Source organism: Pogoniulus pusillus, chromosome 15 (assembly GCF_015220805.1).
Source record: "Pogoniulus pusillus isolate bPogPus1 chromosome 15, bPogPus1.pri, whole genome shotgun sequence".
In the NCBI taxonomy this organism is placed as follows: domain Eukaryota; kingdom Metazoa; phylum Chordata; class Aves; order Piciformes; family Lybiidae; genus Pogoniulus; species Pogoniulus pusillus.
In genome coordinates, this window is record NC_087278.1 from 13,924,037 (window position 1) to 14,185,666 (window position 261,630).

The 261,630-nt window shown below is 38.9% G+C and overlaps 6 protein-coding genes and 1 long non-coding RNA gene across 14 annotated transcripts; 5 read left to right on the forward strand and 2 right to left on the reverse strand.

The window, feature by feature from the left end:
• The first annotated feature begins 40,960 nt into the window (after positions 1–40,960).
• On the forward strand, positions 40,961–109,105 carry IGF1 (insulin like growth factor 1). 2 transcript variants are annotated; one of them, XM_064155445.1, is made up of 4 exons: positions 40,961–41,159; positions 45,383–45,539; positions 87,223–87,404; positions 108,537–109,105. In XM_064155445.1, the coding sequence occupies exons 1-4, from the start codon at positions 41,097–41,099 to the stop codon at positions 108,570–108,572; spliced, it is 438 nt and encodes a 145-aa protein (XP_064011515.1). In that variant the 5' UTR covers positions 40,961–41,096; the 3' UTR covers positions 108,573–109,105. The 2 variants fall into 2 exon arrangements, with proteins under 2 accessions (XP_064011515.1, XP_064011514.1); XM_064155444.1 differs by lacking the exon at positions 108,537–109,105 and adding an exon at positions 93,537–101,329.
• A 14,799-nt stretch (positions 109,106–123,904) lies between these two features.
• Positions 123,905–125,006, forward strand: PMCH (pro-melanin concentrating hormone). The gene is made up of 2 exons (XM_064154855.1): positions 123,905–124,204; positions 124,689–125,006. The coding sequence occupies exons 1-2, from the start codon at positions 123,956–123,958 to the stop codon at positions 125,004–125,006; spliced, it is 567 nt and encodes a 188-aa protein (XP_064010925.1). The 5' UTR covers positions 123,905–123,955.
• Positions 124,435–163,121, reverse strand: PARPBP (PARP1 binding protein). Of its 5 annotated transcripts, none has more exons than XM_064155447.1 (11): positions 163,051–163,121; positions 161,587–161,739; positions 160,314–160,544; positions 159,517–159,627; positions 157,933–158,103; positions 157,322–157,476; positions 143,337–143,520; positions 139,586–139,764; positions 135,419–135,500; positions 126,384–126,534; positions 124,435–125,794 (listed from the first exon to the last, which is right to left on the reverse strand). In XM_064155447.1, exons 2-11 carry the CDS (start codon positions 161,734–161,736, stop codon positions 125,460–125,462), a joined length of 1,749 nt encoding a protein of 582 aa, XP_064011517.1. In that variant the 5' UTR covers positions 161,737–161,739; positions 163,051–163,121; the 3' UTR covers positions 124,435–125,459. The 5 variants fall into 5 exon arrangements, with proteins under 5 accessions (XP_064011517.1, XP_064011519.1, XP_064011516.1 ...); XM_064155449.1 differs by having other exon boundaries at positions 161,587–161,721; positions 162,942–163,101; XM_064155446.1 differs by having other exon boundaries at positions 162,942–163,101.
• Positions 163,122–163,194: 73 nt separating this feature from the next.
• NUP37 (nucleoporin 37) lies at positions 163,195–184,439 on the forward strand. The gene is made up of 10 exons (XM_064155452.1): positions 163,195–163,282; positions 164,525–164,744; positions 166,599–166,723; positions 167,752–167,824; positions 172,931–173,025; positions 180,087–180,177; positions 181,903–182,084; positions 182,584–182,634; positions 183,035–183,128; positions 183,889–184,439. The coding sequence occupies exons 2-10, from the start codon at positions 164,589–164,591 to the stop codon at positions 184,000–184,002; spliced, it is 981 nt and encodes a 326-aa protein (XP_064011522.1). The 5' UTR covers positions 163,195–163,282; positions 164,525–164,588; the 3' UTR covers positions 184,003–184,439.
• Positions 184,440–191,625: 7,186 nt separating this feature from the next.
• Positions 191,626–206,341, forward strand: WASHC3 (WASH complex subunit 3). 2 transcript variants are annotated; one of them, XM_064155454.1, is made up of 7 exons: positions 191,626–191,843; positions 193,413–193,511; positions 196,193–196,258; positions 197,246–197,374; positions 198,848–198,955; positions 202,544–202,608; positions 205,508–206,341. In XM_064155454.1, the coding sequence occupies exons 1-7, from the start codon at positions 191,793–191,795 to the stop codon at positions 205,590–205,592; spliced, it is 603 nt and encodes a 200-aa protein (XP_064011524.1). In that variant the 5' UTR covers positions 191,626–191,792; the 3' UTR covers positions 205,593–206,341. The 2 variants fall into 2 exon arrangements, with proteins under 2 accessions (XP_064011524.1, XP_064011523.1); XM_064155453.1 differs by having other exon boundaries at positions 191,627–191,843; positions 198,845–198,955.
• A 13,542-nt stretch (positions 206,342–219,883) lies between these two features.
• LOC135181574 (uncharacterized) lies at positions 219,884–229,940 on the forward strand. 2 transcript variants are annotated; one of them, XR_010304929.1, is made up of 5 exons: positions 219,884–219,955; positions 220,636–220,703; positions 228,400–228,579; positions 229,126–229,203; positions 229,883–229,940. It is a non-coding gene; the product is annotated as an uncharacterized LOC135181574 (long non-coding RNA). The 2 variants fall into 2 exon arrangements; XR_010304930.1 differs by lacking the exon at positions 229,883–229,940 and adding an exon at positions 229,597–229,611.
• A 9,882-nt stretch (positions 229,941–239,822) lies between these two features.
• Positions 239,823–257,403, reverse strand: DRAM1 (DNA damage regulated autophagy modulator 1). The gene is made up of 7 exons (XM_064155455.1): positions 256,819–257,403; positions 251,245–251,312; positions 249,855–249,997; positions 245,731–245,908; positions 244,661–244,719; positions 242,725–242,817; positions 239,823–241,029 (listed from the first exon to the last, which is right to left on the reverse strand). The coding sequence occupies exons 1-7, from the start codon at positions 256,974–256,976 to the stop codon at positions 240,982–240,984; spliced, it is 747 nt and encodes a 248-aa protein (XP_064011525.1). The 5' UTR covers positions 256,977–257,403; the 3' UTR covers positions 239,823–240,981.
• Positions 257,404–261,630: the final 4,227 nt, after the last annotated feature.

Below are 261,630 nucleotides of genomic sequence, written 5' to 3' on the forward strand. Positions count from 1 at the left end.
TGACTGAACACCGATACAGGCTGCCCGGAGAGGTTGTGGAGTCTCCTTCTCCGGGGACTTTCAAACTCTACCCAAATGCATTCCTGTGTGACCTGCCTTAAGTGATCCTGCTTTGGCAAGGGTGTGGAACTTGATGCTTTCTGGAGGTCCCTTCCAACCCCTAACATTCTGTGATTGCTCTGAACTGAAGTTCTGCCTAACTAATTTTCAGTCCAGAAGAGATCTCTTTGCCATACTGTTGTAATAGATTTGTATGGCTGTACTGTCTCAATAGAGTTATGTGGCTTATGTCAATAGACACTTATTGCCTTAAATCAGTCTCTAAGAATATGACATTAGCATGACAAATACATATAATTAGTGATATCTACAGCATATATTGCTGGAGTTCTTAAGTTAAGCAATCAGGCCAACTACAGAGGAATGGTTGGTTGACCAATTACCACATTTTCTTAGAAAGGAATAAACCTCAAAGACATACCACAGTTAAAAGCTTTTTCAGGCACTGGAAAACGACTGAAAGGCATCTAGAAGTGTCTGGAGAGGAATACCCCTCCCCCAGCAAAAAAAATTTACTTCATGCAAGTCACAAGAAAGTTATTACCCAAGCTAGGTCACTGACAAGAGGTGTTATTAATGATCCCATTGAAATTATTAATGCATTTAACAATCACTTTGTAAACTACAATATTATATCCTGGGAGAATACTGAATCACGCTGGTTACTTGGATAAAGATCAAATAAGCTTAGGATGAAAGGATCAGACTCTGAGAAAGTTTAGAGTACTTTGTGATTAATAAAAATGAATTGCCAGAACTACTTGATTTGCATGTAAATCCACAAAGGAGTGGATTTACCATGAGGCTCAAAGTGATACAATAGCTAAGCACACCTCTGCACACATGAAATATTAACGTTAATACAACATAAGTATAAACCTACTGCTATAGTTTATAAATGAATTCAACACAGGAATGTTGCTTAGAATCATAGAATCAGCCAGGTTGGAAGAGACCTCCAAGATCATCCAGGCCAAGCTAGCACCCAGCCCTAGCCAGTCAACTAGACCATGGCACTAGGTGCCTCATCCAGTCTTTTCTTGAACACCTCCAGGGATGGTGACTCCACCACCTCCCTGGGCAGCCCATTCCAATGCCAATCACTCTCTCTGGCAAGAACTTCCTCCTAGCATCCAGCCTAGACCTCTCCCGGCACAACTTGAGACTGTGTCCCTTTGCTCTTTTGCTGGTTGCCTGGGAGAAGAGACCAACCCCCACCTGGCTATAACCTCCCTTCAGGTTGCAGGTGATTTCTAACTGAAATCTCTCTTCACTTCACAGAAAGAACTTGACTTCTAACACTTTGTTAATATATAACTGATACGGTACTTTGCAGATAAGAATTCATTGATATCTCTGTTTACTTCCCAAGTAGTTTAATGATGAATAGCCTAAGTTTCCTATCTGATCACGTGATGATAAAATACTTCATGTATACAGATTTTATGTGGCATCTTACAGTCTGTGGTAAGACTTGCAGCCTGTTATTCTATAATAATCCTAATTAAATCCTAATTAGGTATTATATGGACAAGAAATAAGAATTTTTGCTAAGAAATACAATTGTAATCAATATGAAAGGTAAATGCTTGGAACTATTCTGTCAAGAATAATTTGTAGGTAGTGAAACATGCTGAGGAAATGAATACTGAACTCCATGCAGTTTTTCTCAACCCTCTTTTGTTCAGGTCTCATTTCCATTAAAAAAAAATTCCTTTGGCTCCCAATGAAGCAATCGCACGGCAGCTTTGTGTTTCATCTGCCATTCAGAGTATCTCTGAAGTGACATATGCTTCCTGTCTGCACAGGACATGACTTGGTGCTCTCCTGAACTCTCTTCCAGCCTGATTTTCTGGAACATTCAAGTCTAGGAGTTCTGTGTCTCTTCCTTTCATCTTATTCCTTCTGCTTTTTCACCTGTGTTACCTGTGCTAGCTCAGCTGAGCTACTGCACATATGTTAGCACACTCTGTTACCTCTTCGTATTTGAAAAGCCAAATTTTCCCCGTAGCATACTCTTCTTTTATCCTTTTCAGGTCTTACGTTGTACTTTCTGGATTCCTAACAAATTACATTCAACACACTGGGAACTTGCTCCCCTGCTGAAATGAGCTTTCATTACTCAGTTCTTATTACCTGTCTATATATATATCTCTTGAATCTGAACAGAGTTCTAATCTAGATTAGGTAGTCAGTGACAGAAATACATTTTTCACCAATTAGCACTCCATAAGCAGTTCAAATAAGTCAGAGAATGTCTGTCAAATACCTGCCACAGATACTATGGGTCAACAACCACCACCATGACTGGAACCCCTTTCCAGATTGTGATGGTTTGGGTGTTCCTCAGTGGCTCTGCTCTTAGGCATGTGAGCATCTACGTGCTGCACCTTCACTGGAATTCTCTCCAGTCATGTATCAATGTCCTGCCATAGATCAGCACACCAAATAGGCTTTCCTCTCCTCTGCCAACCATTCTTTTTCCAGGCCTTTAGCCAACCCCATAGAGCATTGGCTACCATCCACGAGTCGGTGTAGAGGTAAAGGATAGGCCAATCTTCATGTTCAGCCACATCAAGAGCAAGTTGCACAGCTTTTACCTCAGTGAATTGACTGGATTCTCCTTCTCCATCTCTCGCTTCAGTAACTCTCCTGGTAGGACTCCAGACTGCTGACTTCCATCTTCACTTGTTCCCAACAAGACGACAGGAACCATCTGTGAACAAAGCACAGTTCTTTTCCTGATCAGAGAGATCACCATAAGGAGGAGCTTCTTCAGCACAAGTTATTTTCTCCTCTGGAGGTTTGGAACAGTCTGTGCCTTCCGGCCAGTTGGTGATCACCTGCACCAGACCAGGGTGATTGAGATTGCCCATTCATGCTTGTTGGGTTATCAAAGCCATCCATTTAGACCAGGTTGCATCTGTGGCATGATGAGGTGATGAACCTTTGCCTTTGAACATCCAGTTCAGAACTGGCAATCTAGGAGCTAACAGCAATTGTGACTTAGTTCAAATCACTTCAGAAGCTGCTTTCACTCCTTCATAAGCTGCTAGTATCTCTTTCTCTGATGCAGTGCAATTTGCCTCTGAACCTCTATAGCTACGACCCCAGAAACCAAGTGGATGACCACGTGTCTCATTTGGTGCTCTCTGCCAAGGACTCCAAGTTGGACCATTGTCACTGGCAGCCATGTACAGAATGTTCTTAATGTCTGGACCAGGTCACACAGGTCCTAAGCCCACTGCATGGACTACTTCTCGCTTGATCTGATCAAAGGCTGCTGTTGAAATTTCACAAAATGGCTGTACCTTTGCCAGTTATCTCAGCTCCCATTCCTGTCAGTTGTCCCTCAGGTAAGAAAAACTAGAAGATATTTTCGCCTGAAGAAGTATAAGAATAGTGAACATATTATTTCTGCCAGAAATATGAAAGAAAACTGGGAAATATTTAATTCTGCTCATAAATCTATTCTTTAAAAGAGTAGAAAAGGTTTTCATGTTGCCCATATCTATGAAGCCCCAGTGGGAATGGAGGACTGTTCAAAGAGAAGGAGCCTGTTGCATAGAAAAGTACTATTCCCCCCGTAGTGAAATATAGAGCTAAATGTACTAATGAACAGAGATACTACATAGCATAGTAACTCTCTCTGCTGAAATAAGTACTGAATACTGACATTCCCCACCTCTCCAAAACTTCCATATAAAAAGAGGTGCTACAGGTATTTCCCCTCTTCATGCATACATTTTCTACTCATTCTCCATTCTTAAATTATAATGAATAATCAGAGAGAATGATCACATTTCTGTAATGACAGAGAACCTGCACATGCTAAGATAGTGGTATAATTTGATATTTATGAAATGCTTCTTTATTTATGAAGCATCTGTCTAGAAATTTAATTCCCCCCACTGCAGCATTTCATTACAGTTCTAACACAGATGAATAATGAACAAGATTCCTATCTAGGCTATTAAACTTTGAAAAAAGCATACTCTTTGATGAATCCAAAGCAGCACCTCATCCAGCTACTGCATCAAGCTGTACTTTTCATTTGTTTTTCCGTTTCCTGTTTCGATCAGAGAGGTTAAAATAGGAAAGCTGGAAAAGAAACAAAATGAAAATGGGATGAAGGAATGGATGTGTGAAACACTAGGGAGGTTAAGTAGCAAGAGGTTCAGATTACAGTGCAGAGTGATTTATTTTTTTAAATTAAATTTATAACATTGTGTAAAGACTTAAAAATTTTAGAGAAGCAGCATAAGAATGGATAGGTGACAGCTGTGGGTGGGTGAAGAGGAGGAAAGAATAGGAAAGGCCAGACCTTGTTCCAATGGAAGTCAGTGGCAAAGCACTTGTTGACTTCACTGGGAATTGAAGAGGCCAGAAGTGGTCGAAAATTCATTGCCACAAGGGAGGGAAAGGGAAGAGAACTGGCATTAATAGAAGAATGAACAGCAGTAGGCAAAATAAAAGCTTAGAGCAGCAACTGAGGCCCTGGGGAATGCAGTCAGAAGAGCTTCTGTAGTCAAGACTGTTAGATAGTCAGATGCCTGCAGCACATCACAGGACTGAGGGTTTAGCTGAGACCCAAAAACAAAAGACCTCCTAACTCTGGCAATCCAAGATCACAGAACATCTTTGCATTATTAGCATTTTTGAGATGTTTTTTACTTCATAGCTGTTTTATCCAGAAACCACTAGAACAGTTCATCGGGTACCTTGTCCTTGACTGCAATAAGTAAGCATTGCACCAGGAGACTTTGAGATGTATCCAGCAGACAAATTATTTGCTATAGTAAGAGGTAGCTTGGCACTTTTGAACTGATGACTCTGTTTTCAGTCACAAAATATTTTATTATATTTCACCTACTCAGACACTTCTACCCTTTCTTTCTTTCTTTCTTTCTTTCTTTCTTTCTTTCTTTCTTTCTTTCTTTCTTTCTTTCTTTCTTTCTTTCTTTCTTTCTTTCTTTCTTTCTTTCTTTCTTTCTTTCTTTCTTTCTTTCTTTCTTTCTTTCTTTCTTTCTTTCTTTCTTCCTTCCTTCCTTTCTTCCTTTCTTCCTTTCTTCCTTTCTTTCTTCCTTTCTTTCTTTCTTTCTTCTTTTTTTTTTCCCTTCTGTGGCAGAAAAATATTTGACCTGAGCATAACTAAAAGCTCTTAGAAATGCACAGACATATTAAAGAAAACTAAGCAGACCTGAGCATAACTAAAAGCTCTTAGAAATGCACAGACATATTAAAGAAAACTAAGCATCATTCCTGGGGAATGTTTCTATTTTTAGACCATGACTTTCTTAACCTTTGCCTTAGATCCAGTTAACCTACTATCTCCAAGCCTCATAATTCCTTCATGAGATAGTAAAGATTTCTTAAATTCACCAGCAATGTGTATCCATTCCCCCCTAGTGGAAGACAAAAGCCCTCTGCTACTATAAATTACTTTGCTAGTTCAAGTGCTAGAAGAGCTGTGTTAGACATTTTGTGAACCCAGACCCACTGAAGACCCACAATATTTCACAGGACTGACAGTTCAGTGGTTTTTTAGTCTTTATTCCAATATTGTTGCTGTAGTGTAAACTGTTTTGTGAAGTTGTGATGTACTTCTTTTGTGCTTACATATGTGAATAAAATCAAAGAGCTTGACAAAACAGTTCTTCCAGTACTGTGTCCAGTTCTGGGCCCCTCAATTCAAGAGAGATGTTGAGATACTGGAACATGTCCAGAGAAGGGCAATGAAGCTGGTGAGAGGCCTGGAACACAGCCCTATGAGGAGAGGCTGAGGGAGCTGGGGGTGTTTAGCCTGGAGAAGAGGAGGCTCAGGGCAGATCTCATTGCTGTCTACAGCTACCTGAAGGGACATTGTAGCCAGGTGGAGGTTGGTCTCTTCTCCCAGGCAAGCAGCAACAGAACAAGGAGACACAGTCTCAAGTTGTGCTGGGGGAGGTCTAGGCTGGATGCTAGGAGGAAGTTCTTGCCAGAGAGAGGGATTGGCATTGGAATGGGCTGCCCAGGGAGGTGGTGGAGTCACCGTCCCTGGAGGAGTTCAAGAAAAGCCTGGATGAGGCACTTAGTGCCATGGTCTAGTTGACTGGCTAGGGCTGGGTGCTAGGTAGGCCTGGATGATCTTGGAAGTATCTTCCAACCTGATTGATTCTATGATTCTGTGGTTCTTCTAAGTTCATTCAGGTCTTATTTAATGTGTGGTACTCAAGGCAGTCTGATCAATGAAGACAGCTGCTAGAGTCTTGCCATAAATCTTAACATTGAAACTGGAACACGCAGGAGGCAGAGGGATGTTCTCAAGGTTAGAAAAGTTAGTTTCCTTGATAAATGGATTCTGTTGGAGCTCTTAGACACTGCTGGGAGTCAAATAACATGAAATTTTCTGAAGTGGGGAAGCTGATTGCTTTTTATTTGTTGTGTGGAGTGCAAACACACAGCAAGTGTGCCAAGCTCCTACTGCTGTAACTGATGTCAGTCTCAAGATGAGCTCTATTCCTAGATTTTTCTTATATCAACTCATCTATGGCAGACTGGCCACTTTTTTTCACTGTTTACCTGTCTGCCATGCTTCTGTGAGAGTACTGGCACCAAAATAAAATCATCAATATTCTTTAAATGCTATGAACAGATTGAAAGGATTTAAGTAATTATAGTAGGTCTTCATGTGGATTACAGCCAGAGCTGCCTTCTCATTATGAGATTCTCTGCCACTCATTTCCATTTCCTCCCTGCCTTGGAAACACTTCATTTCCATAAGTTTCAATTACATCACAGTGTAACAAGTATTTAAATTTCTGCTTCTGCATATTCACAGAGAGGTATGTCAGTACAAATAGGGCTTATTTTAGTACACATGATTTCCTCAGTTGACTTGAATCTAGAAGCTGCCATCTAGGTCTGTTAAAAGGCTTACTCCCACTGCTTTCTGTTAAAGCCTAACTGGCCAAGAAGGTGGTGCCTCCTATTAGGGAATAGTCTAGCCATTATGGCATTTCTCAGGGATGTAGGAGGTGCAGACTTGATTTCCTTCTTCTGAGTCATAATCAGATCTCACACACAATAGACTTTTGGGGAATGTGAGGAAGGGAGAGTAGAAACACTGGGTCTTTCGGAACTGTGCCACAACACGAAAGGACAATGCATATAAACCTTCTGGACAAGTTGCTGGGCTCTAGAAAACAGCAGGGTGAGATTAGAAAGCCCTGTACTCCATTGTAGGTTCTTTATATATCTGAAGAGCTCCTTATTAGGAAAAAAGCAGAACAGATATTCCCTGTTTTGGCCAGCAGCTATTAGTTCATTTCCTACCTCATTTTCGACTAGCCATTAAATTAAGGAATTACAATTCTCCTTGTCCTCTTTCTTGCCTGATCAAGGACAAATTTAGTGCTTTCTTGCACCACTGAATGGCTGTTGGCCACACATTTGAGTCCAGAGAGAGATTCCAGAGATTTAGAGAGATGGAAGTTAACTAAACATGGATTTCTAACATGTCAAGTGAGTGCTTTACTAGTAAACTACTGCATCACCCCAACAGTACCATCACATCTTTTGCTGCCTCCTCCTCCAGTGCCATGTGGAAATAATAACGTTCCTCACTCTTTACTGAAAGCAAGAACCTAGATACCTCACTGAAGGTGAGGAAAAGAGCTGTTTGTCTGAAGTGAAAGGATTTGCCTTCCTGTGCCCTTGAGCAAGATCCTGAAGTCTCCACAGTGGAAAGATTTAAACTGCACTTTTATTTTCAATGATTCTTTATGTGTTGTCCCTGGACAGTAGTCTACTCAACTTGATGGACAATTTGCACAGTCATCTGAAATATCTTTACTCTTCCTTTATATCATGTATGGAGCCTGCTCACATAACTCTATCATTTGGGGACCAATGTGAGGGCCCAGTAGAAATATTTCTGAATACAGTAAAAGTTCTATATTCAGGACTGGTTTTGAATGGTACATAAATAATGCATAGGGTCTCATATTGAAAAATGAGACTGTGAAGGACTATTGAATAAAGACCACTCTTCAATGAGCACCATTTGTCATAGCCATTAATGAGGTTGGAGTCCTGCAGGAAAAGTGGAATGTGGCTGTCTAATTATAAGTGCTAAGTAATAGCATCTGCCATCATACTACATGTATGTACTGTGAATAAACTTGTTCAGACATCATCTTCACTGGTTTGCAGTTTCTATTTTCCTAATATATTTTATTAATTCTTTTTTTCAGATGTCCACAAGAAAAGAATTGTTGAAAGTTGATATAAGGTTAAAGTGTAGCCATAATCCATCTCTATATGACTGCTGAGAAAGAAGAAGACTACCCAGAGCACTGCCTGCAGGTCCCTAGAAGCTGTCTTGAGTTTTTAATATATATTTTTCCCCCAATGGTTCAATAACATGTAACACAGTCCATTTATTACAGTTAATCTGCAGCAGAGTGCTGTACTACACTGGCAGTCTCACTCCTTTTACAGAGCATTCATGAAGCTATGAATTTATTGTCCCGGTCCAGCTTTCTTTAACCACTTTCAGGACTGGGTGTTGTTGCGGAGGGGGATTTCTCTATTCCTCCCTTATTAGGGGGAGGTGAGAAATTAATTTGAGGTGGTATTAATTTTTTCTAAAATTATTTATTAAAAATAATATTTACAAACTCGTGCCACCCCCAACCACTGTGTAATTAAATATAATTCCAGTGCAAAGTTATGAAAACAATTAGGATATGATATATTTACAGGGATTTGATTAATAATTGTTAAATTATCAGCTATAGAGAGAGAGATATTTCCCTCAGGATAAATGCCTGCTTAACAACTATACTGTCTGCCCAGCAGGGGCTGAAACTGTGTCTGCTCAAAGGCAGAAGTAACTTATACTACAGAGGAATCAAAGCTTACTCAGATATGTTGCCCTTAATTATTAATTACCCTCCCAGGATTGTGTCACGGCATGTGTCCTGTGAGGCTGGAATCTTCCCAGCTTGTGAGGAGAAATGATAAGTGTTCCCAGTCTCTGGGGTAAACAGGATTTCTCTAACCTTCTCTCCTGGTGGTCTCTGCCTCGATGCTGCTGGTTTTCTGGATGCTGCATGTCCAGGGATGGTCAGCTGGCAGGATTCCAGGAACAGGAGGAGGATTTGTTCGTGCAGCTCCTGGCACGGTCTTCTGTACAGCTAGCAGGCTGTGTCCGTGGGTTTGCAGACAATCTGGAAGGTCTGTTGATCTGATTCTCCAGGCTATAGCAGCGGGCAAGCAGCATGTGCCAGGCTGCAGGGAGACTGAGCTCCATGGATAATTCAAGACAGTTGGCCAGTATGCCCGGCTGGCTCTCGGCTCCCCATATATGTATCAAGTGCAGGCGTGAATGTGCTCTGCTTCTCAAAGGTATGCAGACAGCTTAACTGCGCCTTGAGATCAATGCAAGAGGGCTGAGCCTCAGTGAGTATGCAAGTGAGGGCCAGATCCTATGTCTAGGCCTTGCAAGCAGGTCAGAGCTGCAATGTGGATCAGAGAGCTGAGTCTGAACAGCTAAGTCTGAACCTCTGAACACGTGGTGCTCCTTTGCACGTTTCACAGATTTATTCCTGATATTTTCACAGTTTTACAAGTGTTCAGAAAGAGGCAACTAAACACAGAGGAGCTCAGCATAAGTAAGGAGCCATGGATGATGCTAGAATAACCATCAAGCCTCTATCCTGCCCAACCAGGGGGTCACCAGGCCCCCGGCCTTTGTTCTCTTCACCTGATGTGCACCATGGGGACACACCAGGAATGACAGGAGAAGGATCCCTCTGCTCAGCTTGGCACAGCTTGGGGTTCTGCTTTCCCTGGGGCCGATGAAAAAGGGGAGTGGGCAAAGTGGTCACACCTGGAGGTGGGAGGAGACTCCAACAGAACCCAGGTGCTCTGCGTTTGGGGGGGAAAGGGGGAAATTAGGAGTGGGGTGGGAAAGGGGCAGATATGGAGGAAAAGGGGACATAGTGATGAAATGGGGGAGATGGAGAGAAAAAGGATGGAGATGAAAAGAGGAAGATGGGGAAAAACATTATATATATATATACATACACACACAACATGTGAGGTCTTTCAACAAGTTCTTCATGGGACAGCGATGTGCCTTTTTGGCCAAGAGGACTAATGGCATCCTGAGGCGCATCAAGAAAGTAATGGCCACCAGGACTAGGGAGATTCTTCTCCCCCTCTACTCTGCCCTGCTGAGACCACACCTGCAATACTGTGTTTGAGCTCCCCAATTTGAGAGAAACAGAGACCTGCTGGAGAGAGTCCAACCAAAAGCCACAAGGATGATTAGGGGTCTTGAGCATTTTCCCTATGAAGAGAGACTGACAGACCTAGGGCTGTTTAGTCTGGAGAAGAGAAGACTGAGAGGGGATCTGATCAATGTCTATAAATACCTGAGGGGTAGGTGTCAAGTGGAGGGGGGCAATCTCTTTTCAGTGGTGTGCACTGAACAATGGATAGAAACTTGAAAATAGAAGGTTTCACCTCAGCATGAGGAGAACCCTTTTCAGTGAGGGTGACAGAGCACTGGAGCAGGCTGGCCAGAGAGGTTGTGGAGTCTCTGTGGTAAAGGGTTGGACTTGATGATCTGTGAGGTCTCTTCCAACCCTGATGATACTGTGATACTGTGATACTGTCTCCTTCTCTGGAGACTTTCAAACCCTACCTGTGTGCATTCCTGTGACCACCCTGGCTGATCCTCCCTTGGCAGGGGGTATTAGACTAGATGGTCTCTGAAGGTCCCTTCCAACCTCTAACATTCTGTGGTTCTGTGATTTATCTTAAACCTCAGCACAATGCTCTTACTGCCACTGCTTATGAGCATTGCCTTCATCCTGTCCATCTCCAAGCTGTCATTTTCAAATCAGGTGTCGATGATCCCTGTGGTATTTATTAACTCCTTTTTGTTGTTGTTGTTGTTAAAAGACCAATGATCAAAGCTGAGCCTGTGGGGCATTATCAGATGGGAAATATAAATTTACTAGCATCTGAACATTTGGAGTAAATTTGAAAACAGAGCCATCTGTTATATAAACTAACCCAACAGACTCCACACTTTGCCTAGCCAGCCCCTGTCAAGTAACAGATTATGAAACCAAGTAATAAATCTTAATTCAAAAAACGTTTCTCCACTTGAAAGGTTTGAGAACTTTCTTTCTTTTTTTTTTTTCTTTCTTGGTTTAATGTAAACTTGCTGCAAGTTGGCAGAACTTTCTGACCTGTAGGGGATCTAGTACTCACTCAGATCCCTCTGGGAAGCTGTGGGTGAAAACTCATAGAGGTCAATTACAAGGCAAGTTTGGTGATGCAGGCCTCTTTTCTATATTTATCATTCTCATTCACACCAGGCATAAGTTCTTGGGTCTGGGATTGAGATGGGTACCTGTCACGGAAGGTAGTTTGGGAGGTTGTGGGGAAAATACGTGAAGGCTCACTTGTATAGTTCAAGTGATTTATTGCTCAAACACGGAGATCCCCCTCCCATACTAAATTCCCCATGTGAATTCTTTTGGGTTTGAAGTTGTAGAATAACATTTCAGAAAATAGCAGATAAAGGCGAGTCTATGATTTTCTTAAAGTTCTTTTGAGTCTTTGAAGTTACTCAGTCTTTAGGTGAGGAGTTCTTTCTTTGGTTTACTCACGATTCAGCGGTTCAGATTAGCAGGATTCGAAGTTTGGGCGGTGTCCCTTTGTTCGTCAGGATCGGGCCCAAGCAGCCTCAGGCCTCCGCGGGCCCCTCGTCGGGCAAGGCTGATCAGGAACGAGAGGTCACCGCGGCAGGAACAAGGCAGGCAGGCTAGTGAGCAAGCAGGTAGGAGCAGGTACCAGCAAGCTCCCGATCCAGGCCGGCACACCATTTTACAATGTTCAAAAGAGGTGTAACCCTCCAGTCCAGGCTATTCTACGTTATTCTTACAGATTAGCACAAAGTTACAATCAATCCATACAATTGGAGAACTTTTACCAAAACAATTTCTAAGACCACCCCAAGCTTGTCCCACACCAGGTGTGGAGCGGGCATGAGCACTGCCGTTCCCCCTAGCCAAAACAGTGGCCATGGTTTACCTTTCATCTCAACTAGGGAGAGACTTTCTCATGGGACTGAAGGATTGTTTTGGTTTTGCGATGCTCTTGGCATTAACGTGAGACACTGTAACTTTCACAACAGGGAGGCCTGCTAAGGGCTTCTGCTACCCTCCATGACAGTACCTCAAAGTGTAGAAATTCGAAAGAAAGATTGCATCCATCTCTTCTTTCTTGCAGCCAAGATCTGAACTAATAGTTCAAGACTCCATCCATCCTGCTTTGCAGTCCCTGCTAAAGATGAGCACCCTTTACAATAGTCACCATTTAAATGGGCTCCAAACCCACAGTTTCTCTCTTTTTGATATGGAGGTTGCAGCTCCATTTACCACCCACCAGCAAGTTTCCTACAGAATGTCAGAAGTCACTCTGTTGATGGCAGCTGGTTCAACACATGTAACCTGACAATTGTTGCACATGTTGCATCTAAGTTTGGTTTTTTCCTCCACTTAATGGTACGGCAGAGAAGCCTGCTAGTTTTTGAGCAAGGCTTGTCCTCTCTCCCCATGTCACATCAAAGCAAAAGCAGTTCTGTAGCCCACCTCTCTTTCTTGCTTTTACACTACTTTGTGTGTGTGTGTGTCTGTGTAGCACTCAAAGAGAGAAAGAACTTTACATACATGTGTATATACATACATATATGTGTATATGTGCATCTGTGTCTGTGTAGCACTCAAAGAACTTCATATACATGTGTATATACATATATATGTGTCTGTGTAGCACTCAAAGAGAGAAAGAACTTTATGTACATGTGTATATAAATACATATATATATGTGTGTCTGTGTAGCACTCAAAGAGAGAAAGAACTTTACATACATGTGTATATACATACATATATGTGTATATGTGCATCTGTGTCTGTGTAGCACTCAAAGAACTTCATATACATGTGTATATACATATATATGTGTCTGTGTAGCACTCAGAGAAAGAACTTTATGTACATGTGTATATAAATACATATATATATGTGTGTCTGTGTAGCACTCAAAGAGAGAAAGAACTTCATATACATGTGTATATACATACATATATATGTGTGTGTATCTGTATGTCTGTGTAGCACTCAAAGAGAGAAAGAACTTCATATACATGTGTATATACATACATATATACGTGTGTGTAAGAGTACATATATTTATTTATTTACTGAACACAATAGAATAAGACAACATGGTTAGGAAGGATGACAAACGAGGTATTTTTCCTAAACGCAAGAAAGATTTTACTCTTTGGTATGTAATATCCTTGTTTAAAATATAATAACAACTCTCACAAAATATTCAAAGAAAAAGATGTATTTTGTTAGTTGCTGTGAAGATTTTGTTCTCACTCTTTTTTTTCTTCAGAATATATGAGTTATCAATTTGTCGATAGTTACAAAGAAAATTCCTATGTGGTCAGCTAGTTAGGAAACCTTGGGGAAAAAAGGTAGGTATCAGTAGATGAGACATGGAATATTCACTGGAGTTTAGGCTGCTTTGGCTTAGTTCAGGCTGCAGCACAGTAATCTAAGCCAGCAATCAGGTTAAACAAAGGAGGAAACTTTTCAAAGCACTCTGCTTATACATAGTAAGATAACTGTAAATTATGGAGTTTTAAAACACATTATTTCATCTTCATCCATACCTGAAGGACAGTATATTACTTCTTAAAGCCTTCTGCTGCTTTCAGCTGTCTCATCTGATGAGTGACATTACAATAGTTAGGAGCAAAAGAAGGAGACTCTTTTCCTAATGTGATAGTGGTGGTTTGGGTGTTACCCACCCCCCACACACTTTGGAAACCACTCAGACTAGACTCAGCCAGCTATGGAAATTGAATGAAGCTTTATATTTACAGCTTAGCAGAATATACAAGTAGATATTTACAGTGCATACAGTTATATACAGAAATATACAAGGTAAAAGGTAATACAGAAACACAACTCCCCTCCCAGAAACCTGAGTCCCCAGGAGGGGCTTCCAACTACTCTTCCACCTTCTCCTTCCCCTCTACTTTACCCCAGACATTGCCTTGTGCCCCAAGGAAGAATGGAGGTCAGCCAGGGGGTTTAGGAAGCAAGTGGATTCATCAGAGAGATGGAGGGTGAGGTGAGAGAGAAAAATGCAGCCCAGAGCTCAGGCAGAGAGCAACTCCCTTATCTATGTTTGGATTCTTGCTCTTATACCTCTCAGCAAGCCTATGAGTGAAGTAGACATCGCCATTGTTTCTTTTTCACAGCCTGTGATATAATCCTTCTCACCAAAACATTCTAGCTAGCTTCAAACTAGCACAGTGATGTATCTGACTACTTGTGTACAATTGGGCCAATTCTGCCAAACTTCATAATTTTCAATGCAGGAACTATACTGCTAGCACAGTTCTTTTATCTGTTTTTTCCCCCCCATAACTTCTCTGAACACACCACAGTCAAGGGCTGATTAATCTCTCCTGGTATTCGCCAAATCCATTAATCACTCAAAATACTTAATTCATTGTCCAAGATAGTCTTTGGGAATACAGTGTACCATTGTTGTTCACGTAGGGGAGCACTTTCTGTTGGAGTAACATCACTTACAATCAGATCGTGTTAGTGATTAAGTGATTCAGAGTTATATCATCTAGCCATTTATCAGCCCTCTGCATTTCACAATTAGGTATGAGTGTCTGTATTTCTAGCCTGCATGAATTAGGCAGATTCTGTGTGGACTTTTCTGAAAGTCTGCATATCCTTAAAAATTCTAAATAGCAAGAAAAAAAATTGTCAATGGAAAATTACTCAGAGACATCTGTTTTCCCATCGATTTATTAAACAATTTCCCATTAGCATGTACACTGAAGGGAGAATAGCCTCTGCAGAATGCCATAAAAATGTGTTTCACTAACAAAATAAATTCCTTTATATATTGTGGCAAGACAAATAAATAAACCCAGAAATTTACAGACAGCCACCTTGGCTGACATTTCCAAAAGCTGGAGCCTTTAGCAATATTTTTTGCTTAACTCCATCCTAGCAAAGCTCTATCTCTTTTCTCAAAACCTCATTTTTCAACTCTCCTCTGCTATCCTCTTTTTCAGGCCCACTTCCCAGTTTATTTCTCTTTTTCCTTCCAAGGTGTGATTGCTCTCTTTTGCTCCCCAAAGTCTCCTTCTTGATTGTTTTTCTCTGCTTTAATGAGTCCAAGGCTTTGCTCTGCTCCAGAAATTGCATTTGCCCTTTTTGTTCCCAAGCACATCTGTCTGCTCCAAGCTTTCTCTCCTGTTCTGACCTTCCTGCACTTCATGATTTATTTTTTTCTTTGCCAAGTTTATTTCCCCTCTGTCTTTCTAGTCTGGTTTTAGTTCTCTGCTCTCAGTGCACTAAATTCATGCCACACTTTCTGTTGTGGGTTTCCCCACCCCCCCCCAACCCCTCCTTTAACAGTGACAAGGTAATATTTGAGAATTCAGATTTTTAAGCACAATAATTAGCCACCACTGTCACTTTTTTTTTCCCCACTGTAGTATGTAAAAGAAAGAGGGAGCCTTTTAAAAGCTGACCAGGTCTAGGCACCATTGAAAACAGTAGGAACAGTAAGGCCTCATCTGTGGTATCTTATCCCCAGTTAAAAATCCATATGAAAATGCCATTTGATTATAAACTTACAATTTCTAATAAAAATTAAAATATCCAATTATTAATTTGATTACACCTCTTTATATGATTCAGATTTGATAATACAATATCAGCTGTAATCTGTCTTACAAATCCCTTGAACCATAGGTTTGCTATTACTTTCATGGGTATTGTAGTGCATGATAAAAATTTGCATTTCTTCTGCTTCTAAAATGAACAACATTCCTACTTTGTCCTTCCCTGATGGACATCTCTGAAAAAATGCCTATTAAAGTTCTCACTATTTTTGGCAAAAATAACATATTACAGGATATTTGCAGGTTAGAGTACATTTTACCTTGCTCCTGACAAAGGAATTCATTTGTATCAAACAAGAGGAGGTTCTTCCATCTTCCCAGTGATGCTAAAAAACATTTTGCTGTTTAATAAGAGGGGGGAATCTTCCCTGTTGACAGTGATGTTCAAAAAGGTTTTGCTGTTTAATAAGAGGGGTGGAATCTTCCCTGTTGCCAGTGATGTTAAACACGTTTTGCTGTTTAATAAGAGGGGTGGAATCTTCCCTGTTGCCAGTGATGTTAAACACGTTTTGCTATTTAATAAGAGGGGGGAATCTTCCCTGTTGCCAGTGATGTTAAACACGTTTTGCTATTTAATAAGAGGGGGGAATCTTCCCTGTTGCCAGTGATGTTAAAAACGTTTTGCTGTTTAATAAGAGGGGTGAAATCTTCCCTGTTGCCAGTGATGTTAAACACGTTTTGCTGTTTAATAAGAGGGGGGAATCTTCCCTGTTGCCAGTGATGTTAAACACGTTTTGCTATTTAATAAGAGGGGGGAATCTTCCCTGTTGCCAGTGATGTTAAAAACATTTTGGTATTTAATAATAGGGGGGAATCTTCCCTGTTCCCAGTGATGCTAAAAACTGTTTTGCTCTTTAATTCACTAGAGGCAAGATTAGAATGCAGGCCAACACAATAGATATTATTTAAATTCATTACTTTCCTAGTGCTCTATGGTACAGTCTTTAGCCAACAAAACTCCTACTGACTTCCTGTATTAGGTCCATCTTTATTATTTAGCAGATTGACAGAAACAGAGTGGTACCATCTATTACTACTGGCAAATAACATTTGAATTCATCTCCCACTTATTCACAGGATGACTCATTCTGTGTCGTACACACTTCATTTTTGATTTATGTAAGACATACATTTTAACATCCTTTTCGAGCCTCAGTTATTTAAGCTATTTTTGTCATTCTGTTCATTCGCTTATTCAAGTCATTTTGCATTAATAATCAGTCTCCATTCTTCTTCATCATTTAGTATTATTTGGTATAATGGAGTGTGTGCCAACTACGACTTCTGGATGAAGCTTCTGGATGAATGACACATTTACTGCTGAAAGTGAAAAAATATAAAACTTCAGACAGTGAAAAAAGCAAGATATTTGTAGAAGTACTGTCTAGTTTTGAACACTGTAGTTGTGACTTGAGCCAAGCTAGTAATAACAGTATGCTTTTCACTGCTGTTTGTAGCCGTACAAGAACTAAATATGTTCTCCCCAACGAGTCAATACTGAGAAATAGAAACACATCTCTTCTCACTTTTCACAATACTTTTTTAGGTATGTCACTGGGAGATGTTATTTTTGCATAAATCTTATGTATGGAGAGAAAAATATTAACCATCCTATTTATTAAGCAGTTAAAGTGTGTGGTCTACTTTGCCTGGAGGGCTGTGGGCTCATGAAAACTAAAAAATGCTCAAAAGTCTCAGACTTTTACTTTACAGAGTCTGTAAACAACTGAATGCTAAGACAACTGCCAAAACCTTCTCATGGGCTAGAAAAGGAAATAAACCAGGCTTCTTCCAGCTGACAACCCTAACCATACTTCTCTGCTGCTTACATACCCAACCAATTTCTCAGAGGCCCAGGAAAGAGATCGAGGCTAAATTCTCATGCACTACAACTCATAACATATTTTCTTGCCTTGTCAGACACATTTATTGGTTGTCTCAGAGGTGCAAGTCATGACATTTTATGTACACATCCTAGTCTACATAGTGTGTGGATAGTATGTGGAAGGTATAGTTTTTCAAAGTCATTTCACAGGAAATGTCACACGTCACATTTCTGAGCAATTCTCTAACAATATCAGCTGCTCCTCCCTCATCCACTACCCTTCTGGTCTGAGCAGGGTCAACTAGAGCACATTACTCATTGACATATTCATTCAGGATTTGACTGTCTCCAAGAGTGGAGACTGCGATTTCTGCAGGCAACCTCTTCCAGCCTTTGAACCTTCTCACTATAAACATCTCTCTTCTTACATTTAATCTGCATATACTATGTTTCAGTTTGTTTCCATTGTCTCTTATTCTTTCACAGAATATCACTGACAAGAATCTTCTTTATTCCACCCCCCCTTGAACACTTTGGTAAGATCCCCCTAAGTTTTCTCATCTCCAGGCTTAACAATCCTACCTCTCTGACATCCACATGTCAGATGCTCCAGTCTTTAAATAATCTTTGTGTTCTTCACTGGACTAACTCCAGTATCTTAGTATCCTTTATGTATGTGGAGGAGGCCAAGAGTGGTAATGATTTGCCAAATTCTGCAAAGTGGATTTCCAGCTGGTTTGGTCTTCAGCTTCCTAGGTGCGAGACTTTACATTTCCTTTTCTTAGAAACCATGAGATTCCTGCTGACCTATTTCTCCAGCCTTTCACGGTCCCTTTGAAAGGCAGCACTACCATTCAGTGTATCAACTGTTCCAATTCTGCATCATCCACAAACTTGCTGTGCGTGCACTCTATCCTTTTATGGAGATCATAAATGAAGAAGTTATATAGTATGATTTCCAGTATCCAGTGCTCTGACTGTCGTCCAGCAGGGCTTCATGCTGCTTCCCTTTGATGCTGGCAATCCAGCCAGTTTTGAATCCACCTTGCTATCTATGTTGTCTGAAATTCATCAATTTGTCTGTACAGATATTATGGAAGACACCATTAAAAGCTTTGCAGAAGTCAAATCATCTACTCTTTGTCCTTGAAACAGAAGAGTGTTTGCTGTCTTCCAGTCTAACTGACATGATTTTCTAAATATTTTTTAGAGCATCCTTTCAGAGATGTTTTCCAGCTACCTCAGCACTCTTAAATGCCAATTTCCTCAGCAGTGTTACTACACATTTAGAAAACACTATTAAAGCATTCCTGCTGCTAACTGATATGTATGTATGAAAAAAAAACCAACCCTCTTGAGTTGTGTAATGTGCATTGTCTGATTTATGTTGCACAGGTAAATAACTGAAATCTACTTCAGACCATTCTTTCATTAGCCTGTCTCAGCAAAGCCAGCAATGATTTATTCTTCACATTCTTCCCAAGATGATGAGAGTATCATCTGAGTTAAAATAAATCATGAACTAAAAGCAAAAGAAAGTTCATTTCAACTAAATAGGTGTTTTGATTTGGTTTGGTTTCTTTTTTTTTTTTTTTAATGGTAGGAAAAGATTAGTTATGTCAAGAAAAGGTAATGTTGAATTAGCTGTTGAAGCTGAAATGTTAATAAAGTAAGCAAACAATTGAATATCATGATAGCAGACTTTCACTTCTTATCCAGAAAACACATAGTTAGAAGTAATTACCTGGTTTTGTGATCCTCATTATAAAAATTCTGGCCATTATTGGAGACTGTGATGAGGAAGCAAAAAAGTATAGTTCTCTCATACACTCTGAATTGCCTATAGCAAGTTGTCAAATTCCCAAATCAAAAGAATACCATTCTTTTCTGACACAAACCTGTACATATTAGCTACCTAGGACACTCTTGCTAATATCATAGGCTGGATATTAGGAAGAAGTTCTTCACAGAGAGAGTGATTTCCCATTGGAATGGGCTGCCCAGGGAGGTGGTGGAGGCACCGTCCCTGGGGGTCTTCAAGAAAAGCCTGGATGAGGCACTTAGTGCCATGGTCTAGTTGATTGGTTAGGGCTGGGTGCTAGGTTGGACTGGATGATCTTGGAGGTCTCTTCCAACATGGTTGATTCTATGATTCTATGATTCTAATACAGCTATCTATGAGATATAGGTACTGTGAGCAGAGGCTTTTTTTTTTCCTAAGGCAGAAAGTAGCATATCAAAACATAGTAATGTGCTCTGAAATTGATGGTGACAGAGCAGCACTGGCAGCATTGGATCTTCAGCTGTGCAGAAGATAAAGAACTTTCACTGCTGTATGAAAGGCTATTGTTGTGCCTCCTGGAATATTTTGCGAAGAAGGTGTCACCCAAGATCTTTAATTAGCTGGAAGTTAGTAAGTAGAGTAATAGCCTGGATTGCCTTCTGTAGCACAACACAAGTAACACTGTGTCAGTACCCATGAGATATATATCACACACAGTATCACCAAGGTTGGAAGAGACCTCACAGATATATATAAAATCATATAGATAGATACATATATATATATATGTATATAGATTATATATATTATATATATAATCATATAGATAGATACATATATATCTATATGTATATAGATTATATATATACTCACATATAAAGAGAGAGATATGAGATATATCTCATATCTATATCTATCTATATATATTCATATTAGACATTTACAGTGTGGCTATTAATTGACTGGAGATAAAATATAGCTTCAAAAAACATTCACTCTCTTTCTCCAAGTTCTTTTTTTCTCCAGAGAGTCAATGTAGGTCCTTAAGCAGAGACATTATTGCACTACAGCACCTCTGTGACCTTCCTGGATAACACTATGTGTAAAGTTCCCCGTGGTGAAGACCGTTCCATACATGACTGAGATATTACTAGCACAAACATAATGGTACATTGAGGTGTTTTAAACTGGGAAGTTGTTCTATGTTTCAAAATCATTGAACAAGTTCAATGAACTTTAAATATTTCCTAACTAATTTGAGAGGATTCTTAAAGTGTTAAATGTCTTAAGTTCTGTTTGGCTAAAATTTCACACAGTGGTAGGTTAAACCTTCTCAATGATCTCGGGATTAGCCTTAGTTTTCAAGGCTCATACAAAGGGAAGTTCTATAGTCCTTTCATCCAAGATCTTATTTTCTTTAGGATTATGAGATAATGCATCTGAAACAACATTCATTCATCCAGGTTTGTGGTTTAGCTGAAAGGCAGTCCAAATTCCTGTAATCACAAATGACATCTGGCTAAACATGCACTTGGGTCAAGTTTAGACCCCAGCCACTGTAAAGGCCTGTGGAAGAGATAGCATGCTCAGCTCCCAAGCAGAGGGATACATGCCCAGTGCACACTGACACAACAAGTTAAAGTTAAAATGTTTTGTTGTTCATTCTTGTAGAGGTTTGGGGGTTTTTTGTTTGCTTGGGATTTTTTTTTTTGTTCAGGTTGTGTTTTTGTTTGTTTGTGGTTGGATTTTTTTGTTTGCTTGTTTGAGGAGGGGATTGTTGGGTTTTGGTTGGTTAGGGTTCTTCTTATTGTTGTTGTGGTAGGGGTTTTGTTGCTGTTGTTCTCTGTGGCTTAAAAGCTTTTGTGGTGTTTGTGTGATGCTTCCCACTAAACCTGCTCACACCTAATTCCTCCTAGTGCCATTCAAATCACAATTCCAGAGCATTAGCCATTGGTTCCAAAGCTAAAAGAAATATTTATGAAAGGGAAAAAAAAAACAAAGAAAACTTATTTGACAGTAGAGAATGTATCAGAATGGCTGTGAATTCAAAATCAGCTCAAATTCAGCTGTGCTTAGTAAAACTGAAACAAAACTAGGGGGCTGCTTTCACCAGGTGTTCCAGATAAGGCTTCTTAGTGACAAATCTTAGCTTCTCTCATTCCCATTACTCATTTTCTTGTACAGATGAATACTGACCATCTCTCATCACTATTTTCTTTGAATCTGAATAAGAGACTAAATTTTATCTCATAGCTCCTCCAGGGCCTTTAACTGGTCAGTGTTTCTTGTATTTTTACATGTTCATACAGGAAAATTACTCTTTCTGATCTCTTTCTGTGTCTTACAACACTACAGAATTGAAGACAAATATATGAATGGAAACTTAAAAAGGACCAATTCCAGCCCTCTTGGCTATTTAATAGTGTTGACTATAACACTAATTTGTTGAGTAAAGACCATGGGAGGTGTAAAATGCATGACTGTATCTGTCCAAAATGTAGATGTTAGAATTTCAATTAATATGTATGCTGGTACATGTAGTATTGTTGTTAACTTGTGGGATGGATATTATTCTTCCATGTTGGTTTTGATTAGTACTTCAGCAAGATATCGGAGGCACACTATATTGTTTCAAAACAACATAAATCATAGGATCATAGGATGGTTTGGGTTGGGAGGGACCTTGAAGTTCAGGGACACCTCCCACCAGACCAGGTTGCTCAATGCCTGACTCAGTTTGGACAAAACTATAGTCTTTGCTGCAATTCCTCTTAGGTTCATTGCATTGCTAATACCACATCTGAGTATTTTCTATCCACAAGATTTCATCTATCACTTGTTCAGTGGTCATGCCACACAAATCTGTCTCCCATTAGGCTTTGGGCTTCAGAGTTTTAATATTTACTGAATACTTTAGCTGGCACTAGTTTATCACCCATGGCATTTCATAACTGGATATCCCTCATTGAAAAAAAATAATTGTTTAATTAGAAGCAAGGCTTTTCCCAGAAAAATCTCTTGTATACAATATTCCATTTAAAGTGCACTGTCCCAAATGCTTAGCATGGCTGCAGTTAGGAAATAGCAGTGAAAAGAAGTGGTGCTAAGAGAGACAGTAAACTCCTAGAAGCGTACACTCACAAAAATGAAGATGAGTATGTGACACAGGAGACCCAACACATGCAGAAGGAGAAAACAGAGACTTGTATTCACAAGAGAGAAAAAAAAAGTGCCACAATCCTACTGTGGGAATAGAAAAAGAGAAAAACTGATAATAATTTTATTTAGGTTTTGTGAGGGATTTGGTAACATCTGATTCAGCTTGACTTTAGAACAACCCTCAAGTTATTTCTACACTTTTCTGCTCCTAAAAACGTGCTTTTCTTTTGAACATATATATTTTCTACTCCTTGTATGGTCTCTACTTACTCCTACTACTTTTATTTACAGCTATTTCCTACTCCTTCTCCCCAGAGCTTGTTTTTAACTGCCTCCTCTTCCCTTTGGCTTCAATCTGAAAGTAATACCTACACTGTTGATGGCTTGTTCATGGTCTTATAATTACCCCCAGCTGTTTGTCCAGGAGGCTTTCTCTCTAAAACTTTAACTTGCTTGTTCGTTTTTCTGTGGGTTACATGTGGAAAAGCCTGTACAGTAAATCATTTGCTAATCAGAACACATTCTGTTTGTATATTATTTTCACTTGAACACCTTCTGTATATGATTCTCTCTTACTCTCTCAAAGAGAGGCTTGAAGTTCAACACATTTTTCATTAAGCATTTTCTGGGGGTTGGTCTAGTACCCATTTATAGTAGTTTTCCAGAACATTAGTATCTGGTAGTACTGGAAATAGTGTTTCACGTGGAATAAGGATTGCCCAGACAGTGTCACTGAGAATTGGGACTTTTTCCCCCCTAAATGGCTTTGAGTTCCTTGTTTTGTTGAATGCAACACTAAACCAATTTCTGAATGAACTGCTTCTAGAAGTTTATTTAATATTCTTTGGAATGAAAAAATGCAGTCTACTGTATGGGGTAAATGTATAGTGACACGTGGAGTAGAATATTTAAACAATACCTAAGTGTGTATTAGCGAGATAAAACTAGTCCCTGTGAAAACCCACAGCTTACACAGAGTTAAATACCAACCATCCAACATGAAGGCTATGAACACATTCTTTAGCTCAAATTCTCTATCTTTTCTTGTCAGTATGATTAAAGGCTCAGATTCAGTGTAACTGATGTCTAAGAAACTTTAATTTTCCTTTGATAAACTGACAAAACCAGGGTTCTTTAATGTTAATCCCAAGGGCACAATGTTACAATGGGCTGCTTGTGATACACAAAAACGTGAAAAATCTGCTCTTATCCTCAGAACCCTCTACTAGCAGCCACTACAATAACCCTGCCAGATACAAGGGTACATGCAGTGGATTAGTCTGGAGCAATTAGCTATCAACTCTCAGTAGTCATTACTATGGTAGGGAAAGAAGCATATATGATTTCTCATAATGATGGCAGTAAGATAATAACTGGTTCATAATAATTGGTTCAGAATCAATTCAGGTAGAACAGGGAGCATATGAAAGTATACTGTAGAACTTGAGGCCCTGCACATTAAGAAGATCTCTCAGAGTAGAGGCTTGATTTCTAGGTTCTGTCAAATTCACTGCTTTTGTCTCACTGTTCTGGCACACTTGTCTGGACATGCAGCCTTAAAACTTCATGCAGAGTAGGGCTATACTACTGCAATCATTATAAGGGAATTAAAGGATTCAAAATCTATAGTAGAAGAGAAAGATGGAGCATTGTCTTCATGATTCCAGGCCACTGTTACAATGTAGGACCACCTTTCTGCCCCCTTTCCACGTCTTCTCCATCAATGCATGTACTCCAGAAATGTCCATGCTCCCTTTTCCTGTGGGTATGTAGATGACATGTGTTAACATTTTTCTGTAGTCTGTTTCCTCTGATATTTTGTGCCTGGCTTGCTCATTTTAGAAGAAATATAACATGACTGAAGTTGAGCTCAAAGGAATTCATCATGTCTGTATCATCACTGGAATGAAATGTCTCTTTTTCTCCCAGCCCTTGTTTCCATTTTCATTCAAATTGGACGGAAGAAACAGCCCTAGCAGATTCAGCTCATCAGCTATATTGCTGGTGAAAATCTGTTTGGAAACCAGATTCCTCCACATGAAAATGTGTGTGTTAATTAGCCCCTTTTGTGTCAGCCTGTTTCTGAGCCAAGTCTGAAGAGTCATTTGAGGGCACCGAATGTCTGTTCTGAAGAGAGGCTTACGTGATTGAGAGTGTCATGACCACTTTAAAAACTTTCTTCAAGGATGAGAACTTTTCTGTTGGCAACACGTTATCAGGAACATCTAGTCCAGCACCATCAAGGATTTTTCTGTTTATTTTAAAAACATGCAGACACTACAACTCCTTTTGGTTGTAGCAACACAGGGAATTGAGGGCAGAAGAAAAATGCTCAGAGAGAGACTGATTTAATGAACTAAATGCATTTTACCATTAATAAGTGCCTGGATTTAAGTGCCACAGGTTCACCTATCAACTCCTGCTCCATCTGTAAGGCTCTTAAGCACAGATCAAAGCCAGGAAATACAGCTACAGTTTATGAATTTTAGTCCCTGTTGAAAAGAGTAGCAATGATCAACTCAGGGGTCTTGGCCAACCTACTACAAGCAGAAGGAATGAAGTGCAGGGATACCTGCATGCTTTGTGCCCATTTTTATTGAAAGGTTGAACTTAAGTTCCCCTTTGGGGCTTTTGCAGCCAATAAGGACAATGTATTTCAAACCATCCCTGGAATATGTCCAGACTTCATTGGCTCATACAGGGCCCCAGTCCTCTGGACTGAACTAGAGTGAGCAAGGAAAAACTAACCAATTTCCTAACAAACCCATTAAGTTTCTTCACTTCCTTCCCCACACTAAGTCCATGAACTCACTCTATCTTTTTCATGTCTCAAAGAGGCACAAGGATTATTTTTTCTCATAACCACTCCAAACTGCATTTCTGAGAGGACACTACTTCCTTCCATTCTCATCCATTTCAGAGGCTGCCCCTCTTCCCAGAAGTCACTCACAAAGTCAACAAGCAGTTTACCCTCTAACTGTTTTGATGTTGGCCTGCCTTCCAGCAATTCTCAGTTGGCACATAGTCTCCTGCAGACTATAATCAGCTTGGCACATGTTAAAACAGCCATGCCAGGGCTATGGTCAGAATGAGCCGAGTCAACTGCTGTGTTGCAGTTGCAGTTTGTCTTGTTACAATTTCAGCAGCACACTCAAGACTAGAATCTCTGACTGCCCACATTGTCTAGTGTTTCGAATCTCCTTTATGTGAAATTGAGAACATTGCAGTTTTGATGTCAAGAAATAAACCTTAAGAGAGCTCTCCTGCAGAATATTCTGGTTTCTTTACACAGCTTAGATGACCTCCACTCCTGTCAGCCCACCCCTGTGTTCCAGAACATCATGTCTAGCACAGCAGATCCCATCCTGCCCTAGCCTTGTATTGGACTTCTTAAGCCCCATACATCTACACAAGATATGTCCTTTCCAAAACCCTGCTGAACAGACCAAACTCATGAGGTAGGTATTTTTCCCTTTGCAGATAAGATGTTCACAACCGGGATAGGATGTGATCCTGACCTCAGAGACAAGCAAGAGGAAGTAAGAGTACGTTGTTCCTTGGGAAGTGAAACGTAGTGAGGCAGATATCCAAGTCTACAGCTATGAGAATGAAGATAAAAACAGTGGAACCTCTCTCCTATCCATATGGCCACAGTCTCCTTCCTTCTAAGACACAACAACAGCCTTGGTAGGCAGGATAACTATTCAGCAAAAGCAAATAGTCAGTGGTGAACACACTGGCTGCTTTTAGTAGGATGAAACGCAGAGTGACACTACTCCATATCATCTCACCTGACTGTTTACTGCACTTCTAGACAGATAGGGCTCCATGGATGCTTTGTTTTTTCTTAAGTACTTTGAAAAAGCACTCGTCGCTACATGAGGTGTACTTTATTTTTCTGAGGTTTTCTGATCAAACTCCAAAAAAATCATTACCCCTGCAAAAACATCCAACTAAGGCAGCCCACTGAAGACATGAACATGTCATAGTGCTCCTGTAAAAGGTCAGTGCTTAATCCGACTGTGAATAATACAGGTAGTCTTTTTATGCAGATTCTGAGTGTATTTCTAAAATAACATTTTCTGCTTCCTAGGGGTAGGGCAGAGGCAGTGTTTGTATTTAACATTAGGGAACAAAAGGCTGGTATTTTAGATTCACTGCTTCTTAAGATTCTTTGTCTGCGTAACACTAATGAAATCTGCTTAAACTGGAAAACAGAAGTGACTTACCCAAAAAACCTGCTTGTGCTGTTTAAGAAAAAACCTCCATTGATTTGTCCTGATGCTCAACATATGTTGATACAGATAGTATTTCCCTTACCTTGCAAGAGCAGTACCTGCCAAGGCCAAGGTCTTTACTGCACCGGAATAGACAATGTCAGCCCATGCTCTCCCTATAGGCATTTTGATGACTTCTATAGCCACCCCACTTGCTTCATGGGCAACACCTCTGTGCTTTTAGTGAACCAGAGGAAAACAGCAGATATGTGGCTGCTGTTCCATGTAGCTGAATTCATTGTGGTCTCATTGTATGATAGAGCCGAGGATGTCCACAGTGCTTGCTCAGAACAGCCAAGGCACAGCTGATCAGAGCACTTATGTTCTTGGTGCAGCAAAGAGAAACTGAGCCTTGACTAACACATGCACTCCCCAGAAGGGCACAGTCCTAAAGATACAGTGACCATATGTGCAGAGGGTAGAAGAACGCTAGTTTGCTTATGAGAAGTAGCTTCACCTCTTTCCTTGGAGCCTTCTGCTTCCTTCCTCACTCCTCTCCAGCCACGTTAGTCCTGACTAATCAGAACATGCAGACATAGAAAGATCAATGGCAATGTCGGAGCGGAACAGTGAGAAGGCTCCTTTAGGAGAAGAAGCCCAGTAGGCCACAGGCTGGTTTTGGTATAGATCAGAGAAGAGAAAAAGTATCCTTGCAAGTGGTGCTACAAGAAGCTGCCTCCCAAGGATATGAATGGTGAGGCTGAAAATCGTGGGATAACCGCTGTGGTCTTGTACCTAAACTGTCCTTATTGGAGAGATCCTCTGGAGCAGGGTAGAGGAGCTACTTTAGGAATCTAGGACCCATAAATAACTTCCCTTCTTGAGCCTGTCCTAGTGCAAGAAGGTTTCTGGGCCATCATATCTTTTCCTAATTTATGCAGCCTTGGAAACAGGGATTTCTTACAGCCTGTTGTAGTAACAACTAACCATATTTCCCAGCTACTACTGCATGACAGATCTATAGGCATAGTTTCACCACCTTCCAAGATCTTGATTATTTTGAATCTTGAACCTTTGAAAAATAAGCAACTAATAAATAAATACTTCTTTTTGTCACTATAGGTCACTTAATCTTACAGTTTATCACAAGTCAGTCATTTAAAGGCATGCCTGAATCTTTGTTTGGTTTGCCTTTTCCCCTCCCCCCCCCCCCCCCCCCCTTTTGAATCTTTTGGTATTAGCTCAATTTCAGAGTTCCTACAAATTTACTGTAAAAGATCTGTTTGACAATAAGAGAAGAAGTTGCCAGCCGTGCCAATTATAGTGATTTTGTGGTGTGGGACTTTAGGCCACTGGGAACTAAATGCCCGTGCCAGAAAAAGAAAATGCTTTTCTAGACATCTCAGTTCCTTTCACAATTGTATTCACATACCCAATTCAAGCTACAGCTTGCTAGTATGTTATCTAAAGAAAGATTAGGTTTACATTAGGATTTTTCTGAGTAACTGATATTAAACAAGGACACAGAAAAACTCTTTTTTAATTCTTTTTTTATTCTTCCCTAGGAAAGTAACATCTGGAACAAATAGAGTCTTTAACTGATTATCATTAACACAATTGTGTGGTGTTCTCGAAAAGCTATTAAAAAGTGTTAACATGGTTACATCATGAACTTCAGCTGCTTCTTATAACACACTAATCAGCTCAAACCAGAAGTGTTCACATAACTTGTATTTAAAATATCATATTGTAAAGCTTGATTTTGAGAACATTTTCATTAATATTAGGATTCCTCACTGGTTCCGGCAGTTATTTCCTGCATAGATTTCACTACCCACACCACATTGAACAGCATTTAAGTGTAAATGTAAACATGTTTACAATGCTGTAGGTAGTAAAGCATCAATGTAAGTAATAAGCCTTTGATCAGTTTGGATGAGAGAAAGAAAAGTATGAGGGTTCCTTATTTCTATCAAACCATCATAGAATCATAGAATCAAGCAGGCTGGAAGAGACCTCCAAGATCATCCAGTCCAACCTAGCACCCAGCCCTAACCAATCAACTAGACCATGGCACTGAGTGCCTCATCCAGGCTTTTCTTGAAGACTCCCAGGGACGGAGCCTCCACAACCTCCCTGGGCAGCCCATTGCAATGGGAAATCACTCTCTCTGTGAAGAACTTCTTCCTAATATCCAGCCTATACCTACCCTGGCACAACTTGAGACTGTGTCCCCTTGTTCTATTGCTGGTTGCCTGGGAGAAGAGGCTACCCCCCACCTGGCTACAGTGTCCCTTCTGGTAGTTGTAGACAGGAATAAGATCACCCCTGAGCCTCCTCTTCTCCAGGCTAAACAACCCCAGCTCCCTCAACCTCTCCTCATAGGATTTGTGCTCCAGGCCCCTCACCAGCTTTGTTGCCCTTCTCTGGACATGTTCCAGCACCTCAACATCTTTCTTGAATTGAGGGGCCCAGAACTGGACACAGTACTCAAGGTGTGGCCTGACCAGTGCTGAGTGCAGGGGAAGAATAACCTCCCTTGTCCTGCTGGCCACACTGTTCCTGATGCAAATCATGTCTTACCTGCTGTTCAAACAATGCCTTTGAAAAAGAATCACACATGATGAAAACCAAACACAGACTTCGTTAGTTTTGAAATAAATTAATAAATATTCATAATCATTATGCACCTTGAAGGGTCTCTAAGACCATTTAAAACTTCTCCTGGATGGAGCAGCTGTGAAATATAACCACTTTTTAATTGCTTGGGTTGCTTCACACAACATGGTCTATAAGTACAGTATCACAGTATCACAGTATCATCAGGGTTGGAAGAGACTTCACAGATCATCAAGTCCAACCCTTTACCACAGAGCTCAAGGCTAGACCATGGCACCAAGTGCCACATCCAACCTTGCCTTGAAGTGCCCCAGGGATGGCGACTCCACCACCTCCCCGGGCAGCCCATTCCAGTGTCCAATGACTCTCTCAGTGAAGAACTTTCTCCTCACCTCCAGCCTAAATCTCCCCTGGCGCAGCCTGAGGCTGTGTCCTCTTGTTCTGGCGCTGGCCACCTGAGAGAAGAGAGCAACCTCCTCCTGGCCACAACCACCCCTCAGGTAGTTGTAGACAGCAATAAGGTCACCCCTGAGCCTCTTCTTCTCCAGGCTAAAAGTACAAAGCAGGAAGGAAAGAAAACCATAACTCTCTGTAACAGCAAGGATAAAAACAGGGATTTAGGATTTATCATTAAAGCCTTCTCTTTTGGAATCCATGTATGCCTTCAGGCCTTTATGGAGCATAACAGTGTCACAAAGCCTTTTTCTTTAGTTCCTGGATGGAACTTCCCAAATAAGTCATGACAACATCTTGGTCAATTCGGCATATATAGTAGAGTTAGGGCAACAGGCCATGTGCCCACTGAGCTATGAAAGGCTGTCACATATTCAGAGTGAAGATTGCTCTAGGCTTCCCAACTCACCTGACATGCATGAGAATCCACTAGTAGTTAGCAAGTACAAGTAATTAATACACAGTGCATTTGGATCACGTCAGCTATGTTTGCACACAAGGCCATGTGATGCTTGCCTCCAGGAAGGCTAAGCCACATTGTAATGATAGGAGGCTGTTTTGCAGGCAACTTTTAGTTAATGAGATTCCTTTACACACTAGCAGTGAAACTTAGAAGCACTTCTAAGTTCCCCAGTTGAGGTACACATCCTGTCCACATCCTGAACTTTGAGTCAGGGCCTGAGAATGCACCCTTTGTAGTTTAAGTTTCCAAAGTGGTGTCTATGGTGCCCACATTGTGAGGTGTAGACACATCCTCCAAAAATAACATTGTTGGTATATAGGGCACTGAACATGGCAATACAGGCTGGCACTACATATCATATACAGCCAAGAAAAAAGCAATAATAACTTCACTAAATGGCAGTGAGTTACCACTTTTGTGGCAGGAGGAGTAAAGTATGAGCAAAAAGTCTCATGTTCAAAGCCCAAGACATGATAGCATGTTTGTTATTCAGATGGTTATTTTGCAAGACTAAAAGATGGTCTCGGAAAAGCCAAATGCAGCCATCCATGTAGCCTTGAGTCCATTCTTTTACTAAACTGTAATTACATGACCACAGAGTATTTCCCTCAAATAATTCCTTCTTCATTCAGGGAAAAAAATAAACGTTCAGTGGGATGCTGATGAAAGGGTTCAGGTGCAACTGTTAATCTTTTGGGTTTTTTCCCCCTATCATATGCTTAATTTTTCACCTATTTCCTACCCCCCCCCCCCCCCTTAATTAATTTAGAGGGGAGGAGGTATTATTTTTTTATAGTAGTGATGTTTTAAAGTCTACTGATTGAAGAATTCACTGAATAAGAATTGACAAAAATTATTTAAATTATTATAAAGATCAGAATAAAAGAACCCAAAACCTAACATGCCTACCAGAGCACTTTCAGCTACAAAGATTCAAAGGCAATTACTAATATATATATTTTTTTAAAATGCAACTGATTCTAAGGCAGTGTTTTCCAATCTTACTCGAGTCCATGGTTCAGTGATTTGTACACTCAGTTCTAGGGCTTTTAGTACTAAAAAAAAATCATTCCAAGCATACAAGACACAAAGCTAAAAACAGAACTCATTTGAGCTGTTAAAATTTTCTCAAGTTTTGCAAGTTAATTTTCTACCTGAAGGTTTTGTGCCAGCCTACAAAGGAACTGCCTGTACCCCTCTTATGTTATGAAGAATAAAATGCCATGTCTCCTTTTGCAACCAGCATAAAACCACATCAATGCTGAACTCTGCACTGCACTGTTCAGCTATTCTTGTGTTCACAGCTAGTCTGGTTCGGGCATGTTTCTGAATGAACCAGTAGCATATAGATGTGGTATTAATGATTATAGAATAATTTGTAAAATATCTATTAAAAAACAAGTAATTCACCAAACACACACCCCTAGATGTTAAAAAAAAGCCACATTTAAAAAACATTGCAAAGTATAGGCATGCACCATGCTTGCATGTATGCTTTCTTTCCTATCAAAACCCAAAAGAGTGTAAATAGAAATTCATACGGAAAGAGAACATTTTAAAAGCAAAGAGCAAATATTTTTGTTCCACTAATAAAATCTGCTATACAGCCTGCTAAATTTTTCAGATATTAAGGGAGTGTTTTGAAGCACTGATGTTGTTTGGAAGCATCTCAAAAGTGCAACAATATTCAGTTCTTTAACATAATGACGATGCTGTTACCCTTATAAAGAAAGATTTTAAATAGCATTTTGTCTAAAAAGGCATTATTAGTCTTTCTTCTGGAAAATATTCTCTTAAAAAAAAAACAACAAACCAAAACTGAGGATGTGATAGCTATAAAAGTAGACACAGAAACAGGAAAGTCCTGCTTAAATAGACAACACAGACTATGAAGCAAATGTGTTCTCCCTCTCAGTCATTTGAGAGAAAAGCTAAAATTCATAGAATCATAGAATCAACCAGGTTGGAAGAGACCTCCAAGATCATCCAGTCCAACCTAGCACCCAGCCCTAGCCAGTCAACTAGACCATGTTTAAATAATTTGGCTTAAGCCTCTTATTTCTCTTTACCATCTAACCTTCCAAACCACAATACTTCTCACAGGCCTTGTCTCTCTTTAACAGAGATAAAGCATGTTTTCTTCTTTGTGTAGTTTTAAACCCATTCATACTATGATTTATTATTTTATGTTGGTTTTTTTTTAATCTAGTAGTCTACATAACACCAAAGGAAAAGGGTTTGAACTGTTACAGAAAGAGGAAAATGTAAATTAGTCTGACCAGTCTTAAATGGTAACCAGCTATTAGCATGAAAACAAGTCAAGTCAGCTGCTAAAGGTACTCATGGCTACTGAAAAAGAATCAAGACAGGTTTATTTTCTGCACAGTGTAATGGCCCAACCCATAGGCAAGTTCGCAGAGTGGAAAAATGTGTCATGCTAATGAGTCTGCTTGTAGACTTAGGACACTAATCTATAAATCAGCCATGTGGATGTATTTAGACTAAGAATTCATTTATTAAATTTTCCCCTACACATCCCAAGCAATACATAGCTAACCACTACTCTCTGCCACCTCAGGGGATGCCATTTCTCTTCCCAGTAGGATTTCATTGTTTTCAGATATGTTACTCCTCGCTTACATAAGTTTAAATAAAAGCACTTTAACAGCAGAGTAATGAATGAAACATAAACTTTCCTTCCACTCTAAAATCAGCAGCGTATAAAGAACAATCATTCCAGAAACAGTTTTGAAGAGAAGGTCTTTGACAAGAGCACTTGTGAGCAGTGTAAAAGAAAAAATAAGAAAATAAGTAAAAGGAAGCATCTGTTGGGAATTCTTCCAGCTATGCTTAACACTTTTGGAAGATGACAGAGACATAATGTGCACAGGGCTAACACAGTAACTTGTCACTTCCCATAAACATGCAGAGGTGTTTTTTGGCCATGATGATGTTTTCCAAAAAATACATAATGTGACTTGTTCTGCTTTCCCTCTATGAGTCTCAAAATACATTACAAAACTGTTTCAGTACATTTCAGAGCTGTTATTGCTGTTTCATGGACAAGAAAATATGGAACTGCTTGAAGAAATGCCTGAAGTAGCTCAAGGTAGTCTAGCCCAGTATTTCAGAGGTAGTAATGATAACAAGGGACAAGTTCAAAGCAATCCTATTTAATATCTGGTATGCATCTGTCTTTGTTTTAATCCATTCACATAGAGAATACCCTGAAATACAAAACAAGACTTTTCCAGGATCAGTCTCCATGGCCTAAACTGTCATTGCCTTTTAGAAAATTTAAAACCATTTCCAGTGCAAAATAACCTAACAGAAAGAAAATAAAGGATACAGCAGGCTTACAAAGCAAGTATGATTCAGAACCACAGAATCCTTGCATGACTTCTGGTTCATTCACTCCCTCCTATTTTGCTAAACACAGAGCTTCATTCTGATGTAGTCCAACATACTTTGTGTTTTAAGATGAAAAGAGGGAAAGGAAATCTGGCACAGTCATTCAATCATACAAAATAATTTTAAATGACAGCTGAAGAGATGGTTGCTGTACCCTAGGACTACAGTATAGAACGAGGTCTAACACTGGTCTTCATTATAGAGAATGACTCATGAATCAGAATTAATATAGCTTTTATTTGGGGTGACTTTGTCATTCTGTGGGTTCTTTTTAGTAGTTCAGGAGTTAAATCAGTCATGCAGTAGCTTCTTAATGACAGCAGAGTGGACTAATATTTAAACATTTTAATTGGGTGATGTTGGTTATTGGTTTGTATTATTCTTTACAGTAGCTTTTAATATTTTGATCTAACCAGGATATATCACTATAACCAACAGGCCAAAATAGAGGTGAGCAATGTATCTGCAACTTCTATTTGGGAAAAAAAATACCAGGAAATGTCAATGGTGGGCTTAGCCTTTGAAAGTGCAAGAAATACTGGCTTCAGTCCACAAAACACTGTATAAATTTTATGAGATAAGCCCCTTTGGTGCAGTAAATCATGGGAGCGAAAAGAAATGAGCCTAGAAGAAAGTGTCCTAAGCAATGTAGCAGAAGCCAGATTAATTGCACATTAAAGAAATTAAAAATTAACAAAACAGGTATTAGCATTTGCAAGTCCAACATGGCAAAAAACAAAATAACAATAAACATTTCCTCTAGACTCTATTTTATAAAGAAAACATCGATTACAAATTAACTCTTGAGACAACTGAGGGGAAACATTAGTATGTCTCTAGATTTAATTTAAATTTGGAGATAAAATATAGGAACTGGAAGGAATATCTAAGGCAATGCATCTTTTCTTGTGATATAGACATTTAAGTGGCTGGTGGGATTCACTTCTCATCTCTCAGGAAACTATACACATGTGTAAACATCAGTCTATCACTATTCCCACTTGTTTAGTCTTCTTTCTGTGCAGGCAAACATAGATCCTGTGCAGTTGATATTTCTTAGTTTTGTTTCTTTGTTCATTTTGACTTTTTGCCTTTTTTTTTTTTTTTTTTTTTTTTGGTAGAAATAAGAAAGAGGAATTCTGGAACACCAGGAAAGGGAGAGGAATACAGCAGACAGCTGAAACTGGGGAAGTCCAGTTTAATGGAAAATTCAGGTACTCTGAATCAGAAAGAATCAAAATTTGCACCAAAACAGATATTTAAAAAATAGCTCACACTTTAGAAAGCTTTCAAAACTGCTGAAAGATATTGATTGAGCTTTTTAGTTTAGTTCACCTTTCTTTTAATATTTTACCTTTTTATTTTACCAGTAACAATTACATATCATCTTAGTAATATGTAAGAATATTTAATGCATACTATTCATATGCGATGGTTTGGGTGTTACCCTCCCCCCATACTTTGGAAAATCACCCAGACTAGACTCTGCAGCTGGAAATTGAATGAATGAAGCTTTATATTTACAGCTTAGCACAATATACAAGCAGATATTTACAATATATACAGAAATGTACAAGTTAAAAAGTACTACAGAAACACAACAGCCCTCCCAGAAACCAGAGTCCCCAGAAGGGGCTCCCAACCACCCTTCCACCTTCTCCCACCCCTCTACCTTATCCCAGAATTTGCCTTATGCTCAAGGTAGTTTGGAGGGTCAGCCATAGGGGTTAGGAAGCAGGCAGATTAGTCACACAGATGGCATGTTGGGTTAGAGAGAAGTGCAGCCCCAAAGACAGAGAGTAAACAATTGCCTTATCTATGTTTATGTTCTTGTTCTTATACATCTCAGCAAGCCTATGAGTGAAGTAGACATCACCATTGTTTCCTTTTTGCAGCCTATAACCTAATTCTTCTCACCAAAATATCCCAGCTAGGCTCAAACTAGCACATAATACTTAACAAAAAATGTCATTTCCATAAGATATTATAATTAAAAACATTTGCAGATTCACAGATTGGGTTGAAACCTCAAAGCTCATCCTGTCCAAACCCCCTTCAGTGAATAAGGACATCTCCAACTAGATGAGGTTGCCCAAGGTAAAGTCAAGTCTGATCTTGAATGTCTCCAGGGATGGGGCATTAGGTAAATAATTTGTGAAAGCAATATATCCAATAGTGATTGCATTTTCATTTCACTTGGGAAATAAGATCAACATTTGCCTTTGTCTTTTTTTCCTTTTTAATCAGTAGTTGCTTCTAAAACCTGCTCATACAAGGATATTCAAAACAGCAACTGTAGCTCATGGCATACATTAAAAATATACGTTGCTTCATTTTATTCATCGCAGCATTCTAACCACTCACTTTCTCTGCATCCTAGTTGCAAGCAAAGAAGTCCTTGCATTCTTGTGATCTTCCAAGTCAGCAGACTGACCCATTATTTAAACCAATCTTTTCTGCTGCTGCCACCTGTAAGTAGTTATTCTGGACTGAGGTTCTCACATATCCATCGTACTCTTGAAACACACATTTTTGTTGATCAGCTGATATGAAAGGTTTCACTTTATTTGCTCTTCATTTAATCATGAAACTTGCACCTTCCCTGTTTTGCCCAAGTGGGAAATCACTTTTCATGGCACTGCCCTCTCTTTGGTGTCTCTTCAGTACCGCCGATGTAACAACCTCTCAGACCGCATGCCCTTGCTCTCCCCATTAAATTTGTTATTTGATTTTCATGTGCTGATGATGCTACTTGGACCACAAAGAAAAAAGGTGTTTGTGGGATTGATTCAAATGAATTAGTTTATTTTTTGATGTTCTACTTAATTTGGTGGAAGTTTCCACCATACTTACACTAACTTCAACACAACATTCCGTATCAATACAACTCTGTCTTTTACCCCTTTCTCCAAAGCTGTTTCCTAGAAAAGAAAGCCAAACTCCTCTAATAGTAAGCACCTAATATTTTACAAATCATTCACTAGAGACTGTATGAGCTAAACAACCATTTGTGTGTTTCAGGAAATAATACTAACATTGTAAATAAGGTTTTATCTTATCCAAAAGTAGTCAAGATGATTTATGAAGCAAATAAAAAGAGACAACTCCAAACCAAAAGAGCTTAAGTGGAGGCTTAGCAAAGGAGAATGAGGAAAATGCACACATATCATGCTGAAACTCAGTGAAAAATGTTGTGCTCTCCACTTTAAAACTGCCTCAGAAATGGATCACAAAAATAGTAAATGACAGAAGACAGAGTATCTCTATTTATGAAGAAGCCAAAGGTAATACTCAGGCCAAAGGCTGCACTTACAAGAATTCCAGATCAGCGTTCCAAAAGAAGGCCTTATGGCAGGGTTCAGTTACCTGCAGGTGCTGAAGGCCATTTGAGATGCCCTGAAGTATGCAAGAAATGTATATGAGGTCAGCAGACAGGACACAGAGACTTAGGGGAAATAATTATCTCTCTGTAGTAGAAGCTGTGGGCATGCAGGATATTGCACAGTACTGAAAATGACACTAGATGTCTCAATTTAGGCAAATTAATAGTTGCTTTAATGTCTAATATCATGACCCTCAAAAATATACAAACCCCACAGCTCCCATTGCCCCAGTGAACTGAATCCAGCAACCAGTCAGTAAGCCAAGGAAAGGACGAAAAGACATCATTGCTCCAAAAAGTCTCTTCTCCTTTTTGGTGGGGAATGGAGGGGACAGGGACACATTACCACTAGCACTGAATATAGCTCACTCTCTCTTCACACTGCATGAATCTTACTGCATCTGTGCACATTCTTTGCAGGGCGAATGTCTTTAAAGCAGGTTAATAAAAGACAATCTTGTCTCTGATACTTTCATATAATGAGAAACAGTTGCTTACCTGCCACGGTGTTTATTGTTGTCTTCCCTCCTGGTTTTCACCAGGCTCTCAGCCCTATCACACTCTCAGGTGATATCTATTATAGTGGTTCCATCTTGGCTCCTGAATAGCTATAATCCCAATGTAAGAAAAGAACCAGTAGTTAGAGATAACAAATAATTGCACATAGGTAAGAATGATATGGTGTGGAATAATCCAAGATGATGGTTTACTGGTTACCTTGTTCAGATGTTTTCAGGCATCGTGGCAACATTCCTACCTTTTAAGGAAGGATTTAAGGAGTAAAGGAAGTAGAAGAAGACTTTGAAGGAAGATTTAAGGAGTAAGGAAGGATTTAAGGGGTAATATATTAATTAGGATAATTGTTTCTCTGTAGTTTTTTGAACTGTCTTCTAGAAACTGTAGCTCTCTCCAGAAAAACTGACACATGAGCTCTACAGCATTACAGTATGTTAGTGATATTACAGGAGTACTAAAGGGCAGAAGATGAGCATCACAATACATAAATTCCCAAAGATCTGAATATCTGTCCCGCAGATTTCATATGTCTTAGTGGCTATCAGTGCAGGTGAAGCACTGAAGAAGCCAAACAAAGACCTCTCTGTTATTGCCTTTTGATGTAGAATAGTTATATACTTCCAAATACATTTTTTTGCTGAGATGGATGTATTTTGTGAGTATTTTGCTGACTACTACACACTAATGTTTACAGGTGCATTTTATTCAAAAGAAATGCATGTAACTGCTTACACTTTCAATCATAAATTAGTAATCATACAATACTTGATGCTAAATGGTTTATAAAGTAAGAGCTATTCTATTTAGGAAGGAAGAAACAAAAAAAGCTTCATTAGTGGACTACTATGCTGACTAGAACATTTTCACCAGGATAGAAGCTATATTTGATGAAAGTAGTGATCACCAGATCAATATGTCCTGTGGAATGTTTAATTTTCTAAATGAATAAATAAATGAATGAAGCTGAATTACTTGATAGCGAGGAAAAGTGCTGCGCTAAAAGTAAGTCTAAAAATTTCTATCAAAAGCATCTCTTGAGTCAATTCTGTTCTCTTTTTCTGCTTTTTTTCACCATATAACTTTAAAACCAGAACTAAAAGAAAAATAAGTGACTCAGAAACTTAAGCCACTTGGGTCAAGCAAGGAGAGGAGTTCAGAATAGCTCCATGAAAGAAAACAGATTTAGTGGTTCCTGTGGATGTGATGATTCTCTGGCTATCCTGAAAGCCCAAAGTTGTCTTTTCTATTGCATGCTCCTTTTGTGTCCAAGAGATGCAAGGTGAAATGTAAGAGAAAGCATGCAGAAACAAGGGTTTGAAGCTCTGGGAGTGGGCAGGTGACAAATGAGTAGATTCCTTCTGTTAAGAAGAAAGAGGCAGAAGTGTGTACACCCATCTGTAGTACTGTAAAATGATAAAATACTGAATATCAGAACTTTGGTAATTCTTCCTGTATTCTGCTGTCAGACCTTCTGTATTCTTCAGTTAGGTGAAACAAGTGACCTGTGCCACGAGTTGCAGCAGGCTACATCAGGCTATGTGTAGAATGGTGCCACTATTCCAAAATGCAGAGGAAAGGATAAACCAGACCAGAATATTAAAATACAAACCTGCAACACAAAAGTGTGTTAGAATATTTGAAATGACAGTATCACCTGAACTAAACAAACTTACCTACCGCGAAACCCCCTATGATTCTGCCATTATGCTACACTAGAAGCAATCCCTTCTAAAGATTAACCAGCTTAGCTAACCATATACCATTTAAAACTGCACAGAGCAGAATGTCAACCATTCATGGAGGATACAAATAACTAAATGTGTCCTTTCTGCCTGGCGAGCACCATGTAGTTCAAAGTGGATATGAAAACTGAGAATGGACTGGAGCTAATGGGATCTCAATTATTTTTTCTCAATGATAAATGTCAGCTAGCACCTCAGCATGCAACTCTCACTTGTGTGGAAGGGCACAGGAACAACATCCAGTGCTCTGAAAGAGTTTGAATGGAAATCATGCACTATTTTGCGAGGTGTATTTTGTCTCTGGAGCTACAGCCTTGCTTAGTCCTCTACTTCTAAATGCCATCTTTTAAAACTAAAGGGTAACAAGTACAAATTGTATCTATAAAACAGCATCACAACTTTATTCTCAACAGTTAAATATTGAAATGCAAGCATACATTATAAATAGAAAAACAGCTGGCTTGGAGCACATTGCAAGCCACTAACACAGTTGAGGGATTTGAATGACATCATAACCCGTGAGAGCATGTTGCTGGCCAGCTGGTGTTATTTATAATATACTTATAATTGAGTAAAAAATTTAAAAAAAGCAAAAGTTAGGTATTGCAGAACTAACACAGTTGAATTCTTTCTTTCCTAGTGTCATTTAAATTGTTACCACGAGTGATTATGAAGATTACTACTAAAAAAGGGGGGGCAAATCACTTAACTACAGCAGCATATTTAAAGGAAATGTTACAGAATCCCCCCAAACTGGGCTACCTGTGTTACTATATTCATAGCCTTGTAAATTGTAGGGAATGATACGACTTCTCCTGTGTGGCTGTTAAAAGGTCACAAAACTGTTTTGCTCTGTTCACAAGTAGCACTCAACAAGTCTCTTCTTTTCAGCAAAAACCCAAACTGCTGGTTTAGGGTTAACAGCACAGAGAATTGGAGGTTTTAATTGTTACTCAGCATACAGGCTTGCCAAGTTTAACAACTTAAAGATGCATTAAGAAAAAAAAAAAAGTAGATAACTGCCTGCCTGTCTTTCTATACTCTGTAAGTGAAATACCTATGCCTTTATGCATAAATAAAACGTTGACATGCCGATGAAGGTAAGATGTACCCAAACAGTGCCCTTGCACGTGGAAGGTTCAATAAATCTGAAATGCAGACATACACACACACGCGAATGCAAATGCACACAGAGCCATCTGAAAGTTAACCAGGATACAATTTCTTATTTTTCATGGCAGCATAAGCTTTTTTTGTCTGCTCACCCCTCAGTCACTAACTCACATTCTTTTAAAGGGAAAAAAATACGCTTCTGTGCTCTAGTTTTAAAATGCAAAGGTATGATGTTATTTGTCACCATGCCCAAAAAAGTCCTTACTCGGTAACTTTGCCAGAAGAGGGAGAGAGAGAGAAGGCAAATGCTCCCCCAGCTGTTTCCTGTCTACAGTGTCTGTGTAATGTAGATAAATGTGAGGATTTTCTCTAAATCCCTCTTCTGTTTGCTAAATCTCACTGTCACTGCTAAAATCAGAGCAGATAGAGCCTGCGCAATGGAATAAAGTCCTCAATATTGAAATGTGACATTGCTCTCAACATCTCACATCTCTCTGGATTTCTTTTTTCTCATCATTACTGCTAACAAATTCATTTCCAGACTTTGCACTTTTAAGAAGCAATGGAAAAAATCAACAGTCTTTCAACACAATTAGTTAAGTGCTGCTTTTGTGATTTCTTGAAGGTAAATCTTTATTACTATTTCAAATATTTTTTGAGTTTTATTTTACTGTATATTGTCTGCTTCTGGTTTGAAGAGTATTGTGCACTGCTCAATAGCATTATTTTAGAACTGGGAATTATTTATAAATTGCTGAACATGCAATTTTATGTGATCTGGAAAATGGCTGTATGTAATAGTTGCAATTATATAGGTAACTGTAAGGGTAAACTATTGCAGATACATGTCTTAAATTTCACTTCTATTCAGAGAACTTTGCAATATTTCAGTTATGTCCTTATTAAAAGGTCCAATTACATCATTGTCTGTATTGTTCATTAATGCTTCTGAAAACAAGAACTTTTAGCTGTTTTCTGCAGGTGCAGGATTTTATAGGGAAAAAAAAGGTATTATTGACATGTTAAGTTTCTGTAGTTTTATTATACATGATTACAGATAAAATATTTATGCTTTCACAGGGAAACTTTTAAGGGATGTTGTCACTGCAGCAATTTTCTGGCAGCATTGTAGCACTTACTTGTTTTTTGCTTTCTTAAATGAAAAGTAAATGTGAAGTTCAGTTTGTTTTCTACGTTAGAAACCAGCTGTGCCTCTTGCTGACCTTGCATATTTGTGTAGCTTAAGCAATTGTACATAAAGAAAATGAAAATTCCCCTACATATTCATCTCCAAGTTTTCCCTCGTAGGAAGGACTCTTTCAGGAAACTTTGCATGTGAAGTTTCATGTTACGACCCTATAATTTCTACACATTAATGTAAACTGTCTTTAAGTAAATTTGGCTTCAGTAGGTGCATTGACCTCTGCTTGTGTCAGCTGGCCCTAGTTCAACTTTCCATTATCAGCAGATTTATATCCTTCAAGAACTTCTTTTCTTTAGTACTTAGCAAGGACATTTCTGCAGTTGACAGAATTCTCCTGTTTTAATTGCTTTGGGCCTAATTATTTTTTTAGAGTGCCCTACACTTTAAACACACATATCTCATTCCTTGATTGTGATTCAAAAAGGAGGTCTGTATTTGCAGAGGCTGAAGCTAGTAGTGTGTAAATAGGTGTCCCTTCCAATATGCTTGAAAGATGAATTTTTTGTAAGTATTGAGCAAAGCACTAAGAGACATAAAAGTAATGTGCTAGCTCTTCAGCTGGTGTATCCTGCCAAGCTTCCTTGGAATCAATGGAACATACTGATTTAGGTTAGGATGTAGCCCAGATTCCGTAATCAAAGTTAGCAGTATTTAAACCTTGATCCGTTCCAGAGCATAAAGTCTTTATTTATACAATAATTATTAGTAGATGCTGCTATTGCATACTGATTACATACTTCTGCTATGTCTAGGATCAGACTCTCTCTGACAGAGAATCTAATTTTAAGTATACTTTTTGCTTTTTCTTTTTACAGCACATACTATCCATAGAAATGCTACTCCCTTCATGGTATTCAGAATTACTGTAGCTCCTCCTCTATGTTATTAAAATGAACAAGTATGTGATCAATTCTCATGCACAACCTATGCCAAGTGATAGTTCATTAAACAAACAGGACTTACTTAGAAGAACTAAGAGATCTAGAGTGTTCATACATGACATTCCTCTGCGGTGCCACTCTTCTGGGCTGTTAAAAGAGGAATGCAGCAAAAGCTGGTTATTTTACTGAAGAAGAAAGGGAAAAAAATAAGGAGGAAATTCCAGCTGTGAAAATATGGTCAGTCATTCTATGCAACTAAAAGAAGTGCTTAACCAGGCTCATCCTGAACCTGTATTCAATTTCCAAATGTAATTAGATGCTTCAATAAACCCCACCCACATGCCAATGCTTTTTCTTTTAAACTCCCAGCTTTCTAGTGGAATTGGAGACATTGCAAGTTCTCTGCCTGTTTGTAAGGAACCTGAAACAATGTTGGATTACAGCTCTGTATTTTCTTATGAATATTCTCCTCACACACTAAGGGGAGGTTTGATTTCATCACAATCAACTAATGTTATGTTTAATTGAAATGAGGTAGTAAAGTCAAAGTTTTAAACTATGTTTTTGAATTAGTTTTCACGAAACAGCACTGAATTTCACAAGTAATTGATTGAGCCTTAGAAACTTGTTAGTCTGTTTTCCCCAAAGTTTTCACTTGCTTGAAAGTTCTTGACTGGTTTTAAATCTGGAGATACAGTTAGAAATTTTCTGTGGTTTATACTGTGCAGCCTTTTTGGCTTTCACTAAAGGAAAAACAGTAGATAATCTGTTTCATTGCAGTTCAGTGCTGATATTTATCTGAAAATGCAATCCAGCTGAAATATTGAAAAATACAGAATTGTTAAATGTCTATGATGACCTTTGGAGGTCCCTTCCAACCCAGACCATTCTCTGATTCTATGATTTATGCTTCTGGCCTAAATGTTGTACAGGAACAAATTGTCAGATACATAATGTTCCTGTATCTGTAATGTCTTTCAGCCTTCTGAGGTGGTGTGCTAAACAGCTTTACCTCCTCAGAACTGGGAGCCATCTTAACCTGCAGGTGTATCACACTTAGTAATTAAAAAACATGGCAAGGGGAAAAAAAAACAAATTTACACTGCTGAGATATGGAATCATTACAGGAAATAATGCTTCATGCTATCATAATTCATTTATAATCTTATCTTCCCCCATTTGCCATTGAAGTCATGTCCATGCATTAAAGCTGGTTGATATTTGCAAGGCAACGTCGGCTAAAGATTCTTGTGAATGGGAAAATCATTATTTGGGTTTTTCATGATGTATCATGGGATTTAGATTGGTTCATTACTTTCAAGTGTAAATATCAGGAATGAAATGGGGATAATATCTGACTTATTTATAGTTTTTTCTCCTATTTGGCTTTGACTTCAGTTGAAGTAGGGGACAGATCCAGCATGGTGCTAAGATCTCTTGCCAAGAACACAAGAATTCTTAAAATGTATTGACTAGAAAAGGCTCCATAACACACTGAATCAGATCCCCTATGAACAGACAATAGATAATTTCATTGTTGTTTCAGAAACTCAGTGAAAAAATAAGATTAAATGACCCCTGAAAGAAACTTCAGGGAAGATTAGTAATTTTACTCCAGTTACTTTCCACTAGTCTGCTAATGCATAACAGTTTAAAGCCAAGGTTAGCTGTATGTGCAAGAAAGATATGTAACTTCTTACCTGACTGCAATACTAATGTTAACCTTGAAAGGTAATGAAATTAAATGCAGATTTACACCTTTTGAAATGAGCATTTTTAATGCAAATGAGTTCTGAATATGCATTAAGCACAGTCTTCACTGTGTTGCAATTAAACATTTTAAAACTAATGCCATCTTCTTTGACTTACTGGGTAGGATCTTTGTTTGATGTCAAAGGAAATGGATAAATGGAGTGTTGCAAATTTAAACTCACTGAGGAATGGCCTTTTATCAGTCATAAGGTGGGAAGAAGATGGTTTGTAGCCAACCTGTGACTAGAAGATGTGGAGTAGGTCATGAAAATATAGCAGATTCCATCAAGTAAAAATACAAACCCTTAACACTCCTACTAGTATTCCTCTTAATTTCTTGAATGCTAGTACCAGGGGACTGTAGGAATCCTTCAGTGTGGTCCACTAATATGGAATATCCCATACCAATTCTTCTTTAACTCTGGTAAACTGAGCCTTGAAATTTTTTTTGCTTTGTCCTGGTATTTCACTTTTTAAGGTGTCTGGAGAAGCATGGAGTACTGATCCTTTGCCTATTGTGCCATATTTCTTTCAATCCAGTTTACCACCATTTATTCCCATGCCAATGACGTTTTTTTAGTGTAAATAGCTCTTCTCTGTCACCCAAAATACTTTGACAGGGAACTCTCATAGTCCCTTTCAGCCTATTGCTCTCAGGCAAAATAACTCAAGGTTATCTAGTCATGCTTTTACTATTCTGGACTTCCCTTTGCATATCTACTACATTCTCCATATTCTGTTTTTGCAGGAGCAGCTATAAATCGCAGTTACCACAAAGTTCTGTAACTGCGGGTGAATGGGAAAGAAAATTCTCCAAAGGACATAATCAGTTGACAAAATACATGGCCTAGAAATATGTAGGCAGTTGCAAAGTTATGGTGAGGCATCTCCTAATATTGTGTTCATTTTCTAACTATTTACAGTACATTTTCTCAGCTCACAAGGGTACAGGAATCATTTTCTTTAGGACTCTATTGGGAAATTGTGACACTGCTTTTGCTTCCTTGGCAGGTGAAGATGCACACTGTGTCCTACATTCATTTCTTCTACCTTGGCCTGTGTTTGCTTACCTTAACCAGTTCTGCTGCTGCTGGCCCAGAAACACTCTGTGGTGCTGAGCTGGTTGATGCTCTTCAGTTCGTGTGTGGAGACAGAGGCTTTTACTTCAGTAAGTTAACTCTTTGCTTCATTCAACTACTAAACTAATCCACTGGAGTTTGCAACTGCTCTCAGTGAGCTTAGAAATTATCAAACCAGGCTGCTAGGTATGACTAGCATCCTCTATCTTGAAGATACTCAAGTCTTCAGTGACCATGAAGCCTCAGTAAAGAATAAAGCTGCACCTATGTCTTTCTGAGTTTCTGACAAATTTGGTTTTAACCACTTTCCAGCTGCTGCTATTCCAGCTGCTGCTACTCCAGCTGCTGTATTAGTGCTTTCTGCTAACCTGCCACTGAAATTAAATGAATGAAAACATATACTAGAGCCAAGATATTCATGGGGCAGTAAAGCACAAACCTGTTAACTTATCAACAGTTTAAGTATGCATTGTGTCATATTAAAAACATACTAAGCTTCCTCACCTGATTTAAAGAAAGCAAAAGCTGGAAGGCAGAAAGATATCACATCCAAATACATGCTGAGGCACTTCAATGCAGGTGAAGGGAAGTTCATGCATGGTGAGATAACAATAATTAACACTGGTACAGACAACAGACAACATGAAGTCAGCAATAGCATGGACATATTTGTATTCAAGTAACTTTTTGGAGCAAGACCTACACTTTAGAATTGAATATGGCAAGATGTTTCCTTCTGGTTTGCACTGCAAAGCTGGAGTAGTTAGATAAGTAACACTTTTATCTTCACACCTTCTTGCAAGTGCTGTCAAGATAAGAACTAGACAACTTGTAAATAACAGAAATCTATTTCTAATTTTCAGCTATTTTCCACGTAAGTAGCATTAGGTGAATGAAACTTTTAGCTAGGAATATATTCATTCTGAAATAATTTGCTAATATGTTTGTTCAAAACATGCAAGAATTTGTGCTCCGTATGCTAGTACTTAGTTTCAATAATAATATATGCTTATCTGAAGTTCTTGAAGCTACCTCTCCTGGGCCTCACTTAGCTTTCCAAACAAGAATATAACTAAGAAAAGAAAATATGAGGTGTTCAGGCTGTAAAGACAGGGAATTAACTGAACAGGTGGTGTTTTTTTCCTATTAATTTCAATATTCTTCGTGAAGTCTAGCTTTTTTTTTTTTTTTCTTACTTTGATAATCTTTTCTTTTCCCACTGATAATTCTTACCTTCAAAGATATCACTTTGTTTTTCTGATTTTACCCACTCCATTTCTGTTCATTTCTGTTCATGGAGTTACTGCTTTCAAATTTTTCCTCCTTTCTTTAAATAAAGATTTAGGGAAGGCCAGATTCCAGTTTTACCACCCTGTTTTAAGAGAGTACTGCACTATTGTAATCAACAAATGGCAACAGCAACATTCAACAGCAATTTTACAAGTCGATGCACAGCCTTTGGATACTAAGTAATGGGTGTCTTCTACCTGACTACTTCTGATTCACGAGGCAGCAATTTAAACTGGTTTAGCCTTCTCCATACTATTTGTTGGTGTGTGATAGAAATGTAAATCCAGAAACATTGGTAAACAATCCGAGATCTTCATATTTAGTGCGCTACAGAATGCAGTAAGTTTTTGGAAGCTAAAAGTGTTGCTTCATTTCTAGGAACTTTAAAAGAATGTTATCTTATTTGCAGAAGTAAATATCCTGTGAACTTTTTTCTGCTATTGTGCAAAGGATATAAATTTAAATTGCATTGTAAGACATCTGTTCTCATACTCTGGTTCATTTACATAAACTATAATCAATGATAATGTTTGCCCTTACCTTGCACAGGAAATAGCTGTGAGGGAAGGTTTTGCTTCTGTGATTCTGTATTTCATTAGAGACTACAGATAGAAAGAACACCTTTTGACCAAAGTGGAAGTCCTGGTTCAGATTCAGGGTGAAGGATTCTGACTATTCCTTGGGAATTGTGGGTGGAAATGAAGAGAGAGATAACTGAATTACCTTCTGTCGAAACACTGTACTCTACAGTCACAAGGCTATACCCATGGCTAGGACTGGAAGAAAAGAAGTTCCTTTATGAAAGGTTCCCATCCTTCTAGCTATTTAAGGAATAGCTATTCTAGAGATGCCCCAACTGGTTACCACACACAAAGGAAAGTATTGCATTCAAGAGGAAGTCAAATATCACTTCTACCACTCCCTCTCTTAGCAAAGTAGACTGGCAGGGAATATTTCTTAAAGTGTTGGGGTTTTTTTTAGGAGACAACATTGCATAAATCCCAAAACAGAACATCTGCTTTTTCCTTTGGTCATATTTAACCCCAGCCAGCACTGGCTACTTCTTGGAGAGCCTTTTCTCCTCCGTGATGTTCTAGTGAAGAGCAGTTTGTTGCCACCTTTCATCCAGAAACATGTCCTTAGCAGAGAAATTCCTGTCTGCCAGCATGTCAGGAGAAACCAAAAGAGAGCCTGCCCACAGCTACACATGTGGCTATACTTAAAGACAACTCTTCTCAGTTATGCATCTTTAGTCTCACAAAACTCTGGATTCAACAGTGGTGAAGTAAAGTGGAATGTTCTTTGAATTTTAATGCCTAGAAAGGTCTCCCATGCCACTGCCATTACCAAACAATTTCCTAAGAGCAGAGAATGCTGGAAAAGCTGAATGGACAAACTACAGGAAGAAAGTACAGGAAATTTACAGAAGCCATAACCCTGGAGGGGGAAGATTTTATTGAAGTAGTATGATCTTATCACAGCAATTTATCTGTAGATTGATTTACCAAATTGACTATCCAAGTTGAATTGGAGGGACAATAATTCATTCTCGCTCGTATTGTTTCCTAAGGACTATTAATATCATGAGAAAAACAAATGTAGTTTTCTTGAAGGAGGAAAAGATATATCCTTTTAAATCTAGTTTGTTCTCCTTGGAAAAATACATCTTTTCCAAGAAATGGACAGCAGTTTTGCTAAGAAGATACATGTGTGTCAATATAGAAATAGTTTTATGATTTCTAATCACTGATCTTTTCAGTCATTCTAATTTCTAAAGCCAAGTTAGATCAAAATTCTTGTTTGAAACCACAGCAATCAATTTCACTAATTAAAAACAAAACAAAACAAAACAAACACCTTTTAATCTTAAAAAAAAGACCCGACCCTGCATTGGTCATAGGTTGAGCATTCTGAAGTATCACCTTGCATTGGGAAGGAGATTAATTTAGATACCTGAAACGAAGGAGTTCTCTGATACACTTTGCAGAATGGACAATGATCTAGCACATGCTTCCACATGTAAAAGAGTGATGCAATAAAACAGAGGATTTCTGGTGTCCAGGCTAAGACTCTTTGTGTCAACTGCTTTGTGAAGAATCTACACGTTTTGTACTAGAATTTCTAATCTTGGGAATAACTCCAGCTGTTTGCAACAGAAGGCTGTTTATGATAATCAGAAAATCAGGATCAGAAAACAAATGTAATTTTGAGTAATCAGAGCTGTCATCAGATTTCATTGCTTTATAGGATTAAGGTATATTGGAAGAATTGCTGCATTACAGAGGAGGAAGTGACATAGCAATAGGTACTTATGCTTTCCTTCCTCCACTTGCTTTACTTAACAAGTTCTTGTTTACTTCAGGAATTCTGCTTTTAAAATATCACTAAAGTCTCTGGGTCTGTCAAACCTATCAACATAATTACAAGAGTATGCATGGCACTCACTTCTTTAAGTATTCCATACCTGTAGGAGCTGTGAGTCATTAGTTCCTCCCCGTGGCCCTGATGGAAAGACAGGTTAATGTTGTAAGCCTGACAGAGGCATGCTGAAAAGCTGCTGTGGACTTACACTGCCTATAGTGTTCAGTGACAGTCTTCCAAATCTTTGCAAAGAGATGCTGGTCCACCTGGCTATGCTCACACAGCAAGAGATGAGATTTCTTTTTAAGTTCCTTGGTCTGGCTACATGCCCCATTTGTGTCCAGATTCCATGTCCATGGGAGATTTGAGTGTATTCCTCAACCTTTATCCCCAGGTTCTTTACTTCTTACAGGAAAGCTAGCCTGGAAAGGAAGTAAGACGTACTTTAGCCAGGTCTGCAGGATCAGGACTTTGGGAACCAAGACTATAGGCACAGCTATTGATATACCTCTGTAAGGAAAAAAACACAGCTTTGGCTCCTGGAATGGTGTTACTACACAGTCAAATAATTGATGGATCAGTTTGGTGTGTAATCTGTTGCCCCTGGTAGCAATCATTGAGAAAGTTCTCTAAAAATAAGGCAATCTCTGGGAGAATTCTGTACTTGTTTTACCACATTAAGAAAGGCTAGAGAGTGCTCATGAAGGTTAACCTTAGTCAGGCTAATCTTCTTAAATTACCTCTTAAATAACAGAGATGTTCCACCTTCTTTCTCCATGGTTCACACAGTGAGACTAGGAGGATTTAGCCTCTAAAACACACTAAATTTAGGCTCTGAAAACATGTCATCTTTACAGCTAATTCTGAGGTCACCAAGGAATTTGCAATTTTTCAGCCTTTTCATTAAGAGGCACTGTAGTAGCAATGATAATTTTAAATGAGGTGGCTGGAAGCAAACCATTGATCAAAATTTCAACAAGAAACATCTCTGCAAAAAGTCTCTACTACCAAAACCAAGTAAGTACAGCTTCTCCAGAAGTTCAAGTTTACATGTGTCCTTACTGTTAGATGTTACAGATGCTAAAGTTTTCTATGTTGTTTGCCTTTACACACTAGACCAAGTTTCAAACTTGGACTCAAATAGCAGAAAGCTGTTATTTGACATTTGATTCCCTAACTGCTATATGTGTATTTTATACACTGTTTAGTCTCGTGTTGGATAAAGTAATTCAAAGAAGCACTTGGCAAGATCAACATCAGTCCTTGGCATATGTGCCTCTTGTATTTTCCACTGAATCTTGAATACCAAGAAAAACCCTTCACTGGCTTCCATTCTCACATATGGTTTCACAGTTGGCCAAAAACCTTTGCATATAGACCTCTTAATTTGTCATTGTATCAAGAATGAATTTGCAATAGTTAATCAACAGCAGTAAGAGCTACAGAGCAAATTATTCAGCTGCTTGGGCACCTAGGGTACGACATACAGAGTGCTCATTCAAAGGAGGAAGCTCTTACAGCCATTTCTCTAGAACTTACTCAGCACTTTGTCTCTCATATATGTTTTGAACCTCTCACACCACTGAAAACAGAGATGTAAAGCCATTTTCATTTCAGAGCTTTGCTTAAAAGAAGATAGATATGTACTTGTTTATTAAGCCACACCCAAATATCAATAATTTCCTATGATACAAGCTCAGTTGTTCAAAAACATAACAAATGGAAGGGGTAACCAACAGAGAAATATTTTATCAGTTTAGAAATCAAGACAAAAGACATACTGCAAATGTGTACTTGTTGAAAAATGTGTTGCTATATTTATACCTGGCAATAATCACAGCAACTTCCATATTAAATATATATAGATATAGATATAGTTTATTCATAGTGCATTTAGTGCCAAATCACTACAGAAGATACAGCCCAAGTACTGGATCTGATTGTTAAGTAAAGAAAGACTGAGGTTCTGAGAAGAAGAATTGTAACATGTCCATACCTTTGGAGGAGCATACCAGTGGATCACTCCAACTTATGGACTAAACATAAAAGTTTTAACAATTGAATCCAATTAAATACTAAATGATTATTTCAACCAAAAGACTATACCTAAGGCACTGGTTGAGACATAACTTTCAGAGCAACAGAACATTTTTTTCCCTTTCTGCATCAAGTCAAGAAGAGTCAAACGATATCTTCTTTTCAGATTTCCTTAAGTATTAAATGAATTACATAGGTGATTTATCTTCTCATTTTTATCTGAGCAACTATCAGGTTAAATTTCTGGTTGCTCCTCCAACACCTGTTCCTGCAAAACTGGTTTGGAATTCCTTGGAAAACTGTTTTTAATTCCTTTGTGAACTCAAATTCTTCCCAAATCAGGCGTGAGTCTGAGACACTTGGTGTGTTTCCTGATTGAATAACACATACAGTAAAATGTTACGTACATTTAATGTTCTTGCTCTTACAAAAGAGTTTCCACTCTGTACACATACCTCATGTTAAATCCTTTGCTAGTGAAATTGCAATCAAACCAAACTTTTATCAAATAAAAAAATTAGAACTCATCTCTTTCCCTGTTGGAGACAAACCTTTGCTTCATAATGCGGCCATAAAAGTGTGGAAGTAGGGAAAGAGTGCCCTCTTAAAGCACTTTTGTTGTGGAATTCTACCTTACACCCAAGCCTGATATTATATGATTTTTTTTTTCCATACAGAGCTATTTGTTTATGCTGTTTGTGTCTTTGTGTGGGGGGAAGAAACTGACACAAGGCTCAGTATGCATAAAGAGGAAGGGATTGGTTCAGACTCTTCTGACTCAACCCAGCTCAGTGATCAAAACTGTTTTCTTTCTGAAAATAAATATTCTAGTAATATTTATTAACTATCTCTATCTCCAAACAAGCAAGCACTTGAGTAACACCCACAGCTTCTACAAAAAGCAAAATGTTTAGACTTCAAAAGAATGTTAATGAACAACCATATCCTACTAGGGCAATGGAGAAAAGCTTCAATGAAGCACACGTTTCACAGCAAGTGTGTGTTCTAAAGAGTAATTTTTAATGTTTGGTATATGCAAATATAGGAAAAGTACAAGTAGAGTGGGGAAAATGGTAGAAAAGAAGTTGTTATGTTTGTGGATCTGAAAAGATTAGATTCCTAACTGGCTTTGATGGCTGTATGGAACTATGTATAATAATTCTAATTCACAACAGAGGGGTTTTTTTCAGACTTGCAGTAACTCTGCTGGAGGTTTCTTTTCACTCAGCTCCATCAAATTGACTGGATAACAGTTTCTACTGTTACAACAAATTTTTTGCAGCTCATTTTGTAAGTGTTTGTTGAATATTTTAGGTTGTGTGAAAGCTAATGAGGACATCTATTTCAGGTTAAGACAGCAGCTCTAGCTGAATACATTTCACACCTTGAAACTTCCGTAGACAAGATGTAATAATTTGTTTCTACATCTCCTGAACCACTAGTCAACAGATCTTCCATGAAAAAGCTTAGTTTTTCCTACGTATTTCAAGTTTTATGTTTCTTTCCATTAAAGTTTCCAGCCTTTCACAGACATATTTAGTTTGGCAGGAAGAATCTGGTGACTCATAGACTGAAGAGATTTTGAGAGCGAGCTACTGAAAATGTATCTAATTTCTTCTTGTGTAATTTGGGAGCAAGCTACTGATAGTATGTCTAATTTTCTTAGTTTAATCAGTTGTATTATTGGCAAATACATGTCATGAATAATAGCCATATTTGTTCCCAAAATATAAAGCTAAGCTTAAATTCAGAAATACCATATAGCTTTGCTTTTAGAACACTTCTGGATTTTTCCTAATTGTTGGTGGCATTTTACACAAAGTTAATGGGCACTGCATGAAAACAGTGGTACTACTGAAATAATTTGCTTTCAGACTCCACTTATAGATTGGAATTCAGTAATATCAAAGTATTCTTTTCTGATACTTTTGGTGACATTCTTTTTTCTTCTTTTTTTTTTAAGGAATATAGAGGTGTAGGAAGAATAGGTGGCGTTTTTACACTCACATGCTTCATACACAGAAGGATAAATGTATTAGAGAGGTTCTCTTTTGTATTTGTATTGTACCTTTCAACTCTATTCAGATGAAAGACTTAAGTCTTTCTAGACAGACTATCTGCAATGATTTTCATTTATCCATACACAGACTAAACCTTCTGAATTATAGCAACTAAACAGAGATTAATCCAGCATATGCAAGGAGATTCTGGTTCAGATTCATTCCATCTACTTTTGAGCACTTACGTGAGGTGTCTGAGTTAGAAACCTACTCAAACTCATTCTGCAATGAGTGAAAGGATAAAGAAATTTTCAGAACTCTCATTAAGTTCTGAATATCCTATATGACATACTTTTCCACTAAATTAAGCAAGGAAGGTATGGTGATTGTATTCTTCAGTTAGTTGAGTTAGTTTAGTAAGGACCCTCTACTCAGAGATTAAATTCTTCACAGTGGAATTCACTGTGGACCTAAGGATGCACTCATATGCACCACAGTTTAGATTAAAGTAAATCCAAGTTTACTGAAGCTGCCATCATGTAATACAGTTAAGCAAAGACCCAGAATGTGCCTTACTTAGGTAACACCAATTGAAGTTGCTCCACTGGCCTTTAAGAACTTGCATGCTTCAGTCTAACTGAAGTGTGACTCTTGCTGAAGAAAGCACTCCCCTCTGAGACAGTAAAAGTAGATGGGAAAAGCATATCTGTCTTTTCTTTCTTGATAGAATAGACAGAATATACTCTTACATGCCATGATAAATATCTCTCCTTCATGTTCTATTCCTGCATAATGGGACAAGGTGCACTTATCCATGCATAAATAACGTAGCAATTTTTCACACTGCTGTTCACACAGATTTGTTTCTATTGCTATGAATATGCATGGCCCAGCAGTTTCCTAACAAATTGAGACAATAATAATTAAAACCTAGTGTGATGTCTAAATATCAGTCATTATTAAAGAAGCACTTTCTCTGCTAGCATGGTTTGCCATAAAGTATAATCATGGAAAAAGGACACAGTATGAAGCTCAAATACAGTTTTCATATACTGATGCAACAGGCATACAGTTTTGAGATACTCTGGAAATGTGAAGACTTAAAAAATAGCTACTGCTGACCTAATGATCTCACCTGTAAAAGCAATAAGATGACGGTTCACTGCCTTAGGTTGGTAGATGTTGAATAAGTTGAATCAACATCATGAAGTCCCTTTATCTTCCTCACTTCAGTTCCTCCAATCATCCAAGACAATGCAGGAACAGTACAGAATCACATCAAAGATAACTATTTTCCATAATCTTCTCTAAAAAGTTCACTTTGCAGGGAACAGTAATTACAGTTGTTAATTTCCAAACCAGCTATGAGGGGTAGGAACTTCAGCTTGTTCAGACCTTGACAAACCTTTTTCAGTAACTGTATTGTTTTGAAGGAATCAGAGTACAGCATAAAAAACCCCAGGAAGGATTATTTATTGAGAGCAGTCCTGCAGAGAAGGATTTGGAGCTGCTAACTGATGAGCACTTGACGTGAGCCAGTAGTGTGTGCTGTCAGGCCAAAAGGCCAACCATATCCTGGAATGCATCAAAAGATGTGTGGCCAGAAGGTCAGTGGTGGTGATTCTGCATCTCTGCTTGGCTCTCATGAAATCCAACATGGAGTACTGCATCCAGCAGTACACCCAACGCAAGAAGGACATAGATTTGTTCAAGAAGAGGGGTCCAGAAAAGGGTCACAGAAGGCTGAAGCACCTCTGATACAAGCATATGCTGAGGGAGTTGGGTCTGTTCAGCCTGGAGAAGAGAAGGTTCTGGGAACACCTTATAGCAGCCTTCCAATACCTAAAGGGGGCCTACAAGAAAGCTAGGAAGGGACTGCTTATAAAGGCTTGCTGTGATTAGAACAAGGGGCAACGGCTTGAAGTTAGAACAGGATGGATTTAGATTAGACATAAGGAAGTTCTTTAAGGCCGGGAAGACACTGGAATGGGCTACTCAGAGAAGTTGTAGACGCCTCATACATGAAAGTGTTTAAGACCAGGCTGGATGAGGCTTCAAGCAGCCTGATCTATGGGAGATGTCCTTGCTCATTGCAGGGAAGTTGGAACTAAGTGATCTTTAACATCCTTTCCAACTCAAGCCATTCTGTGATTCTTATTTATCTTTCCTATCAATGAATATGTAGACAATTAAACTTATTTCAGCCTACTCTTAACATTGTGCATTGTACCATTCCCAGTCTGTTTGGCTTGAGGAAAATGGGGTAGAAATCAGTGTATTTCCACAAAACTTTCTCACTTTACAATTATGTGCTGACTTCTGCATTTAAAAATCATAAAAGGTGATATTGTTCCAGATACTCAAATAAATGATTTTCATAGACTTGCAGAGTTTCACTACTGTTTAAGGAATTAGATCCAGCAGACTTAATATAACTGTCTCAAGATACAATAGTTTCAAAAACTGAAGTGGTGAAGGTCAATGGAATCAAATTTTACAACTGAAGCTCTAATGGTGCTAAGTCAATTAACATAATTTTTGTTACATAGTCATTTTAGATTTTGAAAGCATCAGAAGTTGATGCAATAAAAGACAACAATTCCCTGTTATCACAAAGATCAAGATAAAATAAAATGAGCAGAATTCATAAGTGGTGATATGCTTATTGTCTGCTGCTCTTCATCAAGAGAAATTCATATTCTGAAATGAAACAGATAAAGCTCAGATCTGCGAGGGAAAAAAAGAAGAGCAAATTTATCTTTAATAAATCAGGCTTGAATCCCTCATCAAGAATTAAATAACCTGCAACAGATTTTTAATGCAAAACGATTATCTTTGGATTATGAAACAGGTGGAAGTGCCCTTGTTGGGTTTTTTAGGATATAATATTAAAAAAAAAAAAAAAAAAAAAAAAGAAGAAGAAGAAGAAAAATATTTGGCAGAGAAAAAGACACATTGCCAAGTGAAAATGGATACATAGTACAATAACAAAAGGGCAAAGATGCAAAGATGATACCAAAGAAGAGAAAAATAGTGACGTCAATAATCCAGACTGGCCCTGTTCAGGGTTTTCTTCACTTCATAATCCACAATCAGGGGTCTATGGACATTTACTCAAGGTTTTCTGTTAACTTCAATAGGTTTTGGCTCAGTGCACTGAGGATATTGTGAGTTGGTTTGAGGAATTGTCTATGCTCACTAAAGAAAACATTGATCATTGATTTTCCTAGGTGTTTTGGCCACAGATATCACTGTACCATAAACACTTCCATTGACTGGATTCCTACTGATTTCTAATTAATCATGTATTCCTTTAGAACTAACAGATGAAGTTGGGACATTTTCCCTCGCATATTAAAATCTAGTAAATAGAGGCTCTTTTGAGCAATCAGTAGATACTACTTGTGCCTGATGGGAAAAAGGTATATGTACATTAAAAAACAAATTCCTCAATTTCAGCATTCATTCAACCCAATCTGAAAGGTTTGTAATGCAGCTTTAATGTTCATCCACAATTCAAGGCACAAATTACTAGAATTTGTCAGTTCTTCATATCAGCAAATGCCTAAACTGGTCTTGATTCTGTGGCATATATACAGCTACATTTAAAAGACTGAAATTTGTACAAGTCTCAAAGATTAGTAGGAGACTCATAAACACTCAGCCAGAGCTTGGAGGCTCCTGAAGGCATGCAAAGGGCAGATTGTCAATGCTTTTTGGGAACTGAGCAGGCAAGTGGATGGTCAAGAGATTTTTCAGAAGCAGGCAGGTGTCTAATTTCCACTGAAACTGGTGCTAAGTGGTTCTATGCATCTGGGGATTTTTTAATGCTTCTAGACATATGCCTGTGTTTTTAGCTACCTACATCATGCTTGGAAATGTGAGTCAGGGTCTTTTGCTACAAGTCTAAATTTTGCTTATGGACTTTATTGACAAGTTATGAAGAAGCTATCATTATTAAAAGCTCCTTAAAATAAGAATTGGCATAATGACTTGGCTTCCTCTCTGACGTTAGACAGACTAATACGCTTAGTATGAAATCTTCTTATTTCTAGCATAAATATGTGAGGCATCAGATGAAAGCTAATAATTTCCCAAGTGAGCTAAAAATAATGAAGGCTGAATAATATTCTAAGAGGCATTTTGGAACAGAGAGTGGTTAATAACTACTGCAAACGCTACCTTTCTACTAACCTTATTTACAAGATGGCAAAGCCTAAACATGGTCCATAAACAACATGGGCTAAGAGTCAAACCCAAGAAAAACTATAATCATTGCAGGAAGCTGGAGACAATGCATATTTTATTGTGGATTTTTTTTCTTTAGACCAGAAAAAATATAATTTAAAATCTCTCAAAGTTCTTTAAGACATCTTGTTTTGAAGTTTGTTCTTGTGACTTAGACATAGCCTCTATTGCAATGAGAACATCTGAGAACACCTAAACTCACTGTGTAATTCTAAATATCTTGTACTACTCAGGGTAAGAGAATCAGTAGGTTTTATGAAAATGTATCAGTTTGCACAACTGCAAAGAAGGAAGGAATGTGTGAACTGAACACATAGTTTTGAAGACATTGTTGTGACTCAAAGAAAAGCATTTAATGAAAGGACTCCTGACTTAAGTTGCATTCTAAAGAATCTTAAAATTAGAGAATATTAGCCTTAATTTTGGACACAGGCAAACCAGTTTGATGTTATGATGCAGTCCATCAGGAAATGTTTACAGCCTTTTACAGAAGTTGCTCTCTGTAGTTGTGCAGTATGCACATTTCTTGGAAAAAGGAAAAACAATGCTCAAATGTTTATTCTCTCTTCTTCATGTAAAGGCTGCTCCTTTACCCTATTGACATCCAAGATCCAAATGCTACAGACAATACAAATTAACATTTTCCTCAGTAACTCCTCTAGAGTGTCTATTATAGTAGTATTTGATTGCAGCATGCAAACAAATATATTATACCCTACAATTTCCCAGGAAATCAGTTGTTGGGGTTTTTTCCCCCCAGTCAATCAGCTGGAGATGCAAGGATTTTTTGCAATGTATTTTCAACATTTCTGCTTGTACTTTGTCTGCTCAAAACAGAATACAAGTGTCAATGAATTTAACGTGAGGATACAGCAAAGTCAGTTCTTCCCATTATGAAAGGGGAAACAAGGCAAATACAGACAGCTACTGCAAGTGTGTCACTGGCTCATAAACAACTTCAGTATATACCCTGTCCTACCTGAGTTAACAAATCGCTTTTGTCAAGAGAGCTGGAAACAAAAGCCATGTAATCTTTCTCTATTTTTGTTCAAATTTAAGCACCTTTCCAAAGAATCATTAGCCTCTTTCTGCTTTCATTGGAATGATCTCATCTTTATGAGCTGCAGAAATTCCAGAGCAGCTGCTGTGCAGGGCAGTAGCAAGGCACCGACCAGGAATAGTTCTTGCTGCCAAGTGGCTGGTGATAAATAGAATTCAGCACAGAATCATTTAAAATTTTAGATGACTGAAATCTCTCAGTCAGGAGATCTGATTTTTGGATGAGAAGGTTAAAAATTTGAAAAATAACATAAATCCATTTATTTGCTATTTCAGTGAATGAACGAACTCATGAAAGGTGGTACAGAAAAGTCCTCTCTGTTCATAAAATGTTCGTGAAGTACTGTGCTTGTGTAACCACCTCTCAGACTTGCATGCTAAACCTCAGGCTGGAATAAGTAATTTCACATCCTCAGTAATGACAACTTAAATTAGGCTTATCTATCCTTGGGTAGTCAGTTGAAACCACCACATGGATGAGAATTCATTCAAGTAATTTTGCAATGTGTTAGTGACACCATCAGAGCCTCTTTGTGTTACATCCTTGTGCCTCATTGAAAGTGGAGACACAATTCTGGTTTAAAGCATTAATACTGCTTTAAATTCTCTTTAGATACATTTAAACTCTATTAATATAGATAATATCTGCTTGATTTCAGTGCAAGTGGGGAGAAAGCAAGCAATCCAATGACCTCAGGTTCACTGAGACTGATGGAAAATAAAAACAAGAGTTTGGAAGGCCAGTGCTTCAGCACATAAAGACATATACTGAATACTTCAAAAGATATAAAATTCTTAGAACTGTTGGACAGGCTTCTGTGTGTGAACTTTTCTGTCCAAGTGGCATTGCTAAATACCATGGCACCAATCAGAGGGCTGACATCATGTTGTTGTGTAACTCATAACCATAGCAATGTCACTTTAAAAAATGCATTATATGTGCATTCAGCAGCTTAAAATCTCATCTGTGTCAGGTGTTAAATAAGGAGCAATTCAAAAGATTTATTTTGAAATATGAGCTCTTTATATTTTTTTATAATGAGAAAAGAAAATGTAAAGCTTGTTAAGCCAATGTTAACACTGGAAGCTTGGACTCAGACAACAGACACTGCAGGAACAGGTTTCATCACCAATATAACTCATAGTAACATACTCTGGAAAAAGACCTACTCCTGACCATTTTAATGGACATTAAAATGTCCATGAGCTTTACATTATAAATGGCCACAATGCACCTGAGTATTCAAAGTTGACAATTTGCATAGTACTCCCAATTGCTGAAGAGATGTTCTATCAGCCCAAAATTACTTAGCATAGATTAGGCATGACAGCTGAAAGCATCGAAGAACAACATGTAGCAGAAACTAGGAATGTAGTCCTCATCTCCTTTTCTTCAAAACTGAGCACCCTTCATAAGAACCATTAACCTTTTTCTGCTCACTGGAGTGACCAAAATTGCTTCATTCTTGAGAGCTGCAGAAATTCCAGAGCAGCTGCTGCACGGGGCACTAGCAAAGCACTGACCAGGAATAGTTCTTGTTGCCAAGGGGCTGGTGACAAACAGAATTCAGTATTGCCAAGTACTAGTAAAGGGAATGACACGTACCCTTTGCTTCAAGGGACGTCCAATAGAGATCAGCTGGTGTTAGCTGTTACCTGTCCTTTTAGAACATCAGTTTATTTAAGCTGTAAACCAGGGGCACTGTGTTGGACTGCCTGTCCCTTTATGTGCTAACAGGCATCAGCAGCAGTGTAATATAGCCACTGATCTCTTAATAATCCACTGGGACCACTAACACCATATTTATGATGCATACAAATATTAAATAAAGGCTTACTATACCCTGTAGCCTGTACAGTATTCAGTTAGCTTTGAGGCTGTGCTTTCACAAATAAGGGATAATATGCCCCATACAACACCATCATCTATGGGAGGCTGGATTACAGCTTCTTTGGCAAAGATAGAAGGACATGAATTTCTCTGGTAACAACAACATCATCATCTGGGCTTTCAACACTTGGCAATTGCAACTGCTGCTTAAAGTGCACAAGAACTCTGGACGCAGATTACTACTAGTATCAAACCCACAGTCACTTGATTTCTTTACGTGCTGCACGAGATGATCTTCTTGCTAACCAAGTTCTCATGCATACAGAAAAATGTTTACAAAATTTGAACCCATAAAAAGACATAGCAAGATGTTGAAATGTATGAGTCCAGCAGTACACAACTAGAACTAACACAGCCTCTGTCTGTGCAATCTGTGAATCCAGAAATAAGACTTCAAAATATGAGAAGCCTAATTGGTGTAAACTCCCTCTCACCTTTAATATTTCAGAGGACAGACCAAGTGCTTCTGTAGATAGGCAATAGATAAAGAATAAAGCAGCTGCAAGGGCTATGACTATTTCTAGCTTTGGAACTAACAAGCAAACATAACCTTGAACAAGCCAATTTTATCTGTGTTTGTCTTACTTTCATCATGTGTGAAAATGAGGCAACGATGTTTATGCACCCTTAAAATGCTTTTGAAATCCCCTGATTCAGATAACCATTCAGATCCAAACTCTATTTTTTAGAAGCTTCTCCATAACCACTTGAAGGGTTAAAACTTTAAGCACAATGTCCCATTAAAGGAAGGACAATAAATTATAGGTAACAGCCGATTAGACTTGGGAGGACAGTTCAGTAAATACAATAAAAATAGATCTGTTTACATAAGGCATAAATTTTGGCTACTACTTTCAAACTAGAAGTTAATGTATGTCATACTACTGCAGAGAATCCCTCAAACAGTTCTTAAACAATACTGCAACAGTTACATAAAACTTAATGGCCAGTTAAGCAGATCACCCCAGCAGGCCCTCTGCTTACTGCACGTATATGGCACAGAGTTCAGAGGTTACTTGAGACTCATTCTCTCAGCCAAACAAGTCAAACAATAACACTTCTAGGCGCTGAAGCACATTTCCTTGGATTTCAGCAGAAGCAGATGTGGGGCTGACTATAAGCTGAACAAAAAGAGTGTTTTGAAAAGACAACGGCAGCAAAAGCATAAGCTCAGCTTGCAGTTGTTCTGTACTTAACCTTGCCTTTCACCTTGACACTAGCTGTCTAATATTAGCCTCTTCACCCAGAGATCAGTGCAAAGCTTCAATAAATTGAAGGCTCATTTTTCTTCATGTGTTCTTCAGATTCTTCTGCTAAACAAATTGGTGCAGTGTTTCTATCTTCATTTTACTTTGGGGTATAAGTTCTGAGTCATCATCATTTAATTTTCTCTAAGCCTCCAACTCGTGTTTTCTGTTTTTCTTCCTGGATGTGTCATAACAAGTGAATTGTACCACCCCAGTAAAATGGTGAAGCCTAGCAGACATCTGCCAGCAACAAAATACTGTGCTCTCACTCTAATTCCCCACACACATCACTTTTCACACCAGTTTCCTTACATCCTCTCAATAAAGTGGTAGAGCCTAGTAAGCGATTTCTTTTCACTCTCCACAACATTCTGCCAATGCTAACACAGAGATGAGGCAATAAATGGAAAGATTCACCTCAGAGAGGAGTGCACTTGCCTTGCATGTTCTTTTCCTAACCTCGTTTCTATCAATATTCCCATGAGGTTAACTTCCCTGAAGTCAGTGGCTTCCCTGCAGGTAGGGTATCTGTCAGTTCCAGGTCAACATTGTGTTACTGACCTGTGAAGGTATTCATTTTCAGAACTGCAAAGTAATTTTGATGTGGGAAAACCTGTTGAGAAAAGTTTTACTCTTTCATAATTAATAGGAATCCAGTTTCAAATATTTCTAGTTTTCTTAAGACAGGATCAACAGGGAGGAAAAAATAAATTCCTTAACCTGAATTTTGTGATATCCATCACTGATGTAAAGACATGAATAGTATAGTATATCTCTTTTAAAAACAGCAGCAGAAGAAAGGTGGCACAACCAAGACAGGAAAAAAATCATCAGGAAAGAGGTAAAAATGATGAATCAAAAGAAAACATAATTTAAGACAGAGGAGTCTTTAGAAGTTGCTAATAAAGTTCTGCCTTTGGCAGCTAGTTCACCTGAACTAGGACTTTGATTCCTGTGAGAGTGAATCATGTTTGAACCAGGTTTCAAGGACAGTTCTCTCACAAACTTACAGCACATGTAACTGTGTCCAATTTTTCTTACCAGATCTGGGCTGAGCAGCGACTGCGCCGTCTGCTAGCAAGTGCAGTGGATAGCTAGCTAAGTATCAGTCTCACAGTCCTGGGTAGAACAGACTATGAAGCATCTCTATAGAAATAGATAGTCACACTAGATCACCTAACCACAAAGTGGCTACATCTCTATTAACTTCACTCTCAGCCGAGTCCAAGAAGAAATGTTTTCAGGAAACACCTACCCTCACTGCAGATGAAGAAACATCAGCAGCAGACAGCAGGCTCAGCTGTGGTACCAGTAATAATTGACAGCAGCCATTTGAAAGACCTGAGAGTAACTTGAAATATTCCTGAGGAAGTAGGGGGCTGAGGAGTGGTTGTGTGGTATAAAAAGAAAAATGCTTGTGCTAGTAAACTCTTGAAACAACTAAATTGCTAAATACATATTCAGCACTGATAAATACCTATAGCATAGAATCATAGAATCAACCAGGTTGGAAGAGACCTCCAAGATCATCCAGGCCAACCTAGCACCCAGCCCTACCCAGTCAACTAGACCATGGCACTAAGTGCCTCATCCAGGCTTTTCTTCAACACCTCCAGGGATGGTGAATCCACCACCTCCCTGGGCAGCCCATTCCAATGCCAATCACTCTCTCTGCTAACAACTTCCTCCTAACATCCAGCCTGTACTTCCCCCAGCACAACTTGAGACTGGGTCCCCTTGTTCTATTGCTGGTTGCCTGGGAGAAGAGGCCACCCCCAATCTGGCTACAATGTCCCTTCAGGTAGCTGTAGACAGCAATGAGGTCACCCCTGAGCCTCCTCCAGGCTAAACAACCCCAGCTCCCTCATATTGTGGGAAATAACACAATGGTTTTAGCTGCACTTTTCTTCCTCCCATTCCTTCACAAGAAGACAACAAAAATACTTGAAAACTTATCAGCAATGTATGAGATAGAAAACCTGAAACTTGGACAGTTTACTTCTGGAAAAGTTGTAACAATGTTAGGGAAGATATTAGTGCTAGAAAATGTCAGGCAATCTGAAACGAATGTGTTGTTACCGGTTACTGTCAAAAGCAATATCATGGTGCCAAACGATCATAATTTGCATGCATGATTACCAAATCAGTTGGTGGTAATATCACAGGATGTTTAGTTTGCTTTGCCAGAAATATTTAGTTCTTAAACACTTTGTGCAACAAGATAGGATGACTTGTTCTTTAGGGACTGGGCTGCCCCTTACTGATCCTAGCTACTGATGCCATATAGTTCATCCAGAAAAGCTAACTCTTAACCTTTCTTCTTCTACGTTCACTAAATATGACATTATATAATTACACCAGAGCACTGAGACAGTAATGAATGAATGGTCCATGAAGAACTTTGGAGAGGTTTCAACAGTTTCTGTGAGGAAATGAGTCAAAATGAATCTGAGCAAGACACAGGACATGGTTTTGTTTCTTCTGAATAAAAAGAACAAGTGTCCTATCACTGATCTTAAGCTGGTATGGTGTCTATTGTGAAACTTTACAAAGTAAGATAATAAATTAAGAACATCTGTTGTATTAGGAAACAAATGTAGTATTTAATAATTACAACAAGCTTCAACATTAAAACATTAACAATATGAAGATTTTTTTTATGTCTGTATTTCTTAGCAATTTTATAGCATGTCATTTTGAAGGACTTTGTAGATACTTGCCAGATGTGATACAGTGGTAGAAGAACACTACAATAGAGATCTTATTTATCCTTACATCACCCCAAGCGTTTTTTTTCTCAAACCAGAGAAATTATCTCTGAATTTCCTAATGATCTTGCAAGATAAACACTGAAAATTAGTAGACCTTGAAATTACTATATAAAAAGGAGCATTATATTCTTTAATTCTAGTGCTAAGAACATAAACCTTTCCTAAGTCCTACTTATCAGTACAATGACGTCACCCTGGAGTAGAGGAAAAGATAATCTTCCTTGTTGCTGCCTTATGGAGGAACGGCAAGGAGTTCTGATAAATACACTGCTCATCGTGCATACAACTTTTATAATCACAGCCAGTACTAAACAGTATTTTCCATGAGATGGAGTATGCTGTGGCTTTTAAAAGCCATATATTGTTTTCTATAGTTCTCATATCTCTTCTCCTTACGACAGAGCAACATGTTCCAAGTGTTTTTCAATGCTTGCTCTCTGCTCTTTGCCTTCACTCCACCAGCTGTCACCCAGTGACATTTCCCAAGCACAAAGCTGACAGAGGACAGGGTGTAGTTTAAGTGTTTAAGCTGTGAAGATCAGTAGCAATATTTTAAAATGTCAGCATAATTCGGTGTTAATTTCTGAAAGTTGCTTAAATGGACAACTCCCTGAAGGGAGATTGTAGCCAGGTGGGGGGTGGCTTCTTCTCCCAGGCAACCAGCAATAGAACAAGGGGACACAGTCTCAAGTTGTGCTGGGAGAGGTATATGCTGGATGTTAGGAGGAAGTTGTTAGCAGAGAGAGTGATTGGCATTGGAATGGGCTGCCCAGGGAGGTGGTGGAATCACCATCCCTGGAGGTGTTCAAGAAAAGCCTGGATGAGGCACTTAGTGCCATGGTCTAGTTGACTGGCTAGGGCTGGGGGATAGGTTGGCCTGGATGATCTTGGAGGTCTCTTCCAACCTGGTTGATTCTATGATTCTATGACAACGTATTTACTGTGCAACACTTGCACTGAACAAAGTTATCATAAAAACTTTAAATGTTACTAGACTACAGCACAGAGCTATTTTGTCTGTACATTTCCTGGGCTTCTACTTCAACTAAAATAGAAATTAAGAAAACTTACCCTGATTAATACTCAGAAATTTCCATATAGACAATTATGAAAACTATTAATAATGCAGAAAAGAGACCAAAAGACAGAGTACAGGAAAGATACTTGAGAAATGTTTTGCTTCCTGATTTGCACATCTTCATTATGAGTTTGTTTTTCAAATTCCAGAACTGTATTTGCAGGTCAGAATTATTGTCAATTCTGGTCTGAAACAGGTCAAAAGAGGTTTTCACATAGGGGAGTCTTCCTCCAACAGTTAAGCTCTCTTCTCTCTTTCTATTTCTTGTCTGTTATTTGAGCCACAGTATTTCAAGATACAAATACTGAGAGGAAACACCACTGCAACATGCAGAGTTAGCAAAAGTATTTTCATCAACCTGTAAAAACAGTGGCCCCTCTAGGGAAATTAAGTTCACTCAGCCACTTCAACAGCAGAAAGGCAAGTTGGTCTAATTTTCAATGGCCTCTAAAAAACTTACCTGAAGGCCACAATTTGAGGAAACAATATGTGCTAGTTTGAAGCTAGCTAGAATGTTTTGTTGAGAAGGATTAGATCACAGGCTGTGAAAGAGAAACAATGGTGATGTCTACTTCACTCATAGGCTTGCTGAGAGGTATAAGAACAAGAGTATAAACATAGATAAGTCAGTTTGTGCACGGCCTGGGCTTTTGAGCTGCATTTCTCTCTAACCTCACCTTCTGTCTCTCTGATTAATGCACTTGTTTCCTAACCCCCTCTGGCCGACCCTCCATTCTTCCTTGGGCACAAGGCAACATCTAGGGTATGGTTGAGGGGCAGTTGGGAGCCCCTCCTGGGGACTCAGGTTTCTGGGAGGGCTGTTGTGTTTCTGTATTACCTTTTACCTTGTCTATTTCTGTATATAACTGCATATACTGTAAATATCTACTTGTACATTGTGCTAAGCTGTAAATGTGAGCTTCATTCAATTTCCAGAGCTGGCTGCGTCTAGTCTGGGTGATTTCCAAAGTGGGGAAGGGGGGGGGAGGTAACCACCCAAACCACCACATAATACAAGATAAGATTTGAAGTTTGCTAGCTGTCTTGATTATGACATTTAGCATTCTCTTATGTGTGTATAAGCTGAACAGAGAGGAATTGTAACTTCTCTTTGTTCAGAAATAGTTCCACAGCAGTTCTGTTCTTCCCACTTTATGTGGTAAGAAGGAGGGAAAATTCTCACAGCCTTTTTGATGTTGCATAGGAGGTGACAATATCATGACACACGGAAGTAATTTCTGTGAAGCAAGAACACAGCAAGCCTGTCACATCTTGTGGTGCAGGCACATCCTTCACTGCTCTGACTTGTAGGTGCTGCCACACTGCTAACCGAGTGTGCAGGAGCCCTCTAGTGTAAAAATGAAACGAATGATCCTCCCACCCGGATTTTGCATACAAATAATGCAGCAAAACAATAGCTACCATGCCACTGTCAGTCTTCAGGGACTTCAGCAACGCACATTGCCCAGAAGATGCAACAATTATGAAGTGTCTTGGATCTCACCCAATGGGAAAGGTGTATCTATACTTACCGCTAGTCTCAAAGGGTGTTATAGGTAATGTGATTTCTGTGTGAATGTGTGACTGGCCACAAGACAGGTCTTAATTGAAAAAAAATACTCCAGAAGGTCGAAAATTATACAGAAACAAGCTACAGTCCCTGTCAGAGAAGTATTTGTTTTGGTGTTTTTTTTTCAATAGACCTCGACCTTAGGAACAATTGATAAATAAACATTTAAAGGATGGAAAATCTTTTTCTTATTGTTAGGCATTAGGATAAATTTTATCTAGTGTGTGCTGAACACTCCAGTCTTCCAGAGGCATAGCCACATTGCTTTACAGGACAAATAACGTTCAGGAAATTCCAATGCTTGGATCTGTCTTACCTCAGTACCAGGGAAGGTCATAGAGCAGATCATCATGAAAGCCATTCTGCAGCACGTGCAGGGCAACCAGGTCATCAGGCCCAGGCAGCATGGGGTCATGAAGGACAGGTCCTGCCTGATGAACCTGACCTCCTTCTACAAAAAAGTGACCTGGTTAGTGGTTAAGTAAAAAGCTGTGCATATTGCTCACTCAGACTTTAGTAAATCATTTGACAATGTCTCCCACAGCTTCTTCTTCTTGGAGAAACTGGCTACTCCTGGCTTGGATGGGTAGATGCTTTTCCAAGTGAAAATGTGGCTGGGTGGCCAGGCCCAAACAGTGGTGAGGAATAGCGTTAAGTCCAGTTGGTGGCTGGTCACAAGTGGTGTTTCCCAGGGCTCGAGAGTGGGGCCAGTTTTCTTTAATATCTTTATCAATTATCTGGCTGAGGGGATGGAGTCCACCCTCAGTAAGTGTGCAGATGATACTGAGCTGCGAGGGAGCACTGATCATTTTATGTGCAGAGACAGGCAACAAAGCTGGTGAGAGGCCTGGAACACAGCCTTATGAGGAGAGGCTGAGGGAGCTGGGGGTGTGCAGCCTGAAGAAGAGGAGGCTCAGGGCTGACCTCATTGCTGTCTACAACTACCTGAAGGGAGGTTGTAGCCAGGTGGGGGTTGGTCTCTTCTCTCAGGCAATCAGCAACAGAACAAGGGGACACAGTCTCAAGTTGTGCCAAGGGAAGTATAAGCTGTGTGTTAGGAGGAGGTTCTTGACAGAGAGAGTGACTGCATTGGAATGGGCTGCCCAGGGAGATGGTGGAGTCACCGTCCCTGGAGGTGTTCAAGAAAAGACTGGATGAGGCACTTAGTGCCATGGTCTAGTTGACTGGCTAGGGCTGGGTGCTAGGTTGGACTGGATGATCTTGGAGGTCTCTTCCAGCTTGGTTGATTCTATGATTCCATGATTCCAAGTCTCTACAGAGTGACCTGGACAGAAGAGATTTGATGGGTGAAGGCCAATTTTATGAGGCCAAGTGCCAGGTCCTGCACTTGGAACTCAACAACCCCATGCAAGGCTACAGGCCTGGGGGAAGAGTGTCTGGAAAGCTGTTCAGCAGAGAAAGACCTAAAGACCTAGGGGTCTTGATCAACAGCCATTTGAATATGAACCAGCAACGTGTCCAGGTGGCCAAGAAGGCCAAAAGCATCCTGTCCTATATCAGAAATAGTGTGGCCAGCAGGACCAGAAAGTGATTGTCCTGCTGTACTTGGCACTGGGGAGCCAACACCTTGAATACTGTCTTCAGTTTTGCATCCCTCACTACAACAAGAACATTGAGTTGCTGCAGCACGTCCAGAGAAGGGTGAAGATGATGGTGGAGGGTCTGAAGAACAGGTCTTTTGAGAAGCAACTGTGAGAACTGGGGCTGTTTAGCCTGTGGAAAAGGAGGCTGAGGTGAGACTTTCTCAATCCCTACAACTCCCTGAGAGGATGAGGTTGTAACGAGGTGGGGGGCAATCTCTTCTCCATAGTAACAAGTGATAGGGGGAGAGGAAATGGCCTCAAGTTGCACCAGGGTAGATTTAGACACAATATTAGAGAAAATGTCTTTACTGAAAGGGTTATTTGACAGTGGAATAGGCTCTCCAGGAAGGTGGTTGAATCACTGTCTTTGGAATTGTTTAATAGATGAACAGATATGGTCCTAATGGACATGTTTTAGCACCAGATTTAGTGGAGTAATAATGGTTGGACTCAATGATCTTAAAGGTCTTTTTCAACCAAAATGATTCTACAATTGTACTTGCTAGTAATATGACTTCATTACAACAGGTCCTTATCTCTGTCTTTTATGATAGAGAGAAAACTTTTCTACCTACAATATTATGGTGTGTAAATCATGTAATATTAACATAATGTACCCAGTGGAAAACATGAGAAGCCATTGGAGAGGCAACATATGCTTCCATGGTACCTGTAGTATCCTATGAAGATGCTGAGTAGTAGCTACTGGCAAAAGATCCCAGTCATGCACAAGTAAGAGACAGACATAGAAAGACAGAGATTCAGTCTCACACAGACCTATAACATACAGCTATTTCCTGCACAAAAACTTTGATTGATGCTTTCTGTCACTAACATTACAAAAAAATAGCAAAGATGGTGCTTATGTTGATTGCATTTTATTGTCACTAGTTCTAAATGAGATACATGGTAAAGTTATCTGATCCAAACACAATGTTGTTCTGAAGTTGCATAGAGAAAAGCATATGCAACAGTTTATTTTTGTGTTTTTAGTCTTTAGAGTGATCACAGTTGATTGCATAGCAGCTTTATGATGCTAGATGGAAAGTCAAAACAATTATGAAGTTTAAATTGATAAAAACTTCTTTAATATCCTGCTGTTTAACTGCTAGAGGGATAAACAAAGAATACCTAGAATGCTGGAATGAGTGTAGGAAATTCATTAGAAAAGTTATGAAGTGACATTAGAAGGCGACAAAAAGTAATGCATGAGAGGCATAAGCCACAGACAGACGAGGAGAGATTGGAAATAATTAAGCAAAATCACAATAGATGCAGTTTAGATAACCATTTAGAAACAAAGCAAAAACTCAGACCCATTTTAGACTAACAGAATTGAGAAAGTGACTTCATTTTACTTCCATTTAGGATTTTATCCTGGATATAGACACGAAACTTTTCTGAATTTTACAACTGAGGAAAATTAGTTCTTCAAAATTAAAGCATTGTCCTGGTTAAGGCCCTTAAGCTGGAAATCTCACATGAACTAAACTCCCACCACTTCAGGGCAGGCTGCACAGCTTCCTTGAGTTATTTTGCCACCTTCTTTTCTGGATAACAAAGGATAAAACAGAGGAAAGTAAAATGAAAATCAACAGGGGAAAAAAAAAACATTCCAAATTTCCCAAACCATAGAAAAATTTGGTTGGTACATATTTTGACCATTGGTTCTGTGAAAGAGTAGTCATATTTTATCCAAAAGTCACTCTCAGCAGAAAGAACTCCATAAAGTTTTGGTGCAGAAAGACTAAGAAAAAAAACCAAACCACTGTACTCCTGCTGGCACCTGCATCCATTTTTCAGGTGTGTAGATACCAGTAGCATAGGAGGTTGCAAGTGTTTTTACAAACATGCAACAGCACTTTTAGGAGGCAGAGTCAGAGGAAAGTGTCTGGAGTCTTTCACTTTTGAATGACGTTGGACTGCCTAACGACAAAGCCAGTTTCAGCCTTCATATAAATAAACTCTACCTTTAACTACCTATTTATAATATCTGAAACTCAACCTCCCCTCGATATTTGGCCATTCCTTTAGTTATATGACAGTAGGAGAAGTGAATAACAAGGTGTTTTTTTCTTGGAGGAGTTAGGGTGTTTTGAGGGGGGGGGGGTACAGTTGTATGGAAGTATTTTCACAGACTGGGTCTCTTCTTGTTTGACATACTCATCAAGGACTTGGAAGAAGGGGAGTATATCCTCCATAACTGCTGATGATACAAAACTGGGAGGAGTGGCTGACACACCTGAAGGCTGTGGTGCCATTCAGTGTAACCTGGACAGTCTAGGGAGTTAGACGAAGACAAACCACTCAAAGAGGGGAAGTATAAGGTGGGGTCCTACACTTACCTACAAAGGAGTTACACAACGCACAAATTAGGGGCTGACCTGCTGGAAGGCAACTCTGCAGAAAAGAACCTGGGAGTCCTAGGGGATGAGTCAGCCATCAGTCAGCAATGTGCTCTTGTGATCAAAAAAACCCCAGTGGTATCTTGGGGTGCAAAGGCAGCAGGGGAAGAGAAGTTCTCCTCCTCTACTTTGCCGATCTAGAGTACTGAATCCAGTTCTCAATTCCTCAGTTCCAGAGAGTGAAGGAACTGCTGAAGAGACTCCAAAAGAGGGCTTTAACAATGATTAGGGGACTGGAGCATTTCTCTTACAAGGAAACCTGAGGCTGTTTAGCCTGGAGAAGAATTGTCAATGATTGTAAGTATGTAAAGAGCAAGTGTCAAAGGAGTAAGGTCAGACTCTTCAGTGGTGCAGGACAAGGGGCAACAAGCACAAACTAAAATACAGGAAGCTTCATCTGAATGTGAGGGGAAAAAACCTTTACTTTGAGGTAGATGGAGCATGGGAGTAGGTTGCCCAGAAAAGTTGCCAAGTCTCCTTCACTGGACATATTAAAAACCTGTCTTGATGTGATCCTGTGTAGCCTGCTCTGGATGAACCTGCTTTATCAGGTGGAACAGGATCACATCAAGGCAGGTTGACACAGTCTCAACTTGTGCCAGGAGAGTTATAGGCTGGATGTTAGGAGGAAGTTCTTGACAAAGAGAGTGATTTGCCATTGGAATGGGCTGCCCAAGGAGGTGGTGGAGTTGCCATCCCTGGGAGTGTTCAAGAAAAGACTGGATGCCATGGTCTAGTTGACTGGATAGGGCTGAGTGATAGGTTGGACTGGATGATCTTGGAGGTCTCTTCCAACCTGGTTGATTCTATGATTCTATAATTCTTTTTCCAACACATCTAACAGCATTTATATGAGGTCACCATTAAACTTACACACATAGTACACCAATGAGCTAAATTTAAAAATCTACACCACTGCGTGCATATCTCTTCATCCTGCTTTTTGTTTCTGCTCAACTACATTCCTTTACTTAAATGATTGTGGATGAACAAAATTATGGTTCAGAACCTCCAATTCCTTTCAATTCCCATCATTCTGTGATTGTTTTATATCATATTGGATTTGGATTAGCTAGAATTAATTACTGCTTGGAAGAGACCTCCAAGATCATTCAGTCTGACCTAATCCAATCAACTTGACCATGGTACTAAGTGCTTCATCCAGTCTTCCAGGAACAATGACTCCACCACCTCCCTGGCAGCCCATCCCAATGGCAAAATAGTCTCTCTGTGAAGAACTTCCTCCTAACATCCAGCCTATACCTCCTCCAGCACAACTTGAGACTGTGTCCCCTTGTTCTGTTGGTGGTTGCCTGGCAGAGACTGACCAACACAGTATGCTTGAATAGAATTTTCCTTTGTATGGCTTGATTCTTAATGTCATATTTGGACACTGGATTGTTAACTTCAAATAGAGATAAGTAACTCATAACTAAATATTTAAAACCTCACACATACATTAAAAATCAAAACAAGACAAAAAAAAAACCCTGCTCAACATCTGCATTTGAAAAGGCCTTAATATTGATGCATGTGTCAAAAAAATATCTTCAGACACAATTCAAAATTTGTGCTTTCAGATGATCAAAAACTTCCTTCAAAGTCTTCACAGCTTTGAAATTTATTAGCATTTAAAAGACTAAAAATCAAATGGTAGATATTGAAAAGTTGAGAATTAAAAAATAGCTATAATTTCTAATATCCAATACAGGAAGAAGAGAGGGTTTTTTAAGAAATGCAGTTCTTAGGAATTACTTGGGTCTACTTTCTTATTTTCTGTGATTCCACATAAACCCCTCACTGGCCAAGTGCACTTGAGAAAACTTGGTGTGTTTTGTTTTTTTTCATTTTTCCACATACTTGTTATGGGGGTTGTTTTGTTTTATTTTTACCTTGAGGAGGTAGGCTCTACCTGATGACATTAATTTCATGATGTGCAGAAATACTGTCCCAGCATTGGGGAGAATAATCTTGTAGACTGAAACACATCTAACAGCATTTATATGAAGTCACCATTATCTACACCATTTGTCATAGTTTGGGTGTTACCTGCCTCCTCACACTTTGGGAAATCACCCAGACTAGACTCAGCAACTCTGGAAGTTGAATGAAGCTTTATATTTACAGCTTAGCACAATAGACAAGCAGATATTTACAATAGATACAGAAATACACAAGTTAAAAAGTAATACAGAAATACAACACCCCTCTCAGAAACCTGAGTCCCCAGGAGGGGCTCACAATCACCCTTCCACCTTCCTCCCACCCCTCTATGTTACCCAAGACTTTGCCTTATGTTTAAGGTAGTTTGCAGGGTTGGCCAAGGGCAGTAGGAAGCAGATAGATTAATCACACAGACACAGGTTAGCTTAGAGAGTGTTCAGCCCCAGAGAGACAGAGAGCAACTTTGTTATCTATATTTATGTTCTTGTTCATATACATCTCAGCAAGCCTATAAGTGAAGTAAACATCATCATTGTTTCATTTTCACAGCCTGTAATCTAGTTCTACTCACCAAAACATTCTAGCTAGGCTCAAACTAGCACAACGTTGTATGCACATCTATTCATCCTGCTTTTTGTTTCTGCTCAACTAGATTTCTTTGCTTAAATGATTGTGGATGAACAAAGTTAGGGTTCAGAAGAAGTCACTGAGCAAGTGGACTTCAAAAGTCAGATCGACATTGTCATAACCCTTTTAACATTTATTATATTCCTGTAGGACCCACAGAAAAAAAATCTAGTGAAACAAGAGGACAGTAAGATTGCCAAATAAGAGAAGCCATTTAAAAACACCTGTAAGTGATGTAGAGGTTTCAATCATTAATCAAGCCTAAACAATTTGGAAGGGAAATAGTAGAAGAAAGGAAGTAGTCACTTAGAAAGGAGTAGTTACTTAGAAAACCTTCTCTTTAAATGGAAATGAATTAAACGTCCCTGCAAAGGCCAATGAAACTTAGCAAGTGAGAACCTAAAAATCTACTCAGAAACCACATTTCTTTTCAAAACCTGTGACTGAAGAAGACATTGTCAGCTTTATAAAAGAAGGATTACTTCCTATTTTTTTCATAAGCTAACTTCATTGCCTATAAGAACTTCATTGTCAACTGTAGTTCTGGTATTTAATATAGTATAGTGCACCCAATTTCCCCCTGCATTAAACCAGTGTTTCTTTTACAATTTCTCTGCATATCTTCAGTAGTGACAAGGTGAACTGTATGGTCTAGAGTAAATAGAATAGTTTCATTTGTTATTAAGTAGTGACTTCCTTTTCTTTACATTCCCATGATTAGAACTGAGTCTCCTAGCTCAGTATTGCACTCAAGAGTTACAGTTGGTAGATAAAGAGTGTGAAAGATGAATCAAGCATAACAGCATATTTTAGACAGGTTTAGTTCTGGTATTGCTTCCAGACGCAATTCACAGTCCCTTTCTCATCCCAATGATTTCATCCTCACTCCCTAATGGCTATGTACCCCACTGGAAAGTTTTACTTTTTCTTTTATCTCATTAGACAAATTTAACAGGAGCATCGTGACCTCAAAAGAATGTTTCATTTCAAGATTAGATTTTTACATGTCCTACTAATTGAAAAATAAGGTTAAAGAAAGACAGGTATATGGTTACAGCACTGGCCTGGCACAGTCACAGTCTTCTGCTCTGCAGATAATTGATAGGTTGGTTCCACAAATATTAATTAAATTAAGTGCTGTCTTTCTCTGGAAAGAGCTCTCTTAATTTAGGGTAAAGCACTGTTTAACACAAGAAAAGATAAAATAATATCCCTCTAAACCTTTCTGATATAATTCCCTTGTTGAATATAGTGGTTAATTTGCTCTTGGTAATCAGGAATCTCTGAAGTCAATATTCACATGTAAAATTATCCTAATATGCCAAAAGTAGCAGACAATCAAGAAGCAGTTTTCTGGGAAATAATTCACATTTTAAATGCTGGCCATAAAACACTGTGTTGGATGTTTTTCAAAGGCATTAAGTCATCCTGCCACACTTAAAGTAATTAAAGTAATGTCATTCTGACTTGTGCAGAAAGCTATAACAACAGAAAGTCTAAACAAGATGCAGACAGTACCACACAGGTGCAAAGCTGAATTTTGTGTATTGCTTATGATTTGTTGCTGTATCCTTCTCAAGGATGAATGCTTCTTGTTGACAATGCCCTTGGCAGTAATATCAGATCTCGCTAAACAGAGCTTTTTGCTCTAGAGCTTAGAGCACATCCAAGTAAAACCAAGGAAGTTAACTGCATTAACCAAATACAAATCCAGTGTGAGTGAGATATGAGCTTGGCCCTTACTGTTATCTTCCTTCTCCCTTCTGCTTTCTTTTGTTGTGTCACTTAGGTTTCTAACGATGGAAGAAAATTGCCTACCTCTATAGCAGATAAAGTGACAGCAGTCCATACTCAACTGCTTACCCTCCTGCAACTGTCATTATTGTATAAATAGAAATAAAAATGGTTATGTCTCATAATAGGTACACTCTTGGATAGCATGAAAGGTGTTAGACAGGAGTTTCTTACTGAAACAGCTGTTTACACCTTTTGCCTCTAACTGGATGGTTCCGAAATACAGCAACAAGAGTATCACATTTGTCATTTGCTATTTGCTTTCATTTCTCAGAATGCAGCTGAGACAGGGTACCTATAGAGACAAAATCTTGATTACATAGTTGTTATGGAGGGGTTTTCTCTTATTCCTCCTCTGTTAGGGGGAGGTGAGAAATTAATTTGAGGTGGTATTAATTTTTTATAAAATTATTTATTAAAATTAATATTTACAAATTTGTACCACCCCCAACCACTATGTAATCAAGTTCTTTTGTGCAAGGTTATGAAAACAGCTGAGATATATTTACAGGGATTGGATTATTAAATGGAAATAGCAAATTATCAACAACTATAGACAGAGAGAAAGATTCCCTTAGGCTTAATGCCTCTTAACAACTATGCTGTCTGCCCAGCAAGGGCTGAAACTGAGTGTGCTCTTCAGACAGAGGTAACTTATATTACAGAGGAATTAAAGCTTGCTGAAATGTGTTGCTCTTAAGTATTAATTATTAATCACCCTCCAGGGATTATGTCACAGCATGTGCTCAGTATTCGGGTCCGGGTGAGGCTGGAATCTGTCCCGGCTTGCAGAGGAATGCTAAGTGTTCCCTTGCAGGAGAAGGGTTTGTCTGTGCAGCTTCTAGCACAGTCGTCTCACAGCTGGCAGGCTGTGTTTGTAGGTTAGCAGACAGTCTGGAAGGGTCTGCTGGGCCTAGATTTTTCCAGGCTTACAGGGCCGCTGGCAAGCAGTGTGCCAGGCTGCAGGGAGACTTGAGCTCCGTAGATAAATGCAGGATAGCAGCCAGTATGTACAGCTGCTCTAGGCTTAAGCAGGGGGCTCTCAGCTCCCCATATATGTACCAAATGCAGGCGTGCAGGCGCTCTGCTTCTCAAAGGGTTCGCAGACAGCTTCACTGCTCCTTGAGATCAATGCAAGAGGGCTGAGCCTCAGTAATGTTTGCAAGAGAGTAAGGGCCTGACTCTGTGTCTAGGCCATGCAAGCAGGTCTGTGCTGCTATGTGGATCAGAGAGCTGAGTCTGAACACTCTGAACACGTGGTGCTCCTTTGCACCCCTCTTTATAGACTCTGAGCCTAGATTCATGGCTCATTTGGACATCTAAAGTGACCAATCAGGTTGGCAGTAGGCAGTAGCTGTTTGCCTGGACCCTCCCAATAGGGGATCACCTGGGTGGACCCCAGGGGTACACAGACTGGGCATGTGTGTGTTACACAACCTGTTTACTGCCATAGGTCCCTGGCAGAAAAACATGTCCAGGCATGTAGAGGCATAGAGAAGCCTCAGTTTTGGGGCTGCTGCCCCTCCACCACAATAGTGCAAAGCAGATGTATTGTTATGTGGTCAGTGATATGAACTGTGTAACAGTCATTCTGCTCCACACTGTACATTAGCATTCTTGCCTGCTTCAAGTAGTCCCATCATATCCATTCCCCACAAATTTCTTTAGATGCCACCAAGGTAGTATTTACTCACTAAATGGTAAGGTGGCAGGAAAACAGCAGTGATTGCTCATTACCAGCCTGATGCAAACCCTAGTAAGGTCAAGTCTTTCCATTGTTTTCTATGGACTTTGGATCAGGTTATATAAAAATAGCTTCTGGCACCCAATTCATTGGAATATAAGGCAGACTGTTAGCTGCTGTGGGAGACGTGGTCAAGGCCCTCACAGATCAGTGTGATCAAAGGCAATGCCACATGGACTCCAGACCAATTCAATGAGAATTATGCCAGAGACTCTTTATTGATTGTTTCTGACTCTCATTATATAGTCTTTGATCATAGAGCACACAACACATTATCATAATTAGTCAAGGACAACCCAGTCCTCTGCATAAACCACTCCTTGTGTTCCTCATTAATGAGGTGCCCGTTGTCTATCCTTTCTGAGGTAAGGTGGCCAGCAGCTGGTGGGAATCAAGGTCAGCATCCACCTGTTATTATCCTTCTTCACCTTGCATTCCCACACCTGACTACACAAAAAGATTTCCTGGTGATTTTACCAATGCTAGCATTTCATCCAGTGTTGGTTTTCGCACTGTTACTAATTTGCTAATTGAAATAAAAGACAGTGTCACTTTGGCTATGCAATTAGAAGGGTATGAAAGGCCCTAGTATAACTGATCACCCTTTGATCACAAGCAAGAGTAAGCAGCAATCATTTACTGTGAGAGCACATAGAAGAAAAGAGAATATATTCTCATTATGGATGGATGGATGCATGGGTGGATGAAAGACTGTATTGTATTTTCCTCCTTAATGCACTACAATGGGCAGTGCACAAATGTAGCAATGACCTCCTGGTTTCTAATTATCTTGTCCTAAATCCTGATAAACCTGACTATTCTTGCAATAGTGAATTTATTCCCAGCAAAGCATTTCCTTTGCCAAAGTATATATTTTTTGGCAGCATCTGGCACTTTCCAGACCTGGAATCTGATGTAGGCTTGTAAATTGTACAAGATTGGCAAGGTTTTCACTCTCTAGAGCACTGAATTGGTGTAAAATAATACATTATATTGTTTCCCACTCTTTCTGTCACCTTTTTTCCTCAAAAGAATTCTAAACTCTGAAATTTCCTTTTCATATCCCAGTGCAACACTCACAAAACTATAGGTCTTTTTCTTCACACATTGCAACTGGCTTAAGAACTACTGTGTGAAGCATAATGGCTCTATCACATGCTTAGTATACTTAATGGCCTCCAAGGCAGCTGCTTCACAAAAAGATCAGAGTACAGTGCAGCTATGTGAGAGGAAACTGTTAAAAGTGCTGTACTCTGGAAATAAGTTTAGGGGAAGAGGATTTTTTTTTTTCTTTTAATTAAATAGCGAAGAAAAACAAATTACTCTGAAAACATATTTCTAAAGGGAAAAAAACAGCTCCTTCAACTGTGTGGCAGATAAAACAAACACAGACATACAAATTAAAAACTATGACACCTTTTAGAAAAAAAAATCCACATTTATTGGCCAACTGACTTTAAAGAAACAAAATAGTTGATTTGCTCTTCATTGGAAACATCAAAGAGTTTTCATTTCTTCACGAGATGCAGCTTATACATCTTAATTAGGCAGGCAAAACACTCTGAAGTCTGGATAGATTTCTCATATAGATCAGGGCTAACTGAATGCCTATGCTTTCCTAGTCTTACTTGCCTAGAATTTCAGAGGCAAAAGTCCTTATCAATGAAAAACATCTTCTTACCTCAGACTCAGTAATGAATGCAATCCAGTGTTTCACTCAGCAGTAGCTCTAGTGCAATATCTCAGCACTAACAAACGCACATGCTTTCATAAAGATTTCACTTGTGCATACTGATAAAGCTTATCCTCCATTCTCATGCATATTAAATTAGACTTCAGAGCTAAAGCATCCATTCATTGAGCATTTATAAATGCTAATATATGCTCATTTTGATGAATACAAACAAAAATCTGTCTAAGCATAATTATTTTTTTGGCACTTACAAACACTGAAGGAAAATGGAAGCTAAGTATTAGACAGTGTAGTTTCAAAATACGTGCAGCTTATTTACATGAAAATCAGATTGTCTGCTTGGCAACGTTTAAACCTTGAGCCTACTCTCTTAAGGGACTTTACAACCGTTCACAATATTTGTTATTTGCTTGTTTGTTTGCTTTAGCAGTCCATAGAAGCATCAAAATACTGGCACTTCCTCCTGATTGAACACTTACAATTTTCCAAAGACAAAATAGAAAGAGTAGAAGTTCCAGAGTACCCTCAAGGGGTGTTACCAATATAATATTAAACCAGTCTTCTAAGATCACAAGGAGCTTAAAAGTGATATCATTAATCTCTCATTGTGCATATACATGCATTTGTCATGCAAAACCAGACAAGAATACTGGCCTGTATACAGAACACGGTCGAAGGGCAATGGAGACAGGTAGTTAAACAGCAGACTGGCTGATACACTTCCTAGAACTATAGGTGTCATTATTTCTTATTGTTAAAATGGAAACAAAAGAATCATAGAATCATAGAATCAACCAGGCTGGAAGAGACCTCCAAGATCATCCAGTCCAACCTAGCACCCAGCCCTATCCAGTCAACTAGACCACGGCACTAAGTGCCTCATCCAGTCTTTCCTTGAACACCTCCAGAGACAGAGACTCTTCCAGGGATGGCAACTCCACCACCTCCCTGGGCAGCCCAATCCAATGGAGAATGGCTTTGTATTCCACCAGGGGTATACATGCTTACATACAACCAGATACTGTAAATTACGGACACAGTGGTAAATGAGTATTGCTCACAGAAGCACCCCAAAACTGCTATCAATGCTTGAAAATTGAACAAATTGTATTATCTTGATGTTTTGATGGATATACTTCAAGTTTTTCAATAGAAGATGATAGTAGACTAACAGATCAATAACTTTTACCATTGCTTTAAAAGCTACTGTCATAGCTGAAGACTGACTCTAATAGTAGGTTAGGAACAAGCTCATTATTCACACACAGTATCACATAGTATCATCAGGGTTGGAAGAGACCTCACAGATCATCAAGTCCAACCCTTTACCACAGAGCTCAAGGCTAGACCATGGCACCAAGTGCCACGTCCAATCCTGCCTTGAACAGCTCCAGGGACGGCGACTCCACCACCTCCCCGGGCAGCCCATTCCAGTGTCCAATGACTCTCTCAGTGAAGAACTTTCTCCTCACCTCCAGCCTAAATTTCCCCTGGCACAGCCTGAGGCTGTGTCCTCTCGTTCTGGTGCTGGCCACCTGAGAGAAGAGAGCAACCTCCTCCTGGCCACAACCACCCCTCAGGTAGTTGTAGACAGCAATAAGGTGACCCCTGAGCCTCCTCTTCTCCAGGCTAACCAATCCCAGCTCCCTCAGCCTCTCCTCATAGGGCTGTGCTCAAGGCCTCTCAACAGCCTCGTCACCCTTCTCTGGACACGCTCAAGCATCTCAATGTCCCTTCTAAACTGGGGGGCCCAGAACTGAACACAGTACTCAAGGTGTGGTCTAACCAGTGCAGAGTACAGGGGCAGAATGACCTCCCTGCTCCTGCAGACCACAACATTCCTGATGCAGGCCAGGATGCCACTGGCTCTCTTGGCCACCTGGGCACACTGCTGGCTCATGTTCAGGCGGGTATCAATCAGCACCCCCAGATCCCTCTCTGTTTGGCTGCTCTCCAGCCACTCCGACCCCAGCCTGTATCTCTGCATGGGGTTGTTGTAGCCAAAGTGCAGCACCCTGCACTTGGAGCTATTGAACCCCATCCCATTGGACTCTGCCCATCTGTCCAGGTTTATGATGGTTTTCTGAATTACAGTCTGAATGGCATTCTTGAGCTCTACTGTTGGGCTAGAAAAGACACTACATACGGAAATACAAAGAAAGCCACACAGAAACCCCAAGTCATTTTACCCCATTTGGTTGTAGAGTCTTTTAAACAGTCGATTAGCTTTGTGTTTAGCTTAGGATGTTTCTCATGTAATTTCCATGCTACAAGAGTAGATTATACTTCTCCACAGAATGCAGAGGTATTTTGCCAGTTGAAACTTCTATAGTCCACCTACACCAGTGCTTCTCATATTGAAACCAATGGCAGCACAAGGGAGGTATTTTGGAGGAAAAATGGGGAACAAAGAAATCAAACACAGTCGAGCCCTGCTGAATGAATCCACTGACTTTGCATTATTTAAAGGGAAGTGCTGTTAGTACAGGAGCCATCTGCTTAACTGTTGGAGCTCTGTACCTTGGCCTGCTTCAGGGGACTTCAGAACGGTGTGACTAGACTTCGTATCTGCTTGTAGCACATGAAAAGAGACATTCATACATTTGGTGCAGCAGACTTAACGAGAGCCAGAAATTCCAAAAAGTACTGACAAAAAAGGAAAGAAATCTCCAAGGAAATAAGTGTACATCAGAAAATGGAATTCTAGGACTGTTACATGTCTACAGGCAACACTTTTAAGGTCAAGTAAATATAAGGAACTTGATAATGACTGGAAAGCAGCACTCAGTTGCGTCAGAAAGAGGAGAAAGAATAATATGGGTGTCTAAAATACTGACACAACAAAATCAGTCGGTATTTTAAGGCAATAGCGTAAAAAGAAATCAAAGAACAGAAAATTGGTATTTGATGTGCAGAATCACCAGGGGTTTTTTTACTATAATGGATTTTGGTCTCAAAATTAAATTGTTTAGTTACGTCAGTCCCTATGTAAGAGAGGACTCAGGCATGTACTTACTGTTGAATATGTGCTTTAATCCAGCTTGGATTTGCCTCGATCTAAGCACATGTTTTGGTAACTTGAACTACAATCATCTGATCCTGCAGTCCTTCCAAAAGGAGATGAGTCAAATACTGATAATATCTGAAGAAGTGATAGTATCTCCTTATAATTTATCTCATCTTTGTGTGCGATAGCATCTTTGCACACTGCAACACTTAAAAGGACAGCAGCAACTTAAAATCTCTTGGTTGGAAATACAATTAGACATCAGATACTTTGCAAAAGTAGAAAACAGAATCATGATTGCTGACAAAGAATAATTTTCCCCTGTTTTTTTTTCCATATATTTTGCACTTTTGATAATAACATTTCGCATTTCATACAAATGTTAAGTATACTGCATTACTTAGGTCTTTCAAAAATCTGGAGGAAAAAAAAAAGAAAATTAAATAAAACCATTTGACTTCACAATAGTAATGTTATTTTTTAAAATGAAAGATGAGCATTTGCTATGCTGTGTAATACATGCCTGGTTAAATCCACAAATAAATGACCTGAAGGGACATTGTGGAGAGGCTGGTGCTGGGCTCTTTGCACAGACAGTTGGAGACAGGACAAGGGGGAATGGCCTCAAGCTGACCCTGGGTAGGTTTAGACTGGACATTAGGAAAAGAAATTTTACAGAGAGAGTGGTCAGGCACTGCCCAGGGAGGTAGTTGAATCGCCAACCCTGGATGTGTTTGGATGTGGTGCTCAGGGATATGGTTTAAGGTGAATCTTGTAGAGTAGGGTTATAGGTTGGACTTGGTGATCCTGAGGGGCTTTTCCAACCTAGGTGTTTCTGTGATCCTGTGAAATGTCTAGCTTCATTTCTGACCATATCACTGGTGTGTTAGTGATTCCATTCCAAACTTTTTACATATTCCAGAGCAGCAGTTTAAAGAACTATAAGATACTATATCCTCCTCCTGAAAACATAAAATAAAAAACAGAGCAAAACAAAACAGAAAGCCAACAACAGGAAACAAACCAAAACAAAACCACCACCAGACAGCAAAGTCAGATTTCTTTGATCTGGCTACAGTAAAGTCAGCTTTGAAGTACAATGGCATTGTCACATAAAAGATTCCAGTATTCAATAAGTAGTACTTATGCACATGATAGTGAAGGGGAAATGTTGCTGCAGACTGCTAATGCAGACAATACTCCATGGGTATGGGATAAAATACCATGCAGGGTACATTATCAACTTCATAATTCGTTAAATCCACACACTGAAGAGTAAAATAACTTCCATGTAATCACAGTATCACCAAGGTTGTAAGAGACCTCATAGATCATCAAGTCCAACCCTTTACCACAGAGCTCAAGGCTAGACCATGACACCAAGATAATAGCTAGGTGAGACTAGATTGGCAACTCCAGCTAACTACATAATTGTGCAAGCTCCTTTTTTGACTTATTGGAAAGACATCACATGCAAATAAATGCGTGACATTATGGCATGTTAGAGTAGACAACTCTAGTTCCTTTATGTGCCATTGAAGAAAACTCAAACATATTCCCATTGAAATGACTGTATTGACCGAAAGTCATACCTTTCAAAGAAAACATTATACTGATAAATTGATAGAATGCTATTGCATGTCACTTTTATCCTGTCTTGAGTAAAAAATAAGACTGAACTAAAATTAAAATAGCAAAATACACAGATACATTGGAAAGAACTATTGACTGTTAAAGGAGATGAAAAAAATCACATCTACTAACCAGTTCAGTCTTTAATCATTGACAAAGCTAAATATTAACTGTATTAAACAACAAAATTTTAAGACCTTGCAAATTCTACATTTCTTTTGACTATGTCCTTTATAACCCCTCCATATACCAATGGATCCTATGAAAAAATGCTGCTATCAATCATTAGACATTTATAGCCTTGCTACTCATGGAAGAAAGATTTCTTCTATCAAGTTCTGTTTACACGTGGGAGCTTCTGGGCAACACATTTCATTTTACTGATTCCAAATTTTCTCACCTAAAGGTAATATTATTTACGTAGCATGAATGTCACAAGGAGCTAATATTTGTGAGATTCTTAGACGTGCAAAATGCTACTAACCCTGAAATCTTCTCTTAGATTGACAGATTTTTTTTTTTTTTTTAGTATGGGTAACATTTTGAGGGGCAAAAAGATCACCATAATCCAGATAAAACTAACCAACGAACTGCCCATTGTTATTTTTATTCTTAGTAGTAGCCAGGGATTTGATCAAATGCCTATGCCCATTAGCCACTCCAAAATACCATTGAAAGGAAAATTCTTTAACAGAAGTTTCTGTACTATTTATACCTAGACCTCAGCTGGAGCTCTTAGGAAGAGTTACACCTGCATATCCAGGAACAGAATTTGCCCTTTCGTGTTTTAGATGGGAATAAGACAAAACCTGGAACAGCTCTGGATATCCCACAAAGTAATGACACTCCACATTTTATTATAACTGTTAAATTTTTAAAGTGTTAGGCTGAGATGACCTAGTTAACAGACTTCAGAAAAATCTCCAGGGAAAAACCTTGTATTTTATATTACAATGCAGTGAGTGAAAATAGTCTGGGGGGAGGGGGGGGGGAAGAAAAAGAAACCCCTATAGATCTCTATTTTTTAATATTTATAATAGTTATGCAGTGATAAACAGTGAACAACACAGATATGAATAAAAATATTACTGTAATTACCCCTGGCTTGCTGTTCTCTGTAGTCTTATGAAAAAAATTTAGCAGGCAATGTACAGGAGAGAGATCCTCAGCGGATGACAATATACTAAGTAAGCATGTTTTTGCTTTTTGTTTAATTTATGGTCCCTGGGGGAAAAAAGGACATTTTAAAACATATTGCCTGGGTTTACAAAGCTCATAGGGATAGTCAGATCTTAGCTGACTGTTCTGATGGCTAAACTGTTAGACATACTGCACCACTAGAGGTCTTTTCATTCACGGATGTACTAAGGCCTCAAGGGTTCTTCGTCAGTGGACACGTTTTAAACACAGAGAATCTCAAAACACAGGACACATTTTAAACACTGAGAATCTCAAGGCACAGCCCTGTCTTCAACTTGACAACTGCAAGATAAGTGTACGAACACTAACTTAGAATTTGCTGTATAAGCATCGGAGACAACTAATTTCCCAAAGAGAAACAATTTTCAGCTTTCTTGGCACCTTTATCCTTTATATAGCTTGAATCATTTCTTAAAATGTAAACTCCTGCCAAGTTCTGTGACTAACAGAGGTTTTGGTCATAGTGGTAAAATTGAAGAGGGGAAAAAAAGCAAGAACAATAATTGGTAGAGCTGACTGAAGCGAGTTACTTCGTTTTCTGGCTCTTGGTGCAATTTTGTTTCCTATTACCCATATTTTTGTGTTCCTAAGTATCATAGAATCATAGAATCATAGAATCAACCAGGTTGGAAGAGACCTCCAAGATCATCCAGTCCAACCTAGCACCCAGCCCTAACCAATCAACTAGACCATGGCACTAAGTGCCTCATCCAGGCTTTTCTTGAAGACCCCCTGGGACAGTGCCTCCATCACCTCCCTGGGCAGCCCATTCCAATGGGAAATCACTCTCTCTGTGAAGAACTTCTTCCTAATATCCAGCCTATACCTACCCTGGCACAACTTGAGACTGTGTCCCCTTGTTCTATTGCTGGTTGCCTGGGAGAAGGGGCCACCCCCCACCTGGCTACAATGCCCCTCCAGGTAGTTGTAGACAGAAATAAGATCACCCCTGAGCCTCCTCTTCTCCAGGCTAAACAGGGCCAGCTCCCTCAACCTCTCCTCATAGGATTTGTGCTCCAGGCCCCTCACCAGCTTTGTTGCCCGTCTCTGGACATGTTCCAGCACCTCAACATCTTTCTTGAATTGAGGGCTGTGGGTCATTCTGTAAACGGAAGCAAAACATCTAATCTTTTAATTTTACTGCCTGAAACTGAATTCTACCAGAATCATAAAACAGATATAGAAAGTAAGTAATTGGTGTGGGTTTTTTTTTAACTTACTGTTCCTTTATCCTTCCGTAACTTGCTAGAAATAACTACACATCCAACTGAGTACAAACATGCAAAACTTTTCCCAATCAAGTAGTTTCTATGAATGCCCAGTGCAAGCACAAAACACAAGAAAGACCACACTCTTATAGTTCAGTTTCCTGTTTTGTGTAAAGCCACAGAATGTAAAACCTTTTGGTTTTATCTATTCTATTAACCATCTTCCTATATTTGGTCGTTTCATTGGCAATTTTGTTACCTTATTCCCTTCTTCACGCTAGTTTTTGAGCTTGCAGATCCTATGGCCTGCATAGAGGCAAACAGCATTTATTTTCCCTTTGGAATACGCTCTGACTTCACAGAATGGTTCAGCACAGCCTTTTTCATTAGAAAATACTTGCCTATAACACAGGCATGATCTATGATCTTTAAACACTACCTACCTCAGTCATGTCAACAATCTATTTTCTTTGAAATGCTAAAGGGCAAATTTCCTTTGTGAAGCTTCTGAATGCCAGATCTCAACTTCCTCCCTCTCCACTTTGAATGTCAAGGCAGTTCAAGAAAAATTGTTACTAATACTATCAAAAAATGTATAATTCTACCCAAATGCTTAAATAGGAATCACCCACAGACAGAGATTAAGCATGGCCATTTCCAGTGGTATCTTTCTAAGGTGTGTCTAAGAACAGCATCTTAGTGTAGATAGATAGAAGAAGTCTACACAGTTTTCATTGGTGACTCATTTAAATTATGCAACGGTGATGGTGTTACCCACCCCCACCCCCCCTTCCCCACTAAGTAAAATCACCCAGACTAGACTCAACAGCTCTGGAAACTGAATGAAGCTTTATATTGACAGCTTAGCACAATATACAAGCAGATAATTACAATATATACAGCTATATACAGAAACATACAAGTTAAAAGGTAATACAGAAACACAACACCCCTCCCAGAAACCTGAGTCCCCAGGATAGGCTCTCAACTGCCCTTCCACCTTCCTTCCACCCCTCAACCTTACCCAAGATCTTGCCTTATGTTTAAGGTAGTATGGAGGATCAGCCAGCGGAGTTAGGAAGCAGGTAGATTAGTCACAAAGACAGTAGGGTAGGTTAAAGAGCAGCCCACAAAGCCCAGAGAGCAAGTTTGTTATCTAGATTTATGTTCTTGTTCTTATACATCTCAGCAAGCCTATGAATGAAGTAATCATCACCATTGTTTCCTTTTCACAGCCTGTAATCTAATTCTTCTCACCAAAAGCGTCTAGCTAGCTTCAAACTAGCACAGCAACTTGATATGACTGCTTCTGAAATCGTTTCACTTTCTAACACGAGTGTTTTCCATTTGTGTTTTGAATAGGTAAGCCTACAGGGTATGGATCCAGCAGTAGACGCTTACACCACAAGGGAATAGTGGATGAATGCTGCTTCCAGAGTTGTGACCTGAGAAGGCTGGAGATGTACTGTGCTCCAATAAAGCCACCTAAATCTGCACGCTCTGTACGTGCTCAGCGCCACACTGATATGCCAAAAGCACAAAAGGTAGGCCAGGCTGGGGACAAGACCAAAACAAAACACACAAAAAAACCCCAACCAAAATCACAACAGCCAAACAATCCACAACACAAAAAGACCCCAAACAAACAAAATCCACAAACCCCTATCTAATTTAGGGAAGGAAAAATCCATCAAAATTGGTAACATAGCAACCAACTGATGTGTCCTACCTACTAGGAACATTGCACTTTAGTGGAGCTTCAGAAAATAGTGTCTGTAGAGGACAACGAGTAGGAAATCCTATGTTCTATCTCCTAGAACAGTGAATAAACCATGGAATTGCTAAGCTAGTAGTTGTGAGGTTTTATGCTGCTACTGGGTAGTAAGTGACTAGTACTTAGAATCATAGAATCTGGGTTGAAAGAGACCTCTAAACATAGAAACATAGAAACATAGAATGAACAAGGTTGGAAGAGACCTCCAAGATCATCCAGTCCAACCTAAAGGTTATGTAGTCCAACTCTCTTGCAGTGAATAGGGGCATCCTCAACTAGATCAGGTCACCCAGAGCCCTGTCCAGCCTCACCTTGAATATCTCCAGGGATGGGGCCTCAACCACCTCTCTGGGCAACTTGTACCAGCGCTCAGTCACCCTCATCATAAAGAAGTTTTTCTTAACGTCCAATCTAAACTTACATCATTCAACCATAAGTAACACCTATGACTTGCCTGAAAAGAAAAATCAAACACTGAATGTTTAACAACTGATCTATTCAGAACCTTCTCGCTCTTTCTTCATTGTGAGGGAAAGGTAAAGTGAGCGATCAAGAGGGAGAACAACCCTTTTGATATTTATTTGACATGTGAAAGAACACATGTTGTTCTTTTTCCCCCTCATTGTTTTGGCCTTTTTTGTTTTGTTTATCAGAACTAAATGAACTGGATAGTCACTGCAGTAATTAACTACTTGACTTTAACTATTTAATAAGTATATTCTCCAAGCACTTCAAAAACTCATTGTTATGATTTGTGCAGATATAGGCTTCAGAGTATCCAGGGTTTTTTTCTCTGCCACACTAGATATATTGTATGTATACACAGTTAAATCTTACCGCTCCTCCACACAGCCTGTAGTGCACAAAACCTGTTTTAGACTAGACTGCCATTAAGCTCATGTCCAACTGCCTCTCTTGTTCAAGTACCGAACATCTGTTTTTCATGTTATCTGTCAATGTGCTGTAAGCCTCTAGTGATATATTTTATTGCTGTTGACCTTGTCTGTCCTCCACATATGTTGGCCCCCCTTTTGCAGTTATCTGAAAATGTTTTATTATAAGAACTGGAACGGCATGAAATCCTAAGACTTCACAGGAAGTCATGAAACTAGCACAATGTACTTAATATCTTCTTTGTGAAAAGAACAATTGTAATCATTCCAGCATCCATTTCTTTTCCGTAAGCCAAGATAGAGAATGTAATCTTTTTCACCTCTTTCTCAAGTGTTTTCAACTTTTTGAAGTAGTAGCTGTATGATTCTTCCTGGGAAGTATCACCTTAGCCATGCACATCTCAAAAAACACACATGACAATTGAAGTCTTCTTCAGGTAGAGCTCAACTACAGACAAGAAAGCCCTGTGGGTTATTACTCTCTGTGCAGACATCTATTTGAGGCTTGTGGGAGAGGAAGAAAACAGGCTTGGCTGGTAATATGCGTGCTCCTTCTCATACTTATTGCTAAGGTGATCAGTAAAACATTCTGTAACTTAAAGATTATCTTCCAGCTCTCTGATGGATCTCCACAGCACTTTCCTCAGAGGGCAAAGGAATGAGGTCATTCTTTAGGCAGCTGTCCTCTTCTCAGTTCAAAAGGCAGGCAGGGAAATACTTACAAACAGGAAGGAACAAAAGAGAAGCCTTGGATCTTACTGCAGAAGGAGGTGGCGTTCGAGAGGGGATACTGGAAGAAGGAAAAAAATTATAGGGATTGTGTAGTAATTGAAAGAAACTAGATGCAGAAAAAATCACTGGGGAAATTGAAAGGAGAAAAAAAAAATCAAGGTGTGGAAGGCACTAGAAGGACAATGAGGAGCAGAGGAAAAGAAAGGGAAGGGAATTAGGACAAAGAGGCTGAGAAGCTGAGAAATAATGAAGAACTGAATGAATCATACTGCTTAAAAACAAGACAAAATAAAGGTAGAGGGGGAAATTCTGTTAAAGAAAACAACACCTTTAAAGCAAATGTATGTGAAAGAGAAGGATGAACAAAAGCAGAAAAAATCATAAACACATTTCTATGGAACATGGCAATAAATCAGAAATTGTATGGGAAAAACAAACTGACATTTTTAACAATATCTGTGGATAAGGAAAATGAGATTCAGGAAACAAAAAAAAGAGAAGTGGTAGGAGAAACTATTACTATGATTTATGATAGTTAAAAGGGAAACAGAGGGAAGGAAGAGGAAGGATACATAATTCATTGAGAAAAACTCTGAAAAACCTCTGATACATATTCTCAAGTGGGTTTTTTTTGTATTATTTTTCCTTTTGCAGTCACCTGTACATACCTCCTTTAGGAAGACAATGCTGTTTAATTGATAGAGCAATTGCTAGAGTTTAGACCCAGACACAGGCTAAACATAGACAAGATAACACAACGGAACCATACATCAACATTTCTAAACCCAAGAAAAACATCCCTGAATTTTTAACAAAGAGATTAACTGTGAAACCAAAGCATTTTACAGATTGGGATTGGTTTTTTTTTTTTTCAATCTATAATCAGGAGAATAATTCTTGACATTGCTTTCAGATTAAAATCTCATTTAAGGAGAAAATACATCAGCTAGTAAGGTAGGACTAAGGAATAGGGAGAAACTTCCATTATTTCTGTTGGAAAGCAGAGTAATGATTTCATCTATTTTTACACTAAGTTCATGTTTACAGTTTTAAACTGAGAAACAGGAGCAGGAAGGAGAATTAAAGTTCTGTCTTCAGTGTACATGGTTTCCTATAGCATTTCTCTCATTCGTTCTTCCTCTTCTGAAAATGACTAAAAATTTAATCTATTCACCCTTATGGGAATTAATTTTTCACAGCAATTTGGAAACAACTGTTCTCTGTTCAAGCAGACCTGACCTGCTCCTCTAAACATTGGACACTCCATTTATTAGCAATAAAGCAAAATAACCTTTAATGTCAACATGGGGTTTGAATGTCCACCCTAAGATGTTATTACATGCTTCCAAATAATCTTCAGTCCTACTTAAATGATCTTTCCTATCACTGAGGTAATTGTTAGCCTTATGTTAAAGCCTTGCCTTTAAAGATCCACTCTTAAGATGACAGAAATCTGTGCTTCACTGTCCATGGTCTGACACTCAAATCTGACGTTTTGCACCTGACACCTTGAAATGCTTATTGTGTCTTTCTTCATGTCTGAATATCAACTCAAAGAACCTGATTATTAAACCAGAAGTGCAGACAATTTTATTTCTTTTCAAAGATTTGAGAAATAAGGCAATTCTTTCTAGACCAGCATAAATGGAGGCCCAAGAACCTGATCCAAGCATTCACACTTCTTTTTTTTCCAATGGTCTCAGCATTCCATACTTGAAAAAAAAATGTGTTATGTGAGTCAAAGCATTTTCTGGCATGCAGTTACTGCTGCCACCACTATTACCACTTCTTAGTAGTTATTCATCCAAATGTTGATTCCAGAGAAGAAATTGTTTTAAGAGTAACATGTCATCTTCCCTCAATTTCAAAGCTAGCCTGTGTGTTATGACAATAATTTTTCCGACTATGTGTCAGCATTAAAAGCTATCACTGAAACCCTACTGCAGCTTGTTATTTGCTTTATTTGGGTGCTAAAACTGTTCCGAAGTCAGACAACAACAGCAATGAAAAGAATTTACATTTTCATTTGGGAAACCATTGATTTCCAATCTATTTTGAAAGCCACTGCAATGAAAAAAATGACTGTTGTTCCATAATAAGGCTCTCACTGCCCATGTTGCGGATTGCAAGTGTGCAGTCTTTACAAATGTATTACTCTTTTTAAAGTGGAGACCTAGAACCAGTATTGAAATGGATACTTTGCTTTGTTGATCTAAGGCAAAAAGCAGGACAAATGCATCCAGGAATTCTTGTTTTCATAGCTCATTGTTACCAATATAAGCATTTGTAGCATAAGGCAAGATTCTTAACAGTGGCAGACTCCTATGAAGTGTTACAACAATGATGTTAGTGAGAATTGAAAGGTGTATACAGAATAAGTACTTCGGGTGAAAATTAAGGTACAACTTAGAGAAAACTAAAGACAGAAAAAGTAGTTTTGGAAAAGTTGAAAGAGCAAAGGCAAGAAAACAAACAAGCAAAAAATTTCAATTTACAGAAAAGCAGAACCCTGTTCACAATTGTTTCTATATTCAGCCCGTAGTAAGGAAGCTATTCTATGGTTGTATTAGCAATATTCAATGAAGTGAAGCCAGTATCCTACTGAAATGATCTTGGAAATGGTGACTAGATGATTAATCTCTTCTTCCTCATGTACTATTGCCTTTTGGACTAAAAAGGTCTTGAATGGCAGATTCCTGCCAAAAACATTTCTGCATTATACATACTTTGTTATTAAGAAATTTGGCTTCTCATAGTTAGGAGCAGAGCTCTTCTTTGTTAATTACTAGCACTGCTTATGGTTTTTTTTTCATTCAACTCGTAACTCAACCCTAAACTTGTGAAAACTAATAAGCTTTACATGAATTCAGGTTCTATCTTCCTTTGCCAGTTTATGATTTATTTTATGTTTAATGGAGATTAGAGACAAATTGAAAACTACATGCAGAACAGCATTTTATAGAGGAAATAAATTTTTTAAAGCCCCACAGAACTACTACAATTCTATTTTCATAGAATAGAATCATAGAATCAACAGGTTGGAAGAGACCTCCAAGATCATCCAGTCCAACCTAGCACCCAGCCCTGTCTAATCAACTCAGAACACAGAATCATAGAATCAACGATGGCACTGAGTGCCTGAACCAGGCTTTTGTTGAATACCTCCAGGGATGGCGACTCCACCACCTCCCTGGGCAGCCCATTCCAATGGCAAATCACTCTCCCTGTGAAGAACTTCCTCCTAACATCCACCCTATACCTCCCCCGGCACACTTGAGGCTGTGTCCCCTTGTTCTGTTTCTTGCTGTGCATCAGAAAAGCAGTCCAAAATGTGACTACTTTTTAAATTCTAGAGATTACATTTCCTTCTCTTTAGAAGAGCTTTAACAGCAGCCAGTGCAGTGGCATAACTGCATGCACATGATCTCACCTTTCTCAGGGTGAGTTTTTAATTTGTTTTTTTTTAGCTTTTCTTATGACAACAGATATGGCTCCAGTTAACTAAGAATTTTACTTCAGATGAGGATTATAAATATGGAAAGTCACTTAATTCTGCCTCCACTCTGGTACAGAATGTGCAAAGATTCGGGCCCAGCTAGTATTTACCAGCATGACAAATAAGGAAATCAAACTGAAAGATACCTGTCACACCCATCTCTGCTCTGTGCATGAAGTGACAGTGAACTGAGGGCATTATTCATTCCAAGGCTCACTTATTTGCCTGGCACATCACCCTGTCTCTTTCTGAAAATACATAATATTTGGCTGCAGCTCCTGCAGGAAACTTACACTTTTTATCCTCTTAAAGGCCTTATCCAACAAAAGCCTTACATATCTAATATGCCATTTATGCAAAATGTGGGTAACAGAGTCCCACTCAGCAATTTCTCAATCTCTGACCACCAGGTACTAAAGCTCCATAAATCCTGTAGTTACAACTCTAAAGTTCCCTGGCCCATCCACATCCTACTTTTGCAAATGTCCTTGTTCTGAAAGAAAGAAAAATCTTTGGTACTTATCCTATGTTTGTGCCCATTCAAGTTCCAGTATGCAGTTTCTTTTGCCAAGATCAGTAATGACAGCAGTCAAAGTGTCTGCACCTAGAACAACAGGGAATTTGGAGTACAGAATGTTTGAATAGCTAAGCTCTCTGTGAATTAGCGGGAAGGCTCTAACAATTCCAGCATTTAGGATAACTTTTCCCACTAACACAAGTCTTGTGGTCATACAGCATAATAAAACCTATCTGGAATAATATTTTTTTTCTACACCTTCAGGAAGTGCATTTGAAGAATACAAGTAGAGGGAACACAGGAAACAGAAACTACAGAATGTAAGACCATGCCATCCACAAGAATGAAGAATGAATGTGCCATCTGCAGGATACTTTACTGTAAATAAATTATTTGTTAAACATTGGAAGACTTAAAAAAAAAAAAACCCAAACCAACCTATGGTTTAATAAGCTTGATGAAATCTCAACCAATGGGCATTCTCCCACTGAACAATGCAACTAAACATTCCAACATTAAGTCTTTAGAGGACAGAACATTTTAACCAGCCCAGAGCTAAAAAATTCTGTGGTTGATATATTACTGTTTGTTAACCTCTTTTAAATGTCCTGCACAAATCTCTTAGCGTCCTGTGCCCCTCAAAAGCCTACAAATTTATGGGCCTTTGACGGATCAAATTGCACTAAATTAATCTATGAACACTGGCTGCTGGAATCGTTCATCAGCCTTGTCTAAGTGGTGTTTTTTTATTTGCACTTCTATATAAGCAACAGGCTGTTTGTTTTACAGTGTCTGATAACATTGTTTGTCTACCCCTTCACAATTGCACAGTTCGACATTCCCAGTAACAGCAGCAGTAAGGTAATACATACAATTATAAACATCCATTAATTCCATCTGTGGCATTTTGACAGAACATGGGTTATAGATGCATTTGTTTTAGGGCAGTTTTATTTTTCCTTCTCTTACAAAGATGCTGTTTATCGCAGTTTGAGAGACAAAAGTTTCTTTAAAAGCAGTTAAAACATACATAGGCTCTCAAGCCATTAATGATTCTTCCAGGTAATTATTTTGCAGCAGTATAGGTAACTTCTTTCTTCCTCCATATAATGCAGTATGTAAAATTTAGCATATCAGTAATACACATATATCAAACAGTATGTAAAAATCTCTGTTTTATAGTACAATGGTGCTATTTTATAGTTTGTTACATGAAAGGGTCTGGCCAAAACAGTAATAGGTAAAAGCAAAATACCAAAAGACCAAGCCAAAGATCAAAAAAACAATGTAGTTTTAAAAATATTCAATTTATGTGAACTAAAACAGCTTCAGATTCCAACATGGAAACAACTTCTACATTTTTAAAAGAGACTTCAGATACTTGTTTCCTTTTGGATGTTTGAATGGTAGTGTTTTCACTTGCAGTTACATGGTACACATAGACCTCTCCTAGGTCTGGAGAAGACAATTTGAATAGCCTTCAAGTTACTTCAAGGTCTAAATCTTTCTGAAATGTTAGCATCCTATTTAAACTTAGCAGAGGATTAATCCAGTTATTTACCATTTTAATTCCTTAGGCTGCTGCATCTCTAAGTCAGAAAAATTAATCACCAAAGTACAGTGTAGAAACAGACATCAAGAAGAGAGAAGCCACAATGTCCTTCATGCACTCTTGTGGCATGTGTGTTTCTGGATAATTTCTGCTAGGTAACCTTGATAGGTACAGCCCTGATTCTGCCTTGAATAATACTGTGTCCTATACTCCATCTCTGTGAATCAACTCAGTGCAAGATTGGCCATGCAGTAAAAAAGGGATAAATAGGCAACTGTGTCCCAAGGTGAGCAATAAACTCTGTAGCAGAAGACTTAGAATGCTCTGTTTCACCTTGTTCAGAACTGCCACACAATTCCCATTGTATTCTTCCTCTCATCAGCCTGCAGGGACCAAATCAGACAAGGGATGAAGCTGCTGCCCAAAGAGGGCAGTGACAATAGTATATGAAGGGAGCCATTAGGGTGGTGTTCAACTAAATCTGTAAAGGCAGTATCTCTTTGTAAAGTTTCCTATCTGCTTTACTTGGTACTAAATCCAGGGGAGTAGATGACTGAAGTATTGATTAAAATACAAAAGGATCTCTGCAGACCAAGTTATTGTACATATCCCCAGTAGTTTCTTGTGAAAGAGGTAGCAAAGGTAGATTCATAAAAGTCTAATAAATCATTCTAAAGCCTTTTTTATTCCCATCTAAAATGTGAATTTTGTATTTTTTCCAAGGAAAGTGCAACACATTCCTATGCAATTCTCTAAACCCTCTGCTTTCTATGAGATGAGTGTTTATATGCATGAGGCTCCCATTACAACATAAAAGTAGAACAGTAAATGAATTCATAGAATATGTCACAGTTATCACTGACTGAGATATTTATCTTGAACAAGGAAGAAAAGACAGAGAAATAGATGGGGAAATTGTCTGAAATTATTTATCACTGATTCAATAAATAGATATAGTTTTTCTGGTTTCTATTTTCTCTCCCAAAACCAGGCCTATAGGAGTTGTGATAAAGAAGAAACTATATTTAATTCAGTGGCTGTTAAGAATTCTGAAATGCATCCTAACAATAAGCCATTATTCTGATGTCATAGACATCACACATATTTACATCTTGTGTTTTGTGACTATTTCTATCCCCTTCCTCCTCTGAAGTTCTAAGGAGAGGAGGGGAGTGCCAAAAGCAATTTGCAGAACTCTGTGCTGGCAAGTTGCATTTTACTGATGCACTGGTAATGCCTGTATAGCCACATATCATTGCACTATTTAATTCCCATAATTAATTATAATTTTGGTCTCATCTTGAGGTTCATGCACTCACAATTATGCCACAATATCTCTCCTATTGGAAAATCATAATTAGAAAATGTGACTCATAGCAGTATCTAAAATTGGAATCTGACAACAGTCTGAACAAGTTAGAACAGTTCTTGAAATAGTCTTCATTATTTATTGCAGTAAATATTAAATTGCTACAACCTTCACAGGAAACATTTTGCTTTACTGGAGAATAAATGTATCACCAAGCAGAGAGTTGTTCCACCACTGCAGAAGTAAGAAATGCATAAGAAGTCTGCAGTTACATGGCAAGGGAGAATATGATGTTCCACCACATGATGGAACATCACAGATGTTTACATTATAGAGTGGACATGAAATTCCCATTATTACATAGGATGTCATAGAAATACAGAAGTAAAGAGTGAATTAAGCCTCATTATTTTCAGCTAGTTCAAAAAGGACTGCAGACCAAAGTCTACTGATGTTAATATATCACTTTAATCAAGGTAGCAAAATTTGAGGCTTATCTCCATAGTAGCCATAATTAAACATTAATATTTCAAAATGAATAGATTATACATTCTGATAAAAATATACTTACACACCTACACTTACATTTGTGTGAAAGACTTCCATGAGCCTCTTTTGCACCATTCAGTCAAGAGAGAAAACAAAACCAAATAATGGGATATCGCATTTAGCCCTTGCAGATACATTTCAACGGGCACCTTTTACCCAAGGCACAGTACAGTGTCAGTTCCTTTTTTGAGATTCAAGGATAAATTAGTGGTAGGCTGTCTTTACAGCAGTGAATTCCATCCACAACTAGCAGCTATGGTGAGTTTCCCCATGAGAAAAAGTGTATGCAGATTTGCTTTACCTGTTACTGATTTGGCCAACAATGCCAAAGTGGTGCTATTGTTTTGTTTAAGAAAGTACTTGACTAAAATATAAAAGAAAGCATAGATTTTTTTTTTAATGTATGAAAATGACAATTATATAGGTATGATTATTAAAATAGAAACTAGCCATAACTTTTCAACTTTTTGTCACACAGTAATAGAAAAGGGAAAAAAATAATCTTAACTAAATGGAGATGGGGCAGGAACAAGAGTTAAAATGCCACAAAGCTTCAGAGGCTTGAAATGTGATTCTGAATCTTTGCTCCAAGTCAGAAATATACATGAAGAAAATCATTTAAAGTCAGGGAACAATGGGTATGACTGTTCAGATTAATGTGAGTCCTGGATCATACCAAAGATTTTTAAGCCACACTCTATCCTGAACTCAGCATAGTTTGGCTTAAAGTCGGTAGCGCAGTATGATCAAGATTTTCATCTGATTACCTTCTCACTGATGTCATGCCCCTGAAAGTAAATATTCTTTAAAACAGGAAAAAAAAAGGCATCTGATTTTAAGAAAGAATGAAAAAGGTATATATTCCTCACATGAAACTTATATTCCTCACATGAAACTTATATTCCTCACATGAAACTTACATTCCTCACTTGAAACTGATGCTACTTTAAATTGTGAGAAGTTTCAAATGGTGAGAAAAAGTTGAAACCTATGGCTAACAGTCTGTGAAATGTTTGTTGTTTTGTTTTGTTTTGTTTTTTAATGTGGTCACTATGAACAACCTAATGTGCAAAACTTCACATTTCATTGTTTCGCTTTGAAATGATGATGAATTAAGCCCAAATAGAGATTCGTGGAACCTATAGGCTAGAAGGAATACTTCTGATGAAGGTATAATCAATATATTTAAAATGTTTTATTTTTAGTCTGAAAAGGAATAGTAATAATTTATTTGGGGACTCAATTTCTACTAGTCTCTTTTCTAAGGCTGCAGTCCAGTGAAAACAAATCCTCCAAAACCCAAACTTCTATTAAAAATCAACATTCATTCCTCCCTCCCTCTTCCTCCAGCAAGCCTAGTTAAAACACTAGTGTAACATGTTATTGTTTATCTGTCTGAGGGGATGTCTTCTTTAAATTCACATTGTTTTAATTTGGGGATGTAGGTTTAAGGAAGAGGAGAAGAGGCTTTCAAGTCATGCAAATGTTTTCCTATTGGGCATAATTCACAAAACAAATAAAGCATTCATCTTAATGAGATCACTAATTATCCAATTCATGCATGCAAGTAGCATTAAATCACACAAACAAATTAAAGTTGTCTTGAAAGAAGGAAAAAAAAATATTAACAGAAAGGTTTTACTCACTCTAATCCTAGACTATATATTTTGCTTCTCACAGCATTGGAATATTCTGCTGGATTGTAACTGTCCAAACACACAGTACCTGATATAGAGGAATCTTTGATTTTTTTACATGAAGGGTATTATGGGAATATCTGAAACTTGATTACATGTAGTACAGCATAGAGATATCAGCCTAGCAGAGACCAGAACAAGAAGGACCTCTCTGATGCTTACATTAGGAAATCTTATAATGTTGCATAAAGGCTGCATGTATGTGTATATATACCTATATATACACATAGGTATGTGTATGTGTGTATATATAATGTTATAATGTATGTGCATGTGTGTCTACACATGTGTATTATGCTTGTCTTTTTTCTCTCAAGTAAAATTTTAACATCTTGCTTTTTACACATTATTTCTCATGGATTATATTCAGTAATCCAATTGAAATCTACTTTTAGAGGAACATTGTATAATATGGGTGCCACAAGTTAGGTCTAATCTTTGTCTTTCACACACTGAAAACCGACCAGATTTAAACATCATATGACACTTTGTTATCATGAAGCAAACCTACTTTATAAGTACAGCTATAAAACACTAAGGGCTTTATTATGAAAACATTGATTTCAGAATTTTCTTCTATTGCATTCTTCTGCAGATATCTTCTTCTAAGTGAGATTTTTTTAAGTGTAAGCATCCCTTCAGAGTAAGAATAATGGGTAACAGAGAGCAATGAAAACTTCTCTCATTTAATAATAGCATCTTACCAATTCCATGGTCTTTTGTAAAAATAATTCATGCCTCTCCACAGTACTCTTAACCATTTCAGAGGTGGAAAAGACAAAGCACTGTAAATTCCTATATCTCAAATTATTTATTTTTTTATTTTGCTGTGATATTCAGTAACTTTTTGTTTTGCCAGCTTGGCTCACAAAATTCATAGAAAGCATCAACATGATACTTCTGCTGCTAAACATTCTTTCCTACTAAAGTATTTAACATCCTTACACCCACCTACAATACTCACATATTCACACCTAATTGAATCTCTTAAGAAACAGCACACATAGTCAGGAGACTTTTTCCCCCTCCCCACGTTTTAAAGCTATTAACCATTTTTAACTATAGCAAACACATTCCATCTTACTGTACTCTACATCCATTAGTGTAGTCTCATTCCTCTAAAGCAATGACAAAATATCTGCACAATGAAAAGGACTCTGTCTCGAGGATCATGCTCTGTGTATTTGTTTTCAATAAAAAGGGTTAACCAGATAATTATATTTACAACTGATTCAATGAAATTTGTATTTTGTAGTGAAATATTTAACTTTGTAAATTTTAGATTCAAGTGAATATTTCACTCTTCCTTGTTTACTGGCATTAATCTGCTAATGGTATGAAAAAGCCTACTGTAACAATGACCAAACACAAAGAAACCAAGACCAAGGAAAGAGTTACAATGTCCTTATTTTGTGCACAGGAATAAACTGTTGGGGTTTGGTTTTGTTTTCAAAGATCATAATTATAAATCAAATTAATATTAATACTGCATAAGAATTAGAATTCTCTGTATAATTTCCACTTAGAGACAGGTTTGAATATAAGAAAGCACATGCAAGTCACACTGCATGATACAGTATATAAATCATACCTTTTAATTTCTTACCTTTTCTGAGGAATTAGTTCAATTTAATTCTATAGAAATCCTGTGCAAGATTAATTAAAAAAAAAAAAAAGTTTAAAATGTATACTGATAGTAGTTGCCTGATTAAACTAAGTCCTGTCATAAAACGTGAGTCATAAAACCCTCACTGAAAGCTTACTAATTAATCATTCAAAGTGATAAAGTTCTGAACAGCTTCACCTGTAGTCTATCCACATCGCTTTATCAGAATTTGTGGTTCTGTTTTATACTTTCTTAACCCTTGGAGTCTTTAGGTTGAATATTAGAAATGTTCATCAAGCCTCGAGATTCTAGGAAACAAAGTTAAAGTAGAAGCAGCAGCAGCATCCGTTGCTGATAATCAAATGACAAATGAGCTTTCGCTCCTCCCAAACTATCTGCAAAACCACCCAGAAGTGCTGAAGGAAGAGATCGATAGCACTTGGTGTTCCAAAGGACAGACTTTCCAATAGGAATATTAATTATCCTTCTTCTCTTCGCTGTTGAAATTCAGTTGGTATCCTGACTAAAACTGGTGTTTCCACAATGCAAGTATGAATATGGATACATGAATTTCTGATTTCACTACTGAATAATGCTACTATTCGCATTTCAAGTCATTATAACCAAACAGTGAACACGTGTCAAATGCTCAATCACTAAAAACCATTTAAAGTCTCTATTAAAGTTCTAACTGGATTTATTATTTTCTCTTTTTTTTTTTAAACTTTTCTTGTGCTTACTCATAATACAATGTCACTACTTGATGACAAATAATATTTCATACTGTGTATGTAACATCATTGTGTTGCAGAATCCCCCAAATACCTCAACAATGTCTTTGTTGCGCTATTTCCCCCATTTAGCACTTATAAGCTTTTTTAGTAACAACCAATAAAACAAAAAATGGAGCTCTTAATATGTACAAATATTGAAAAAAAAATCAAGAATTTTTGCTAGTTTGCAGTTCATGTAATGCTGTCTTGACCATTCTTTCCCCCTCTCTCTCCAAGCTGTCTAGAACGGTAAAGTTTGCTCCATAAATAATAGTGTATTCATGCTTTTAAAGGCTTTTATATGCATTTACAGTAGGTAAAGGTTGGAAAAGGTAGTGGACTGATTTTCACTTTTATCTACTTTGATTTCAGTAAAGGGCTTTGTCACTCTGTATATGTAAAGGCTAATGCACCCTTTGGTTTGTAGAATGTACTGAAATGTTTGCAGCCCTCTTGGTATCAGGTCCAAAATGTGAAGCATTACTGTTAAGAGGGTATCTTTCTAATGTATTTGTATGTATAGTTTACACCTCTGTGAGGTCTAATAAAGGATTATGGTTAATAAAAAAAACATGTGTTGAAAATTCCTAATCCACTTAGATTTTGCAGTAATTTACATCCTTCCATTCTCTTCCCTGGTATATACATTTGAATTCTCAGAATACACCAAAATCAGGGCATACTTTAACAGGGTGAGTAGGCTTCTCTCCTAAGATAGGACTAACATGGAGAGTCAACTACTGGCTCAAGAGTCTTGATTAAATGAAGTGGCAGCAGAAGGGATTATGGAATTAACAGATAAAATCAACTGTAATGAATAACCAGGAGCAAACTATATTCACCTGCAGATGAAGACACCGGAACTCTGGTAACTAACTACTCACTCAAAAGCTCTATGTCTAAGGAGAGCTAAGTGGTAGCTAATGCATCCTGACTTTTCCAAAGATATCCAAGAGACATTTAAAGGACTACAAACTACTACATCTTATATCTCTATCATTGAAGCTGTTGTCAAGATTAGAATCTATCATAATTATATCTTGCAGGAAACCAAAGATGGTTGTTGTGAAGTTGAGCCTCAGAAATCTGTTGGGAGTTCCATGGAAGAAAAGCAAGGCATGTAGCCAAGGTAGATCAGGGTGATCCTAGATTTCCAGAACTTGTAAATTAGGTCTCACTTCCAAAGCTTTTAAAAACTCTACATTGTCTTGAGAGGGAAGTTTTTCCATACCTGCACACTGCTGACTAAAAATCAGAGAGGGTAAAGCAGGGAAAACAGCCAGCCAATATCAGAGGGGCACCAGATATGTAATCCTGCTCCAATCTCTTGTAGCACCTATGCTGTTCAACGTTTTCCTAAGTGAGATGGAGAAGGGATGAGCAGTAAGAACACAAAGATTATGGGTGATATTAAGGCAATCAGATCCACCAAGTGTGATTATGGCTTGGTAAATCTACTTCAACTGCTCCCAATTGCCATCTTGTCCTTTTCCTGTGTTTGGAAAATGTTTGCCTTTTTTTCAGTCGCTGAACTCCCACAAGTTGTCATAACCTTTCTAATATATGGGAACGGCCTCACAGCAACACTGCACAGCTCTCTCATCACTCTCACATATATTCCATGCAGTCAAAAAAAATTGTTTACCTCCATTTAGCTTAAATACATCATAATCCCATTTTCTCTTGCAGTGGATATTGCTCCATTCTGCCACTTAGTAAACTGTAAACCTATGTAGGTTAGGAAAGTTTCACTACATGTTGCCTTGTTTTACTGGTTTTCTATGGATACTGATTTTGGCTACAGTGCAAAACAGTTTCCTGAACTGGTTTCCCCATCCTATCCTTACTCCGAGTTGTATTTTTATCCTGCTGGCACAGTATCCATTCGAGACACAAAGAGAACAACCTCTAAGTACACAGCCCCTTAAATAAAATCTTCACACAGAATCCTCTGCATTTAAATATTCACAGACAATAATTTTATTGCATTATACTTGAAGAAATTTTGGAGATTTCAGATTAAATACAACCAGCCAAGTATAATAAACATTTTCATTCTTACTTTCTGATGATGAGATGCAGTTAACAGAGATCACAACTTATGGATCTGGTAAAGAGGCCACAGAATACTTTAGAAATCCATCATTTGTGACCCTAGTTAGAATTGCAAGAAGTTTTTAATTGTATGCATTGCATACATTAGCACAACTTTTATCTGCCATGAATGTGCACTACTTTGTAAATATTTTTGTATGGCTATGCTGCAACAATCCAAAATAAGAACATTCCACAGGGACTACAATGTCTAAGAAATTACTACTGTTTTTGGGGGGGGGAACAAACAATTTTAGTGGCCAGCTCCTCTTTTTCTTTGCAGATTTCCTCAGGTGCACATAATTTACAGAACTTTTTTGAGCAAAGAGTTGCTGCAAATTAACCAACCCTGAATACTGACTTACTAGGAAGCTATCTTATTGACTGTCCTAATTTGGAACTGGGTTTGGATCACAGCTAAAAAAGAAAACAATCAGTCTAGAAATCTATTGCTACTTGAAGACCAGGGAGACTTCTAAAAGCTTAGTAAAAACTAGGAATATCAACAGCAGCTATAAATGTCATGAAAACTTATTTTATTAGTGCCAAATTTAGATGGTGCCTGGAGAACTAAAATGAATTTCCAGTTCATTCATTCAGCTAGGCATAGCTTTGTCCTGCATTTTCATTGTGTTTTTCACTTGTGCAAAAATAGTCACAGAGTTTTTCCTTAATTTTGGCTTATGGACTTACATTTTTACTGATTATATCTCTTGCTCATACCTTGTAGATAAAGCTGCTTTGTGATGTGCCTATGCCAAGCTTTCATCTCTACAAAAAGGGGCTGCCTCTGAGAAGTGTGCTTTACCAACTGAGAGGCTGACAGAGCTATTAACTTTCATGAGTTTGCACAAGTTGCACTGCGCATCAGTGCTACACAGATTTTTCAGCTGGCTCTCTGAAAAGAGGTCACTTGCCCTCTGTTTTGACAAGCAAAACATTGAGAAGAAATTGAGCAGAACAGGAAGAAAAGTATTAGCCAAATTGAGATAAAAGAAAGATTTAAGCAGGATTTCCAAATTATCACTGGGATGGTTTTGTTTATTTGAGGAGTGCTTGGACTTAACCTATAATACAACAACGATTTCAGTTAATATGCACTGGTTTTGGACTTGACTCCATGCCCTCCAGGGCTTACCTTCTCAGCATGTGGTCTCTCCACTCAGTGATGATTTCACTCGCTTGCTTTTTCTTTCTGTTCCATATATCGCCTCTTCTTGCTACATAATGACCCAGAGCAACAGGAGAAGAAGCAACAACAACAAAAAAAGCATGCTGTAAAGTGAGAGATAAAGGTACGAATGCCATCAGATCTCCCAGTGAGTCTATGTGTGCCACAGAGAGATAACGATTTGAGAAAACAAAACAAACCCAACAAAAAGCCCAAACCAACCAAACAAAACGATGCCAACATTTGTTGAGTGCCCAGTACTATGCCATTAAACGTGCCTCCATCCCTCTGCATCAAAAGATGCATGGCCAGCAGGTTAAGGGAGGTAATTTGCTCTTCTGCTCTGTACTGATGAGACCCCACAAGGAGTATTGTGTCCAGCTCCGGAGCCCACAACACAAGGAGGACAGAAATCTGTTGGAGAGTGTCCAGATGGGGGCCATGAAGATCATCAGAGGGATGGAGCACCTCTCCTATGTGGACAAGCTGAAAGAGTTGAGTCTCTTCAGCCTGGAGAAGGCTCTAGGAAGACCCTAATATTGGTCTTCAGTACTTAAAGGGGGCCTACAGGAAAGCTGAAGAGGGACTATTTAAGGGCATGTGTTGATATGACAAGAGGCAGGTTTTTTTAAACTACAGCAGAGTAGATTTAGATTAGACATTAGGAAGAAATTAACTACTATAAGGGTGATGAGACACTGAAATAGGTTGCCCAGATAAGTTGTGGACATCTCATCCCTGGAAGTGTTTGGTAGGCTGGAACTTTCTTGGGTACTGAAAAAAAGCAAATCTCTAGCTGGTTTGATTTGTTTATTAGCCTTCTTTTTCATTTCTGTTTCCTTTGAATAAGGAAATGGACTGGTTCTTTAGACTTACTTGCTCTAGGCAGCAGTGCAGTAACAGAACAAGTAGAGGAATGCCATTGAAATCTTTAGTTCAGATTCTGTGAGGTGCTCAAATCAGTACACAGATATGCAGTGTAAGTGCATTTTAAATGTTTCTCGTTCATGAAAGTGATCTTATTAAAATCCCTCTATGTCCATAAATATTTTTCTATATCCTGTAGGTCTATTAATGTAGCTGCTTGGTTGGTTCATTTCTTGTCAACTCATGATATATCTTCTGCTACTTTAACAGAAAGCTATGCAATGACTTCTATTATTTTTTAATGTCTTTCTCTGGATACTCTCTTTTGTTTTCTGCACTGATATTCTTCAATACTAGTTAATAAGAGGCACATTTAAATCTTATTTTACTTAAGGCTTTTAACTACTGATTGATTTTAAAATAAATAACAAAATGTGAACCCTCAGGTTTCCTATATTTCATGTAGCTCTGATTCTTTATCCTGGCAGAGTACAAATCCCCTGATTTGAATTTGTTTTGCCAGGTGTCTTTTTTAAAATGCCGTTTTAATTATTTCCCCCATTCCTTTACTTCTCCCTTCTTTCTGTCCCCTTTATCCAGGGCAAAAATCATAAAATCCCCATATCATTCCTCTGATTTTTGAAAGAGGATTCTCACAGGCTAGGGTGCTTCACTGTCTCCTAACAATAGACAAATTTTTCATGCTATCTGGCTTCTGCACAACAGTCCAGCTCATGAGGAAGAAACTTTGTCTTCCCTATTGCAGTGTTCACTATTCCTTCAAGCTTTCCAGCAGCAGAAAAACTCAGTAATTCATTCATGTAGAGAAGCAAATTTCTGAAGTATATCACAAAATCTCTCTTGTTGTAGCTCTCACATCTTCAAATATGGGAAATGAATGGCAATGATCTCATTTTATTACTGTTTGGATGGAATAAGTTCTCCAATATCACTCAGCACACTACTGTCAGATACAGGTATATTGTCCCTGGTAACTGATGACACCATAGTGCTTCTCCTGCATCTTGTGGTTTCTTCCTAAGCTCTTGTGTTAGCTTCTTAACGTCTCTTAAGCATCAGAAAGTATGAGAATCATTAGAAGTACATGGGCAGATGCAGCACATGCTTATGTGATTTTTCCAGCTGCACAAAAAGCAGACTTAATGCACAATATAAAATCTGGAAAGGTTCATAAATCTATCAAGGCAAACAATGGAATAAACAAAGGCAGATTGAGGATGCCTCTCCCATTCAAAAAAGCCTTGTCAATGCTCAGATAAAAACAATATTCAATAATTTATACAAATGCAGTGGATTCTTTCCTATCCAGCTTGCCCCTTACACAGAAATACCTACTCCCTGCCCAATTTCAGAGCACACACACAATTACAGATACCACTCAGGCAAAGTACAAATCTGCAAGAGTTTAATCTCAAAAGTTTTCTAAAGCTGAAAGGCCAAATGCAGAAATGTAACAGCTGAAACATAGGAGTAATTATATAATACTCTATGATGAAGGCCCCTCTAAAGCTCTCAGTTCAGAAATGTGTCAGGTGGTGCCTCATTGCTGAAGCCTGCACACATTACCAAGGTGCTATGCCATTTGAACATAACATAAAAAATTGACATTAACTAGCACAGATAATTACATTATGAGCTCATGAACGAATCGTTCTTTCTACTTATGGAACATGTCAGGGTGTTTTTCAGAAGAAAATGAAGTGGAATTATCTTCTTTTTTTTTTTTATCAGACAGAAGTGAAAGGCCTAATTCCAGCTAACTTTATAACATTTAAAAAAAATCTACAGCTAGTCTTTAACAGAACCAAGAGCAGAACTCAAGAATCTCAGTGCTGCTTTTGTAAGCGCTCTCAAAACCAAGTAACTTGCTACAAACATTCTGCTATTCTAGATTAGGAAATAAACCTCCAAGTGTAGGATGGACCTGATGACAAAGCTTCTGAAATGAATGGGAAATATTGTCTTGGCTTTTGAAATGTTTATGGCATCCTTTTCCAGATGCAGAGGGATTCATTATGTGGCATGGAACAATGCTACTTCACGCATTTAAGTTTGCTGGCTGTTTCTTTCAGTTTGCCAGTCACTGCTTCAAATTCTGTCTTGTTAGTAAAGAGTTTAGCTTATGCACTAAAATGCACACATGAAGCAACCCAGACTTTTCAGAGTATCTTCTCAGAAAGATTACCTATTAAATTCATTTGAACATAGATAAATATATAAGGTATATACATAGGAAACACATACCACAGTTATAGCGCATCATCCTAAAAGCTACATATGGAAGTCTCAGATATCAGAATGCACCAGACTGCTAATTCAGAAGGTGATATCCTGGCCTCAACCTTGAAGACTCATAGAAAATGCCATATAGTACCATTCTCAGATATCACAGACTTCTAAAAAGTCCTATAAACAAATAGACAGAGATTTCTACAAACACTGGAAACACAGATAAGAAGAAGTTTTGATGGCAGTCTAAACTATGTATGTATTCCTAACAGGTTCAGTTTTATTATTCCTCTGCCAAAATGTAGCCTCATGTGTCTCCTGGAAAAACATACACAGAAATCCAGTTACCAAAAGAGATGTTGAAGGGTTTCTCTGTCTCTCATCCTAATAATCTCTTGAGAAATGAATGCCTAGATGGGACCAAAACAAGAACTTATATCAAGTAAGCACCCAGGTGCTACGGAGTTCAGAGACATCAGCAACCACTACATATTTCCAACACTTGCTCTGTCAGTAGGGCTACATAGCAGACATTACTCTGTCAAAAGGGCAAAAGCTTTCATACAGACAAAAGTGAAAATAAGCTAATTCAAGAAGATAACAAGTCAATACTTTTGGAATTACAGCTCACTGAGACTCCTAACTACCACATGGCTGGTAAGATTTAAGAGTTTTGTAGTACATTTATGAGGGAAACAAGAGCATCAGACAAATAAGCTGTAACAAGTACACACTAATTTGCCAGTTGATTAAAGTTTCCAACTTCACCTTGAAAGGAAACAGTTAAAAAGAATCTCACTGTGAAAACCATTCAGTCTTTGAAGAACAACGGTGTCTTCATACAAAAAGGACAATGTCTTATCAAAACCAACAGGAGACAATGAAAATTTGAGTATTCATCAAGACTCCTAATGGCATTCACAGAGGGTTTTTTTTTTTTTGTGCTTAATCAAGAGAGATTTAGGCAGGTTTTTAATACAGAAAAGGCAAAACATTAAATTCACTAATTTACAATTATTTGTAATGCAATTTACTCAGAAGGGGACTCAAGGTTTGCTTACTTTAAAGGCTTGATAATGACATCTGTGTTTACACACAGTGTTAAGAGGAAAGCTGTAGAAGTATGTAAGATTCTTATGACCAGATGAAGAAAAACAATCTCACCTTATGATCAAATTCATGACCAAGAAATTATTGTGCATTCTGACTTCCAAAGAAGTCAGGTGACTGCATCAAACATATTTGGGAAATATATTATAGGATACTTCAGGAATTTAAACCTGTCACTGGAAAAAAATATCTCATTATAGAAGATAACATGCATAGTTTCTCTGCTGACATAGCAGCATCTTCAGGTGAAAACATTTGTTACAAAATTGTCATTTTGATGTTTTAGGACATGCAGAGGAACATGAAGAAGAATGCCAGCTGACCCAGGGATCCCTCTAAATGTCAAGTTGCAGCTTTGGAGTTAAAGAATTAATTTTGTTCACCCATATTAACAAATGCACACCAACATCACTGTAGAATTTTAGACATCATGAGACACTGAAGAAGTAATTTGTGATTTCTATATTTCCATTTCTGCTAACTTTAACTTCTAACTTTGCCTTAGCTTCTGCTTGACTCACTGGGGAGAAAATAGAGAGAGGACTATCCAAGAAGTTTCCATCTTTCTCCGCTGTGGATTTGCATGTATCGCACCTACATGTAGACACCGACAAATTTCATTTCTAGACATTCATTTTAAACAGTGGTGAAAAATGTCCTCTGCAAAAATGTCATCATCCTTCCCTACCATGCATAGGATGAACTTAGTAGACACTTACTATTTTAAATATTAATCCTTCACCTCTCTATTAGCACCGAATCTAGGAATGAAAAAAATTGTGACAAGCCTCACGCAGAAACTGAGAATGCCTTAATGCATGAAGGGTTTGGGATCATTTAGCTTTGGGAAAGATGTCAGAGTAAATAAAACACTGTTGCGTTCTACTAACTGCATTGTCTAACGGTTGAGTGATACTATTGAACTATGCAGTGCAAATCAAATGTTAAACATTTAGCAGAGTGTTACAGGTATGCATACTTGGGTTCAAAACTGATATTCTGCACATTCCAGTTCTGCATAGGAGATCCTGAAATCTGTTTTTGATGTAAATTTTGAAACCTGCTATACACACAGCATTCTGATCAAATTACCTGACCTGTTGAAAATTATGCATAACCTACCTTCAGAACTTTCAAAAACGTTTCTCTCAACTGGCCATACATGCAAACATAGTAAGACTTATTTTACATCTGAAAAAGAAGAATCTATTTCCATTGTGCAAAAGCTGTAGCTGAAACTTTAAAGAGTATATTCAGTGCAGTAAGCTTTAGTGAATTTGACACTCATTTGACTGTTTAACATGACATACACAGTACCTTTACAGGGTTTTGACACAAGCTGTAGGATGCTGACTTCTCTGTAGCTGAATATATAGCAATTCAAACGTGATGCAAGTCTAACAGAGTCGTACACTTATATATGTTATGTGCAGTAGGTAACAGCAGCTCTAAATTTTTCAATTACACATTCCTTATATTAGAAAACTAAAAAGAGTTCAGCTATAAGCCTACCTGAGAATCCTATCCAAAACCTAGTGTGACCAATGGAAGCCTCTCCTTTCATATTAATGAAACAAACAAAAACATATTTTAAGTTGTCTCAAGTTTGATTTTGTTTGTTTTGCTAGAGAGAAAGACATAAAGCATGGCTACTCTGCAAAGTAAATACTTTTACAGTCTATCAACACTATAACAGATAAGTAAAAACATAAGTTATGGAAAAAACATCTCTAATAACTCTGAATGCATCCACGTCATTCACTTCAGAGAGGAAATCAAGTCTTTGAGTTTTGGTGTCTTCCTTTGAGACTGGTTAAACAGGTCATGGGTTTTTGTGTGCTTACCAGCTAGAGGTTTTGCTCCTAGATATAACAGGTCAAATCACTGTTAAAATAGAAACCCTGAGTCTGTCAACAAGAATAAATTGGAAACTCATCCTTCCCAACATTATGAAAACCACACACATGATATGGCACTGAGCTTTACAGTGCTAACATTCCAAGGCTCATGCACCAGGCAACATTCCTGTCAGCCAATTTTACATGCCAGGTTTCTTAGAGGAAATGAGATCTTGGAATGGAAAACCAATAGAAAAGAACATGAGATTTATTTCATGAAAACATGAAGAAGTTCTTTTAGTACAGAAAAAAAATTACAGGCATAAATTGAGCAAAGTTTCTACTGTAGTCAATAACTTTACTGATTAGAGATCATTGATTTTGGCCTAATGTAATTGATGCAAGACAGATCTGAAGCATCATGCAGTTACTAGAGAAAAATAAATATGGGTAACATTATCATAACATTCCTCATAACATCAAAGTACGTAACCATATAGGCAAGGGTGGGGGGGGGGGGGGGGGGGGGGGGGGGGAGGAGAGGGGAGAATAATGTAATTTGACCATTAACTTAAATGAATTTACAAATATACTACCTGAAAGCGAATATAAAGAACAGCATAAGGCAGGAACCAGTAAGTTAGAAACAAACCCTGTACCTCAACAGCTAAAATTGCTACATGAAGAGAATTGTTCAGTATTCTTGCAAAACTATGAATTAAAAAAGCTATAAGGACAGAAAAGTCCATCAGGGGCTGGGAAAGATCTTGTAAAAGAAGAACTGTTTTGTTGTGCTTGAGGCATGTAGTTTCCACACCAGCAAAAAGAAAAGAGTGTTTCCTTGGGGAAAAAAAAAAAGACAGAGGAAAGAGGAAAAATCCTAATAACCTGTTAAATATTTTACACTTGAATAAAGAAAAGTAAAAACAGTTCCTATTACATCAGTTTATCCTTGCTGCATTCTTTGACAGCATATGTCAGGAATACCATTAATTAGTCTCATTTTAATTACTTTCAGAACATGCATCCATATTCCAACAGTAATTAGAACTCTAAAATCATAGAATAGTTTTGGTAGGAAACTGAGATCATGAAGCCCAACCGTCGAGCTAACACTGCCATGGCCATTAAACTGTGTCCCAAACTGCCACACCTACATGGCTTTTTGAACACTTTCAGGGATGGTACATCTTGCACTTTGCATAAAAGAATGCATTGAAGATGTGCTGCAATCATTCTAAAAGTGTTCTGCTATCAATTTATTTATATTTTCCTGTGGAGATGTAAAGTTTTCAGTCTCTTTCTTGCAAAACTTTACATGTTTCTGCAGAATGAGATTCTAAGATGCTCAACCACATGAGACATCTCTAAGTAAACACCTGAATTACAGTAAAATATCTTAACATTTAGCACTTGCTACTGCATGCAAGGACCACGAAGGGTCTTTTGGCTGGCATTTTTCATTTGAAATCACATTTCTTGTCCCTCACTGACCTCCATCTGGTGAAAGGCAGTGTATAGCTGAGAGTAGAGTGCACAATTGAAGAATTGTATAGAATTGGGGAATATTTATCCTGAGAAGTTACAAATCAAGGCAGAGAAATTTTGCAAAGGGGTAATTAATTAGAAATGCAATAGCATTACTGAAAAAGAAATTAGAGAAAAACATGGACAGCTTTGTCAGTGGCTTTGCTGGAATCTTAAAACACTTAAATAAAACAACATCATAAATATTAACCAAGAGTGATAAATGTAAAGGGCCAAAAAGCAACAGTGATGTCCTAACAAAAGTCTTTTAGTGTGAAAGAAGAGTCTAATTCTCTAGGACCACTGGAATAACCCTACCTCTTGCCATTTACTGAGCAAATAGCAATTCCCTTCAATTATTCCACTTTAAATAGATTCAGGACAACGGTGACCAGGAGTGAAGTGTATTAGATGCAGACATTTAATGTGGCTAGGACATGTCCAGATTCCTGTGTGAAGATGATTTATTTGTTAGAGCTGTGTAAATCCCAGGAGTGAAGTGTATTAAATGCAGATATTTAATGCCAACACTTACATTCAAAGGGACGAATTTTATGTTTTGTATTCCTAGCAAAATAAAATGAAATTACAAAGAAGAAACTTAAAGTTATCAAAATCATGGAGAATCCTAAAAATTACAAGAGAGCTCCATTGCTTCCAAGATTTTTTGAGTAACATGCACATGGTGGATGAACCTTCTCCAATATTTTTTTACATCATACTTGACCTACATTCGATACCAACATTTAAAATACTCATATTCCTGTGTTTGCAAATTAATAAAATTCTCCTAGAAGTTTCTAGTCCAATGTCCTTGAAAGCACTTTGATGATGAAGAAAGCAGTAACCAGCTGCTGCTTCACAGATGCTGAAAAAGCATGGAACAAATGATACTGATTGTAATGATATGTTGCAAAAGCAAAGCAGTGGAGCACTTCTGTTGAAGACAGCCTTCCTGTTAAACAGAGGACCAAGCACAGACTCTTCCTCTTGTTCTGTATAATACGACTCCTACAGATTGCAAATCTCTTAAAATGCCAATAGGGTTTCTGATAAAAACTGAAAAGAAATTAGAAGAAATCCAGCTAAGGGCCAAACAATATAAGCTGAGACTCCTGTGTTAGTGGAAATTACATAAAGCTTTCAGCTAGCTAGTAGGAAGTGGGAATTGCAATCAGACCACATCCAAGCACAAATCTCTTAAATGTAATTTACTAAAGTTCTTTTCTTTTCCTTAACTTCTGCTGCTTGAGACTTCCAATGACACATCTCTTGCTTCTAAACAAAGCTCAATTTGTCAGTTCTGAAGGCACTATCACTTTGTCTTAAAATGTTATAAGCATATTTGATTGAAAACCAGAGATTTACCATTGAACAGACAACAACAGGAGAAAAAAAATGCAGGTAAAAATCAACAGTCAACAATTACTGTAGATTTCATTTTTTTTCCAATAAGGAGAAAATGTATTCTTATACAGCATTTGCTGGATTAAATTAGAAACAGAATTTGACATGGTGCAGAATGAACTCATACTGATCTTGGAGGATATACAGGATGTTGAGCCATCTTAGGAGAAACATGCAATTAAATTGCATTGTCAAATTTTATGCACATGAAAATATTGATGTTGATAGTAACACTTAACTTTTTAAAAGAAAATATTAGATATACTGAAGTTTTGTGGAGTTTCTCAAAATTTATCACATATGCACAATGAAGTTAAAGATGCAGATAGGTTATTACAAACTTTATCTTTCATAGACTACATGCTTTCCTAGCATTGCATCATTTTTGTTCAAAGGCTTTTAAGAGTAAAATTTCAATTGGAAGCACTGCTTCTATTCAATACCTAAATGTTAGGAGTTTCCGTGTGTCTTATAGCCATGTGCACTTCTTAGCGAGAATATTAAGGAAGAGACCTCACAGATCATCAAGTCCAACCCTTTACCACAGAGCTCAAGGCTAGACCATGGCACCAAGTGCCATGTCCAATCCTGCCTTGAACAGCTCCAGGGACAGTGACTCCACCACCTCCCCGGGCAGCCCATTCCAGTGTCCAATGACTCTCTCAGTGAAGAACTTTCTCCTCACCTCCAGCCTAAATCTCCCCTGGTGCAGCCTGAGGCTGTGTCCTCTCGTTCTGGTGCTGGCCACCTGAGAGAAGAGAGCAACCTCCTCCTGGCCACAACCACCCTACAGGTAGTTGTAGACAGCAATAAGGTGACCCCTGAGCCTCCTCTTCTCCAGGCATCATTGTATCATGATGATAGAATACAAACTGCCTTAACAGAGAAATTCTTTCAAAACCTCAAAGATTAAAATTTCAATTGGAAGCACTGCTACTATTCAGTACCTAAATGTTAGGAGTTTCCCTGTGTCTTACAGCCATGTGCACTTCTTAGCAAGAATGTTAAGGAAATAAATCTATTCAATGAACATCTCTCCCCATTAAATGCTTATGAAAGGGTCCATGTTGATAGAAAAATCAGTGATGAAACCTCAGTCAAGAATTTTTGCACAAGAAGTTGTATCATTGTATCATGATGATAGAATATAAAATGCCTTAACAGAGAAATTCTTTCAAAACTTCAAAGATTAAAATTTCAATTGGAAGTACTGCTACTATTCAGTACCTAAATGTTAGGAGTTTCCCTGTGTCTTATAGCCATGTGCACTTCTTAGCAAGAATATTAAGGAAGTAAATCTATTCAATGAACATCTCTCCCCATCAAATGCTTATGAAAGGGTCCATGTTGATGGAAAAATCAGTGATGAAACCTCAGTCAAGAATTTTTGCACAAGAAGTTGTATCATTGTATCATGATGATAGAATATAAAATGCCTTAACAGAGAAATTCTTTCAAAACTTCAAAGATTAAAATTTCAATTGGAAGTACTGCTACTATTCAGTACCTAAATGTTAGGAGTTTCCCTGTGTCTTATAGCCATGTGCACTTCTTAGCAAGAATATTAAGGAAGTAAATCTATTCAATGAACATGTCTCCCCATCAAATGCTTATGAAAGGGTCCATGTTGATGGAAAAATCAGTGATGAAACCTTAGTCAAGAATTTTTGCACAACATGAAGTGAAACCATTATAGGCAGTATCATTATATCGTGATGATAGAATACAAAAGCCGTAACAGAGAAATTCTTTCCAAACTTCAAATCAGTACCTTTTACCAGAGCTAGATGGGTCTTGAAAAACAAGTCACAAAAGGACAATTCAGATCTCTGATCATAATACACTAAATCAGATGCAGCACTCGACATGAACTAATTTTTTTTTCTTCCAGGCTGTGATTCTTTATGTCACTAAGTTTTTAGTGACTCATAGCACCATATTGTACTAACAATGCTCTCAAAATGAAAATTGCTAATGGCTTCTAGCTCAATATAAATCTGGGAAGTAAGTGAAATTCTACGTAGCATTTCCAGGAGTATCATCAACTTCTTTCTACATTAGTTTGAAATAATGGCAATCAAACTTGTATGTCATGCCTAAAGCTATTATCACACTAAATAGATATGATGCAATATCTGAAAACCAGGAGCACTCTTGCATATGGTAGGCTACTTCACAGAGTTCACATACCTTTTAGGTATGTGCATGGATTTTAACAGAACATTCAAAATTGCTTTTCTTTTTTTAATACTTCTTTTTTTGTTGCTTCTATGACTCTGTTCTTGTATAATATTTGCCTTATTGTGAGCAACAGCAAAAGAAGATAAAACAGCTTTAATTTTCATGTTTAAATGTTCAGGTATATCAAGTCTATACATGCTATCAAATAAAAATAACTGAATAACAATGAATTATAAAATGTGTTTGCAGTTCATAACCTCAATGTATTCAACCTCAATTCTTAAACTTCTCTGCTTTGAACAAAGGAAAATCAATTGCTGCTCTGTTTTTCACAGGCTGTGAAAATAGGCTGAGCAATTTATGCAGTTAAATCAAGATCTTATGTTAGATACCCAACTGTAAGAAACCAACCCATGTAGTCCAACAAACATTAATAGATGTCTTAATTTGCTCCAGTGTAGGAAGATAAAGGTTTAAATTCTAGAGTATTTTTTTCCTGACTATCCAGCAAACAAATTGAATCTAATGATCAGAAACTCAATAAATTCATATGAGACATAAAGAGCACACTATAGGAGTGGAGCTTCACCTCAATTTAAACCTTCATATAAAGACAAAGGTGATACAGGCTAGGGTCGGAGTGGCTGGAGAGCAGCCAGACAGAGAGGGATCTGGGGGTGCTGATTGATACCCGCCTGAACATGAGCCAGCAGTGTGCCCAGGTGGCCAAGAGAGCCAGTGGCATCCTGGCCTGCATCAGGAATGGTGTGGTCAGCAGGAGCAGGGAGGTCATTCTGCCCCTGTACTCTGCACTGGTTAGACCACACCTTGAGTGCTGTGTTCAGTTCTGGGCCCCCCAGTTTAGGAGGGACATTGAGATGCTTGAGCATGTCCAGAGAAGGGCGACGAGGCTGGGGAGAGGCCTTGAGCACAGCCCTACGAGGAGAGGCTGAGGGAGCTGGGATTGGTTCGCCTGGAGAAGAGGAGGCTCAGGGGTGACCTCATTGCTGGCTACAACTACCTGAGGGGTGGTTGTGGCCAGGAGGAGGTTGCTCTCTTCTCTCAGGTGGCCAGCACCAGAACAAGAGGACACAGCCTCAGGCTGCGCCAGGGGAAATTTAGGCTCGAGGTGAGGAGAAAGTTCTTCACTGAGAGAGTCATTGGACACTGGAATGGGCTGCCCGGGGAGGTGGTGGAGTCGCTGTCCCTGGAGCTGTTCAAGGCAGGATTGGACGTGGCACTTGGTGCCATGGTCTGGCCTTGAGCTCTGTGGTAAAGGGTTGGACTTGATGATCTGTGAGGTCTCTTCCAGCCCTGATGATACTGTGATACTTTGCTTAAGGTCCTTAAGCTTTGCTTAAGATCCTTGCTTAAGGTTGTTTACAAATGTTTCTGGCAATCCAATCAGTAGGTAAATGTCTATCACCTAAGATATTTATGAGCTACTGTGGCTTTAAATGTTTACAAACAATTTAGAAATTGCCACTGAAAGAATAATTGTTATATTTGCCAAACTTTTATCTCTCCAGTCTTCCAGATAGAGGCATATGAATTCAGCTAATGTGGTAAGAATGATTCTTGAATGCCAGTTGATGACTAATACATCTGCCTAACTATCTCTCAGTGAATACCATGAAATGACAAAGTAAAATTGAGACTTTTTTTTTTCAAATAAGTGAATTTAAAACTTACCTTCAGTGAAGCTGCCAAAAGTACTTCAGCAATACAGAAAATTAAAAAGCATTCTCAAAAGAAATTCTTGATTTTAGATCTTCCAGTACCTGATAGGGGTCTAAAGGAGGGCTGGGGAAGGGCCATTTATGAGGTCTTGCATTGACAGGTCAAGGAGTAATGGGTTTAAATTGGCTGCTCCCTTCCTGGAGGTTTTCAATACCAGGTTGGATGAGGCCTTGAGGGACCTGTTCTAGCAGGAGGTGTCCCTGCCTATGGTGGGGGATTGGAACTGGATGACCTTTGAGGTCCCTTTCAACATAAACCATTCTATGATCTTGTCAGGGGAGACAGAGAATCCCTAGCAGCCATACTAGGAGCTGATAGCCCCAGCTGATGAACAAAGGGATTGTAGTGGTAAGGAATGGGCTGCCCAGGGAGGTGGTGGAGTTGCTGTCCCCGGAGGTGTTCAGGAAAAGCCTGGATGAGGCACTTAGTGCCATGGTCTAGTTGACTGGCTAGGGCTGGGTGCTAGGTTGGACTGGATGATCTTGGAGGTCTCTTCCAACCTGGTTGATTCTATGATTCTATGAAAGTGAAGACAAAATAGCTTAAGCAGGATCACCTCCAGTACTTGGATGTAAACTGCCTACAAGGTAATACTACGAAAACAACTTTCAAACTCTTCCCAGGAAATGAGCCTGCACCACATAAACATAAAGAATTAAGAGACTGTTGTGGTAGGCCCAAAATAGGCTTATACATGTTTTGCCTAGGCATGCTTTTCTGCTCCACCAGAGAGGCGAGCATGGGAAGTGGACACAAAAGGACCTGGAGCCACTGAGCTTGACCTGCACAGGGTACTATGGTATAAGGTACACACACTTAGCCTGTGCCTGCCTAGTGCAAGGCCTGTGCTTTTCCCAAATTAGGGAAAAGTGAGCCTGTGGCTTTGGCTAATATGGTAAGGTTTGGCTAACTGCCATCCTGATTGGCTATTCTGTGTCCAAAGGGCAATTAAAAAGGAGATAGGCAGGTGAATAACCTGCTTTTGCTTGCCTGTTCTTTGCCTTGCTCTCTCTGCTGTGCTCAGCCATGTTGCAATTGTCTACTGCCTTATTGCTTACCTGGTAAACTCCACTGCCATGAGTTACCAGGAGGAGACCCTGGATGCCACCACCCGATTGACCTGTGTGGTCAGCGTGACATTGTGCTGAGACTACACAACATCCTGCCTCAGACTACCCTGAAAGTCCTGCTTAGAATTCCTGGACATAACAGATTGGCCAGAAGCACCCAGGAGAACAAAGTCAGATATTGTCTGCATCTTTTCCCAGAAGCTGGGAAGATTCAAGTCTCAATGTCCAACAAGACAGAGGCCCCTGAAAGCGTTTGGGCACTGGCTGGAGTGTGGCTAGCCCCCATGAGGGTAATAGTAATTTGTGAGTAAATGCTTAAATGCCTCTTTGTAATTCTCCATTGCCTTCTGCCATAGAGCAGAAAGAGCTCCTTGAGCCCATCTACTGGGCAAGCAGCATATTAACCACAAGCTTCATTTGACCACAGAAATCTTCTCTTCCAGTTCAATTACTGTTCAAATATTTTGCTGGTTGGTGCTAGATCTAGATATTACCCATAGAATATTTCCATGACCATGTAGGAACTGAAAATTATTAAAATTATTGGTTGGGGATGGTGAGAGTTCTGAGTATCAAAATTAATAAATAATATTAATTTTTGAAAAATACCATCTCACATCAATTAATTCCTCCTCTGCACCAGAGACCTGTGTGGTTGCAGGACCATGATTCTGTGATAATCTCAAAGACATAGCTGGAGTATTGTAATGGAAAGCAATAGGTTTTTCAGGAGGGACAAGCCAGGAAGAGGAGGCAGAAGTGCCCTGCCTGTGACAGAACAGCATGAGAGTGTAATTTGTTAATAAATTAAATGTTAAAGGGCAGATCAGTATGGGTGGTATTAGATTGTGTCTCTGTTCCCTGATGAGGCCAAACAAGCAGATGAGGCCTTCAGCAAACATATAGAAGCAACATCATACCTGCAGGCTCTGATTCTTGTGGGGGACTTGAACAGGCTCAACATGTACTGGAGAAAAAATAAGAGCAGGGCACATATAATCCAAGAGTTTCATGAAGAGCACTGAAGATAATCTCCTGATTCAAGTGAGGGAGAAGCCAAAGACGACAAGTGGTCTGCTGGACCTCATACTCACAAACATGGAAGAGCTTGCTTGGGATGCTGCCACAGGTTTAGACTGAGGCACAGCCAAGCACTATACAGCCAGTCACCCCAGCAGAAAGGGAAGAAACTGGGAGCAAAACAAAATCTTGTGAGTTAAAGAGAGTTTAATACAGAGAATGAACAAATGTCAGGAATAACAATAGCAAAAAAAAACCCCAACATAAAACCAAGAAATCTAAAATGCAACACCCTCATACAACTGTTCACCAACAGCCCATGCCAGCCTCACCTCCTACATATGGAGTATGACACTGATGGTTTAAGTGGCTATCCTGGGTGTGGTCCATTCCAACTTGTGAAGAAAATTAACTCTGTCTTAGTCAAATCCAGGACAGATGTGAATGTCAGGGAAGCGCTGGCTTCAGTGTCTGTGAAATGGTGGTGGGTCAGCGTCTTCTGAGGAAGGCAAAAAACTAGACTACAATACTAGACTTCAAGCAAGTGACTTTGACTTCTTATTTTCTTGGGAGGCTTCCATAGGAGAAGAAGAAATTCCTGACCATTAAGCCATGAGTAAAAGGAGAACAACATCATGATAATTTTGTGAATTTTGCCTTCTATTTGCAGATCCAGCGAGGTTGGGTAATAAATTCAGCTAAGCCACAAACACATTTAACTCAGTGAATAATCTACAGGTGAATAAACTGCCTAGGTGTTGTGAAGAAGACATAAAATATGCAGTGCAAATGTTCTTGTTTCCCATCAAGGTTTCCCTCCAGAGATAGCCAAATATAAAACTAAGAACTGAATGGGATAGTTTATGTCAGAGTACTTATTTCTCATCACCACTAAAGAATAGTGTTTACTTCAAATCATTGTAGGATTGTATTACAGTAAAATTACCCTAATGTATTTTTTTTTGAGAGCAAAATTAAATGCCAATAACTAATACACACCATTATCTTACTAAATTTCCCCAATTACACACAAACCCACCAAACCAGAACTAGGAATGAACTATTATAATGCTAGTGCAGTCCTATTGCAGTATTCTAACTGCCCTAGTTATGCAACAGCAGCTGATGAACAGGTAGATATACAATGACATTAAAAAACATTTTGATGGCAGTAGAACAGTGTAATCATTGTAACACAGGACCAGTGCTGCAAAATGCAAGATTTGCCCTGGTTCATCACCAGCTGTACTCTTGACATGGATAAGTTTGAAGTGGACTTAAGCACTTCATTGATATAAATTTACTTTTCCTTTTATTCTGTAACCAAGACAAAGCAAATGTGATTAATTACCATTTCATTTGCAGTAGTTCTTTGCCACCTCTTCCATGAATAGTATTCTTGCTACCAGCAGTCTCTCACTTTGGGAAGTACTTAGCACAAATGTACTTTCACAGAATAAATTCTCAGTGAAAATCAATTTCATGGCTGTATACGTGTTTATTTTACATGAAAGGTCACACTAGAATGAGTGTTCCAGTTAAAATGTGATAATAACTGTGAATGCTTCAGATAATGAGAATTAAAATAACTCCTAAGTGCTTACCTAACACATTCTTCAATGGCAGAATAGTCAGTTTAGTCAATCATGTTTAAGCATGAGTGTAAGGCAACTACTGTGCAACTGCAGTTTCTTGCTTTTAGTAGAGCCTTTTGACTAGTTCACGTGGAACTTCAAAGATTGAAAAGGGATGATCTTTCATTAGTTTTTGTTAACATGAAAAGATGCATATAGCAAACTTCCTGCTGACCCAAACTTTATATATCAAAACAAAGTGTTTCTGCATGGAGTTTGTTTGGTTTTGGTGGGTTGTTTTTTTTTTTGCGTGTGTGTGTGAGTTGGGTTTTTTGTTTGTTTGAATTTTAGGCATTATAGTTGATTTATTATTTACCAGTTAAATCTCACAGATTACAGTACCAGCTCCGTGGAGTGAGACAGGAGCAGGTCACAGCTCCATTCTTCTAGAGAGGAGTAGATAAATAGTACCAGATAGAACCTGTCTCCCTCCATGGAGCTGCTTCTTGTCTCTGTGGAGATGATCCAGTGTAGGACCACATACCTGCTCCTGTTTGGGGCCATGGACCTGCTTCTAGGAGTCTAGGATCATGGAGCTTCCTCTGTCTCCCTTTGTGGAATGCTCCTTATCTGAAAGCATGGAACTGCAAGCTGATCCTGTGTGGGACCAGGAGCACCTCCAGTATTCCCAAACAAGAAGAGCTCCACACTCCCAAACAAGAGCAGCATTTGTATCAGGCAATTTAGAGGAGTTACATGACCAAATATAAATATTACAGTTAGCTCACAATACATTCCTAGAAGAACTCAAAATGAGTAGAATATAAATTACAGGCACATCAAGGTTTAGTTACATCTGAAACACAGTGCACTATAAGAGTTCATATTTCATTGTAACAAGATGTAACGTGGAAAAAAGAAGTGTTCTCAAAATAATTGTCACTGCTCTGTAAGCAGTACTAGGCTATTAATACAAAAAGAAAATGCTAATTTAATAATCAATGATAAAACATAGTGGTTGATATAGCAAAACATTTCACATTTTTGCTGCAAAGTTTTGAGATGAAAAGGAAAAAAAAAAAATGTAGACAGCAGTGTTAAGATTCCCAAATGCATTATGAAGATACGTACACAGAGCATTTGAAATCTGCAACATACCAAATGTTATCTACTGCTCTGAACAGGCAAAAGAAGTGAATTCATAGACATAGCTATTGATTTCTTAGCAGTCTAATTAGGAGGTTCCACCAATTTTCACTAGAATCACCGTGGATTCACCTAAGCTTCAAAATGAAGAGCAGTTCAAGCAATGCAAGAGCCTGGGAGGCATTGGAAGGTACAGTACTGCAAGTTTTCCATGGCCATCAGTTTAGAGATACTGTAGATATCTCATCTCTCCAACTGATCCAGGTAAGTAATTTTTTATTTTAACTGTGCTTTGTACTAAAATGGAAGAGAAGCATTTAGAAGCTAGTTGTGTGTTGCACACTGCCTACCTATGTGTGCCACAGCTTCAGGTAAGCATAAGTTCTTGCCACACACGTGATTACTGGGCAGATAGCTTCTTCACCAATTCTTAGTTCATATACCAACATGGCAGTTCCAAAGCAAAGTTTCTGTTCTGTCTAGACTGAGTTAAATGAAAAGTACCACTACAGAGCACACATGCCTTTTGCTTTATTAACTGAACAAATCTGTGAAGGAAGAATTCTAGTTAGCAAAGGGAAGGTGGAAGAAAAGTGTAAATCCATGTGCAATTGACTTTCAAATTTGTCTCCTCTCTAGGCAGATAATTGAAGTCAAAGAAAAAGAAGCCAATTGCCCAGAGGCAAGTACACCGTCTACAGCAAGGAAAAGAAAAGAATGAGAAGCAGTGATTCTGCCTGAAAAGGATTATATGTACTTTCTTCATTTTGGGTAAAGTCGGTGTACCCAAAATCTCTCTTAGTCAAAACCTGCTTGGTACAGCAGGATATATTTTCCCATGAAGCATTTCACCATGAGGTTACTTTTGCAAGACAGTCTGTTTTTTCAGGAATGTTCAGTTCCAGCAACTCTGGTCAGTTCCTGTATACACCATCCTCAGTACGTGGATTAGTATCACTATCATTGCCCGTTTCCAACAGGCAATTGTTCTTTCCATACTTACACAAACCTCTCAGCAGCACTCATATTTCCTCCTTCAACTTCTTGTAACAGGTATAAAGTCAAAAATGTATACTTGCTATCAGGCGACACCACTGATGTGTAAAATTCTCTAGACTGTTAAATACTATTTTCACCTTAACAAGACATCAGTGGTAGGTATTAGTGACGGGCATTTGTGTTCCTATAATAGGACACCAGAGGAAAAAAAATGGAAGCAGCAAAATGGAGACAGAGAAAAACAAAGGAAACAGATACTCTTTCTGCTTAATCAGAACAACCCTGAATTCCAGAGATGGGTACCAGCTACCAGGCACACAGCCACTGAGTAGTTTGCATCACTAACATTAAGAGACTAGCAAAATCTGAGCTGGCCCCATTTGCTTTCTAGGTTAAAAAAAGACATCCAAACACTCAACCCTCCCCACACAAATATCTTACAGGAGCTCCTACATTTTCTTCCACAGCATAGACTCCAAAGACTTCAAAATAAAAGCTGAACTTTTCTTTCCACATTCTTAACGGGTATATTTGGCTGTATTAGACTTGTTATATTTGTAACTATAAAAGGTCCACCTCCAGAATGAAGATGCTGACAGGTAATTATTTAGGTATTAAGAAAGATCTCTAGGTACAAGATCTAAATAATGTAAGGTGACATGGTGCACATGGAAATACAAAATAATTACTTCATCTCTAATACAGCAGCAGCCTAACCTATTATGAAATTTAAAGCTCTTCAGTGAATTCATTCTGATTAAACTGTGATAGATCTCACCTTATCTTAGTCTTATCTTACTTCTGTAGATAAGTTTCTTCTCTTAAATTGCCTCAACTAGAGGTAAAGCTTTTGTAAGCAACACGAATGGACATCACTTCTTCCATGAACTCTGTTATACTCATCCAACAAAAGGAACTAATCTGTGCTGTTTTAAAAACATACAAAGAAACAAATTATCCATGTTAAAGAAATGTGCAAGTAGTTCTAAACAACAGAAGGGATTAGAAGGATTATAGAAAAGGCTACTCCTAGATATGAGTCATTTTAAAGAGTGAACTCATTATTCACTGAAGTAGTTTCCATTCAATCTGTAAAATATATAAAGTGGGCACAGATGTAGAACATACTAATTTGCAACTAGGAAAGATTTCTTCAAATCTGAAAACTCTTCAACTTCTATGCAAGTGTTAGAGTAACTAAGAATGAGTATATCATCATATGTGTTAATTCTCTCTCTCTCTCTGCTTTCTCAAGGTTTTCTACTCTCAGTTTCAAAATCTCTGCAAAATGTAGAAGATGAAGATATGTTGCTAACCACATTAAATCTAGGAAAAACTCCTCGAAATGGAGATAGAACTGCAAACAGAGGAGATATACCTTTGCTGAAGTATTATAAGACTGAAGACAGTAGTGTTTTGGACAAAGAGGACGACAGAAATAGGAAAGTTTGGGTGAGTTTTCAGTTTAACATTTTGGCTTTCTTGTAAAATGGAAATTCTGTTTGTAGTCCTTTAAACTAATTTTTTTTTTTTCTGAAGTAATAACCTAGTGGATACACAGAAGTATCAGTTTAATGTACTATAATCAAGAATACATTTTCTAATTCCAAGACTTTAAATGTGTAACTTGGAGAGCTGAATTAAAGAAATCTATTTTTTACAGAATTACACATAGTCAAAACTTGTGGAGAAAAAGTGCCTCTATTTGTGTTTAATTCAGTGTTCCCCTATAGGCAGCAACAGGTTAACAACACACCAAATATATAGCATTACTTTAACATGTTCTTTATCATAAAAACATTGAAATATGTAAGGCAGGTCATTAGTTTTAAATTATCCTCTTGAAAGATAAAATACATTGCTAAATATAAAGTACAAAAAAAATGAACACAACTGATTCCAAATAAACTGCCACTCTTGTTTTGTCTTAAAACAGGACACAGGTTCCAGACATGATTCCTTAAATCATATTACGGCAATAAACTTAGGTAGGAAGCAACTACCTTATCTTGCACTGAAGGGAGCCATGGCTTTTCCAGCTGACACTGAAATTCAAAATATTGAATCAATACAAGAAAGGGATACTGCAGCTGGAGAAAATTCACCTAAATTCCCCATAGGAAGGAGAGATTTTGACTGTAAGTATATCTTTATTTCACACACAAAAAAAAAATACTCAATTTTGTTAAACTACAAAGCCAAAATGTGCACAGGGGAGGAAGAATTTATTAACATTTCCAGAGACCATAAATGAGTTCTCATTGTCTGATGATTTAAACTTGCAAATTATCTTTTTTTTCCTGCAGTGCTCAGGTGTATGCTGGGAAGAGTCTATCGACCGTGTTGGCAAGTCTGAAAATTACTGATCCACACCACCTTCTTTGAAGAGTGAACATTTTAAAGTGAATTTAATGTAATTTTAAATTACTGTGCTTTAGTGTTGATATATATATTCATCAAAAATTCTTTCCCATCACACTGGAGAGAAAATCATACTTCATTAACAGAAACTAACATAGCTCTAATTACTAAAGATGTACTGTTATATAAAATAAAAGACTTCTGCATAACCTGGACTTGTATTTATCTCATATTACACAAAAACTACCAGAGTGCCAAAGGAATTGGTGCAAGTATGTCATCCTTCTCTCACAAAATTACACAAACTTCTGAACCAAACAACATACCACAGGTGTCAAACAAAAACTCACAGTGAAAAATACTGAGTTAGTTTTGCCTGACCGGCAATTAACTTATTCTTGCTTGCAGTTTTGCTGTGTTTTCTTTTCCCATCATTTCTGCCACCCAAGTCCTTCTGAGGGTTGTTGGAAGTTTTAGGTCTCTTTGCATTTTTTTGCAAAGATGGTTCACTTTCCTTATCACAGATTACTTTGTCATTATTCAAATCCATCTGTTCATTCCTGGAGTACTTGTTTCTTGGCTGACAACTCAGCTTTCCCATTTCTGTATAACTTCTAGTCTGGTGAACATTTTCAGAAATAGTTCCAAGCACTGGTACATCAAGACATGAATTCATACCTTCTGTCATGTAAGAACAAAAAAAACCACACACATATGTGAAGAAATAAAAAGTTACCTGGGATCACTCAACCCCCTGCCATGGGATTTGTTTAAATTAAAACTAGTGCTTGATCAGTAAGACAAAAGTGAGTCGTTCATTGCAGTTACATTTGTTATATGTTCCTAACTGTACTGCCCATTTAAAAAGACATTGTGGAAGAACATGTATTAGCAACTACGTTAGAGAAGTGGATTTATACCTTAAGATAGTAGAAAATGTGTTTGAAGGACACAGAAGTTTTCTACATAATACGTTTTATAGTGAAGCAAAAATAATTGTTTTTGCAAATTAGGCTTGTAAAATAAGAAACATTACACAAGGCATCTAAAATATCATCAAATTTTTAACCTCAAGGTAGCACCAAAATGTTTATCAAACAGATTTATGTTTTCTTTGCATTAAAACTGTAATGCAAATTCAAAGATATTTAACTGATTGTAGCATACACAGATCAATGAGTCAGGTTTTTTAATACTTATTTATACTTTAGTTCTATTAAAGTTTTGTTTAATAACACTTGAAATATTATTCAATCCGACTACAACTTACCTGTGTTATCTCCAGCTTTTAAACATTGCTTTGGTGCAGGGTCTATGCCAGTTGGAATTTGGCTACTGCTGAGGAAATGTTGACGCTTCATCTCACTCAGATCATTTTTATATGTACAGGCAAACTGAGATTTTAGTGAAGACTGCTTCATCTGCAAATATGAATCTGGTATTAGCTTTAATGACTTAAAAAAGTAAAAGACATTACCTGAAAGACTAGTAAAATAGTCCTATTCTTCTGTCTAGGAAGCTTTTAGATGACTAAAATACTAGAAAAAATAGTATGCTCATTTTCAAATATTTATTTGCTTCCAAGAATATTACTAAATTATTCTATTAAAGTCCTAAAATAATTTTTTACATATTTTTTCATCTCTCAGAAGGTTACACATTAGCTTTTAAATCCTCAACCCATGATTTTCTGTCAAAATTAGTACCTTCTTTTGATAGAAAGCATATTCTACTATTTTGAATAGCTGTCATAGCTCCGACAGTCAATTATCAGACCCCTACAGGTACAGAGGAAAGCATACTAGCAACACTGAAAAGGAATGATAGATAACCAACTGAATTTCAATATGCATATACCTACAACTCGAGTATAAAGTATTATTGCAGGTATTTTCTTTGCCAAAACTCAGATTTCCCATTTAGTCACAAAATAAATCTATTTCCTCTTGGAATGCTAATGTCTAACTCCGTATTTGTTAAACTACCAAATAGCATAAGTAGCCAGAAAACTATAATATTGAAGAACATTATTGTATCTGATTCTGCATGCTCATCTCCATCTCCTACTCTTAGAAGCAGGTAACCTAGTCTCACAGCAGAGGTAAATGCAAATATTTGGCTTATCTCCAGAAAATGAAACAAATTTTCAATGTATTCGATGGACTCCATAGATACACATCAAACTTCCTCACTTTACACTTAAGCTCACAGAATCACAGAAGGTCAGGAGATGGAAAAGGCCTCAGAAGTCTATCTAGTACTTTCTGGACAGCTTGTCACAAATGCTATAGACTTAAAATCTTACCTCACTTCTATTTGAAAGTCTACTATATCATACAAAATATATTGAAAGTTATAGTAGAAAGCAGATAATTATGATGTATTACGAGTTTAGCTAATGGGGTTTCTTTTTACTACAGCATAGGTGAATTCAAATACATTTGAGCTGAACATGTGCTACAGTAGAAATAGGAAAAAGCAAAGAAATGTTACTCCATTTATAATTAACAGGAATTATTTGGTGAATAAAAGCCACTTTCTGATTACAGTGCTTGCACTATGCAAACCTATTTTTTCTTAACACCAGCATATTTAAATTTTACAGTTTGACCCTCACATTTTTCTCCTAGCTCAAAAACTCCAACTTAAACAGAAAGAACTAACATTGCCAGAAATCTCTTGGTTTCAGATACAGTTTTCATGCATATAAGCTAACAGACTCTAGATTTTTTGTGATGGATATGCAACCTAAGTATTTCTTTATAGTACTGCATTTTGCCCATGTAAACACATCCAGTCATTTCGGGAAGACAGTACTTATTGACAGAAACAGTTCTTTCTGCCTTAACATGTCTGTACATCTATACTTTTAAACTCAGAATTCTCTTCAAAATCCCAAAGATTCAAATGTCCCCAATTGTCCATCTCTACCAAATCATAGGCTGTCTATGCCAGATAAAAGCCTGAGACAGAAAGGCAGATTGAACACATAGAACCAGCCTGATTGTCAACATTTATAGTATTTTGTAAACCTCAGTGTACCCTCTAATTAAAACATTTATCATAAGGTAAGGCCATATACATAGACATTTACAAGACTGTGTGCTTCAAGTTTATGCATTGGCTCAGAGTCATTCAGCCTATGTCATACTCTTATCAGAAAGCCTTTTGAAGGACAGAGGAGCTCCTCCTAGAATAAGATTAAAAACTTGAAATCATTTAAAAAGCAACTCTAATCTTGTTCAAACTTAACCAACATCCTACAGTACAATTACAATATTCAGAGTATAAGTGGCTTAGCTTTTCCTTAAGTTTAAGGTTACTGTAATAGTAATGGAAAAATATCTTCCTATAATTGCTATTTCTTAAAAACTTAATCTTGATCCCTCAGAATTCCTTCTATTTTTAATCTGCAGTAAATGACACACATCAAAAAATACACAGTAACTCACACAGTTCTACGAAATTCATATTGCAAGAGGTAAATAAACCACAATTTGTGCCAAGTTGATGAAGCTCTAGCAAACACAGCATGAAGAAAGGAGAAATTGTGTAAGAAAGCCCAACAGTTTCTGTTGTACAAAAATAAATGTCATTAGGATGGAAGGATTCTTCTTTGCACCCCATTCAACACTTCACTAGTTAGGATTGTGTAGTCAAAGAACAGAACCCAAGCTCAAATACTACAAAACTTGCCGCACAAATCCTTCACTGAAGGTTGAAGTATTCCTCAAAACTTTTTTGTACTGAATCACAGTACCATTTAGTCATTTGCAAGCAGTATACACAAGCATTATCAAGTATGACTGTTTCAACTGATGCTAGCACTGATCTAGAGGTTATATTTCCAATCAGGAGTGGAAGACCAAATTTGCTGAAGCAGTCAAACTTAGCAACTAGTTTAGGAAAGTACATTTGCTAGGAGGAACAACTGTATTACACTGAGTAAGGTGGTAAGTAAATTTTAATAGCCTGAAGGCAGAATAGAAGAGCACAAGCCTAATGCTGAATTAGAAAGTAGAGCATCACTGGAATATCTTAAAAGAAAAACGAGCAACTTTAGTACACATAATGAATCCTGTTAACAGCTTGACATAGATCTTGAAAATAGGAGTTCTTTTACATTAAATTCCCTGAAATTCGCTGCTTTGAAAGCATCACCCAAATAACCCACGGCTCCAGAAGAACAAAAAAGATGCCAGGAATTCCATTTGCTAATCAAGTTGTTACACAAGCAGCATGCAATGAACTCACTCTCACTATCCCCTCTCCTCTTCACAAGCAAGAAGGATGCTGCTGTTAGCCCTATATACAGAAAGAAAATCTGCTGCATTTCAGAAAATAACAAGGTCACTGTTTTTGCTGTCCAGCAGTAAAAACATGTAACAGAATTTAAGATGTTTCCGCACATGCAGGTTCATCAGTGGTCCTGATGAGTACATAAAGCAGCATATTCTCCCACCTTGACATCTGTATCTAGACAAGTTTTTCAGTTGCTTGAGATGCCAACATAAAAGCCTTCACTTTTTTACAAATTATTAATGGTGCATGCTCTATTTATTTCTAAAAATCAGTTGGTAATCCATTTCAGATCTCCTTCCAGCATCTGCATACAAACAGTACTGCAAATATTTAGTCACTAAGAATGCTGAGACTTGGGGTTTATACACTGGAATGGCATAATAGAATTTGAAAACCTACAACAGTAACAAGAAACACATGGTTTGATTTTCTAGCCAAACAATCAGAGTACTATTTGGAAAAGGAAAAGAGATAAAAGGAGAAAATGTCTGTTCTAAAAGGACAAAAGGTGGAGAGAAGAAATAAAGGTAAGTTGACAAAGTTGGAAATTGGAAGAGAAGCAAACAATAAATGTAAGTATCTTTACCAAACCAAAGCATCATGTTATCTAAACATGAAAAAGCGTCCTGAAGAGCTCAGGTAATAGAAAGCTCTTCTTGAACTAAAACTATTAACATTATTCTCTTTTTCCTACCATGGCATTGGACCGGCCTTCTGCTATCCCAGATTAACATACTACTGATTTAGCCTTAAATTATCTCATTATTTAGTCTCAAAAAACATATTCAAAACTCACCACTATGGAACCCAGAAAAGGAGTGGAGAGGTCGTGTTGAAACAAAAATAGTGTTTTCTACACCAGTGTGGTTTACCAACTGACACCAAAATCTTTCTCTGCATTTTGTGCTGAAGACAACCTTTTTTCTCCTCATCCCATCTCTCTTCCAGATACTCATTTTCAGCATATTCCATACACAGTGAAACTACTAGTCAGCTTAGTGTTCTCCATAATTATATTCCACATAGATATAAACATTTCTTGCTTCAACAGATGAGACTACTACCTGAGGAAGATTGTTTTCTTTATTACTATGAATTTTCTGCTCAAAATTATAGTGGTGATACAGAAAACTCTTGATTACTTCCTGTTGATAGTTTTCCAAGTCACAGTTTATTTGTACTGGAATCACAAACAGGCAAACCACTTCTCTCAAGTAACAGCATTTAGAGGACTAAACAATGAAAAATAACAGCAGTGCATGAAGCTAGATATTAAGTCATTTTACATAGGCATGAATAAATCACATGAGAAAGGCAAACTGAGATTTTTTTGCTTTGTGGAGCTTTTTCCTTGAAAGGATTTCTGTACACAGTAAAATTACAATGAACTTTAAGTGTGCCAAGATTTGTTAGAGTTCTTAAGCCACAAATTCCTTTTAAAACTACAGTTATGTTCTCACTTGGAGGGAAATAGTGCCTCATATAGGAACGATTGTCTCCAATTACATTAGGAAAAAACCATGCCAAACTACTGAAAGCCCCCACAGCTGTTTCAAGGTAAATGTGTTAACAACACAGCAAGATTTCTAAAATAGTGTATCAAAAGGCCAAAACAATCCCAGGTTTACCAAAAACCAGAGCTTTTACTCTCACATAACACACGCTCACAGACTAATACCTTCTGCCTAACAGCTTTTGTTCCTTCCTTAACAAATAGACCTGTTTTACCCAAACCCATTACTTCAAGAGCAGTATTTTACCTACAACTTGAAAGATTAATCATTTTCTGGTGCAGAAGACAGACAAAGATATTATACAATGTTTATATTGTCTCAGGTTACTCTTTAACCTAAAGAAAGCAGGTGATTGGTACAGTCCTTCCACTCCTCTCTCACCAATAACTAGGACTTACATAACCCCATTGAAATCAGGAAAACTCAGTAGTCAAATAGGGCATCTGCCCACTTCAGATAAATGGAGTACCAAAGAACCAGATATAATGTTAGATGAATGCTTTTTAGGTAAATATCTCTCTTGTTCAATTAAACCTTCTAAAGCAGAAAAGACTGGTATGAACAACAGAGAGGAGACATAATTCAATATGTGTTCTATAAACCTTTCTGGATTAAAGACTTCTTCCACAAAATACCATTTGCTAGAAGACATTTTAACAGATAAAACTGAATACCTAAATTGTCTCTCAGAGGAAGATTTGAGTTTATTATTACTCTTACCTGATTCTTCTGGAGGGAATGAAAAAAGCAACATGCTAGTTCCCCAGACTTTCTCCTCAAAGGCTCAGAATGACAGCTTTGCCTCCTAGCAAATGCTGTTATAGTTAGGTGATCTTTCTGCATCTCTTCCAGGGTTTAATGAGGATTGAAAGACCAAAATATTTCTTTGTCTTTCAGAGTTGCCAGGAATTTGTTTTGGCACAGTGGAAATGCCCACAGATTTATTTTTAAACGCCAATTCCAAGTCATAGCTACCTGTTTACTTTATCCGCTCTCCAATGCAGATATTGTAACACATACGCAAAATGTTGTGCCCCAGGTTTAAATATTATCAACTGGTTCTCCTCCACATAATTCTGCAGAAACTGAGATGTCTGTGCCTCTTCAGGAAGGAGAGGACATCATGATTTTTACTTTTGTTTGGGTTTTTTTAATTATTTATTTAGAGAACTGTTTCTCCATGCACTTCCTTGATTTTTCTAGATTTTGTTTTTTGTTCCAGATACATCCTGATGTATACAGCCAAGTTCATCATCACTACTATATTTTTCTTCCCTTATCAAATATCATAGAAAAGGAGACTATGGCACAAGCTCTAATGAGAGATCGTGAATCTGTATGTCCTGGAGCCCTGGATACCCCAAAATTCCTCTCCCTCCGTGGTTTGAATAGGAGAGGAAAGGCACAAAAAACCTGTTCCCCCCTCCTTGCCCTGAGGCCTGAAGCTGGAGGCAGGGAGGCTGGTGAGAGGTGACCCTTGTACATGCCTGCGTTGGAATTGGGCTGGTGATTGGCTGTGGTCTTCGCACCTAGGAAATGGTAAATTGACTCTTTGTCTGGGAAAGGTATAAATATTAGAGTACTTCCCACCTTGATGTACCCTCTGTAGAGCTCTCCCCCACCTGGATAGTTCCTGAGGAGAGAGTCTCCTGGCACTGTGAAGGACAAGCTCCTGAGGGACCAGACCATCCCTGCTTTGGACAGCTTCCCACCATAAGCACTCTTTTGTGCAAGCTTAATAGGCCAAAGGAGCCTGGGATGTCTTCTGAAAGAGAGAGAGCTGACAAGCATCTAGATCACCCTTTCTCTCAGACAGCAGAGCTCACCTGTGAGTAGTATAACTTTTCTGCTTAGCCTGATTAATAGTGGGGAAAAGCTGTGTTTATAGCTTAGTCTTTTTCATTTCCTGACTTCTAAAATAGCCAAATTTATCTATAGTATCCTTTGTAAGATATTCTCAATGAAACAGAGTCTGCTAATTAAACTAAATTAATTTCTGTATATAGTTTTGGGGACAGGGTTTCAGGAAAGTAAAATAATTCTGTTTTTGTACCTATTCCTAACTCAGCCACGTTAATTCCCTGCCTCCACAACACTGTACTATAGGCTAACCACCTATTAGAGGCAGCATGACCCAATGATCCTTGGGACAATTTTTTGGAGCTAATGTTACCATCACAGGTAATAAATAAGAAACCTCTCAGAAAAATCACTGAAGAAACATCATATTGCTACTGTCTTATTGAAAAAAAACTAGATGTATGGTATTGTCTTTTGAGTCATGCACATGAGTGTATTACATGTAGCAAATTTTACAAGCAACTGTTTAATGGTTCCACAAAATAATGAAGGTGGTAATAAATATTACTGCAGCATTTGAGATTTATGGTCATAGATAAGAAGTTTGTTGTTCTGCACAGCAAAGACAGAACAAAATTTATTTCTACCAGGAGACACTATCATCCAAGACAAGGAATATATGGATTCCTAGTGAAAGAAACTGAAACTAGTCATTGTAAATGCCATTCATCTCAGTACAAAGCACTGCTAAGTTTTGGAGAGAGGTTGATTTAAAGGTACTGAAAAAAAAAAATTCAAAGAGGATAATGAGTTCTACATATAGAAAATCTCTTCAGTCATAAGAAACAACATTAAAAGAGACCTTAAAGAGTTAGTCTGAAAATTAACAAACATACAGTTAGAGCAGAAAACATTCCAAAGGTTTTCTGGTGTGATGTAGTAACAGGAAGGATACCATCCTCAGTGTTAAATACACAGGAAATATGAATATACAATGTGAAATACAGACTATAGATCTGTTGTTTTTTTCCTCTGAATTTTGTTTTTCACAAGAAAAACAGGTCACTTAATTAGGCACCTGGTGGACTTCCAAATAAGTTCTAGAAGTTGACTCAAAGACTTCACAAATCACTGGCTAAAACAATTAAATATTCCATTCTACTTTGCTACAGATACATTCTATTTTGTCAACCATGATAAAGCAAGACTAGGACAAGAACCTCACAGGGAAAGTCAGAGTATTGTATTAAAAAGAATTATGAGAGTCAGAACAACTATTAGAATCAGGTACTACTGTAGCAGCAGTGTTACAACAAATCTTTGCACATAGTTTCTGCTCCTGAAGTAAAATTCATTCAATTCTTCAAACAACTCTGGACGAGCTATCATTAGCAAAGAAATCATGGTAGCTAATCTGGTATTTTTGATCAGCAAAATAAAAGTATGTGTGAGGAAAGTTAAAATAGTTTCATAATATAAAAAGTGAGTCTTGAGAGTGATTCATATTTTCTGACAGAAACCATGTAAATTTCCAGTAAAGGTCTAAAATGTGACAGGTAATTACTTAAATATGATAATGCTTGTAGTTTGATACTGAATATATCTATTCAGTAATTCAATTGATATGCCTCTGTTTAGATAAGAAAGCTATTTCAATGTATTGTGCAAACAGCATAGCACAGTTTTGCTATTTGATGAGTGCAGTTGCAATTTAAATAGGCTGTTTATTATAAAATTAATATAAAGATCATTCATTAGTCTTGATGCTTCAGAATTTGCCTATGAGATTCAAGCAAAAAAATACCAGTCATAATGAAGTTGGAGCGTATTTAAAACATATGCTGGAAACACTGACAATCCTCTTCATTGTACTTCCTGCTTCTCTCACACACAGTATGTTAAAATTCCCATCATGTCAAGTGGCAGAAAGTTATTTTCCATTGGAAGTAATCATAACATCTTAAACCACTTTTGTTTCCTGAATTACATACTAACTACATTTATGTTTTTACCTGTAGTCTGGATGAAGTTAATAAGAAAACACTAAATCACAACTTATTTAGGCATCTGGTAAAATGCTGTGGAAGATATAAGTCCTGCCCCTTTCCATAGCCCCAGCATTCAGATCTGACAAGTTTGAGGGGCAAATCTAAAAAAAAATTAAATGTATAATGCAGTACTACACTGGAAAATTGCAATTTTCAGAAACACTGAATTTGTTCTTCTGAATAGTGCCACTCACAGTACCAATATACTCTTTAAACATTCGATTCCATCTACAAAATAGCAAACATTAGCATCTTTATTTTATTGCTCACAAAACAGAGATATGGAGATGTCCTCAAAGCATTACACATAAAAAGAATCCACTAGAAAGTGCACTTTTAGATTGTCTGTATTATCAGAACTGAAATCACATGCCTGTGCTCAGATTTATTTCTATAATCCTGAAACACGCAGATGGTAAAATGAAGAAATAAAACTACTTCTTAATACCGAGTTAATCTCTAAGTTTAAAACATTTCCCTTCTGGAGTTTAGACATTTACATTCATATTACAACACTGTTTAAGCTGGGCCAATTTGCACAATTATACTTCTCTAGCTAAGTACTCAAGAATTTTAAACAGTTTTTGTTTCAGCACTATTATTTCAGTGCATCTATAGTCTCAGCAATTTCTACATAGTACCTTGAATTTTTTTTCATCCACAGACTTCTGAATACGTTGTCTAAGAGGTTTTGGAGAAGATCCATTAGATTGTGCTGGAGATCTACATTAAAAAGAGTTAAGAATTATTTAGGGCATGTAAAAGCAAATTGTTAAGAAAAAATAATTACCCATACCACGTTCCTCAGGAACAAGGCAGCAGGTATCTTTCATCTCCAAGCTTTACTCTGTTACTATCCTTCCTAAGTAACCACATGTACTATGGCAACTGAAGACAGCATAATGAAAACAAACCTACAGTTCTAATTTCTGGTATCACTTTGCAGTATCTTTACAATATTCCGCAGCCACAATATTGCTCTTTGTAATGCTGGTGATGGGTTACAAAGCCACCATTGAAGAGCATCTGGTTGACATCTAGAATAATTTTCCTTGTATTTACAAACTTTTCAACAGAAGTACTCCAAGTGCTTCCACCCTCCTATATTTCAGCATGTGAATAGTTACACAACAATGAAAAAATGGATGCATATAATGCAAAAAATTGATGCATAAGAGGATTTTTTTGGTCTTGAAATAACAACTAATCTGTGCATCTGTAAATAATTACTTTTCTGCTTATGCTTATGGCAGGCCAGTGTGCATATGAGGACAGTTTCTTCAAAAATAGCTCATTTACTTTATTTAGCTCATTTCATTCAAGTATTCCATAAATAAAATTCATTTAATTTAGCTCATTATTTAACTTATTTCGATTTGTCTGTGTTGCAAAATTTCTGCAGGACCTTGCAATGTTTCTGCTATTTAAATTGTCAAAATACGTAGCTTCGGCATGCTCCAGTCTATACTGTTCTTCTGGCTCATAAGTCCTCTTTGTAACCCACAATGACAAAATTCTCAGCATTCCACTATTCCAACAACTGATGACTCTTTAGGTTCAATGTCCACGAAAATGGATTTTCAAGGCATTAGTCATTCTGTATACCAGATTGAAAAGAGTATTCCTTAAGGGGAAGAAAATTTTGAAGAGCAAGGAGGGAACCAAGTAATACTGATTGCCTTTAAAATAGGTAGCTGATGGAAATTACTGCAGCAAACAAAAGGTTGTCCTAAACTCTGACTAGCTGTTAAACCTGCAAAAAACCAGGAAAAGGAGAAACCTTACTGCAAAAATATTTGATCCAAGATAATTTAACTGTAAACCATAAATAATATATCAGAATCACTTCATTTTCAATATCACTGAATGCAGCAAGAGAAATCTGAAATTCTGTAATACACACCTACAAAGATTACATTGCACAAAATTGAAACGAGTTGCTAACAGAAGGAAAGTATTTGATGAATGTATTAAAGGGCAGATTAAGAAAAACATCATCTTAGTATGTTCTAACAAACAGCAAACATTTTCAGTGTCAGTTCCCAAATATGCATGCATTTCACAAATTGCAATGGAAATGTGTTTAATTAAGAAAGCAAACAAAAAACCTAAGTACAACAGCTGCTTCTCAGTAGTAGGATTTCAGTGTAGAGAAATAAATCTAATTGAAATAGACATTTGTTAGCAGCAAAACAAAGGAAGTGAAATTCTTGAAATACTGGAATTTTGAAAGAGGTGATCTCATTTAATCTCAGTCTTCCTCTGAAAACTGACTACACTCTCAAACTGGCCAAAGCCTCGACAACACTGCTCACAAGCTTTAAACATATTTTGAGATTGGTCAGTAATAAAATCTCTAGAAATAACAGAAAGCATAGTGAGAAAAATCTCAGAATAACTATTAGAGTATCACCAAGGTTGGAAGAGACCTCATAGATGATCAAGTCCAACCCTTTACCACAGAGCTCAAGGCTAGACCATGGCACCAAGTGCCACGTCCAACTACTTCCATGTGATCAAATATCATAAACCAATAGCTACCATATGAGGTAACAAACAATCTCATATACAGAATCAGAGAATCATTCCACTTAGAAGAGACCTTTAAGATCAGAGTGCAGCTTCAAACCAGCTTAGCAATAAAGACTCTGAAAACTGTACTGTCAAAGCTATTACTATTTATCTTGTAAACTGTTCTAGGCATATTTAACACTTGAGCATTAATAAACATGTTGTACCATAAGAGTTGCCTGAACATTGATACAAATCAGTGACACCTTAGCTACTATCTCATATGATAACAAGGTGTTCAGCATTCATAAAGCAACTAGAGCTTACAATCAAGCTGCTAGGGTGCAAATGCAAAACAAACATCTGATGAAAATTGAGAACAGGTGTTAACTGCAAGTTTTTCAATTTGGCCAAATTTTTATTCTTGAAACAATTATTTAGGATCATAAATTCAGTACTTGGAATAAATTACTTCTAAAAAAAAAAATTAAGGAAACAGCCAATACTAAAAAGCACCAACAAGAAAATCCACAACAAAAAACAACCAAGCAAAAAACCCGCCAACACAATAAAGAAAAAACAACCCAACAAAAAACACTTGAAAGTAAAATCTAAAGCAAACTAACCACTAAGAATTACTAAAAGACAAGAACTGCCTAGATTACAATGTGAATTCCCAGACAGCAGTACCTGCTTACATCTACAAGATTAAGTCAAACAAATGTCTTATACTTTTAGAAAATACTCAAGAAAATTAATTCAGATCAAAAACTGAATGAGGTAAGTGAAATTAAGAACTCAGTGAGCACTCCTATTCAGAAATAAGTGTTTTAAAGGCCATTTCAAATTGAAGAGCTACATATGTGTATTTATGTAAATGATTAAGATTTCTAGTTCTCAGCAGTAACAGTGTTTATTTCAGAAGAACTCAGGTGGGCCTTGATTCCATTCACATAGAGCATTAACCTAAATATGATTAAGCTCCTTCTGATAAAAGTACAGCCACAATGAGAGTTATTAAATTAATAAAACCTTTTAAAAAGTAATGTAGGTCAATTTTCCTGAATCTGAAGTAATGGACCAAGAGCTCTAATTTCAGTCTTTTATTTTAAGCTTGTTACATAATGAAACAAGTTTATAGCTACAACTATTGAGAAATTAAAGAAATATTTGATAATATGTGGTTAGAAACTGTCTTTTACATTAAAAACTCCTTGTTTATATAGAATTCTCATTAGTGCAGCTTTTATTTTTTCTGTTTTATCAGAATATGCCTGTTCCTTTCACAAAAAGGCAAACAGTAAATCTATTAGAACCTTTGAACTCTGACAATGGTGCTATGGTGGGCTTTCATGTCAAAAAAGTACCTACCACCAGCATAAAAAGCACACCCTTCACCATTTTCCTTACCATTTTCATTCTTTTATGTTAGGGAACTGAAAAAACCTACATGTATTCATGAAACTTAATAAGCAACAGGCCACACAACCTCTGTCTTGATCAACATGCTTCAGTTACCACTAATGCACCACAAGCAAGGACAACCAATAAGGATCTTAAAAAGATCCTTATAAAGACAATTTACTTACTCTGGAAAAAGAACTATTGAGGGAATCAATCACTGCACTTTTGAAGATGCTTGTCTGGGAACTCTGGCTGCTTTACTTCCCAGCAGGCCACCAGAGAGTTCTCTTTCCTCTCTCTTTTTTGATTTTATTCTTCTCCAAAAGCAACTTTCTACACTAGATGTATGCCATTATCTACAGATCGTGCTAATAAATCTTCATGCAATACTATCCTGACTGGTCGATCTCATGATACAAAAACTACTTAACTCTTTAAAGTTTGTGTGTCAATAATTAGTATGTGAAAAGAAAACAGAATATAATTTTTAAAAAGTTTCATGTCAGAGATAGACAAAAGAGGCATCTTCAAATTTAACAGTAAATTGATTAGCTACTAAAGAGACATCATTTGATCTTAGAAGTACTAAACTTAAAAATTAGTGCTTAGGTGTGTTGCAAAAGACATTTCTGCATAGGTTTTGTGCAGCCCAGAAACACACTAGTTCAAAAGCTCTGTATTGTCAAAGTATCTTAAAGATACAGAAAATGTGAACGAGGAAGTAGAAGTGTTTTGAGGTCTCGAGACTGTTCTAAAAATGCTATTCCTTTACACCTAACCTCACCAGAGACTATACAAAGCATTATTTGCTTTGTGCAAGTAATACCAATGGTCTGTTAGCCACTTATCCTTAAAAGCAAACCCAGTACAAACACAAACATTCTAGTACTCACTTGAAAAGTGTTAAAACAGAGGTCATTCCAAGCAAGTTAAAGCTTTCATCCTCATATAATAAGTCTGCTTTATTGTGCGTAGGAGGATTGACAGTTTCTTCATCCAGAAGAACTAGTAAGACCTTTACAGTATCTCTGCCACAATACACAGTGCCATGATTTATGGAATGCAGTTTTGGCTGAAAGTAAATGACAATAACATACAACAGGAACAGTCAAAAAGCCAGACCAATAGATCATGTTCAAAAGCAACTCATATCAGCACAATTTGAGAGAGCCCCCTCTTCCCTTTCACAGTGAACATTTACACAGAACCTGAACATAGGAAAATTTCTTCCTCATCCCATGCAATTAGTAGAGTTTAGATCACTGCCAGCTGGAGGTATATACTGATGAGCAAGTCACAGTGCCAGCTGGAGGTATACACTGATGAGCAAGTCACAGATAAATAAACAAATCTGATGAAGCCATGAACAGAAATTAACATATATTTTCTCACAACCAATTTGAGTACTGTGGTGCACACAAACACATTCTGGTGAAGTTCAACTCCTCTAACTGAATCTGCTAAAGCAGTTGGTTAAAAGTGAGATTTCCATCAAAATTTGACAATAGAGGTTCTTGGCACAATCTGTTGTTTGGAACAAGATGAATTCCTCATGATTTTCCACAAGAATAAAGAATTCCTTAAAGAAAATAATAATCCACATCTGGAAGTGCTCAGTAGTACAGTCAGCACTACAGATGTAGAACTCCATAGCCACTATGGGATTGCAAGAATTGCAAGTTTGCTATACTTTTCTTTAAAAGTACTAGGAGTTCCATAGAGAGATTTAGTGCTTAATACACAGTAGTAGATTTTTAAAAGCATAGGCTTTCTGTTTACCAACACAGAGAAGCATTGTATAGCCTGACTTTGTTCAGAAGGGCAGGAAAAGCAATGTACTACATTTATCTAATCAGCTAACTGCTTTTAAATATAGTCTTGTAAAGATCAAATTCTATTTCTCTATTTTACACCAATTAGTGTATGTAGCTTTCAAGAAACCATAGCAACAGATGTCAGTCGGTTACTATAAGTTATAATCAATAGCTAGAAATAGCAATTACAGAAATGGTTGTTACTTGTACAGAATTGGCCTATTTCAGTACCATTTAATTTCCTCAAAAATTATTCTGAACCTCTTCAGTCATTACATCACAACACCATAGATTTTTATAAAATGTCATGTGTGTCACAATAAATTTGTCTGAATTTGGCATCATCTTGGCTGATTATACACAAAGAAAACACAAACCAACGAACCTCCCCCAACTTTATGCATGAAGAATACACCATAATCTCCTAACAACCACAAAGCTGACCTTCAGAAATCTCATGTGCTACAACAGTGACATAGTGTACTAACCATGGACTAAAATCCTATTGCCCAAGGCACAAGAACTTTAGCCAAGACAGCAATCCTTACCATGGGAATCTTTCTAATTAGTAACCTTAAAATCATAACTCAAATTAGTTTTTCAGGAGAACAGTTGACCAGACTTTCAGATGTAGTGACCATCAGCTAGTCAGGACTATTCTGGTTAAGAGTCCATTAAAAGTAGTAATTTTCCCCTCAAGAAATTAATCACAACTCTTAATAGTCACTCAAGGAGGCTTCAACACACTTATAGAATCACCATGGTAGGAAAAGCCCTTTAAGACTGCCAAGACCAACCATTACTTAATTCTATCAGAGCCACTACTACATCATATCCTCAAGCACCATATCTACACTGCTTTTAAATACATCCAGGGATGTATTCAACCACTTCCCTGGGCAATTTGTTCCAGTCATTGATAATCTTTTCAGTATAGAAGTTTTTCCTATTATGTAACTTAAACCTTCTCTGGCATAACTTGATGCTATGTCCTCCTGTCTTATCAGCTGTGACTTGTAAGGAGAAAACATCACCCACCTCTCTAGAACCTCCTTTCAAGTAGTTGCAGAGAGCATGGAGGTCTCCCTGCCACAGCTCACTCAGCCACTCCTCATAAGACTTATTCTCCATACCCTTCACCATCTTCATTGCTCTTCCCTGGACCTCCTCCGTCACCTCAATGTCTCTTATACTGCATGCCCAAAACCACAGTACTCAAGGCATGGCCTCACCAGTGCCAGGGACCTCTCCCATCCTGCTGACGTATGCCAAGCCTTCCTCAATTCTTTTGTCCTTCAGGACAGTCCCCCCAGTGGATGCTGTCAATTAGTTGCCTGAACAAGCTCAAGTACTGCTTCTGGCTGCAGAAAGTAATACGTTTTCCTGGAGCTCTAAATTCTTGTTTATTTGCAGGAAAACTAAGCAACAAGAGAAAACTGGTTTACCAGGGGGCAAAACCAAATATTTTTCTAACTAAGTCTTTTCAGGTAAATTTGATGAGGAAGCAGCCTTCAAAAGAACTAGTGGAGATATTTTCAGCTCCATAGTTAAGACAGTATTTTTTTTTTCAACTCAAAGAAATTATTCAATCGCTTACATATGAAAAACATAAGATCCTACTAAAACAAGAACTTATTCATAATACAGAACAACATCTCTGAAAAGTTATAAACTCTCAAATGCTGATTCTATTAAAAAAAAAAAACCCTAACGATCTCCCTTGCAGCCACCCAAAACCCACCACACCCAAAACCAAAAACTACACCTCAAAAACAAAACACAATTTTAAAAATAAGCTTTACATGAAACAGCAGAGTCATAATCTTCGCTATACCGAGATCTAATGGAATAATACATCTGTTATCCTTCTATGCAACTTCTTCTTTTTAAACTTATGGTTTATTTTGCTTAATTTTTAATATCAACCTGGCCTCTACATGCTTAGTAAAATATTTTACCACAACCACTAAAATATACATTTTGACATCAGACTCTTAACATAAGTCCAAGCTCAACTTTCCACACCTCACCTCTGTGAAAGTGTCACATATTTAAGAATTATCAGTAATATACATTCATCACCCAACCTTCACACAAATTTTATTTACACCAACAAAATAAATGCCCCACACCAACTTCAAAACAGCATTACCACAACAGCAGAGGCAGACATTTTGCACAGTCCTTCCCTCAATTATTTGCTACCATTGAAAAAAAACAACTTTGAAATCAAGAATTCCCAACATTTATTCCACTTGCTGGCAATGTTTGGTCCAAATTTTGCACATTACCTCTTGCAATTACTGTAATTATCTCTGACTCCATAGTTCACCAATATTTCCACATCTGGATTGAGCTTCTTTCATATTAAACTCTATCCTCAGAAGTATTTGATGCTGAGCCTATTATAACCAGGGCATTTTAACCAAAATTACTGATACATCTCAAATCTTAATTCCATTTTCCTGAGGCACTTCTGGTTTGGAAATTTGTTCTAGCTTTACTGCCTTAAAATTAGTAGCAAACTTAACAGTTATAAATATTTACATCTAGAACAACTGCATAAATAAAGTTTTGAAGAGTGTTTTGTCTACAATTTTGAGGTAAGAAGTAAATGAGCTTTTTCTAATCCATTCTGTAATCTTCAGGTATAAATCTTTCAACAAGTTTAAAATCACAGTGTAGAGGAAATGACAATAATTTGTATTGTTATGGAAAGATAATACTCTATATAGAGTCCTTTACAAAACAAAAAAGAAACAAAACAGGCAAAAGACATTTGCTTTCTTGTAAAGCTAAGTAGTAAGAAGAACAAAAGAACTCCCATTACCCGTGCTGGACTGACTCCAGCAGTGCTGGCAGTCAAGACTTCCTGTTGTGAATCGATAATATTTTTAATCTTCAAATCCAAATCTTCTACAACTTCCTCTACTGCCTTACAGAAAGGATCCCCATTGCTTCGGCCTTTTATCAAATGCATCTTCACTGTTGACAGAATTCGCCCTCCCGCGATTCTGAAAATAGGCACAGGGTCATCTCCACATTAATCTTGGCAGTGCTTTAGTATACCTATTACTGTTGAACATAGCCACTCCACACATTTAACCAAAACTCTTCAGAGAACAGCTTTGATCTTTTAAATCAAACAGCAGTATAGAAGTAGTGTCCAACATAATAGCTTGCTAAAAAATAAAAAGATTGTAAGAAAAGGTAATGAATTCAGCATTTAGTAATACTCAAAGCTGCAACACAAAACTCAGTTCTCCATAAAAGTCTGAGGGAATATACTTTCTTTAAAGCTACAGTTTTGCCCTCAGCTATTACACAAACACACAATGTTCACAGGAACAAGCATTCCAATTTAACAGCCTATTTGATTTTTGAGTGTTTTGCCTATCACAAAAGTGCTTCAAATTATTGTTCTGCTTTCCATCAGATTTAGATAGTAATAAGACTAGATGGACATCGTTGTTTGCCATGAAGGTATATGCTACTTATCTCTTTTCATCAACTATCAAAAATGCCTACAGAAAAGAACTTAATTATGAAATGTCCACACAGTTTGGCATGAAAAATATTAATTATTAAATGTGATATAAGCATTGTAGGTCAGTCCTTCTTATAAAAGGATAAGAAGGCATGGGTGAGTGCACCCAAATTGTGTTACTCTGGCTATTTCATTTTGTGGTACTACACTTTGAACTGTCTACACTGTATGCATGACAGAGTACTTGCAGGATCACAACTATCAGATCTCTCCCCAGTGAAACTGAGTGATTAACAGTTGCAGTTGTACAGATGATGCTCCAAAAGGCATTATTGAGAGTGTGATGCCATGTCTTGATCCCTCAGACCTGCAAGATCCACATTATATAAAAAGGCAAATGTACAAGGCTGCATTATCCTGAAGTATCAAAAAAAAAAATCAATTCAATAAATAAACAAATATCATTTCTTGAAGAATCACAAGTGACTGAGGATCATGTGACAACATGCTTTGATTTTCCTGGTGAATGAGAAAAAGCAGTTACAATTACAAAATTTCCACTGGCCATTTAAAAATGCATCTTTCCACCTGAACAATGTTGCTATAAATCAGCAAAATAACAGAATTTATTATAACTGTGATTGTATTCCAAGTGTGATCTAGAACTCCAAGTGTGAGGAATTAAATGCTCATTTTTCAAGCATATAGGAGGTATGAAGGCAGGAAGTACTAACCATAAGGCACTACTATGAACTACAGCTATGAAGCAGATTCAGCAAGTTATCTAGAGCATCACAGATCTTATCTCAGAGATTATGAAAAGCTGTACAGAGACAAAGCATGTCTTGATTATTTTAATGGAGATAAGTTAAAAGTATAATAGTTTTATCCAGTACCTACATAAAATATTAAGTCAAAAACTATGTTTTACCATTGTTTGAGATGGAGCAAATAAAGCATTACAAGAAACAGGCAGCCCTCCTACCTCATAATGCAACTCTTATCAGAGCTTTAAGTCACATACTGTTTGCAAACTTTATCATTACTTTTCCAGTAGTAGCCTCAGAACATGAACTCACTATCAAGACTGATGAAGTTGATTATAATCAAGATTCCACTCACACCACCAAGCAATTGTTTATCTATTGCTGAACATCACTTACATAAAAGGACTGCAGGAACTTTCTCTTCCAGTTCAAGGAATATTTATATATTTTTGCTAGTTATTTCTAGATCTAGTTATTCCTTTGTATAATATTTCCATGACCAAGAACCAATTAGTATTAAAACTAGTGATCAGGGTCAAGACTCCTGAGTACTAAAATAAATAATATTAATTTTGGAAAAATATCATCTTGCATTAATTACCTCCTCCATATCAACCCTGAACTGCAATTTGAGAGTGAGACAGCACTCAATGTTTTTCTCTGTTCTTACAAGGCGTGTGTTTATTTCCAATTGTAGTCAAGATCCTGTGCTTGTGGACCCTTCTTTTGAAGTTGTACATATTTCATACCTTTAGAGTAACAGATTCTGCGGTGGAAGTAGTAACTCAAAAAGTGAAAACAAGTAAAAAAATACCACCACAATCCCAGCTTCCAGTCATGACATTTTTGAACAAAACCAAAATTCACTAAATCTAGATATGCTTGCAATGCTAAGTTCAGTTATGAGAGTGATTTCCTGATGGTTTTTTTTCCTAATATAGGCTTTATAAAACAAGCAAAGAGTAGCAAAAAGAGCAATTTTGTTAATTCTGAATTCCTGCTCTAAGAACTCTTTGTTAGCAGTCAATCTGCTTCACTGAGTTGCCTTAATTCATCTTCACTTCCCAATTAACCTGCAATTTCTTTTCCCAGACTTTAAGAAATACTAGCCACTTTCCCACAACATCTAATAATTTGACAGGACAGACAAATTTAAAAGATCTGTAGAATGTTAAATCCCACCTTTAACAGCAGGAGTACCAAAGCTTTTTTTCTCCCTAAGAGCTAGGTTTATAGTCCAAACCAAAGCAGAAATGCAGCAAGTTGAGTACCACTAAAACATAAGTCTATATAGCTCAGACATCAGCAAATATAACAAAATTACTCCATATATGTATTTGCACACCCTGATCTCATGAGCTGTTATTGGTACCTATGGTGGAGTGTAGATGTATCTATGATGATGTATTTCACAGCTCTGCTGAAAACTCAAAGCAATGGCAGTGGCTTGAGTACTTTAAGTGGCAGAGGCGAGAGGGAAGATGATTAATTTCTCATCTTCCTCCATGCTCCTGCCTACTTGCCCTAAAGGAATACATTTCTTTCAATTTGCAAGGTATATTTTGTGCACATTAAGTTCTGAAGATTAATTTTACAATTCTAGTCAGGAGATCCTCCATCAAATGAAAATGTCAACATTTGTATAAAATAGGCAGAGCTAGGCAAGAATAGGAATTGAGTCAGAGAAAAACTAGTTTGTTTATATTGTTCTCTGTTAAAATACAGGGAGGGAATCGGGCCAAAGAACTTATTGTTTTAGCTTGTTCTGGCTGAAAAAGACTCCTGTAAGTAACTGAAAACCTGAAGCTAACTTGAAACTCCCCCCCACCTTCCCCAGTCAAAATCAAGTATAGGCACACAATTATCATCTTTGACTGCTATCTGTAAAAGCTTATTCAATTCACATTTGGTTTGCAGGCTTGGTTAAATAGAAAAACTTGTGCTTTGCAGAGATTTAAACACAATTTATACACTTAAAAAAAAAAATAACAGCATGGAGTCTCTCTGCACACAGGTTGAGAACCATCTTGGTCTTAGAAAGGGTAATAACAGACAATTTTTTAAAAGAAAGAAAAATTTGCTAGTCTATCTCTGCTCCAAAACCTACAATTCAGTATAACCACAAGGGAAGGAAAAGTTCAGGGGTGAGAAACAAAACAAAATAAAACAAAACAAAAAAAAAAAAAAATCACCCTGTGCAATTTGTCAAGAGGCAAGACAAAAATGCTACCAAAGAAAAGTTTTGCCTCAGAGATGCATACATAAACTGCAGCCAAGGCTCCAGATGCATCTTGCCAAACTTCTTTATTTGCCTCAGCCCTAAACAGGCACTTGCCAAAATAATATCCTCAAATGAGAAAAATACTGTGCTGAACCTAGAAATCCAAGACAAACAAACAGGTGAAGGGATTGACTGAAGTTGCCTTTGCAAGCCAGGTTCAGATCTTTCTGTTTATCTTTAAGTTATCTACATCATTATAATTTCCATACATATTCAAGTATGCATGTTGGAAGAAAAAGTATTACACGTGTAGCACTGGGCATCAGTTAAAAAATCAGATAATAATCATGTGCTTAATTTAAATGCAATGCTCTGTATAGGACTCAACTCTCATGTAGTTTTTTACTGAAAGGAAAAAAAATAACCACAAAACATGTTCTATGTTTATTTTCTTGTTTCTACTACCTAATGCCAACTAAGGACATTTGCTATTTGAAGTAGAGTTCATTTAATCTCTTTTTCTCCCTGTTTTGCTGCTTCTTTTCCAGGAAAAAGTTCCAGGTCCCCTCAGATACACACAGTATTAACTGAATCAAAGAAAAGGAAAAGTTTATTCATACTTCAACTAGAAATTATATAACAGGTCAAGACATAAAATGCTGATCTAATGGGTCTGGATTAGTACTGAAGCACTGTGCCATAGCTTATGTCATTTTACACCAGGATATGATATAACAAAGTAAGTTACATTGTAGGGTTTGGTTTTTACCCTTGAATGTAGTTATAAAATATTGAATCCACCTCACAAATATTTCCAAGCTTACTACATAAAGTCTTAACTGACCACATCTGTCAGTTTTGAAACTGTAAAATAGAACTATAATTCAACAATAAGTGTAACAATTTTAGTAAAAGCAGTCAAGTTACCTGAGCTACTTTGGATTCACTAGTAGCATTTCATTGTTAATTAGCATTAATAGGATTAAACAAAAACATGATAAAATGAAATGTGGTGATAAAAAACGATGCCTTTTTGGTTTGTAGGAGGGAGTTGTAGTTGGGGTTTGTGGTTTTGTTTATTTTTGTGTTTGTGGGGGAGAGAGGAAAGCAGGTGACTGCAAACCTAAGCACTGTGTTGTGGTGAATAGTCCTAAAGGACATAAAAATGAGCTTAAGCATGTCCAGTTTTATTTACCTGCCTGTCTGCATTGCAGCCAGAGGTGGGAACACAGGACAAGAGAAACCCAGGCAACTTAGTTTCTTTGCCTGTGAGGGGTTTCATGGGGACCGCAGCCCTGTCCCTTGGTAGGCATATGTGGCCCCATTCTATGGAAGACAACAGCCTATGGGTTCTTCCATTTCTGTGTCTACTTGGGTGATTGCCAGAGGTGATTGTGTGGTCAATGAGACCATTGGCCTCAGCCATTACCCTATAAATGGGGGTGAACAGGGAAAAGGGTCTGGCGTGCTCGTTCATTCCTCGCTGATCTGCCACTTGTCCGCCCGTCGCCTCAGCCACCTCAAGCCACCTCAGCCAGCAGCTAATTCCACTTTGTGGCCCACGTGGAGTTGCTACAGGACTTCTGTTGAATATTTTCCTGCCTATGTTTTTGGGCCACGGACATTAGGACCAGTGAGTATTCTCCATTCTTTGTTCAACTTGCTAAAGGATTTTAATCAGCCTCACAAGCGGCGAATTAAGCGGCAGGACTCTCTATCAAAGACATCTTCTGAAATTAGTTGTGGTGGTTTAGGTGTACTCCGCCCCCCCACACTTTAGAAGTACCCAAACTAGACTCAGCCATCTCTGGGAATATAAATGAAGCTATTTATTTACAGCTAGCACAATATACAAGCAGATATTTACAGTATATACAGTTATATACAGAAATATACAAATGAAAAGGTAATACAGAAACACAACTCCCCTCCCAGAAACCTGAGTCCCCAGGAGGGGCTCTCAACCACCCCTGCACCTTCCCCCCTCTCAACCTTACCCCAGTCCTAAGGAAGAATAGAGGTTCAGCCAAGAGGTTAAGGAGCAAGGTTAGTGGCAGATGAGGTTGGGGAGATGCAGCTCAACAAAGCCCAGCCCGAAAGTGAAGTCAAAATGGCGAGAGTGTTATCTAATGTTTACTTTCTTCTCCTTCAGCAAGACTCGGAGGGAAGGAGACATCACCACTGTTTTCCTTTCACAGCCTATCATCTAGTTCTTTGCACTGAAACATTCTAGCCTGCTTCAAACTAGCACATCAGTCAAAATTCCATTGTACATAGACGTTCTGTGAAATAGCTCTGCTAACCGCATCCAAGAACTTGTGTGGATAGCTGTAAACAAGTTTGTGGGAATTATTTTGTGTATATTAATAAATATTTCATAACTTTTTAATTTGCCTCATGGCATTTTATCCCAAACTCAGATTTCAACTAGTCCCATTTACAACATGTGTTAATGCATGCATCTCAGGCAACTGGAGGCACTGTCCCTGGGGGTCTTCAAGAAAAGACTGGATGAGGCACTTAGTGCCATGGTCTAGTTGATTGGATAGGGCTGGGTGCTAGGTTGGACTGGATGATCTTGGAGGTCTCTTCCAACCTGGTTGATTCTATGATTCTATGAACTAAGCTTTCAGTAGCAGCCTCTGAGTGTTCAGTTTTAGAGACAATGTTCAGTTAACTTTGTTTTTAATTAAAGATCTCCCAAACATTTTAAACAAAAAGGAGGGATGGCTTACTGTCTTCAGTATGAACCAGCACTCAAAGAGGAGTACACAGTTCAGACAGGATTCATCTCACTTGAACTATGCACAGAAAAATTAGATGACTACATGAAGATTAAATCAACAACATGTTTAAAATGTTGTTTTAGAAGCGCTGAGGCCAATGACAGTTTTAAAAGATAAACAAAAATCAAACAACTAGACACAAAACTACAATGCAAACCTATCTGTAAACTAGGCATTGATAAATCCTATCTCACTGATTGTTTCTATGAAAAGTTCTCAGACCTTGTGCTTCCTTGAACCCTCTTGCCTTGAATCATCAATATCTCAATCCTACCTATTTGTATCTCATTTTTCTTATCAAACTGTCTATTTCTTACATTGAGGTAACTCATTTATAAGAAAGTGATTGCAAACCTTATCTGATTTGCTCCTATCACGATTATCACAGAGAAGCTCCTCTTCTTCCCTAAATAATATCAGCAAGACCTCTTCTTACAGAAGTGGGGCCATAGCATGCAAAGTTAATGCAATGCAGAAGCACTTATTTTCTGGATTTTTTAAAGTTTATTTTTCTTATTAGAAAAGAAAGCTAGAATTAGAATACAGAAGAAAAAAACAAAGAACTGAGGATGTGGACAATATTCAAAACCTGATAAGGAGAAGAGATTCTTAAGGCCCGTTCCAAAAACAGTACAATAGAATTTTGATACATTCTTTACTAAGACAAAATTTTGTTCATTCATTTTAACTTTTCCAAGAGTGATAAAAAGTAAATGATAAACAGTTAATTTGGACAGTGGCAACAAATATCTTAAAACAGATTATAAGTTTCTAGAGATTTTGGGCTAGAAAGGGATCAGAACCTTTTTTTTCCCCATGGTTTTTCAATTCAGAACTATATGAAGCAATCTAATCCTATTCTCAGATGGAAAGAAGCAGGATGTCATCTACCTGGATAGAAGAGTGGGACAGAATTTATCTAAGGAACAATACAAAGTGCAAATATTCTTAATAGAAAAGTAACTGTACCTTTAAAGCAAACCCAGGTTTTTTTTCTAATTATATGTATATATTTTTTGAAAATGTACAATAAAATAGTACAGTGAACTTATCTAGACTATAAATGTCTCTGTATAAATAAATATATCCAAACATTCATAGTGAAAAATTCCACTGCAAACAATTGACACATGCATTTTTACTCAAATCCACAGTAAAAGCACTTTTTTTTTTTAATCCCATTGCTAAGTATTCTCTCAAGTCACTTCTATCACTTTCACTGCATTGCCCAAATTTTCTTGGTGGAAGAAACCAGCAGCACTTCCTCGTGAAGTGCCAGGTAAAATATCTAGTACCGTCCCAAGAATTTATGGCAAAAAAAAATTACGTTGGTGTTCTGTCAGCAACTGATCTGACAAAGATTAATGTTGGGTATTCTCCATACGAAGCAATGCTCAAATTTAGTGAGTAAGTTACTGTAAAATTAAACAAGCATCCTTCTCAAAAGATTCTGCATGAGCAGCCATATATAGTCCATGCCACAGTTCCATTGTCCCACCGTAATACATTCTACTTAGTAGTCCCCTCTAGACATGTGCTAGTTTGAAGCAAGCTAGAACGTTTTGGTGAAAAGAACTAGATTACAGGCTGTGGAAGGAAAACAATGGTGATGTCTACTTCACTCATAGGCTTGCTGAGACATATAACAACATAAAACAAAACATAGATAACCACCTCTCACTCGGGCTGCTGGCTGAGCTGCATCTTACTTTCTAACATCACTGCTCATTTCTTTGGCTAAGCCACTTTGCTTCCTAACCCCCTGGCCAAACCTCCATTCTTCCTTGGGACTGGAGTAAGGTTGAGAGGGGTAGGGGTGGTTGAGAGCCCCTCCTGGGGACTCAGGTTTCTGGGAGGGGAGTTCTGTTTCTGTATTACCTTTTACCTTGTATATTTCTGTATATAACTGTATGCACTGTAAATATCTGCTTGTATATTGTGTCAGATGTAAATATAAGCTTCATTTGTATTTCCAGAGCAGACTGAGTCTAGTCTAGGTGATTTCTAAAGTGTGGGGGGGGAACATTTAAACCATCACAAGACTTAATCACTTCCCTACAATTTACTGAAAGATATCATAAGTGGAATTACAGGCAGAGCGCTGTTAAAATTGCTTCTTCAACATGGATTAAAGAAACGCCATGGAAACAGCTGAACGAGTAGTTTGATATCTGCATGATGGTGTAACAGTTCTCAGTCCAGAACTGATACAGAAGTGTATATACTGAACCACAACCTCCGTGTCTTTTTAATTAAAGAACTACACTTGAGTTTCAATATCTAGGACATAATGGTCAGTGTATTCTGCAGCATCATCTTAAATTAGGAAAGTAAGAAAGGGACAGCAAATTAAATGCAGTACTGTACAACTGAGGCATTTGAGATGCCATATTTCAGCTGTGATGTCTTATGTTTTCAAACAAGGGTTTCTATTTTCTTGCAAATCCAACTGAAACCACAATTTGGCTTATTTTTAAAATGTCCTCTTAAAATATTTTAAAATGTTCTCAACATTAAGTCAAAATCAAGATAACCATATTAAAGTATATATATCCACTATAAAGTTAAATTTGTAGGTAAAGCGGATAATTTACTTCAAATTTACATTAAAGCATGTAAGCCTTTGAAGCAGCAAGCATTTTCAGGGATAACTTTTAAAGAATCTGGCTTAAAATTATATTACTTCTTTTTCCTTATAATCCTTTTCTTACACAAGCCTTTCTGACAATTTTCTATGTCTTCAGAAATCAAGAGCACAATTAAATGTCATAAGCACAATTAAATGTAGTAGAATCACAGCATAGTCACTAACTTCCATTGTAAATATTTAAACACCAACATCTTCATTTCAATAATGCCCTGAGATGAGAAACTAAGATGAGTGTCTTCTCAGTGCTTTACTGAAAAGTGGCACATAGCAAATACTCTGAAACAGCATGACAAGGTTTATCCAGTAAAACACAAGTTTTAAGGCATATAAGCTCCTCACGGCTTCAAAACTACAAATTCATTGTAATAACCAGACATGGTAGGAGAGTCTGACTGCCGAAGTGCTATGAAGGATGAATACAAGCTGTTTCGGAAAGACAAGATTGAGAAATGCCCTCAATATGCAGAAGCAGCTTAGTGGTATGGAGGTGCTCCTCTATTGGACACACGAGGCACTTCGAATTGCGGCGACAGTCTGTTACAGACAACACAACACACACGAGGAAACAGGCAAAATATTATGAAAGCAACTCTCATCAGCTTTGTATCGAAGTCTGGTTCTTACAGGGCATCTTGTTACTACTCCAACAAAAAAATGGGATGGTAGTAGTCAAGCTTTCTAGAGGGTGTCAGATGTATTGAATGAGTGACACATGTGTGTAGCCCCATATAAGTCTGCTAGTCACTAACAAGGGAGCATTACTAAGGAATGTGGAAAGGAAAAAAAAAGAAACAAACATGAAAAATATGAATGGTAGCCTCTAATGCATCAATCAGTAAGTACTACAGTTCAAGATCCTAGGGAAGGTGTGGAAAGTAAATTGCACAGTATAGACTGGGGCTTTAGGAAAGCAGACTTCAGTTTATTCAGTGAACTGGTACATGGAATCTCATGCAAGAAAACTCTATAGGCAGAGATATTTAGAAGAAATGGGCTCACATGAATCACGTGAAATTCAATAGGACATGCAAAGCCTCAGAAAGAGGTAAGTCTTTACAACAATACAGGCTGGAGAGCAGCACTATGTAAAAAGAACCTACGGGTCTTGGTGCATGTTCAGCAAGCTAACCGTGAGCCAGGAGTGTGCCTTGGCAGCAAAGAAAGCCAACAGTATCCTTGGCTGCATCAACAGTAGCGTAGCCAGTAGTCTGAGGAATGTGATTATCCCTCTCTAATCAGTGCTTGTTGGACCAAATTTAGAATCCTGCATCCAGTTTTGGGCCCCCAGGTCCAGGAAAGATCCTGATAAACTAGAGAAAATGCAGCAGGGGATTGCCAAGATGGTTAGGGAAGCATGCCCTCTGAGAGGCAGCTAAGGGAACAGTTTGTTCAGGCCAGAGAAGACTTCAGGGGAATCTCGTAACAGCTTTCCAAGACCTACAAGGAAGTAATCAAGAAGATGGAGCTGGGCTCCTTATGTAGAGAGTTAATGGAAAGAAAAGAGACAACAGGCATAAAATGGAACAAGGGAGATCCCATCTTGATGTAAGGCAAATAAAACAACTTTTCGCCATTAGGACACTCAAGCAGTAGAACAGGTTGCCGAGAGGAAGACTGAAAATCTCCAAGGATGGTGAGCATATGAAGGTTGACTAGACAAGGCCCTGGTTAATCTAGGCTAACTCTATAACTGAACACGCTTTGACCACATATTGGACCAAAAGCCTCCTGATTTTCCTTCCAACTCAAAGGATTCTGTGATCCTAACTTTAAGGAGTCCTCGACATCATGTTTTGCACACACTTGCATAGCTTTTCAGAAACTTTAGAACACAAAGCTCCAAGGCTCAATGAATGCTATCCAATTAATGCAAAACTTTCATCACAAGACCAGATAAAACCTCTTACACTTTCTCAAATGCTACTGCAACTCCAGATGCAGTCACAGCTTCACAAAAGGCAGCACATAAGAGACAGCATTTTCCCTGCCCAGGAAAAGCTCAACGCACTAATATACAACTAGATTTGGTCGTGTGCGTGTAACTTCTACAACTGACTGTGGAAGACAACTCACGGGGCTGAAATGGAAGCTCGTTCCCAAGCATCACACTGGGTAAGTGTGCTGAGGGAAACAATACAGCAAAGCGCACATCGAAGGAGCTACCAACGTGAGCTGTGCAATACTGTCACCTAGTGGCCTGCAGAGAAGTCAGGGCTCAATTCAAGAATTCACTGCCCATCAACTTTGCTGCCCTACGCAACCAGTACAGAGGTCTAAAACATATATATGCATATACACATATCTATACGAGCCAAAAAGTACAGCGAGCAATAAGATAAATGCCTTTCCATCGTTTGCAAACCTGAAAAAAATCACTCCAGACCTGGAATAAGAAAGTACTTCTCAGATACGAGGAGCATTATTGCCAGACTTAGAAGAATTCCAGAGTAATGGATGAATATCACATTTTTTCATTTGTACCAACAGAAGAGAGTTTCCATATTCTCAGGTGTATAATAATCACCCACTTCATTGACAAATACAATGTTGGAGTTTCTTGTCAAGAAACAGATGGAAGTCAAACATACAAGCTCTTTATTTACGGCATAAACACTGTACATAATCTGTAAAGTTTGAGGATTGGAGGAGCCTCCTAGAACAATACCAAGTGTTCAATGCTACCGATTCTTGAAAGATTAGAGATTTCTTCTGATCTTAGACTGGAGATTAGAAGAGAACTTGAAAGTACTACTTTCTGCTCAGAGAACGCACCTTGAAACTACTAAAGCTCACTACATCTTTCCATTTCTCCTACTTTCAGGTCTGCTTATGCTTTGTGCCATATTTGAATCAACAGTAGTTTCACTAAGTTTCCACTCTGACAGCTTCCCTTTTCCTCATCTCATCTACTGTTCACTTTCTTAGCCAAATGACTTGGGGATGAAAAACATTTTTATTATTCTCCATAGGGTAGCAGATACTTGGCTGCACTCTATCTCCTACTATGCTCAAAATATTCTTCAGCACATCCTATCCCTGTCTAACAACTTCATTTATTAGGTTTCCAAAGCAAAGGAACTTGACTCAGACAAATTAAAAGAAGTCTCTTTTCAACATGTGTTCCACAATGATCTGATATTTACTTGGCTGTTTTGTAATTTATGCAAGTTTCCTAAGGTCTTCACTGTAACAAGATGAAACTGAAACAAACTTCTGTTCATTAAGTAAACAAACAAAAATACTGCATTTTTCTTGTGGCACAACAAACACTGTGACCTGAAGTTCACAGTTTGGTTAATCTCTACATCAGAGTCTACATCTAGTTTGCTCTTAGCTTTCTCAGCAGACTTCTAAAGACTAAGCAAGTGAAACTTTTCCTGCACTGCTGCCTCTTTTTGTCTTCCCTCTTCTTTTTAAATTACAGGATTGAAATACCTAGAGAAGTTCCTTATGTAAAACTGCATCTTCAGGAATTCATAATAAACATCCAATCAGATGCAGGGCATAAATCAATAGTCCTCACTCACATGGCTTGCAAAGAGTTAAGAAAAGTATTAGTCCTACAATATTTGAGAATTTTAATATACTAATGAAGATCCTGACAAAGACAGCCCGCTGACTGGTATAGTTCTGTAAGTCTTGTAGATGTATCTACAAAAACAATAGTAGTATTTCACATTAGGAAGTTATAAAGCCTGTACATAGTACCAGAGACTCTGGGAACACCACAGTATAGCTAGCTTTCATTCTTGGTCAGTGAGCAAGTGTATGCATGCCATCTAATGAACACTCTGGAATCCAAGTGGAGAGACTATGTACCAAAAGTGGTATACCAGGTGTACAGCAGAGAAAGCAACAGAATAAATAGCTGAATGCCAAAAGAATTTCCAAGCTCCAGAAAATTTCACCTATTAGAAACTGATAATTGCCAGCCTACTGTAATTTTTTTCCCCACATGCCTTAACCAAACGGGTAATTAACAAGACATAGCATTTTGTTACACGCTGCTTAACTGTGTGTATGTGAAAAAGTGATCTTTGTACCCTAAAAAGTAATTTCATGCACAATAATGTTTTCCATTTCTCATTCTTATCAATGTACAATAGTAGATACGATTTAAATTTTTAAAAAAACCCCTATACATTAGAACTTGAATTAAAAAAAAAATTTACCAGCACAGAGGCTATGGTCTCCAGGATGTTGAAATGAAAGAAGCAGCAATATTAAAAAGTAAAACAAAAACTGCAAAACAGATTCAGAAATACTTCTCACTTTCAGCTTCAAAATTACCTGAGCAGTAATTTAAATATTGCTAAATTCTATAATGCTTAAGAAAATTGCTTCTCTTTCTGTACTAATGGCAGCACTTACACCAATTCAAAGGCCTGTGTTACACTCAAACTTCTCTCTAAAGCCCCATTTTTAAGCCTGCCCAAAAGAGAGGCCTCAGGTCTTCAAAAACATTTAGAATCGCTGACTTCACCAGACCCTTCCTAAGGGATAACTCCTGTGCTTCACTGACATAGTTAGAAATAAATTAAAGGCTGAATAACCTACTCCATTTGTTAGCATCAATACTCCTTTTAATAAGGAATACCAAAGCAACAATGAGCAAGAAATAAAGCATGTATGCATTTATATACTTACCACACCTGCAAGGTTGAAATCTTTGGAAGTTTACAACTAAGAAAGTAACCATATATAGATTTGATTAAATTCAATACAAAGTGTGACCTCAAAAACCTGTGAAGTTTACCCCAACTGTTTTTCAAATATTTGCATTTTCCTAATAGCACTTACATTAATTATTATTTTCTTTCATTCCCCTTCCTTGAGACACATACACAATCAGAAAACAATACATCAGGTGCTTAACAAGACAAAAAGAACTTAAATTCTATTACCTTGGGTTTAAGATTTCACCAATGATTTCCTGCAGTTTGTCAATAAAGTTTACAAAGTTTGCAAGTCCCTTTACATGGGCTTTTAAAGGACCAAATAATGAAGATGCACAGCCTCTTCCTCCAAGTTCTACTGTTCGGATAAAGGATGTTGCCATCTAGAGAAGAAATATTCAGATCCATTGAGTCAACCACTGACAGGGGTGAAAACTGATACATAGCAGCAGCTAGAGAAGAGACCAGTGGAGAAAGGAGGCCAAGCTAGAGCAGGTTTGTTCAAAGGACTTGTGACTTCATGAGGACCCCACACCAAGGCAGTCTGCCCCTGAAGGGCTGCACCTTGCAGAAAGGACCCAAACAAGAGCAGTTAGCGAAGAACTACCATATGTATAAGATCCTATACAGGAGGGACCCCATGCTGAAGTAGGCGAAGAATGGGAAGCGTTATCTCCCTGTAGAGGAAGGAGTGGCACTTGGGAAGTCCCAGTGTTTATGGTGGTATTTGTCTTGGCTTACAAATGTCAGTCTTGCATATGACATTAAAACAGTATTTCATATTTATAGATCTATTTCATTGCCTTTGATATACAGTAAGTTTCATTTGACACACATACCAGGAAAATTGACATTTTTCTCTCTTGTGAGGCATGTTTTAGGTTAGTGAAGGCTTCTCTATCAAGTCCTCTGTCAGGTACATTTAGAATATGAGCCAATGCCAGATCATCCTTAGAATTCACCAACAGGCTTAAATATGAGCAAATGCACTTCTTTGCCAGGATTGCCACCTGTACAAGAAAGCATCACATAAACTGGTCATGCTGCTAAATTATGTTTCTTTTTTAAAAGGCTAATTATGTACATACTGATAAGATTTTTGGAAGAGTAAGAATTTCACATTGCATGATTTCAAAATGTGATTTATATACTGATATTGTGAAAATATTGACCATACAAGCACAATTAATATGTTAAAGTTACATATACTGTACTGAATATTCACAAAGTATTTGAGAGTCAGTATTCACTACCTACTAAAAACTGGCAATCAATATCTACACAAACTTCTTCAGGTAATAGTTTCTCCCTTAGGATAGAAAAGGAATAACATTACTGACCCATGTGAGGATTTGTCCTTCACCAGCTCTATGCCAGCTCCAGTAATTTTTTTCCCCATGACTCGCAGGGATTCTCAATCACAAAAAAATCCACCATTCATAAATGGTGACCCAGTTACATCCACATAACCAATTAAAAACCAAAACATTTTAACTTCTTATATTGCAGCACTGTTCTGGACCCTGTTAAAACAAAACTCCCAGACCTAAAGAATCTACATTTTTTTCCTCAAAGACAAGACCAAAAAGAGGCAATCAGCAAAAGGAAAGATAATGGTAACACCTGTATTTTCTGTGGCAGGTCTTCTGATTCAAGAAGATGAATACAAGAAAAACACAAGCAGAAAAAAAATTTAAAATAATTACAATCAAACATGTATATGACAATCTGAAGAGACAGATTTAAGAGGAGGAAAAAGGAGCAAAGGATATTTTTACTACACAGCAAGAAAATAATTACATCAGTGGTAGAAGCACTGTCTAGGGGAGAATCTTATTTCAGAAAATATTTTCTTGTTCAGAAATATTTTTAGTTCTGTCCAATTACTGAATTGAAGTTGTTTCTTATCATGAGAAAACTAAGTCTAGAAATGACTGAAGCTCCAGTATTTCAAGCATACAGTATCCTGAGGTTCTTGGTTTTAGGCTTGAAAAGATAAAAGGAAAGAATCCAGAATTCTCAGGAAGTCCTCAATGCCCTGCTGTGACAAACAAACCTTGTTTTCTGTGTTACAGCTACCACTACAGCAGCTATCCAGATCTTTCCCTTTATAACGAATAAAGACTAAAAAAATTAAATTGAAGAAGTTCATTTACCACATCTCCCTACAGCATTTGGCAAATCATTAACTGAGTTTTGTAGGAAAAAAAAAAGTTCCCTGGTGTTTCAAGGTAGATTAAATGTGTCTGCCATAAAAAGATTGTCTTCCAAAGTACAAATTTCTGTATTTGGTCCTTCCTATAGTAGTCTACCTATACTGAAGTTTGAATACACATTTTGTTTCTTTAACTTAGTGACATTTTAATACTGTTATATTTAATCTCTTGAGTGCATACAGAAAATTACAAAAGAAATATTTTTACCTTCACGTTCTCCTGGCCCTGACTTTTGACTGGCTTAGGAGGAGTAGAAAGAACAGAACCATTATTTTCTTGCACATTCATTATGCCAGAAATAAATTCCAACAGATGAACCTTTAATAAAAAGATTGGAAGGAACTTCAATATGAAGATGAGTCAAAAGCAAAAGGGGTATGAAAGCCTGATGAATCTATGATTCCATCATTAGTTTGCCAGTATTTTGAGGTTAACACAGCCCTTACAACCTACTTTTGGGTTTGATCTTTACAACTGTTTTAACAGAGAAATGAGGTGGAACATTCAAATTAACTTAGAAAATATATCTCAATTAGTTGTTAATACACTTGCACTAAAAGAAGATGCTTATGTCTTGGAGAACATTTAGTAAGTTATGTCATGTTTATGAAGAGCTAATTAATCAATCCAAGTTCTCGACTCTCCCCACGAAAACAGGAATGAAAAAAATGCAAAGTTAGGTAATGGTTGGACTTGGTGATCTAAAAAGTCTTTGGTTCTGTTCAGTAAGCTTTGTTTCAGTCTTATCAAAACTCTGAAGTTCATTTTTCAGTTCCATGTCTGGCAAAGTGCAATATACTTTCAGAAGAGCTGTCAGACCCTCCTTGTCCAATAGGACAATAGATTAAGATCTCTTTAAAAGTTTACTGAACTCATCTGCTTCTCCAGAAGAAGAGCAAAGTAACTTTCAAATTAAGAGCTCCTGTGTATATTTAGACATGTCATACATTCATAACTGGAATCATAAACACATCAAAACAGTATCAAACAAACAAAATACTTACAGGATCTATACTTCCATCTTCAGATATCAGCCCGAGATCACAGCACTTCTGATGTATGTCTATTAAATCTAACATACTGCTCCTTGCTAAGAAGGCATGATAGGCTTTTTTTACATCAGCATAATTTTCAGGTTCTTGCATGTTTTCATATGATAATCCCAGTTTGTCATGTAACAAATAGTTCCAAGTTTCCAAGACATCACCAAGTGATACTGTGAAATCTCCATGATGCTAATAGAACAAGAGGGGGGGAAGCAATAATAATCATGTTTTGCATTCAGCATGGTTTAAAAATAACTTTGAAATGAGTTGTATATATTTATCTTTTTTAAAAAGTTATGTAAATATTTATTATTTTTAAAAAGGCATACTTAGAGCTGAAGTTCTTCCAGTGCTGTGCCTTTACAGTTCAATGATGCTATATGCAGTTATTTGTTCCTGATCTTTAAAACACCAGGTATCTATATTGAATTTTACTCATAACAAAAGAGATATTAACTGTATGTTAATAGTGATTTATTTGCAGAAATGATTTTCAGCATGGTAGGCATCTACATCCCAGAGACAGTAAATATAGATGTATTACCTTGCTTCAAACAGTAATCTGGGAAAACATGTCATGGCCAAAAAAGAAGCAAGCTTTTATTCCTGTTAGTACAGTTACACTGTAGCATAACATTGATAATGCTACCACTTCCTCACCAGCACTTCCTCTTTCCCCTGAACTCTCTTGTTTCCTTACTGCTTCTACTTACATCCACCTATTTCACAACTACACTCCTCATTTTAATCTACACCCTGCTCTTTGATCTATATGCCTGTTAAACATCTTCAGCTTAGGTCCTTCTAATCCAATTAGACTTCAGAATGCATACAATAAATAGTTTTGTAACTGCAGCAAGTTTTCCAGTTTTCACTAAAGAAATAGACTTCACACCACTCGATTTATTACTATGCATCCCAAATGCCACAGTTCTACTCTGATCTACAACACATAAGAAACACTTAATGGTAATAAACATGATCAGGAAAAGTACTAGTATTTAACATTAAATACTTAAAACACTTCCATTCTTGCATCTGGTCTTGTGGTCCTTCTTCAAGTACTAAATCAACAGTGTGCTTAATCACACGAATTCCAATGCCTTGTTACATTTGAAGTTACACTGAAGTGACCAAACAGACATTTTAAGCAGGTACCAAGAAAAATCCCAGTAAGTGAACCACATTTGAGACATACTAAGTACCAAGATCATACTGCAGGAATGCTAACCTGTTTATTGACTTCAGCCATTGACAGTTGTAACGCCATCAGCATGTAGTCTGCTCCACATACAGTTGTCCTCTCAGAGTTTGAAAATAAATGCCATTGCCTTCTAAAACACTTGATCAAGTTGAGAATTTTTTGCTGGAAAGCAATCATTGTCTAGAGTAGCAGACAGGATTAAGAGAAATAAAAGAGAATATAGCTGTGCAAGAGCAGCTTCATCCCACAACAAGCCATGCAAATCCTGTTGTATGTTCTCGTAGCTCAAGTTCCTATAATGAACTCTCCCCCTTAAACCAAACATCTAGCAAGATGAAACTCATTGAATTAGTGAATCAACTGCAAAAATAAGGATTAAAAGTGCTTACATACAACGCTATCCTGAAGGCCTCATACTTTCCTTGTACACTACACCAATATAAAGAACAAACATAATCACAATGCTGTAGTCTTGTCTCTGAAAGCAGAGTCATGAATGTCTCAGAAGGTCTTTACTACCTGCATTCACTACACATTCAAACCAGTGGCTGTCAGAAAATTCTACACTTGGAAACAGAGATCTAACATTTCCAAAAAGTACCACATAAAGATTTCTTTGAGAAGGTTGTTTGGAGTTTGTGTGTGTGTTTTGTTGGGTTTTTGCTGTTGTTGGGTGGTTTTGGTGGGTTCTGCGTTGGTTTTGTCTGTTTGAATTCACTAAGACACTATCTCTCCTATTTCCTTTGAAAATGAGTTTCACTATCAGATTTGAATTTAATTACTTCATTCTTTGGTCCTTTTCACCTTGTTACATTTATCAAGATACAAGTACACGAGAACAAAAAACAGGCCTTATTTAGAGGTGTTATTTCCTGAAACACAGTTCCTTAACACTGTAGTAAGAGTACGGGAGTAAAACCCTCACCATTTACTTTCACAAGACAAAACCAACATTCCTGTTTATTTCACCCAGCTAGACAGAGTCCACAGCAAGTGCTTTGGTGATTGATATAATCAGGAAAAACCATCAAGAGTGGGAGAGAGGCAGGGAAAACAGGAAATATAAGGTAACAAGACTGCAAGATGAACTATACTTGCTCTCTAAAATGTTTGCAGGGAACACCCTACTTTATTAGTTTACGCTGACATGAACAAAACACGTGGACGGTTGAGGGTGAAACAGGCGAGTGGGTCAGTGCGGGGCAGACAAAAACCTCTCAGGAGGAGCTTCTCTTTCTCCCAGCCTCCAGGAGGTTTTCAAGGGGCTGTCACTCTGAACGAGCGCCCGCAAAATACGCCCCAGGCTCCACGAGTCCCTGTTACCATTAACGCCACCCCCATCCCGCCCTCCCAGCTCTGAGCTGCCTCAGGTACCCCCTCACCACGGTTCAGCCTTGCACAGCTCCCCCGCCTCAGGTAAAACGCGAAGTCGCCGCCGCAGCACCCCCGCCTCTCTCAGCGAAAACCACAAGCCGTACTCCCCCGCCGTACCCCGGCTGAGGAAGCTGTGCCCTTCCAGCGGAGCCAGCCGCCTGCCCGGGAGGCTGTAAGATGCTCCCCGACCTTCTCCGCGGTTTACATTTAAACCCTCCGCAGCTGCCCAATGAGGGCGCGGCAGCTGCTGACCCGGAAGCAGAGAGCCGCTGCTGCTGCTGGGGTGGGAGGTGCTGCTCGCTCTTGGCGGGAGCGGCGCTGTGCTGGTGGGGACCTTAGGGACGCAGAGGTGCGCATCAGGTGGGGGCGCGGGGGGTGGCCTCTACCGGGGTGAAAGAGAGATCTGGAGTCAGGCAGGTCCACTTGCGGTGCGGACGACTGTGGACCCTCTGTTGAGGACCGATAGCGCTGTGGGACCGGCACAGTCTCAGGCACACTCGCTCGTGAGTGGCCTCTGGGCCCTGAGAGAAAAGGAGGGAGTAGGAGGTTAAAGGAGGGGAAAAAAGGTAACGGGCGCCCACACGGCTTAGTTGACCAAAATGTGTTTCCTAAAGGAGTGAGGCTAAAAACATTCTTACTATTTTTACGTAAAGCCAGTCTGGCGGCCTGTGTTTGTGGGAAGACTTTACAAAAGAAAACTGCGGACTAAAATTTGCATTTGGCCTTAGGGGCATAGCTGTACAGGCTCTGTGGCTGCCCTGTTTATATTAATGAGGTGATCGGTCGTTCATTTAATACATTCAGATTGCAGCTACGGAGAGCCTCCTTGCATTTTAGTGATGCCTGTGACAAGCCTGGGTGACTCTCAATTGAAATGTTGATTCTGGGAGACTGAGATCTTGAGATGGTAACAGCAACATCTCAGAGATCTGAGATTTGAAGCAATTTTCCACGTGGTGTGTAATTAAAGGTCTAGTTTCCCTAAAATTTAAACTAGTGTAATACCTACACTGGGACTAAAATGTGTTGTTCTGAAATCAGTTGTATAACTCAGCCTCTTGTGTTCTAGCATAGGAACCTGATTTTCCTGAAGATTGGTTGTATACAATAAAACACAAGTACCTTGGTACACAGAGGTACAGATACTTTCTCTGCAGCTGGGGTGGCTTACGTTACAGAAACCACATTTAAATATTATGCTTGGCAATATTCTCATTTACAGTTTGGTGCCTTGATTCCCCCTGCTAAATTTTAGTTAGACATGCAGTCTTTAAAGAGGTACACAACTAAAGACGTTTGACATTTGGTTGAAAGTGTTAAAATTCTGTATGTGACTTGCATGGTATGTACAGTTACTTAATTTCTTGATGTTGGGGTGCAAAATCTGCAGTTACTGCTGAAAGTGGTATAGAATATATGTTAAGTTAGCTAATCTTTTGATTGATGAAACTGCAAGCTGCACCTAAAAATAGTGAACTTTTGTATACTTAAATATGGTGTGACAGGAAATTATGTTTTGCCACAAATGATCTTTTTACAGTTTTTCTTCATGCAAATGACTAATGCATACCTGTTGAAACTTTCTGTGTAGGAATGTAGATTTTGGTCTGGGAGAAGACATCACTTCTGTGACAGCTTGATTTAGCCCACTGAAAATGAAGCAAGATTCTACTAGAAACATTGCTTATACCGTGAATTGTGAAGATTATGTGCATGTGGTAAAATTCAGTCCATTTGATAGTGGAAATGCGTGCTCTCTCATTGCGTATGGTGGCAATAATTGTGTAGTTGTTGCGACCTGCAGATTCCAGGTTAGTTTGTGTTATCGTTGATTTTATTCCTGAAAGTTTGCCAGCATCTCAGTGACCCTGGTCCCTTTCCTATTTCTGCCTCTCCTCATGTACACAAGGGGAAGATTTTACGCATTTACTGCATTAATAAGTTGGGGATGCTTATTCTTCAAAACCAAAAAAAAAGTATATGTATGAAATACACATCACCATCCTACTGTTGCAAAGTTCCTTTTGAAAAGAAACTGAGTGATTTGGTTTGGAAGGGACCTTAAAGGTCATCTAGTCCAATCTCCCTGTCTCAGGCAGGAACATCAAAGCCACATCTAACCAGGACTTGAATGATTCCAGGGATGAGGTGTTCACATCTTTTCTGGGCACCATGTTCCAGTGTCTCACCACTCTTCACAGTAAAGAATTTCTTCCTGATACCTGATCCTCCCTTTTTTTTCAGTTTAAAATCATCACCCATTGTCCTATCACTGCTTTCCCTGCATAGAACTGCAGAGAAAACAAAAGTGCTCTGCTGCAGGAGTAATCCATTTTTCTTATGTCTTGCTAATGTTGGGGACTGCTTTCTGAGACCTTAAGTGTGCAGCTTTGGAAATGTGTGACAGCATTTCCTGTACGTTGTTCTGTATCATCACAGGGTGGTTAGCTTCTTTTTTGCCCAGTTACATTTTGTTCTGTGTGTATTTGCTATTCAGAATAAATAAATTAAAGCTTTCAGCTAGTCTGTGAAACAGCTCCCACTTTACAACTGAAGTGTCCGTGTTAATTTTATAGGTGTTTAAGGAAGGACCACAGAAATAATTACCTAATTTATGGGCTTTTTGCTTTCCAAATTGCTTTTATTGGATTTCTCTCATAAGCTGTTAGAAACAGTAAAATATTTTCTTACCTTGAAATTATTTATAAAGTCATATTAAGATTTTTTTTTTTAATGTAAAGTACTATATGCTGTATATTTCTATACTATACAAGTTTAGGGTTTTTTAATGGGAGCTTCTTTTCCCTAGGAACTTTAAAATCAATAGGAGACAACTGTTACCTTTGGAATCTACTTCTAAGCTTTTTAATTTTTTTTTCCTTCAGCTTACTTCTCTATTACACAGTACTATTTTTGTAATTTATCCACTATGAATAACAACATAACTGATCTATTTATTATTATTCCTCAAAATCTTACTGTAAAATATCTTTAGTTTTGGAAACTTTCTTAAGTTTCTTACAGGTCAGCTGGTTAACTGAGTCTGCAACCACAAGTCCTGTTCCGTCTTTTCCACCATCTAGTGTGTTCACCAGTGGAGTTAGTAATTTTGATCTATTAGATGACAGAAGGTATCTTACTAGCTCCTGATGTGTGTAGGGTTAACACTCCAGGGGGAGTAACCCTGAACCTGACCCTGTTAACCCTACGCATGATGTTTGAAAAAAATGTTCTGGAAGTGCTAGCATTGTTTCATAGTGAAAAAAAAACTTGAAGAGAAGATATTTTCAATTCTATGTTTGTTTTTGTTCCCTTTGTTTCTTCTCATTGCAGTGTGTATGTACCATGCTGTTTTAAGTGTTGTATCTCTGAAGATAACTACATGTCCAAAGAGTGGACGCAGTGTCACTGTAGCTCAATTCTGACTTTTTTTTGTGCTCTCTGTCGGCCTCTGGCTCAAGACTGCATTAATTTCATATATTTTTAAGTAGTTACACATTTCAAATTTTTACTTCCTTTAAATTCCAGGTTTTCACTTTGAGGGTGTCAGAATCTAAAAATATCCCAAATACATGTAATGTTGAAAGCCTGTCATTTTTATATCAATCTGGATTATTAAGAGACATCAAGGTGTTCTCAATTAGCTAACTACAATATTCCTATAGGAGGAGGATGCAGAAGTAGAAGGTATGCAATTTAAGACACTAAGAACGTTTCATCATGGAATACGAGTTGATGCCATAGCATGGAGTCCAGAAACTAGACTTGATGCTTTACCGCCCCAGATAAGGTATTTGTAATAAATGAGTACAATGAATCCTTGTCTTTGTATGTTTTCCTTGATATTGGACTAAAGCTTTTGGGTGAAATCTCACTTTTTAGAAATTGTTGATGAAGCTCTGAACAGTTCAGTACATTTTCATTCATAGAGTCATTCCTTCTTTTCTTTGTTTTGTTTTGTTTGTTGTTTTCATTCTACTTGTATGATAAAATCATAGAATCAGTGTGGGTTGGATGGGACCGCAAGGGTCATCTAGTTCCAGCCCCCTTGCAGGGACACCTCACCCTGGATCACACTTGTCCCTTGGCCCTCCTCTTAATGAACTAGCAGTGAATTTATTTTTTTTTAACTGAACCATTTTTTGAATGGTCCTGAAAAGTAGTTAGTTCTTTGTGTGTCTGAGAAGAAGGAATTCTTTATGAACTTTTCAAAGGGTGAGACTGTTGTAATGCTCTGCTTTATAAAGCTAATATGGGCTCTGTAAAGGAGTAGATCAGGTGCTATTTGTGAGTCCCATTAAAGTGTAAATCTAGAAAAACAGTTAACTATTAAATAGACACTTAAGAATTAAAATGTTCTCAATAGCTAGTAAGCCTTTTCAGAGTTAGGATGGTTTCTGACTGCTGTGTGTGTGATCTTTCATTAATATGTTTGAAATAAGTTTCCAAATTCATGTGTGGGTATTTTAAAGCACTGATGATGAGGGTTCTTTTTTGTGTTCTGCCACTTAACTGTCGTTGAAACTTTCCTTAGAAGAAGCTATGAGATGTATTTCAGGTAATTGATATTTGTTCCAGATTCACTTTTGTAATGTTTTTCATTTCTTTCCATGGAATAGTATTCTTGGTACACTGTTTTACAGGTAGGTTCTAATTACAAGTCTGCTTGTTGCCAAAGCAGAAATGTTATGATACAAAGTTTTGGTTTTTGTTCCTATGCTTGTCACTTCATAGGTTGAAACTGAAGTGAAACTGATGAAAAATCAACTATTGCATTGTTAATTGACAGAAGGGCTTTTCTTTGTCTATCGAGTGTAGGTTTTGCACTGCGGCTTCTGATAGGAAGATAAGGCTATTTACTTCAGACCTGCAGGACAGGAATGAATTTAAGGTAAGGGCAGCTAAGCTGATTTAAAAAAAAAATATTTAGTAATATCTAATTTGACTGTCCTTCTGTCCCACTTTGTTTGCTCTGTGAGATAGCACATGGAACTGTGGTAAGTCCATCATCTCAAAGGTATATTTTATATACCTTTATGCCTTTGAAGAGGGAATAACTGTAATATCTTCATCATCTTTTGATGTAAAAATATTGATGTAACAGTTTAATCAAATTGAAGAAAAGCAGGTAGAGACTTAAGGATCATCTAAAATGTATTAATACATAGAAAGGTCTACAAGTGAATTTCAAGTACCATGTTGGATAGGTTTCCTTTATATAGAGACCTGTAAAATTTCATGTGGTATTGGTTATTGGATTCCTCTATAAGAATAGCAAATTTAGTAGTATTCTCTTTCACTGGGAGGTGGAAATTGCAATTCAACTCTTTCAAACAGCAGAAAATATAAAGAAGGACTACTCAATTTAGTAGATAACTGCAGACAGGTATATTAAACATGGCCATAGGCTGTCACTTGTTTATGTCTAAGATAGAAACAAAGGAAATTTCTACTTCAAATACAATTTCACTACTTCTTTCAGTGTAGATGATAATGTTCTTAAACCAGGTCTAAATACTGTCTTCACCTTACAAGCTGAAGATTGGTTTTCTGGAGATTTCTTTTGTGTGCAAAATATATCAACTTCTGTTGATAAATGAAGCTATTTATTTACAGCTAGCACAATATACAAGCAGATATTTACAGTATATACAGAAATATACAAGGTAAAAGTAATACAGAAACACAACTCCCCTCCCAGAAACCTGAGTCCCCAGGAGGGGCTCTCAACCACCCCTGCACCTTCCCCCTGCCCCTCTCAACCTTACCCCAGTCCTAAGGAAGAATAGAGGTTCAGCCAAGAGGTCTTAGCAAAGGTGAGTGGCAGGAGAGGTTAAGGAGATGCAGCTCAGTCAAAGCCCAGCGTGAAAGTGAAGACAAAATGGTGAAAGTGTTATCTAGTGTTTACCCTTCTTGTTCCCATACCTCTCAGCGAGACTGTGAGGGAAGTAGACATCACTATTCTTTTCCTCTCACAGCCAATTATCTACTTTTTCTTACCAAAACATTCTAGCCTGCTTCAAACTAGCACACCAACCAACAGAAACAACACTTTAAAACATGCACTTCTAATTTAAGGGAACTTATTACACAATAGCTTTGACTGGGTGTCTAGAAATAAATTTGAAATGCCGCATTTACATTTCCATTAAGGTAGCAATTGTTTTGCATATAAAAAACGCTTGTTAGAGAAACCAGTTCATCTACCCCTAGGTCTTCTACACAAAATGCTCTGAGTTGCAGTTCTAAATTTCTGTTACAAAAGTGTGTTCACGCAACAGGAAAAAAAATGTTATGATAGGCAGTGGTTACAGAGACCACAGAGCATTATTTTAACAAGTGTTGGACATTATAATGTGATATTTGACTCATGTCTGTTCAGCCTAAATACTAGAAAGTGGAGTGGTTATTTTGCCCTAGAAGGAACAAAACAATTGCAGTATCTTAATTATTCACCACTGGTTGATAGGAATAACTTCCTCCAGTGCATAATGCAGAAAGAAGGATTATGTATGTTGGTTTTTGTCAGCTGAAGATACCATGGATGTTTCTATGTTTTTGACACTAGAGAGTACTAAAAATCATTTGCTGCTTACACAATACAAATGAGAAGTGTTGTCTTGAATTTAACTGTAAAGATACTAGCTTTTGTTTATACTAGCTCCATCACTGGAATTAACAGTCTAAATTAACTGTCTAATTTACGGATAGGAGAGGCTGAGGGAGCTGAGGTTGTGTAGCCTGGAGAAGTGGAGGCTCAGGGGTGACCTCATTGCTATCTACAACTACCTGAAGGGAGGTTGTAGCCAGGTGGGGGTTGGTCTGTTCTCCCAGGCAACCAGCAATAGAACAAGGGGGGACAGTCTCAGCTTGTGCGAGGGAAGCATAGACTGGGTGTTCTTGCCAGAGAGAGTGATTTGCCATTGAAATGGGCTGCCCAGGGAGGTGGTGGAGTCACCGTCCCTGGAGGTGTTCAAGAAAAGACTGGATAAGGTATTTAGTGCCATGGTTTAGATGACTGGATAGGGCTGGGTGATAGGTTGGACTGGATGCTCTTGGAGGTCTCTTCCAACCTGGTTGATTTTATGATTCTAAGACAAAAAAAAAGCCCCATAGGTCAGGTTTGGTCTAATGCTAAAAATAATCAGAGAGCAGCTAAAAATACATATTTTTACCTAATACTGAGAAACTCAATGAAAAGAAAGAATGTGGACTAATGTGTTTACACTGTTAAAAGTGTTGTTGAGACTATGTTTTAATTTGTTGGGTTTTTTTTGACAAGAAGTGTGGAAAATACTTTCTCTGAGTAACCATCTTAATTTCCATCTTTCTTACTTGTACCTGGGCAATCATTATACCTATGTACTTCTTGTCAAGAAACAAGGAACACCTAACTCTGATTTAAAGTATTTGCAGAAGCTCAGATGTTCAGAAGTACTTGGTAAGTTACAGTGAGCTGGTTTTCAATGAAATTTGATGCAGTGGTTTGTTAGTAACAGTCAGGTGGTACCTAAACCCGAGGTTGAACTCAGTGAACATGTGGAAGACTTTGATTCACTGCACAGTGCACACTTTACACATAGGACGTTTAGGAGATGTACAAAGTGTGCGAAGAAAGCAGAAGGAAGTATGTGATTACAGTCAAAATGTAGTCTCTGAACATTTTGTTTGTTATGGTAAACAATTAGTATGTGTTGCTTCTGATGGGATAGAGTAATCTTAGCCTGTTTTCCTAGTGGAAAAACTGTCTTGATGTAATTATCAACAAGGAACTTGAAGCATACTTAGTTTTCCATTACTTTGTCAACAAGACTAATATAAAATTTATGGTTTGGATCAAGCCCAAAACAACAAACAAAATCTAAATGTGACTAATGGATCTTCATGATTTTTTTTTTCTTTTGAGGTTTTCATTTGGAAATTAATTTGGATTCATCTCCTTCTTCAAATTTTATTTGAAAAAAGGCATATTTCATCAGAACTGTGGAATTAAAATGAGGCAGGATATTTGAATTCAGAATGCTGAAATTTTTCAAAAGACTTGGTATTTCTCTCTATATAGTTTAGCATCATCTTAGAATGTATTAATTCTAGTAAGTTCACTGGGTTTTGATAAAATGATGAGCTACTGGAAAAAAAAAGTTGGCTGCTGTAAATGTTTCTGTATTGAATTGATGAGGCATTCATAAAACTTAGAGTGAGATTTAGTTATTGATTATGCTTGTGATTTTTGTTTTTATTTTTTTTATCAGTTCTGAATTTGTTTCTCAGAATAGCTACATTTAGAGAAGAGATACTATGTTTTCAGAAAATTGTGGAACTCATTGTTTTCATTTGACTTAATTTTTCTCTACAGTCTTTCTATGTCATGTTATTATTATCTGGAGCATATTTTAAGTTCATTTCTATGGTACATTGCTGGGCAAAACAGGAACAGATATGCATTTAGACTTAATTAGTGGCACTGTAAAGGACTGAATGGTAAACAGATACATCTGTATGTGGACATTTGCCTGACTTAAAAATCTTAAGTAAGATTTCTATCAAAAAAACATAGATGTAGTTAATGAGAGAAAATACATGTAAATCCTCACTTGGAGTACACCGATACCTTAACTAGGTATAGATTTCCTAGGGAGACCAGACATGATTTGTTCATACTTAGCCCTCATGTAAATGAATTTTAATGTACTTTTAAACTTTGACTGGACCCTAAATGAGATAAGTTTTGTATGCTTACTTAATGCTAAATTTGTATGAATTCTTTAAGTGGGGTTTCTGAGGATACTATAAACTGCACAAGATTACTGGTGTTTGTAGATAAGTACAAAACACTTAATAGAGCTGACATAAAAATATGTCTTTATATTATTGTCAAGATAACTGAAAAGCCTTTGAAATATGTGAAAATTTCCCAAATTTTTATTTTACTAAAACTGGAGTTTTGCTTTCATTCAGAAAAGCTGTGGTGATACATTGGGTTTTGTTACAAATAGATTGTTCTTGGTACTTTGAAATAAAGACTGAAGAAACTTCTGGTGATAACAGTTACAAATTCTGGCAAAACAATTATGAAATTCCCTCTGAAATTTCTTTATGCTTTCTGATACAACTGTAAATACTTGCTTTTGAGTGAGAATTCACATATAGGGCTCTCACCTTGACTACTGATCTCTTAGTATTTACTGTGAATGATGTATTAATTCATAGTAAAAGAAGAATGTGCAATGGACTCCCATTTTCTTTCCTCTAGCACAATAGCATATAAAGCAGAGAGCACAAAATGCTGTGTCTGTTCTTGTCAAATGCTTAGCAGAACTTGTGCTTAATTGCTAAGGTGTTGCATGGCTTGCTTGATTTTGCTTGTACTGTTGTTGCTCCGTTTTGATTTTCTTAAAGTCTTCATTGTGCATTGGCTCCTGTTTCATCCTCTTCCTGAGAGGTTTTTCACTGTTTTTTTTAAAGGTAACCTTTTGGTCTGCTATCTTTGGTGGACATGTCCTCATTGGCAGTTTGTGTGCTGACTGCTTGTGAAAGGGCATATACCGGACAAGTGGCTGGTTTATTTCTCCTCGGGAAAAAGCTATCCTTGTGAAAAATACTGGTCAGAGACGAGAGTTACTTACCAGCAGTCAGAGTTCTTAAAAATACATAGATCATGCATAGAGTCATTTGTGGCTCATTCTTCACTTTCTGAAATCTATTATCTTCTACCTTCAAAAACATTTGGTGTGATTCCCTGACCTCTGTCATGCAAGAGCATCAAGCTGACTCTCTGGTAACTACAAGGAATACTGAAGAGCTTTTTCACCTGTAGTATGAATTTAGAGATGAATTAAAGAATTCAATTACTGTAAATATCTTTTTTACCTTTGATATATAATGATAGCTTTATCTTAACCATCATACATCTTCCCTATTGTATATATTAAATATGTTGTTGACTGGTAGAACAGTCAGCTCTAAGTAAAAGTATTTCTTTTTTACTGGTTGACAGACATTTGCTGGCCACTCAGATTACATTAATGATCTGGTGTTTGCTCCCAAAGACGGCCAAGAAATTGCGAGTGTAAGTGATGATCACACCTGCAGGTATGCATTTTCGTCAGAATATTATTGACATAGAAGTGTTTGTTTTTTTCACTTCCTATGCTTGCTTAGATAAATAGTTATTTGATTTTATGGATCTTTGTAGCTCGCTAACAAAACAAGTCCACTAATAAGACAAGTGGACTGCTCCTGTTAACTAGGTTGTGGAGGAGCATTTTGCAGTGGCTTGTAGGCTGTAGGTGTTTTTTCAGAGTGGTATTTTGAACTGACTAGATCCAAGACAGAACAGTTTTCTGTAACTACATACACTATAATTTCCTCTGCTGGAACAGGAATAAAAGACGTGAGAATGGGAGAGAGAAGACATATAGCTCAGCACTGAACTGTACAAATTCTCTCTATGCATTCTACCATCAGATGAGTCAAGTACAAAGTCAACATACATCAACTTGTCTGCTTACTAAAATTTATTAACCTTACTGGGGAGGTGGGATGACATAGCCTAAGGACAGTACCATACCAGTAGAGCGGTACTGGCAGCTCATAATACCAACATTATAGCTGCTTCAAACATGTATTTAGTGGAATTAATAGGGAAACACAGCTGCATACTTCGAAAGCTGCTGGTTCAAGTTATGTAGTACAGGAGTTTTTCCTTGTCAAATGGTCCTCCATCCTTCTTTTCTAGCAGTGCACATGAATTCATAAAGCTGTTTATTCTTATCCTTCCAATTAAGGTCACACTTGAAGAGATCATGTGACAGCTATGCAGGCTTCTCAAGTCATTGCAGTAACAGCAAGACTTGAGAAAGCATTATCTTTGACTTTTCTTTGTAGTAGCTGTGCTAATGCAAATCATGTCTCAATTAAGGAATTGAGATAATTAATTATATATTTGCTCTTTGCAGTTACTGCCATATCAATTCAGTATCAATATATCAAATATCACGTGGTACCATATAAAATCATATCACTACTCACCTGGAGTGCCGTGTCCAGCTATGGGGCCCTCAACACAAGAGAGACCTGCTGGAGCAGGTCCAGAGGAGAGCACCCCAAGATGATCAGAGGGCAGGAGCACCTCTCCTATGAAGACAGGCTCAAAGAATTGGGGCTGTTCAGCTTAGAGAAGAGAAGGCTCTGGGGAGACTTGACAGCTACATTTTCATATCTGAAAGGGACCTACAGGAAGGCTGGGAAGGACCATTTAGAAGGGCTTTCTAGCAATACGACAAGGGGCAACGGTTTTAAACTTGACCAGGGCAGATTTAGGTTGGACATAAGGAGGAAGTTCTTTACAATGACAGTGGTAGAATACTGGAACAGGTTGCCCAGGGATGTGGTTGAGGTCCCATCCCTAGAGACATTCAAGATCAGATTGGATGTGGCCCTAGTCAGCCTGATCTAGTTGGAGGTGTACTCGCTCACTGCAAGGACCATTGAGGGTGCTTTCCAATCCTTGAGTCTATGAAATTCCAATATAAATGACCAGGTAGTATTCAGAGAGGGAAAAAAAATCATTTTTCACTTAAACCATCTTCTGCCTGCAAAGAGAGAAGGGAATAGCTCTTAGAATGATTGCTCTGTGCATGGTATTTTGAAAAGGATAGACTGTAACTGATAGAAATCACAGTTGTGATGGAGGACTGGAACAAGCTGCCTGAAGAGATTTTTGAATCTCTCTAGAGATGTTCAAAACCTGCCTGGATGTATTCCTGTGTGACCTATCCTAAGTGGTCCTACTTTGCAGGGGGGTTGGATTTGATCTCTGAAGGTTCCTTCAAACCCCTAGTGTTCTATGATTTAGTAGCTTTAGTTGAGCTACTCTGTGCTGCATTAAACAGAACATTTAAAAGGCCCGTGATTTTAACACTCCTAGGGAACTCAGAAATACTACTTTGAGCAGTAGGCAGATTTTCCATAGACACCTTTTCATATCCTCAACAAAATTGTTAGGAATGAATAGTTATAATGTATGACTTATTCATAGTTTCTTCTAATTTATTTCCTTTTCTTCACCAGTTCTGGACTAATATTTGGCTTATGCAGCAAAGAGCTGTTTGAATATGTGCACTTTTTTGTTTCTTTTGTGAAATTCTCAGTGTTCCTGGGATGAAAAAAAAGTTTTGAAACCAATATTCTAATTGATACTAAAATAAAAGGAAATAAAAAATACAGAATTGATGTATACTACCAAGATTTCAACTTAGTAACTCGTAAAGACATTTTATGCAGTAAACCATAAAGTCTTTGGTTAACAGCCATGGGAAATAAGTAGGATTTTTTTATTTTGGCTGCTTGAGTTCTTATTTTTTCCATTCATGCATGTGGAGCATGAAGACTTTCTTTTATTGAATTTAAAGGTTACACTTTGAAAAACTAATGGAAAATACATTCCTTGGGACTTACCAAAACAATTCCTTACTTGCTGTGTAATTTGTTTCTGTAGTCATGTAAGAAGAGGAGTCATTCTTCTGTCTGTACTGAGTTTCTATCCTGAAATTGTTCTTAGGATACATCATCTGGTTATAACTTTGGAATAAAGTTCTAGAATAATCACTCTCTTTCTGTGAAGAACTTCCTCTTAATATTAAGCCTATACCTCCCCCGGCACAACTTGAGACTGTGTCCCCTTGTTCTGTTGCTGGTTGCCTGGGAGAAGAGACCAACCTTACCTGGCTACAACCTCCCTTCAGGTAGTTGTAGACAGCAATGAGGTCACCTCTGAGCCTCCTCTTCTCCAGGCTAAACAGCTGCAGCTCCCTCAGCCTCTCCTCCCAGGGCTGTGTTCCAGGATCCTTACCAGCCTCATTGCCTTTTTCTGGACACATTCCAGTACCTCAACATCTCTCCTGAATTGAGGAGCCCAGAACTGAACACAGTACTCAAGGTGTGGCTTGACCACTACTGAGTACAGGGAAAGAATAACCTCCCTTGTCCTACTGGCCTTTAAGTGTTTGGGTATCATTCTGTTAGAGTTCCACTTTTAAGTCTTAACAAAGTCTTAGTACAACATCTCAGTACCTAGAGAATATATGCAAGTGTGAAGATGTTACTTGGTTTCACTCAGTAAATATAGTGGAGATCAGTAAGGAACTCAGATTTTCACTTTTCATGTACTAAACAATCTTGTCACAAGCTGCTGTAACAATGACATCTCAGAGCTGAGTTCAGTGATTTTTTGGTTGGAAGACAGGCATACTCAGCAGTTTTACATTTAAATCACTGCTGTGCCTTTCAGGAATTCTTAAACTCTTAAGAATAAAAAATGATGCTGTCTCTTTTGTCACAATTTGAAACACTATATAGGAGGCTGTAGAGATTCAAATGTACAAATCATTTTGTTCTGATACTTAATGGAACTTCTGCAATAAGAACATAAGAAATGCTTGGAAAACAGCATGATGTTAACAGTCACCCCCTCTACCACTGGAAGCTTTTGATGGTATCGGATGTATCTTGAATTATTTCATGCCAAATACCATCCAGGTAAAACCCAGAAGTCTCATTTGCTTGCTTAAAAATAACTTCTGACTTAAAAGGTTAATTCAATCTGATTGATACCAATCTTCTATTGCTTCCTCATATTCAACTGAAAGATGAATGATAAAATCACAGTATCACCAAGGTTGGAAGAGACCTCATAGATTATCAAGTCCAACCTGTTACCACAGAGCTCAAGGCTAGACCATGGCACCAAGTCATGACATATGTCATTGTTAACTGCTGTTATAGCATGAACTTGATGCATTCAGGCAAGAGTTGATACTGATTTTCTGGTTTGTTGGGTTTGTTTTGTTTTCCCAATGCTAAATGATACCATCTTTGTTATCAATAATAAGAACATATGACAGAGGCATTTATCCTTTCCTCCCCTCTCTCCTATACTGTTTGCTACTAACAATCATAGAATCCTGGAATAGTTTAGGTTGGAAAGGATGTCACGGATTATTCAGTTCCAACCCCCTGCCATAGGCAGGGACACCTCCCACTAGACCAGGTTGCTCAAGGCCTCATCCAACCTGGCCTTGAACACTTTCAAGGAGAGAGCAGCTGCAATCTCCCTGGGTAACCTGTCCCACTCTCTCACCACCCTCACTGTAAAGAACCCTTATCTGACATCTAGTTTGAATCTCCCTTCTTCCAGTTTAAACCCATTACTCCTCATCCTGTCATTCCAAGACCTTGTCAGTAGTCTCTCCTTAGCCTTCCTGTAGGCCCCCTTCAGATACTGGAAGAGCACTATAAGTTCTTCTAGAAGCCTTCTCTTCTCCAGGCTGAAAAGCCCCAACTCTTGTAGCCTGTCCTCATAGCAGAGCTGCTCCAGCCCTCTGATCATCTTCGTGGCCCTCCTCTGGACTCGCTCCAACAGTTTGATGTCCTTCTTGTGTTGGGGGCTCCAGTACTGTACATAGTACGCCAGGTGGGGTCTCAGGAGAGCAGAGTAAAGGGGCAGAATCTCCTCCCTTGCCCTGCTGGCCACACTTCTCTTGATGCAGCCCAGCACACAGTTGCTATCTGGGCTGCACGAGCACACTGCCAGCTCATGTTGAGTTTTTCATCAACCCAGACCCCCAGGTCCTTTGCCTCAGGGCTGCTCTCAGCCATTCGCCACCCAGCCTGTATTTGTGCTTGAGAGTCAACCCAGGTGCAAGACCTTACACTTGGACCTGTTGAATTTCATGAGGGTGGCCTGGGCTCACCTCTCCAGCCTGTCCAGGTCCCTCTGGATGGCATCTCTGCCCTCTAGCAAGTCAACTGTGCCACACAGCTTGGTGTCATCTGCTGAGGGTGCACTCAATTCCTCTGTTCATATCACTGACAAAGATATTAAACAGCACTGGTGCCAGCACTGACCCCTGAAGGATGCCACTTGTCATTGGTCTCCAGGTAGACATTGTGCTGTTGATCACCACTCTCTGCATGCAACCATCCAGCCAATTCCTTACCCAGCAGTGCTCCACACATCCAGTCTGTGTTTTTCGAGTTTGATGACCAGGATGTCATGTGGTACAGAGTCAAATGTCTTACTCAGGTCCAGGTAGATGATGTCAGTTGCCCTTCCCTTCTCCACTGTTGCTGTGACTTCATCATAAAAAGCCACCAAGCTTGTCAGGCATGATTTGCCTTTGGTGAAGCTATTTCTCGTTACCACCAATCATCTCTGCTTTGTTTTCCATTTGCCTTAGCAGAGCCTTCAGGAGGATCTGTGCCATGATCTTGCCAGGCACAGAGGTGAGACTGACTGGTCTGTAGTTCCCAGGATCATCCCTTTTTTCCTTGAAGATGGGCATTATGTTTGCCCTTTTTCAGTCAGCAGGAATTTCACCAGTCTGCCATGACCTTTCAAATGTGATAGACAGTGGCTCAGGAGCTTCATCTGCCAGTTCCCTCAGAAGATCCCAATCTTACCATTCTTGCAAAGTACAAGATCAACTTTGGCATTTTATAAATAACAAAGTTATGGAGGTAGAAAGCATAAATTTCTGTGTCAACACCTAATAACCCCACTCGTTTCAGGGAAGAAAACATGATGGTATGCTTCTTTGGCCAAAATGATTCACCATCATCTGTTATATCATAATTTTCTCCCTGCACAGTAAATACACATGGAAAATGTCGATTTGACTTGGACAAATCTACAAGGCAAATTTTTTGGCAGTAGAAGAAAGTATTGTATGTTTCTAAATTACCTAATCAAGTAGATATTTCATTTTTTAGACAGTTGTCAGGTTTTTGTTTTGAATTTTTTTAATAAGGACACTGATTCTACAAGATCAGATCCCCCATGTTTTCTGCAGGGAGAACAAATATTTGGTCTGTTGTGGTTTGGCATAAGAAAACAACATTGTTCATTAGATATATTTACTTTATTCCCCTGTATTTTGTCTAGACTCCTGATGTATTAGTTAAGAGTTTTTTAAAATCTCTTAAATATAAACCTCTAAGCACCCTGGTGAGATATAAACTGAAACAGTCTGGAGGAAGTCAGCAAAACTCCTCTAGAATAAACAGTAACAGTCCATAGCCACTCATCTAACTCAAAACACTGGGTAGAACTCTACTTTAGAAATTGGCAGTTTCTAAGGTTTTGTGTGTCAGAGTAGAAGAATATATGTGTATGTTTTGGTGTGCAAATGTGTATAAATAGTATGCAGCATTGTGGCTTGGACAGATGTTCACAACTGTGATGTCTTTATCCTACAGCTAAGCTACTGATTTGGTAGGAAAAGAGGCAATTGAGTAGTGGCTATGAGGTAACATAGTCACAGTTTTGGTTTTGTTACATTTTATAGATGAAGTAGCTTCATGGCTCATTAGCACTTATGTTGAATACATCCAATGAAAATTCACATATCACCTAGCCAGTTTTGGTGGTTTAGCATACACTTCTGTCATACTGACCAAATATTGGTGGGGTTTTAATTATTTTTTAGCTGCTTGGTTTGTTCTGTAGGTGCTTCTATAGGATAGGATTAAACTGTCACATGTGATTAATTTTTTGAAAGCTTGCCAAAACCTCTGTGAGCTAGTATTACCTCTGACGTAGATAATTCTGTTTGCTTTAGCTTAATTTTTAGTTTCTTTTATTTCTATTACTCAATTTTGTCTGACCAGGAAAAAAAGGGAAAATTCATATATTAGACAAGCAAATTATTTTTTTATCCTTTATATGGTAGTATGGATGGTTTAAGTTGCTTAGTATTGCACCCTAGATTGCTTGTTTCATCTAGGTGAATACTGACCTTCCTGTTTTGTATTGTCCAGCTGTTATTTATGGTATAGTACAAAGGCAGTAGTGTTGACTTCTTAATATAGTGAAAAGGTATCCTCTATATTCATATCTAGGCAACTATACATGTCAGATTATTTGGATATTGCCCTTTTTAAACAGATACTCTGCCTAGCTCATCAGTGTTAAAGTTCATTGTCTTCAGCACTAATCACCTGTACTGACTTCTTGAAATGATAAGGCACAATCTGTATTTCACTTGGTCACTTAATTTGTGAATGTATTGAGGTACTGAAAGGTAACATATTTGTAGTCAAGTGGGAATAAATAGGTTAGTAATTTGCTGACCTTTTTGGTTTTTTTCCTTTAGGGTCTGGGATTTGGAAGGAAATGAGAAGGCCCATTTTGTTTTACGTTCTCCTGGAATGAGTGTTTGCTGGCATCCTGAGGAGGCTTTTAAGGTTATGTTTTTGAGCTCTTCACTTTCACCACCTTCAAAATAGCAGGAGGGTAGACACTACAACTCTTTGATATTAAGATTGAAGTTTGGTGAGCTAGTTAGTATACATTGTCACTGGTTATTGGTTGGATCTGCTAATGTGAAGTCGCTGTAAATGAATTCTCATTCCCATTCTCGTCACTAAATTCTCAGCCCTTCAATCCTTCTCTCAGAAATACTCCTTTTTTGTCACATACATTGCTGATAGCTATGCTGCCAGTGGCATATTAAATTACATTTACCAAAGAAAAGTTCAAGTTTTCTCAGCCGTGGTAACATAGAATCATAGAATCAAACAGGTTGGAAGAGACCTCCAAGATCATGATTCACCATAACTCTTAAAAGGCATGCCAAGGGATTTTTTTTAATTGTTATTGTTCTTACTTAGAATAGATAAATGATGTGCTCTAAATAATAAGTTGTGATCTTATACTTACCTGTTTATTATAATAGGAAGGATTAATCAGCTGATCTATACCAAAATATTGGACTTCACTAGCGGTGAAGACTTGCAGTCTTGGATTTATTATTCCTGTTGTGCCAATCAAGGCAGCTACAAATCACAAATAGGTGTTCAGGTTACCACAAAAACACACACTTAAACCAGAGAAAAGCAGTCAAATAAGGTATCAAAATATTTACATAGCAGTAGGAAAGAAGGAGCTTTCATTCATTACACTTTCCACCGATATCAATATTGAGGCCTTACTGAGAAAGCCAGGAAAACTCTTGATTCAGGAAATATCACAGTTGAATGTGTTTGCTACTGGGCAGCTTTGTTGGCACAAAATTACTAGATTTGACAAAAAATACTGCAATATTACACCAATCTTACATATTAGCTCATCTTTTTGACTTTTATCAAAGTGTAGGCACAGGATGATTTTTTTTTTTAAAGAAAAAGCCCTTCAAAAAGCCAGTAAAACTCAGTAAGACTTTGTGGTTGCTGAGAAGCTTATTGCAGGTCAAAATTCTTACCACACCACATCCTTTAATTTGTAGAACAGCACATTTTGGTGACAGCTCTCTTTTTCCCAAACACACTTCAGAGTTACTGGTGCATGGGTTTTAATGCCTGCCTTAATTATTGTTCATGACTCCCTGACTCTTTCACCAGGAAGCTTTTTCTACAATGCTTAATAAACAACTGATTGAATATGTTACTTAAAAAAAAAAAACCTTTAGATAAAATCTGTTGCAGACTCTTACAGGATGAAGTAAGAAATGTTATATAAAATCTGTAAGGACGAATCTAAATTCTTCAGTTACCCTGATTAATGTTGTAGTTTCCTTGTACAGCACAATGTCAGGTTTTTGTGCTCAGAACAGGAACTTTTTAATTTTAGAAGAATAACTTTTTGCTTTACACTTCTAAAAGCACAAAGTATTAGTGGTTAAGAACTGGTGCCTCTAAGCTCCAAAATTATACACATAGATAGCTAAAGATACATAGCTAAGACAACTTAATCATCATACATAACAACATGACAGTAATATAGATTGAAGTGGTTTTTCTTTACTGATGTAAGAGTGTTTATGAGAATATCTTCTGGTACAATGTGACAAATGTACCTATTTTAGTGTTATTAATATTTACTTGAAAGTTTGCTAGCTTTGCTTATAGACTTCAGAAAAGGTATTACGGTTCATGCTAAGTTTATAACTTTGTATTAATTTATCTCCACAGCTGATGGTAGCAGAGAAAAATGGAACAATACGTTTCTATGATCTAATTACACAGCAGGCAATTCTTTCCCTAGAGTGTGAACAGGTGCCACTGATGTCTGCAGACTGGTGTTTAAAAAATGCTATTAAAATTGGAGCAGTTGCTGGAAGTGATTGGTTAATTTGGGATATCACTCGTTCCAGGTATTTTTATATGCAGTATAGGTGTCTTTATTCTCCTCTTAAGCCATCCTTTTTTTTTTTCTCTCCTTTTTTGGTAATAGAGCACTTAAATGCACTGTATATTATATCAATAAATAAATTAACATTCAACAGAAATTATTAAATCAGTACACATCATTCCCTAGTATTCTTTTTTTTTATCAGTATTTTCTGCTAAAAATAACCTTTCTGTCCATTTGAGACAGCATCTCACTGCTTTTACTTCTTGATGTATGTTTTTTGTGTTTGTTAACCTTTCATTCTAAGTCATAAATAGATTAATTATTGAACCATAGTAAATGATACCTTCTTTAGTTTTCTTACTCCATATGGAGATGTAAGCTGCTGGACTGCTCTTCTTTTCCATCAGCTTCTTCACAGAGTAGTCCCCTTCACTGCTTAAATGATACATGCTTTTGGTACTTACAGTGTAAGCTGTGGGTGTTTGCAGAACAGTTTTTACCCTGAATGTTTCTTGTAGTTATCCACAGGATAAGAGACCTGTCCATGTTGATCGAGCCAGATTATTCAGGTATAAGCATTTTCTCTATTCTGTGACTTTTGATTACATAAATATGATATAGATTTATAGCACAACTACACAATGCAAGCACTCATGAGTTTAGGGATGTGGTGGTGTCTACACTTAAATAATTTTGAGAGGGATGTGCCCCCCTTGAAATTAGTGAATGACCTTTGTTTAGTATGTATGTGTAACATTCCCCTTATTTTTTTCCTGTTATACAATAACATGCGTACAGGGCTGTGGGTGGTGAATCATTCACAAGCCATTTCTCTGAATTTGTTTTTCTGGTGCTAGTGAAATATCTGACAGTTTCACACAATTAACCCCAAAGGAGAGAACTCCACTTTGTGTGCATTTCTGATAGTCTGATAGGCATATTTGAAAAGTAAATTAATTTTATTCATAGGTGGTCTCGAGTGAATGAAAATCTGTTTGCAACCACTGGATATCCAGGAAAGACAGCTAGTCAACTGCTTGTTCATCATTTAGGACATCCCCAGGTAAATTTTTGAGCTCAGCTTTTAACTGAAATTGCATCTGTTCTCTTTAAATCAGGATCACAAATCGTTAAAAGCTACAACTGAAAAGTAACCCAAACCACCTAGAAATGCTATTTGGTCTACCAATTTTATTTCAGTTTCTGTCATCCATATTAAGGAAAAACACACTACACTTAACCTGCTTGACGTGTATGTTTTATTCTGCTTTGTGTTATTGTTGCAAAGAAGAACACTTTTTTTTTCACTATTTCTAGTTCTAAAGAAGCTAAAATCAGATGGTTACAAGTTTGAACTAATTATATTCTAAATCATTGATGAAAATAAATTTTAAGACAATGAATGCACAGCATAGGAACTATTTTGGGTTTCCTGGAGTTAGTCTACATTTTTAATGCTTACAGTAAAATTATTACCTCCAAAGTTAGTTGTTACAAGTATGCTTAAAAAAAGGAGGTACTTTCATTAATAAAGGTTTCCAGGTTTGAAAAGATGTCTTTACAATAATAATAATTTTAATAATGAGAAGTGTTGAAATCTTGAATATTTTATCTTACTTAAATGTACTAAGTAGCTATTGGAACCAAGTAGCAGATCTTTTTTTTTTCAGTTAGATTTCTGTTGTATTTTACCTGTATTTGTTAAGGAGTCCTAAACTTAGTGTGGTGTTTATTTGTCTATGCAACATGGTATGTAGAAATTATTTATGTGGTACATTATATTGATATTTCTGTTTTGTTGGTGTTTTGTTTTTTTTGTAAAGCCCATTCTTACTGGCACTGCAGCTGTAGGATCTGGTTTGACATGGCATAGAACACTTCCTTTATGTGCAGTTGGAGGAGATCATAAAATTTTCTTCTGGATAACTGAAATGTAAAATAAGTATTTGTCTTCAATATGAAACTTCACAGCATACAGTGTCTCTTTTCAAATAAACCCAAGGAATTTTGTCTTTGTATTTATTGACAAGTAAGTAACAATTAAAATATGAAACATTTATGCTTGAATTTTAGCTTGCAAGTACAAGAGCTTTTGTAAAAGGAGTTTTTGTATATCTCATATTTGGTTACTTCACTTAAAATAAAATACACACTTTTTAATATGGCGTTGGGTGTAAAATTAGGGGGGTTTGAGTGTTTTTTTAAAGAGATTTTGTATCCAACGCTCTCAATCTGGCAATGTTGCACAGTTAACACACTTCAAATATTTCAAAGTTGTCCAGAGTATGTACAGAAAGAACACCTGTGTCTATATTAACTTTCCAGACCATCACTGTCTTAGAAGAATGACATTAAACAATATGCTGTCATAAAATGTTGTCTGTGAATGTATTTGCTGAATAAACTAGTTGTCACTAACCATGAAGAAGCTAATGGTACAACCAAACTGATAATTTTAAGAAGTATTAATTCTCTTAAAATAACAGAGGGATTTACATCAAGTGTGCCAAACGTTGTGTAGGTATTTTCTGTTTACAGTCTCTTATTTCTAGCCTTTTACAGGAAAATCAAAGACATCTGCTTTCCAGAAGCATATTTTTCTTGTCCCTGTCATACAAGACCCAGAATGAATTAAAAGAGGAATAAGAGGTAATTAATTTCTGGAGTATCAGTTTTGTATGCATTTTCGAGTGAAGTGATATCAAGATACTCAGCTAGTGTAACAGCTCCTTACAGCATCGTAGCCATCCTTATTGGCAGTAATTTGATTTTTAAAATAGTCTTTTGCTTCTTCTTATGCTGGGCACATAAAACCAATTTAGAATTAGGATTGCAAAAAAACATTTTAAAAAGGCATATTTTATTTCTCATAATGTTTTATTCTTGAAATAGTACGCTTTTCAACTGTCAGCAAAATTCACTTGTAAGATGAATACAAAGTCCTCATAGGTTCCAATCTTGACTTAAGCATATACTGTAGAAAAAGCAAATGAGGATGTTTCAAGATACAGCACTTCATTCATTTTTATCTATAGTTTGAGCAGATTACAGGCTTAATCAGAGAACGTTAGAGGTTGGAAGGGACCTCCAGAGATCAATAGGAAGTTTAACTGGCTTCACATAGCTAACAACACAACTGAAAATCTATGTGGGTCTGAGAGAATGGGGCTCTATTATCCTTTCAGATATCCTGAAAGTGATAATTTTTTCTTCTGTCAACTCTCAAAGCAGAGCTTTCCATACACTTAGCTATGCAAAACATCATACACAGCCCTTGGTACCCATACTGACAAAAGCAATTTAGGTATGTGCAGATACATTTTGATGGAGATGTTTTTATTTAGAGTTGTTTAATATTCAGGAGGGAAGAATGCAGAAAATTTACCCTGTGGTTAATTCAGAAGCCAGGATGCTTATTTTTAATACTCTCTTTTTAAGGACTACTTAAAACTATTTACCAAGGATTGGAAAGATAATGCCAAGTTCAAGGTTCGTCATATTACTTTCTTTCCAGTATAAAATGAGTATTTAGGAATTTCTTTTTTTCTTAAATGAGCAGCTAATGTTTTTAGCATGTTCCCCATGTTCTTCAGTACAGAACAAAATTATTAGTTAATCCTCTGACATTGCCTTAGCACAGTACTTGGAAAATTGAAACCTGAAAAAGCCTTTTTCAGAGAACTGCAAACCATTTCTCAATTAATTTCTGGTTTGTTTTGTTGTTGTTTTTTTTTTAATGAATCTACATAACACCTGACATTTGTATTTATCAGTCTATTAACTACCAAGGGTTGATAATTCTCTGAACCTGTTTGTTGAATCTGTGCATATTCTGACATGCTTATGTTATTGAGGGAATTTTTTTGTTTTGTTTTGATTTCTTCTGTTATTCAGTGGAGGAAAATATCATTGAGGTAATATCAGTTTCATATAGAAAGCTTTGCCAGAATACTCATTGCAAGTATGGCTTTAGAAGACTCCATGGGAAATCAAAAAAATGTTAATCCGTACTCTGACCTTTTCAGCTGCTCATTGGACCACCTTAGTAAAAACAACTGTTGCCCCTATGGAGGCTCAGGTGACACCATGTCAGGAAAATTTTTGGGATCAGCTTTTTGTTTCTTTAACTTCCCTCTCAGTTGTATAGCTATTTGAGTTCTGCGCTGATTCTAACAGAATATTGCATCTTGGGACCTGTAACAGTATATAAGCACAGAAAATGCATAGGACCATTGTAAGTTACTGTAGTGTTTGCCAGTTTCTTTTCAGCTTGTGCAGTTTTGTTTTGAAATTGTCTACATGTTCTGATTTTGTGCAATGTAAAACTTAAGTAGCAGATCAGTTTCAGTGTTTTTGCCTTTACTTTCAGGGCTGTTGCCCCTACTTTGCAATTGCAAGACAGCTTTGTCTTCCCTAGTGAAAAATACTTTGATCAGTTAACATCGTCAAAATACTAATGTTCAACTGAACCACACTTCAGTAACTGTTAATCACTCTTTAATCTTTCCTTCACTGGAAGGTGGAGTTCCATGTCTGTGCTTTTTAAATACCTAGATATAAATGTGCATATACATAGGCTATAAACTGACAGATGTTACATACTATACACTCTTTATTCCTTAATTTGATATTTAGCATTCAGGATGAGGGGCTTGTACAAAATACATTTTCAAATCATACACACTGTAAATCTGGATATCACTCAACTATGTTTTTTATATATCCTCCCACTGGGGTTTTGGTCATAAATAGCTCAGTTTTAACAAACTAGTTCAGTAAAAACATTTTTACTCAAGTTTTTTACTTTTCACACCCTAAATTTCCTAATTCCAGCTGGGAGAGAAAGTGCTGTGTTGCACTTTCCTATGTAGTATTTTTTTGCCAAATTAAAAGCAGGAAGTACCAAAAAGTTCACCAAAGAGCATATTCTTGTGAGATTTCTTGTCCATCTTAACCAACCAGGAGCTTCAGTCAAGATTTGACAATGCACTTACATTATTAAATTTCTGTGGTATTGCCTGGAAAACTTTTATTATGGACAGTCAATGGTAAATTAGATTAATTCTTGAATGTAAATTAGGTGGAGGCTTTTAGGTAATAAAGGTGGCGTTATAATTTGCTTGGATAACTTAAACAGATTAATCTAGAGAATTTAAGGTAGTTTCAACCTACTGAATTTCATGTGCTAACATCCTGTCTTTCCTTTGGGAGATGAGAGAAAGTGCCAAGTACACATCATTACTCAAAATCATAGTATGAAACACAGGTTGTTCAGTAATTCAAACAGTATGGGCAAAAAGACTTTGCTATAGTATTTTAGCAAACGAGTAGACAAGATGTATGTATAACAGCAAGTTAGTAAACACAGAATTGGTTTGGTTGGAAAAAACCTTAAAGATCATCCAGTCCAATCATTATCTAACTGCCGAGTCTGGTGTTAAACCACATCCCTCAGCACATCCATACATCTTTTAAACACCTTCTGGAATGGTGATTCCTAAGTTTGATAAAACTTCCAGTGAAGAAGTTTCTTCAAATATCCAGTCTAAAGCTCCCCTGGTGCAATTTGAGGCCCTTTCCTCATGTCCTGTCACTTGCAACCAAGTTCTTGCTCTGTAACCCTACTCAACAGACTGCTGTTTGACATACACTGTGGCCAGTTTGATTCAATGTATGAACCAAGTGAAAAATAGATTCTCCTCTAAAGTTAGTTCTCTGCCAGTATGGCTCTTTGTACTGTCGTTAAGAAAGGAACACCATATGCTGTAAGTGACAAATAAGCAATGATAGAGATGGAAAAACTTTCTTGGTGATGCAACCCATCAGAGTTGTTCAGCCTACTACCTTTGTATTTGGACCCAGCATCCAAATGGTCTGATCAGTCTTTTGAAACTGTCAGAGAAAAATACAATAGAAGCAACTACTCCAGTATGAAAAAAAAACAAACAGGCCCAAACAAACAAAAAAAAAAGCCAAACAAACAAAACCCAGGCTGCTTATTTTCCAGTTAAGGATTTTTTTTTCAGAGGAACACTTGCAAACCTAGAGACTACCTCCTCTATTCTTGGAGCCTGGTACCACTGAGGTTCCTTGAGTGAAAAGTGGATAGCCCTACTTATACCCTAAGCTTAGCAATCACATGGAAGCAGTGATAGGTATTGCTGAGTAAACCAAGAATGTTAGGCCACAGCTAAGTTTGCCATTACTTTCTTGCTTTCATGTAAGCACTGAAGTACAGCAATCTTTCCAAACTCAGTCGTAGGCATGTTTTGTGTCTTTTTTCAGAAGATCCCTGTCATTTAGTGCTTGTTTATTTTATTCTGAGTATTCTAAGTGTGGCCCTTCACTGCTCAAGGATCTGCACTGAGGTGGTTCAGTTGGCTTGCACAGCAGCTGTGGTGGGGATGGAAGACTTGCAGCCTCTCCAGCTTGGGGCTGAATATGGCAATCGTCCAACACTGAGGCTGCTGGCTGAGAAACTGAGGCAGGAGCAGAGGTCACTGAGGCAAGAGCTCTGCTCCAGCAAGGAAATATGCACTGGCAGGAGGCATGTTTGTTCCCTCAAGAGGGGCAGTCATTGCCTTGCATGACTCACTTTTCTGTCATTCAGGAAGGAAAAGGGTGTATGGCTTAGGTCTGGTGATTGCCCAGCTGCTTAGCTGACCTCAGCACTGCAGGGGAGGTTGTTTTGCTGCCACGAGCAGCTTTTTTCCCACAGACATCCTCGTTTCATATTGTGCTCCTGTTTTGCTGGGGCAGGCAGGATGACTGCCACATTGGGTCTTCTCCATCATGCCACAGCACTCCTCCCTCAAGCCACTGTCCTCCTAGACAGGTGTCTGATCTGCTTCCCATCTCCTGCCTCTTGAGGAGTGTGACAGATGGCCACACATCCTGGCTCTGCCCTTCACACACACCTCCATCTCTCTGGCCTTCTCTGCATTGTTCAGGGCAATAAATACAGCATTTTAGAAGGCTGCTTTTGGAGTGGGGCATCTTACTGGCCAGAGCAGATTACTTGATATATGGCACAAGTGCTGCTTAGTCTTTCTCAAGGAGCTTTGTGTTTTCCTCCCTGCAGGGTCTTGGTCTCTGCTGCTTGGCATCCCTCCTGGGATGCCAAAGCTGCCAACAGGGAGAGGTACAGTCAAGCTTATTCTGGAGGCCAGGCAGATGGTCAGATGACTTACCTGGAGACACTGCATTGTAGTGTCTGTGGTCAACAGTACTCTGATGAGAGAAGTGTTGTGAGGTTGGCTGCCAAGAAAGAGGATGGTTCTGAGGAGTTTAAGAGTGCTCTTAGGAAAGTTCTGTTTCTAAGCCAAGGACAACCAGAACAACAAGAGGAAGATGAGAAGGATGACATGCAGGATTCCAGTGATCCCCTCAGAGAGGTTAGGGAAGTTAGAAAGGAATACTCACGGGAATCAGGAGAGCCAATCCTAAGCTGGCTGGTGAGATGCCATACTTTTGGTGCCAATGCCCTGCAGGTAGGAGACAAGTCTGCCAAACAGCTAGGGCCACTCACAAAGGAGAGTGGAGTGGACACATACCTAGCAAATCCTCTTGGTAAGGTTAGCTTGTGGACATGCTTCCTGTTGGCTACAAGTTCTGGGTTTTAGTGAACTATAGTAACGAATAGAGTAATAAAAAGGTTAGTTATGCCTTTGTGAGTGTCTCATCTGAGGAATAGTGAATCAGCTCAGAGCCCGAGGCAAGAGCCTCAAACAGCCAAAATAGCCTACAAAAGAAATCAGCTCCAGCAAGGACACACACCCAGCACCCGTGGATGATGTTGTACATTGCAATAGTTATTGAGCCTAACCCTAGCAAGCCGGGGGGCCACCAGGCCCCCCGGCCTTTGAAATCCTCCACCAATTCACCCAGTGCACACCACGGAGACTCACCAGGGATGCCAGGCGGAGGATCCCTTGGCCCACAATGGGCCTAACTTGGAGCTTCCAGCTTTGCTGGGGCAGAATATAAAGGGGAGTGGGCAGGGAGGGCAAAGTGGCCACACCTGGGGTGGGAGGAGACTCCAATAGCCAGCTAATAGCAAACAGCATCACCTGGTAGCAACACATCTGATGTGTTGCAATAGGAAATTAATTAAATGGTGATTAATTAATTACAAGCATAACAGATGATAGCAATATCTGTGATCAAAGGTGATTACACCAGCAGTGTGCCCAGGTGGCCAAGAGAGCCAGTGGCATCCTGGCCTGCATCAGGAATGGTGTGGTCAGCAGGAGCAGGGAGGTCATTCTGCCCCTGTACTCTGCACTGATTAGACCACACCTTGAGTACTGTGTTCAGTTCTGGGCCCCCCAGCTTTGGAGGGACATTGAGATGCTTGAGCGTGTCCAGAGAAGAGCGACGAGGCTGGTGAGAGGCCTTGAGCACAGCCCTACGAGGAGAGGCTGAGGGAGCTGGGATTGTTTAGCCTGGAGAAGAGGAGGCTCAGGGGTGACCTTATTGCTGTCTACAACTACCTGAGGGGTGGTTGTGGCCAGGAGGAGGTTGCTCTCTTCTCTCAGGTGGCCAGCGCCAGAACGAAAGGACACAGCCTCAGGCTGCGCCAGGGGAGATTTAGGCTGGAGGTGAGGAGAAAGTTCTTCACTGAGAGAGTCATTGGACACTGGAATGGGCTGCCCAGGGAGGTGGTGGAGTCACCGTCCCTGGAGCTGTTCAAGGCAGGATTGGACGTGGCACTTGGTGCCATGGTCTAGCCTTGAGCTCTGTGGTAAAGGGTTGGACTTGATGATCTGTGAGGTCTCTTCCAACCCTGATGATACTGTGATACTGTGATTATGCCCAGATCAAATAGCACAATGAAGATATGTATTTGAACAAATAATTCTGGGTAAAGCACATAATTTAATTTATCTGCTGAAGGGGGCAAGGCAGTGAGTGACAAAATATCCTCTGTGTTAAAAGAGGAGGTGTTCAAATAAAGCCTGGATGAGGCACTTCGTGCCATGGTCTAGTTCATGGGACAGGGCTGGGTGATAGGTTGGACTGGATGATCTTGGAAGTCTCTTCCAACCTGGTTGATTCTATGAGTCTATGATTCAAATGATGCTTAAAAGCACAGAAAGAATTTATCACTGGCTTTTCTTATTATTACTTTGATGTCTGACCGATGGGGAAAGACACTTTTACCTTCACAATCTGCATTACCCAGGGCCTTGAAGCCGTCAAGTCCACCCCTGTTTGAGTCAATGTAAGCAGGGGCAGAACTACATTCAGGATCTCTCTTCGCCGGTGCCCCCTTCGCCACCCCCTGACCTCCCACACCTCCCCCAGCCCGGCCGGGGCGATTTAATGAAGAAACCACAGAGGCTTGGGGGGAAATTGCGTGCTTATACGCCAGGAGCATATGGCTACAACAGATAGGTCTGCAGAGCGCCCTGCCAGAGAGGGGAGTTACAAAGAGACGGGCTGAGGCGTGAGGAGGTGGAGCGGGAGCATGCCGCACGGCAGCTCACCGACCTGCGGCTGCGCCTCTCCCTCCCTCGGCCTGCGCTTCCCATGGTGCATTGCCCCGCGGGGGGAACCTGCGCCTGCGCGGTCAGGGGCAGAGCCGCGCACCCGTCCCAGCGCGCATTCTGTTTCCGGGCCGAGGTCAAGAAGTCGCGGACGGAGAGGCTGAGGCTTCTGGGGTGCGACGGGAGGCTGCCTGCAGGCGCGGGTCTGCGCTGTGTCCCGCAGCCTAAGACCTGCGGGGATGGACGAGGACGGGCTGCCTATAGTGGGCTCCGGCATTGACCTCACGAAGGTATGGGCTGGCTTCGCCCGGAAGTCCGGACCTGTCCCGCTTCCTCCCTAGGCGGCGGCTGCGCTGGCCCTGGTGCTGGGCGAGCCTCCCCCCCACCCCCCCACCCCAGTCACCGCTGCCCGCTCCGACCTGGCCGTGGGCTCGCCCCTGAGCCTGGTCAGGGCCTTGCCGGACCGGCCGGGGCGGCCTCGGCCCGGCGAACTGGTGCTAGGGTGACGTGCTGAGGGCTGCCGAGACAGTGCCGTCAGCACCAGCAGCCGAGTTCCCACAGCGAGATTTTATCTTGCGCTGTCTCCAGAAGCGCGATGTTACTGTTTTCCAGAGACGTTTTGCTGCAATTTCTGTGGTGGTGTTAGATTTAAACGTTAAAGCATTTCTGTCATCGAACGGTGAAGCAAATCCCGTTCAAAGCTGCTTATTATTGTATTGTAATGAGGCAAAACCCGTGGTTTAGCTTTATGTTTCAAATATAGAGCATAATGATGAAGAGTTCCCGTTGCCTCAGTGAACCCTCCTGCCTTCTTTGTTTGTCATTTAGCTTCTGATCAAGTCGTAAACTGTTTAACAGTGTTAGAACTACAAAATTGAAGTTAATGTAACCCTACCCTATAGGTCCCTAAACTGAAAACGAGCTAACGTCAACAGAAGTGTCATGAAAAGGCAGGCAAAGTGTAGTGAATGGCTGCATTGACAAATGGAAGACTAAAGAGGTGGTGAAGACCACTCTATTCACTGTATTCTGAAACTTGTTCGGGACAGCTAAAGCCTGACTGCAGTTGTTTTCACTTGTAAACCCTTCAACCAGTTACTATTCCGTAGAGTAATTTCCTGTGTGAAGTTTAAGACTTAAACAGTTGTCCAAGGTAATTAAACCTGAGGCACTATTAATTTTATACATAAACATGTGAATGTTCCCAATTCTATTCTTGTGTAACAGTCTAAATAAAAATGCCAACTGTCTGTTACATTGTAAGTACCAGACTTTTTTTGGCAAACATCATATTCTACCTTTTAGTCTGAAAACTACACAGACATCAGCTCTGACTTGAAGGACTGGCACTAACGTGTAATTTCATGCAAATAAGAAGCATGGGTAGCCACTGAACACCGAGACAGCAGTTTCACTACTCTTTGGTTATGTTGTTGGTTATAACTGAGTATTTGTATGGATGACCAGATTTGCTTTTCCTTCTTGAGCTTTAGAAGGAAAGATTCTGATTGCCTCTGTTTTAAAAAAGAGCAACAAGAAAAACAATACTGATTTCAGGGCTGTTTACAATCTAAGATTATTTTCTTGAATAAGGTAACAGTCTTTCATTTATGTGGATCTTGTTGCCTCTTCTATGTATCCTGCAACTTTTCAAGCATGATGTTAGCAGATTTTTAGTGAAAAAGGCTTTTTGTGTGTATATATATATATATATACACATATACATGTATGCATGAAAAATGTTTGTATATGTATGCATTCATAGCAAGCATACTTACTAAAACATTTGTATTTTGTAACAGGTCTCTGAATCCAAATGTAAGAATTGGCATCTAATCTAGTTTTCTTATTTAATGCAGGTTCCTGCTATACAGCAGAAAAGAACTGTAGCATTTCTAAACCAGTTTGTGGTTCATACAGTGCAGTTTCTCAACCGCTTTTCTACTGTTTGTGAAGAGGTATGTTTATTATTGTTTTCCTAGATGTCAATTTGTACAGTGAGAAATAGCCTAGAAAGAAGAACAGTTCGTTTCACTGTGATGCAATAATACTAGTAAGCTTAGAAGAATTTATTCTCTCTGTTTAAGGTTTGAGTAAGTGCTTAAGAGATTTATTTCACCAAGATATCCACGTGAACTGCTGATTATACCACACTTAAAACTGTTTCCATAAACCTTTGCTCTTGGCACAGTCTTTGGATTTTTGATACATGTAATTTGTTCTGGGAAGCCCCATCTAAAGATACTGTCCTATTTAGGATGAAGGATGCCATATTCCCGTGGTGCTGAATCCATTTTGACAGTACCCTCTCATTTGTGTCCTAGGACACTGCATTAAAACTTGTTTCCAGATTTTACTGCTTTAATTTGAAAGCGTCATTCCCTGAGCTCTGAATGTAAATAATTTTGATGCAGGAAAAAAAAACCCAAACATTTTTGTCAAGCCTAGCATGAAGCAGTTTTAGTTTCTTGTGAAAAAGAGAAAAATAAAAATAGTTTGTGTAAACATTTTTATGGTGGCCTTAATGTGAGTGGAAATAAATATACTAGACTGACAGGACAAGAAATATGCAGTGAACAGGGCAAGAGGACTTCCTTCTTTGTAGAAAGTGTGTTTCCTAATGTGGCTTTGAACTTAAGCTTTTTGTCATTAACAGTTTTTTTTGTAACTGTTAACCTAGTTTATTCAACAAAGACTATTATATAGCCCTAGCCAGCAAGGCTAGGGCAGCAGTCAAATCCAATTAGACTAAGCCTTGTAATATGAGAAATTCTGTTATTTTTTAGTAAAGTATAGAGCCAGACCCATGACAAGTATAAAATTTGGCTACCACATCAACATATGGAGCTTCAAAGAGGGAAAAAAGAAAAAGTTGTTTTTTTCTAGATTTTAACTTAGTGTAACTGCACAGGCTCACAGGATGTCAGGGATTGGAAAGGACCCAAAGAGATCCTTGAGTCCAACCACCCTGACAGAGCAGGACAATACGGTCTAGCTCAGATCACAGAGGAATGCATCCAGAGAGACCTTGAAAGTCTCCAGAGAAGAAACTCCACAGCCTCTCTGGGGAGCCTGTGCCAGTGTGCTGTGACCCTTATAGGAAAGAAGTTCCCTCTTGGGTTGAGGTGGAACCTCTTGTGCTTACATCCATTGCTTTTTGCCCTATTACAGGGAGCAAGTAAGAAGAGCCTGTCCTCTCAGCTCCTGACACCCAACCCTCAGATATTTATAGACATTTATTAAATCCCCTGTCAGTCTTCTCTTCTCCAGAGTAAAAAGCCTCAGGTCCCTCAACCTCTCCTCGTAAGGCAGTGCTCCAGTCCCCTAATCATCCTTGTAGTCCTCCACTGGACGCGATGCATGGGACAGTGTAGAAGCCTAGTGATGCTGTTGTCAGTTGTCCAAAACTCAGTTGTCACATGATCTCAAGATTACCTCTTGCAGAGATTCTTGCATGGAAATCAGAACACAAGTATTTGAAGCCATTCAGCATGCAGCAACTCTGCGAAATAACGTTACTAAAAATTATTAGTTAATCTAAGTATGTTGTTACTCAAGACACTAAATAGTTGCTTTATAAACTTCTTGAAAAAATATTTTTATTCCTGAAGTACAAAAACGGTTTTGATATGAAAAGTCCTTGTCTGAATCAACAGAAATTCAAAATTATGGCCAATGCCATCCTTAAAGCTAAATTTCCTTGCTCTTGTCTGGTCAAACTTGCCTATAAATTTATAGAATTGGCTTTTATGCCTCTTTCTTCCTCTTTCCCCAGCTACATACAGGGCACATAGTTCCATTCAGTAGGAAAAAAATTCCTTTTCATGAACAAAGAACCATCTGTAAACAAGTCAGGGCACTATCCAAAAAGACTAACTCCTGTCAGTCTCTTTTTACTTTTTCTAGCATATTGGCAGAACTACCATTTTCTTAGAGTGTTAAAGTTCTGCTTCAGAGCCAGGCAGAATCTTGCCAGTGTGCCAGAAAGCTGTCAGAGTGGTACATATCTGCCAGCCAGTATGCTAGCCAACTTCACTTGGACAGGTCTGGTGGAGTATGGTAGCGATTAGTTAAAAGAGTGACAGTTCTTCTAGAGTAATTTAGTAAAAAAGGATGTGCCAAAATTTGATTGAGGTGCACCTGGAGCATGAACTGCTTCTGGTTAGTTCTAGTTCACTGTGCATTTCGACTGTGTAGGACTTTTAATCACTTTTAAATACTTTCTATTTGCTCTGTTACATACACACACATCCCATATTTTCATCTTCCACATTTGGAAAAAGCTTTGAAGAAGGATATTTTGCAAGAGTACAATATGTCTACCATTATCCTCTAGTTGTCCAAAGTAATACCCTGTTTACTTTGGCTTTCTTTTGTGGATAGTCTGTCTTCATTTCTGTCAGTCGTCATTTGGGAAAGCTGACTGCCTAGTCAGATGTTTGAAATGTGAATCGCTGTAGCTACTGTAATGAAAATGGATCTCATTGCTTCATTTATTTCATAGTCTTGCCATCTCATTTACACTTTGCCTTCAGCAGGTAGAAGACAAAAGTGATTTTGTTTAGCTAGATTTGAACTGATTTATACATGTAAGAGGCCCTGGAGGATGTTTTCACATCCTAATTGTTTTCTATTCTAGAAATTGTCGGCACTCTCTCTCCGTATCCAGCAAATTGAAACAACCCTCAATATTTTGGATGCAAAGGTTTGTATATGCACAGCTTTGTCTTTGAACAGTGGCAGCCTCTTAGATTGCATGAACTAACTTCCTTTTCATAGTCTGGATCAAGGAAATAAGTTTTCGTTGATTTAAAGGAGCTAATACAAAATGCTTACATGGCAATTCCTCTCTTTGCATGACTTACCACCTATACTGTTTAACTTTGAACATGTAGCTGACACAGAAGAAAGGAACCAATCATACTGGAAGTGTTGGGCTTGTCTCAAGCATTGAACAGGAAGAGAGCACTTGGATGTTGAAAGAGCAATGGGACTACATGGCAGCCTACCTCTGTCAATTTTATTGCAGTGTTTGGCTTTAAGAAAATGGAGAGAACTTTTCTAATATTAAAATATGCAACTTGTGCTTCAGGGTTGCAGTACAAAATTGCATTTGCCATGCTAACTCTTTTAACAAGAAAATTTTGTCACCTTTGTGAAGCAAAAGTATCTTCCTAAGTGTTACCAAGATGTAATTTGATCTAAGGTAACACATATATGTCTGATATATTTCTTTAACAAAAATCTAGCCATGTACTATCATTTAATTTGCTAAGAGAAAGAAAACCAAGCAAAATTAAACCCCAGAACCAGGAAAAAAACTGTAGCACTGTAAACAACTGTAAAGCTTTAAACAACTATTATTTCAATAATGATGGAAGTAATTTCATTGAAACCATTCACTAAGATCTTAGTGAAAAAAATACTGTATTAGTACAAACTCTGCTTACTAACTCTTATTTCAAAATATTTAGGAATGACCCCAGAATGGCTTGGGATTTTTTGTTGTAGAAGCTACCTGAATAGAAAAATTCTTTTTTTTTTGTCAATCAACATACCAAAACTAGTGATAAAAATTGATAATTTTGCTAATGTGAAACCTATCTGGGGAGCATATGATAAGCAGTTTTTATTGTAGGTGTACAATTAATGATAATCTCAATGCTTATTTGATGATATTTTATACATTCAGTTATCCTCTATTCCTGGCCTAGAAGATGTCAAATTTGAAGTGTCCAGCACAAATATGAACAGTGTTACAAATGGTCCTGTGGCACAAGCTACTACGAATCAACAGACAGCTGTATCACCTCAGCCTGAAGTAAGTAATGAAGCGTAACTGATACATTGAAGGAATGAACCTTTCTATATCATTTCCAGTCTCATTTGAAATAGATGAAAGAAGCAAGTCTATTGGAAGAGAGCAATCAACTGGGAAAATCTAAACTACATTTTTTCTACTAGCAAAACTGTTTTAACGAGTGACTTAAAGCAAAGAAAATGTACTCTTTCTTCAATATGTGACTTAAATAATTAAAACTAACTCAAATATAATGGTTAAATGCCTCTTTCAATCACACTAAAATGTGAATGTTAATTATGTCAAGGGACTGGGAAGGTCGTGGTGGAAACCAATTGAACTACCATAATTCCAACTCTTTTTCCCTTCCTTTCATTTCTAGCACAATGTAGTTTGAAGGAGTTACTATATGTCAATGTTTTCTATATCTAAGTACAGAAATGCCACCTTGTTGTAAGTGATCAGCATTAAGATCCTATCCCTGCAATTGATGTATTGTTGAGGTTTTGTAGATGTGTGTATGTGTGTTTGGTTGATTTTTATTTTTTATTAACCCAGGCAGAAATCCTGTGATCACCACTTCACTAAGTCAGGCTTTCTGGCTCATTTGTGAATGGAGTTCTTTCCCCAGTTTCCTGTTACAGTTTCTTTTCTTGGAACCTGCAATTCCAGTCTCTGCTCATTCTCTTACTTGGTGGAGGTTGCTGTGAAGCAGCAGCAGCTGAAGTACTCTGCTGCTTTTCCCTGCCTGTTAAAGATTCTAACAACATATGAGACAGAATGGACAGTTAGCATTGCATGTTTCAGTCATGCCACAAAATGACTCCCAGTTATCTCGTTTTCTTTGAAGTGCACCTCCTCTCAGATACAAAAGTAGAGATAGCTATTCCAGAAAGGAGCTTTTCAGTGCTACTTTCAGGAGGTTAGTTTAATAGCAAATACACAGTTTTCCTTTGTTCTTTAAAGAGTACTATAGCTTCTTTTGTTTTGTTTTTTTTTCACTATGTTACCCATTAGGGTAATGGTTTATACTAAAAATTACAGGTTTTTAAAAGCTGTGTTTCTGTATGAAGCATTTGTCAGGAAACCAAATCAATATTTTGAGGAAAAAATGTATTGGACTGCTAGAAGAGATACATAGAGACAAACCTTTAAAAAAAGTTATAAAGTGAGCATTTAAATATATTTCTGCTTTATTCATTAAATACAACAAACTTCACAGGGTTATTATAGGCTTTTTTTTCTCAAGTGTTGCGTCATAACTTAAAATGGTGACTAAAAGTATGAAGTCGCACTTGTAACAGTGAATAATGACCTAGCTGTGGTTTGTGTATTCGTACCTCTTGGAAATTTCTGATGCTATGAGCGTAGATCAGAATGATCTTGATGAATGAAAGTTTATCCTTAAATCACAAACTTCATGGATTGAAATCTCTGCATGCTTCTGGTCTGTGGGACTTAAAAATAAAATATTACCTTCTTTCTGTACAGCAGAACAGTATGCATGAAGAAGGGTTACAGAAAACGGAGGTAGTAACAGAAAATGTCGTAACTGTGGCCAAGGATCCAAGATATGCCAGGTACCTCAAAATGGTACAAGTGGTGAGTCAGTTCTCTTAGTCTTTGAGTACTCCATTATTTCTATGTGGAATGTCACACCCAATAAGTGAACATGAAATGTCTACAGACATATATTCCAACAGCAATCTTTAAGCTAGGATAACAACAGTATTTTTAGTTCATCTCTAATAAATAACTTGATGTAATATATTCTGCCAGTATACGTAACTGAGAGCGTGAAGAAGTCTAAATACAGAGTGATACTAGCTGGAGTCACAAAGGATGGCACTGAAGTATAGCTGCTCCAGCAGAATTGGTGTCATTCCATACATACAAATATGAGAATATGAGTACCTTTTGGTCTGGAATGGGCTGCCCAGGGAGCTGGTGGAGTCACTGTCCCTGGAGGTGTTCAAGAAAAGACTAGATGAGGCACTTAGTGCCATGGTCTAGTTGACTGGATAGGGCTGGGTGATAGGTTGGACTGGATGATCTTGGAGGTCTCTTCCAACCTGGTTGATTCTATGATTCTAATACTTCTGTAGGGTTTAAAATAGAGATGCAAGTGTTCATGATGTAGGTTTTATTTACCTCTTTTATTTCTGTGGGCTGTTATACAGATAAATAGGAAATAAATGAGATTTGAAATAAAGGAAAAAACAGAACAAAACAAACCTGTCTTCATTTTCAAGCCGTCAGTGGAAATTTTCCTCTGAAAAATGAATTTCATGATTCCACTCCTTCTTCAGAGCAATTATTACCATTGGTGTGCTTGGTACTTATGATGATGTTCCAGACCTTATCTTTTTATTTCAGTCACAAATTGTCACTTTATAGGTAGCCTATTACATGCCATTTGGAAAACCTAGCAGTGGGATAGCAGCAGAGAGAATAGGACTATATTAGTGTATTGATTTGATGCCAGGCTTCAAAGTGGATGTAAAAGTCCTGGGGATGGTCTCATTGTTTTGACTTTTCTTTTTTTTCCCTTTGGTGCCTGCTAGAGAAGGGAGCTCTCACTTTCCACATTTATCCTTTGTACTGGCAGTTCCTGGTGACTCTGCCAGTTGTAAACAGTGGTAGGAAAGTCAAACTAACATACTACAAATGACCGTGTGTTCTTGTATTTGCCAAACCTGTCATCCCGTCCAGTCAAGTATTACAGTTAGTGTCATTTATTTGTGCAAATTAAGTTTCTAGCTGAAGATTTGTTTGAGGTGATCATTTATGTATTACTCACAATATCTGTAGTAATGTAATAATTAGCACAGTGATGAGATACATCTTTTGCAGTAAAGATATTTTTTATGTGAGGTAGTAACCATCTCATTTTGATGGGACATAGTTGGGCATACTAAATTCCTATTTTTTTAGATATACAGCAATAATATTCAAACAACCCATATCAAAGCACTGTCATTTGCTGCAAGTGTTCAGAACACATCTGTTGACAGCGTGAGAGGAGCAGTCTAAGATTTCAGATAAACTCAAGTTACAAATATTCTTACATGGTTCCAAACTTGACTGCTTAGACGCCCAGGTAGTGACTTGCCCAATACAGTGGGGCACTTGTTTTAAAGGACCGAAATAAAAACTGAAGATGAGAGTGCACTGGTCTTCAGGAATAGCCAGCACTTTCTGCACTATGAAGAACCAAAATCTGTTTTGCAACAGGGTTGCTACTTGCACTGTGACTTCCCCAGGACCTGCACAATTCCCAAGCTGCAGAAGCAGGCTGGAAGCAGGGCTGGAGTACGCTGTGTTGAATGTGTGGTGATTTGGATTATTTCAAATCTTAACTGGGCAAAACAAATGCAATGAAAATTTAGTACTCACTCCTGCAATAAAAAAGTATACCTGTGCCATTTCAGTGGACCTGAATGCTCAGGGTAGTTACTGTTTAGATTTAAAATAGTTGTCTGATTTATTTTAGTAAGATTTAGGGACACAGGAGTATCGAGGCCTGATTTTCCAAATTAAAACTTTTCAAAGTGTGAAAGATGAAGCAATTGTAATGCCCTGATTGTAATATAAACAGGTACAGATACAATTTTGGAAAAAACCACTTCTCCAGGTGGGAACATAAAAATGTAACAGTTTCCAGGCCATTCTTAGAGATTCATATACCAAACTGCCTTTCATTGAAAGAAAACAAAAATTCTGCTTTACTTGATCTGACTCAGTCTTGTTTTCATATGGTTTGAACTGATGCATGAACACTTAATCTGTGACTTCTGAGTTGAGGAGATAACTCTGTAAGAGCAGTCAAGTGAGGGAAAAAAAACATGAGATGATACAAGACAATGTGTAGACACACAATCCCGGATGTCCAAACCTAGACTAGAATATTTTAAATAGTTGTGAACATTATTGAGAAATTCTTATTACAGGCTAACACTTTGCAACTATTTGAGTCACATTTTTGCTGGTACACGTAATAGATTGCTAAAACTGTGTACCTGGCTGCATGCTGTTTTAGAACCTCAATGCACAAATATTGATGGTGAGCCTTACTGTGAAAGCACACAAGGAGTAAGACAGCTAGCTTAGTTCTCACGGTGCTATGTTAGCAATTGCAACTGTCATGAGTACCACATGTTTCTCTGGAACATTTGTCACAACTGCTCTTATTTTATCGCTATTTTACTTATGTTGGATAAAAGATAATTGTCCTGTGCCAATAGAATCCTTCACTACTTTTCATTTAGGTTCTGAGGCCTGTTCTAAACTTCCTAGACCACCAATGTCCCTTGGAAATCAGAAATTCTGTTGTCTTCTTTTTTAAACTTTTCCCTTCTATTATGACATGCACTGCTTCAGGTGATTTTTCTAGTGGGTTGCAAGAGTTGATGGCAAAGCAACAAGTTGTGTTTGAGCAGTGCTAGTGGAAACATAGGAGCAGTTTGCTGGAATGTATCTCATAAGACGTGTGTCAAAGTGTTCTTGGGTATGTGATCCAAGAAGAGGGGTGTTGAATAAAATGAAGTGAAAAAGATGCAGAAGGACTTGCAATGAAAAGGAGGATTTTTTTAACACATACATAGCTAGCTAAATTCTGTCCACAAGTCACAGAAGATTCTAGCCTGACTGTACAAGCACTTGTATTCAGAAGAATCACTTTTAAGTTGTGCTTCTGTTCTCATGCTCAGCTTGCCTTTTTTCTGTTTGCTTTTTCAAGTATTTTCCAATTTTTAGTACTGCCTTAGGGTATCTTTCCAGAGTTATAGCAGATGCACTTTCTTGGTTTTGCTCTCTGTTTGGCTATAATTCCAGCATTTCCAACAAGTCTTCTGCACCTTTCTAGCACAACTGTTCTCTGCACACTTTTTGCTACTTTGTGCTTTCTCCGCATTCTCATCCATATATGTAACAAGCTCCTCATTTTGTTGGCATGAATTTCCAGGTCTCTCTCTGCAACTTTCTCTGCATGTTTTGACTTAAATATGAGGATTGAAAGGGCCTTTGGTCTCTGTCATTCCTTGCTTCTGTGTTCATACTGATGGCAAGCCAGGTTATCACTCCAGGGTCTTGCTCAGCAATAAATTTGCGTGGAAGGCATACATTTTTGTGGAATTTAGTTAAACTGTTTGTGTTTAGTAGCTTCATATTATTCTTCCTCCTCCTACACAGGGTGTTCCTGTAATGGCAATACGAAACAAAATGATTTCTGAAGGGCTAAATCCAGATCTTCTTGAGTAAGTAATTCATAACTTTCAGCAGGGCTGAAAAAACTGTGTTGTAAAAACTTAGGAGAGTTTTATAGCATTTCATAAATCTGAAGAGAGTCATGAGTAGCAAGGGAGGAGGGATGCAATCTCAACAGTTAGCTTTCTTTCCAGTTTTGTCTAGTCCAAGGCCTAGGAAATACAGAGGCTGGAATATGTGGGTAGTTATTCAGACTTGAGAGGAAGCAGAAGGACTTCTTCCATGCCAAGCAGACGTGGTGCAGTTCAAGGAGAAGGATGTAGCAATGACAAGGTAACATTTGACAAGGTATATTTAGAGATGAGGGGTCACCAGCAGTCATTTTCACCCTTCTGTTAGAGAGTGTGAGGTTTTTCACACATAATGTTCTTTCAACATTTCAACAACGAAATGTCATCATTGTAGAGTAATAAGAACAAACTTGTATTTTATTTTGCTGGATGCATGAGGGACAGCACAGTTGTTTCCAGATTCCCTCAGTGTAAATTGAAGTCAGCAGTTTGAAATACTGAAGTGCTGATTGAGCTAACCAGATGTGAAGACTACTGAGAATAGATATGCACTTTCAAAGCTATTTGGCTGTAAGGATGAATTTTAGGCTTATTATATGTTTGCCATGCAATTTAGTTTTACTGACTGTTTCACAGAACTTGTAAAACTGATGAAAATATTAACTGTAATTCTTCCATTTTAGCCACTAAACTGTTTGAAACACTTTTGCATCCTCTTCAGAAACTGTCAGTGTATTAGAAAGTCTGCTTCTTCTTTCCAGTGAAGTCTTTTTACATTTTGGAAAGGCTTATGCTGAAAGTAGTGAATTGATTAAGAAAATAACATCTAAGGAAACTGCAATAATATCATGTTGAATCACTGTATCTTCCAGTTAGACCTTGGTATCTAAATAAACCTGTAGTTATTCCTTACTTGGCATTTTTACCGATGAAATAAGGAATAAAAAAAGCCCATGAGTTTACTGTATGCATGTCAAATGTACTGTATTTTTCAGTCTGCATTTCTGGTCCATACCTTTATATAAATGCTGCTTTTTTTCTCTTGTTTTGGATGGATTATTATAGCAGATAAAAGTAAGATAATAGATTAAATTTTCAAAAGCATTGTAATAAGCCTACCTGGTTTTGGATTAGCTGTTTTGGGTTAAGACAGAAATGTTATTACTGTGGATTCAGGCTCATGGAGTTTTTTGGGGTTTGGGGATTTTTTTTATATATGTATCTTGCCATTCATAGCACTTTTTTGGGGTCTTCAGGTTCCTTAGGCCTGCTGACTAAGTCCCAGTGAAAATTAGGAAAATGCATTTATTGCTTTATGTTCAACGGCTTACTGCAGACTCTCCCAGCTACTTGCCAGTGGTGGAGCATGGGGGTTTTTGTGGCTGTAGAGGTTCTAATTCTAATAATATGGAGTTGTTTATAAGCTCTTCCTTCAGCTGTTACTGCTCCTTTCTCAGCATTTTACAGAATCTGAAATCTACCTATTCTATCAAGCTCTCGGTTTATCTATTTTCAACTTTTGTTTCTTGTCCTTCCTCCCTTGTCTGCCTACAACTTCAGGGACAGTTGGCCCTGCTCTCACAAGCTAAAGGAATTTGTTGCCATCTTCCTCTCCTCTAGTAAGGAGAGTTTTTGCACAGTTCTCTCCAGATCATGTCTTTGCACAGCTCTTCTGTTTTGTCATTACCACGGCAACAAGGAATAATATTGTGAAGTGGTATTTGCATGAGAAAGCAAATGCTTTCTTAATTTGTTTTAGAGGTGTGCAGGGGTGAAGGCTCTCTTGCAGTTCTTCAATGCAGTTCTCATTTTTGTACCCAAGACGTTTGGAAACATTTCAAAGGTACCTTAGGGATTTTCAACAGAAGTTATAATAAATAGAACCAAAGTTGGAAGAGAAATTTTGTGGTATGACACACATAAGAAAAATACCAATGGGACAAATAAAAAAAATTAGTGGCTTAGTTGTAGAATACTGTATTTTGTCAGAGAGAGCAGTTAGCCATCATACAGGAAACTACTGTGTGTGAAGATCGTTATTCCCCTTCCCCAAATATAACTGTGTGCAGATTTTCTACTTGCATTTCAGAATTCAGCAAGTTCAGCCTCGCTTATGTTGTCAAACTCATTATGTACTTAGGAGGGAGACTCCAGGGAGGGTCAGTGTATTCAGTCAGTTGTGTTAGTCTTTAGGTGGCTTGCTTCCTCTCCCTTTCATTCCCAGTAGATTCTCTGAGAAAATGTTTTGACATGATGTTAAGATCCATCTTAAATGTTCTCCTCAAAACTAAATACAAGAGGTCTGATCATTAATAGTCAATAAAAATCCCATGGCTGCTCTTGCATGTCAAATTTAACCCACTGTTCTAGCCAAATTCCACTCTGAGTAATTCTTTTTTGCTTCTCTAAATTATCCCTGCAGTTTTAGTTGGATACAATATTGTTCATTTCCTGTCTTTTATTTTCATGTACTATTTACACTACTTAGTGTACAGCGTGTTCCTTTCAGCCCTAGAACTTCAGAAAATTGAAAAAAATGGAATTAATCAGTTTTGCCTGCTTTCAACTCTTTCAACAAGTGTTCACCACCTCTTAGTGAACTGTCATTATTTCCAGTAACCTCAAAAGATGTACGTTCAAGCTCATGTCTAGAGTTTTGATGTCCAGTGAGTTACCGTTTCTAGTGTTTATCTTCCAGTTATGAGTGAAGCAATACCAATAAAGGTGTGAGTTTGTAAATCGTAAACAGTTAAGGTGTTAAGTGTGGAAATAGAGTGCATGCAGTTGTAGTGAAAGGACATTAGCATGACCTGCTAGGTTGCTTGTGTTTCAGCCACCTTCTATGATTTACAACTTAGAACATTTTTGTTGCCTGCAGGACCCCAGATGCCCCTGTGCCTGCCTGGGGAGATGATGGGAAAGCAGAAGACAGTTCTGACAGTGAATCTTCATTTAGTGACTAAAGAGACTATTTTTGACCTTTGGAAACCTCTGTTAAATGCTAATGTGCTTGAAGCTTTAGCATACTATGATTTTGCATGGGTCACATGGGTGACATGATTTATCTGACAGCATTTTTAGGAACTAAGATCCTCCATGTTCTCTCCCAGAAGGCTTGAACAAGCAACATTCTTCAACTGGAACCTTTTCACCAGGAGTAGGAATTGTGAGATCTTTGCAGTTTTTATACTGTATTATGTACTTTCTGATTCTTCTAAATTGCTGTGGGCCAGGCAATCTTTCATTTTCTGCTATTTCACATTCTTCCTCAGACCAAGAGAAGACTGAAACTGAGTATATAAATCTGTTAGCTTTTATGACCAAGTCATCATCTTCTGGTTTAGTTATTTATGCTACTTTCATAGGTTAACTGCCTTTTTTCCCCTATAACAGCTTCCATTTGAGTCTAGCAGACCTATTTAAGCTCTTTATAACGTATAAATCAGAGTAATGCCTGAATCCCTAAAAGGAGTATGTGCACTAGAGAATGCACAGAGAGGAAATTTCAGTGATGAATTCATTATTATTGGACAGTAATTAACGTTTGGTAGATGTAGACATACTAACATATTAGCAATAAGTATTTCAAAGGAAAATGTTACAATGTTGTTTCAGAAAGCATATATTAAAACACTAGTGACTTTTTTGTAAATCTATATTTGAAAACTCATGAAGCAATCTGTATAATTAAAGCTATACTTTGTAAACCAAAGTTGTGATTCTGTTTTATACTGATACATTTTTTTAAAGCAAGCTAATGAAAGAGTATTCAGTTCTACAGAACTAGTTCTGCTGAAGTTCCATCAGTCTGCTAGTTGAAGGGAAGAGGTTTGAAAATAGAGATTTGAAGTTTATCCTAAGCCATGTTAGCACTTCAACTAGAGGAAAACTGAACTTCTTATAGCCACTTCTAACAAGAAAATCTAAGGAAGACTGAAATGAATGGGGATTTTGTGTTCAATACTCTTGAACTAATGTCAACCTATGTAAGGAAGTGGCACGATTTAAGGCGTTTATTTTAGACACAGTAATTAATTGTTTTTTTTTAAATGCTAAATAAGGTTACCAAAACACATTTAAAGAGGTATGATTTCCATTGATTATAATTTTGAAGAAGCTTTTTGTGTAAAGTAATTTTAGTCTGAAAAACCTAAAATCAATTGCCTTTTACACCACTACCAGATGTATTTTTATGTGGAATGAAGAAGAAAGCCTGTGGCCTACTGTCACGTGTTGAAATGAAGAATAGTTAATTGGTAATTACCCTTGCTATAGAATAATAATTTCATTACTAAGCATGGTGAATTTAATTGCTTATGATGTGTGTGGTTTTTTTTGGGTAGCTGTTTACTTTGGTGTTACTGCAGTCTTGATAGACTTACAGAAGTGTTAAGAAAAATATTGCCATTTTTGCTCCTCTCCCACTTGAGTGGAGGCACACTGCAAAGTAAAAACCCAAGTGTCTAAACTGTGATGAACAAAGGGTGAAAAATATAAAAGCTTCTTTTTGTACCTTCAGTGCATCAGCAGCCGTAGTGCTTCCACTGCCTTTGGAACCTCTGACCACATTAAGCTCCTCTCTTCCTGCCAGCCTCATCTGCAAAACATATCCCCGTACTCTTAGGCTGTAGCCAAATTCAATCTGAGATGTTTCAACTTAGGACACATGCTGACACAAGAAGCTATTAAGTAGGGGAAGGTTGGTTTGTGACTGAATTATGTCAGCTGTGCTAGCCCTCCTTGATCTGCAGCAGTTTTCTAGTGAGGTGATGCTAACCCAGAATGTTGGCAAGTCCATAACCGCAAGCTGAATACTAGAGGCAGAGAATATTCCAACTTGCTCATTATTTGCCATCTGTTTTGGAACAGAAGGTGGAGGGAGCATTTCAACTTGGCTGCACAGTAATCAGATATACGTAATACTTTCAAGGGAAGAAGTCCATTTTTAAGTGACTTTTTAAAAGCTTCCAAAAGCAAAGAACTTTTAACGTGTTGAAAGATGTCAGTCATGCACATCTAATATACCCAAATTTTACATGGAATTGAAATCCTCATCCAGGACAACACAGTAATGTGCAAGCATGAGAACTGCTTCAGCTTCTTGCTGGAATAACTGTTGAATGCATCTACTAGTACTGATTATGGATTAATTAGGTACTATTATTAAGTTATGTACTCAATGTTTAAACCCCTGCCACTATCTTTCTCGGCTTGTAAGTGGTCTGGAGTACAGAATGTATAAAGGTCAGTTTCTTTAAAGCAATTCTAGATGCACGTAGATGCATTAAGACTAGATGCATATCTGTATTTACGTAAGTGAAACCTCAAACAACTGCCAAAGGTAAACCCAACATCTGGACATGATAATAACTTTATACTGAAGTCCTAATTTAGCACTTTTATTCATTAACCTGTTCCCTCTTAACTCTTCAGCTACATTTGAAAAGAAAATTGATGGTTCTTTTTCCAAGTTGGGTCTCATCCTCTCTTGTTTTTCTTTCTAGTGTGTGTTCTAATACGTCAGTGAGTAAGTATAGTGAGCCATTCTGTGAAGTCACTTGTAGCCTATACTCGAAAAAGGAGAGTATGACTAAGATCAGCACTTGGAGTTGCACGTGATCAGGTCAGTTTTACTTTACATAACGTTACGTAGCAAGAATCAGTAGTTAAATGCTCTGGGCATCCAGTTTTACCTCCAGAAAGCTGATACAAGGTTACAGCATTACAAAGAATTTGTCTGCAAACCAGTGTGCTTATTGCCTTACTCTTCAGAACATCTGGCAGCCTGTTGTCTGAGACAGCCACAGGTCAGATGCCTGTGCAAAGCATTATTCTCCTGATACTTGTGGTGGAGTCTCCATTCATTTCACTTTACAGGCAAAACAGGAACTGCCACGTTAACTCAGGCCTGTGGCTTGCTTAGTCTTGCACTTCTGTCTCTGCTAAAAATCAATACTGAATGCTTTAGTGGAAGATGTGAGAAGTGCTGCGGCACTCCAGCAGCCCCTTTTCCTGCCACCAAGTGCTAAATTACAAGTTTGTTAGTGCTCCCAAAAACCTTTTGTTAGTGCTCCCAAAAACCTTTGCATTAATTTAGGACGCTCTGGATATTCCTGCCTTGTGTTTGACTTTCTTAACTTTCCTAATACAATATTATTTTAAAGAGAGTTCCATGGGCTAGTTCATTATGAGAGAAACTAAGCAGAAGATGAAAATAACATACCTCATGTCATACAGAGATTATAATAGGATGTGTCTCCATGTCCTTCCTTTGACAAAACAATTTCAAATGGCTGTAAATTAAAAAGGAGATCTTTGAATGAGGACTAATACAGCATGAAACACCCCCTTTATTTGTTGGGTTTTGTTGAGGGGTTTAAGATTTTTAAGTTGGTGTCTTGACCTTAAACAAGTGGACAATTTTCTTACTCTGTGCATTTCCCATTTCCAGGTAAATAGGTGGAAAGGAAAATTTTGAGCAAACATTCACCTTGCAGGCAATATGTTCGTTCGTTCTTTTCTTTCTTTCTTTCTTTCTTTCTTTCTTTCTTTCTTTCTTTCTTTCTTTCTTTCTTTCTTTCTTTCTTTCTTTCTTTCTTTCTTTCTCTCTTTCTCTCTTTCTCTCTTTCTCTCTCTCTTTCTCTCTTTCTCTCTTTCTCTCTTTCTCTCTTTCTCTCTTTCTCTCTTTCTCTCTTTCTCTCTTTCTTCTTTTGGGATCAGACTTTATTAATGATGCACTTTCCCTCAGGGAGTGAAATAGTAAATAATAGCATCTTCTGATTTAAGTGGTGAATCAAGAAAAGTGTGTCCAGCAGGTCTAGGGAGGTTCTCCTCCACCTCTACTCTGCTCTGGTGAGACCACATCAGAAATATTATGTCCAGTTGGTCTACCCAGTTCAAGAGAAACAGGGATCTACTGGAGAGAGGTCTATTCCAGTCCCTAATACACTTTGTTTATTAAGATCTTGTATACTCTAGTATATGAGCTTGTACTTGAAAGCCGTCTACTCTTGTCTGAGGACATGCTGTTCTCTGTACACTAGAAGTCCATTGTTGTGCTTCACTATCACCTTCTGCTCTGTGGAATCAGAAGTTGCAATAATGTGGATGTTAGGCTTGGGACCAAGAGTATACATTTGAGTGTTGAAAAGGACAGGCCAGAAGAAAGGGAGTAATTTCCTACATTAACATAAACAATTATCTTTGTAGGTGGTCACAGTGAACTGTTTAATAAACTTTACCCTTTGTGTCACTTCTAGTGGCAAGAGCTTGACTACCCTTGGACTACCTCACTGTGAAGAACTGAACACTGGAGAAAAGCTATAAGGCCCATTTGAGATTATAACTTCTTTTTGCTTTCAAATAAATAGCATTGAGCTAACTTCATGCTCCCAGAAGATTCCATAATCCTCGAGTGATTTCTTGTTGCACAGCTAACACTATTTTCAGGGTCATCTAACATTCTTCCCAGTGAGTGCTAAACTCTTCACAGCATCTCACAGTGAGCATCTCACACTGTTAATTTCTCTATACAACTTCCCAACAGCACTTTTAAAATAAATATTTTTCACGTGCTGAGATGATCCTTTGGTTATCTTCATCCAGTTCAACTCGAAGAGCAGAAGCAGAGAGGGAGATGAACAGAGAAAATGAGTGTCTTTTTCTCAGTAGTTTCATCAGTTACTTTTTCTACAGTGCAGTGTTTTTAGGTAACTGTCAAATAACAATGGAGATGTTTTGCAAGAAACCTTGAACAGCAGTGTCTCGTTTGCCCAGCATGATGCCTGGCATCTTCAAAAGCAAAGGGTGCAATAGACATCAGCCAGTATTTCTGTAAAAATTGATTAGGTGTAAAATGGTTCATAATGCTTTGTCATGTGTTTAGTGTGGTTTGGAGAACTGCTGTCAAAAGCCTGCCTGCCAGCACAAAAGCATGTATTGAGAAGACATTTACAGCAGAATACACTTAAAAGATCACGAGCAGAGTGATGATTATTTGTATTTTTGTTACTGCAATTTCTCTTTGCCTCTGACTTGTCTTTTGTGTCTGACTCCTATTTAAATGTTAGGCTTTGTTATTGTTCTTCCAGCCTCCTGGCATCCTTGCTTTTCCAGTGTTTTTCAGTTGACCTGTTCCCATGTTTCAAAACTATGCAAGTCTCTCTTTGGAGCTCCTCCACTTTGTAGGATGACTCTGCATAACATTTTAGTTGTGGTCCATAGGGGTTTCATGAAAATAAGTAACTGGTTAAAAGAGATAATGTAATAGCAGGAAGAATAGAAGAAGAAGGGCTGCATCCCTGGCTGAAATCTCAGACTCCAAATGATCAGTGTCAGAGGTGTTATAAAGCACACGTGATTGTCTCATAAGTTCTCGTATCAGCCAGAAGCTTTTAAATCTCTCTAGTTAACATCCCTAATTCAGTTTTAGGGTTTCCTCCCAGGTTTTCTTTATTCAGCAAAACAGTGCAATACTGATTCATGGCCAGTGGCTACTGGCCCACCTAGCAGCTAAAATCTCAGGTTCAATAAACAGGGTTTCCATTGCCTTCATCAGATTGTAATGAGCACAAGGTTGTGGTCTGCAGCCCTGCTATAGTAAACGTACATGTGGAGCCTGGATCTTGGAAATCAAAGCCATCCAGGCACATGCTTGAGCTCCCTAGGAAATCAAACTCTGTTCATTTCCCTGAAATTCTTCCTATAAGTATACAGTTACCAGAAAACATTCCAAATTGTGACCCACTTGGATGAAGAGAGATGCCATGCTTTTGTGGCAACTGAAACTTTGGCAGAGAAGACAGGAACAACAGGGTGGTTCTGTTTGGGAATTAGTTGTATTGTGCTCACAAATGGGCCACGCTGTGCTAGCGTTGTGGTGGGAGTACAAACTTCTACCACGTAAACAGAGTGGATTTCATAACAGAATTTGTCTTTCTCATGTTTCAGACTTTTTTTCCATTTCAGCTGTTTTGTCTATATGCTCATACACATCAGCATGGGCTGCACTGCCTGTTTTTTCCAAGACCTTCCTCTCCTGGGCTGCCATCCCTTTGCTCCATTACATGATGTTGTCCTCTACAGGATTTCCAGGCCTTGTGCACCAGCAGCAGTAGAAAGTGCAGCTACCATTCACTGGGCCCCAAGCTGGCTGCTGTACTGCCTGTTGCTAATACACCTCTCTTGGGAGGACTAAATTGCTCAATCTTGCCCAAGTTTTTGATGCTGGATTCTTCCATCAGATGCCTTTGCTAGGGCAGTGCAGTAAGTAATGGATGCATTGTCAGTAGCTGGGTTTGCGAGACTGTATACAGTGGGGCTCTGCTGACCCAATAACCTGACTTCAGGAGCCATGAGCCTCATCTTCCCCCAAGAGGCCTTCCATTTTCCTTCTTTAGAAGAAGTGATACTGTTTTGTTAGCTTTTAGTATGCCTCTGTTTGGCATCTCAGCTACCATTTTATTCACACACCGAGCACACAATCACGCTATGGCCACAACTAACGTTACAGTCAGTTCAGATACTAGCCAGGCAACTTTGAATGCCATACTTGGGTTGTTTCTCAATCTGCATCCTGAGATGCAGATGTGTGAAAAAAATCTCTGAGACTTTTTATCACATAGGAATCACCTGCCCAGTGTGTCACCCTGCCATGAGAAAGAAACTTATGATCAGCAGTAATTCTGCTGATACCTGCCATGTTTCATATCTTGGGTTCAGGCAGTTTTCCCACTGATGTGGTTTATGTATTTTCTCCAATTACATGAGTACTTCAGGGCTAGAAGGCAGACTCACTTCAGTGCCAGCCTTCCCGTAATAGGTTTGCTTGATCTCTTTTTTGCTAGCCTACATATGAAAACACAGTCAACTAGGGAACAAAAATGCATTTGTTAATTGTTAACTTGATTATGGACAGTCTTTATTCTTACATTTTGAAAGTTTTCATTATATAAACTCTTTCACTTTACAAAAATGCATCCACGTGTCCACATTCTCACATACATGCTCCTAACTTCCCCACACATTTACATTTTGAACTCCATTTTGTACCACTTCATCTGTTCCTGAGCAGTGCACATTCTTCATTTAAGTCCAACACCCAGGCAGACAAAAAGCCTACAAAATCTTTCTGAATTACAGGAGGTATGACAGTGAAAAAAAGCAAAACTATTAAATTCTCTCCCACTTAAACGAAAATTTTACTGAGCCTTGTTGTGTTACATAGCATTATAGTGAAAACAGATGATATTTGAAACTTGGCTTTGAAGGAGGCCTCCCTTTGGCCTCTACAGGCAACCAGACATTCCCCTCTCTGCACATCACTTCCAACAGCTCCTTAGTGCAAAATATTTCTGTGTTTATCCTCCAGACGTATTATAACTGATGATCACAAGTCCTTTGTGTACCAAGAAAATTGTGTTGCCAACCCCAAATGCCACTTTTCTTTATAAATCCTTTTATACATAAAGAATTAAATGAAACTAAGAGGAAATTCACTGCTTTTGTTTATTTTCTATTAAAGTATTGGGATGGCTTCAACAGAACAGCCCAGCAGCAGAAAGCATGGAGCAGCGCATACAATTAGCCTGTGCAGCTTGACCCCCAGTACCTTGTGTATTGCCCAGGCAGAGGGAGCTGAGGTTCAGGGGTACTGCTGACACTAGAAGTACAGATTTTGGATAAGCTTCCTGTAATCTGTGTTCTTTACAAACTGTCTGTGAACCATTTATCCAAATGTTTAGTTTGTTTTGATAGCTGGGCTAAATTGTAAACAAATGGTAACCACATGTTATTTACAGCAGAATAATTTTGCTTTGTTTGGTTTTATGACAGCTTTTACACAGTTTTGCATGCAACCTTACTGACCCACATAAGGTTTTGGTCTACAAGTTACACTCTTTTTCTGAAAGAAACAAACAATTAGCAAAATAAATGATGACAGGATTTGTTTTTAACCGTAGCAGCTGGTAACTTGATGGAAAAAATCCAATAAAACTTTGGTGTTTTCAGAGATCAGAAATTCTATTTCCTGCTGTCTCAAGGGGGCTTAAAAATACTGAGACTTGTTGAAATCATGGAGTGATAACAATGCACATTACCATGCGTAATTTCAAGTAAGTTCCTCTAATTTCTGCAGTCAGAAACCATTTCCTGGCATCTCCTCACCTTCCTCTGAAGTGGGTTTTTTTTTCTTTGGTTTCTGGGGTTTTGTTATTCAAGGTTTGGGATGAAGGGGAAACATTATGCTGAAATCTGTAAAATCATTAAAACCATTACACCACAGTTACAGCTCTGGTTTATTTCCCTTTAAGCACCAGCCAGGATCAGATGGTTCTAGATCAGCAAAGAAGAAATGGGGAAGGGAAAGCCACATAAAAGCTTGCCTCTTCCTTAGCACTTGCATTTAAGCATCCCAAAAGGAAATCACAAATACATTAGGTCAGCCTTACAAAAGTCATTCTTTAACAAAGCACAAGTGAAAAAAACAACCAACCTCAAAATAGTAGGGTGGGCAATATCTGAATTATTTAATGGCAATGTTGGAAAAGGAGTAGCTGAGTAATTTTCTGATTTGGTAGTTGTGCTCAAGACAGTTTTGTAAAATTGCATGAGAGGGAACAGAAACATCTTGGCTAAGATTTTTAAACAGAAAACACCAAAAGGCTGCTGTCCCTGTCCTCTTCTGGGTCATTACATACAGGAAGACATCTGTAATTCACTTTGTAAATAGTCCATGCTAGGAAGGAAGGAAGGAAGGAAGGAAGGAAGGAAGGAAGGAAGGAAGGAAGGGAGGGAGGGAGGGAGGAAAGGTTAGGATTAGGCCAACTCTAATGGCATGCACTAACCCTAATTGCCTAACCCTAACAATAACAACCTAAACCAAACATAACCCTAGCCTAAACATAACCCTAATCTTAAACCAAATGGCCTAAACCAAACCCTAATCATAATCCTATCTGTAATGGCCTAACCCTAAAGCTAATGACCTAAACCTAACCCTACTGACTAAATCCTAACCTTAATGGCCTCATCCTATCTCTAATAGCCTAGCCTAACCATAAGTAATGGCCTAACCCTAATCCTAAACCAAATGGCCTAATCCTAAATCAAACCCTAATGCTAACCATAATGCTAATGTCCTAATCCTAACCCTAATGGTCTAATACTAAGCCTAAACCTAGCCTTAACACTAACTTATCTCTAACCTGTAACCTAACCCTAACTGTAATGTTAACCCCTAACCCTGACATTAACTACAAGCACTATCATTAAACCTAATATTAACAACAACCCTAACCCTTAACCATAACCCCTAACTATAGCCCTAACCCTGACCCTAATCCTAACCTTTATGCCTAACCGCAACCCTAAACTCTAAGCCTAATGACCCTAACTCTATCAATAACCCTAATGGCCCTCTCCCTAACAAGATGACTTGTTTCTAAAATGTCTTCTTCAGCAAGTTTGGGAGAAAAAGTCAGAGAGTTTTGGTATATTTACAAGAAAAAAAAAAAAAAAAGAAGTCTCCTCAGTTTTAGGTCAGAGGGGAAGGAGGGGAAGCCTTTTTTCAGAAAGCAGCAAGGACAGATTTCCTTCCCCTGTTGGAGCATACAACAGCATCTGAAGCAGGGCACGTTGCTGACCAGCACAGGCACAGCCCCACAGCTTCTGGGTAAGGTCTGGTGACAGGAGCCAATTTTGACCAAGTGTTCAAGAAAGTGGTGTCCTCAATTGGCACTCTTCTCCCAGTGAGGGCCAGCCCCACTAGAACTTTAATCTTACAGTAAAATCTTCACTGGCCCATCTCCCTCTTGTGCCAAGTGGGGATAGTGTCCATGGTTAGCTCCTAGCCCAGCACCAAAACACACAGGAGTGGGAAAGATGCAGAACCTGTGCAGCAGCTCACAGCAGAGGTTTCCCTGCCCAATTCTGTTGCGTTTTCTGCTGAGCTGTGTCACGGAAGGTAGTTTGGGAGGTTGCGGGAAAATGCGCGGGGCTCACTCGTATAGTTCAAGTGATTTATTGCTCAGACACAGAGATCCCCCTCCCGAACTACATTACCCACGTGAATTCTTTTGACCTGAGGTTGCAGAGTAACATTTCAGAAAATAGCAAATAAAAGAGAGTCTGTGATTTCTTTAGAGTTCTTCTGAGTCTTTAAAGTTACTCAGTCTTTAGGTAGAAGAGTCTTTTCTTCGATTTACTCACTGTTCCGCAGTTCAATCCAGGCAGATTCGAAGTTTTGGGCGGTGTCCCTTTGTTTGTCAGGATCGGGCCTGTCGTGGAACGCAGTTTCACGAGAAATTCATGGGGAAAACACGCGAGGCTGGCTTGCAGAGACCAAGTGATTTATTGCTAAATGTGGAGATCCCCTTCCCGAGAACCGAGTTACCCACGTGAATTATTTTTCATTAGGCTAGAGTAACATTTCAGACAACGGTAAATAAAGAGAGTCTATGATTCTTTCAAGAGTTCTTTGAGTCTCTGAAGTTGTTCAGTTTCGATTTAAGAGTTCATCAGTCTACTCACAGTCAGCAGCTTAGCAGGGTTTCGGTGCACCACTAGGGTGTTGTCCCTTTTCCCCGGCCAGGATCGGGTCCATGCAGGCCCTCGGTCTCTGGGAGTCGGGCGTCAGCAGTCTTATGCCAGGCTGAGACCGAAGCAGGCAGGCAGACCGAAGCAGGCAAGCACGCTGGAGCAGGCTGGTCAGTTGGAACGGGCCGCAGGCAGGTTGGTAGCATATGAACCGAACCAGCCGATCCGAACGATCCGAATGGTCTGAACATCGATCCAGGCAGACACACCATTTATAATGTTCCAAAGAGGTGTGTTCACCAGTTCTGCCAGTTTTTACGATAGTGTTACAGATTGGTACAAAGTTATAATCAACCTGTATAATTGGGCAGTTCTTACCAAAACAACCTGTAGGACCACCCAAAGCTCGGCCCATCAGCAGGTGGTCAGTGTGCATGAGAACCAAGGCCGAAAGCTGGAAAACAAGGCCCATGTTTACCTTTTATCTCCTCTAGGGAGGAAACTTCTCATGGGACTAGAAGATTGTTTTGGTTTTACGATGCTTCTGGCTTAAAATGTGAGACACTGTAACCTTCATGACATGGGGACCTTTCAGGGGCTTTGCCACCCTCCATAACAGGGCCTAAATGGGTTTTAGGCCTCTGTGGCCCCTTCGCCGGGCAGGGCCGATCAGGAACGAAGCAGGCAGCGAGTAGGCATAGAGCTGAGAGCGAGCGAGCCGGCGAGCGAGTGAGCTCCTGATCCAGGCCAGCACACCATTTTACAATGTTTTCAAAGAGGTGTATCCCACCAGTCCAGGCTATTTTACGTTATTCTTACAGATTGGCACAAAGTTACAATCCATACAATTGGAGAATTCTTACCAAAACAATTTCTAAGACCACCCCAAGCTCGGCCCACACCAGGTGTGGAGCAGGCATGAGCACTGCCGTTCCCCCTAGCCAAAACAGTGGCCATTGTTCACCCTTTATCTTGACTAGGGAGAGACTTTCTCATGGGACTGAAGGATTGTTTTGGTTTTGCGATGCTCTTGGCATTAACGTGAGACACTGTAACTTTCACAACAGGGAGGCCTGCTAAGGGCTTCTGCTACTCTCCATGACAAGCTCCTGTCAGCTTAGAAGTACCAGAATTCCATAGGCAGAAACTGTGACACTGATGGCTGCCCTACACTGCCACACAGGGAAGATAATGAACTGGGAGGCTCCCTGTGGAAGCACAGAGTGTAACTGCAAAATTAAGCCACAAATGGCAGTGCACTTGCAGAGGAGGCTCAGATTGTACTGCTGCAGAGGTAGCTTTAAAAGTGACAATTTACAGCTTGCACGCTCATGGGACAAAACACATGATGGTTGGAAGGGCTGGGTTTGGCTTGGAATTTTAATACATATAAGAGGAAGAGACTAAGAGAAAAGGATTGACTCATTCTCCTTGTGTGGGGAGGGATACTGTGGAAAAGATACCAAATAACACCTAATAAAAAATAGGCAATGGTGCATATAAATTAAATGTTAGCAAGAGGTCTGGTAAAACTTTGGGTTTTGGCACTAACATCACACACCAAAAGGCTGTCTGAATATTGGAGGGGTTTCTTGAAGGAAAACTGAAAACTCCAATTATAATAAAAGGAAATAGTTTTCTGACAGAGCAGTAAAAAGGTGCAACAGCAGATGCCCTGATAAACATACCCAGTTGCCACAGGCACCTACAAGGCATCCTTTAAACACATTTTTTGGCTGGAGAAGTGGAAAAATGGGCAAATTTAGGATTAAAGAAAATTGCATGCTGCTTTGAATGTCTGGATGGTATAAATTGTGTATCTTGGCCATCCCCAAATATATAGGCAGGCACTTGCAACAATGAGCTAGAACTGCATTTCCCTAGAGTCAAAACTCAGTTGCAGCCTCGAGTAAACTTGTATTGTTCCATCTAACCTGGTTAATGACTTGGAATCCTACTGAGAAGGAAACAGTGGTGACGTGTGACCCATATGGGAGCAGGTTTTCTGTAATTGCTTAGAAGGGATCACAGAGGAACTAAAAGTTCCATTTTCCCCAAAAGAACCCCACAAACACAAAACCAACCCAACGAGCAATATAGTAAAACAACAGCCAGTATGACTCTGTCATTTGCTTGAGCTCTAGGAGGGCAATAGCTTAAATTCCACAAATGCTAAAATGTTTGTCTGTGTTGGTGCAAGTGAGTTCAGTGTATATGACAAAGTGAATATTTCAAAGATTTAATGGAAAGATCTGGAAAGAACATTTGTTTGACCAGTTTTCTGATTTTGAGGGGCTTCAAAGTAGTTGGAAGGAGGCATAATTGACACATGATTTTTGTCAGTGAGAGCTTTATGGTCAGTCAGAAACATTCATGTAAAGCTGCTAAGACTACCTTAATGAAGGTATGATGTATTTTGTTCTTTTTATGTTATACAGGCAGATGGTTTTGCTTTCTTTTTCATCTCAATCCTGTCTTGAATTTAAAAGCAGGTGTGGACAGACTCCTACTTGTTCTACATATGTAGCTTTTTAGATTAATTTATACTTAATCCAGGAGCATTTTATTGACTAAAAAGGAAGTGAATGATCAATAGAGTCCATACTTTTTCTCATACTTAAAATCATAGAACAATTTGAGTTGGAAGGGACCTCCAAAGGTCATCTGGTCCAACTCCCCTGCAGTCAGCAAGGACATCCTGCACTAATTCAGTTTGCCCAGGGCCCTGATGAGCCTGACCTTGACTATCTCCAACAATGGGGCCTCAACTATCTCCTTCGGCAACCTGTTCCAGTGCTCCACTACCTCCACGGTAAAGATCTTTCTCCTAACATCCAACCTGAATCTCTACTCTAGTTTAAAACCACTGCCCTTCATCCTGCCACTTCAGGCCTTTGTAAACAGTCCCTCTTCAGCCTTCTTGTCGGCCACCTTTAGGTACTGGAAGGTTACTATTAGGTCTCTGTGGAGTCTTCTCTTCTCCAAGCTGAAATCAGAGCATGCTTCTGGCTTCCTGGTAGGCATCTCTGCATCATTTGCAAACTGTTGTTCGTGATGAAATGTTACAGAATCTTACTGCTGGCTTCTATTCAGTAATGATTTGTATATAATTCTGTTACATATTTCAACTTGATCTCCAAAAACACCCAGCAAAAATATTTCTCTTTATCCAGTCTGTAAAAAAATAAGCTAAGCTGACAGATGTGAGAAAGACAAAGGCAAAGAAACACAAGGAACACAGAGCTGCCCAGACTCACAGCTTGCCTGCTGTGCAATTTAACAGTCAAGGTGACTGCAAACAGACCATTCCATCTTCCTGTTCTCATCTCCATTCTTTTCCTCTCTATTTCCCTCCCTTCTCCACCATAGCCACCTCTTTCTCTCCTGCACAATGCATTTCCCCCTTTTCTTCCCCCAAACTCATAACACCTGGGTTCTGTTGGAGTCTCCTCCCCCCCCAGGTGTTACCACTTTGCCCTCCCTGCCCACTCCCCTTTTCAATCTGGATTCTACTGAAGTCTCCTCCTACCCCAGGTGTCACCACTTTGCCTTCCCTGCCCACTCCTCTTTTCAATTTGGGTTCTATTGCAGTCTCCTCCCACCCCAGGTGTCACCACTTTGCTCTCCCTGCCCACTCCCCTTTTCAATCTGGATTCTATTGGAGTCTCCTCCCACCCCAGGTGTCACCACTTAGGCCCCCCCACCCACTCCCCTGTATAAGTGGCCCCAGGAAGGGCAAGTCTCAAGCTTGCCCATTGTGGGCAGAAGGATCCTCCTCGGATCGTCACTGGTGAGTGCTCTGTGGTGCATCACTGGGTGAATGGTGGAGGGGATTCAAAGGCCGGGGGGCCTGCTGGGCCCCCCGGCTAGGTAGGGCTAGGCCTCCTGATTGCTCTGATATTGCTCACGGGTGCTGGGTAGGCTTCCTTAGGCTGAGTTTCTCCATGTTGAGTTGCTTCTTCCAACTTACTGAGGATGACCTGGAGCACTCGGCTGAACCTATACCAGCTCACGCAGGAACACATCCAAGCAAGTCTTGAATATCTGCAGAGAAGACTCCATAACCCCCCAGGACAGCCTGTTCCAGTGTTCTGTCACCCTCGCAGTCAGAAAATTCTCCTTTGTGTTTATTTGAAACTTCCTATGCCTCAGCTTCCAGCCATTGCCCCTTGTCCTGTCATCAGGCATCGCCAAGAAGAGCCTGGCTCCAGCCTCCTGGCACTCATTTATCACAGTAAGATCACAGTAAATATCACATTATGTGATTTTTGCCTATTTGACAAGCTGGCAAGCTTAATAATCTTTGGTTACATCATCATTATAATACCTGCAGTATTTCTTATTGGCATCCATAGCATCCTTGTAGCAAAAAAAGATTTGTATATGCAAAAGGATGGATTGAATTGCACATTAGAAATAATTTACAATTGGCAAAGTTTTACCCATTATTGCATTGTCTTGTCTATGTAGATGATTTGTACACATGGGAGAAAAGGACCTTAGGAAAAAGCATGACTATTGTTAACAGTGATTTGCAGGTATGAACTTTCTGGTTTTTGACATGACATCATTTGCTCTGACCATACATTCATCACAAATGGACAAAAAGAGACAATAGAATCATAGAATTAACCAGGTTGAAAGAGACCTCCAAGATCATCCAGTCCAACCTAGCACCCAGCCCTATCCAGCCAACTAGACCATGGCACCAAGTGCCTCATCCAGGCTTTGCTTGAACACCTCCAGGGACAGTGACTCCACCACCTGGGCAGCCCATTCCAATGCCAATCACTCTCTCTGGCAAGAACTTCCTCCTAACATCCAGCCTGTACTTCCCCTGGCACAACTTGAGACTGTCCCCCCCTTCTTCTGTTGCTGGATGTCTGGGAGAAGAGACCAACCCCCATCTGGCTACAACCTCCCTTCAGGTAGTTGTAGACAGCAATGAGGTCAGCCCTGAGCCTCCTCTAGGCTAAACAACCCCAGCTCCCTCAGCCTCTCTTCATAGGGTTTGTGTTCCAGTCCCCTCACCAGCCTTGTTGTCCTTCTCTGGACACATTCCAGCACCTCAACATGTCTCTTGAATTGAGGGGCCCAGAACTGGATGCAGTAATTAGACTAGGATGATAAATGTCACTTAGGATCCCCTTAGGTATGGGTAGAGCACAAAGTTGGAGCTCCCACTGAGAAAACCTTTGTCCCACATCAGCATGTGTGTGCATGTGTCCAAGCTCCAAAACTTTGCTCAGCATCACCTGTTTTAAAATAGTAAGTATAGTAATACATAAACAGTTCCCAAAGTGCCCACATGCTGCCTTTAGAGAAATTATCACATCTGACTGCTCCAATACAGTTAGGCAAATATATGACAAAATACTACATTCTAAAGATCATAAGAGGCAGGAGCTTTTCTGCTGTCAAATCACTGTAAGGAACTTTTTAAAGATTTAATGTCAAATTTTCAGTTTTGTTTTCCTTAGATGTCCTGACTTGGCAGCAATCAGTTCCAAAAGTGTCTGGGTTTGGTACAAATGACTCATAAATAAAAACTTACTGCAGAAGCTTTAAAGCTGGTGCATAGTTTTCCACAAAGCAAAATCATAAGGAACTTATTCTCAAAGTGGTAATATAAATACTAGAGTAAAAAAAAAAACCCACCTCAAACCCAAAAACACAACCAAAAGAACAAAACACCAGGGTGACCAGGGAGAGTGAGATGGAAGAGATTCAATCACCTCAGTGCAGAAAGCTAATATTTTTTCCTTCTTCATTGCTTCTTTTAAAGGCAGACAGTTCAAAAGTGCTCAAACATCACATTCAATCCAAACTAATTCAGTACTTAAAACTTTGCATTTCTTCACTGCTGTCTGAATCACAGATACAAACCTTGGATCAAGGATGTTTGAGGTCAGAGGTGCCAACAGCAATGTGGCAGACTAGTCAGTAGGAAAGCTTTCACTGATAAGAAGAGAATAAAATATTGCTGCTTTGTGATAATGAGTTAAGATTGAAAACAAGACTCTGCATAATTTCATATTTTCCACATTTTGGACCTTTCCAGCCAATATATGGTTCCTGCACTCTGCTTTCTGCTAAAAATAGCAGTAATTGCCTCCCACTGATTTTGATCCACCAAATGCAGGAAAGGTTAGAGTCCTCCTGCAGGCTGGCTGCATGGACTTGCCAGTTTTTTAACTGCCACTTGGGCTAACTTGCTGAGAACAGAGCTATACCTGAGATTTATAGCAGAGCTGTGCTACTTAACCAAGCTAAGTGCTGTCAGCAAGGCACCAAAACCTCAGCAAGCAGGAGCACGAGCAGAAGGTTACAGGAGAAATATTCTTTCACATGCCAAGATTATTGTAGTGATGAACTGAAGTTAGGATGAGGGCAGTAGAAAGGCTTGCCACAATGGCCTCTAAGGGTTTTGTCCCCCTCCTGCTCAGCTTTCTTAAACAGCACAAGCCTTGTCTCAAGCACCATTTTGTAGGAACTCAATGGAGACAAACCCACACAGCTCTCCATGAGTCTCACAGCAGGCTGCCACCTTCTCTGGTTCTCATCAGCTGCTGCTGGCTGTTCATGTTTTCTGCTTCTCTAAAACCGCAGTTGAAAACTTGTTTTGGTGAACTAAGATCAAGTAAATGAAGCGTGGTTCCATCCTTCCTGCCACTGGTAGGCTGGCCAGACATGGAAACACCTGTCCTTTGGAAAATAACCCCACTGCCCTCCAACTTCAAAAAGACAAGTATTCAGGGAGAAAGTGCTCTCTCCAGTCAAATGGAGTGAATTACTCAAATTCTCATTTGATTTTAGCTTTTGAATTTACTGATCTGCCAACATCTTAACATTTTGGAAATACACCATGTAAACTTTTACCCATTTTTTAAAAAGAAATCATAGAGTCATAGAATTGTTTCTGTTGGAAAAGACCTCTAAGATCATCGAGTCCAACTTTTAACCTGTGCATTGTACAAAATAAGTCATTTTTTCTCCAGGTATTGTCACAGGCTGCGATACCATAGTATCAGGAGGTAATAAGAGACAGGGAAAAGCAAGCTTATCATAGAATCAACCAGGTTGGAAGAGACCTCCAAGACCTTCCAGTCCAACCTAGCACCTAGCTCTATCCAGTCAACTAGACCATGGCACTAAGTGCCTCATCCAGGCTTTGCTTGAACACCTCCAGGGACGGTGACTCCACCACCTCCCTGGGCAGCCCATTCCAATGCCAATCACTCTCTCTGTGAAGAACTTCCTCCTAACATCCAGCCTGTACTTCCCCCGGCACAACTTGAGACTGTGTCCCCTTGTTCTGTTGCTGGTTGCCTGGGAGAAGAGACCAACCCCCACCTGGCTACAACCTCCCTTCAGGTAGTTGTAGACAGCAATGAGGTCAGCCTTGAGCCTCCTCTTCTCCAGGCCAAACAACCCCATCTCCCTCAGCCTCTCCTCATAGGGTTTGTGTTCCAGGCCTTTCACCAACCTTGTTGCCCTTCTCTGGACACCTTCCAGCACCTCAACATCTCTCTTGAATTGAGGGGCCAAGAACTGGACACAGTACTCAAGGTGTGGCCTGAGCAGTGCTGAGTGCGGAGGAAGAATAACCTCACTTGTCCTACTGGCCACACTGTTCCTGATACAGGCCAGTATGCCATTGGCTGTCTTGGCCACCTGGGCACACTGCTGGCTCATCTTCAACCTACTGTCTACCAGTACCTCCAGGTCCCTTTCTTCCTGGCTGGTCTCCAGCCACTCTGTCCCCAGCCTGTAGCTTGGTACAAGCCAATCCAAATCTGATCCAAATCCCTTTATTGCACCCCAAGCATAGGGTTATATACTTTTTTATCAGAAGGCCACATAAGGATTACAACATCATGTTAGATTCTGATTGGTTATACACACCTGCATTAGAAATATGTTAGGATTACACACTACTTGGCATAGGCATTCTTCATATTCTCTCAACAACACCTATATTGTGTCTGGCAATTCTAAGTCAGCAGAGCTAGGTGAAAACCACAGACTCCAGGCTTACACTTGTTTACATTTGCTACACCAGTCTCTAAGGTCATTCCAACCTTCCACCTTAACTCAGCGCCAACTGAACTCTCTCCTGTCCATGGCTGGACAATAGCTGCACCACAGTCACAATTCTATAAAATCACTGCATTTAATATTACTATATCCAACAAGGTAGAGCATCAAGTATCCCTGAAACACTTATTTCTAAATCCCCTGCATGCAATTTGTAATAGCCCATTATGTAGTAAAGACCAAAAAAATACACCTCCTAAAATACATGCTGTAGACCAAGCTCAGGGTAATACCTAAATGACTACAAAATGCACTTTTCTGAAAAAGAATTGAGAGAAAAATTGCCTCAGGTTAGTAAGAGTTTTAAAAGTTGAAGCAATGAACTGTTGTTGCCATGCAGATTTGGTCTGCCAGGACCTCAGAGCATCAGTAGTTCTGCTTATCGCTGTGGATAAGTAGGGACCTGCTTGGGAATCACTTTTCCAAACTGCAGCTGAAATTATGACAACTTGTAGCTCCAAGGCAGAAACACAGTATCACTGTGCAACTATTCACGTGTTCTTTGAGTTGTTTGGGGGTTCTTATGCGTCCAAGGACAAATGACATTTTATTTGTTTCCCTGATCAAGGAGTGTGAGTGAGCTATGGCTGGGTATTGATTTACTTGGATATGGAAATGCTGATGGACTTGACTTCCCTTGGAGACCTGAGGAGGGCTAAGTCAGCATTGTGACAGCTATGCCTGTGCTCACGTTTTGAACAAACTTTATTTTGGATTCCTGGGCATGACTGTTCCCTAGATATTTATTTGACTCTTTAAAGTTCATCTTATAAGAGGGGTGCTTCTGCCTCTTTTTTTATCAGTTTTGGCATAAATAAACAAATCTCAGCATCATACAAAGTTCATGGAGTTTACAATTCAATTTTCTTTGTTTGGTTGGTCTGCCTCCAGAAAATATTTTTTCTGTGTCTTCTTAGGTTTAGGTGCATTCCTTCAGAATGTATGCACCTTCCTGTCCAGAGTGTTGCCATTTATTTCTCAAAAAAAAACACCCAAGAGTAATTCCCATAAAGATAGCTTCCCTATTTCATCTCGTAAGATGTAGCCTAGTGCATTGATAATTAAGGATAGTGGTATTGCTCCTAACTCCCTCATTCCCAGGGAATGCTTTCCTTTATAATAAATTTAACAATAATAGAAAAGTAATTATAACAAAATAATAATAACAATGATAATAAGAATAAAGTATTTTTCTCTTCTACTGTTATGGAATTCTGGTGGCCAAGTGTGATGGTTTGGGTGTTACCTACCCCCCAATACTTTGGAAAATCATCCAGACTAGACTCAGCAGCTCTGGAAATTGAATGAAGCTTTCTATTTACAGCTAGCACAATATACAAGCAGATATTTACAGTATATACAGTTCTATACAGAAATATACAAGTTAAAAGGTAACACAAACACAACAACCCTCTCGGAAACCTGAGTCCCCAGGAGAGGCTCTCAATCACCCTTCCACTTTTCTCCCAGTCCTCTACCTTACACAAGATCTTGCCCTATGTTTAAAGTAGTTTTGAGGGTCGGCCAGGGGTATTAGGAAGCAGATGGATTAGTCACAAAGAAGGCAGGTTAGGTTAGAGAAGTGCAGCCCACTTCTGCCGGGAAGCCCAGAGAGCAACTGCCTTATCTATGCTTTTGTTTTTGTTCTTATACATCCCCACAAGCCCATGAGTAAAGTAAACTTCAACACTGTTTACCTTTACCTGCAATCTAGTTCTTCTCACCAAAACATTCTAGCCAGGCTCAAACTAGCACACCAAGGGTGTAGAATTTGTGTATGAAAAGTTTGCTATTCTTTATGAATTGCTGCAAGAACAAAAGATTTGGTGCTGAATGGTATTAGTTTACATGGAGTGTATGCAAGGAGATTTTCATCATTGCTATTTCTATCTTGTGCAGTAAGACTGGAAGATCTGTTTTCTGGGTGAAGGTATTCATCACACACAGCACCCTGTGCCTTATGTACCTGCACAGCAAACATATTCCATTCTGTGACTGCCAGAAGGTTCAAGTGCTGATTAAGACAGAAATCAGATATAATTTTTGGGAAGCCCTCCTAAATGAAGGCAAGCCTCAAGTTGTGCCGGGGAAAGTATAGGCTGGTTGCTTAGCCTGGAGAAGAGGAGGCTCAGGGGTGACCTCATTGCTGTCTACAACTACCTGAAGGGAGGCTATAGTCAAGCAGGGGTTGGTCTCTCATGCCAGGCAACCAGCAATAGAACAAGGGGACACAGTCTCAAGTTGTGCTGGGGGAGGTCTAGGTTGGGTGTTAGGAGGAAGTTGTTGCCAGAGAGAGTGATTGGCATTGGAATGGGCTGCCCAGGGAGGTGGTGGAGTCACCATCCCTGGAGGTGTTCAAGAAAAGCCTGGATGAGGCACTTAGTGCCATGGGTGCCATGGTCTAGTTGATTGGCTAGGGCTGGGTGCTAGGTTGGACTGGATGATCTTGGAAGTCTCTTCCAACCTGGTTGATTCTATGATTCTATCATTTTCATTTGTTGCACAGCAGCACACAGAACTCCTGATCAGTCATTTGAACATACTCAGGCTCAACTCTAAGCACATCTCTGCATTCATAGAACTGAGGACACAATTTAGTTACTGCATTGAACTGTTGGAAAGGTGATGACAAACAGAAAATAGCAATTATACTGACCAGCCCCACCAGTAAACATGTACTCAGTAGATAAGAAAAGCATTGGTAACCACTGCTGGTTACTTGCCTCATAATTTACTGCCAGTTTTGCAAATGGCTCCTGAAGGCCTTTTCAAGGTAGTTAACATAGCAGATAGGCATGACTAGCACAGAATGTGATTTAAACCAAGTAGACTGGAAAGATTCCACAGGGGTTTGGTGGTGTTGAACAAGTCCTCTTGTAAACATCCTTAACACAGTAGCTACAATGTCAGTCCCATATTCCTGCTAAGACAAATTTAAGCACCCCTAGTCTCTAGTGCTTGCTGATGACTGTGAAAAGGGTGACTGCTGCCTACCCCACTTCTCAGCCCAGTTCTTCATCTCTCAAAATTGCACTATTAACACCCATAAGGAACCCATTAATGTAGAAAAGGTTTTGAAACCAAAGCTTCTTTTCAGAGCCCTGATCTAGGAATGCTTTAAGGGTATATGCCAGCTCCAGAATCAGATTCATTTTGGTTCTGGGAATCAAACCACAGCCTCTGAAAAACAATGGAATTCATGGCTTGTTCCAGAAAGTTAAGCAACAGCCTCAGCTTTTTGCTAAAAGAAAGCTAATAAGGTTTGGTGTAACATCAGAGAGCTAATTCAGATCTAATAACAATGCTTGGTTTTCAAACACTTTAGCCTTAACACAAACAATTTCTTGCTCATAATTTTCCTTCCTAGGGCTGCCTTTTGGAATATCCTACAATCAGATGTCCTACATAACAGGAGACTCCTCATATGCTGCCAGTTTCCAACTGTGCTTAAGTATTTACTGATTAAGAACATTTTAACCATTAGATAAAGGATCCTCTCTTTCTGTGTGGTACACCAGATGTCAGCTGCAATATGATCTGCAGAAACACAGGTTCTCTGAAGGCTACATGGGCAGTATTATGAAAGGCTTGGTCACTTCTGTCTTTATTTGAAACAGCAATATCCCTATTTAGAAGTAGATGTTAGGAAATAACGAGTGGTGTGTTATGCCTGGAGTTGAGTGGCAGAGGAAAAGTAGTTTACACCCACCAGCAGATTTATCATGAACAACATGGAGAATCAAAACCAGCAGCAAACATGAAATTATCTCAAGAGAATAGGTGTTTCAGACTGACTGGATTTGTATTTAAAATCTAAGAGGATCCATTACAAAAATATTTGCACCCATGATTAGAATGTAGATACAAGAAGCATGCAGCCACTCTGCAGCCAGCATTCCAGTTCATTTTAGATCTTAAACTACAGCTCTGATAAGAGGTAGTAGCATAGTGAGTGGGAGGAAGAGGATGTCCTTTGAAAAGAAGCAGGTTTAAAAACAAACTAAGAAGGCACTGGAGAGGGGGGGGAAGTGCCAAAAATGGCTAGGTTTCCTGAAGGGAACTTGCACTGGAAATCACGTCCTTTTCACAATATCTGCTATAAATTTCAGCCTCTCTATGTTTCTGTCTGTATCCTAGAGTGTTCTGATGTAGCTATAAGTGGCTGAAGCAAAGCTGGCTCTCTGAGCCTGTTTGTGTACAGGGTTTGAAAGAAGAACACAAGACGTAAATGAAGATTTAAGAACAGATTCTGTGATTACACTTCAATTGCTAGTGAATCAGCTGGTCTCAGTTCAGATTTGTGCAAATCCAAGATGAGTAAGTATTTTATAATCCTAGGGGAAAAAATAAAATGTTAAAGAGTAAAACTAGATGTGGAAAAAACAGACTCCCCAGATATGTTGGACAAGAGCCTACAAAAGCCTTCAAAAGAATTTTCTTCAAAACACAATGAAAGTTAACAGGAAACACTCTATAGGAGACTCCATAATCATTACAAAGATGTTGTTTGGCACTTTCTGAATAATGTGTTCCCTTGTTTAAAGAAAATTACACTGACAGTTCACAATAGCCCAAAAATAAATGGTTGGGGCAGCAAAAAACGTGTGCTAAGGAGTGAGTTCAGATTAGCAATATTTTGTGTTACAGTGGTTTACCAGTAAACTAACAGAACAGAGTATTGAGGAGATGAAATTTCACTCCATAGGTTTGATTGGATGAAGTATGTTAGTACATTTGATTGATCCTAAAGCAGCTCAGTGTAAACACCCTTTTCAGATGGAGCCTCTAGCACCCTTCTGACTGTCAATGCATGTCTTAAGATTTTATTACATATTATTTGATGGATGACCATTTACCTTGCAGCTCTTCTGGTTGCATCTGCATAGCTCTTTTCCCTTTGCTCCTCACGAGGTCATTGCTGGCTTGTTAAACTCACCAGAGGTTTGTAGTTCTGTATCTGTTTTGTTTCCAGTTTCACCATTTTTCTTAATTAAAAAAAATATATATACATTTTCAGTGATTAATGTGGGGCTCCTGAGCTAGGTCGCTGTTTTCCCATCTTATGATGTGAAGTGTTTCTTGTTTAAAGAAAATTACACTGACAGTTCACAATAGCGCAAAAACAAATGGTTGGGGCAGCAAAAAATGTATGCTAAGGAGTGAGTTCAGATTAGCAATATTTTGTGTTACAGTAGTTTACCAGTAAACTAACAGAACAGAGTATTGAGGAGATGAAATTTCACTCCATAGGTTTTCCCTAGAGACTAGAGTCTTGAACAGATCACCACAAATATTATTACTGTGTTGCTGATTCCTTGGTGTATCCTCTACCAGAGGCTGTGTTCTTCTGCTTCTCTCATTTGAGATGTATTTCAGCTGCTGGTAGTGCAGAACCCATCACTATCAAGCAATGCTTGCAGCGATGTACTTTTCAGAGTCTCCTAGACATGACACTAGAGACTTGAACAGATCACCACAAATATTATTACTGTGTTGCTGATTCCTTGGTGTATCCTCTACCAGAGGCTGTGTTCTTCTGCTTCTCTCATTTTGCTGTCAAAGAACTCTCCTGTGGTCCTTAGCGACTTGACTGTCAAACAAGCTGATATCTTCCCACCAGAAGCTGCATCGTGACCTTTACAAGCTGGCATGATCTCCTGTAATCCCAAATTCTACATTGCAGAAATCGTCCTGGCTCTGACTGATCCACTGCAATCTGTGAGATGTTTCTTCAGGTCCTGTGACTGCAGTTAACAATCTAATGTTGGTCCTAAATAACCTACCAAGTATGGTATCTGGAAACTGGAGGGAAAGTGCTTTCTGCTCCTTCTATGTAGTGATGTGGTGGTTTGGGGGCAGAGGCGAGGGGCAGGTTCCCACAGAGTCCCATCCCAGGGGATGGACCTGCTCATCCCAGGAGATTGTAACATTGTCATTCTGTTCTGCTTTCTGGTATCACAGCTTATAAAGAGGTGCCTGGCTGATACCACTCTCTTCTCCCTGCCTTTCCTCCCTTCATTTCTCCCTCCAGAAAGAGCACACATCCCTACTTATCTCATGGTTTGTGTGGGGGAGATGTGTGATGGTTTGGAAGTTCCCTCCTCCCCCGCCCCAGTTTTGGAAATCACCCAGGCTAGACTCAGCCAGCTCTGGAAATCTGGAATGAAGCTTATTATTTACAGCTTAGCACAATATACAAGCAGATATTTGCAGTCTATACAGAAATATACTAAGTAACAAGTAACACAGAAACACAACAGCCCTCCCAGAAACCTGAGTCCCCAGCAGGGGCTGCAGCCGCCCCTAGCTGGCAGGGAATTCTGAGCCTGCTGAGGGTGGAAGGAGTGGAGGATTCTAGAAGGTTTTAGTCCAATAGACTTGGCTTAGTTTGTGAAGATATTAAGGCTATCTGATTGCCTTCTGTAGACATGTATCTGTAAGCATAGTCTCCCTTTAAACTTCCAATCAGTGTGCAGTATCTTCATTTTCACTCCTCCAAAGGAATCATAGAATCACAGAATCAAGCAGGTTGGAAGAGACCTCCAAGATCATCCAGTCCAACCTATCCCCCAGCCCTATCCAGTCAACTAGACCATGGCACCGAGTGCCTCAAAGTAAAGAGAATCCCTGTCCTTCGGTCCCAGGTAGTTGGTGCTCCTAGGCTGGGGCAAATGAGATGCTGTTTAATGGAATTTAGTGCATATTCGTTACAGGCTAATAAAGAGGTCTTCATGCTTTTCTTTATTTCCTCTGTGGCCAGTGACAAGTGACATACTCATTTGCACAAACTTGAGGCAAACTCCTGTAATCCTACCTTTCCTTTTCTCTCTTCTCACATGGGAGCTCTCCTCGCACTCACCTGCTGTCTCAGCTTCTGAACTTTAGACCTGCTTCTTAGTCTGCATGTCTTGAGAAGAGCTGATAAAACTGACAAAAATGCAGGGGAATTGCAGATTCTGTCAGAGGGTTTCATAATGTAGTGCTCCAGATGATGACCCAACTCCAGCTTCCCTTGAAGAAAATGGAGAGATCATTAATTCCTGGTTTTCCATGCTATTTAACTGACACCATGATTTATGGGATGCTTTCAGTAACCCATGATATTGCTAGGATTTTGGTTTCCAAGAGCCCTGTTTTTCCAAACCCCAGAAGTACGTGCAAAGGCAGCGTTTCTGTTCTTTCTAGAGATCTGGGGGAGACTTACCTGTCCTCAGTCCTGAGTTGAATGCTTGATGCATAGTGCTTTCTGACCGCTGAATTTAACTGGGTGGTTGAAGTCAACCCACATTCATCTTTCGACCTCTACTTGAGGAAACTCAGTGGTCTGTAGGACTGCACTTTTTCTCCAGAAAATGTTGGTGTAATGGTTTGGGTGTTCCCCACCCCCCACATTTCAGAAATCACCCAGACTAGACTCAGCAGCTCTGGAAATATGAATGAAGCTATTTATTTACAGCTGGCACAATATACAAGCAGATATTTACAGTATATACAGTTATAGACAGAAATAAACAAGATAAAAGGTAATACAGAAACACAACTCCCCTCTCAGAAACCTCAGTCCCCAGGAGGGGCTCTCAACCAGCCCTTCACCTTTCCCCTACCCCTCTCGACCTTACCCCAGACCCAAGGAAGAATGGAGGTTCAGCCAGAGGGTTAGGAAGCAAAGTAGGTTAGCCCAAAATGGAGGGTGAGGTTAGAGAGATGCAGCTCAGCCAGCAGCCCGAGTGAGAGTGATGGCAAGAGAGAGTGGTTACCAAATGTTTGTTTTTTCTTGTTCTTATACTTCTCAGCAAGGCTGTGAGCGAAGTAGACATCATGATTGTTTTCTTTCCACAGCCTGTAATCTCATTCTTCTCACCCAAACATTCTAGCCTGCTACACACTAGCACAGTTGGTTTGGTTTGTTTGGGTTTTTTTTTATTTGTCTGTTTGTGCATTTTTCCATATTGAATTTTTATCTGGCAGTGCAATGAACAGTTTCCAACCCTGTCTTTCTTTCGTTTCCTCTCACTCCTTTTTAGTCCTAACGTTGTCAAATATTTTTGCAACCAGAAGGTATTTCTGGAGTGCATACACTGCCGTGCTCTCTGTTTTCAATGGCAATGCTCAGTTCTGGCTGCCATAAGCAGACACAAGATGCCATGTAAAACTGCAAGTTGATTTAAAAAATAAAAGAAATCTGATTATATAATGTTGTACCATTCCTGTTTGGTTGAAATTCCAGGAAAGTAGCAACAGGGATTATGCACTGTCTACCTAACCAGTAAGCATGTTTTAAACGAAGATCAAGACTAACACGCTACGCTACGACAATAATAATGTTTGAATTTTAAAGCCATTTGGCAAGGAAGGATGCTGAAAAAACATTAGCTTCACCTTTTGACAGCATTGGCAATCACCCTTTAAAATCTGCTATAATACTGTAATTACCCCAAATATTTGATTTAAACACTTTTAAGCTAACCAGCCATGCCAGCTGTAGGCAAGTTCTCAGATGAGAGTTGATTTTGGTCAGCAGTCAGGTCAGAGAGCACCCATGACTTACTACCTGCATACATTGATATTCCTCAGACATCAGCTTGAGACCACAAAATGGAGGAAAATAAGGCTAATTTGTTGACTGTCATGAGGAAAGATGATTTTTTTGAACAGAATCATAGAAACCACATCCTAATACTAACATAGTAGGAGAGCAGTCTGCCAACACAATTTGTGTGAACTGAGTATTAGGTAACACAGAAGGAGAGAGGACAAAGGGAGAAACAAGAAATGGTGCCATCTCTGTGCCCCCAAACCCAAGGGGAAGCCATGCCAATGGAAAGCTTTCACGCTCCTGAGAAAATGAGTGCTTGCTGAACCCTAGATCCTGGTTCTGTGGTTGCTTCTAAGAGTGCTACAGCTGCTCAGGGACTTCTCAGATCTTGCACATCTTTACACACAATAGCCTTTGCACTGAATTTTGAATGAAATGTTATTAGATGCTAAATCGAAATTAAATCCTTTTGCAATCTGTGGTATAGATTCTGATACCTCATATCTAAACACTTTGATTTGAATACTCTATTTCTGTTTCTTCAATAAGAAAATGAGTTGAGTTTAAGGAGCAAGAGCAGAACAAGAAGAGAATCTTAGAGCTTGATGTCTCCTTCAAACTACTTACAGGGAAATGACTTATTTTCCAGATTCATCCCTGAGGTTATTCTACTGACTCCAGAAGCTAACCAGGAACATCCCCAGGCCCTATGAACAATATATGCACTTGCAAGAAGTAAAAGGTTTGTCATCTGTGCTAGTTTGAAGCAGGCTAGAATGTTTTGGTGAGAGAGAGCAGATAATTGGCTATGAAAGGAAAACATGGTTGTGTCTCTTCTCTCACAGTCCTGCTGAGAGTATGGGAACAAGAAGTAAACATTAGATAACATTCTCCGTTTTGTCTTCACTCTGCTTTTGCCTTCAGACCGAGCCACATCTCCTTAACCTCACTGCCACTAACCTTGCTCCTTAACCTCTTGGCTGCACCTCTTTTCTTCCTGGGAACTGGGGTAAGGTTGAGAGGGGCAGGGAGAGGTTCAGGGGTGGTTAAGAGCCCTTCCTGGGGACTCAGGTTTCTGGGAGGGGAGTTGTGCTTCTGTATTGTTTATCCTTTGTATATTTCTGTATATAACTGTATATATTGTAAATATCTGCTTGTATATTGTGCTGCTGTAAATAAATAGCTTCATTTATATTCCCAGAGTCCGTCTGAGTTAGCTGGGGCAATTTCTAAAGTGTGGGGGGGCGGGTTACAGCCAAACCACCACATCATCTATTTTTGTTTGATTAAAGGTAAGAAGATCACTTTTCCTTCAAGTGGAGGTTCTTATTGTCTTGAATTTGAATCTTAAAGGATTAGAAATCTCTCTGTGAGAGTGATATTTTATTGAAATGATTTTTTGAACATTACGCTTTTACCTTCAGATCAAGAGTCATGGCCCAAATCAGTTCTAAGCAGTAAACACAAGATTTTATGTGCTAGCCTAGTGAAATCACAAATCTGTACAAAATTCTATTTATGACTTCTTAAAGGAAAGAAAGCCCACAAATAATTTTACTAGATTAACTTATCTTGGAGATAAGACTAGTAATTATATAAACTAATATTTATGGTAACTTGGTAACTCCAAAATAATAGCTTTTTACTTTCCTAGGTCACCTATACAAATCAAATCTAGCACAGATGACTAGAAAAAACAGAGCTAGGCCGGAAATGCTGGGGTATCAAATGGCCTAGCTGAATAAACCCTTCTTTCAGATCATTTGATTGGAGCATAGTCAAGGTTTTCGATCTATGTGGAGGATGTTTAAGGGACTGGTTCATCTGAACAAAAAAAAAATCCTCTGAGTGGTAATACAGTTCAAGAATTGCATCACCCAGTCACCCACAGACAGACACAAAAAAACCCCCAACCAATAAAAAAAAAAAACAAAACCCACCAAAAATCCCAAAGAGTTCAAAATCCTAGCTAAAATGAGCAAATCAACACAGAGACTTTATGCACAAAGATAAAAGCTAAGGCATGTTATACCTCATTACCATTCTAACCGTTTTTCTGGTTAGAATTTCCCCAGTCTTCCACAAGGCCTTTAAAAATTCACTTTAAGCTATTGATACTTTGTGTGGTTTGTGCTTTTGCCATGAAAAACAACACAGGACAAAACCTCAGTTGTTGACAAGTGATCTTCTCACCTGCAATCTGTATGTGAAACTAACTTGAGTGACACCTGCTGTGACCATCCTACCAAGATGAGGTTAATCTGTGCTGCCACCACTCTCCTTCTTCCCATTGGCACACCAAAATACTCTTGAGTAATTCAAAACACAATGAAAAAGGTCCATGAAAATAATATAATTTGTTTATTTGGTGCAGCGTTAGAGGAAGGAAAGATATCTCTCTCCAGGGTGATCCATCAGCTGCTAATGTCTCTAATAAAAGTAGGGCTATAAAGAGACTTCCTACATATTTTATGACTCAATTTGAGATGTAGTGAAACCATCTTTGAAATGCACCTTCCACTTGCAATGAATTTTATGAGTGCATGTTAGGAGAGGAGTCATGTTGGTGGAGTAAGAAGGTTCTACTTAGTTAAAGATGTCTACCAAAATGAAAGTATCCTTGGTTAAAGCATTTTTGATACCTATTTTTTAAAAACCCATGCAACATTTGATGAGAGTTTTTAGAAGAATATGCTCATTGTGGCTTATTTAAGAATTCAACTGAACTTGTATAATTCCAGGTAAAATGATAGATGTTCAGAGGCTTAGGTTACTGCTACACTTCACAGAAGACATGCAAAGAAATTGATATCCATGCATTTAGCTAGGCAAGGGAATGACTGATACAGCCAACCATATCTTTAGCTGCATCAGAAGTGTGACCAGCAGGGCAAGGGAGATGATTCTCCCCCTTTACCTAGCTCTCCTGAGACCTCACCTGCAGTATTGCATCTAGTTTTGGTGCCCCCGACACAAGAAGGACACCAAAGTGTTGGAGCAGGTCCAGAGGAGGGCTGAGAAGATGATCAGAGGGCTTAGAGTACCTGCCCTATGGCTACAGGCTGTGAGAGTTGGGTCTGTTTAGCCTGAAGGTAGCTCCAGGGAGATTTTAAACAGCCTTCCAGTACCTGAGTCCTACAAGAAAGCTGGGGAAGGACTTTTTATAAGGGGCCTTGCAGTGATAGGACAAGATGGAATGGCTATAAGCTAGAAGAGAGTAGATTTAGACTGGATATTAAGAAGAGATTCTTTACAGTGAGGGTGGTGAGACACTGGAATGGATTGTCCAAGGAGATTGTAGATCCTCCCTCCCTGGAGGTGTTCAAGGCCAGGCTGGACAGGACTTTGAGGAACCTGGTCCAGAGGAAGGTGTGCCTGCCCATGGTGTGGGGGGTTTGGAACTAGATGATCTTGGAGTGTGTTTCCAACCCAACCCATTCTATGATTCTATGTAACAAATGTGAGATTTAAACAGATAGAGCAGCTGCCTGGGAATTTTTTTACAACCTGATATGTCACTGTTTCCTGGGTTCAGATTGGCTGCAATTTTGAAATGTCAACGTTTTGTTCTTTTTATACTGCTGTGAAAATAAGGTCTATATTGTCTTTTGATGCTCCATTGCAAAGTGACAATGAATAAAATGCACCTTCTTTGTAACAGGGTAGGGAAAACTTCCCAAGGGAAGTGGCTTAATAATGACAGCTGAATTGCAGCCTGTGCCAGCACTAACTACAGCACATGGGTCCTTTGATTTAGACAAACTAATCTGAATATTGAAGTTGCTATGAAACTACACGTTGCTGTAGCAAAACCATATCTACTTAGAGTAAGGCAGGAAGGGATGGCAAGGAAACCTAGATCTGACTTGTCTTCCACACAGGAATAATATAAAACTCACTTAAATGGGTCTCCAGATGACTATTAAAAACACTTACGGCTACCTACAAAGCTATTGGTACTTCCTAGCAGCAGTAATTTCTTCCTGAAGGTGGAAAATAAACCCTGATCATGTGGTCTACTAGTGCCATCTATTGTGTACAGGGAAAAATACAGACACCAAATGCAGAAGTTGCCTATTTTCTCCTTAAAGTGCAAGAAATACTCTTTCTCTGACACAGAATCAATTAGAAAACAGCCAAATCTCATTGGTATAAAACCCAGATCACTTGGTTTTTATATAATACAGCAAATATTACAATTTCTATGTATTGTTGCAACATGCAGGACTCTAACCACTGTCAGTCTTCATCATACTGTTTGTGTATGCATGTAAGGACTCACACACAAATGAAGTGAAAGACAAGACACAGCAGCCACAGTTTCAGTCAAAGCAACAGAAGTCTTATAGATGAAAACCTACTGCAACTTCCTTACAATGTCACATTTCTCCCAAATAAAGGCATACTAGCTCACCTTCCAAGGAAATGAACATTACCCCTTCTTAAAATCCAAGCATCCTATCTTTCACTATTTCTTGGAGACCAGCTCTTATAGCTTTCTTTTTTTTTCAGAGAACATCTGTAGCGCCCATTGTAAACCACTAGGATCAGCTCACCAGCCCCAAACACTGTCAAGTCTTCAAGCAGACTCTTCAAAACATGAAGGCGTGAGAAAATATGGTGTTAATATTAAGATTTTCTATTCAAAGAGCAGTTTTAAATACCAAACTCCTGAATAACTTCACAAACTTCACACTGAAATGTCCAAAACTTTCTGATATATTACCACAATCCCTCTAATCTGCTTCAAACTTTTGCAGCCGATATTACTGACAAATCATAGAAGCCCTTCCTATCAGAATTCACTACTATCAAATATAAATTGCTGTCAGATAAAGCAGTACACAAACTGAGCAGATCAGAAATAAAAATTAAGAATGTCTTATGAGAAAAAACAAAGAGGCAATAGATGGTGACCACTGGCTGAGCACAGATGGGGAAAAAAAAGCAGTTAAGTGTCCTGAGAAAAAAGTGGGGGTTAGGTAGATTGAGATTTATCCTTACGTGATTTGCAACCATGAGATCATTTGATCAGTAGATCAAGCTGCACAGACTATGAAAATGAGGCTTTTTGCACCTTTGAAAATAGTAATTATTCAGCATGGTCACTAAAAATAGCAAGAACTGTCATGTGATTTACTGTAGTTTATGCAAAAGTTTCTTAACCACTCACAGTGGGCTGACAAATAGAAAACATCAGACAAATAAATGGCGAGTATTTGTCTAGCATACTCCTGAGTGTGCTAGATTGAAGCTAGCTAGAATGTTTTGGTGAGAAGAACTAGATTACAGGCCATGAAAGGAAAACAATGGTGATGTCTACTTCACTTGTAGGCTTGCTGAGATGTATAAGAATCAAAACATAGATAAGGGAGTCTCTCACTTCTGCTGCTGGCGAGCTCTGAGCTGCATCTTGCTCTCTAACCTCACCCTCCTTTTCTTTTTCTAATCCACCCACTTTGCTTCTTAAACCTCTGGCCGAACCTCCGTTCTTCCTTGGGACTGGGGTAAGGTTGAAAGGGGTAGGGAGAAAGTGAAGGGGTGGTTGGGAGCCCCTCCTGGGGAATCAGGCTTCTGCAAAGGCTGTTGTGTTTCTGTTTTACCTTTTACTTTGTATATTACTGTATATACAATAAATATCTGCTTGTATATTGTGCTAAGCTGTAAATAATAAGCTTCATTCAATTTCCAGAGCCAGCTGAGTCTAGTCTGGGTGATTTCTAAAGTGTGGGGGGGGGGCAGGGAACACCCAAACCATCACACTGAGAAAAATTAGCTATTTTTTTGTTGAGAATAGAGGAATGAAAAAAAGGGGGGGAAAAAGCCTGATACAAAGCAACAGAAGTGTACTGTGACATCACCTGTACCAACCTGCAGAGACCACTTGGCTGTAAAAAATTACCAGCATTCACAGATAAAATGATGCACCTTGCTAGGATGAATTTCCAGTTGCTTGTAACTTGTTAATGCGTATTTCCAATGAAAAAAGTTAGGATTTTGACTGAAAAGCTGCCTGAAGTCAGAGAACAATTTTTTTTCCCCCCAAGAGTTCTCCACAGGACAAATGGAAAGGAAATAATCTGTCTGTACGTTGATGCATGTCAATGGTTTTAGCCTAGCAAATTAAATAAAAGGTGATGCATTCTTTGGGTCATGAATGTAGCTTATATGAAAATGTAGCATGATAAAGCTCAGAAAAATGGGAGGGATTTAGTTCAGTAGTTCTTGAGTACTTGATTTCAGCCAATAAGATTATCATGATTCAGCTGCTCTGGGAAAAAAAAACCTGTTTTCTTTCTCTTTAAGAGACTGTAAGCATGGTGAAGGTTGGCAAGTCAGATATAATTCTTCTTCTGAGAAGAGAGATCACCAAGAACTTAAATAAATGTGAACTTGTTTAACTTGTTTCAAGAGCCTTGCATTGGAATGGTGGTATTTTTTAGTGTTCTCTTGCCTTGAACCTTGTAAAACTGTGGTGATTTCCTGCCTAAATCAGAACAATACAATTTCCCCTTCCCCCATTTTCAGTGTATTTCCATTTAGTATAAAAACACACTAATATTAGTGAGGGTTGAACTTCAGTTTCATGGAATTTCTTTTATCCATGTAAAAGATTTAGTACATTGACAGGCTGAAGTCTCATATAACTTGAAACAACTTCAAGCTCATTATACTCTAGCTTTAAGCTAGAGTACTCTATACATTAAGCAATAAAAAATAGTCTCTTCCTAACATGACCTTCAAAATAAGTGGATGTCACTTTCTGTAGTTGGTTCACATCTTATGAGTATTTCTGATCTTTACTTGAAGGAATGTGTGCCCCTTGCAGGATACCTTATCAGCAAGACATTAATCTTGCAGTAAGTCAGTAAGATAACCTGAGTACTGCAGAAAGTAAATCTGTCAGTGACCAAAAATTTCGCTATTTCCTTTGGAAGGACCTACACAGAAAATGTAGACTTTATGTTGTGAAACAGATGAATTTAATACAGTTCAAAATACACATAAAAGGAAATACCAACAGATGACTGATCTTAAAAGATCACACAATTGTTATCTCTCATGCAAAATCAGCAACTGAAAATCACCGATAGCTCAGCATAAACTGTCATAGACCATGGCAAATGTAATTTTTAGTCAACTTGATTTGTGGTTAATACACAACATGGAGGTAGTGAATTAATCCATGGAAGACCCATTTCCCTCCATATACTTGTAACATCTCACTTTTCAGTTAGCTCTGTTCCAGGCCTTTCATTATAGAAGTAAGCTTGTAGCAGCAAATATGATCTTCACTAAAGAAGCTCTCCAGGATCTTTTTTTCCCTTCAGTTTTACAAATATATAATGTTCACACATACATAATAAAACAACTGAGAAACACCAATGCCTCTTCTTTTCCATTCACTTCCAGTGCAGGCTGAAAACCTTTGTGTAACCAAATAGCAGTAAGATTTCTCTTCAGTAGGTGGTGCAAAAATGTAAATTTACTTTCTATTCACACTTTGATTTCAAGCTTCCTATGAGCAGCAGTGCATAAAAGGAAAAAAAAAACCATAGACATTTACAACATACATTGCAGAGATTATTAGAAAACACTTTTCAAGCAATATAGTTTAAGCTTCTTGGTTTTGTATGCAGCAAATCCCATCAGAAACATGGAACATAAGCGTGGCCATCTACCAACGGCAAATTTCTAGTCCTGAAATACAGATGCGTGCCTCTGCTCTCATCCTCTGCCACAATTCTTGCAACTTAACAGAGCAGAAATTCACTCTTAGTGATTTCCATTGCCTTTCCCAACTACTTCTAAAATGTACTTTCTCAAGTTTTAAATTAATGTCACTAGTCAGACTATAACAAATGAAGAAGTACAGACGCATCTAAAAGGGAGGAGCTGAGGAGATCAAAAGTCTTTGAATAACGTTTAAGTGCTTTTACAGGCTGCTTCTCTTACAGTATTAGTTTTAATATATCAAACAGTACAAAAATTACAAAATATGCCCAAAAGGTAGCAGGAACATTTCTGAAAGTTTTAATTTTTTTTTAATGTATGCTGTTATAGATGTTGCAGAGCTAATGGCATGGGCTCTTTATAGAACCTTACAAATCCCTGTTCTTCTGCAACATTTTGGGTAAGTAAAAACCTAGGATATTCATATATATAAAATTCAGTCTACTCCACTACCAGGAGTCTTCATGTATCTCTGTTGATATCCTTAAAGAAAGTCTCTAAAAGAAAAAATAAAACAAGATCAGCTTAAGATAAATTAATTGTACTGGTTTGTGATATAAAGTTACAAAGAGATTAGAACCATAGAATCATAGAATCAGCCAGGTTGGAAGAGACCTCCAAGATCATCCTGTCCAACCTAGCACCCAGCCCTAGCCAATCAACTAGACCATGGCACTAAGTGCCCCATCCAGTCTTCTCTTGAACACCTCCAGGGACAGTGCCTCCACCACCTCCCTGGGCAGCCCATTCCAATGCCAATCACTCTCTTTGCCAACAACTTCCTCCTAACATCCAGCCTATACTTTCCCCGGCACAACTTGAGACTGTGTCCCCTTGTTCTGTTGCTGGTTGCCAGGGAGAAGAGACCAACCCCCAGCTGGCTACAATGTCCCTTCAGGTAGTTGCAGACAGCAATGAGGTCACCCCTGAGCCTCCTCTAGGCTAAACTTGTGTTGATCTGTTAGAAGGCAGGAGGACTGTGCAGAGGGACCTGAACAGGCTGGACAGATGGGCACAGTCCAATGCCATGATTTTTAACAAGGCCAAGTGCTGGGTTCTGCACTTTGTCCACAACAACCCCAAGTAGCTCTGCAGGCTGGGGACAGTGCGGCTGGAGAGCAGCCAGGAAGAGAGGAACCTGGGAGTACTGGTAGACAGTAGCTGAACATGAGCCAGCAGTGTGCCCAGATGGCCAAGAAGGCCAATGACATTCTGGCCTGGATCAGGAATAGTGTTACCAGCAGGATCAGGGAAGCTATTCTGCCCCTGTACTCAGCACTGGTTAGGCCACACCTTGAGTACTGTGTCCAGCTCTAGGCCCTGCAATTTAAGAATGATGTTGAGGCGCTTGAACGTGTCCAGAGAAGGGCAACAAGGTTGGTGAGGGGGCTGGAGCACAGCCCTGTGAGGACAGTCTGAGGGAGCCTAGAGGAGATTCAGGGGAGATGTCATTGCTCTCTACAACTACCTGAAAGGAGGCTGTAGCCTGGTGGGGGTTGGTCTCTTCTCCCAGGCACCCAGTGACAGAACAAGAGCACACAGTCTCAAGCTGTGCCAGGGCAGGTTTAGGCTGGATGTCATGAAGAAGCTCTTCACAGAAAGAGCGATTGCCCATTGGAATGGGCTGCCTGGGGAGGTGGTGGAGTCATTGTCCCTGGAGGTGCTTAAAAGGAGGCTGGATGAGGCACCTAGTACCATGGTTTAGTTAATTAGAAGGGTTAGGTGATAGATTGGACTCGATGATCTCAAAGGTCTTTTCCAACCTGGTTAATTCTGTGGTTCTGTGAACATGTACATATGTATCAGTATGTGTTATCTTTAAAAGCAAGGGAACATATTTGGTAGAAATGCAGTGGATTACTACACAAAATCCCTCAGGTAGAAAGAAATGCAGATTCGGTTGCATCATTTATTTGGGGATTATTTCACCTTTGGGGAGGGGGCTCTTTCTACATAAAAAAAAGAAAAAAGGTAAATAAGTACACTGTATACATTTATGGAATAGTTTTCAAGAACAGAGTCCTATTAAACTGATTTATAAACCTGATTTCAGAAAGCAGGGGGCAAATATTTTATTTCTGTATAGCTTTGGTGTATCTAGCTGAGATAAAGAAGGATAATTTTCTTCTGCATTATTTGCTTTACAATTCATAGCACTACTTAAGTCCCTGATAAAATATGTGGATACCAACCTTAAAATCTCTGATGAAGGTTAGAAAGAAGAAGATAAAACCAAAGGCTACTGTCCATTCACAGATTGCACTCATTAAATGGTAAGTGTAATCCTGATGGAATGAGACACAACATAAACTTTCAGATAAAACAGCTAAATAAAGTAACTGTGGAATGCTATAAAAATAGACATTTATTTCTGTAAATTCAACAGTTATTCTAAGACTCACGATTCATCATCCCAGCACCCTGTTGTGCAAAAGCCAATGGACTTTTTCTTTCTCAGAATGGTTAACATTTTTGTCAAAGTGCCAAGTTCCATTAAGCAATAATGTAAAAAATAAGACATTTAGCACAAGATCAAAACATAGCTTGGATATAATTTGCACCTGAAAATAATTTAGTTCTTAATGTGAAGGGTACCAAGTGCCCATACTCAAAACTTTTACTCAGAGATATTGAGTTCAGTAATGCTATCCCTGATGGCAAATTCTCACAATATTTGAAAACTGAGGGCTACTCCTGTGTGAGAATTCCTGATGAGATCTTTGTTTTCAAGCAGACTGTCACAGAAAACCTATGGAATATGACACGAACAGATGGGAAGTGTTTCTTAACATGCCTTCAACAAATATGCCATCTGTATCGAAAAAACATTTTCTCTTCTTTTCATCTTGAGAGGTAAATATTACTAGGATTATCTTGTGAAGGTTTATCTCAGCTGCTCTAGGACTGAAGTAAATTTGCCAAATTTGCCTTTTTTAAGTTCTCTGAGCAGGAGCAGGGAGGTCATTCTCCCCCTGTACTCTGCACTGGTTAGACCACACCTTCAGTACTGTGTCCAGTTCTGGGCCCCTCAATTTAAGAAGGACATTGAGATGCTTGAACGTGTCCAGAGAAAGGCAACGAGGCTGGTGAGAGGCCTTGAGCACAGCCCTACGAGGAGAGGCTGAGGGAGCTGGGATTGGTTAGCCTGGAGAAGAGGAGGCTCAGGAGTGACCTTATTGCTGTCTACAACTACCTGAAGGGTGGTTGTGTCTGGGGGGAGGTTGCTCTCTTCTCTCAGGTGGCCAGCACCAGAACAAGAGGACACAGCCTCAGGCTGCACCAGGGGAAATTTAGGCTGGAGGTGAGGAGAAAGTTCTTCACTGAGAGAGTCATTGGACACTGGAATGGGCTGCCCGGGGAGGTGGTGGAGTCGCCGTCCCTGGGGCTGTTCAAGGCAAGATTGGACGTGGCACTTGGTGCCATGGTCCAGCCTTGAGCTCTGTGGTAACAGGTTGGACTTGGTGATCTATGAGGTCTCTTCCAACCTTGGTGATACTGTGATACAGTCCATTCATTACTTAATCTGTTTTTTTAAATAACTCCATGCGGCAAAGTTTATTCAAAAAGAAAACTTGCCTTTCATAGTTATCATTCTGAGAACACCGAAATCAAATTAAATACCTGATACTGACTTCAGTATACTTCAGACCAGACTGCCAATGTTAATCACGACAGTAATGACCAATCAAGAATGGTGAAAAATCTGAGAAAGCCTATGCTATTAAAAAAAAATCCACTATCAAATTGTTCCACTTCTGTTTCATGCATGAAGTCCATTTTCAAGAAACGCTGACTATAAAAGGAAGTAGAACAAATCACTTTCAGAATATCTTTTTTCTTTTTGTTCTGTGGGTAAGTTTCAAATGCTTGGTTAAAGTGAAACTCTAACGCTCTTAAGATTGATCTACTTATGACAAGTTTTCTTAGGCAAGTGACAAGACAGTTTCCTAACAAAGAATTAACTGGAAGGCAGCATTACACAAAATGGTGAGGTTTCACAAATCTCTTAAAGAAAATGCACTACCTAAAGTCCCTAAGCATTTGCAAAGCTGCACACTTTTAGATAAACATAATAGCATAGCCCAAATAATATGATACAGGGCAAGTTTGTGACCTAATGCTATTTACCTTTTCTCCTGGAGTCCAATCGATTTTTGTCATGGAAACTTCTGATGCAAAAACAATCACTGGGAAAAACACAGTGTAAAGGAAACTATACAAGTTTAGTAATAGTGAATATGCCCGCTTACAAAAGTAAGACTCCACCTTCCCTTTCTGTAACACAGGAGATCCTGAACATTCAGAATACAGAAGTGTAAAGAAAGAAGTGAACGAAATACACAACTGAAAAACTGACAGCAGCAATCAAAACACATTTCTGGAAGAAGAGAGGTTTCTGCAGCTTCTTCCAAAGTGTAAAGGAAACGCTCCAAAACCCAGATCACACCCATGATTAAGAACTGGGAGAGCAGAGTCCTGCAAGGGGAATCATGTTGGTTTCCATCAGTCCACAAGAGGTGCATTGATATACTTGTATAACTTTCTCTCAGAACTGGAGCTCTCTATAAAAGCCCCTTCACAACTGCTGAAACCAGAAGCAAGGTTGTAGCTGGCTGGCAGGTGTAATGATGTGCTGCAAACACTCTTCTACACTGGCAGTTCATCTAAAGACCATCCAAATCAATGGTATGAGTCCAATTTCAGCAGGCTGTGGACAGCAGACTGTGGAAAAAGTTAGTGTCTTGAGTGTGTCTTGAGAGAAGGCATCAAATGAAGCCAAGCACCAACCAATGTGGTCAAAAGCATCTGCTTAGGCCTGAAGGGCATCCTACGTATGTCCATGTGTTAGGCTCATTTTAGAAGTGGTGCCCTCCTTTTGCAGACCTTTCTCTGTATGCTCTTTCAAATGAAGCAGGTTGTAAAGTAGGTCTAGCTTTTTTATCATATGACCCTATAAAGAACATTGGAGTATTATATTTAAATATACCACTGAAAGAAGAGATACAGCTTTTTAGAAGACCCTGAACCTCATCTTTACAGCATCCTAACACACTTATATATATTATTATAGCAGAAATATCAGAGAGCCCTAAGCAAAGATTGTAGCCCTATTTCATCCCTTATCAGCAACTGTTTAATTTAAAAGGAAAATCATGAATGCATAAGGGGACAACTGCAGGATACACCATAAAGGATACTGGGAATGAAAGCAATGCATGATATTACCGAGATGGCCATCCTTATGTGACACATGAAGTAGGTGTTCCATTTTGGACAGGACTTGTAAGAGATCATAGACTGAAGTGTAATGTATACAACACCCGAGCCGAATGCCACCAAAGCTCCTATGTCATGGACACTGGGAACAGACAGCTCCTGGAAAGAGAATCAGCACAGTATAATGGTTAGTTGCTACTATTTGTACAGTGGTAGGAATCAATGAGCCCTGTGAAGATGGTAGCCACATTATGCTGGGCATTTTAAAGCAGTGAGAAACAGTCCTTCCTCCACACAGTCTACATAGGGAAGATGAAAGAAAATAGAGAAGTAGAGGCAAACCAACCACATCTAAAGCCACCAGGTCAGAGTCCTTTCCCACGTTCACAGTGAAGTGTAGATCAACTTTAAAACTGTTCAACAGTTGCTCTATTACCAATTAATATTTCCACTAATAGAAATTGGCTTGTGTTCTTCCTAAGAGGTTCCTATACCTCCTTTTCCCCTTGCCCCTGCTAAATATTTTCATCCTTTTGCATTAGAAGTCTAATCTGCATTTGTGTGTCCATACTCTTAGCAGTAAATTTTCATGGGAGCTGTTCTGAGTAGTGACTGCTAGAGCTTCACCTCCCACACTCCAGTGGCCAGGAACTAAGTCAGCAGGAAATTAGTTATATATTGAAAAAAAGGGAAAAGTGTTACCCAAAACAAACACTTGATATGAAAGTCTTAGACTGTTAATCTCTCCAATTATTCATCCCTCTTCCCCACATCATCAGCCAATTTTATTCAAGTTTCACAAGAGCCCAGCCAGGCTGGATGGGCAGGGAGCTGATGAAGGAATTAAAGATTAAAAAGAGAGTGTATCACCTTTGGAAAAGAGGGGAGGTGTCCCAGGAGAAGTTCAAGGAGGTTGCTAGGTCTTGTAGAGGAAAAATTAGAGAGGCAAAAGCCCACTTGGAGCTCAGGCTGGCCACGGCTGCCAAGGAAAATAAAAAGTGTTTCTTTAAATATATGAATGGCAAGAGAAGGGCCAAGGACAACCTCCAGTCCTTGTTAGATAGAGAGGGGAACATAGTGACAAAGGATGAGGAAAAGGCAGAGGTGCTTAACACCTTCTTTGCCTCAATCTTCACTAGTGGGACAGGTTGTCTCCAGGACAGCTGGACTCCTGAAGTGGTGGATGGAGTCAGGGACCAGTACAGTCCCCCTCTAATCCATGAGGAAGCAGTAAGGGATCTGCTAAGTCACTTGGATCCTCACAAGTCCATTGGACCTGATGAGATCCACCCTAGGGTGCTGAGAGAGCTGGCAGCTGAGCTGGCCAAGCCACTCTCCATCATTTATCAGCAGTCCTGGCTCACTGGAGAGGTCCCTGAAGACTGGAAGCTGGCCAATGTGATTCCCATACACAAGAAGGGTCGTAAGGAGGAGCCAGAAAACTATAGACCTGTCAGCCTGACCTCAGTGCCAGGCAAGGTCATGGAACAGGTCATCTTGGGTGCCATCACAAAGCACCTACAGGATAGCCAAGGGATCAGGCCCAGCCAGCATGGGTTTAGGAAGGGCAGGTCCTGCCTCACCAACCTGATCTCCTTTTATGATCAGGTTACCCGCCTGGTGAATGTGGGGAAGGCTGTGGATGTAGTCTACTTGGACTTCAGCAAAGCCTTTGACACTGTCTGCCACAAGAAGCTCCTAGCCAAGCTGGCAGCTCATGGTTTGGACAGATTCACTCTGTGCTGGATCAAGAACTGGCTGGATGGCAGAGCTCAGAGAGTGGTGGTGAATGGTGCCACATCCAGTTGGCAGCCAGTCACAAGTGGTGTTCCCCAAGGATCAGTGCTGGGCCCAGTCCTGTTCAATATCTTTATTGATGATCTGGACGAGGGCATTGAGTCCAGCATCAGTAAGTTTGCAGATGACACCAAGCTAGGAGCAGGTGTTGATCTGTTGGAAGGTAGGAGAGCCCTGCAGAGGGACCTGGACAGGCTGGATGGGTGGGCAGAGGCCAATGGGATGAGATTTAACAAGGCCAAGTGCAGGGTTCTGCACTTCGGCCACAATAACCCCAAGCAGCGCTATAGGCTGGGGACTGAGTGGCTGGAGAGCAGCCAGGAGGAAAGGGACCTGGGGGTACTGATAGATAGTAAGCTGAAGATGAGCCAGCAGTGTGCCCAGGTGGCCAAGAGAGCCAATGGCATCCTGGCCTGCATCAGGAACAGTGTGGCCAGTAGGACAAGGGAGGTTATTCTTCCCCTGTACTCAGCACTGGTCAGGCCACACCTTGAGTACTGTGTCCAGTTCTGGGCCCCTCAATTCAAGAAAGATGTTGAGGTACTGGAACATGTCCAGAGAAGGGCAACGAAGCTGGTGAGGGGCCTGGAACACAAATCCTATGAGGAGAGGTTGAGGGAACTGGGCCTGTTTAGCCTGGAGAAGAGGAGGCTCAGGGGTGATCTTATTACTGTCTACAACTACCTGAAGGGACATTGTAGCCAGGTGGGGGGTGGCCTCTTCTCCCAGGTAACCAGCAATAGAACAAGGGGACACAGTCTCAAGTTGTGCCAGGGTAGGTCTAGGCTGGATGTTAGGAAGAAGTTCTTCACAGAGAGAGTGATTTCCCATTGGAATGGGCTGCCCAGGGAGGTAGTGGAGGCATCGTCCCTGGGGGTCTTCAAGAAAAGACTGGATGAGGCACTCAGTGCCATGGTCTAGTTGACTGGCTAGGGCTGGGTGATAGGTTGGACTCGATGATCTTGGAGGTCTCTTCCAACCTGGTTGATTCTATGATTCTATGATTCTAAGTGTGTATAAAATTCCAGTGTCACTATGTGTGGCCTATACTTTTGTGATGCTCTACCTATGGAAGAATCTCTCCTTTAAAACACAAACAGGTAGAATACCCAGTAACAAAAGAGATTGAGACTCCAAAGAAATGACTGTATTCTATGTTTTGAAACATTACAAATATGAGGTTGTGTCCCCTTGGCATTCAGCATCAGACAGGTAAGTTAGCTTTAAAGGTCCTTCCTGTCCCCAGAGCATAACAAAACATGTGCTGTAATCTGATCTACTACAGTTCTATTCCAGTGATTCATGAAAACATATCCATACCCTTTTATTACATATTTTAATACTTTTCCTGCCTGGAGGCCACTGTTTACTTTGTCTTGTAATGGTGACTGTATGTTCACAAGCTCACTCTTTGCCTCCCCTACTTTTCTTACTAATTCCCTTCTAGCTCTCCATGATGTATTAAGTTGTGAGATTTTAAAACACAGTCCTCACACAGGTATATAAGTGGCATCTTATCTACACTTGTATTTCTTCTCCTCTGTCCCACTCTTCTTGCATTCCATATAGGAATGACAAGATTTTGTATGGAAAACATTAAGAAACTGCAATTGCATTGGTTTTCGCCTTTAGCTCCATACACAACATACAGAGCTTTTCTAACATAGCTCTCACGACTGTTCCTATCAAACTCTAAAAGCTTCCCTAAAAATGCCATTGCACACAACCACTATAGAACCTGGGAAACTAGGTTAACTCCTATGCTAAGCCTCCTAAATTTTCTAGTCAAAGACACCAAGATCTTTCTTTAATCATGTGTAATTTATAACAGGCAAATCAGATCTGATAAGACCTAGAGTTTCACTTTGCTTTATTCATCAAAGCCTATTGGATTTTTTCCCCCCATATCCAATTATCTTTCTAAAGCTACCCCTCTGCTGTCTTTGATTCCTGTATTATTTCAAGTACTGTGCTATTTAAACCAGAGAAGAACCACCTTATTCATGGCCATTACCTGCCAGTAAAAAATTTACAGCAAAAGACTCCATATTACTTTCTTGTGTTAGAAAACAAGCACACATGCAAAAAAACCCAAACCAAACCAAAACAAAGCCCCTTACTGACAAAACTGTATAAGTGAAAAATCTTGTACACAAGGAGAAAGCAAAGCCACTGAAAAAAGGCAGGAGCAACCAAGACATTCTTACTGCATTTGCCAAATATTCACACTATTAAAGCTAACTGCTCTTATTTATTTGCTTTTTTTAAAGTGTTAGGACAACTTTAGCTGCATTTATTATGGTCATACCTGAAAAGTTGCAACTATGCCCATTCCAACACAGCCCACCAATCCAATGCATAACGAAAGTATGTTGCACGACGACCTAATAAAATGTGACGACTCATTTTGCTTCTCTATTAATAAATATCTGATGCACATTGTAATTACAGCTGGAAAAGAAAAAATACACATTTTGCTCAATGGTCATATACTGCCTGCATTTGCCCTGTAACACATTAGCATACAGAATAAAATGATAAGACAGTAAGTAATGCTAGCTTTAACTCTACTTGGATGAAGAACAAAGGTAGCGAATTTTGGATGTATTATTTTGAGATAGAACTCCTATCATTATCTTAGTCTGAACATCACACACTAGTGCTACCTAGAAATAACTAATTTAGATCACATTCTCCTATACATTTTAGGTACAGAAGCATTTGCATTCCACATCAGAAACAGATGTTTCAGGGAAATGGAACCCTAAGATGGAAGTGGGAGAATTTAATTCTGCTGTTATACATTCTTATACCAGAACTACATCTCCTTAGAACAGATGCCCTTGAAAGCTAGTACTTTTTTTTTTAGACTGTAACCAGACAAAAATATAACTAGCACTGTATCCAGAAACTATTTTTAAAGCTTTTGTGCCAGTTCTGGCTGTTCTTTAGTACAACAGAATCCCCAAACAACTATACAATTTTATTCCAGCCTACATGACTCTACTGTGCAGGTCCTTCCTGACAAGCACCTCTACTGAATTAGAGATCACAGTTCACCAGGATATAAGATGATGTAGACCAGATTCCACAGCTCAGTAACACAGGACATACTTTCAGTCTACCTACAGCTGGAAAAATAAATCAAGAACTTCGTACACACTTAGATACTGTGACTGAATGGGTTTCTTAGAAAAGGTTAAACAAAGTGACTTTTACTTTGCATGAAAGCCATCATGGACTACACATACATAGAAGTACACAGCTCTTGATCCTCCATCCCCTAGAAGTTAATAGAAAATACAAAACTTCCTAAGACAAATAGACTTCTTGCAGAGGAAACCTAGTGTTGCTTTACACTGTCCTTCCCTTCACTGCATCACCCCAGAACCTAATGTCTCTCTACATTTAAGATACAGTTTTGCAAAGTAACTATGCCATCTTCCTTCCACTTTTTATTTCTAGCTACTCTGACTACTTTGCACTGATGAAATGCTTTTAAATAACATAAGTGCCTTTAAACCTGCATTTACTGACTAAAGGCCTGACTCTCTAGATACTACTTCCATCTATTCGATACTATCATTTGACTACAGAGTATTTTTCCTGCAGAATATTGTATAGGCTGCGATATAAGCAGACAGACGTTGCTACTTTTTATGTCTTTGCTGTGTTTGAAACAAGTACCTTTTACGTACCTAAAAGTGCTGAAATATTAATCATAAAACCAAAGACGCCACTCTCTGGAGGTTTAGTTCCAGTGTCACTAAGGCGGGAAGAGAAAGAAATTAAGTTAGTTGAGATCTGTGAAACACAAATAAGATACACACACAAAACTTAAATGCAACTTGTGTGGACTGCTGCTATGTATGTAATAAATTTACAGATACATTTGAAGTATTTGCTGCATGCTTAAGCTCCATAGTAAGCTCCACAGAGCACAGTGTTTGAATGTGTTTCTTTCTTTTCTGTATGCAGTATGTAGAGGTAAAACCACAATACACTGCCCGTGAGTGACAGAAATGATTACAAAAATTGCATTTTAGACATTATATTTCTTTTGTCTACTAAATTAACACCAGGATAGCGTAAAACATATCCATTGGCATTCAGTATCCTAAGATGTGGGAGAATTTGGCTTAATTTCCTGACTTGTTTGAAAGGACTTTATCCCAGGAGAGCAATTGAGTTACAATGCATGAGTACATTCCTAGGCACTGTTTAATTTGTTAATGTAGATAAGCTGTACATACATTAACAGTGCTCTAGGCCCAAGGTGTTTTAAGTCTCTTATGCTGAAGCAATTCACCCTTAGATGGGATAATCAGAAGTTCACTGTGACAGGTGGACATGTGTAAGTGTGAGAATATTTACAGATGTATACACATACATAGATGCCTATGTACATACGTGGAAAACATCATATATGCATAAAATATATGTTATGTAGAAAATGGAATGCCATCATCATAGAATTCTTCTCCCTACATATGTGGCAGCGGGTGCCTTTCTCTCATAGGAAGGACATACTCCTAGGAATACACTGTGTTCAAGTTTCCTCAAGCAGGACTCTTTTATACGAGTTGAGTGCTTTTCTGAAAGAAGAATCCTGTGATGCCATCACCAATTTACACTAATTTTTCATCCAATGTACAACCCCAGTTGTTATCTATTTAATCAGATTCTGCTGGTTGACCCAATAGAAACCATGTAGCTCACAAATCTTCGTATAATTTGGGTGTGAGATGAGTTTTCAGTTACACAGCAGTACCAAGAGGCATGACTCGGTGTGTAAACAGTTGGCAACCAAGGATCTCTACTGTCAGAAAAGTAAATATGTAGTGGGTTTAGCTAATGACAACTTCCAGTGGAAACTGAGCAAAGGTTGTGAGAACAGAACTTTCTCTTAGGTGTGTAAGACAAGTAGGTACTAGCTAAAGACTTGTTAAAATGTAATTCTAGATGAATACACTCATTTCAACAGTGAGGATAGATTGGTTTTCAGTGCTAAACTTCTGAACCTACCATGGAGTGCAGCCAAATGACAGGGACTCAAAATGAATGCCTGTGCTCTTTACACCCAAAAGAGAAAGCACTCTCTACATAAGCAATCATTCTTAAAGATCTGGGCAATTTTCTTAAGTTCAAGGCAGAAAAGTGTGACCATATCACAGAATTGCAGGGACTGCAAGGGACTTCTGGGAACCTCCAGTCCAATCATCCTGATAAAGTGGGTTTGCCTACAGCAAGTTGCACAGGAACATGTTCAGGCAGGTTTTTAGTATCTCCGGAGAAACAGACTGCAGAACCTCTCTGGGCAGTCTGTTCCAGTGCTCTGTCACCCTCAAAGAAGATTTTCCTTACATTTAGCTGGATTTTCCTGTGTTCCAATCTGTGCCCTTCACCCTATTACTGGGCATCACTGACAAGAGCTCGACTCCATCCACTTGGCACTCATCCTTTGGAAAGTGACAAGCATTGATAAGATCCCCTTTCAGTCTTCTCTCTCCAGGCTGAACAGCCCAGGTCTTTCAGCACCTCCTTGTGAGAGAGATGCTCCAGTCCCCCAGTCATGTTTGTAACCCTCCACTGGACTACCTCCAGTAGTTCTCTGCCTCCCTTAAACTGGGGAGCCCATAACTGCACACAATACTTTAAAAAATGTTTAGAAATTAATATTTGCTCTCTAAACATTTCTGTGTTACAGACTCATTCATTAAATCAGTTGCTAAGATGATTTATCAAGAATGGGAGGAAGCTGAGGGTGAACGAAGAATCCTTTTCTCTGAAAAGCTGACACAAAAAATAGAGAAAAATCTTCTTCAAATATATTGGCTCCAAATTATCAAACAAAAGCTTGAGTCAGGCTTTTAGACAAGTTTTGACAACTTCTCAGGCATAAAGAATCTCTGTTCATCTGTATTTTCTTGTAATACTTTTCATGTGAAGACTTGCTCAAGCTTGTACTCTGCATTAGTCTTGCTTCTCTCTGATAGTGGAATTGATGAAAATTGTATGGTAACTCTCATTTGCTTGTTTGGCACTTCAGAAAATCATCTTTAATCCATGCTTTACTCAGCCTATTTTTTAACCTTGAACTACATATCTTTTCCTCATCTTTCTGGAATGTTTTCATTACTTCGACAATGGACTCCATTTTAAAAGTGTGCTACTTGTGACAGTCTTGAAGGACTTCTGCAAACCAGAAACTGCTCTATGCTAAGTACAGGACTGTGATCACTTCAAAGATTTTTGAAGGACTTCAGGTGAGAAGAAAATGAAATCGGCACATGCAAAGAAAGCCATTTGAAGTTCTTGCAACACTTCACATCCTAAGAGCAATCCAAATAACCTGAAATTGCACTAAACTCCATTAATTTTTCACTTAAATCTTTCCTCAAGCAAAAGCTTTGTAGATGAACTGTGTTAAGGTTGATTTTTAAAGTCAGTAACTTTAGCTGTATGCCTTCAAGAATTTCATACCAAGAATACTACATTCTGTCTACAATGTATTTACAAGGTACTGCACTGGACATTTAAGGCCACAATCTTTTTAATGTCATATTTTCTACCAAAATATCATTGAAGCTAAATAAAAATGTGGGTACTTTTTTAAAAATTTCTTTTCTGGTCTGCTGCTTTAGGAAAAGAAAAAAAATAGTCTGTGAGACAGTTGCTTTCTTTTTAATGAAAAAGAAAAAAGGCAAATGGTGCATATGAAACAGACACGTGCTCACTTACTGGCAATGCATAGGTGAACCAAATCACAAGAGAAAATCAGGGTAACCATGTATGAAAATGATAGCATTTGTGTCATTGTCTCATGAAGTAGCATAAAACAAACAGTCTTCTGAAGGGTGGAAAGACAAGTTGGTAAATCAGACAGGGAATAAATATTTTAGGGCCAAAAGATTCACCATCATTGAATTTTCTTCACAGCCATCATAAATTATTTCCCTTCAAATTGAAGTCCCAAATTTTTAGAGTACTAAGATTATATTCTGCCAACAAGGACTGAGTTTGATACAGAGGTACTACCCGACAGCAAATACATTAAGAAAATTTCCTTTTACTTGTTCACTGAGAATTCAAACCACAGAAGAGTCATCCTAGCACATCCAAATTAGTCTGGATTTTGAGTAGTATGAGCAAAAGAACTAACTTGGGCACAACCTAATCCTCTTCTAGATCTCTGCCACTAAAAAGTACAAAATCATATTCATTTTTATCTACCCAGAAATGGATTTGTATAGTTTATTTGATTAAATGTTAGAACAGTTTCAACCACAAATATAGGTGTGGTCTTCCACTCACTGTGACAGCTGTTACATGGGAAATAAAATTAAGAAGTTACCTCAAGGCACACATAGTATACTTGAGGAATGTAAATAAGAATTATAGAAATACTGAACTAAAATTTGTCAAGATTATTCTCCTTCACATAACTGGAATTTCCACATACAAGCTCCATTTAATTGTTATAGTTCATTTAAAGATATTGCACAACTGAAATGTTGCAACATTCTTCCTCTTTTTCATCGCTCCAAGCTTCACTAAATCATGTTCTTAATCCCATGATTGAGCTTCTTAGGCTAAAACAACAGTGTGCAAAAGAATAACAGGCTTGAATACTTAGAAGGAATCATCTTATTACTCCCAAGTGCATCTTTTACAAAGATAACATGCTCAGACCATGTACCTTCAGAATTACTACAGGTTGTTCACCAACATCCATTGTATATCCTTAGTCCAAATGTTGTGTTAAACAGCTGTAAAATAAACAAGATGTGTATTTTATATCTTTACTAGCAAATGTAGAGGGCCTGAAATGTACATGGGCTTCTTGCTTCTTTTTAATCATTGACATACGTATGTCTTGGGTTTTTGTTAGGGTATGTGGACATTTGTTGTGATTCCATAGTTAAAGGATAAGAATGTGTTTTGTCAGTGAGATGTTCAGTCAGACTTTGATAAAACTATGACAGCTGTAATACAATTCATCCAAGTTACATAGCTGTGACTTGCAGGTACGGTCTACCTTTCGCAAAAGAATGACACAACTGAGATATCTGGGCTGTCAAAAACAATCATACAAGCTGAAAACACAATTACACAGCAAGGAAAAAACAGTCCATTCTCTCATATTTTATTCACTTTAAGAACCAATTTGTCAAAAATCTTCTCATCGCAAACAATGCACTGAGTGTGGACACAGTTACAACAAATGCTTTACTCTTCTTGGTTAATAGTGGATCTATTTCATTGGTTACAAGTGTTTTTGTCAGTAAAACCATGTAGGTAAGCAAAGGACAGTATGAGTATAACCACAACTGTTAAGGCAGCAGGATATTGGTGTCAGCACATTCCAGAACTGAGCATATAATCTTTAACATAAGCATGAAGCCCAGCTTTCTTTGGCTCAGTTTGAATGAAGCTCAACTTTCTTTCGAGTTGTGGTGTCATTTGCTCCATCTCACTTGCTTATGAAAACAGATACTAATTTTCATTCAAATTAACATGTATGTACAAATCTAGTTAAGAATCTTATGAAATTATGCAATTACATAAAATCTTTCAAGAAATTAGGTCTAGTTGCACCTCGAAAGATGTATTTTAAAGTCTTTTTAAAGATCTTTTATGTATCAGAGGTCACTCGTTAGTTTCTGGCTTACCTTTAACCCATTTAGTGCTAAACACTCTGTCATTTCACAGTTCAGATTTAATTGTTAGCAGACGCAATGCACGAAAGATGACTGGCAGAATTGTGCTGAAGTGACTACGGTTACAGGAGAGAGACGCCAGTCATCTCTCAGGAGCCTTTCACACTCAGTCCTCCTGTGCTTCACTTTCTTTGTTAAAAGCATGTTTGCGGGACTGTGTCTCCTACAAACGCTACTGTAGGACTTTGAGTCTTGTTACCGTCTGGTGCACCATGGTCCAGTTCTGCCGTTACACAAACAAAACTCTATTTCCACCACTTATTCCTTACGTTTTGCTAGGATCAGGCCTGTAGAACATTCTGGGTCCATCACAAAACTTTTAGCTCCATCCTACCACGTCTGCCAGCGTTTGGGTCCTGTGGCTCTCAGAGAGACCTGGGTGCTAGAGGTGTGATGGGTGGCAGCTCTGCGCCCTCTCACCGCTGCACGGCTCCCCTGGCGAGCTCCCACACATGCCGCGGGGCGAAGGCGAGGAACCGGCGATGAGGCTACTCTTCAGATCCTCCAACCTAACCCGGACGTCCCCACCGCGTGCCGCCGCCCCCGCCTCACCTGATGTAGGGGACCAGGGGCTCCACGTGCCCCGCCAGCACGGCGATCACATAGGAGATGATGAAGGCGGCCGATGACCAGCTGACGAGCAAAGCAGGGATGAAAGCCACGCCAGGCAGGCAGCACAGCATTGCCGGCGACTGCTCTACTCGGAGCATCAGCGGCTGGGACAGGAACGCCCAGCCAGGCTCTGCTGACGGTGCTCTGAAGTCACGGGTCGTGCCCGAGGACTTGCGGGACTTTCACACTCCGCTTCCACGACACCCTAGACGGCTGATTTCCGCCCCTCTCACACGCGGCTTCCCCCGCCGGGCAGGGGCTCCGCCACTTCCACCGGCCCCGAGAATCTCCCACCGCCCACAGCGTTCCCTTCGCTTTCGTTTCTCCCCAGCGATCCCTGCTCGGGGCTACGCCTGCCCCGCCCGCCGCGGCTAACGGCCGCCAACGGCTAACGGGCCAGGCGGTCAGGTGGGGTGCTCCGGCCGGTAGGGAGCGAGGAGGCTGGCTGAGGTGGTCCGCTCAGCTGTCACCTCTGGGAGCACCTCTAACGGCTTTAGGGAGTTTCTGTTCGACAGCAGAAACGCTCCCTACAGACCCGGCTCTGAGCCCTAGGGGCTTGGCCGCTGGGGTTTTTTGGGGGCTGCGCACCCCCCGGTCGGTACCTGGAGGAGGGTTGTGCTGCCGGGGAGTCCTCGGCAGGGTCAGCGAGAGGACGCCGGTGGCTTGTGCGTTCACAACTATCTTTAAAAGGGATAAAACCGCAACCCAATCTTTGCAGCTAGCACTGTGGGCATCGCAGCTTGTGTTCGCTGCGAGGCTGGCTGAGTTGGCGAGCAGCCCGAGGAGGTCTTGGCAGTAGGATCACGGCACGGGAGCTCCATACTGGTTCAGAAACACTGGGGTTTGAAGGACTGACTCGTCGTGGAGTCTAACATAGTACAAAACTCATCCACCTTGGACTTTAATTTCGATCACATAATGTAGCCTCGATTTGCAGATCTTCTGTGTGATTTTCACACGCTCTGAGGTAAACCACGGCTTAGTTCAAAATCGTGTGGTGTTCTCCTTTGTGCTTTGGTTTGACCTGAAGCCGTGGACACCCTGTGAGGATTTTTTTCTGCTTCCTTTGTGTTTATCTGACTTCAAGCTAACATCCAGATGCATGGTCAGAAACAAAAAACCTGTATGTTCATTATCCGCCTCTCTCCTCTCCTTGGAAATTCGTGCTGAGGCTTTGTCTTGCTACCTTCAAGTTCCCTTTGGTGGAAGTGTAGTTAAGTTACAAGGTGAGTACTTTGCATGCTTTTGGAGATACTAGGAATCGACATACACATTTAATAGACGGACTTGTGACAATATAGTGTCAGTATGGAGAAGTAATCACACGAATTATTCTGCCACTAAAACTAGAGGTACTCTGCACCTTATGCCTTTGGCAGTAGCATGTTGTCCATGTACTTAAGGTGTAACCTGTGTCTAAGTGTTCATCAGTACTTCACGATCACACACTATTACTTTTTTTTTCCCTACAAAAAGCCTGCCAAGTTTCACATTGGCTAATATTTTCATACACTTCTGGAAAAGTGGTGGTTTAGATACAGGGAAAGCAAGGGTTTGGAAAAAAAAAAACCAACCCTGCGCTCAGAAACCGAACCACAAATTCATACATAATCTCTCCATAGGTAATCTGTCTTCTAGTAATTTCAAGTGGCAGAAAATAATGTCTGAAAAAAAAGGCTTTATTTCTTTTTAAATTAGATATTAAAAAGGGAACAAAATAAATATTTGAGCTGTCTTAATATATGCTGGTTTAAAACTTTTTGGTTAAAAAAGTTTCTGTTGAAACAGGAAAACTAAAATACTGTACAGGCACTGTATCTAGTCTCTTTGGTAAATAAATGGCCCAAGGAAAAGTATTTATGTTTACTGTAGAGAAGAAGAATTTGTCCTTTTTTTTGTGTCAGTAATGAAGTATTCTGCTTTGATTCTTGGCAGAAAAAGATTCCTGGTAGAAAAGATTCACTTTAATGCACTGCATCAACGTTTAAGTGACATTGTTGGAAAAGTGTTTCCTTCACCATTCTGTAAAATCTCATTATACTGTCTATAGTTTTAGAAGTAGTGAATAGCTCACTCTTAAGTGGGATTTGAGTGTTTAAATACCTCACATGACTTTCTGCAGTGCCTGAGCATTATTTGGAGCAGAAGAAAAGGAGATGGTTTTGGCTCAAGCAGGTGGCAACTTACTGTTTAGCAATCACTAGCAAAGGCACTTTATTGCTATGTAAACAGTTATTACACCTCATGTGATGCTTTCTTGCTCTTTTATTGTAGGAGTCAGACAGTAACAACATATCATTTGAGTGGTGATCTTTATTTTGGTTTTGTCAGTAGCATTAGTATATTGTTCTTCAGAAGATCAGTAGGATCATAGAATCATAGAATCAACCAGGTTGGAAGAGACCTCCAAGATCATCCAGTCCAATCTATCCCCCAGCCTTATCCAGTCAACTAGACCACAGCACTAAGTGTCTCATCCAGTCTTTTCCTGAACACCTCCAGGGACGGTGACTCCACCACTTCCCTGGGCAGCCCATTCCGTTGGCAAATCGCTGTCTCTGGGCAGAACTTCTCCTAACATCCAGCCTATACTTCCCCCAGCACAACCTGAGACTGTGTCCCCTTGTTCTGTTGCTGGTTGTCTGGGAGAGGAGACCAACCCCCACCTGGCTATAGCCTCCCTTCAGGTAGGAGTTGCAAGGAGTAACAAATACAGACTTGGGAGGAATTGTTTTATTTACTGGACTTGAGAGCAATAGTGTGATACTTCAAAGAAGGTTTGTTTATTTTGATTTATTGTGCTTGGGATAAATGATGTCAAACCACTGGTGGTATAAAAATTTCACTATGGACTTTATTGCAGCTTCACCGGGCTAGTAGTGTGCTCTTGCAGCCCAGCAACCCAGCTCTATCCTGGGCTGCATAAAGCAGCGTGGCCATCAGGACAAGGCAGCTGAGATACCACATGGAGTCCTGACTCTAGCTCTGGAGTCCCTTATACAAGAATGACATGGACCTGTTGGAGTGAGTCAGAGAGCTGGAACATCCCTCTTATGAAGAAAGGTTTAGAGAGTGTGTGTTTTACAGCCTGGAGAAGAGAAGGTACAAGGGCAAGCACATTGCATCTTTGCAATACTTAAAAGAGGCTTGTAAAAAAGAGACAGATTTTTGACTAAGATCTGTAGTGACAGGAAAAGGAGTAATGGTTCTAAACTGAAGTGGGGTAGATTTACATTAGTCAGAAGAAGAAATTCTTCACTGTGAGGGTGATGCAACACTGAAAGAGGTTGCTTAGAGAAGTTGTAGATGCCTCATCTGTGCAAGTTTTCCTAGGGAAGGTTGAATTAAGCAATCTGATCAAGTGTGGGATGTCCCTGCCAGTAGAAGGGTGGTTGGACTAGATGACCTCTAAAGGTTCCTTCCAATCCAAATCATTCTATCATTTTATGATTCTGTGATTTACCAAAGTGGTCATACCACTTCCCAGATGTTTAAATCATTGCTATAAACTCGTGTTTGTCAGTGCAATATCGTTCTGGTGCTGGCCACCTGTGAGAAGAGGGCAACCTCACCCTGGCTACAACCACCCTTCAGGTAGTTGTAGACAGCAATAAGGTCACCCCTGAGCCTCCTCTTCTGCAGGTTAAACAATCCCAGCTCCCTCAGCCTCTCCTCAGGGCTTGTGCTCGAGGCTTCTCATCAGCCTCGTCGCCTTTCATTCTTGGACTTATTTTAAAGAAGTACAGCCAGGTGCAGTCCTCTCACACTGTAACTGTGTAAATATACTGGGGCAAACGCCTGGAAATGGTCAGACACTGTTAGTTTACACAGGGAAAAATAATACTTGGGTGATGTTTGTTCCTCAGGGAGATCACTGCACTGAGTTTTAAGAAATGCTTAGAAAACCTTTTAATGGAGGGATAAGGGGCTACAGAGATAGGTGCTCCCGTCCTTGGCCTCATGAGGGCATATGACACCACATTATTGTGCTTTGGTAACCACAAGTGCCTCTGCCTGATGAAACTTCTGACAGTGGCTGTACCACCAGTGTCCTATGCAGATGGCTGTTCTTGGTAGCAGAAACCAAACTAATGCGCACTAAGGGCTAACAGAGCCTGTTGTCAGCTACTGACCACTAACTAGTTAGTTTTCATCATGTTTTTTCTTCAAGGACTGTTCTTGAAGAACTCTAGTCTGATAGTTGCTTCTTCATGAACATATGCCAGTGATCTATTTCTGTGTCAAAACCAAACATGAAAATGCTTAAATGAGACCTCATCTTGTAGCTCTGCTGTATCTTCATGATTACTTAGAATCTTCCCATGTTCCTCTTAGCCACGGAAAGACAACTGCTTTGCAGCCTGTCCGAGAGCATGACAGGATGGTGCAGCTGTGCTGGCCACAGCTAGAAAGGTGTTTACGTGTGCCAAAATACTCTCTTGTGGGCAGGTCAGTAATCGTAATGTCATTTAGGACATTACACATCGAAGAGTTTAAATTTTGTTGCACAGTCAGAAGGAAACAAGGGAAAAGTTACAAGTGCAATCATGACAATCGAACTGGAGTGATGTTTGCTTTCTTGGGTGCACATTCTCACGCACGTCAATTCACGTTGCCCCGCCTGGGGGAGCACTGTCAGTGAAACACTGCAGCTGCGTGGAACTTGATCCACCCACTGCAAACACAGGACTGGATCTGAATGTCTTCATCCAGGTGATTTCTTTAAAACCTGAAGGGACAGACTGCCACCGC

Coding starts and splice junctions, on each gene's coding strand:
- IGF1 (XM_064155444.1), top strand. CDS start 41,097: ATGGAAAAAATCAACAGTCTTTCAACACAATTAGTTAAGTGCTGCTTT. Junction 45,540..87,222: donor AGACAGAGGCTTTTACTTCA/GTAAGTTAACTC, acceptor TGTTTTGAATAG/GTAAGCCTACAGGGTATGGA. Junction 87,405..93,536: donor ATATGCCAAAAGCACAAAAG/GTAGGCCAGGCT, acceptor CTACACCTTCAG/GAAGTGCATTTGAAGAATAC.
- PMCH (XM_064154855.1), top strand. CDS start 123,956: ATGAGTATATCATCATATGTGTTAATTCTCTCTCTCTCTCTGCTTTCT. Junction 124,205..124,688: donor ACAGAAATAGGAAAGTTTGG/GTGAGTTTTCAG, acceptor GTCTTAAAACAG/GACACAGGTTCCAGACATGA.
- PARPBP (XM_064155447.1), bottom strand. CDS start 161,736: ATGATTGCTTTCCAGCAAAAAATTCTCAACTTGATCAAGTGTTTTAGA. Junction 158,104..159,516: donor AGGGCCAGGAGAACGTGAAG/GTAAAAATATTT, acceptor TTTCTTGTACAG/GTGGCAATCCTGGCAAAGAA. Junction 126,535..135,418: donor TGGATGAAAAAAAATTCAAG/GTACTATGTAGA, acceptor TCATATTTGCAG/ATGAAGCAGTCTTCACTAAA.
- NUP37 (XM_064155452.1), top strand. CDS start 164,589: ATGAAGCAAGATTCTACTAGAAACATTGCTTATACCGTGAATTGTGAA. Junction 182,085..182,583: donor TGGGATATCACTCGTTCCAG/GTATTTTTATAT, acceptor TGTTTCTTGTAG/TTATCCACAGGATAAGAGAC. Junction 183,129..183,888: donor ATCATTTAGGACATCCCCAG/GTAAATTTTTGA, acceptor TTTTTTGTAAAG/CCCATTCTTACTGGCACTGC.
- WASHC3 (XM_064155453.1), top strand. CDS start 191,793: ATGGACGAGGACGGGCTGCCTATAGTGGGCTCCGGCATTGACCTCACG. Junction 196,259..197,245: donor TCAATATTTTGGATGCAAAG/GTTTGTATATGC, acceptor TTATACATTCAG/TTATCCTCTATTCCTGGCCT. Junction 198,956..202,543: donor ACCTCAAAATGGTACAAGTG/GTGAGTCAGTTC, acceptor CCTCCTACACAG/GGTGTTCCTGTAATGGCAAT.
- DRAM1 (XM_064155455.1), bottom strand. CDS start 256,976: ATGCTCCGAGTAGAGCAGTCGCCGGCAATGCTGTGCTGCCTGCCTGGC. Junction 249,998..251,244: donor TAATATTTCAGCACTTTTAG/GTACGTAAAAGG, acceptor TTTCTTTTCCAG/CTGTAATTACAATGTGCATC. Junction 242,818..244,660: donor ATTGGACTCCAGGAGAAAAG/GTAAATAGCATT, acceptor TCATTCCATCAG/GATTACACTTACCATTTAAT.